The sequence below is a fragment of the Drosophila montana genome, unplaced genomic scaffold, assembly GCF_035044405.1.
Source record: "Drosophila montana isolate Dmon_TW-CO22-7 unplaced genomic scaffold, ASM3504440v1 contig_3848_1, whole genome shotgun sequence".
NCBI lineage: Eukaryota > Metazoa > Arthropoda > Insecta > Diptera > Drosophilidae > Drosophila > Drosophila montana.
The window spans coordinates 2,912,443-3,192,241 of NW_026998720.1; the positions used below are offsets into that span (position 1 = coordinate 2,912,443).

The window sequence follows — 279,799 nt, forward strand, 5'->3', positions numbered from 1 at the left end:
CAACGTTGGCGTTGGCTGTAAGAAGCGCACTTGAGTGGAGCTTATTTTCTTAGGCTTGCATTATTCACAAGCATTTACATTGATGATGTCGAGCAGCAGCAGCAGCAGCAGCAGCAGGAGCAACAGCAGCTCACAGGTCGCACAGGACGTTAGGGACAGGTAGGGATCTATGGAGTCACCCAAGAGACACGCACTCCAAACACACACGCACACGCTCACACACACACTGAGAGATAGACAGATATACAGTCACTTAAATTAGCCTTAAGTTGACTGCAACGAGTGTTTTGCTTAGTTACTTTTTGCCTGGCACTTGGTTAAGTGCAAGCGGCGACTGCTGCAAATGCAAAAAGCAACAACAGGTCCTGGCAGCAGATCTCCTGCAGTCCTCCTCATGCATATCCAAGTCGCACATATTTTACTTTCGGCCAACATGCTCAAGTTTGCGACTTTGTTAAGCAAAAGTTTTGGCCAAGCTCCGCAGCACCCCGTAACTCCCCATTTGATTGCATGCTTTTTATTAGCTGCCCGAAAAGCAATTTGAATATATGTATATGTTCATGTTTCAGTCAATCCCCATCTTTTTTGCAGCGCCTTCCAGCCGCTTTATCTTCTTCGGTCTGCAAAGGGGATTCACAAAAAAAAGTCTTGCCTGCAACTTGTTAGTCTGAGCTGAAACATAAGCTGATGTTATTATCTGGCAGCTAACAGCAATAATATTGTTAACATCATTTTGTTTTGACCACAACTCGTTATAGTCTTAACCTTTTAAGATATAAATATTTTCAAAATTTAGCAACTGCTAGACAACTGCAGGGCCAAGGGTATTTTTAAATTATTCTCAAGTCAAAACTTATTGTCAACTTTAAATTAGTGACATATGCAAAAGAAATACCTAGACAAGATTTGAGAGTACTAAAAATGGAGAAGTTAATGATTTTACTCGGCAACCTTGAAATAGTTAAAAATTTATAGTAGTAAATAAATAAAAATATAAATAAGTAAAACTAAAAATTAATAAAAATGTAAGTAAAATAAATATATATATATATAAATAATCAAATAAAGTGCATTTAATTTTGCTAAAATAGTTTTGATATCCGGCTGATATTTTTCTATTAGGATTTTGAAAGATAAAAAATATCGAAAGGGAAATATGTAGAGTACATATGGTTAAAATTTGGTTCAATCGATTTTTTCAAATTTTTTAATGTAGAATTTTATAAAATATTGTTCTACATTCAATCGATTTTTAACTTATTTATAAATATATTTTGTATGTTATATAAAACGCGTTTCCTCTTTTCGAAAAATCTCCTGCTCTGGCTGGAAATGTGGCTTCAAGCTTCATGTACACTTAAATTCTAATTTTCCTTAGGACGGAAAAGTGATAAATAAAATTTGTATATAACAGCCGTTCCGGATAAATCCGGATAATGCTCTATAGTCTATTTATATAACTTAATATATTCGTATAAAATTTCTTCTTTGTTTTCTTTTTTGTTTTAACTACACTTATAAATATTTTAAATAAAATTCTATGCTAACATTGAATCATGATTCGTTTACATACACACACACACACACACACACACACACACACACACACCATATATATATATAGCATAGACGATACAGCCTCGATTACACTCCCAGCGGGCTGCAGCCATTCGAGAGGAAAGTTTTATTATCGGCTGCGTTTGAGAGGCAACAGAAGCAACTACAGCAACAACAGCAGCTCATAAAATATGTTTGCCATCACACGTACACACATACAGGCACACACAGGCACACACAGACACACACACACACACATTGCTTGTTGTATTGGGTTGTTGTTGCTTTATTCTTCGTTTAACAGCTTGCCCCGCGGGAGGTGCGGCCGCCCAACGTGGCGCATTGTTTTTTTTGATTTTCATGCTCGTTCACAAAGTAAGAAAGAGTATATTGGCTTTGTGCAATGCACGTCTTACACTCCATGTCGCTGACTGTCCATTGATACTTGCCATATCAACAATCGTGTATGCCCGCGTTAGATCAGGCATATTTAACTGCAATCTGAAAAGTTAATATATCTTTGCCTGGATTAAGCTGTGATTGGACTCTGAGCGCGTATTACTCAGTCTGTTACACCCGATTGTTAAATTTTTGCTGGCTTTTTGTTTTTTACTTTTGGTCGGGCCTCCCTTTGCGCTGCCTTTTTTTATTATTCGCTGCTTTTGGGCTTATTATATTTTGCTTTTACACTCATTTAAACCATTTTACAGTAATTTTGACTACACCTAATTTTAAGCCGTTTTGTGACAGGGCGTGGCCCCAAGGCCATGCCACCAATTTATAAATGCCGCCTCTTTGCAGCCTTCTTCAGGTGGGGGTCGCTTTCAAAGAAAACTGAGACAGAGTCAAAGCTCAAAGCTCTTCCAATTGTTACAGGGTATTTGCAATTCCAGTTAGATTATATAAAGTTCTGCAGCTTGTTTTGTTGTCAGCTATTGCTCCACGGAGAGCTGTGTGCGACTCAAGTTATGCCACGGCCCGCCACAAAGTAGGCTACATAATTTAGCTAATTTTTTATTTATTAAAACTTTTGGCATCCATTAGAAGAAGGCCCACAACAAGAACTTGCACTTTATAAATAGACAATTTGTTTAGTTGACTCCGCCAAAAATTATTATCTATTTTTCATATAGCCAACTGGGGAATTGAAATCAAGAGTCCCGAACTTTCGGCCATGTTGTACATTATTCAAGACACTTCCATATACAAATGCTGCCACGGGCAAAGCATGGCCAGCAGCAGGATCTCCTCAGTCACTTAAGGTGCGAAAAAGAATAATTTATTTGTGCGGAATTTGTTGTTGGGGGCAGCCAAACTAGTGCAGCTTAAACGCCGTGCTGGGGTTAAGCTTGCACAACAACAATGCCCGGCAGCTGGCAAGGTTAGACGGCAGAACAATAGACATGACCACAGACGGCGGCGGCAACTGCAGCTGAAGCTGGGGCAACAAATTCTAATATTGTCATTGTTATTGTTTTTGTCTTTAGCCGGACTTAGCAACCGAGGGCACACGCACTCCAGTTGACTCCAAATTGAGTTGTGAGCGAGCGAACGTAAAAACTGAATAAAAATGGGCTCAAATTGAGAGTGCGCGACGAGAAAATACCCTCAGCCCAGAAGAAGAAGTCTATACACACTTGAATACCAAAACTCAAGGCGTTATCTTTAAAAATTGAATTTTTGTTTTGGATCAGTGGTGCATGGTGAAAAGTAAAATATTCTATTCAAGAACTTAGATAGAAAGAATCTTCGGGCATTTGTAGCTTTTATAGAATCAGCCATCAATATCGGCAATAACAGGACACGTAGGGTAATTTTAAAAACCAAGCCTTGTCAAATGGAGAAAGTTTAAATAATAGTTAGTTTAAATAATAGTTACTTTTGCTACGACAGCAGTGTAAGATGTTGTCGTCTTTTCAGCCGGATGATGACACCAGCTCCACAGAGAGGTCTGTCCAGATATGTTTAAGAAACCGAGAATAGAAATCAATATAAATCGAACACATTTGAAGTTTTTAACTGTTCAAATCCCGGAGATTTAAGCCGTCAGACAGGCAGTCTAACACCGACTCGCTTTATCAGTCGACGATGCTTTTTGTCTGCCCTCGACTTTTAATGGGTGCAGAGTATAAAAACTGCAGTCAGTGCCATTGGAGCGCCGAGCGCCGAGCGCCAATGCGACAAAAGTCAAGTGCTGCACGGGGAGCCCAGCAATAGACGATGGACGATGGTCCTTTAGCCTTTTGGGAGATATGCGCTGCGCAGTGCAAGAATATTTATGGCCGCTGACCAGGCAGCTAACGGGCGGGCGTCTTTTGCCGTAAGCCGTTTAAGGTTCAACATGCCTCAATGCAAGCGCATGTGCCGGGTCAATTGTTGCAGCCAACGTGGCGCATGAGTGTTATGCATAGTTGCAACACAGTTGCAGGAAAGTTGATGAACGAAACAACATGAAAGAACAGGTGCCTGCGGCACGCCGAAAATTAAATATCCTTTTATACATTGGGCTTACGATGTGGCCAAGAATTGTGGAGCTCATATTTTAAAATATATCATGAAAAACAAAAAGTTTTTCATACTAAAACTCAGCTGTCGATAGATTAGCGCCATAATATATAGTAGTACAATATTAATAAGATATATCATATGTGAGGCTCTTGATCGAAATTTTGAAAAAAAAAAACAAAATTAATTATGCTGTAACTTAACTTTGGACCGATCTACCCTATCGCAGCTATATAGTCATAGATGATTCGATCCGGGCAATTCCCACATATATACTGTCCTAAATAGACAGACATATGCAAACTTTCTTTATCGACTCGGCTGTTGATACTGATCAAGAATATATATACCGTAGGTGGGCGTAGAAATGTTACACATTCCGTGATAAAATCATAATACCCTCTAAAAGGGTATAAAAAAACACTCAATTGAAATATGCCACAACAAGAAGCACAACAACTGCAACAAAACGCAGCAGCCAAAACCAAACTAAACAAATAAACAGCTCTAACTATGCTTTTTGGTTGGTTTGACATTGTGTATACAATTTGCAGTGTTGAACAACACACGAGAGTAAAACATGAATCTTGTATGTGTATTGTGTTGTGTTAAATAATAAATTATGCCAGCTACATGACGCACAAATTATATTACACAACATTAAATTGCGAAATTTAGTTCGGCTTGTGATATTGAACGACATGAAAATAATTGATTCCTGGAGCTGAGACCAGCCAAATGAAGCTCTAAGCGATTTATTAAGCTTTAATATATGATATTCCCAGGCTCAAGACAAGCTAAGGTTGCAAATACAAATATTTTGTTAATCCTTAAGAGTGTGATACTCCTAGTCTAAAATCTCAAAATTATTTAGCAGATATCTCTGTTGTGAAATTAATCATGCTCTAGTAAAGCTGACCTCACCATCTAATGGTTACTTTCGCTCATCAAAAACCATTTTGAAGAATATTTTAAAATCATTTTCTGAGAAAATGGACTACCGATTGCGCATAATCCACATTAACCCTATACTCATTAAATAACATATAGATAAAGGCATGTTGTTACGATTTGCTGATATATACTTAAAATAGTTTAGATGTACAGAAGAGTAGTTTATTTTCCAGATCAACATTTACTTGAACATTTTTGATGAGCTCACCTTGAAAACTATAAACACTAGAGACATCAAATTAATATGAATAATCTTTTACGCCATTGGTAAGGGACTGTCAACGAATAATAATTAGCCGAACAAGTCGACACAAGATAAGATAGAGAAGAGGCAATCAATTAAATGGAAAGCTAAGCAGCAAGGAAACAATCCAGGAAAATAAATAAATAAATAAATATATGAGAACACATTTGTATCATTAACGGAATTTAATTAGCCTATTGTATAAGCTAATATCACTAACTGGTTATTACACATTTGCATCCCGTTTATATTTGAATACATCCCCAGCCCCATGTGTATATTCGATAGTGTTATAGATAAGAACACTTAGTTTTGCACGTAGTTTTTCTACTAAAATCCATTAAAATAAGTTTGAATCTAACAATCCATTTTTGCTTTGAAGCATGTGGCATATGTGAATTATCATAATCATATTTATTTCAAATAGCTTCTAGCGATTCTCTAAGTATCACTTCACTGCACTTCAATCACTTTTTTGAGCTCAATCTATTTTTTACATCTTGAACGCAATTAAAAAGGCGTATATTGCAAATGTTTGTAAGTAAAGTATCTCCGACCCCATAAAGTACATATTTTATTGACGAGTATAACGGGCTGATTCGATTTACACAATTTCATCTATTCGTACGGCCGAACGTCTCGGAAAAAATGAAATTAAATCATTATTATTTTAAATATATATATTAAAATTTTAAATCAATATTTGTTTTTCAACATGTTTTTTTTTAACGTAACTCGAAGATTATGAAAGATCGAGACGCCAAACTTTCTATGTAGTTTTTCTTATTCTTGTCAAAGATTTGGGTGACACAATTGAACACTGAAATTTTCAAAAAGACAATAAACACCGGACAATAAACACCGAAGCTACAATTCAAGTATACATTTCGCACAGTGTGGGGCGAAGGAAAGAAGCGCAGCTGTTTCCTACGCAGCTTCAATATGTGTGTGTTTGTGAGAGTATATGTATAGAAGGAATCTTAAATGTCTGTAGCGGCAGCTTGGCGCTCAGTTAAGGGTATCTCCTAGTCGGACATGTTTGATATTGTAAATTTTGAATATCTATATTGCCAGTTAGATCTAGTGCTAGAGTATCTACCACTAAATACTTCTTGTTTACGTTGAGAATTTGATGCTGCAGCACATCTACAAATTACTCATTCCCTGACTAAATGCACTTTGGAATAGGACTCGTTGCTGCGTTCACTAATCGTATATTTGTCAGTGGCACACACGCAACACACCTCACACTCTGGGCAACTATTCCATTTCCATTTAGAATCGATGGCTTGGCACAATGGCGCATTACTTGCGCTGCATTTCAAGGTTTTACAAATTGGCAGCACTTACGTGTGCACTCGGTTCGCGCGTTGTTTACAGCAATTACTAATGAAAATAAACGTATATCAAGCTAATTAAACAATAAAAGCGCAAGAGCGCTGCCCCAAAAGCAAACGTAATAAAAAGAGTGCCGTAGTTGTATAAGTCTAAGATGTCCGACTAGGAAATACCCTGTGAATTATGCAATCGAATTTGTTGTCGTACAAAATATAACAGTACAACACTATGCGCTTACTATGCGCTTCTTCTTCCTTATACCTATGCATTTCTAAATAACTACTTGATCTTAATATTCTTGATATGCGTACGCTCGTATTAAGCCAAGCCAAATTTGGTAGCTCTGTCTTCTTAAAAAACAAGGCAAGAAATCGATGTTTATGGAATTTAAAATAAACTTTAAATGCGTATGCTACACAAAAACCTTAATTCTAAATCTGCTGTTTTTTTACTCTGACAGGAAATCGATAGTTATCGAAACAAGATAAGCTATCGATAATTTAAAATAAACCTTAACATACATTCCAGGTCTGTGCCTAGAGAGCTAGAGACTGCTCTTGATCGACTTAGTTCATTGTCTCAATCAGCTCATTAAACCCCATGTTAGTCACTTTCAATGGGTATAGGTATTAAAAACGCGAAAAACGGAAGGTAAATGGAAGGCGAGCACGCGGGCGCGCGCGTCCATAGGAAATTTAGCAAATAAGAATGAAACACTGAGGGGCGTCTGCGTGGGCGTTGGCGTTTGTGTGGGCGTGTCTGTGAATCTGTCTTTCACGCTGACGCTGACGCTGACAGCTGACAAACCCGCGAGACTCGCGCGCGCGCTCTCGGAAGTAGGCAACAAAGACGACGCGACGCCGTGGCACAGTGATGTTGCAATTTAATTTGTATTGTTGTGCTGTTGTTGACGCTGCTGCTGCTGTTGACGTCTCTTGTTATTGTAGTTGTTGTTGTTGTTGTAATCTTTGTTGTTGTCGACACAATTGCATCCGCATCAGGTTGATGATGATGATGATGATGAATCCACTTAAGCGCCCAGGCACAGGTTGCAAATGCGCACAGCAGTCGTCTAATTGAACAGCAAAGGGACGTGTACAAGTACAGCAGGTTGTGTGCACGTGTGTGTGTGTGTGGGTGTGTGTATGCATATTCGTGTGCTTTTAAGCAAAGGCAACACAACACAGACACACACACACACACACAGGGAATGCAAGTGACAAATGCTAATTCTCCTTTCGTTTAATTTCATTTTATTGCCTGGCAGCTAATTCAATTGGCTTTTCAACTTATTTCGACATGTGTGTGTATATCCGTGTATGTGTGTGTGTATTAAACTTGATTGAAATGCAAAAACGATCCACTTCACAGCAATGCAATTGTTGCACGCTAATCGCGGCACATACGCTTCGATGGAGGCTCCTCATCGCCGGGCGCAATCGACTGCAACAGCGCGCAGCTCGTGTGGCTGCCAAATAGCGTAAGGAGCAAGGCGACGCCGTAGCCCGTGGCGCGTTCACCCTGCCAGAGAGAAATGCAACGAAACAATTGTATGAGTACGGGATTTCCATTTAGGACTAGCACAATTACTTACACAATTCACGGGCGTGGCCATATCAACATGCATCCAAACGCCGGGATAGTCGAAGCCCAAATGAGCAGCCACAAAGAGGCCGGCGCAGGAGGATTGCGCATTCTGGCGATCCTGCAAGTCAAAATATACAGAAATTAAGTTAGATAGGGGCGTAAAAAGTGTATAATATAACACAAGTAAAAATTTTGTGCTCGAATACCTATAGAAAATATTCACACAAACACACACGTTTCTGCTGGGTACTAAAAAAAATAGCCCAGTGGATGTATCCATGTCTGTCAGTCTCTCTGTTTCTTTTTCTTTCTTTTAACCACAGGCAGCCTAAATGTCTAGGCGGATCGAACCCTTATAGCATATAGCTGCCATAGAAATCACCGGTACAAAATTAATTCCTTGTGTTAAAATTTTTTTTTGTTAGGATATCTTTACTAAATTCGACTTTTATTTATTTCACTACCTTCATTAGCGCTTTCAAATCACATCGGAGCATCTATATAAATAGGTTAACGCAGGTTATTGTTATTGTAAAATGCATGTTTTTCTTGATATTTTGACCAAAGTCAATATTTACTAGCTTCACTATTCTTCTTACATATCTGCAAGGCCGCATCAAATCGAAGTTCTTTATTATGTGGTTCCTATAGAAATAATTGGACGAACACATTTTCTAAATGCTTGCTTTTACACATTGCCACAACTGTTGCAACATCCGTTCTACGCACTTCATGTTTACAGGGTATACGCAAAATAAAAATGCAACAAGTAAAAGTTAGCAGCAACTTCGATATTAAAAAGTATCCTGCAGTGCAGCGCAGCAAGAAAATATATAAATATATGCTGAGACATACACAAGCACATATACACATGGCATATACATATATAAATATATCTCTATATAGATGTTAAGATGTGCTAATGCCTAAATTATATGCCAGCTACCAAGTAACGGAAACTGTCGCTCTACTAACTTGAGCGGAAATTACAACGCTTAAATGGAAAACATAAAGTACCATAGTTGACAATGGGCCAAATTGAGTTATTTGCAGATATATTTTTAATTTTCCAAGTTGCGAAACAAAATTGATAGTTAATATTAAACAAATAGAATTTTCTTTAAAGCATGTGTTGTAAAACTAAATGATACGCTTTGCTGTATGAAAAAATGTTTAATCAAAAAGTTGACATCATTTAAATACGATTTACATGTTGAGCCAACTCCGTCTTTGGGTTCTGTACATAATCCTACCCATATACCCTAATTTTTTTATATTTTTAAAATTTTAGGTAAAACAATTTCTACTTTTATTATGCAGTCTGACAACCTTAGGTTTGATTGATAAATCCAACCCATTCTATGCTCAAACAAACTTATATCTTTCTTTTGACTGAGCTGTTTTTTCGGCAGCTGGTATTGTAAAAAAGTATGATTTTAAACAATAAAAAATTTGAATTTTGGTCAAGAAACGATTCAATTCACGCCCGGTTTGCAGCTTTATTTGTAATGTGTCCGCGGAAGTACATAGTACCCAGAAAAATATAATATGATTGAGAAATATATAGAAAACAAAAAGAGACACGTCTTGAATTGAACCAAAATGAATACACGTAAAATAAATGGATACGTCTTTTAAAGTTATGTATCCTAGTTTGTAATTACAAACTACGCCAATAAAAATTATATATATAAATATATGAAAATATTAAAATATAACGATTTTGAATTTTCTGTTCTTATTATTAATTCCGCAAAGACCTAGATTTTTGTGTATTTTTTTCGAGAATGTGCATTGATGGCCCACTGTGCAGCACATAAATATATAAAAAAGAAACCAAGACACACGCACATATACTCTTTACACACTCGGCCAAAAAGAAAACGTCCGACTGTATTCAGCAGCAGACAGGACAACCAGCGGAACAACAACAACAAGATTAACAGGAGATGCCTTGCACTGAATATTGCATGACAACGCTTGGTAGTCAAACACACACGCTCACACAACACACACACTCACACTTGCATAGATAGAGGCAGCACGAAAAGTCTTTCGTCATGCAGCGGAAGTTAAAAGTCTATTCAAGCCAACGATTGCTGCCGCATATTGTCGTTGTTGTTGTTGTTGTTGGTGTGTTAGTTGTCGTTGTTATCATTGTTGATATTGTTGTTGTTATTCTTATTGTTATCGATGTTTCAACTGCTTTTGGCGGTTTTAGCTAACAAACTTGAGCCTGCCTTTGTTATCAAACTTGCCGCAAAACTTGAAAATGTATTGGGCCAACTAACTCCCAGACCACTCGCAACTTGTTTAGATTTTGTTGTTGAATGTACGAATTAAATGTAATCGTTTCTGTTAGTTTTATAAAGTTTTATGCGCCTTCCCAAAATAGTCCAATTAAAATTTTGCGATGCATTGTGAATGACTTTCTAATTGAATTGCTGATAATTAACAAACACGTTTCATAAGCTGTCAAATATGAGCAAACACGATTTAAGGATACCTTCGACCTAGATTGTGATATAACACTGCCAAATTTCGAAGAGTATAATGTAATGTCCATGGATTTGTTGTCATGTTTATGTTGATCTAATGTTATATTTAAGTCCTAAATAACTATACTAAAGTATGGAAACAATTTTTAAAGAATAAATAATCTATAGATTAAGTGCTATATAGAAAATTTGTCAAAAATTTTTCTGAAAAATAAATATTGGAAAAGTTATATTAAAAATTATTTTATATTATTATTATTAAATATGCTGTGTCAATATTAAAAGGATTTGAAACTCCAATAAAACAGTAAAAATCAACTATATTTATATATCAGCTTCAAGCCTTTATTCTTGTAAAAACAAATCTGTGATTATTATAAATATCTCATTTAGACTGATGCACAGATTATATTAGGTATCAATTCTCCTCAAATAATATTTTATTTATGTGAATTTAAAGATCAGTGTTGCAAAACTATCAATAGTATCACTGGCGCGCTGACACAATCGATTGTTCGGTGACTATCGCTAGAGATTAAATTTACAGTGGGGGAAGCTACAATGACCCACATAATAAATCTCTTTCAACTGAATTATGAATCGTTTATTACACGCATTTTACCTTTATTTGAAGGATATTAAAAAGGACATCTGCTTTTTTCAAACATTTTTATATGAACTAATCAGAAAACTACTTTTGATTATTGACACGCCCACTATCGATAGTTCTTTAGCATTAAATTCAAGATGTTTTAAGCCTTGTTCATTGTTATCGACTATAAAACGGGTCACCTTGGCGCGTATGCCTCCCGTGTAGTTAATTTTAATTAAAGGCTTTCAACAATTTGCTCAATACGATTGGTCTGGGCTTAGACACATTCGGCCAGTGCTGAAATCAGCTCAGTCAACCGACTGCCAATGCGGCCTATGCGCTTTCATCAATAATGGCAAACATTTGTCAACGTAATGTCATTAGCATTGATTGCATTACGCAACGCATTGATTGTGTGAACCTTTTGTAAATAGCCGAATAGCTAGGCAAAAGCGCACACCCCATCCACACCCAGCCACATATGAAGTCTGGCAATGGGTCGGCGACTAATTGCGGTTAGCTACGTGACCAAACCCAATGCCTCATGCCCCGTGCCCCGTGCCCCATGCCCCACACTTCTGTCACACGCGCCACGTGTGTCACATACCAGAATCAATGGAAATTTTTGAGTTGATGCCATCCGTTGTGGAAAGCGCTCGCTCCATTTACGATTAACGTAGATTTTAATTAGCAGGCAAAATAAACGTGCCTCATTCCTATATCTAGGTAAGCTATCACCAAATAGTATAGAATATTCCACGCCTTTATTTAGAAATCCTTCGCTAATTAACAATAATTCAATTAAATAACATAATTAAAATTTAAGCCGGAAATATACATCAACTCTCAGACATAGTAGAAGCGAGAAGCAAAGTGAGTAAAACAAAATAAAACGCAAACCGAACAGCAAATCATTTAGTGTAAAGAAGTAAACAAGAAGCAAAGAAACAAGAGAAGTTAGAAGCACAATAAGCTGCAAAGAAAGTAGCAAGGCGTAAAGCAATGTAAGAAATAAACAAAAAGCTACGTAAAAAGATAAGTGAGCAACAAAATGAACAAGCAGAGCGCTATTAAAAAATGCAAAGGTTAAGCGAAGGAATAAATGCCAAAAAGTAAAGGGAGATGCGAAGCAAAATAAGCTAAGAGCAGAAATGGGAGAAGCGAGGCAAAAACTAGTCTATGAGCAGAAAAGGGAGAAGCAAAGCAAAAAATAAAGCCAAGACCAGAAAAGGAAGAAACAAAGTGAAAAATTAAGCCCAAAAAAATTGAACTGAAAACGGAGAAGCAAAACAAGAAATTAAGCTAAAAGCAAAGCAAATGAGGAAACGAAGCAAAAAATTGAGCCTACAGCAAAGCTAAGGAAGTAGCAAAGAAAAAAGAAGCTGAAAGCAAATCGAAGGGAGAAAAGAAGCAACAAATTTAATTGAAAACTAGCGAAGGAAGAAGAGACGCAAACAAATGAAAATTTAAACAAAACGAAGACAGAAGTAAAGCAAGAATAGAATATAAAAGGAATAGAAGTAAAAACGAATCGAGAACCAAAAAAAGATTAGGTAAAAATAAAAAAGGAAATCTAAGCGATATTTAAAATAAGAAGCAACACAAAAAAGAAACTAACTAGGAAAATTAAACGGAAGCGAGGAGTATGAATAAAAACTAAAAATTTGGGTGAAATGCTCATTATTTTCCACTCTATTACTCCTTTTTTTTCAGATAGAAATCAACACTGAAGATGTTTTTCTTACAAAAATAACCGGAATTTAGTCGATGTTTGCTCAAATTAGAGGGATCGTTAAATCTTTAAAGCAGCAACACTTAAACTTAACATGATGCTTGAAGAAGATGATATCAAGACTTGCCACACTTTTCGCGTGCCTTGCACTGAAACGGGCGCAAATGTGCGGGCGCCTCAATGCCTCGGGGCATCAATGTATTGGATTCCTTTGACTGGTTTCAGTATCAATTATACATTCATCGAATGGGCGTCAGAAGGATTTGCACAGGCTGAGTGGGACGGCTGGGACGATGCCTGGTCGCAGCACGCTGAAAGCGACAAACGTTTTTATTCAATTTTCCCCCAATGTCGCGGCGCTTTAAAAACTTTTCGCCACGCAAAAGGCAAAAGAGCAAAGCGAAAATATTAGAAACAGTCAATGCGAACGACGGCATGGTTTATTTTCCTTTCTTTTTCCCTTTTCCCTGTTTTTTTTTTCTTTTCATTTTTTGCCTGCCTGAGAGACGTGCTAAAGTTCAACGGAAACCAACACATAACAAGCGGAAAGATTTGTGTTAACAAAGTCGCCGGAGTCAGAGGAGAGAGGCCCCCCGAAGTAGGCTACGGAAATCGCGGGACATGGCGCAAATTACGTGACTTACGGTTGTGCAGAAGCTGGTCGGAACTTAAAATCTGCATTTAAACCACTGAATCACTAAGCTTGAGCATTATTTATAAACTGTTGGCATTATTTAATCAACAGTAACTGAGAAAACAAACACCAAACCCAAACAAAATATCATATTTGGCGCCTTGAGGTCGCAGCGTAAAAATAAAAATTTATTAAAAAAAAAATGAAAGACCTGAACATAAAAAAAAACAGAACTTTGGCGCATAAAAAGTTCAATTTAATTCATTAAAAAGCGTAAAAAGTCGTCGTACAATTGAATTTAAAATGTTACCGCTTAATAAAAATTTACCAACTGCGTTTCAGGCAAGAAGTTTATTTTTTTGCCGGGTGCCGAATATTAAATACTCTTGTAATACTTGAATTGGTCGTTAAGCGAAACAGCTAAGCACAGTTTTATTAAATGTTTAAAGTGCAGCTAAAACAGAAAAAAAACATATTCTGTCTCAATTTTGAATTCCAATTCCAGCTAAATATGGATATACTTCATATTTTCCAATTGATTCAGATTTTCAACCGGAAGAGTAATATGTATATTAGGAGTCGAAAGTTTATGGCTTTGCATATTTATTCACTTATATATAATATCCTGCAGGCAAGTGTATCCAAAAAATAAAAACAAAGAAAGCAATTACGCATACGCCCCGTTGCCGCACACAAACAGACGCGAACCGCAACACGTTGCTTTGCTTGTTCGATGGGTTTATCTAAAATTCATGCTCCCTGGTTTGTGCGCTGGCTGCTTTTTACGATTTAACATAAAAATCAATTACCAACAATGGTAAAATTTCACAGTCATAAAATTTGAGTAACTTTGCGTTGTACTCGGAAGAGCTCGACGCTTTCTGCCGTCGCTGGGTGTTGTCTCAAAATTGAGAAACAATTTGACACGTTTAAATCATTTTATTGTTTTATTTACTTCTTTGATTGTTGCTTTTCTAGTTCTTGACTGCTTTATGCTTAACTTATCGGGGATACAAATATCTTGTTTGATATAAAATAAATCTGATATATTTTCTTCTATGTATTAAGTACTTCATTTAAGCATAGATACGATTAAAGTTATTGACCATAATGCTCAGCAAAGTGAGAATAAATTTAAATTTTATTTAATTTTAATAAAAATGTTTTTTTACTTGCTACTTAGAAAATTTAAATTGCCTTGATATTTGCATATGAATAACCGGATTTTGTATATGACATTTTAGATGACTAATTTGTAATTTTACAAAATTAATAATAAACGTTTTACTTTAAAAACTGTATTTATCAAAAATAGGTATTTAATACATTACCACTAATTGGTTGTATCTATAAAATAGTTCCCTTTTCACATAAATGCGCTTCTTTCTCTTTCCCTTTCCTCCATCTATATCTATCTTTAAAACAAAAGCCAAAAATAGGCAGCAAAAAAAACCGTACGCAACGTGTTAACCACAGCCACAACAAGGCTAATGATGGCCTGACCTCCAAATCAAACCCACAGCCAACGCCCAGAGACCAAAGCACAGCACAAATCAGAAGCGGCGAAAAACAAATTGCAGTCAGTTATTTAAAAGCCAGACTAACGGACAAGTATCCGTCCGCGTCCTGCTGCCCGGCAGACTGGCCAAAACAGCCTAGCGACGGCAACTCCAAATGCTCGTCAAAATGAGCCAACAGCAGATGGTGCAAAAAACAAAAACAAAACAGAAAAAAAACGCGGTAGCTGCCTCCAAACGAACCACCAACCACTAACAACACTCATAATCCGTCCATTTAGTGGGAAACTAGCGACGAGTTGCCAAAGCACAAAAAACCCATGTAATTTAAACGCAACTCGTGCGAATTTGGCGGATACCACCAGCAAAAGAACGGGTGCCAGCTGTAATTTGTATACCCTAGCTATGTAGGATACACTAATTTAGCGACATAACTTATATGTATATGGAACGGAAAAGGATTTTAAAATATGCGAAATGGGTTGAATCTTTGCACGAGCTCGAAATTCCAGCCGGTTCCGATATTACATTTTGGATCCCGAAATTACTTGACCTTTAAAATAACTAACGTATCGAAGGAATACAATCCCGGGGGATCGGGACGGGCGGGATTATTTTGAGACAAAATGGGGACGGTACGCAATAATTAATTTGTTTCTAGCTGGGCGGGACCTAAACGAATTTGATGCAATAAATAATATATATTAATATATATTAATCATTTCGTACTGACTGACTGATTGAAAGCCCGATTGACTGACTGATTAATTAATGAATAACGCACCGCAAAAACGGTAACAACTGAGAAGCTGAATTTTCTACAGTAGTGATCTTTTGCGATATTGTTAAATATTTCGTACTGACTGACTTATTAACTGACTGATTAACTGACTGACTGACTGATTGACTGATTAATGATTAACACACTGCAAAAAAAGGTCGGCGCTGTAAAGCTGAATTTTCTACAGCAGAGATCTTTTGTGATGTGGGTAAATATTACGTACTGACTGACTTATTAACTGACTGATTGACTGATTGAAGAATAACGCACTGCAAATCCGGTAAAATCTGAAATGCTGAATTTTGATTGATAACTGACTGATTGACTAACTGATTGATTATTTGTTTGTCATTCGTTAGGGTTAAAGCTCACATTGGCAGATTCATCACCCCTTATCCAAAGATTATTGATAAGGATAACAAATATTATTTTAGCTACTTGCCCGTTTAAGTAATATGTCGGAAAGAGCATTAAGTATTCGGGATTCCTGTGTGCCTTTTTTCGCTATCTTTTTTGTTACTCGTAATTTCGATTCAGCTTTTTTGCATTTAACGTTGAATGCATTTTAAGTTTAAAGCACTTTATCACAGGCACGTTGACAAAGTGCGCGGCGCAAGAAGCGCTGATGTCACATCAAATGCAGAAGGCGGTTCCGAAACTGGACAAGCGGATGGGCAGCTTGGGGGTACTTGCATTTTTTTTTTCTGCACGTAAAGACAAAAACAACGAGCGTCAAAATGGTCAAAAAATCAAACAGCCAACAGCCCGGCGAGCAGGTGGGTCAGTTGGGGCATTTTGGTTGGCTAGAGCCAGGCAGCTTCCACTGGTGTAGGTAATGGGCAGGCAGCCAAAGCTGCCACGCCACTTGACCTAACTGGCAGTCGGGGGCCAACCTGGCAGCAACCTACGCACCCAGCCAGGCACAAGCAAGGCAACAGAGTTGCCCGACAGTCGCCCATGGCGTGACAATGATGAATGACCATTGATCCGAAGCGTTTTAGACGTACAATAAGGTAACTCGATTTGGTTGCTGTTGTGGTGTAGCTTGAGGCCCCATACGCACCACAGCAGCAGCAGAAGCAGCAGCAGCAGCCACCAAACCCCCCGACTCATCCGCCCTATTACTTTTGCAAAGCGTAGATTGAACGCCAAAGTTTTTGATACATGTGAGCACAGGGGAGCATGTGTGAGTGTGCAGCATGTGTGTGTGTGTGGCATAAATCACAGTAATACTAATCAATCTTTAAACCGAACATGACGTCCATCATTTTTCGCAACATTGCAGCGATAAAAAAATAAGAAATAAACCTCGACCGACAAAGTTAATTAAAATTGTGTATTATACATGCTGGTGTATTTACGAGTGTTTGTTTTGTGTTTATCACACAAAATGTGCATTGCAAATAAACCATATTTCTTTTGGCATATTTTCTAAGAAGTTATATGTCCCGTTTGGCCAAGCAAAGCATTTCCAAATGAAACAAATGTTATTTATGTACACCAAATACAGTGGTCGCCCCTAAAACGGGACTTCAATGATTTATATTTTTTTATGCTTAGTAACATTTAAAAAATCATTCAAGGATTTACTTTTTATTTATTCCTAAGATTTTGACTTCGCAGGAACTGTGAAATTAATTTTAAATAAATTTAACCAATCCACAGTCATATAAAATGAAAAGTAAATTTGAATTGAGTTCAAATTGGGTAATAAGAAATATTCTAGATTTGTATGCTATTAAAATTTCTACCCGAAATGTGTGCATACAAAACCTGATCGAACTTCACATTTATTCATTTCACTGTGTCCTTACATCTATACACTCATGTCATTATTATTATCAACAATGAACCACTATATAATATTGCTCATACAGGGACAATCGATGGAAATAAAATTAACTTTTGAAAAAGATGATTGAATGGGTATTTTAATCGTCGACGTAAGGCAGATTGCAATCATATTATGTGTCGTAGATAAATAATATTTTTATATACCACCTAGATTTGTTTTCTTCTTCATGAGATGGCCATAAGGCCTAAAATGCTGAATGCTGAATGCTGAACTGTTCTAATTTGATCGATTAAATGAGATGTATAAAAAATGATAATTTGAGTCGATATTTTCAGACTTTGCAATCAAGTGGCAGAGTTTTTGTGCCAAATACTAAATTGCTAACAGAAAATGGAGGACATAAAAAACGGTCTATACTTTTTTATCACACATACGCCTTAAAGGTATGCATTTGCGTGTGTTCTCGTGCGTGCGAATGTGTGCGTATGCGCGTGTGTGTGTGTGTGTAGTGTTTGATGTGTGGCGTTTGATTGTCAAGTACTTGAAATTCGTCTCTTCTTTTATTGTGGGCTGTACTTACCGCTACAGAGTTTTTCATATCAGCAATGGCCGATGCAAATTCGGAGAAATGCAATTCGGGACAATAAATAATGGGCGCCAATAAATCGCCGGATTTGCGTCCGGCCTGCAATGCCTTTGATTCCCATGGCTCCGAGTTTGTCAATATGGCGCCATGATATTTGCCTGTTGCAACGCCCTGTAAGTGAGAAGAAAACAAATTTAATATGTGGCAGTGGAAATAAGAAAAACATAGTGCCTTAATGGCTTGCCCATCCAAGCTGATAGAAAACATGCAATATTCAAGCCGATTGCTAACAATGAAACTGCAGAGCAACTAACACAGTAAAGGTGGCAACATTCCTGCCACACTGGGGCAGGGGCTGCTTTGGATGCAGCACAATGGGGGCAGCCAAGCGGCGATGCATGGTTGCGATGCCAAAATTGCGAGCTTCCGACGCGACCAGCAATAAAAAGGTGCAAGGTTATTTAGCACAAGCAACACCCAAACAAGAGCAAGCCAGGACCAGGACCAGGACCACGACCAGAACCAGTATCAAGACCAGCCAAGGACTCTACAGCGCGTGTTAAACTACAGCTGGACAAATGAAAGCAGCACACACACACACACACCAATATACACATCAGCACACAAACACAACAACAACAAAAGGTGTAACAAGCAGCAGCAACATAAAATGTAAAAAGACCAAAAGTGTTGGCTGCCGTTTGTTGCTTGTTTCAATATACCCTATATAATTGTAGAAAAGGGATTCTTCGCGTAAGTTAAAAGTTATGTGCTGTTTTATTATTACTTCTATATTTAATTGTTTAAATAGCCAAAAGTATCCCCACTTTAGACAAGCACATTTCAAAGGCAGCTTCATCTTATTATTTTGAATAAAAAAAATTTACAAACTTTAGATTCTCAAAAAAAAGGAATTTTAGCTTTAAGCTTTATATCCTGTGTCTTCAGATTAAATCGAATACTTTAGTTCCAGGCTTATAAAAAAGCATTAAGAACAAGAAAAGTTGACACATTTTTTAGCTATGACTGTAAAGCTGCTTCCCATTTCTATCGCCAGGAAGATAAAATGAAAAATTATGTTAAATAAAATTAAACCTCAAATTTGTCTGCTCTTCTATCGCTACCGAAAAAGAAAAGCGAAGAAATTGAAGCTCTGTTTTAGGTTGTGCCTGTTACAAATATAATTTGGGCAGTCATAAATATGACTGCAAGCTATCTTCTGCTTCGCAGAAAAAAAAGTGTTGGTGTAGAAAAATAAAAAAAAAAGGGTATATTTTAGGCGAGTTTAGTTTAATTTCGTACGTTATTGCTTTTGTTGCTCATTGTTGTTGTTGCTGTTGTTGCTGCAGTCGCAGTTGCACCAATGTTGGCAATTAATATTATTGCATGTTGCAAAAGTGTTTGGCCCGTTGAATATCTGTGTGTGTGTGTGTATGTCGGAGTGTGTGTGCGTACGTGTGTGTGACCGTGTGTAATGAAATTAAACACAACAAGCGTCAAAACAAATTCTAAACAATTTTACAGAAATTGCATGAAAAGCAGAAAAAAAACAAGTGTTGACTAGTTTTGCTTAACAATTTTACTTGCACTCGCAACGAGTTGGAGTCGTAGCTTTTTTTATTGCAGGACACGACAGGAGGAATCCTCAGCCATTTCGTGCCTTGTCCTGTTCGCTATCCCTGACCAGTTTCGATTTATTTCCCATCGAACCACAAATAACGCAAATTGGCATCATATTTTAAGCAAATTGCATGCAAGATTTATGGTAATTGTGCGCCATCCCAGCCAGCCAATGGCCCCTTCTCCTGCTGCTGCATTCGCAGCAATCGCACCACCCGCCACCCGCCCCGCGACCTACCAACAACCCCACCAAAAACCAGCAATAACCGCAAAACGGGTTTGCCTCGTTGCCTTCATTGTTGCTGTTGTGCATACGCGGCGGCAACTGCTGCTGATGCTTCTTCCGCTTCTGCTGCTACTTCAAGTTGCCGCCGAAAAAAACCAAATTTGCAATTTATTTTTGCCAATTAACCTCGTGACTTTTATAAAACGTGGCATAAATTTTGCATTTAGGAACGCAAGAAAAATGCACAGCACGGCCAAGAGGTTATATACAGTTCGTCACGCTAAGAAACGCGAAGCAAAACTACATTGGACAGCTGACTAGGGAATTTGATAAGATATTATGGGATGAAAAATGTCTAGAATAAAGCAAACAAGTTAGCTACTACTAGAGAGAGACTGCAACAGATAGATATGCAGACTAGCTTATAAACTTGTTAAGTTTCCAAAATCTATAAAATATCTTTAATATGCTCGTGACAGCTTTAAATAGCTTGTTACAAAGAAGATATCATAACTCAATACTCCAATGAAAATAGTTAAGACCTTACATGTAGGCAAGTAAGATTGGAAGAGATTCTTATAAATGCAGGCTGGCTTCTATGAAATATCCCTAATGTGCTCAATGTTAATACAGTAAGAAGACATGAGAATTAATTGGGGTCATAGTTAAAATTCCATTGCAACTACCAAAGATTAATATAGTAAGATTAGAAGAGATGTAAATGAAAAGTGGCTTAAAAATTTGTTTATTATACAGAATTTATGAAATATCCTAGCAACTCAATGTTAAAGCTGCAAGACGTTTACCATAAGAATAAACTATTGTGCATGTAGAGTATGCATGTAGAGTAAAATTGTAGGAAATTTAAACGTAGACTGGCTTATCAATTTACTAATGCCGGCACATATTTAACATATATGGTGTGTGTTCATTGCAATTTAATGGCAGCTATAGGATTACTAGACTAATTCGTGTTATTACAACTAGAAAGAAAAGCATCTAACCCCAAAGTGAGATGCATTTATAGCTGCAGTTACTATTATAAAATATGAGTTTACTTACTTGAGCGCCCGTCAGCGTGGCCATATCAAGAATAATATTTGCCTTAAGATCCTTGTTGGCAAAGCAAACGCCATCGGCGAGCACCAAACGACCCTCAGCATCCGTATTGTTGATTTCCACAGTACGGCCTGAGTACAAGGTGTGTATATCGTCGGGACTGCGTGAATATTATAATAAGAGGATTAGTTTGGGCAATAATAGATGACACGACCGCTTACCGCGTGGCATTTGGGCCTACAGAGTTCTCGGCCAAACAAAAGACGGCATGCAAGTTATCTCTGAAACCGCACTTGACGGCCGCATAGAAGGCCCCCAGAATAGCTGCAGCACCACCGCAATCCCGTTTCATGCCCGGCATAGCCGTTTTGCCCTTAATGCTCAGACCGCCAGTATCGTAGACAATGCCCTTGCCGACCAGTGCAATAGTTTCTTGTGCACCCTTGGGCTCATGCGAAAGCACGACAAGAGCTGGGGGCACAGCCGCCGCCTTGCCCACGCCATAGATTCCGCCAAAGCCGCGCTCTTGCAGCTCTTCGCCGCGTATGATTTGCGGCTGCAGACAAAGCTCTTTGGCAAACTCGTTGACATTTTGAATAAAGTGATCCACATTCATCTCGTTGCAGGGCGTATCCACAATGCGTGCTGCGAGACGTATACCACGCGCCGTCTCGTGCAGGCACTGGAGCTCATCCTGGCTGAGAGGCTCCTTCTGTACGCAGCCATCTTTATCAATGACAACAAACTCTACATTGACCACAGACCGCGCGGATTGCCCGTCGCCGCCGTCTATTGAAGGCGACTTGGCACCGTTGCCGTTGCCCGTTTTGCGGGAGTAGAGTGGAAAGGCACGAACCACAGCACAGGCGCTGGCAAAGATGTTCTCACGCTCGCAAACTAACACAACGCTCTCCTCATTCACATTGAGCACATGGTTCTTCACCAGGCGCGTAATCGAGTGCGCCCGAGAGGCGGTGTTATGTCTCGACGCCTTCAAAGGCAGCGCAGCGACTGTGGCCACGTCCAGGTAAAGCGAACACTTGTCTGTTGGCGCCGGATGCAGGCAGGCGATGGCATTCTTGAATGTCTCCTCACTGACACGCGGCTCCAATTTGATAGCAAGCTGCCCAAACTTGAGCAGGTTCAGATGACGCAGCTGGCCAATAATTAGCACCGGCTGCTGCTGCGGATCCGTGCGTGTAAGAGACGCATTAAACTTGATGTCCGTGGCCATCTGCAATGAGTGTAGAAACGGATTAACGCTTAGTTCACAAGCATTTTAGCGCGCCACCACCTTAACACTGTTAATCGTTGATTTGGTACGATTTATGATACTCCAGATTGGCACAAATAAACGACTTTGTACTGTAAACTTGTGCACATGACACAATTTGATTGAAATAGCTGATTTGACTCCGGTTCTAATCATTACCATGTGCGTAGTGAAAAAATTAGATTGTGGGGCTTACACGCCACAATAATAAATTGACAAAAGTTCATGTTTATAGAAGTTTCACAGGTTTTTATAGATCTTCCATAAAATAAAGCATACTGCATACCGAAAAAAACTACTGTACAGCAATCTATTGCTAATTGAACAGACCTAATTTCCAATTCTAGCAATTTTTATTCACTGCAAGTCCTTCTAATTCATAAATATTAAACAATACTATGATAAACACTTAATAATTTCCCATGCAAATTACATGGGAAACTTTTAATGCTGCATTTTGTATAAAAAATTATAATTTAAATTTTTGTTTATATTTCAAATATAAAGATAAGGGTTATAATTTTATTTCTTCCAAATTGTATCAAAAGTAAGTAATCGCTTTATCACTCTCGTGTTTTATTTAAGCATAGATATGTATTTTTAAGGGTATGCGGTCGTCGTCATTTGATGGTCTAGCCAAAAACGCTTGCTTTATAACAAAAAATCTGAATAAAAAAATCATTCATGTATAATACCTTGCAACGCATTCTATTAGTCATAACAATAAACATATTCTTATCTATAAATAAAAAATAATAATGCATAAATACAGCGTCTGCAATTGCGAGCGGGGCAATAAAACGAAATATAATAACAATTTCGAATTGCCAGCTGCTGAATATGACACAGTCTGATAAGCGCTCAGTTCACACCATTTGCGACGTCATCAATGCTATAGCGCAATGACATCGCAAACGTCGTGACCTTGTGTGAAAAGTACGGAGACCAACAAGTGGATCTGCGGCTATCTAAACGGGTGCTCTATAAACTTTTCAGATTTCTTCCAATTAAACAAAGGCGAACAGCAATGTATGTGTGCATACATTTGTGCAATCAAAGAGTTTAGACAGCAACACAGACGTTTTATGCAAATGTCTTATCTATTTTTAGAATCCAAAAAACAAGCGCTTCTCTTTGTTCGCAAAAAATAAAATTTACGTTCCGCCCCCGTCACCGGTATATGAACATGACCACACATACATCTGTAGGTACTTACCGTTCTAATTGTCGTGCTATTACTATAGCTGCGATGGAATATAGTGCGTAACGCCTTTACGGTGTGCAGTATACGCATTAATATTTCAATTGCAGCACCGAACAAATCTCACTTGTCCTCAAATTTTGGCAAATTTTGATGATGCTTTGCTTGCAATTTTTGCCGGCTATCAGCATGCTAGTTAGGGCAGACAAAATTATCGATATCTCTTGTATACGATAGTTGCGATACGTTGCCACATGCGGCGCATGCAAGCACTAAAATCTTAAACAGTCTGGCAGCGTAAATTCTGTTAAAAAAAATGTATAATCATTGATTTATAGAGTTGATTACCACTGAAAACTTAAATTTAATTAAAAGGTGCAAAGCATACTAGACTTAAGCATAATTATTGACAATTTCCAAATTAAAGCAGGTAGCAAAAACGACATTAACGCTCATCTCTAATTCAAAACAAACAACAATCTGGCAACTCTAGTTCTGATGGAAGCGTCATTTATAGTAGGGCACTGGAAATTTAGCCAAGCGCTTTAATTTAAATTTTAATTTAAACAGCTAATTAAGACTACATGTCCAACCAATTTAACACTCGCAAGCGCCTTATGGCAATGTTAGCAAATGAGATGCGGTTGGAGCAAGAGGAGAATGCCATAGCCAAGCAGAGCGCCAAATTTCACAGCAATTTCGGTATGGATGCCTGCATTTAAATTTAAAGAATTCAAAATTTTCTGATTTTTCGCACACAGCAACAACTATGGAAAATATTAAACGACAACAACGTGAATCGGAAAAATTAAATGCACTATTAAACCAACGACGCGATGAAGTCGCAAAACGCAACGGTCTAAAAAATGCTGTGCGCGACAAGCTGTCAGAAGAGGAGCAGCATTGTGCTGATATGCAGGCACAGCTGGCCAAAAAGAAACAAGAGCGGGACAAGCTAATAGCCTGGTGAGTTCAAGGAAATATTCATCTATTTGTAAATATATATATATATTAATAATAGCACTCGATCTTCTGCAGCGTGCACACTCTGAGTGAAGCCACCAACACGTACATTAATCGAAAGGCTTTGCCCGAACGTGTAAAAGGAGTCGCAGTTTCACCAGATGACGGCCAGTGGATACCTTTTGATTTTGATGCACACGATCGCCAGGGCTTGGCAGCTCTGTGGACGCAAGTGAATCGACCAAGTTGCAATGCCAACAAGTGGCGCCAACTACTGTCAATGGGTAATTCTTCAATGCCAGCTCCAAACGAAAAGGAAAACGTCAACGTCTCAATGACATCTGTAATTGAGATTGACCTAACATCGCCGACATCCCAAAAATGATTAATTTGTGGCGCAAATGCAAGCAATGCAAGATTAATCGACAAAACGTGCATTTTTAACGTCGTTTCAATTTATTATCTGTTTATTTGTATTATCTTTAAGAGCGTGTGTTTCATATAATATATGTTTTAATGTTACTGCGAAATATATAAGGCTATCGGAACGTCATTCATCATGCCTGGTTCCCTTTCGATACTCTTTGACGTTGATAGACACGATCGCGATGACTTGACAGCGTTGTGGACGCATGTGCATAAACCAGGCCGGTGCATAAACCAATAGCGCCAGCTGCTGTCAGTGGCTAATTCCTCGATGCCAGCTTCTAGCGGAAAGGAAAAGCCAACATCTCAATGACTATAATTGAGATTGATCTAACATCGCCGCAGTCTGAAAAATGATTGATTTATGGCAGAAATGCAACCAATACAAATGCACAATATTATTATTGTTTCCATTTATAATCTTTTCCTATATATTATCTTGAAAAGCGTGAGTTTCATATAGTATATGTATAAATGTTACTGCTAAATAGACTAAATAGGCTTACAGAACGCCATTCTCCATTCCTGGTTCTATTACAAAACCTCTATATAATCTTATTATTGAACGTGTTAATATTTTCCAGCCGAGTGGGCGAGTTTTAAACCCGCCTCGGATTATTATCTGTCAATCACAATGGACAAATTTGTTTCGTGCACTTTGTAGTAAACAAAAACAACGTATTATTTTGATTAGTTCAAGTTTTTAAATTGCCTCAATCTGATTAAAAATAGATTTTTACTTTCTATTAATTGTTTGTTACAAACAAATGGAATTTTAATTGCTTATCTAGAAACTTTATTTTTTTTCCAAGCAAAAAATAAACTTTTTAAACAATTGCCTATTTCCGTTTGGTTTTTGAGTTTCTCTAATCACATAATATCGGACCACAATTCTGAAGTTCGACATATATACAGATTGCGAAATCGCAATCGCAATCAAAATTGCAAAAATGTCTGCGATTTCTAAGTTTAAAACAAATCCAATATATGACATTATCAGGCAATTGTTATTATATAGCTGTGTCGCTGATTCGAATAGATCAGTATTGGCCCGAACTTAAATCGGAACGCATGCAAAATGTTAACTGCTCTCTTGCTGGCATTGTGCTCGATCATATTTCTATATCTGTCTTATAAATATGCAGTCGGTCGTCCTGCAGGCTTTCCACCCGGTTCGATCAAGCAGTCCAACCGACATTCGCGTGTGATTAACTGTCATTTATTCTTGCAGGTCCTCCGCGACTGCCTATTTTTGGAAGCTATCTTTTTATGCTGCTGATCGATTACAAATATCTACACAAGGCTGCCTTAATACTTAGCAAGTGGTACAAATCGGATATTATTGGTCTATATGTGGGCAATTTTCCCGTGGCCGTAGTGCACAGCGGAGAGGGTGTGCGCGAAGTATTAAACAATCAGGCCTACGATGGACGACCTGCCCTCTATCTGAGCGAAATGCGTGATCCCGGCGATTGTGTGCGAGGTGTGTTTTAAAACTAGAAAAATATTATTAACAGAAGACATTCCGTTTGATAAACATGATATCTAATGATATCTATATATAATCTTGATTGGTATCTCCTTATATATGAACCGATTAAGTAAACTCAATTTCAGTTTATCTAAATATTACCCGTTGAGAATATCTCGAAGACCCAGAATATTTTGCATTTTAACCTTTTTGCTTCAACTTTCATAGCGATGGGACGATATATACTCAATAAGGAAATTTATATAGTGTAAATAAAATGAAATGTATCGGAGCTGGCTACAGGATATCTTGTAGTCGAGCTTCCTCCACCAAAGAACTTTCACTTATTCGAACAGAAAAGTTGATCTTTAACTGGACTTTAATAGGTCCCTCACGACTTGTTGCGGTAGTACTGTTATAGCCAGCCAACTAGGTGCCGATAAGCAATGGGGTCTAATATACTAAGTCAGTGAACCTTTGTAGCCCGACAATACAGAGAACAAGTTAAAGTGCTGTCAGGAATGCTTGACTAGAAGATACCCTGGAAGAGCTTAGGTGTTACGGTCCGATCCAAAAATTTGTGTTAATACGATAGCTCACCATAATTAGGTATTTTTGAACTTTTGAAACGGACACATCTCTTGATGCGGTCCAATTATATATACATTTGCACACAATATTGAAAGGGTTCAGGGTCTAAAAAAACAGAAGGTTGCACGAGTTTGATTATAACCGCATATAAGTATATTAAATGAACGTTCATATGTCATTCCTAGGCATATTCTTTCAGGAAGGAGTACTCTGGAAAGAACAGCGACGCTTCATCCTACGTTATCTGCGGGACTTTGGTTTCGGTCGTCGTTTCGATCAGTTGGAGCTAATCATAAAGGAGGAGATAACCGACATGCTGGACATGATACGCAATGGTCCGCGCTATGAGCACGAGCATCATTTGGTCCAGCCGGGCGGTTATCGGGTGCAGTTGCCATTGCTCTTTAATCCCTTCTCGGTCAATAGTCACTTTCACATTGTTTACAACGAACGCCTGGCCCGGTCTGAAATGGCCAAGTTAGTAAAGCTTGTTCAGTTGGGCTTACAGTTCCAGCGCAATGCGGACGACTACGGCAGACTGTTGAGCATAATACCCTGGATACGATACATCTGGCCGGAGGCGAGCGGCTATAACAAACTGAATGAAGCCAATTTATATATACGTGCCTACTTTTCGGAATTCGTGGATCGTCACATCGATAGCTACGATGACTGCAGCGAGCGCAACTTTCTGGATCTCTATATAGCCGAGATGAAAAAGGGCTTGCCCGAAGAGTATGGTTTTAATCGGGAGCAGTTCATTATGGGTCTCGTCGACTTCTCATTTCCCGCCTTCACGGCAGTTGGTTCCCAATTGTCACTGATTGTCCAGTACATGATGCTCTATCCCGAGGTCGCGAAACGAGTGCAACGCGAGATCGACGAGGTGGTGGGCAGCGGACGTTTGCCCACGCTGGAGGATCGCAAGAATATGCCATACACGGAGGCGACAATACGTGAAAATCTGCGCATTGAGACATTGGTGCCATCGAATGTGCCACACAAAACACTGAACGACACCGAACTGATGGGTTATCGCATACCCAAGGTGGGTTAACATGAATCTCTCACGGAATCGCTTCACTTATCTAACTTATCTTTAATCTTTTCACAGGGCACTGTTATCATACCCAGCCTATATGCCTATCACATGGACAAACGCATTTGGTCGGATCCCGAAAAGTTTCGGCCCGAACGCTTTCTGGACAATCAGGGTCAATTGTGCCTCAAGCTGGACATATCCCTGCCCTTTGGCGCCGGCAAGCGTCTGTGTGCCGGCGAGACCTTTGCACGGAACATGCTCTTCCTGATGACCACAGCCATGCTGCAGAACTTCGACTATACCCTGGCGCCGGGCGACACACTACCAGATCTTACCAAGAATAACAATGGCTTAATTATAACGCCCCCAGATTTTTGGGTGCAGCTAAAAGAGCGTTAGGTTCTTCCAATTAAAATATATTTGATTTTGAAATATGTTACAAGTTGGGTCTACCTCCCGCACAGTTGCTGTGCTTCTTGCTTTTTCTTTCAATTATCTGATTCGTCTTGATTCGCACCTGGGCTCCACAGGTTGCCATCAGCTTCATCGTCGCCAGCCATAAGGCGATTTATCTCGATCTGTGGATCATTAATAGTTCCATCAGCAACTGCCTCTTGTAGATATTGGTCGATGAGTGAATTTTTCAAAATATCTTTCTGGTTCTTACATCTAGTTTCCAACTTCTCGGCGAGCTTGTTGAGAGCGTTATTAAAATCGATCAGATCTTTCCGATTCTCTCCGGTTCGATTCATTAACTCAGCTAACTGAATATTTACATTACTTTCCACAGAAATTTTTATATCGTTACTCAAGTTTGCGTTGTTGCTGTATGTTCGGGAATATATAACAGCTGCGGCTATATTTAAATATTCACATACACATCAAAACAAACTTACATATTTTTGGGATCCATTTCTCTTAAATATATGTATTTTGAACTGTTCTAGTTTTTGGTAATTTATAGAATGAATATTATCATCATTCCCATATTCAAGGAAAATTTCTGTTTTTACCCTGTCTACTAGATTCATAATAATAGATAACCAACTCAAATGCAAATGGGAGCGCAGCGTAAATTTAAATAAGTTTTAGTTTTAATTATAATAATTTTGTTTTAAATTCCACGTACGGGAATTATAAAGCTTAAAGATTTAAGCTTGAGCCGGACAACGCTGAGTAGAAAAGATTAAAGAGATCAATTATGGCCGCACAGCTCCAGGTAATACCTGCAAAAAGGCAGATAAAGCTTACTATGTATGTGTGAATGTATGTATGCATGCGTGTATTTATATGTGCATGTATTTATTTATGAATTTATATATGCAGGTTTCATGCATTATTCATGTATGTATGTAAGTATGCATGTATGTATGTATGCGTGGATGTATGTATAAATGTTTTCATGAGTGTATGTATGCATGCATGTATGTATGCATGTTTCTAAGCATACATGTGTGTATATTTCTATGTATGCATGGATGAATGTATGTATGTATATTTGAGTGTATGTTTGTATGCAGGTATATATGTGCTTACTTATGTACACATATGTATGTATGCATATATTTTTGTACGTATATATGCATGTATATAGCATGTCTTTAAGAATGTGTGTGAGTGTTTTTACGTTTGTATGTACACTGTAATAAAAAAAAAGTATTTTCAAGGATACCCCTACTATGCGATTCTCATAAATTCAAGTAACAGTTATAGGGTCTATATGATAAATTTATAAGTATTATATTAAAAAGTTGTGAAGTGTTGACAATCTCTGACTTGTCTGACTCTCTCTCCTCTTTCTTTCCTCCTACTAATATATTTCAATAAAATAATCGCGGGTGTGTATGTGGAATATCCGGTAAGTGCATAAGTAAGTTACATTTATATATACATACGTATATTTTATGCAGTTCAGACCTGAGCACGGGCTTTCTCCTAATCGAAAAATATTCGTAGAAATTCAATTTTTATGAAGACATTTTTTTAACAACTGTAATAATAGCTTGATAAAATTGAGTTTTATAATGGTTTTAAGAGTTTTTAATTACACCACTAAAGCTGATAGGAACTATCGCTCAAATAAATTTTTATTATGGTTAATACGCTTTTGGCGAGTTTGATTATAATCTGAATAATTAAGCGTATAGCCACCATAGGATCAAACGGTAATATATTGAAATGTTGTATGCATAATTATTTCTATATACATTTAAATTGCCATTGATATTTTAAACAAGTTTTCATTACCACGTACCCGAATGGGAAGATACCTTAGAGTTGCTAAGCTTATTGCTTTAAATTTATACTGATATATTTTATAATTTATAGATAATTCCATTTCTCATATACTTGTATTGAAGTCTTAATTTATTAGCGCATATTTTACAATTTTGTCCTCAGCTTCGCAACAGTTGATTAATCTTAGTTTTAAGTTTTGCTTAAGGTATAGTTAATTGATAGAAGCGAGCAAATATCTCACCGATTATGCATTATCATTTATTGCTTGAAATTCTAAATGCTAGCTTAATATACAGTAAATTAATATATGCATGCCACGCCTCATTGATTAATACTGCATGCGCCTTAAAAAACTGCAACCGGGTCAGTTGGATCCTGGCTACATGGCATCAATATATGCACAGGGAATTGTTCACAACGCTTAACATTTACAATTTATATAAAATCTTTGTTAAATAATACAAAAAAAGTTGCTTTTGGGTGCGGGAGAGAAGTGTTCCATTTAGTAATACGCCTGCTTAATGGCCGCGCTAGTTATCAAAAAAGCGGAGCCTATCAATACGAACGTGATGATTTTAAGAGCGCTGGGCCTACCGGAAGAATCTGTGGAAATAGAACGTTATTTATACTTTATTAGATATTTTATTTATTAAATAGCTTTAAAGGTCTCTGTTGCCTTAGATGCCATTTGTGTCTTTTGTTTGATTCGAAGTGTATATCTCCGAATATAAAGCTGTTTATCCTGGCTGACAGATGATTTGTAAGTGTACGGTAAGATGGGAATCCATCCGCTAGTGTGAACAATTTGTACGATTGGCTAAGCCTTAAACTAATTTTCAAAGATCTTTATTATATATATTTGAGATGCGTTTCACCCTTTTTGGAGAATTCACCCCTCTTGGATGGAAAATGAGATTAAGAATTTGTACAAGCGAAATCTCTAAGATTGAAGATCATTGTTAAAGAATGCAGTTAACCAACGACAGTAAAATATGCCGAAAGTGTTGATTGTACTTCTTTGTTTGATTATCCGATCAATTCGATATTTTTAAATATCTATGTGAATTATATTAAAATTCTCAGGGTTAGGAAAAGGGTGAAAAATTTTGGAAAAAAAAAATAGAAAAAGTAGCCTGACCTGGGCAATATTATAATATCTGATAGTGTGGGTAATATACTATATATAGTAAATTTTATAAAGTTGACAGTTGGAATCTTACTCTTTTTGTTGGGCATTACACGTATGCATTGCCTCTGCTCAGTGTTGGCCTGATAGCCAAATTTACACTGACAGACGGAGTTGCGGCATTCCACATTCTCAGGATCCTTTTCAACAAAACACTCTGTGGCTTTTGTGCAGGACTCGTCTAGCACTAAAAAAAAAACAACAACAACATTTGTATGAAAAGTTCAATTAAAATGTTATTACACATTGAAGCTTACGGCGTTTCGTTTCACAAATTCCGTTCTTCTCGTGCTGCTCGTCGGTGCAGGCACATTTGCCTTCCGCATTGCAGCTGGCCAGAAGCGGTTTACACTGCTCATCCTCGACGCATTCATCGTCCAGTTCCACGGCTATAGGCATAAAGTTTACAATAGCCATCTGAAGGAACTCTCATGGGACACTTACCTTCCTTGAGGCACTCATCCTTGAAGTGCACATACCCCTTGCGGCATTGACAGGAGCGCGTCGGCTCCGAATCTTTGGCTGAGTTGCTAGTGCTGCGCTCCAGGCATGCCGTATTCTCAACCATGCACTCATCATCCTCTGAGCATTCGGCTCCAATGCCTAATACATAAAATATATATATATGTATATAATTTATAGATGATGTACCAGCTGCCTGAATCTTAACTGACCTGGCACGCAAGCCTCGTTCTTCTCGAAATAGTTGTCGCGACAAACACAGAAGCGATTTGAGCAAATGGAATGATCCACAACACAGCCATCGTTTGACTCACATTCGGCACCCAAGCCATCCTTGTACTCACAGAGCTGCGAGATTTCATTGTACTGCGCGTACTCCTCGCACGTGCAGCGTCTGGGTATCTGCGGATGGCAATAGGAGGCACCATAGGGACTACATTGGCTGTTCGATGTGCAGGATAGGTGATACTGAATGGCTGCCAGAAGTATATTAAATATAACTTTGAATCAACGTACTTTCAATTCCTACTCACGTTTTCTGCAGTTGCGCAGGTCGCGTTCGTAGAAATAGTTCTTTTGGCATATACAAGTCTTGGACAAATGATCAAACTCATATTCACATTCGTCGCTGCTCTCCGCTATCTCACCGAGCTCTGCCAAAGAAAACAAATTGCTATACAAATGCGTAAATTTAAATATTTTAATATTTACCTGCAAAACATTTACCATTCCGCGGATAATAGCCCTGTCTACACAAGCAGATCTTGTTTGTGCAGATCGAGTGGGCCAGGCCGGTGCATGATTTGCCATTATCCGTGCAGCTACTGCCATCTATTAAATAAATAAAATCATTACATTTTTTATTAAAGCATCAATAAGCCGAGTTACGTTATCGACAATTTTAAGTGCCAGCACTGATTTATTTGAAATGCAAAAACGGTTAAAAATTTAAAAAAAAATGTGTAAATGAGCTGTCAGCGGTTTGTAAATGATGAACAAATACAGGCATAAACTCTTTAAATGAATAGCTTCAAATAAATTCGAATTATTTGCTAAAATTTGGAGTAATAGAAAAGAGTCGTCGGAGCTCGAACATTTGTTCAAAATGCCAAAGTTTTTAATGCCAATAACCATTTTGATGGTATATTATTTATAATTATGTAATAGAAGTTTTTGCCAACTTTTAGTTTTTCAAAAATGTACACGTCTCGCCTAATTTTAAAATAATTGCTATAAATGCTACTCACATTTTTTCTCATCGACATCGTCGTCATCGCGACTCGATCCCAGCGTAGAATATGTTTTAATATCCTCATTATCATAGCGAAAGATGGCGGGTAGTCGGCGACGATAGTTCTGGGTATTGGTGGAGGTGTGCCGGCTGCTGGCGCTGGTTGAGGTGGTTGTCGTAGCTGTGGCCACATTTCGAAAACTGCGTCCCAGCTCTTTCAGCTCGTATTTCTCGATGCTCGTCTGAACGGCTATTTCACGGGAATGGCGTGGCGTCAACTGGAGTTCACCGTCGCCATTGGTCAGTGAGAGTGTGGCCTGGGCGGCGGCATCCTTATGTGTGGGCGTGGCATGAACAAAAGCTGTGGCAAATTGCTTTTTTTCGCGCACCAAGCTATCGGGTGTGATTGTTGTGGCACTGGACTCCGGTTCTGTTGTGTCTGGGTTCGGTTCGGTCTCGGTCTCGGTTGTTTCGTTATCCTCAGCTGTGGTCCCAGTACCGTTATCCTCGGGCGTGGTGCTCCCCTCATCTACAATGTCACATATTAGACCCACGCAGGCGGCACCGGCGCCCAGTGCATCACAGTCCGCATCAACGACGCAAGCATCGTTTTTTTCTAAATCCAAACAAGTACTTAATTTAATCAAACTAACCAGCTATATTTAGTTGAGCTACCCATTGATTTGCGACGGCATATGTTTCCATATCTGTGATAATAGCCATTTGCACAGGCGCAGACGCTATCCTGACAGCTAACGGATGCTCGATCGTAGCCAAAATAGCAGTCCAAGTCCTGCAAATATGGATGACGATTACTTGTCAAAGAGTTTCATTTGAATATGATGTGATTTGTCGCACCGTTTCGCAGGGCTCGCTGAGCCCGTTCACTGGCCTACACTTGCCACGCAGATAGATTTGGCCATCGGCGCAATCGCAGACCCCGGTTTTACAACTGGCTCCCGTTGGCATAAGATTGCATTGAACTGAGTCTTGGCATGCGTCACCAATCAGCGAGGTCGTTAGGCATTGCGTATAGTTCTCGGAGAAGACCTCATCGAAACTGGAACATTCACATAGACTCGTGTCTGGGTCACAGCTAGAGCCCTCAGCTGTGCAGTCCGCGTCGCTTTCACATGGCCAAAATACAGCCAATGCACCGCCGTCGCCTGCAATCAATTAAATATGCATATGTATATCAATGGCCATTTAACCGATTTACATTTTCCCGTCTTTCTATTTGTAGGCCTTTGACGCCATTGCTCAACGATTCTTATGACAATACTTGGCCCAAACTAACTTGATGGCTTTAATAATTGAATATGGTCGGAAATTGAATATAATTGCAGTTGCTTTTGTGACGGACAGCCGAATACTCTTTGATTTATAAACGCTTTCATATTGATTTTGTTCGCTTTTGGGTAAGATTATCTTGGTTTAACTCAAACGTTTATTCGTACTTATTTCTAGAATTAATTACGAAATAAATTACAAAAAATGTAAACAAGAAGGAATGACTATTTTCGGCATGCCGTAGTAAACATTTTCTTATAGAGACATGTCATGCGGATTTGCAGATATGTAACAAGAATATTGAGGGTCGTCAAACTACGTATAAAGCTTGAAAATGTTTTCTTACAAGAACTTTTTTTTTGGCCGATTCTTCCTATAGCAGCTGTATGAAATACGGTAGGCCGTTGTTAATTAAATTTTTTGCTTCTTTTTAATGATTATAGGGATCTATTGAAGAAACAATAACGGTTTTAGGCAAGAACCATTCCTTCCTATGTCAGCTATATGATATAGTGGCACAATTCGGACGATTCCGACAAATGTACTGCCTGAAAGTTTTAAAAACTGAGGGAATAGTTCGCATAGACACTGACAGAGTGACATGGCTATAATGGTCCTTCGCTTGATATAAATGCGGCAAGTTGAAAAAAAAAAGCTAAGAGTGGTTTAATCGGGGGATAACTGGAACCTTCTTCTATTAAAAACACAATTACATACTCCGAAAGCTTTTAAATATATAAAACAAATCTGATCTCCTTGTGCCATCTTCTAAGGTTCTTCGACCAATGTATTACATCGTTTTTACACAGTTTCAGTCGGCTTAGGAAATAATTAAATATGAGCATCGATTTTAACCTCGATATTAACCTTTAGCCTAAAAAAAGTTAATTTATGTTACTCAATGGGTAAAGGGACACAATTCAAACCAAAATATTACATTAAATATTATATTAAATCGAGGTTTGAACTCGAACCATTAATAGGAAAAGCTACTTGCCATCGTCTCATTTCCTTCCGTTAACATTGTGGTTTTGAGGGACAGAAATTTAAATAAAATAACAGCACACATATGCAATACAATCGCGATTGAAAAAATAGAACATGCATTCAGAAAATTCCAGAGCTTGACGCTAACTGCGACGTGGCTGGCCAATATTTCCTTCCGTTTTTTATTCTTCAGTGTTTTTCAACCGATCTTGATTAGATTTTCTGCAGTAAATAATTTTGTGCCATAGAATATGCAATATTTGCTAAAATGAAACATGCTTAAAATTATGGCTATAAATTTTCTGGGATTTGGAGGTGCTTCCCAAAAAATTAAATATTTTTAATCTGTATATACAAGAACCTTTTGTGATTCTAGCTCTTGAGATAAATATAAAATATATAAATGTACAAATTTACAAAACAACAAATTGTTTTCATATATTAAAAATCGTATCTGTTTGGTTCAAATCGGGTTTGCAGCCCTGGTTGATAATGCACCCTACCATGCTTTATACATTTCATGTCAACATTTTAATACCCTCTAAAATTGAATAGAACTTATAAGGATTAAGGGGATAGGTCTAGAAGGTTTAACAACCATATCTTGGGTTAAGCCAAATACAATGTAAATAAATTTTATAGTTTTACCTATCTGTTCTTTTCCAAAATGAAACACTTAAATTTATTTAAAGGATTTTAACAAAATTAAAATTAAAAGATTTATGTGAATTAAATCGAAATAAATGAAGATTTTTTAAGTGCCATACATATTTTTTTACCTATACGACTTTTACCCTACTGCTGCAAAGTAAGCACGCGCAATATTTAAGTAATTAAAAGCATGTGAGCAAATTCAGGGCCCAACTGTTAATTAACTTATTTAAAATCCAACTTTCAGCTTTAATGTTTGCGATACTTTGCGACTGTTACGGTTTCCAGCACGCAAGCGGGCCAGCAACAATTTATTACGTATACGCCAACAACTTCCGGTTGTTGATGAACAAAACTAAAAAACGAAAACAAATTTCTTTAAACTTAAGGAGCTTTAAATACCCTAACAGATATGATTACATAAAAGAACAAAATAACGAAGTAATTTTAATATATATAAGGAATTTAATTTTCTAACAAAACAAATTTGTAATCCAAAGCACAAAGAACATGGGCCCGAATATTCAGGTACACTATTTGTTAAAATTAAAAATGGAATTATTTCATAAAAATCTTAGAAGCTTATGAGAAACAAAACCTGGATACAAGGGTGTAGTGGTAATTATTTGAAAAGTGTTTCGTCGATGCGTTACACATTTCATTGAGAAATTGATGCATCATTTATAAGGGCATTAAAATGCGCATACAGAACAGTTTCAGTTCAAACAACAGCGCTGAAATTTGCTCGTCACTTTGGCACTTTAATTTCCATTTTCCGTGGCCTGCGAAACAATTTCTCATGCTGTAAGGCTTTCGGACAGGAATTTCGTTGTTGTTCCTTTCCTTTTATATTCGTTTATACCCTATGATATATTCAGAAAGAGTTTATTGTTTTTTACCGATATCTGCACCCATGCTCCGAGTATCAAAAAAAATATCGAGTTTGAGTTACGGTTTTTGAGGCACAAATTTGAAATGTGGGATATCTTAGAGTATACAAAAATTCAGAATATTTCACTTTTTGGATGGCCTGCCCCAAAATTGAGTAAAACGAATTCAAGTTTATTCCCTGCAATTTTCACAAATATCGGACCAGCTGAGTTAATCGGGAATATTGTAAGGCTAGGGGAAAAATGTGTGTGTGTATGTGTGTATATAGACGGGAGTTAGAGTGTTTCTAACATGTGCTTTGCGCTGGCTTAAGGGTATCTACTAGTCAGGCACTGCCGACTCACTTTTTTCCATTTTTTTTTATTTTGGTAAGATGGGCGCTTGGGTCAATAGGGCAAAGCACTTGACCTTGATTGCGTTTGTATTAATTACTTTTGTTGTTTAATATTATGACTGACTTGTTCGCTGTTATTGTTTTACTTATTTGTTTTTTATTATTTGTATACCAATTTGGGCTCACACTTTGTTTAGTTTTGCACTGAACGACGGACTTTAATTCAATTAACGGCCATTGCTCACAAAATGTTTCGAACGCCTGCTACTCGAGCTCGGGTTCGAGTTGGAGTTAGGAATTGTTTGGGTTTTCTAAATTGCGATTTATGCTTGCATACTCGTATACCTTGTGGACTGAGCAGGGCGCACAGGATGCCGACTAATATAATAAGCATCGGATTTTCCATCGAGTGTGTGTGCGACCACAAGTCAATTTAAACGCAACCACAGGCAAATCGTTACTGAAACTTGGCCAATAATTGGCTGACGGTAGTCGGTAGCTCCATTAGTTGCTTGATAACGCTAATCTTATCGGAAGTATTAGAATTGTACATCGATTTGCTTTTCAATGGGTTTTCACCTATCCAATATGGGCAATCGACCCATAATCTTCTGACTAGGCAGTGTTTCATATGCCTTGGCTCCATCAAGTTGGGCTTAAAGTCAGTGTTTATTGTTGCCAAGGCTACTAATTACTCATGCTAAATTGCTAATCTGACAGACCGTTCAGTTTCTGTTAATCAGCCACAGAACGACAAAACCCTCACTTATCGCATCGTATCTTAACACCTGGCTGTGAACACCTGTTCAATTGTTTATTGAGTACTAAACATTTTTATAATTTAACCTATAGTCATAACTACAATAAGAATTTTATAATGAACTTTTTCTTTTTCATTTTAAAGTATATAAATGACCCTTCTATATTAAATATATTCACTAATATACTTTTCTATACTATACTACACTATACTATACTATACTATACTTTACTATAATATACTATACTATAATAGATATACTAAGATGTTTGTATTTGCACTTAAGATCTTTCTCACTTGAAAAAAAGATTGTGCCTGTTTTGGATTTTGATTTGGGTTGAAAAGTGAATTCGGTTTCATTTCCATTCGTTTTCGTGTTCTTGATTTAAATATATTTCGAATCATTTTCATTCTTACTCGATATCAATTGGTAGCTGCTAGCACAGCTTTATGCCATAGACATACAAATTATTGTTCAAAATTACAGCTCGAATAATATTTGGTTGTCCTCAGGCTAAACATTGACTTATTGTTGTCCCAATTGAGAACAGGTCGGGTTCGATTTGGATATGTCTCGTTTTGAATGTTCATTTTGTAAAAACGATATTAATAATTTTAAAAAAAGAAATAAAATAAATAATTAGTAAAATTTAAATCAGTAAAACTGCATTAGCTTTTCACGCTTCAGGCGGCAGCTTTAATGTAGGAGGTGGCGGCTTCAACCCTAGAGGAGACGGCGGCTTCAACTATAGGGGATGCTATAGAGGAAGCTGAAACAATGGAGGAGGCGGCGGCTTTAATATTAGAGGAGGCGGCAGCTTGAGCATTACAGGAGACGGCGCCTTTTATATTAGGGAAGACAGCTTCAACTATGGAGGGCCGTGTCCTTTAACATTGAAGGAGACGGCAACTTAAGCAAAGGAGGAATCGGCGGCAACTTGAGCAAAGTTGATGGCGGCGGCAACAACTATGGAGAAGGCGGCAGCCTGAATAAAGGAGAAGACGGATTCAATTATTGAGCAGGCAGTGGCTATGGCTATGGCGGATGCCATTGAAAAAACTGGTACGTATGCTAAGCAAACCAGTTTTATTATATTAAAAATTAAAGTATCAACTATTACAATCTTATGTTTGTTGTATGTATTTGAATACATACATGTATTTGAATACATACATTAAATATGTGTATATGTTGGGTTGAAAATGAACAAAATATTGTCTTACTATGCGAATCTCACTGAATCAAGAAGGTTTAGCAAGCAAGGTACGTTTTTAAAGCTAATAATCATCATTTCTGCTGTTCTGTTCTTTCAGCGATGTGCATATAAAAAAGTACATCTTCTGCCTACTGGTAGATGACTATAAAGGAAGCGGGAATTCACAGGTGAGTACGTAATTAAACATATATAATTAACTCTATATAAAACAGTTTTTCCTAACTGACTGACTGACCGATTGGTGATAAACGCACAGCCCAAACAGTAAAAGCCAGGATGTTGAAGTTTTCCCTCTAGTTACCTTACGCTATAAAGGTGCAGCCTTTAAATTCCATCGCTCCTTGGTGGAAATGGAGATAAGAGATTTGGTGGGGGAAGTACCTAATTAAAAAAAATTCATTTTTATAAAAAATCACTCGAGACGTGTTTCATAGTTTTTGCAGAACCCATGCTTCCTCGGTGGAAAATGGCTATCAAAGCCGATCGACTTCAAAGACGTTTTCAAAGCCGTGTGAGCTCAAACGGGTTTCACACTTTTCGTAAAATCCACGGAAACTAACATTGGCGGGAACGTGGTTATTTTTTTTATGAACTCTAAACTTTAATTTGCTAACTATCTATGTAAAATATAAGTTTAGAGGTGGAGTTCAAGATTGTACGAGTAAATTTCAATTGTCAACAGGCGGGAAATGGTTGAAAAAGTTATATCTAAAATTTGAAGCTCAAAACTTGCCACGCGCAAGGCCTGGCAATATCCGCACCATAATATAGAAAATGTACATTTATCTGATTATGTGTAAATGTCATGTTATTTGTTAGCCATATGCTAACAAATTGAGGAAACCCAAAATCGATTCCTATAAAAATAGTACGACAGACCTTTTCAATAGCAATTGCAATGAATAGAAATATAGCAATGTGATGCGATATTAATAACATAAGCGCCCTTGATAATACATTTACCGTAGAAGTACCATTGTTAACTATTATTTATTATGTACTATTTATAATGCCATGTGTTATACTTAACAAAAAAGAAAATTAAAAAAAAAAACAAAAAAAACGTATTGGCTGTGGCTGGGTGTAGGGCCTGCCATCAACTGAACTTATAATTGCTCTGCTAATTGATTAAATGATCCTTGATAACAATTAAAATACGCTTGCACAGAGTGCCATCAATTTCTCTTTTACTTTGTAACACATTCGATTTGAAAGGATTTTGTATGCATGTATTTTAATTCAAGAGCTAAATTTTATCAACATGTTCCTGCACCAATTCCACCGAATCGTATGTACTTAATATTTTCCAAGTAATATAATATAATATACACACATACAAAAAATTAAATAAATAAAACAAAGTTAACTAAAACTGAGTCAAGTGTGGAATAACTGGCAAGCTTTATTGGACCGCGCCCATTTGTTTGTGCTTATTTGTTCGTTTGTTTTCTGCCTTTCTTGTTTCAAGCCTCAAAAGTCTGTTGTCCCATTTCTAATTTTCAGTTTCGTACAACGTAAAATGACATTTTGTGGATGGAAAAATGTTTTGCCACGCACGCGATGAAAATAAAATGTGCTAGCGACAGTGCAAGCAAGGAGAGTCCCTGTCAGCTATATACATCCCAATACAAGCACGCAAGCACACACACACACTCACACACACGAAACACAAAGACATTCATACATACTTATGTATGTATGATTATGAATTAAAGTGCAAGGCCATATCTACAGAAAGCAGGTCATCAGCTGTTGCTGGGAATACCATTTGCTTCCGTTGCGTATAAATCTGTTGAAACTTATATGTAATTAAATGCTCAGATGCACATACATTATACACTAGACTTTAAATATGTGTATCAAGCGCTGTAACGCACATAAAATGTATGTGGTTCGGCTTGCGATGCGAACCAACTCCAGCCTTTAGTTTTGGTTCGTATAGTTGATTATATGGAACACAAGTGTTGGCTTTAGTTTATGGTCTGTAGTTTATTCTCGAAATTTTTTTTTGCAAATAGTTAGTTTCTTAATTGATAATTCCCTGTTGCACTGAAACTATTTCAATTATCTTGAACAAGTTGGCTTGGGGGTTTAAAAAAAATAAATAAATAAATAAATAAGATTGCTTCGGGTTAAGATGCGGGTAAAAAATTAATTGAAATTATGGCTTCGAACTGGTTCTGTTTAAAACCGTTTTGAAGGATTGATATAAATCAATGAACATGCCTTTATACATAGTTTAAATTGAAGACAGTTTCAAATTGAAAATGTGTACTACTTTATTATGAGCATGTTTAAATTTTTGAAAAAATATTTTATTTTTTTTTTATTAAAGAAATAAAAGTAGTGCATATAAAATATATGGCATGAATTATCGAAAAATTTTCTATCAATTTTTAACCATTTTTAATGGGAACAAGCTCTAGAAACCTATATGTATTCAATTAATTCCCTCTCATAATCTATATATTATTATTATAAATATGATTAAGTTAATTGTGTACTAAATAAGCTTTTATTGATGTGTGTCTAGGTGTTAGTTGAAGTGTGTGTGTGTGTGTGCTTGTGTTGTGTTTGTTTGTCGCATGTGTGCGTGTCATGCATACAAAACACACACACACACATAGAGCACATATGTAGGACAGTTAAAGTATTTTTTGGCTTTGTTGTTCTTGTTTTTGTTTGCGGTTATAATGAATTGGAATGCGCTGGGCTACGGCGGGCCGCGTATAATGACCTCCACGACCCTTATATTTTTTTATTGTAACACACATTTTTATTCCACTTACGACATATTTTTATTTAATCAATATTCATTAAATTTTCCAAAAACTTGTAATTATCAACACAGAACGACGCGTGCAATGACAGCACCAAAATTGTATGCTATATATAAATATATTTATATATATGTTGATGTATTTTAGACTTATGTTCTATAACAGTTATATTGGCTAATTCAATTGCTTTTGTTAGTTAGCATTTGCATGCTTATTAACTTTGGGCACACTACACACACATAAATTTTTAACTAAATTCGAAAAACATTTTCTGTTGCATACTTCTGCGCGCAGTCCGTTAAATTTTTTAATAGCTGGCAACACGCGCGACAATTGCTTTCGATCCTTGCGTTTGAAGCTCGTACGCGCGACTGTTTGCGTCTTCGCGTGTTTTGTGCTTCAACTGCATGCGACACACCTGACTCTAAGAGAAAGAGAGAGGGAGAGAGAGAGAGAGCGAGCGCGCATTTGGGAAATAGAGCGAATATGTGTGGGAGAGAGAGCATAAGAAAAGTGGCACACGAATGGCGCTCTTAGTTTTTTCGCCTGCGATTGAAGGGTTCTTGTTTTTGTAGTAAAAAGCAACAATTTTGTGTTGGAGTGTCTGTGTGCGTGTCTGTTTGCGAACTATAGGTGTGAATGTGTGCGCGTGAACTACTATTACATGGCTCATAAAATTATCCTTGCAGTTAGCAGTTTACGAATCACAAATACGTAATTGATACCAACCAGCTGCAAGTGGCCACAGATATAGCAAAATAGTAATTACAATAATTACAACAATTGTTCTGGCAGCCCTAACTTTATGCCAAGCTATGCTTTTGCTTGGAACAACTGAACCAAATTAAGTACAAAACATAATACTCTTCCTGAGCCAATCGAACGACAATTAAAATATCAAAAACTAAATTTGGGTCAAGTGACCCTCTGAAGCGACAAACCTGCATATGTAAACGACATTATTTGATGAAGTCTGTCTCAACGCCCCCGCATCACCGCCCCCAAAAATGTAACAAAACTATACATAGACTTGGAAATGGTCTACGAAAAATGCCGCAAGAGGCAATACAGGAAACTCGCGCTAGTAAGAGAGAGTCAGCACGAAATAAACTTGTCTGCGTTGGCCACATTATCACACACTAATACTAAGTAATATAAGCCACTGGCATGACTAGCTAATTTTACTGGCCAACAGAATCGGAGTCTTTATTTGCTATGTGAGGGTATGTGTGTGTGTGTATAAAGTTTTACTTGTGTGCTCTTTTTATGCAGCGAAACAGAATTGGATAAGCAGTTGAATAATGAAATTACACAGGCTTTGCATAACTCACTAAATTAGCTTACTCCTATGCTGTATAAGAAGAAGATAAACTAATATTATTATTCTTTAGAAAAAGATTTCTAAACATTGTGAAAGAGAAAATATCAAATGTATTTAAAACGACATAAGCTATATATTCTTCTTTTATAAGCATAATTTGTAACCAGAACGTTTATTTTGATTTTTTCAGCTTCTATTGAATTTAATCCGTATAAAATACAGTTCGAGCGTGAGTATGCGTACCTCTATTACACCTTATGCTGAATGGTTGATGTTATACTTCTAAAATCCGTGAATTACTTCTAATATATGTGATTGATTTGAAAAACTTTTAATGTCAAGGTATTTAAAATCCAGACAAACTACAAATGTATCGCACAAACTTTTACTCGTATAACAGAAGTTTAAGAGAAGAAACAGACTACCCTTAACGAACTTTTTAAATAAATATATTTATTGAAATAAATTAAGATAATGTATGTTTGTAAGTGTAGAAAAACTCTCCTTGATAAAAATAAATAAATAGGACAATATTTGCTATGTTTATATGTGACTTCTTATAGACTACCCGTCATAGGCTCGTTTCGAGCATCAGAGTCAGTTATTTAGAAACAACAAATTTTTTTTTTATATGAAAAATGTTTTTATAACTTGAATTTGGTGTGTGGTTTTTCACTTTTAGCTAAATTCATTCCCAAGAAAAATATATTACAACACGTGGCGAAGTGTACCAGATGCAGTCAAAAGATCAAGCCAAGGCCAACAACAGAGTCGAAATATAAATAATTTTCTGTACTGAGGACGACCATCACATTTCACATTTTTTTGCCTGCAACGATATGTGGTATGTGTGTTAATGTTTCATACTATTTTCGGCTCAAATATTTTTATAAGGCACACATTCGTTTGGCATTTCCCACCAGCCCCAAATGCCAGGCCCAACTTAAGTCCGCTGCCAAATGCCTGCTGCCATGCGAGCCCAGAGCTATTTTTAGGCAAAAAAAGACATAGGGTTTTTTGGCAGGCCAAAAGACACGCGAGCTGTTAGCTCCATTGCCTAAGCAAATGCAAACAGTGCAACACCCAGGAGAGGCAAATGGAAGCATATGCGCTTCTCAGTGGCAGCAACAAGGACAACAAAGACAACAGTGGGCCTTAACAGAGCGACATATGCGTTCTATCAACAAAAAATCAATCATAAAGTCAGTAAATAAATAAACACATGCATGCATGCATGTATATATGTATATGCATGTATGTATGTGCGCATGTGTGTCGGAATGCATGTTTATATGTTTGCATATACATATGTAGGTATGCATGCATGTATGTATGTTTGTATGCATGTGTGACATAGTACATACTTATGCATGCTTGTATGAATGTATGTATGTTTGCATGTACGTATATAAGCATAGATATTTGTAAGCATGTTTGTATGCATGCATGTTTGTATGTAAGCATGCATTTATGCATGCATGTGTCTAGGCACATTTACAGTAAACTCTTGGACAGTAAACGTTGGGAAAATTATTTTCCGTTACAGAGGCGTATCCGCTAAAAGAGAGGAAATTGGTGCTGCCTGATTTATAACATATTTTAAACTTAAATTCATCAATCCAACTTGTAGATGCATATTACGTTTACTTTTGAGGTTAAGGTCTGTTTATCAAACGAAAATATTATCTTATAATATGCACATACATTTTTTTTGTTTCTCATCCAAAAGACCATATGTACACAGGTAAATGTGTGTGTGTGTGTGTGTGTGTGTGTATAGCGCCCGTTAGTCGGGCTAAGCACATGTGCATTCTAAATGAGTGCACAGTTATAGCCCACATTATAAAAAATGCAAAATTTTAATCGAAATATAGTGTAACGACTACAACGAGCGAATTGCAACAACAACGTGCACCAACAGCAAAAATAGAATCCAATGCACCGCGCACAATATACCACATTCAAAGTCCTATTAGCGATGCAGCAAAACAGATAACCATATACGCTGAAATATAAATGCGGTCACAGCACACGCACACACACGAGTGCAGAACGGGGTAGAGGCCAGAAGCCACAAAGCTAAAAGCCAATTGCACTGCTGCAGGACTTCGGGCCAAGTGACTGCCCCCCCCCCCCCATTTCCTTTTCCCATCCCCTCCCACGCATACTCAAACGCGCCCGAGGCGACCAACGGCCAGCACAAATCGTAACGTGAAAAGCCACGCTGCAGTGTTTTCCCATTTGACCATTTTTCATTTAACTTAATTGGCAAAACATTGAGGTGTGCAATCTAAACTAAAAGTAAAACAACATCAAGAACATTGTAGTTGAGTGTGCTCGACTACAAAATCCCCTGCACACTTGAATTTATATAATATATTGGACCATGTTTAAAATTCTTCAAATCATAAAATAGAATTCCAAAATGCTTATTCAGCTGCTTACAGATGAAGTTATGCATTTCATGTTGAATAACTTAGGTGTTCATTCAATATTCATCAAAACATATATATATACAAAATTTTTGGAGGTCATTTGGGGAGATCTCCCAAAAGTGAAATCTTCTTAATCTGTGTATACTAAACGAGGCCTCCATGCCAAAATTGATGTATATAGTTCTTTAAGTTTTTCAGTTATGCTTAAAAAAACAAATTTTTAAATTAATTTTTATCGATATGTTGCAAATTTCACAAGATATCTATAAAAAGTAAATAAACTTATTTTGCGTATATTATAGGAGAATATATATTTCAAATACAAATCGACTCAGATAGTCGTCCAGATCAAGAATAGAGGGTCGGATATGCCATCTTCTGCCTATTACACAAACCCACTTTATCACTAATTCTTAATGGCTTCAGAATACTACAAGTAAGAGTGATCTAGTCGGGCATATTCGATTAGAAGAAAATTTGCACCCAGCGCAAGGCCGTCCTTACAAACATTCTAGCTTTGCCTCTTCTTTCCATGGCACCACATAATTTATGTGATCAAATGCTCTCTTGATAAAGTTCGGTGTTTATGATTCGAAGCCCAAAATAATTGGCATTTTTTCCTATGATATATATATAGATATATTGCAATCCACAAGCATTTTTCATGGCAGCTGTATGATATAGCAATAGCATTCGGCCGATTTTGACATATGAACTGCCTACAAAAGAAAAACAAAGACTAGTTTTTTTAATAAATATGTATACGTACTAATGGATCTAATGGGTCTAGATCGACTCGACTGTTTGACTCAAAACGAACATAAGTTGGGCTCCAACTATTGTATTTATCTTATAGCCCAAAGTTTTCAGTAGAACAGTCCAATATAAATTAAATTTTAAAAATAAATAACAAACCAGGTTATTTATCTTTTTTTTTTTTTGTATAAAGCCCTGTTAACAAGAAGTAAAAATAGTCAAAAATAGAGCTCTTGAATATTAAGTTAGTTGACTCTAAGACTGTAGCAGGGACTTTAAAACTGTGATTTTCAATATATATCGATTTATGCAGTTGTAAATGAGAAAGAAGGTTATTTTTATAGAACGGATATTCTATATTACTGTCTCGATCTTTAGACAAGTTCTTCAGTAGGCAACCTTTCAAATATTACTCAACTTCTTCAGTTTTACTTATAGATTTTCGTGCTCAACCGCGTCTAGTCTTCAGCTTTAGACTGACAGTCAACAAGACGGACATGGTACAAGCCAATATACTCTATTTTACACAGGGTATTAAAGCAACTTTAATAATTGGCCAAATGGAAATTTTTCTTGCCGAGTTTGGTTTAAATACTAATTGCCGCCTTGCTGGATTTGTAAATGTCAAGATGTTTAACGCTTAGCGTGTGGCTTGTCGTACATTGCCCCGTCCAGCTGCCACGTAATTAGACCCGGTCATGACTAATTATGATTGGCAAAAAAGCCACCAAAAATTGTGCATGATATATCCACCCAGCCTCATTCTCATATAAACACCTGATAGTATATAAGAGCAAAGCCTAGCGTGAAAGAGCCATGATATTATGATTAGACATGGAGCATACTATATATTATCAAAAAATAATTTTTAAACAAAGAGAGCAGAGAGAAAGGAGAGTGCTCTAGTCGGCACCGACCGCCCAACTAACAGATACCCTAAACGCAGCTCCAAGCTGCCATTCAATGTATTCTCACTTAATATACATATACAAAAAACACACACACGCAGGCTTGGTGCGACTCTGCTTCGTCTTTCCTGAGACCCACACTATGGTAACTATGGTGTTTATTGTCTGAACCTTTGAAAATTTTCAGGTAATAAATTTGGCATCAAAATATGTCTAAATACCAAATCCCAAAACTTATCTACCAAAATTGTGGATTTTGTAAGCTTAAGTGGGAACGTGGCGAGGTATCCAAAAAGTGCATTGTTCTGGATCCGTGTACACTGTAAGATATCAGACATCCAAATTTCGCTATCTGTAGCTTTTATAACCACGCAGATATGGTCAAATATCAGGATGTGCTAGCAATAATAATTAATATAATCGATATTTTCGAGGGCTAAAATTTAATAAATTTTAAACTTCCAGCTTTGATTGACGCGTTCAGACTGACAGGCAAAGGGAGAAGACTGGATCGACTTAGATCAAGAATATACACATATACTTTACTAGATCGAAAAAGATTTCTCCTGTTTCTTACATACATTGTCACAAAACAGAATACCCTTTTGTTAGGGTATCAAATATATACTGTTAAGAAGAGTTGAAAATATTTTTATGACAATAATATAAATACTGAGCTTGAATGCTTAAATATTTTATAGAACCGCACGATATTACCATACGTAAATACTGCACTCCAAGCTCTTAAATTAAGCATAACTTTTAGCCCAACCTTAATAAGTATTTATTACTATTTTTAACTACAATAAGGAGAGCGAGCGAGAGCGAGAGAGTGAGAGCGCGATGAGAGCGGGACGCAGTTGGAAAGCCTCTCGGCATCAGCTGAGATTGATAGATTCTGATCATGTTTTTCTAATTTCTTTGGTCATGTAATTCGCTTATCAGAGTGTCTTTTGTTGTTTTCATCGTTTTGGCAAAACCGTTGCATATTTTGTAAAGATAAGCAGAGAGTCGAGCGCTTGAGCTCTGATAAACGAGCAGAGAAATCGTGACAAATTGCAAATTTTTATGCATTTCTCACATCTGGGCCGCCCAACCCTTCAGTTGGTTGTTGCAGTTTGTAGCGCAACGTTCGTGTCTCGGTCCCGTTTCAGTATTAAACGCCTAACAAATTTCACGCTTAAATGGTGCAAAAATCATGGAATCTGCCCAATGTAGGGAGCTTGGAGCCGGGCCCGGCTGGTGCACAGTGTCGCCTATTGGGCTCGGTGCGTCTCACCTACACGCTGTGCGCCTTTCTCACCAATGTCCTGCACATGGGCATGCGCAATATGCTTGGCCTGATCATATTACGCATGGTGAAGGCGCATCCGGAGGATGCATTGCTTCAAGCAGCTTCCCATAGGTTGGACAATATTACTGCCACGCCCAGCTGTGGCAGCGGCGTGTTGCAGCAGCACAGTTACGATGTCGTGCAGGCAAGTTTGTCTGGCATTTGATTGTCCTAACTCTGACACTTGTTCGATTTGCAGTCGGGCGATCTGCCCTGGAGCCGCAGCCAGGCGCTTACATTTCCCGGCGTATTTTACTATGGCTACGTTATTGCCCTGCCACTGGCTGGACACTTGACCGATCGTTTTGGTGGCAAAATGCTGTTTATTAACTCGCTGACGCTGCAAGCCTTAGCATACATTGTTCTTCCCTCGATGGCCCATTATAGCTATGCCGCTGCTGTCACTACTTTGGTACTTTCTGGCATTTTTGCGGTGAGCCTATGTAAACTATATAAAACTGTGCAATCTGATTGATCGACTGACTGTTAGAGCTAGGAAACATTTGAGAATTTCACGTGCATCTGTAGAAAATTGGTGAAAGACCATATAACAAACAACACGTTTTCGTTTACCATCCGATCTCATTTTCAAAGATTTTTCTGAAAATAGATTTGGGACGTGTTTTGTACTTTTCGCAAAATTCACCCTTTCCTAGAGGACAAATGTGGGCTCTTTGTGAAAATGCAATTTATATGTTTCACAATTTTCACAAAATCCACCCCTCTATTGTGGAAACGGTATCCAAAGATTTGGTGGATAACGTTTCGGGTTTAAACTCCTCTCAAATGGGCCAAGTTTCATCCATTATTTTCCAAGATCTACATACAATAAATACGTGTTTCGACCTTTTTGAAAATATCACCCACCACAGTGGAAAATTGGCGGAAAACGCTTATTAAAACTTTTGTATCATCATCATCCTATCAACGTTGAACTCATAATAATGCGATTATCAAAGATTTATAAGATATGTTTTAAACTGTTCGGAAAATGGGCCAAGGTGAAGTGTAGCGTCTTAAATTTGTAGTTTCTTTCTTCTAGTTGTTAAGCTTTTGTCATGTACAGGGCACACCCATATAAAAGCATCGAAATCTTTAAGCTCTTGAGCGCAACATACGCATACTTGCCTAAACGCCCACTAATATATATGCATTGCTTTACATCCAACATCGTAGGGCTGTGGCACGCCGCCTTTGTATCAGCTGTTTGTTACCTGGGCACATCCCACGGAGCGCACATCGATGCTCTCCTTTGCCTATAGCGGCCTGATTGTGGGCTCAATTGGCATATATCCGCTTGCAAGTTACCTCAGCGATTTTGGCTGGACAGTACCATTCTATGTGCTTGGCAGCGTCTCAATGCTATATGGCCTAAGTTGTAATTGGCTTATTTATAATAGCTTGGAACAGCATCCACGGCTGACAGCTAAAGAGCGTGAGTATTTGCAGCAGTTTGCGCAAAAGCCACAGGTGAGTAGTTGCTGATTGACTAATTGAACGATTGACCTACATTTTGTGATTTCTTGCAGCATTTGTGCATACCCTGGCGTTCCATGTTGACCTCTTTGCCTGTCTATGCGTTTGTCCTTACCCATGTCTTCCACAATTACACCTTTCTGGTGTTATCGCTAGTAATGCCACGTTTCATGCGTGAGGCCATGCAGTTTAATCTGAAAGAGGTGAGTAGTAAGAATCTAAAGCTTAAAAGCTTCACAATTCTCCTCACATATCTGTAAATTGTCAACAAGGGTATTTAATCTTCGGCGTGCAAAAGATGTTAGGTTTTTGTTGTTATAACTTAAATTGTGCTCTAAGATTTTAAAATCTTTATCAAATTATTAAAGACCTAAAACGTCTCTTATATTTAGTTTATTATTATTTAACTTATTTTCACACAAAATAATCGTTAGGTTCTATATAAGCATTTGTAACTTAAACCTTTTGAAACTTATCTTTCTTACAGATTGGGCTACTGTCTTCGGCACCTTTTATCGGCTCCCTGCTTTCGAAAGTAATATGCGTGTTCAGTTGTTCTTATTTAGAGAGACGATTGTTTGCCAATCTTAGCTGCCTGCGTCGAGTTTTATACACCGTCTGTAAGCATATAACAAGAAGAAATCAATTGAACCTTCGGTCAAATTATTAAATATACCCTGAACCCCTTTCAAAATATGTAAAAGGGTATAATGTACTTGTGCAGATGTATGTAACAGGCAGAAGGAAGCATCTCCGACCCCATAAAGTATATATATTCTTTATCAGCTTCAATAGCCAAGTCGATCTAGCCATGTCCGTCTGTCTGTCCGACTGTCCGACCGTCTATCCTTCTGTCCATATTTATGAACGCAAGGATCTCAGAACTTATAAGAGCTAAGAGCTGCAATTTGAATGAAGATCCTCCTAGTGCATGCGATAACTTGTCCCGTTTCCAAGTAATCGATAAGTATCGATATAGAAATCCTGTTTTTTTAACAGAGCTAGAGACACCAAATGTTACAAGTAGCTTCTTGAATAGTAAATATTATTTAAATATATTTCAGTTTATAACTATAGCCACCCTCCCGCCTACACAACATAGCTATAAATTTAAAAAACAAACCAATTGGAACTTCTCACCCCTTTAAGCCACAATTGTAATGCAATTGTCTTGTTGAGAATAAACGAATATTCTATAGCATAACAAGATCTACTTTTGAAGACGGCATCAATATCGATTAAGAAACACAAAAGCTATTAAAGAAAACGTGTTTTAGCTGGCCTTGTGTTTGCTGCAGCTAGCGCAAATTGCAAGAATATCTGTATACAAACACATTCATCCGAGTCTTTATGAAATTCTAGCAACAGCATTGCAATTGTGATTGTATCGTATTCTGAGCTGTGTGAATGTGTTGCTATTTTAATTCGTCTTTTCTCGCCAAGAGTCAATTGGTGGTATGGCTATTGAGTAGAGGCGGTGGTAGGTGGTGTGGCTTGTTACGGGTTCGAGTCTTATTGAAGGAACTTTGTTTTTTAATTTATTTTTATTACTAGTAAAGCAAACGGGCTCGTAGCGCGAGCTACATTTGGCGTTGATAGGAGAGGGTTCAGGGTATACCCTAGTCGAGAACTCCCGACTAGAGCCTCTTACTTGTTTTATTTTCTTTTCTCACAATAGGCTCCAGTGTAACCATAATTTTAATTGGTATCATCATAATCGCGAGCTGTGAGCAAAAGACACTCGTTTTTCTTATCTTTGTGCTGTTGGGATCTACCACGGATATGGGCTTTAGTGGCGGCTACTGGCCTACTTTATTGTATTTTGCGCCTTCTTTTGCTGGTCTGATTTCAGGTCTGGCCAACTGTCTTGGCCATATGTCCGGATTTCTGGCTCCCCATGTCATAGCCAAATTTGTGCATACCGTAAGTCCCTACCACATACACTTCTAATCCCAAAGTGATATTTTATAATTATTTTTTAGGGCATCAAGTCCGAGTGGAATTGTGTCTTACTAACGCTGATCCTTTTTAATGCACTGGCTATAATTGTGTTTGGGCTTTGCAGTAGCACAGCATTACAGCCATGGGATCCTCGTAGCCAGACGTCGACATCTCCAACAAATGCTAACAATTCTACTCGAGAAACGCCAAATTTGGAAAGTCCCCAGACATAATCAATAATTTTTTGTACATATTTATTTAATCCGTCCAATGTTTTGTGTTTATGTATTATGTTAGCGTATATTTGCGTATATATCAATTTATTTATTGTTTTTAACTTTCTCTTTGTCAAATTTTATTTTTGTCAGTAAAAACTATACAATAAAATAGAATAAAAAGCGATGTGCGCGTCACTATAAAAAACAACAATAGCCATGGTTCAACTATTGTAAACTACTTTGTTATTTTGTTTAAAAAATTAAAAAAGATCTGATAAAAATTGTGAAAGTCGGTAAAGTTTTCTGATTGTATCAGCAATATATCATGTGGAATAACCTCCGTTACTGCATTTGATATAAATATTTGCTCGCTAGACGTCAACAGTATGTAAATATATATCTACCAACACATTATATTAGAGGTATTAAGAGTCTTATATTGATTTCAGTTAATATATTTTATATTTACCCCTTCTAAGTGTTTAGCCTTGCTAAACGAATAATCCAGGGAAGTGTTTACAACATAATGAATAAAGATACTACATTTTCACCTGTTTTTCGGTCTCCCAACTATTATACTATTTCATTTTTATAAGCGAAATTGTTTAAATTGCGCGCTTTGTATTTTGTGTCAAAAATTAATCGATTAACCATGCAACTTTTGACAGATACCCATAAGCTCACGACATATCGATTCTATAAAGAATTGCTAAAATAACTATCGATGTACTCGTCTAAATCCAAACAGCTGTACAAAATTAATCGTCTGTCAGTTTTTGTTTTATAAATCATTTTCGATTCGTTTGCTTGACGTTCATGGACGTGTTTCCGCACACAGCATTTGAATTGGTTTCGCAATAGAAAAATTTGCGTGTTTTCTATCTGGATGCAACAATAAATTGTCAGTGTCTCCCTTTATACTTTTGCAATACAAAATTCTCAGTGGAAGATCAACAAGCAGAACATAGACTTCAATTTGGCAGCTCTTCAAGTAAAATTGCAAAGTGAGTACAAAATGAATCAACTCTTGCGCCCGAAAAAAAAAACAACCATCAGTTGCTTTAACTATTTAGTTAATTTTTATAAATTCACTGTTTTGCGTGCATCGAAAGGCGGAAGCATAAGGCAGGTGGTGCAGCTAAACGTTTCCTGATTTGTAATTGCGGGCTTTTTAGCATTTCCTCAAACGAATGCTTCTTGACAAATCAATAAACGCTAAAATGTCGACGGCGTAGAGCGGTGACGTCTGCCCGGTTAGGCTGCCATTTAGATTTAGTCCCTGGGTAAAGAATTTTATGCTACGTGTTATTGTTTATAACCAGATTTTTGTTGGCGACGTAATTACAAACAAAAAGGAAAATAAGCACGAATATTAATTCTTTTGTCGAATGTTTTAAGCTTTTCGAAACACTTGTTACCTTGAGTGCACCGTGTTGTTTTAACTGCTTGCGCCGAGTTGAGGGAGGTTCATTCATTCGTGTGTATGAGTGTGCGTGTGTGTGTATGCATATGTATTTTGTATAAAAAAAGTGATCGTTTAAAATTATATGCCCACAAACCATATGTATGTGTCTGTTGAGTTCATGAAGCAAATACATTTTAATTTTTTCGCAATATGGCAACTGTAGCAAGAGCAACACTTGTATATGTGTGAGTGTGCATGTTGTTTTGTGTTTGTGCTTATGTGCGGGGCCGCACGTTCACACATACATTGTCTCTCGCACTCTCACACACAGCGAGCTATTTGTTTGGCGCTATAACAAAAAAAAAGCTAACTACACCCATGAACCGAGCAACGCGATGTCCGAGCCGATCCGTATAAATGTATATACATACATACATATGTATTTGTTGTCTTATTGCGTTTTGCATAAATTCAAGACGACGTCATAGTCAAATTTATTTTTAGTTTTATTTTGTTTGTTAGTTGTTTGTGTTCACGTCCCAAACAGGTGATAACGGCGTACCAATAAACCATTAAATATATTATGCTGATATGCACACACATACAACTCAATAATTCTTTGATACCGCTTATCAAAACTATATGTGTATATGTATGTGTTATACATATGTATGTACATATATACCACTTGTTTATAAACAATTGCCTTTGGTGTCTTGTTCTCCTCTGCTCTATGTCTCTGCGTACGTGTGTGTGCTTCTCTTCTCTTTTGCTTAGTAATTCTGTTTTTATTTTAAAAAGATTTTATGCGTCGCGTTGGCCCCACAGCGCAAAAAATTGACTTCACTCACATAAACGAAAAAATTGCGCAAAAAGAAAAGAGAAAATGTTCGTTTACTTGTTGCGCTTTTATATAAACAAACGTACATATGTGCAGTTAGGTATATGCATTTGTATTGAAATTCGCTTAAGTGGTGCGGTTTTTTCTTTTGTTTATCTAAATTGAACGATTGTTAAATGTGTCAAACCGGTTTCAAGAAGAACGACGCAACTAACAGCTTCTTACCGGTACAAAACAAGCAAACATACATACGTTCATCACACAGTACATTATCTTATATATATGTATATAGCCAGTTGCAGCTTAACAAAAAATAATACTTCTTAATTTCTTTGATTTATTGATAAATTTTTTTTTTTGCAAAATACTCAAAACATTTTTAAAATTTACTAAATCTTACAAATGAAATAGACGCTTTTGAAAAAATTCCTTGTGAAGGTTAAGCTATTATTTTTCCCGCAGCTGTAAATATGTATATATGTATATAAGTGCGTAAAAAGACTAAAGAAGTTGAGAAAATGTAAATAACAGGCAGTAGTATGTGTATTGCATGTATGTACATATATTCCTGACCGAGTTGGCTACATTGCAATGTTGATGCGCTTATAAATATATACTTGTGATTATATACAAAAATAAACGCTGATAATGAAAATTCAAATTTTTTCCCGTCACTTAAAATGAACGATTAACGGTTCTTTGCAAGTGCCTTTCTATGCGATTTTCATTAACTTTGATGTCTATTTAGCAATGAAAAACCGTAGCCTCCTCAGTATAATATAGTTGCTTTCTTTCTGAATACCTCTCTCTATCTCGGTGCAATTCCCTACCTCGATGTAGAGATCTCAGTGTCCATCTGTAACTCCCGCTCTCTCTTTCCACCAATCTCTCCAAATCTCTAGCAATCTCTCAATCTTTACTACTACCTCACATTTTTCATGAATAAAAAAGTAATACTTTTACTGTACGTACATTTATAATAAGATTAGGGTACCTCGTAGTCGAGCACTTGGTTCGCATTTTTACTGGCTTTTAAGTGTAATAATTAATGATTCTCCTTGCAGCACTACCATGTTGTTAAAAGTACCATCTGTTGATTGGACGGATCAAATAGTTTACGTGGTGGACGACGACGAATCACTGTCTGACTTTGACGATGAGCCAGATTTCTCAGAATATATGTGGATGGAGAACGAGGAGGAATTCGACAAGAACGTAAGTCTTAGAAAAGTTAACCAATACACTAAAGTTTGAGTTTTGTTTGATTCATATGGCATCTGCAGGAATTGCAACGTCTGGAGGAGGAAGAAATTATGCAAGAGTGCTTTGAGGCCATGATCGAGGATGAGCTTGAAGAGCAAATCAATGAATGGGAAAAGGCAAAGTAAGAAAAAATAAGAAAAAATAAATACAATATATAATTGAAAATAACGCTACTTTCTCCTTTTGCAGAACGGAAGAACAAAATACAGCCTTATCTGCGCTACCAAAGAGTCAATGTAATGTTGAGAAGTCCGTACTAAATCCTATGGCTGACGAATTTGTACCACTCTGCCATCAAATGGATTTTATAGCCTCGTAAGCCCGGCCCCAATAGTCTGAACTATATAGCCTCACACAGCAGCGCTTTCAGATAAGTGTCTGATAAGTGACATACCGAGGATATTCCAACATCCCATGCAATAGCTCGATAAACGTTTATATATGATATTCACCTCCCATGTCTTACCAAAAAAAAAAAACAAAAAAAAAACAAGCCATTTTTCAAACAGGCAACATGTCGAAAAGTAAAAAAAATATATAATACAAAATTGAAGAAATCTACGCGCACATACACACACACGTTATGATATGTACATTAACCAACTCAACCGAAATGCAAACGAATACCATAAACAAAAAAAAATCTTAAATTGATACAACCCAAAAAAAAAAAAAAAGAAAAAAAAATACAATATATATACATAAAAAAGTAAAAATGGAGTAATGCCCGTTAACTTAGAATACTACGAGCATCAAATTTCGCGTTTAACAAGAAAATGGTTGCTATCTCGAGCCAATTATAGACGTGTCGTGCTTAAGCTAGTGAAACTTTCGTATAAACATACAAACAAATGACTTTTTACACAAAACTAACTGTGAATTGCAACTTCTATTTAGAAACCTAAAATTATTATATATATAAATTTCCAGCAAAAGCAAATGTAACAACTACAAGACTCAATTGTGTTTGAATACCAACCGAATATTTAGCCGTCACTTTGATTAATTAAAATTCTTTTTAAAGACTTTAATTGTAATTAATTTTATGCAAAAGCCCACGACCTAAACTCGATTTAAGTTTATTGTTTATTGGCCTTTATTTTTTTCATTAAATAATTGTTAACTCGTTATACGTTCTGTCTATGTTACAAAAATAGCGACTTTACCTCCCTTTAACTCGCATAGTTTGCAGTTGTAAATAAGTAACAAAACTTAAAAAAAAAATACTAAGATAATTGATGTACGTACTAATGTTTAATGACATATATATATATATATATATATATACGTATATGCATGTGTTTATGTATATCTAGTATTAATCTTATGCGCTGCAATACATATTTTTTTTGTAAAAGTTTAAGCCTAAATTAATTTTTGTCAATTTGCACTAAACGCAAATGCATAAAAGTACACAAATTTAATTAAAATTCTACTTTTACTTCTGTTTTCGGATGTAGAAATAAATAGTTTCGGTTAGTTATAGATAGTAAGGACAGCATTAAAAAGATCTTATTTACGTTATGTGTGATATAAAGATAAAAAACCAATCAAAAAAAAATATAAAAAACTATTTTTAAAATCCCAATAAAAAGAAGTATTATACCATAAGCATGTTTAATTTTATTTAGAAAAGTCTATAATTTGAAAATGAGCTTTCTAAACGCTTTAACAAAGGGTTTTCTTAGTTCTGTGAATTTAAAGACGCATTTGTGTGAAAAATGAACATACATATGTAAACTTATGTATTCATTTTCTTTAAAAATGTATATGGAACTTATTGACTTCTAAGGAATAGGATAATAACATAATGATATACTTTCTTTCCCTTTATACCAACAGGGTTTTGACTGTATATCTTTGGCACGTCGAATATTGAATACCCTTGTAGACATTAACCTAACGGTTTTTCAGATATGTTGGAATAGTGGGGCTCTTAAACGGGAGAGTATGATACAAAATATTTTTCCTATATAATATAGAAGTACGATCTTGATAATTAATAGTTATTGCCTGAGTTTTTCATACAAGAACCTAATTTTCTGGACCGTTCCAATTTCCAACATATGAACTGCCGGAAACAGAATGACGGATCTATAAAATTTTATAACGATAGCTCTGAAACTGATGGGCTAGTTTGCATGGAAACAGATAGACGTACAAACACTATATCATACTATATTACCGTTGATGCTGATCTATAGTATATATACTGTATGGGGTCGGAGATGTCTCCTGTGTGTTACACATTTCATGAAAAAGTTATAATAACATACAACAGTATAAAAAATCCATACGAAAAAAACCGCTATTTTCAACACTCAACTCAATTGTACAAAATATGGCAACGCCCAAACAAGCCGCGCACAATATTAGTGCAATTTAAAACGATAATTATCGAAAAGCAGTCGATAAGAAATTGCTGATAGCAAACATGGCGTCGTCGCCAATTTCTGGATGATTTTGTTGTTAAAGCGAACGGAGAAAATTTTGCAATAAATTGTGTGAAATGTGAAATATTTTGAGTGCAATCAATCAGCGCGCATTGTAGCAACAAGCAGCAGAGCAAGGCAGGCTAAAGAGATGGCTGCGGCTGCTGCAGCAGTGCCAGCTGCAAACACAACTGCGACAACAACACCTGCAAATGCACCTGCAATCGCGTCAAGCGCTAGCGCGGCGCAATTTCGTGAAATACATAAGAATACGTGGTTGAAACGACTGACGGCCGATGGCAAAAAGTTAACCGTAGGTCCCAAGGTAAATAGTTTAACAATTTATCTTGCAGGTAGATAACTAACTAGACTTGCAGAAATCAGAGTGCAGCTGGGTGGTATTTTGCGTACACGATGACACCGAAGCACTGCTAGAGGGCTATGCAGAGCCACGGCAGGCGGCAGCCCATATGCCTGAATGGGCCGTATCGCTGCGGGACACGCTGCACATATCACACGCCCTCATACCCAATTCCCATGAGTTTGAATTTGTTGTAACGCTCAGCAATGAGGTGTTGCGCTTTCATGCCGTTTCATGGTAAGTTGCGCTCAACGCTCAACTGCAATTGCGTTAACAATATTTTATTGGCCTACCGCAGGGAGATTATGCAAGAATGGGTGGAAACGTTGCGAGCCAAGCTGCGCGAAATGAAAATTCTATCGCCGCGTGAAAACCTATACACAAAGTTACCTGAAGTGCGCGCTCCATTGCTGCCCACACGCGATCCAACATCACCGTTGCCTGCACCACCACCAGTACCGGCGGCCATAGTGCCAGGCGTGGAGCGCATTCCGGCTCATCAGCATCAATCGGCAGCCGCCAATGAGCAGATATCCCGAGCCGCACCCACAGTGGCGCCGCCACCAGTCATAGAAGCTGTCGCAACAACAACAACAGCAGCAGTGCCGCCGCCACCGCCGCCCCCAACAACGGCCATGTCTAATACCTTAACACAACATTTGCTCAATATGCTCTCGGATCCGATAAGCACGTACAGCGAACAAATTAACGAAACAGCGACGACAGCTGTCGCCGAGGAACAGGAGGACGCTCAACAGCCCCATGCAATTGCAACTGAACTGCCAAGCGAAACTGCAACTGATTTAAATCTGTCCGATGATGAGTTTCTAACGCCCATACTACGCAATGGCGTACGCGTGGATGTTGCTGCTGCATCTGCGCAACGCATATCAGCGGGTAAGTGCTCGTGCTCAATCATAGCTCAGCATCAACGATAACAATATTTCCAAAACACTCTTTGTTACAGATCAAATCTTAAATTTTGACCAAATGCTTCAATGCGAACGTTTAATACCCAGGTAAATGTGGAAAACTCATTACAACCCCTCAGCTAGCTCATCGTGGCGTTCTTGCAAGAACATGAGCACCGCCCGCACTGAATGCTCGTCGCCTTTGTAGCTGTCCAGAAAGAGTTTTCGCAGCATCATCAGATAGCGCATGCCCGCTAAAGACAGCTCTTCCACCCGCGTTGCCTCCAGCATTTTGAGCACCTTTTTGTAGCGTTTGCTCACCTTGGCACGCATTTCCTCGTATGCCCTGCCGACCTGATATTGTATTGATAAGCGCGTATAATAGTCCATGTGGGCGTGCAGTAATCGTTCCAACTGCTTATCCAGCTGCTCGAAATGCTCCCGATCATGTTCATCTTCACACAGAACAGAGAAAAGCGTCACAAAATAATGTATCGGCTCCGCGAAAGTTGGTTCGACAAACAGTTTCAGGGCCGTTACAGCTGAACAGGCAAAAATATGCTTCATATAACCAATCTCCTTACAATACATATTATTATGATTGCGCAGCGCCTCGGCTTTGGCATAAAAGTTCTGGCGACATTCCAGCAAACTCTCTTTCTCCAACTGCAACACCTGCAGCTCATCAGAAATTGCTGCATTTTGCTCCGCCAACAGCAAATTGGCATTCTCCAGACGTTGCAGCACGTTCTCTCTGCAGCTAATGCCTGAGGAATGTATACTGATAGGCGAACTATACTCTATGCTGCAGAAACTATCGCAGTCATCATCATCATCAACACTACCCCTTGTATGCTGCAATGCAATGCTCATCTGATGCAGCGTCCTCAGATCCCGGTGGCAGCTGCGCGCATCGGTGAATGGATAGCTCAGTGTGTTCTGATCGTTGAGCTGCTTGTGCAACAACAGCAGCATACAGTTGCGAGCAAACTTCTCCTCGGGCGTGGCATGCTGAAAGATCTTGAACCAACGTGCGCATGTGGACATAATAACATTATTGCGGGGCAACTTTTCCACTATTTGCGTCACGCTGCCCACCTGCTTGACGAATAGCTCGTCCAGCTTTTCATCTGTTAAAGCAAATTGCTCAGTCATTTTAAAAAATATATTATAGGTATAGTTTCGGACTGACTTTCGGCAACTGTAACGTAAGCCTGACTAAGTCTTTTTAGTAGATATTTGTTGAACCCAGCATTCTGTAAGCTTAATGTTTGAAAGATGTATTCTTTTATTTGCTGCTAACTCGCAGCAATTTGAGGGTGTATGGATTAAGGTTTCATTATTCATATTAATATATCCTTTTATATGAGCGAAATTCTATAAATATCGCACTATTATACCATATAAGTTTATGAGATAAGTCGAACAAGAAATGAGTTTTTATATAGAAAAATGTACGATTTCTCAAATATACATATGCTAAAATCAGCAATTACGAGCTTTACAATTCGCCTATGAGATCTTCAAAACCGTAAGCTTCAAGAGTAATACATCTTCTTGCTGAAGATAGACGTTTTCTTAAATTAATATCTATAAGTATCCAATATCCAACCCCACGCTGGGGACTTGAATCCGACGCCTTCTTAATGATTGAACTAGTCAAATAACTTTTCTACCAAGAACAATTTAGAAAGCTTCTTTTTTCTTTTAATTTAAGGCTTACTAATTATATATTTATCTTAAAAATGATTTATTTCTTTTCCTCTTTAGACCCCAAACATCACGTTCCATGTCAGCAGGCGCCGCTGACAAGTCCAAGAAGCCGCAACGCAAATCCCCGCAGCCCAAACTACAAGCGGCAGCGACTAACTCATCCGCAGTCGAGGAGAATGGGGATAACAATATAACGATTATACAAGTGTCCAACACAACAAATACTACTACTACGACCGAGGCGCAACCGCCCGTATTGCCGCCCAAAAACAAGATAATTGCGGATATATTTCGTTTTCCTGAGATCAATGTAAAAGCCAAAACGAAAACGCAGCAGCAGCTACAGCAACAACAAAAACCACAAAACGATTATAAAAGCAACGTACAAATTATTCCGTCCAATTCAAATACGATACAGGTGCTGAGCCAGCCGAGCAGCAGCAGCTGCAGCAATCCCTATACCATACCATTAAACCAGAATGCTTCCAATACGCCAACTCCAAATGCTTCCACGGCAGCAAATGCTAATGCCAATACCACAATGGTTCAAGTGATGGCCGATGGCGAGACAATTGCACCGGCACCAAAGCCCACGGCTACCACTGTGGCGGTCTACGGCACCTGCTATCCGACAGCCAGCGATCCGCTAACGCCTAAGATGTCCAAGAAGATCATACTCAGCGCCAACAGCTCGGGTGTTACGCACATACGCATTAACAATGAGCAGGCGGTGGACTCAAATGTGATTAGCGGCAATGTGCACTACGAGAAGGTTTTCCTATCGTCGAGTATTCCCATCAGCAGCTGCAGCAGTAGCCCCAGCATAGCCGTGCGGGAGCAACGCCCCACGAGTAGCCAAGTAGCCCAGGCCACAGTCCAAACCCCAAGCAATGCTGTTGTCAGCGCGGAAAACAGTCCCGCATTGCCACGTCGTGGACTTGCAATTGCCTCGCCCACGCCGAACGGTGAGCGTGCTAGGCCACAACTAACGCGCGGCCTGACTGAGCTGGTCATTAGCTCACGACCCAGTCGACGTGATTTCCACTACCTAAAGCTACTCAATACGCCGCTCAAAACGAAAACAACTGCAACAGCCTCCAGGACCAATGCAAACAATAATATTGAGCAGGTTGCTGCTCACTGTACGTCCAGCGCCAGCAATGCGACAAGGGATCAAACTAGCCATGTTGCCGCCAGCACCAACACGGACAGCATCGAGCAGCGCAGGCGCAGCTCCTCCACATCTGATGCGCAGGCGCCGCTACAACGTGGCGCCTCAGTCGCCGCACCCACGCAGTCAAGCAGTCAGCGTGGCGCCAACAACAATGAGTTTGTGCCTGGACGCAGTGCAGCAGCAACGGCTGCTTTTCGCATGCAATCTCCGCCACAGGCAACGGCACAGTCGAACAGCAGCAATAAGCGATTGACGCTGCGCGAACAGCAAGTCATGCAGCTGCGCCGTGAGATCATGCATCCGGGTGGTGTGCGTCTGAATCTGCGACGCAAGGACTGCGTTGGCTCCATTGCCTGGGTGGATGCCTTCGGGGGCGTCTGGTAAGTAGATTACATGGCGTCAAAAGGAAAGTAAACTATAAATTTGTTTTCGAATCATTTTCAGGATTGCCGGCTGGAAGCAAAAGGAACATCCGGTGCTCTACAATGCCCTGCACATTGGCGATCAGCTGCTCTCCATTGCGGGCGTTAGCATTAGCAGCGCCGCCGAGGCCAACAAAATAATACGCAATACCAACACGTTATTTGTGAGTATTTATAGTGCGAATATGCACCAGCTAGCAGTTGATTAACTGCAAACACGCCCAACCTTAAAATACTTATATTTACTGTAGCAATTACTTATAGCCTGTTACGTAATTCTTAACATTTTTACTTATATTCTAGTAGTGGACGTGCATTTTTGTAAATTTATGAAATCTGTGTCGTTTTTTGGACGTGCGTACTTACCCACATATTAGATTTTCAGCCAATTGTGGGGCATTTCCTAAATCTAAAAGCTTAAACGGCGCTTTAAGTCGGTTAACCATATCCATAAATCTTATTTTAAAAATTTTTTACAAGATTATATTAGGCACTGTCCTTATATCTCAAAAGATAGTATTTTTCACTAAAAAGGCGAGAGTAATTATTCGGTTCAAACTTTTTATTGTAGGTCGAAGTGCTGCTGCGTCGCATACCCTTTGGTCGTGCCTATGCCATACGCCGAGATCGCGACGGTCAGTGCTTGGGACTTATACGTGATGGCAATACCTCAACCATAGTGGATGTGGTACCCAACAGCTTGGCGGCAAGGCATGGATTACCGCCCAAGGTGACTTGCATACAAGTGTTCAATAATTTCTTAATGATAATTTTATTAATTAACTTTTTGCAGGCTCAGTCATGCGATGGCAGCACGCTGACTTTTTGGATACTCACGGAAATTAACGGTCGACCGTTAAATCTGTTCTTCAAGGATTTAGAAATACGCGATCGCCTAAATTCGGTGGGCAGGGATATATCGATATTGGTGCAACCGTCGGATTTGATAACCAAATTGAAGAAGCAACTGAAATCGTTGCGCGGCTACAAGGATTATCTAGTACAGTAAAATGTCGGCTACAGCCTCACTTCAAAAGTGGTCGGTTTAAAATAAGTACATATATATATATATATAGGGAGATATATAGCTGTGTAGAAACTCGAAACTGTTATACTATGTTATATGTGTATATTTTTGTATAACACTGGGCCAGATAACCATTCCATTTTCCACATTAAAATGCATGTTTACTTAAGCTAACGAAATGCTATATAGTCATCTTTTATATGTAGAGTTACTTTGTACTAAAATATATATACAAGCGAGCATGGACGGAAATGCATATACATATATTTTTGCAAATTTTGTATAAGTAGTTTATATAGAAAACTATATAAAGCGGTCACTTTGAGAATATACACGTCAAATTTGTTTGAATATTATAGAAACGAAATTATGAAAATTTACAAAACAAAAAATGTAAACAATCACAAGTATTTATGCTAATTCGAATATTTTTCAAACATTTTATATTCGTAAATTGAATTGAATATACACATACCATATACACACGCGTATTATACAAAACTGTGCAACTTAGTATCCTTATGCAATATTAGAGTGCCTCTGATTTTGTTTGATATTTTTTAATATGTGTTTTTTAATCGATTTGTTTTTGATGGCAAAAATAAAAACATCTATGTAACTTTAAGATGTGATAAACTGAGTACTCAAATTTAGGCAATTTTTAAAAAGATATATTTGTAAATGCTTTTTAATTTGTTTTATACATATATACCCATGTAATTTTTGTGTTAATATTTTGTCAGTATACAATTATTACATTATTAAAACAAACAAGTATAATATATTATTATGTAACATCATTGCAAAGAGTTCATTAAAGCAATTCCATATACATAAAACTACTCGCAGACTGTATTGCGTTTGGCCTCATTTACATTCTGCTTCCAGATGCGAAAATTATATACGTTGCTATCCAAAGTGGAGTAAATGAAGATGGGCATCGAATTGGTCATGACCCAAATATTGCCATCCTCATCGATCTACAAGAAAAAAAATTTATAATTCATAATAGATATGTAAATTAAGATATGTATTCTGACCGTTAAATCGCTGGGATAGATCATAGTTTGTTCATTTGATGCCACGGTACCATGGTTTGCCGCCGAGAACGGCTGATTTGTGTTCCAACAGCCCACTCCATTCGTTTGTATTTCAGCATAGAAAATAACACCGGTCTTCCGATCGTAATCATGCATTGTGGATTGCTTATTTTGACCACGGCTGCCCAGCAAACGGAAATCGTTGCCATGCTCGGAACGCGCCGCATTTGACTCCAGCTGTAGCACACGATTCGAGACGACAAACTCATTGTTGCTGGCCATCGCATGGAAGTAGACATCGCGACTGCCATCCGGTTGCTGTGCACCCATTGTAGTGGAAAAGATACCATCATCCCAGCGGAAAGACTGACCGCCTATATTCAAATCACCGGCCACAGGATCAAAGTTGAAGTAGTTGTGCGCAAAGGACCATATGCGATCTGTCGCCAGGCTATAAACGTACAGACGGCTATTGACCAGATCTGGGATATAGGCATAAGCCTGATCACACTCCTCAGCCGTTTCGATATCAATGGTCAGGCTGGCCAGACCACGACCCGTCTCAACAATGCTTTCCGGTATGTCAAAGCGTTTGATTAGGCGATCAGTTTTAAGGTCTACTATCCAAATACTAGGCCGCCTAATTTGCTGCCGATTATCTGGTTAATGCGAAGAGCACAATTAAATATACGTTGGTTAAATTTAAATTCGATCTAGTCTCACTTGGATACTCCAGCATGCCAGTGTCAATGAACCATAATCTCTGGCAAGCATCCACCGTGGTGCGATAAACGGAGACCAAATTCTGCGCACTCTTATTAAACTGATTCAGTTCAAAGTTGGGATACGCGTAGAGCTTGGGACTGCTCTGTGTGCTATCACGTCGCATGTCTATAAAATTCAAGGTCGAAGGTATGCCCACACGTCGTCTGGGCATGGTGACAAATAGGCGTCCTCGAAAATGTGTCGCGCCCATTGGCACATTATTGTAGGGTATGTATGGAGCGGTATCGCCATTATTGAAATCGCTGCGCGCGTTAAGCCCCTCGGGTATATCACGCGAGGTAAACACCTCACGTTTTGCTCGCACAGGTCTCTCCCGACCATAACGACCTGGGAACACGACTGGCCCTGGTGGGAAAAACACCTCAAAATGAACATCAATACTACAAAATGTTGAAAAAACTTGCATTGAATGTGCTCATTAAGTTTTTTAGATAGTTTGTTTAATAAAATAGAATAGCCGTTTCTATAGAAACTCTGGCTGTGTATATTTGAACTGTTGAACTCCCAGCTTATGCTGATAAAGACACATGAATTGTATGTTGATTTACCTGACGGAACCGGGCGTCGACCGGGTTGACCATCGCCGCGATTGTAGTAATCCATTTGTTTCCATTTGAAGACCTCTATCATGCCATCTCCCTGCACAAAGGTTGGCACGAGCCACAATTGTACGCAAAGCAGAAGCAACGCTCTTGACATCGTTTTTTTTATTCTGATCTCGCGTAATTTCAATCTAAGTATAAGCCGGAATTCGAGCTTTCCGTGCCAACGTCTAAGCGACAACTGAGTAAAGCGCTGGAAGCAGCAGTGTTTGGTGCTTTGAAATCAAACTGGGAGCATCGCAAACAATTGATAAGGCATCATTGGTTGAGAATTGTGCACACAAGCCGGAAACCTGTTTTCTCATTTGCTGCATAAAAATAAAAATATAGGCAACTTGATTCGACATTTAATCGTGCCAAAATACAGTTAGGTGGCTGAAGTGCAGCGGGGTACTTAACTTATTTCAATATTTATTTTAGTCATATTTCCGGTTTTATTCGACAAACTTTGAACGTTGAGTTAGAGAGTTAAAAAAAAACATTTAGTTTAGCTATTCTTAGGGTATAGCAAATAAACTTATTTTGTTTCTTAAGGACTCATTAAGAAGAGAAAGTCAGGTTAGGTTGAATATAACACATACATTTGTAATAAGATTTTAATTTATATATTTAATAGTTCAAAAGGGCATATATTTCTTTAATTTGGTGGTTAAGAAATACATTTCATTGAAATGGCAGCCACCGGGGATTAACATAAGCGCTCCCAGGCCCATAACAACTTTTATTGCATATCTTTAGGCAGCAAATAATTGTGAATTTTATAAATATATGTATGTATGTATGTCCCGTAAATCGTGCAGAAGACCAATTATCCTCTATGTGTAAGTGATAACACAACATAATAATTAATAAGTGTAGACGCTTAAAGCCCCGATAAAAACATCTTTATCAACATAGAGATTGACAAAAATGGTCTATAACACACACTACACATTATGTATTCCATTATATTACGTATTTCAACCTAACAGGATTTAAAATATAATATTACATACATTACATTACATGGAATGATATATTTATATGTATATTTATATGCAATTTTATTTTGTAACGTATATTTCGCATTCAATGTCTCCACCTGCTTATACCAATACTAGTCTATCGATAATACACCAATTGTGTATGTATATCGTCGACCACTATTTGTCTGATCGACCACAGTGCAACGCTGAGCCAATACAAACACGCTCACGTATATACACACACACACACACACACACTGTCAAGGCAGAAAATTGCAATTGCACCGAACGGACGACGAGCGAAACAAAAACGAAAAATCCCAAACATTTCACTTGTTAAATAAATCTATATACTTAACTGCACAGCAGTCGAATTAGGCTAAAAGCGCTTCAAGGTAATCGTATCAAATTGTCGAACGCCAAGAAACGCGCACAGCTCGTTGAAGGCGCGCGCGTTTGGGAAAAAACGCGTTGCGTTCTTTTCATTTTGCTGTATGTGAGAGACTTCTTCGACACAACACACACATAAATACACACAAACACACACTCGCCAGCAACAGCAACGAAAACGACGGTCGGTTGGTCGGTCGGTCGAGACGAGGCGAGTGAAAGTGTCTCCACCACGGAAGTGCATCTGTGATTTGTATAATAATGCGTCGCACATACTCAAATTTTTGTTACGCGAAAAGCCATGGCTACGTTTTGGCCTAATTGACGTAGTGGCTCAATGTTAAAGAGTGTGACCAAAAATAAATACAAATAAAATATATAAAATATACAAATTTCTAAAATCAAATAAACATGGCTGAACAAGTGGAAAAGGCATTGACGTACATCAAGACAATGCCTGTCACCACAACGTTACAGGTGCCAGACGCAGCAGATGCAGCAGCAGCAACAACTTGCATAAATTGTTGCAGCAACGAGGACGACGGCAGTCCCAGTTGCAGTGGCAGCAGCAGCGGCAGCTCCAAGCCGAAGGGTGCCAAGGCCAAAATCCGTACCAGCAGCATCGATGCGAATGTAGTGGCTGCCGCCGAGGCTGTTGTCAACGGTGAACTGGACGCCGCCTCTTGCTATCATGTGAGCATGAAAATGTCCATTGATGCGGCCACCCCGCGCATTTGTGGCGACACCATGCCGCTGAAATGTGATGCATTGGCGGCAATGCGAGAGGCGCTCAGCGCCAACAAGCCATTGCCCCTCCAATCGAAGCAGGCAGGTAACAAAGCCAGCCAGCCCCCACCACCTTGTCAGCTGCTGGAGCGTCTCAATTTTCCCGAGGGCAACATTATAAATACGCTGCACACGATACTGGCGCTGCCGCCGTTCGATCCGTACGCGCCAGCGCCAAAATCGGATGTAGTATACAAGGAAGTTGTTACGCTAATGCAATGGAGCCTGCGCGAGGACAATGTCATTGAGATGGAGCTAAGCGATAAGTTGCTCCACGAATGCAAGCCCAAAAGCAATGATCCAAACGAGGAAAGGCGCTCATATTTGGTATGTGCAGCAGAGTCCCATTAAATTGTGTACACAAGTTAATTAATTTTTCGCACATGCAGATGGCTATTGAGAATATGCGTTTATTCTCAGAGGATCCAAAGATCAATCCATTGCGCAGTGCCGACGGACATCATCGTGCAATTACGGTGTGCTTCTATTGCCTTGAAACTGTCATGCTGAAGCCTAATCCATTGCAGCTTTATTTTCAGAATCTTGCCTTGATATTTGTTAAACATTGTAAGGAAGAGTTCTTTACATTTTGTTCCTGCAAGGAATGTCTCGAATATCGCGAAACAATTATGGCCATTATGATGGATCAATTTAAGGCTGCCCACATGGTCGTCATGCTGCTCGATGTGCTTATTAAGGCATACAGCCCCATGTTGAAGTTAGTTGGCAACATTCCTTTCAATAAATAAATAACATACTCTCATTGTATATTTCTATTTTAGAAATGATGCTGCCTATAACAAATTTGAGAAGCTATTGGAGTCCAATAAGCAAATCTATTGGATTACAAGCGGTTTTCTCTACGATAAAAATGCCGAATATCTTGATTTTATTGATGATACTGCGATCTCTGATAATATGATATTAGTGCTATTCAGCGCCATGTAAGTTGATCTAATTGTTTGTACTACCTTCTATATATATCAAATTATCAAATATACATTCCTACTTTACTTGCAGACTGATGGCCAATAATCCGATGCTGCTGCTACAAATACTCGCCTATAATGTTGAGTGCATTGTTAAGGCATTTTCCGAGGGCATGATCGAAATTGCTCAAAATGTGCAGGAGAACGAGAAGATATCTGCCGAAAAGATGCTCACATGTAGGTTGCACACAGTTTAATGGAAATGAGTGATCAAAATATTGTAGCGGGCTTTTGACTATTATACTAATTTTAAATTTGAGACCCTTAGGGTCATAAAATGTATGCCAAGGACAACTTCCTTTCTAATACTCTTGTAAAGAGTATAACTATTTTTTACAAAATGTGCAACGCTTTGAATGATTTATCTCCAACACCATAGGGTATTCTAATTTTTAACCAGCCTAGGCGATGGTTTCATGTCCATTTAATTCTAGGCTATCGGGTAGTGGTAAATGTATTCCAATTTAGTTTTATCATAGGTTCAAATTTTTATGGTGAGAAGTTAACATGTTGGGATCTGCCAGTTCAAACCACTATATTACATAGCTGTCATAAAAATTGTCAATTGAAACCTTAGTTTTTTTTGTATAAAATATTAATTTGTTGTTGGTTTGTTTGTTAGTTTTTTTTTTTAGATATCCTAAGCACACTTAACAAATACAAATTAAATGACGCTCCTTGCATTTTGACTAAAACTTATAAACATTAGATTACTGTATCAAATATCTTAAGTTATATAAACAATGACGTTTTAAGATCAGATTACCCAATCATGCATTGCTATTTAATCTGAACAACCCGTACATAACTATTATTTGTTGGCATTTCTCAAACATTTGGATTTCGATTAATTCTGTATTATAACCAACTTAATTTATTTCCATTTAGATTTATTGGACGGCTACTCCGATTTGAACTGCATCTCACAGAAGATTTCACTTAGCCTGTTCGCTTTTGAGAACGATTTTCTGCGCAAGTTCAAGCTCTCCTGGGTGCTATTGTGTCAGCGACTCTTTCAGCAACATGTGTTCAATCCGCTGGGCGACACCATGCTCGCATGCATATTATCGCTGAAGGAGGGCGAGGGCTCATCTCAGACAACGGCGCTGATCAAACGATATATGCTGTTCGATGAGCATATGCACTCCATTGAGCGCCGCTGGACGGACATTTGGATGGAGCTAAACAAGTTCAACTTGTCGCCGACGGAGCACGATCGTCGCATGGGCCTGCTCGATGTGTATAACATATTCGATAAGGTCGTTATGGATGCCACATCCTTCTCGCTGCCGGATATCAGTGATGATGAGTTCATAGATTTTCAGCGTATTGTTGATCGTCAGCTGGCTTGGAAGAATATAATGGCATTCACCAAGCTCAAATGGCCCGACGGTTTTTACGATCCGCCAAATAAGCTGGTGCACGAGGACCTATGCAAGAAGTGTAATGCAATGCTGGAACACCATAACGAGTGAGTGATTCATCGATAGAACTGCAGCTCTTTCAACTATTAACAAACATTCTATTTTGTTTCAAGGAACTGCAAATGCATCACTTGCTCCATTGCTGGTACACCTCTAATGCCGCGACAAGCCGGCCATTGTGCCAAGTGCACAACACTCGGCATTGTTGAGAAAGACGCCAAGCTGATGAAATCGAAAATCTTGAGCACCTGTACGAGCGATGAGGCCAAACATAATGTGGCTGCTAGCACAAGCGCCGCAGCTGCGGCAGCAGCCGCACAACAGCGTCGCAGCAGCGATCAGCCGCCCGAAGCAGCTGCAGCTATCTGTAGACCTGGGGATGAGCCGAGTGGTGTGACGTTGCGGCGTCAGGAGATGGATACCGCATTGCGCACCACATATCACGTGGCATGGGCTGTGTTTCAGCATCTGGCCACGCGTAAACGCTATCGCTATGATAGCATCGAGCCGCAGTTCTTTTGCGGCGAAAACTGCCGAGTCTCCGCTTGCCAGCTGGCACGCAAGATCCTTGCCAATGAACTGTCGCCGCCACTGACCAAGCATCTATTGCGATGCTTCCAGCCGTTATCGTTTTCGCGTGAGGAGCTGCGCACCACGTTGCCATCGTTGATGTTCTTCAATCGCAAGCTGGCACCTAGTCCCGCGGAACTGCAGGAGCTCAAGAATCAGCACTATGTCTACAAGACCTACTGGACCTTTGTGCTGTCGATCTATGCCAATTTCTTTGTCAAGTTCAATTCCTCGGCTACCGACTTTAAGCATCTGGAGCTGCTAAAGGGTGATTTGCGCTTGCGCCCGAACAGCGTCGTCGGTGACAAGGACGATGGACGCTTCGAGCAGTTTTTGGCGCAGGTCATTGGGTATGTTACAATTCTTAAAATCGGTCTGCTACATATGACAAATTATTAATTTTATTATTTAACATTTCAGCTACTCACCTTTCAAGATTACGGACGAGTAAGTTTGATTTTCCCTAATTTTTTCTACAGGATATACTAATTTTGTGTCCATATGCCTAACGCATTAAAGATTACATCTGCAACAATGTAGGGCTTAAAAATTCCTGATGTGCATCAACAGCTCTATGCATATTAGTTTCTTAGGGACTGTCGAATCAGTCAGAAGCTAAGATAGAGCCAGCTATCTTTAAATAGGATGTTGTCATATATTGTTTTGTTTTTTTTTAAAATTTAGTTTCTGTATTTTTAAAGGTATATAAAACATTAAAACATGGACACATCAGACTATATCATGCATCACCCATATAAACAACTGGTCAAGCATTAGAGTGTTTGTAAGAAACTTTTTTTTTTTATAATAATAACTTATTACTTGATGACATAGCCCGGTGTCGCCCGAAATGTTTGTGTAGTTCGCGCCAACAGACAGTACAAAGTCGCTCAAATTACCGCCAGGGCTTTTCTTTATTTCTATGTGAATAACAACAACAAACAAATTTAAACATTACAAATTGCTGATTTGAACCGGAGGATAAATTTTCTTAATCGCCGCCTTAGTGCTCACTTTTGAACCAAAAGGATGCTTCGCTAATCAATTAGTCTTCCAGCAACAACAATCTATGTTATATACGAAGATTACCTCCCTAAATTTTAGAAAACATGTAAACAGTCCATTTTTTTAGAACATCTATACCAAACATACCAATCTTAAAAAATTTTTGGCAGCTCTTCCCAGTTCATTTTGTTTTTTTTTTATATATATCAAATTTCTATTAGGTGTAACGTGTATATGTGTGATAACATTCGTGAGAGCTGCGCTTCAGTGATGCTCTATAATGACAACTAAATACCATTTTAAGTTTAAAACAAATCTTGCAATCAAAGGAGCTTCTGTTAAAAGTGCCAATCTACAAAAATTAGTCAATTGTCAGTCTGTTTCAGGCAATTATACACTTGTGATTAATCTATTGCCTTGAATGCAATACACCTCGATATCGCATGATAGTTTTTATTAATATTAAGTGGTTTTTCCTTTGCCCAGCTTCACACTCGGCGACGCCAACATCGAGAAAATGCAATTTGGCGTGGATCATCTGATGAAGCTGCATGACTCGCAAATGATGTAGGTAGCTCATGAATCAAAACTTAAGCACTTTAAATTATTTTTCGCCTTTCTTGTGCAGCAAACGTGGTAAGCCGGATAGCACCACAAGTCTGGCAAACAAGTCAAAGATAAACGAAACGACGCAGACGGGCGCCGGCAACGACCCGAACAACTCCAAGAAATGCAAGGAAAAGATGCGTAAATGTGAGCAGCTCTAATATAATATCTAGAAACAACTTTAGCTATCATTATTTTGTTTTGCGCAGGCTGTGCTGACTACGCGGACATTGGGGAGCCCTGCAAGGAGAACCACTCGAAAAAGCGTGTCAAGAAGGAGTGCAATCATGCGCGATTCAACGAGACGCGCGATCGCTTACGTAAGAAACTCACACAGATTGTCAATGATCGGAAGAGCAAGTGTGGCCAGGAAGCGTCGGCGGTGGCCAAACCACAGGTGCCAAAGGTGCAAGCCGTCGAGCCAGCTGCAACTAAAAGGCCGGATCCAGTGACCACACAGCAGCCGCCCACACTCAAGGTGGTTGCCTCGGCGCAGGTGCAAGCCGCCACACGTAAGATGCCCGCCGCAGCAGCGGCAGCGGCTGCTGCTGCCGCCGCGGCGGCTCTCAACGAAATTGGCGAGAATATTGAGGATGGCGATAATAGTCTGCTCTGTTTGGACAGTCTCTGTAAGAGCATACAGATGCACACGGATGCCACGGCTAGCGGCAGTGGCAGCAGCAGCGCTGGCAGCTTACCCGCCGACCTGAGCAATTACAGCAAAGAGGAAATGATGCAGGATTTTGCCGAATTTCTGGGCAGCTATACACGCGAACAGGACCAAAAGCGCTGGATCAATGAGACGCTAAATTTCATTGAGGGCAAGCCGCAACAGCCGCAAACGACAAATCCCAAGAAGGCAGCCAAAAAAGCTAAGCAAAAGCAGCGCAAGGAGGAGGAAAAACGCATCAAGGAGCTGGAGGATTTGCGCGGTCAGTTCCTCGATATCTATTTCAAGGAATTCATTGACAAATATGAAATGAAAACCTTAACGGCTGCTGGCGGCCGCAAACGCGAAAAGAAACGCATTGCCGAACTGGAGGCCAACATTAAGAATCTGCAGCGTGCCAAGGCCAAAGTGGAAACAATTATCTTGGAGCTAATTGCAACTGTTAAGCAGGCGAACAGCGAATTTAAATTCTCCTATCTGCCCACCAAGGAGCAGCAATTAGCCAAGCTGGCTCAGCTAGACGAGATTTTAAAGGGTGGTCTTGTGAGCACAACAATGAATCCATTGCCACCACCAGCAGCCGCTGCTGCCTCAGCGGCGCATTACCCCAATTTTATCAGCTCAGCCGCCTACTTTCCACCTCACATTGGGGCATCGCACACACCCGTGTGCTATGCCCCACCTCATTCGCAACAGCAGCAGCAGCAACACTTGCCGCGTGATGTGATCGCCGCCATGGCGGCCAATGCCATAACCGCTGATCCATCCAAGCGCATCGTCACCATACGTCGCGTGCAGCTGCCGCACGCTGGCGGCGAGCAGCAGGTGACCGTTGTGGCGAAGGGCAGCTCACCGGATGAGGACAAGCTGCTCTATACCTTTGTCAATGGTCATATGGTGGCCTCTGCTCTCCAGCCAATGACAAGGAACCCAGCGCCGGTTGCGCCAGCTGCGGCGTCAATGCCAGAGAAGAGCGCTAAGGCCAAGAAAAAGGAGGCTAAACGGGCAGCGGCAGCGGCAGCAGCAGCAGCCAATGCGGCCGCCGCTGCTGCTGCTGAACTGGAGGCAAAATCAAAGAATAAAAAACCAAACAAAAAGGCAGCGCCAACAGCAATCGCATCCAGTTCTAGCTCCGGCAGCAGCAGCTCCAAGTCGCAGACGCCGCAAAGCAGCGCCGTTAACACGCGCGAGAACTCTGTGTGCAGCATTAAGCCCAAGACAACGGTCAATAAGAAGACGGCGACCAAGAATGCCAACAAAAATGTGGTCGAAGTGCCGCCGCCCAAACAAATGCCAGTGCAGGCACAGCCCGAGACGGCGCCGGCGCCGGAGTCTGTTAAAAGACACAAGCGCCTAAAGCCACGTCTGGATCAGGGTCAGTTGGATAACAATCCGTTCAAATCTTTGCATGTGCAGGACTCTTCGGATGGTGAGTGGGAAACAGGCAGCGAAACGGAACAGTATGTGGAGCCGCCAGTGGTTGCGCCGCCACAGCCAGTGAAAACACAAGTCAAGGTAGCCATTGCGCCCAAGCCAGCGGCAGCTATGCCAAATTCCAAGCAAAAGCAGGCGGCGCCTATCAAGAAGCCTAAAGCTGAGGCACCGCCGCCGCGAGCGCAGGCACCTCAGCAGCAGCTGCAGCAGCCAAACAAATCGACGACAGCGCCAGCCGCTAATCAGCGCAAGCCAACGTCCCAGCAGCAGCAGCAGCAACCGCCGCCGGCGCAAGCTAAGCATCAAAGCCAGCGTGCGTCCGAGTCGCATCTAAATGGCAGCACGCGCAAGTCTAAGTCCAGTCATGGACAAGGACTGACGCAGGCAGCGGACAGAAGCGGCCAAGCGGTCAATGGGCATCGTGTGTCGCAATCCCGTGGCGGTCGAGGCAGTGGACGCTCCAAGCCAACAAATGGCAGCCAGCAGTCACAGCAGCATGTGAACAGCAATAGCACCTGCTCCTCGAACGCCGCGGAGGGCGGCGGGCAGAGTTCGAAGCGTTCGCAGCGCGGCAAGCGCGGACATCGTGGTCAGAAACAGGGTAAAATCTATTACAACTCGCTGAAGATGGCCAGCACTAATTCAAATCTCAATCCGAATCTGATTGCTTTTCCAGAGGATCTCTCGGGCATACCCCATAACATGGGCTATTTTAATCCCAACGAAGTTGCCATACCACCGCCGCTGCCACCGCATGCCGGCAGCTATGCCAGCACGCTGGCCCAACAAATGCAGCATCTGCGCATCGGCAGCGGTTCTTCCAGCAAGCAGCAGCAACAACAGCAGGCCAATTGCAGCATCATGGATCAGTTAAACCGCGGTGTACAGGTGGAGCATCTTTCACTGCCGCCGGGCATAACGCTAACCAAGGTGGATCCGGCCAAAAGCGAACAATTGCGCCAAAAGAGCGAGTCCATACGGAAGCTATCCAAGCCGCTGTCTGAGCAACAGCAGCAGCACCACTCGCTGCAGCAACAGCAGCATCAGCATCAGCATCAGGCACATCTCATGGGCGGCTACTATGCCGGCAATGCGGCGGGCATGGATACCGCCGGTGGCGTCATAATGGTGGAGGCCAATCCGCGCTTGAATCGCTCCAACTGCCAGCCGCTAAATGTGGCGCCCAATGGCAATAACAATGTGGCAGCTGCAGCTGCTGCCGCCACTGCCAGCGGTAAATCTTCGCGCCGACGTCGTCGCAACCGTGGCAAGTCGGGCGGCAATGGTGCGGGCGGTGGCACCGCCAATCTTGGCAACAAGCAGCAGCGTGCTGGGAACTTAGACAACCAGCAGACACAGCAGCACACGCTCAGCACAGCGCCCATTATGGAGGCGAGCGCCGGTGGTAGCATCATAACGCTTCGCAACCCCATGTTCCATCAGGGCGTCAACAATGGGCCCGTGCCGGGTGCCATGTTGCCCAATCTGAATCCCATTCCGCCAGGTACAGGAACACAATGCCCATGCTCATGGTTGAATATATAATGTTTTTGTATTTTCAGTTCGGGCTTATGGCGCGGGTCTGCCAATTGCCGCACCGATACCCATGGATCAACCGGCCGCGATTATTAAAAATGAGAACGGCATGTTCACCATACGCAACCCGGCGCTGCATCAGGCTGTCACCAATGGCCTGGCCATGGGTGGTTATCGTCAGTTCGGCAGCAATGTCAACTACTATACGCCACAGGAGGCGGTGGCCGAGGCGGCGCGTGCTACACAGCAGAAGCTATCGTCGCCGCCATTGGTTGTCACACCCAGCAGCAGCGGCGGCGGCAACGCTCAAGCTCAAAATCCAGCAACAGCTCCAGCTGCGCCCACCAATTTCTCATACTTTTCCAGTGGCTCAGCCAGTGGCGGCAGCAGCAGCAACAGCAGCAGTGGCGGCGGTGGCGGCATTGTCGACACGCACAACAATATCAGTATTAGCTGCACAAACGTTTCCCTGGGCAGTCCTGGTCGTCTGGTGGGTGATGCGGCCGTCATTGCCCGTCCAAAGCAGACGCAGAAATGTTTGTCCGCCATAGGCAGCGAGCTGAAGCAGAAGACCAAAGACAACAACTCGTCCGCGTCGAGCCACTGGTCCAGCTTTGGGCAGCCAACAGCATCGGAGTTTGGTGCCGGTCCAGCGGGCTCCACGCTCCAGGAGAAATACCAACAATCGAGCTATTACAATGGCTTTGAGGTGTTCCCCTCGTCTGTGGCAGCTGGAGGCGCCGGGCCTGGTGCTCCTGGTGATTGTCACATGCATCATAATTGTGGCGATGATTCGCCGCCGCCAACCATCACCGGTTTCAATTCCTATCTTGAGGGCATACCAAACACTGGCGTCATACGCTATGACGATGCGGCGTTCCTCAAGAATTTGATACCGGGTCAGCATCTCAACAACGAGGTGCGTTCCTGCGAGCCACTCTGGCCAAGTCAAACGAATATGTTCCGAAAGGATCATTTGCCATTTGAAAAACTATCGCCAACATATTTCTCTTTCTATTCGTCTTAAATGAAGTTCTTCAGATCAAACACGATATATGTATATATATATATGTATTTGATGGGTTTCTTGCTGTGCTATATAAGGTTCAGAGTCTATTGAGTTTCATCACAGATTTATATGCATCAAAAATATTTTGGTGTAATACAATATTTGAGAGCATTTTAAGAACTCTGATTGTTTATATTTTATTTAGTTCATCTACTTTTTTATAACAATCAAATTGTGAAAATTAAGACAAAAATATTTAAAATATTCAGTTCAATTATATTAATTAGTGAAGTTTAAAAATCATATAGAAAACTTTTGAAAATTCGGATTTTGTTTTTACCAGTTTTTGATATTTTTAATTCTAATTGGAATGTAGAGACAGAACCTAGCTAATGAGAATGTGAGATTTGAGAAATACTACAATATTTTATACATATCAACAACATGTTTCAGGTTATAAAATTGCTCGGTAACTTGCGTTCCTTTCTATTAGTCTGAATACTGATCATAATCCCCGAGCGACTTCACATTTCTCCCGATTTCGATTGTTTGCAGTTCTGATAAGAGTTTTCATGCAACTGATCAAAAATAAGCCGAGGCATAAAAATGTATTACAAAATTGTGGAACATAAAATGTTTGCCAGTTTTTCTCCATTCTGACTGGAATCTAAAATAATCTAGACATATTGCGATTAATTTGTTTCGATGCGACTTCGATAAATCTTTCGTTAATTTGTATACTCTTTCTCACAGGTCTCCATACACAACATATCGGAGTCCAACTTCACGCGCAACAACACATCCCCATCGCCGCATCACGTGGAGATAACAACCGTGTTTGGCAATCGCACGTGCTCCACAAATGCCTACGAGCAGCAGCAGTCATCGCAGGCTAGCGCGTGCAACAGCTACTGCGACAATGTGGCCGCCGATTTTGGTAGTGGTAAGTCCCATATTGAATCCTGTCTCAGTTACACACATTATTCATGTGCACCTTATGCTCTGCAGACTCCAGCCACCTGTTTGTGCAAGGTAATATGCTGACACGTTTACCACAACCGTCCGCGGCGGCGGCGGCACAGGATCCCTTTGGCTATGACTTTGAGCCGGCGCCCGGCTCAAAGCCCGCCAGCGTAGGCAGCGATCTGAATGAATTCTTGCGTCGCAGTCCGCACAGCCAGCGCACGTCACCCTACAGTCACGACGAGAATGTGGCACTCGAGGCATTTGTGCAGAACATGAGCGCCCTTCAAATAGCCAGCGCCGCGGCTAGCGATGCGGAACAGTGCGCCCGTCTAAATGGAGCAGCAGCCGCTGCCGGAGATGCGGCCGTAGCAGATGCAACAGCGGGTGGCGGTGGAGTTAGTGGTACTTGGTGGTAAAGTGGCAATGACCATGACAACTGTTGCTTCAATGTCAACAATACAAACACACACACACACATCCTTCACATACATCCGCGCGCCCGTGTTGGCCAACATAACGCAAACATTTCATTGATAAGGCGAAAACAAAAAATACCCTATGAAATCATTTAAAATGGCTTAGATGTCAATTTCGATGTTTCAGAAAGCAAAAAATACAAATAAAAGCAAATTAAATTAAATGGAACTCGATTTTCGGCTTTATTCTTCATACAATTTGCTGCTAAAAATTAGAATTATAAAACTTGAATTTCAGCTACAAAATCCAACGCAACTTAATAAGCCTAGAGAAAATACTTTTTGTTTTCATTGTGTTTAATTCTCAAAGATGAGCGAACCGGAGGCGTAGCTAACGCTGGAATCCTCCATTTCCAGGCACTGGCTGCTCTGCGCGTACTTGAGAAATTTAAAGCTCATATTTTTAAAGCCCTGATCCTGCAGGGCTTTAATAGCGCCTAGCATAACGCCAATGGGATGACGTCCGCATATCGTATTATTATATTTTCGCAAATACTCTGTAAAGGCCGTCGGACTAAGCTTCTCGATGATGTCCATACCCTGCTTGTCCAGCTTCTCGATGCACTTGTGTATGGGACCGCAGGAGCGATCATAGTATGTGTAACTGAAACGTTGGCCCCAATGGCAAAAATCGGAAGATATCACAAATAGATTCGTTGGATCCATAAAATAGTTGGCCAACAGGCTGCCATACTGTGCCTCCTGCTCGGGATTCAGTGAACCGACAAGTATAGGCACAATGGTGAACTGGTCCTTAAAGCTGTTAGTGTTTGAAAGAAAACATATAAAATTAATTTAAAATTGCATTTTATATTTTAATGAGCAGTTGCTACTTACTCCTCCATTACTTTGGCTATGTAAGGCAAATGCATTTCTATGGAGTGCTCATCCTCGTCCGTTTTCATGTCCATCCAGGAGAACTGACCCGTCTTTTCCAGCTCGGCATTGACTGCAATTGTTGTTAATACAATGTATTAAATAATAATAACATAAATAAAAGTACTTTCAGATCTCGCACCTTGCGTATCAATTTTGAGATCATATAATGGTGTCCTATACTTTTTCGCCACCGATAGGGCACAGCCGCGTAGTCGCACATGATGCGATGGACCCAATATGAATATGCGTTTACTGCAGAAATCAAGAAAGGCATCAGCTCAGTGGCATATGCATTCTGTCTGGCTGAGATTCCACTTACACAACAACGGGGCTCACTTGGCGATAGGCAAATGCACCGCAGGCACCACAATAAGCATAGCCGGCATGTCTAAAAAATTAAGTAATGTATACATAAAACTAAGATGCCAATTCAGTTAGTAGATCTGACTTACGGTGCAATAATGGCACGCGCCGGTCCATGCGACAAGTCCGCAGCACCCAGCCAGCGATCCAATTGCCTGGAGAGATCCGAGGCTGCAAAATATAATAAATAAAGGTAGACTCATTACGTATATTACGTATATTAAATCTTTTTAATGGCTCAGCAGTATCGTTAGGCAAGAGTAATTTTTCGATTGGCCTAGGGAAATTCATTAGGGATGTATCGAAAATTAAACGATCTATTTTAATCTAAAGTAATCTTTTATTTATTCAACCGTTTCTCACCATGAAGACTAAAGCTAGGAAATTTTGAAAAAATCGAGGATTCTTTTTTCTCTGCTTACGATGACATTTAAAACTAGGAGAATTTTTCGGGAAGTTGTGGAATTTTGGAAAATTCGACCACAGTTTTGTTTAGCTAGGGATATATGGAAAATTCATCAATCAATTTATATATGTGAGCATTACAGTTTAAGCTAGGGTACTTCATTTTAGAAGATTTGGGGAAATTTAAGATCTGTTTTTAGTGAGGTTCAAAAATCATTCGATTTATCATCATTCAACATAAGGATTAAAGCTACGGATTTTGGTTAGGCCAGTATAAGTATATAAGTCTCTTTTCTTCTTTTTAGTTTTTTTTCGGCGGTGATTTTAATTTAAATGTGTATCAAAGCGGAAATTGGTTTCAATTAAGATATTATGTTAATATATTAAAAAGAAATTTGCTCGAGTACTTTGAATTAACACTCAGGGGATATTAAATGGGTATGCATATTGTAACTCAGTAACCCCGGGGTTGCCTAGAAACAAAACAAACAAGTTTCCTTGTATACATATTTCAAATTTCAGTTTTGATTAAACTGCGATAACAATATACACGAAAATCATTATATTAAATTATATTCATATTATATTGTACTCAAATTTAAGTTGCTCGCAAATATGGATAAAGGTAAACAAAGCGATGAGTTATTACTTCGTATACGAAATGAGCTGACAGCCATTCTGGAGGAAAAGTGAGTACCATATATAAGATATATATGTATTACAAATAGATCAATCTTTATGTTGATTCCAGTAATAGCAACGATCCGAAGCGCAGGATTTCATACGAGGATCTCATGAAACCTACGCCGATTCCCTGTTTGGAGCCTAGCAAAAACAAAAAGAAAAAGACTTCGAGTAAATCGCAAATATATCACAATCCCCAATCACATCGCCAGTCAATTGGTGGCAAATCGATTACCATGAACCCATCGAATGCACGCCTGAGCGCTGGCCAGAAACCCTCTAGCGAAGAGTTGTCCTCATCATCATCGATTGGTACATCGAGTGCTACATCGTTTCGAGACATGCTGCCCAGCTTGGACCACAGTTTGACTGCGGAGTTTCTGGAGTCTCAGAGTGCTAAGTCCATAGATGAGGATATGCAGAAAATGCAGCTGGAATTGGGCAAAAGCTATGAATTGTTTCAGGGCATTGGTGAGAAATTTGAAGCAATCAATTTTGGTGGTCTCAAGTCACGCATACGCAACTTAAATTTAAATAATATGCCAAGTGATCTCGGCAAAATCACAACTAACGAGCTACAGAAAATGTTCGAGTCCAGGTTTGTCCAGAACCGTTTGGACAAGTTAACCGCAAATGTAGCAGACGATTTTCGCCGTCATCCCGGCGAATTTGGCGATATACCCGAATTGAGCAAATTCTTCCAGGCCTGCGCACAACTGGAGCACGGTCTGGACACCCTTAAGCAACAGCGTAAGCGCACCAACGAGCTGGAGAAGCGTATGTGTTGGGCCACTGAGATCGCGTACGATCGCATGGAGGAAATTCGCAATTCAGTGGGCGACAAGCCGGAAACTAATTTCTAAGCGGATTTCACATTTTAACAAGAAGATTGCTCATAGTAAAAATATATATCTATACAGAACGTAAAGCTTGTAATTACTGGGATAAATATATCTTGGGAAGAAAATATATTCTACCGATAGTTTGTATGGCAGCTAAATAATATATTAATTCGATCCACCCGACTTCGATTAATGGACTGCCTGCAAAAAGCATGCGAAGCTATGCCAAATTTCTATCAAATATAAAATGATAATTGAAAGATTACAAAAAGAAAATCTTTCCATTTGTTGCATCTAATATACTAGGCCACAAAATGTAGTCTAAAGCCTACAAAAGTGGGCTTGGAAGATAATACCAAAACTTATTTGATTTTTGTATCATTTTGTAAATCCATTCAATCCAGTCTCTTATAACCTATGCGACTCATCCAATTTTTTCTATTATATTGCTTGAAGAACAAAAGGGTCAAAGACATCGATATAAAATAATTTGTTTTGTTACCGGAATCTGTGTACCAGCTTCCTGCGTGCGTTGCTCTCCTGGCGGACATGTTGATTTTGTTGCTGTGCGTAAAATAAGCCTTCGAAAATAATTTTAGATAAGCCAAATTAATTAAATTTCCACGCCCGCACTTGTCTTTGTGCCTCTTCGTTTTATGCAAAAGTGACGGAACACAAATACAAATGCAATGTGCATTCTTTGGCATCGAAACCAAGTAATTATGTACTTATCGTTATCGATACCCGCGACAGTATCGTCCAAACCCAGCGCAAATCGCACCGGACGTTGCGCATTTGTTATTCGGCCTTACTTTAATATTTAATGTTTAAATAACGCCGGAAACATTTTCGTGACCAATTAGCGTGAGTGTAAAAGGAATATATGATTATTTTGGATTAATTTATGTGTCAGAGCAATTTTTATGTGGTCTTTTGGCATTGCGTTCGCATCTGAGTGTGCATGGGAGCGTAAACATGAGAATGGTTGTTCCGCACTAAGAAGAAGCATAAAAGAGAATATTTTTTGTGCAAGTGGATGGAAAAGAAAAATTTTGTAGTTAACAGTGCAATTCGAAATAAATCGTGCAAAACAAAGTACGCAACATATTGTCAGGTGTGTTAAATAAGATCCAATATCAGTGTTCATATACATTTACATATATTATTAGTAATACGCGGCAAATGAGTAGCATCGCGGTTGTGAGTAGCATCGCGTCATTGCTGTACTAAAACTAAAAATTGCCGTATTCGTATTCCGCCATTTTGAAAGCTGCGAGTCGAAAGTGGAATTTGGACGCGTTGCTGGTAAAAAAAATTGTTGAAAAATATATAAAAAGTACACCGAATTTATGAAAAATGCATGGAAATTGTTAACTAATCTAGCCGGCAAGTGTTTGTCTATGAATTGTGCGTGTGGCAATCTGTTTAGCACGTGAATTTTGTGCAATTACAAAATCGCAAAAACGCGAGAGCCGCGGCCGCCACCGTCGCTGCCGCCGCCACCACAATGAAGAAAAACGAAATGAAAAATATATAAAAAATGAAAAACTAGTGCGCTGTTGCTGCAGCAAATTTAATAACAAAAATATTTTGTATCTATACGCATTTTGTGCGGGTTGTACATCGTCTCTTAATCTTTAATATGGATAAATGTATGCTTCTTCTTTTTGTTTTCGGCCAGCGTGTGTATGCTCATGAGTCTATAAGTGTGTGCGCGATAAACGTGTACAAGAAAAAAATTTAAACGTGCGGAATTTCGTATGAAATTTTAAAGCCGATGTACATGCGCTTATATATATATATATATATATATCCATATATTTTTAGTAGCGCTGCTAAGTAAGCCAGTGTGTAAAAGTGTGTGTTTATGCGAAAAAGCGAGTGATAGCAATAAATAAATTTATTGTTGCCAGTACGCAAAACATAAATAAATTGTGCAATAATGTTTGCCATACAACGCGCGCGCACAAACACACGCAATATTTACACCAATTTTTGCATGTGGCAGTGTGAGTGTACTTGTTTGTGTGTGTGTTGATTTTTGCCCGATGCCGAATGACAATATACATGCAAGGTTCACTGCGCAACGCCCCTGTACCTTTCAAATACACCCCTCCCCCGCCCCACACTTCTGCAACATGCTGCCTAACGCCGATGCTGCTGCTATGTCTCATCGTTGTTATTTTGCCGCCGCCACAGTTTTGTTCGAGTGAACAAACAAACCAGCGGTGCAAGAGAGAAAGAGCTAGCGGACCTAAAGTCAGCCAAGCCGAGAGGTCTCCGCCAGCTCTTCCAGTCAGCGAATGACATATTTCAACAGCATTTCTGTTGCTGTTTGCTGCGCCGCGTCGGGTCGCGCCGAGCTGCGTTTGTTTGTTAAGCCCAAAGAGTTTCGAATCCTTTAAAGGGTGAAAGTGTATAAATTTGCGCTGTACTTGAAAGTTCGTGCAAATCGTGTGAGCGAGAGGAAAGCTTTGAACACTTTAAAAACCCGTTAAAGCTTCTTTCTCTCTGAGAACGGGTGCGCATTAAAGTTTCTGTTTCTGTTCCCCTTTTTAAATGGTCCGGTCAGCCCGTTTTGTTCTATAAATAAATACCGCCTGCCCGTTTCATTGTGACTTCGTTCCCAGTGGCCTGCAACACCGCCACCGCCTGCATATTGATTGAAAAAAAGAAAAACTTATGCACAGTCCGAGCTTCGTTTCTCCCTCCCCAACACTCCTCTGATAGTCATATGGGTAGTGGAAGTGATGGTATCGATGCCAGTCCCGTTGGTATGTGTATATGCACATTGTTTTTGTTTTGCAATTTATGCATACATAAATAAATAAATAGCTACAATGCGCGCACGTAAAAAAGAGTTTATAAAATTTTGCTGCTGTCGATGTCCATAAATAATTTACTCACACACACTCAGTTGGAGACCCATTGCTATGTTGCCCTTCCCCCCCCCCTCAACCTTACCCTTGTAGGCCAATGAAATTGGCGCTTGTTTCTAGTTTTATTACATTTTTTCGCTTGTCATGTTTTCCATCGTTGTTTCGTTCTGGCGCCCCTGCTGTACCCGTCCGTGCACACATACATACATACAGATATATTTTTGCTCGCCCGTCTGCGCTGTGTAATCATATTTTTTTTGTTGGCACCGCCTGCCCCTATCCAGTTTGTGTCTATTTCGCATTTTGCATTGTTATGAATTTTCTCTTTCTCTAACGATCATGACTTTTTTTTTTTGGTTAGGCAATTGGCAGACAAGACAAACTCGAGAAATAGCTTGGTTTTTCTTCTACATATATATAAAAATATATTGTCCATTAATTTTGAACCTGAAAAATCCCACTCGAAAATTTTCCTTTGGCCCACTCAAGTGAAGAACAATAAAGGTTTATTGTGTGCGGTTGTGTGTGTAGATATCTGCTATCAATGTGCATGCAGTTCGCTCTCCCTTCTACCCATCCCCATCCCTCTTTTGCATGCATTACAGCTATCATGCGCTTATCATTTTGTGTTTGTCGTTCATTACCGTTTGTTCGTTGCTGGCTGCCAATGCCTAAAAAAAGAAAAGAAAAGCAGACCACACACCTGCGACAGGAATTTCACACATTGAAAATTGCAAAACAAAGAGCACTAAAATAGACCGCAATCGCTTAAACTGTAATTCCTATGAAACAAATTTAAATATAAATACAGTGAAAGCCATCTTAAGCGGACACACGCAGTTCAAAGAAATAAAGGCTTTCAAGATACGCCAAAGAAATAACAGTAAAACAGAATATACTACTTTAAAAATATTTTTCCAAAATTCTACATTGCTATTAGTACTGTCGCATCAAAATATGTACTAAATACAGTGTTAAAAATAGTTGGATTAGAATGCTGAGCACAGATTGGCAATAAATAAGGTTATTAATTGCAGACGTCCTTTTAAAAAGCCGGAATTTAGCGGGAAAATAGCTTTATTGGCAACACTATTTGGGGGTACTGTCCATTAGTAAAGCTTTAACTGTACATCTGTATGTATGTACGAAACATTTAAATAAATGTACAAACATTTTTGCTCTTGCAATGTGTGTGAGGGTGGAGGGAGAGGGGGCTTGCCTGTGCTGCCTTGCTGGCTGCTTTGTATCATCGATCGATCTGTGGCCAAATTCACTGACGCGCTTTTAGTCTAAATAAAAACATATAAATCAACGCAATACACAATTTGATTGTTGTGCCAAATGGTTTTTAGCAGCAGCAGCTGGCCAATAGCTAAAAGCGTGCGAGCGAATATAAATTGTTTTGGTTTTTTCTTTTCGTTTTGTTGCTGACCAGAGTGACTTGCAATGCTTGCAGTTTTATTTTTAAACTCTTTTTTTCGATTTACGTCATTCAATCTAAACACAAAGAACTGCTTATTACACACAGCAACACACATACAGACAGTAAAAACAAAAGAAGCTAGCATTTATGCACAATAAAGAAAGCACAACAGAAAGCTTTGCTTAAAACGGATCGACAGCAGCTCTGCCGGCTTTAATGCTAATTCATTAGCAGGCCGAAGTAAAAAGCGCGCCAAATGCGACGTCACGGAACGAAACCGTTAATTCAAAGAAAAAACAAGTTACGAGCAAGCGAGAGCAAAAATTAAAAAAAATAAATAAAACTTTTGCAGTCGCACTGCCAAATGCAATCAAGTCACTGGGTACAGTACAACTTCACTGAAATAAAATATTAACATAATATTGGCTACAATTTTAATCAAAAATAGTTTTTTTGTATAGTTGAATTTTACTTTATTGATTTAAAGCCAACACTGACAGACTGTAATGGTAAAGTGCATGATGTTGTAATTTGTTTGTCTGTTTTGCAGGTCCTTATCCCCCGAGACCTGACCCCAACTTGAGCGAAAAGCACACACAACTCGTACTTTCCTATCTCTCACACACTCACACTCATTCTCTTTTTCTGTCTCTTTCCCGCTCTCTCTTCCACTGCTTGTTCTACGTATGACTGTTGACTGTTGCAATGGCGTCATCAGCTTCAGCGCTTTAAAAAGTTTTTGCCTGCCCCAAGACTCACACTAACACGAATTGAATTATACGTAATTGTATGTGTATGGATGTGTCTGTAGAGTGTACAAATGCGCATGACTTGTAAATATGTATATTGAAACGTGTTCCATACACACATACACACACAGTCGACTCGCATTGACTTGTCGGCTCGAGCCAATGCTTCGTTTTCGTTATTATGGCATTAAGCCAACAAACAATTTAAGCCAACATGAGTTTTTCCTGCCTGAAAAATTATGGCAAAAAGAAAGACAAAAGCAAGCGTGCTCTATTCTAGGGTGCCTGACTAAGAAATACCCTGTACGCACGGAATATCTTAGCAGTTTATTACCCGCCTGTTATGCAATTTGTAGAGCTTGAAGATGTACATATGTATATCAAATATCAAAGCATTAGCCTTAAACATGACTTAATATTTTCTTTATTAAAGTATGTTGTTCTTGATCTGTTTATAATAACGAGAAAATACATTTCAATTTACGTGTCTTTGGCCCATCGTCGAGAAAACTTAGAAAAAACTTGGGAATCGATATTGATTGATTTCGACATAATAGGCGACTTTTATCGATAATAAACAGATTACTGGAACTGCGTGAACTGTAAAGAGTCCAAATTTACCGAATAGACAGGTAGACAGATATTTTTAGCAAATATGTCAATTAACAATATATTTAGTTAAGCAATGTCTTCCCGCTTGTTAAATAATAAAATAATGCCTTGTTGCCCATTATCAATGGGTACAGGGAATAAAACACACATACATTGAAAGTGTACTTTTGCTGCTTGTTGTTGGGGCTGTTATCGTGTGTCGTTGGGTTGATAAACCGGTTTACTGTCTTGGCTTGGTTTGGTTAAAAAATAAAATAAAGAGATACAATACACCAATCGCCATCGCAGTTTGTGTGTTCTTAGTTCAACTTTTTGCTTGCTGCTGTTAGACAGCCGGCGGCTGTTGCGGCTGCTCAGCTCAGGTAGTAACAACAACAACAACAACAATAGTTCAGCAGTGAAATGTATCTGTTAGATACGCGGCCAACATTTACTGTACACTCATCTGCGGCGCTTGAGTTTGTGATTTATGTATAATTGTTTGTGATTTACTGTTTGTGTGTATTCATTTTGATATACCTATGCGGCTGTGTGCGTTTATGTATATTTGTGTGCGTGTGTATACACACACATCAACAGGTTTTTTTTTTCGACTTTCTCAACTGCGTGGGCGCATGAACACGTTGCTGCATCCTGTGGCAGCCGCACAGAAGTTGCTGCCACTAGTTTTTTTGGTTCACTTGCAAAACTGGTTTTTGGCGCGCTTTCAAATATGTTGTGACTCGGTCTGTGGCTTCCTTTCACTGTTAAATTGTGTTGCCACACAAATTTCGTTTGAAAAATATATAATTCAACTTAATCACTCGCAAAAAAAAAAAAAAAAGAAGAAAAATCCACGCGCAATCTCAAAATATAATCGCAAATGTCTCGAAAATTGTTTTAAAAATAAACAAAGCAAAAGCCACAGCTCTGCTTGGGTGAATGTTCGATAGTAGGGAGGAGGTGTGTGTATGGCATATACTACACACATATATCATATACTATATGTATATGTCATAATTGCGTCGCGTATTTTATTTTTTGTGTTAGCCACATTTGTTATTATCTGAGCATCTGTGCAATTCTATTTTCTCTTTTTCTGCTTGACATTGCTATTAATATGATTATGGTTATTATTGTGTTAGAATGTGGCTGTACAGTGGTCCATCGCAAAGTGGAATACTTTGCAAAAATCTAATTTCTACAAGCTCTTATTTCCATACAAAACTAATGAAGAAGAATTGAAAACTCTACTGCTTATTTGAACACGACTCTAAGATACCTCAACCACGCATTCTTTTGACGTCACCTCCATATGTCTGCAATCTTGTTGATGTTTTTCATATAACATTTCCCCCACTTAAGAGTAGAATATTCAGTCAGTGAGGATAAACTCTTATTTGTATATATGTAAATTAATAATTCATATTCGTAAGTGCTATAAATCGTTTTGAATGAAAGTTCCGATTCACGAGAGACAACTGTATTCAGTTCTGTTCAGTTGTGTTGAGTCGAGTCAATTCGCCTTATACGTGATGTGGCTATGACAGCCGCCCCATTTGTCTGCTCTGTGCATTTTATGTGTTGCGACACACAAAAGTATCTACACTTGATGGCTTATCAATTATTTTTAAATGTGTTTACCACTCACAGATGTGAATAGTCGTGTTTTATTTGTCTCATAATCATGTATCAGCAAACTCTTAATTGCACTAATTTGTAGCATTTATTGCCGTTGGTTATGAAATCAAAATTCTTTAGAATTACCAAAGAATAATGAAAGATTAAAAATATTGATTTATTTTAGTACAATAGTCGCTCCGAAATTCTGATTTGAACTTCTAGAAATATTCCTTCATTTTTATTTCGTACTTTAAAATCGCATGCAAATGAAGCGACCTTGCCAATTAAAAATATTAGAGATATTCGCACCTGGTTTAACACAAAAAACTGGATCGCATTGTCGTTTCGCTTATCACGCTCCGGATTGGGTTAGATACAACGACATTTTTCTGTCCTGTTCTATTGCGCTTGATAAGATACGGAAAAAAGAACACGTCAACTAATCCAAAAATCAAATACAATAGAGCAATACCTGAATTGCTTTTGCGGTTGCTTGTTGTTACTGTGCCTTGTTGTCCGTCTAATCAAAGCAAACGATGTTGATAAGCGTACACTGGGAACCTCAAGGAACCCATGAAACAAGGGGGCAATGCCATACACACTATATCATGATGTTGTTAATGTGACGATAGCAGCAGCTGCTCGTCCAACAACAACATTCTTTCATACACGAACGATAACATGAGACATAATGCTGACCCGGGCCGTCGCGTTAAATTTCTATGTTCTTGCAACCCCCTCCCTTCGAGCAGCTGGCGGCAGTCAGTGGACTGTGATTGGAATTGGTTAGAAGAGGGGGGGCTTGTTGAGGCAGAGGAGCGTAGGTTGCAATCAAATAGTATCTTTATCGCTGACGATTGCGAAATCCAAGCGAAACTTGTCATCGGTGAATATTGTGCTGACACTGGCGCGATTTGTTAGCGATTCGTAAGCGATTTGTTGTTTGTACTTTGACATCAGATTTCATGTTTTTCCATTTAATTTGCAAATTGTATTAATGTGTTTCTATGTCTGTGTTTGTTTTATTTTTCTGGTATATGTAATAAATTCTCTTTCTTTAATTTTGTAATTGCAGGATTCTCGATTTCAATATGAAGCGCCAAAAATGATTGCAATGTGTGAATCGTCGTCTTGAAAAGGTTTTGTTTCCGTTGATTGAAATTAAAGCAATTGCAACACGCAACGAAGAAGCAATTGCCGCACAAAAACAAAATAAACAGACACAACACACAACAATAAGAATTAAAGTTTTAAGCAAACAGATTTATTTCTTATATATATATATATATAAATAGCATACAAACAAAAAGTACTATCCACAATAAAAACAACAAATTTAATATGGATAAAAATCTTATGATGCCGAAGCGTTCGCGCATAGATGTTAAAGGCAGCTTTGCCAATGGTCCGCTGCAGGCGCGACCTTTGGTGGCGCTGCTGGATGGACGCGATTGTTCAATTGAGATGCCCATACTAAAGGATGTGGCTACAGTGGCCTTCTGCGATGCACAGAGCACATCCGAAATACACGAGAAGGTAAGCAGTGTACTCTTTTAACACACCATTAACAACAGCTAAATTATTATTATTGTATTGTTTCCAGGTGCTAAACGAAGCAGTTGGCGCCTTAATGTGGCACACCATCATCTTGACCAAGGAGGATCTTGAGAAATTCAAAGCTTTACGCATCATTGTGCGCATTGGCAGCGGCACAGATAACATTGATGTTAAAGCCGCTGGCGAATTAGGCATTGCAGTATGCAATGTGCCCGGCTACGGTGTCGAGGAGGTGGCAGACACAACAATGTGCTTGATATTGAACCTATATAGGCGCACCTATTGGCTGGCGAATATGGTGCGAGAGGGCAAAAAGTTTACGGGTCCCGAACAAGTGCGAGAGGCGGCACATGTAAGTGCAAGGCAAAACGAAACCATCTATTTATATATATATTAATATTTATATGAGTTTAATGTTTCTTAATCTTTCAAATAGGGCTGCGCACGCATACGTGGCGATACTTTAGGCTTAGTTGGTTTGGGTCGCATTGGGAGCGCTGTGGCGTTGAGAGCAAAAGCATTTGGCTTCAATGTTATATTCTACGATCCCTACCTACCCGATGGCATTGACAAATCTCTCGGCCTCACACGCGTCTACACGCTCCAGGATCTGCTATTCCAGTCCGACTGCGTCTCACTGCATTGCACGCTCAACGAGCACAATCATCATTTAATCAATGAATTCACAATTAAACAGGTATTTAATCGGTGCATTTAATTTCTGGCAATCAATTAATAAACCTCATTTTAGATGCGACCTGGTGCATTTCTGGTGAACACCGCCCGCGGCGGTCTGGTCGATGATGAGACCTTGGCGTTGGCACTGAAACAGGGTCGGATAAGAGCAGCCGCATTGGACGTGCACGAGAACGAACCATACAATGTATTTCAAGTAAGAGATTGTTGTAAAACGAAACATTTTACGCAATCTGAGACGACGCCCGCGCCACGCTAGATATGTTTAATCCTAACGAAAATTATTTTCCGGTTCGGCTTGCAGGGCGCACTGAAAGATGCTCCAAATCTGATTTGTACACCACACGCCGCCTTCTTCAGCGATGCATCCGCAACGGAGCTGCGAGAAATGGCAGCCACCGAAATACGACGAGCGATTGTCGGCAATATTCCAGAAGTGCTGAGGAATTGCGTTAACAAGGAGTACTTCATGCGCACGCCGCCAACCACTGCGGCCGGAGGCGTTGCGGCGGCTGTTTATCCCGAAGGTAAACTACAAATGATATCAAATCAAGAAAAGTAGTAGGAGGCTGAAACAGATGCCAGGGAGGAAGCGTTACAAACAACATAACAAAAAGAAAACAAAAAATTAAAAACAAAAAACCAGAAACAGTAACAGAAATCAGAAATCGTTTAAACAATCACAAACACGCACAACCACACACATTAACACACACACACACAAACGCACATTTATGCAGCGAGCGTCTACATATATACATACTTCTATTCTTCTGATTCATTTCAAAGCACACATACATATAAATACATATATAGAAAGTGAGACAGGCGCGTTGAACCAAGATTTCAAGAACGCCCGCTAAAGTTGATATATAAGATAAACAGTTTAAGCTATATAAATATATATATATATATATATATATATATATATATATATATATATATATATATATATATATATATATATATATATATATAGATATATATATATATAGATATTTAGCAGTGGCTTAGGGCCGGAACACGAACATGAATAGTGGATGTTTATGAGTAGAAGGTTTAAAGCGCGACCGATGTTGGGTAAAGAGTTATGAATGATTATACATATACATATATATACCCAGATATGTACATTATAAGCAAAACAAACTGCCTAGCAATGTATCGACTTTTTCGTACTAACTCAAAGATACACTTGAAAAATATACCATACAAATGAATTGCGCTTAGGGACAGATACAGTTGGGTCTCATGCAGAACAGCGACCAGATTTTGGGAATTTATTTTATTTTCGTTTCTTTTTTTAAGTCCCTTTATTTTTTACAAAGTCCAAACTATCTTAAATTATTTTGTTAAAGCACAGTGTATTCAACATGGTTTTTTTTAGGATTTAAGTGCTATATATTTATTGAAAAAGTCTTTGTCCTCTCAAAAATAAACTTGGTCCAGACTTCCAAAGTTGTCAGCGTTTCTAGCTAGCCTAAACCCGTAAATTCTTTGTAGAATGTACAAAAGCAATCTATGCGTATGTAGATATGTATGTATGTATGTATATATGTTTACATATGTATACATAACTCATAATTACTTACAGCAAAAGGTGAAAGTAAACAATTTGATGGATTGTTGTTGTTAATTGTTTTGAGACCCTGCCTCACACATTTAAACTAACTAACGATCTATAAAAAAATATTAATAAAATTAAATAAAACTCAACAGATAAATTATTAGAAAACCAATGTAAGAGATTTTGTTCAAGCACACATATTTATATATACATATATCGTATTATACGTTGTAATATTTACTAACTAACCAAGCGAGAGAAAATTTAATATTATATATCTGTAGCTTCCAAATGCCTCCAAGTTTTGTAGTCACCAAGCGAAAGCGTATTATTTATAAGAATCCACTGATTTTGCGCCATAAATTACTGACTTTCTTTTAAGATATATAGATATATATATATATGCGAAACAAATTGAACATTTGTAAAAATTATGCGTTTCACAATTATTTGTTGCTCAATACACTGCTCTATAAAATGCAAAATGATCTCATCATCCGTGTTTATTTTCGCCTTGCGTAAAGATCTTTGATATGCTGACACCAGAACGGAAGTAATTGTTTAAATACCTTCACAAACATATGCAGACAAGAATTATAAAAACTACAACACGGCGCGTTAACATAAACAACATCTATAAATAAATATAAAAAAGAGAGAAAATTAAAAGTAATATTAATTCATAGTCTATGTACATTTAAACATAACAGAAATTATATTAAAACAAAGCAAATAACAAAAAAAATACTATTAAAAAAATTAGATTTACATAATTGAGGAGAAAATAAGAAAAGAAAAAAAAAAAACAGCACATTATGATCAACCGAGTAGTCGGTATATCTAAGAATTGTTAGCGTGTAAAATGTAATATTTACAAAAAAAAAAGAAAAAAAAAAAAAGAACGGCGCAAAGTATCATTTTGTAAAATTTTTGCAGCTTAAGTTAATAATTAAACAATTAATGCAATTGACGCCAACTTTTTCAAAATTATTAATTTTCGCTCAAGACCAATATCAGCATAACTTACAAAATATTCCTTAAATAAAAAAAAGAAAGAAAACCAAAATATTCACTTTCATCAGAAACGCATCAAATTTTTTGTTTTTTTTCATTATGTATGTATTCTGTTTTGTCTTAAAGCAATAAAAATTTGTTAAATTTCAAGCACAAAACATATACGCATAGAAACACACAAATATTAATATATATATAAATATTTATATATACATATATATATATATATATATATATATATATATATATATATATATATATATACATATATATAAAAATATATAAATATATATAATATATATATATATAGCTACACATACGCACAAACTGAAGCCTAGACACACACCCCAACACACACATCTATAACACACACGATCCTACGAGTATATATAACAAGCTGCTACAAAATGAAAATGAGCAAAAGAAAGAAATTAATAATAATAAGCGTAAAAGTAAAAGTAAAGAGACAAAAAGAATAAAATACTGTTATTTTGTAATGTATAAAAATATTTTTAATAACTGTGAAAGCTAAATAAAATTAAACAAGAAACAAAAAAAAAACAATTGATAAAAACAGAGCAAGTTAATTTCAAAAAAACCTTTCCAGAAAACAAATTCGAAAAAAAATTTAAAAACAAACAATGAAAAAAATAACAAATAAAAGAAAAACTTTAAAGAACCAACTATTGTTGCTTTTGTGTGGCGCATTATTGCAAAATTGTTTAAAAAGTATAATTATATGATTTTAATTAATTTTTTAAATAATTTATGTTTAATTATTTTCTATTCAATGGGATGATGGCATCATTGAGTGCAGAGCAGAGCAAGCTTTATATTTAATCGAAAAACTATTTATAGTATATAGACTTAAAAATGTAGTAAGTGATCTGTTGCGTAAATCGAATGTCAGTAATTTATGAGCGTTGTCGGCCCACGGAATTGATAGCCTATTTGTATTTGTAGATTTTAAGGCAAGGCAAATATCGCATCCATAATTGATCAGGGAGTTAAGTTGTTTAGGCGCCTGTTCTGAACTCATTCGCATCATATCAGGTCCTTTCAGATTGACTGCTTATAAAGAAGTCAATTCTCCTTCCCATTCGCTACTTTAGCCACTTCTTAGACCACACGCAGCCACCACCAAATCGAGAACCACTCTATAATTTGAAACTTCCCTACATTAAACACCCACTTTCCCAAAAAAAAAAAAAAAAAAATACCATAAAAAAAAACAAACAAGATAAACAGCAACATATTATTAACTTTACCTAAATACCAAAAAATACAAACAAAATCGAAATACAAAACAGGATTAAATGGCGGCTATTATACAGGCGCACTGCATCATCGGGCACACAGCACCACACCGCACGATGGTCCCCACAGTACAACAAATCTGGGCAGCAGCAGCGGCGGCGGCACAACCAGCGCTGCTTTGATACCGCCACCGGCCGCTGGTAGCAACACTGTGGCAGCAGCTGCTGCCGCTGTGGCCGCTGCAGCGGCAGCGGCTGCTGCGCTCCTGCCCTCGCCGGTACCGCCACCGAATGCAGCAGCTGTGCCAACGGTGCCACATTTGTCGCCCCAAGTTGGTGGATTGCCGCTCGGAATTGTGAGTAGCCAATCGGTAGGTACCCCCCTCGCCCACCAGCAACAGTGAGTGTTGTGTGTGTGTGTGTGTGTGTTGTGTGTGCGCGCGAAATGTGTGTTTACCCGTGTACTGTGTGTGGTAATCCAATGTATGTGCCTGTGCGCGTTTGTGTGTGTGTGTGTGTATGTGTGTGGTCTAGCTTGTGTTATTGTTGTTTCATGTTGTTGTTGTTGTTGTTGATGTTGTTATTGTTATTGGTCATTAGTTGTTGTTTGCCTAGGCTAGGGTTTTACTAACACCTTTTTTTTTGTTTTTTTTTTTTTCTAATAAATATATACATACACATTATATATGCTACTATATACATACAGACATACATACATAGTACATGAGTGTGTACGTAACTATTATGAATTTGATTTTCTTATTCGTTTTACATCTTGCTTTTAGCACCTGAGTGCGCCCGACCCTAATAACCATCTGTCATCGAGCATTAAATCTGAAGTGAAGGTCGAGTCAACGGAAACACCGTAGGCTGCTGCATCCTTGCTGGAAGGAGGCAAACAAAAATAAAAATATAAATAAATAAAATAAAAAAAAAAACCACAACAACAACAGCCACAAAAACTGGTGTGACAACGGGCCGCCGTGTGACATGATGGAACTCACACAGGGAGTGGGCACAACAGGGCAGGGCGAGTGGCAGTCAACTACTATAATTGGATAAAACATATGTTTATAATTTGTTATAATGCCAGTTTACAATTAACAATTGCCAATTGCCACATCCAACTGCAGAAGCGTCTGTCCTGCGGCTGCTCCTGTGTGCGTGTGCAACTGCGCCCAGCCTTTGATTTGAATTTTTTCCAAGTTTCTAAGTTTTAATTTAAAATACGATACATATTTGCATTACCAACCCAAAAAACAAAAAAAAAAAACTAAGAAGAAAACAAAAGAAAAAAGAACCTAAGGAGAATCCCTTCCCCCACACACTCACACACATCTACACTTACACACACACACACACACACACAACACGCCTCAAAATTAACTACGTATGTATTTAGTATATAATTTGTAACTATTTAGAATTTTACAGTTACAATTTAAGACTTTTATTTGTATTGCAGCAAATTGTAAGAGAAAAATATGTTACCTACATATAAGCGCAAAAACAAAAACAAAACAAAAAAACACACACAAACATGTTGGAAAATTTTAACTTAAAAAAAAAAACAAATAGAAAAGTGAGAAAAACAAAAACCCAAGATTCATGGCATACAAAAGCAACACACAAGAGAGACGTTTAGTGCTTAAGATACGTTTAAAGTACATAATAAAAAAAAACAAACGCAGTGTATAAGTATATATGTGTCATATGTGTACGTATGTATGCATCTCTCAATGGCAGTATTGCGAAACCCTTCTAAAATGGTTAGTAGTTCGATTCGCGGTTCGAGCTAGCCTCCTGCCTGTACCTTTGGTTCGTTAACTGTTTTTCCTCATTCCTGTGCCCAATAAATATGGTTTGGTTTGGGTTTCGGTTGCACTCTAGCTTAAGCGACTGATTTAGTTTAAGGTTCGATTCATATTAAGAAATAAATTGGAACGGATCGCTTTGCAGTTCTGCTCAATGGTTTGAACTATGAAGCCACGCCAGGACTGGACCAGCTATAATTAGTTTACCAGAGAGAGGCATTGGAATAATGTGGAATTAAATGGAATATGAGTCAAGTTAAGTTAGAGCCAAGCGTGAGTTCCTGTACAGACCTAGATGTCAGCTTTGTTGCCTAATTTTCTTATGAACTTGTATAAGATCGAAAGATGTACAAATATATATACATATATACATGTTCAGGGAAAGGTCAAACAGTACCATTTATATTTTCTATTTTATTTTATCGTCAAAAAATACTTATCTAAATTCGTAAGATTCAAGAAAAAAGTTAAATGAATAGACCGGCTAACAGTTAGTTTGATGCTTACGAAAATACAGAAAAAACTCAAAAACATTTTTAGGAAAAAAACTCCATGTATCAGTCAATATCTTATATGATATTACCCTACAATCGTATAGAAGAATTAGAAGATATTATTGCGAAATAATTATTAGTTAGGAGCAGGATTATTTAACATTACATAAATATACTTTTGATTTATGAGAGCAGGATTATTTAACATAACATATATATATATACTTTTGATTTATGAAATTCAGGTGCTTTCCGAAGATTTTATAATTATTCGAATTTCCGTCATGCAACTATTTTACTGCCTTCATCTTGGAGCTACGCTTACCCATTTTTTACAAAAAAAAACCAAAGGATATTAATTCTTTTAAAATATTTGGCCATTCCGAAATAAATACGAGCTCATATATTAAAACTTTTGATCTGGTGCATAGAGTTCAAGTGCTTAGAAATTCAAAGATGACGATAAATGAAAAACACTTCTTTGGGGTATGTAAACTTTTATTTGAGTCAATTTTACACAAAGGTTTAAACTTTTTCGGGTGGTATACTATTTAAAATGCTACTTAACACCAGTTCTAAATGAGCACAAACTACGCAGAGTCAAAAACAATTTGGCTTGTATTTGTAATACCATTTTTACGATACAGTTCAAATGTTTGGGTTATTGTTAATAAAGTATTTCTAGGTAGGTTTTTGTTTTTTCTTTTTTATTGTAAAAGTCGTCAATATAATATGCAACATTTAACACACGGTCATACTTTCAATATCGAAGGTCCATCACGTTTACACTTAATTTTAAGCGTTACCATCTAAATTTTCAGAGTTTTTACTACGGAATGAACAACATTTACATACGTAGATTAAGTCGAAGATAAAGTATTGTAACTGCTTCAGGCAGACGGGCACGGGCACGTTCACATTTAGAGCTTTGTTTAAAAATAACTTCTTTTTTTTATACAATTAACATTTAAATTGTTTTTTTTTTAGTTAGGTTTTTTCTAAGCCTGCCAGGAAACCATGTACATATGCAATTACGAAGCTTAATTAACCGGACATTTAAAAAAAATAAGACTCATGACTAATTCTGAGTGTGTGATGTTTTGACAATTTAAAATTAAATCTTTTTGTAAAACAATTGAATCTGAATTGATATAATCGTATTCACAGTCGCAGTGTCTTTATCCAAGCCAAGTACATTATATAGTGGTATGTACATGTGCGTATGAATTCTCTTTTCAATAGTTTTGTATTTTGTTTGTTGGGTTTTTAAAACCAGGAATATGTTTGAATGTCTTTTTTTTTTGATTTGCACACATATATATATATATTTATGTGTTGTAAACACTTTCTATCAAAAGCATCAAGTACTCACAATACTTATCATATCGTCAACGCCCATAATTGATGCGGGCGTGTCACTTAAAATCGAGAAACAAAGTCAACAAAATCGAGAAACATGGTCCACAATCAACTTAAAAGAAACGCGTCAGACGCGGCCTCACAAAACGAAAGGCGCCATAGCAGCCCAGTCCGATGAGGCCATACTTGAGGGTATTCTTGCAGAGCCGCTGACTGAGGCTGGCCGGTGGTATTTCAAGTATGGCCGGTATCTTCTCGGGATCCACTTGGCCCCACATTTTTGCAATACCATTGGCATGTCCAATGCCTACAACGCCAACGACACGCACGGGACGCACCTGATGGGCACCTGGCGCCGCCTGCGGCAGTGCAGCCAATTGCAGTGAGTGACACAAATAGAGATCTCGTTCGCGTACGAACACATCCGAAAAGGCTGGAAATTCGCCAGCCATTTCCTGCATTAGTTTCTCCAGCAGATCACGCTGCTTGCACTCCTCCACCTCCTCAATGCTGATACTATCCGTAAAGGTCAGACGCCAAACCAGTTTCATGGTTTGCCACAACGAAAGGGCGCGCAAAGCACGATAAAGTGTGATGCGTATGGGTCGATCTCCCAGATGCAAAATGCAGCCGGGAAGCTTATGTATCTCCTCGAAGGCGCGTCGAAACTCACCGCCTGGGGCCATACCCAGATCCTTGGCAATTTGTGCGCTCATCTGCAGCAGCAGAATAAAGAAGATGCCATTGATATAGCCATGGGTCTGGAGTATGCCGCGTATCTGCAGAATGATTACATAATTAAAAACCTGTTATATAAAAGTGCTGCATGTTAAATACCTTGGGTATATTTATGTTTTTGGCCTCCTCTAACAGAGTCTTCTCATCGAGCTTGAGTATGTGTACACGGGATGGACATAGCTCAACCATGACCACATCTGGACGGACATTGCGAATGACCTGCGAGGAGAAAGATATTTAGCAGGTATTTAATTGGTTAAACAGCTGGACTCACATAAGAGACGTCATCCTGGGACTCCTCGCTAAAGTGTGCCGTTCCCACAAGGTAGACCTTGCTGCCAAATGGTGTATTCAACAGGGTAACCGTCGAGGGTAAATTTTGATCGAATTCCTCCAAAGTATCGTAGATGACGATTTCGCGCTTGGTTTGCGGCTGATCACTGTTCGATGTAGCCGCTGGCTCCGCTAACTGCAGTTGCGTGTCGCTGACTCCGTCCGCTGCTGCGGATGCTTCAGCTATAGATATGTCCAATTTTTGTTTGCTTGACTGCAGCAGGGTGTCGGCTTTGCGGCGTCGCTTTTCTGTTGCAATGTCCGGCACTTTGTTGGGCGACTTTCTCAGTATGTTCTTAAACTTTTCGACGGCCTCGTCGTTATGATCGGTCGAGAGGCGCTCGATTAGCACCACCTCTTTCTCTAGATCCTCCTCCTTAATGGAGTTCTCATTAATTTCTATAATTGACAAATTGGGATTATCGGTCTTAAATATTGTCTTATTGGCCAGCTGAGACTTTGGATCGACCTCTTCCTGCGATGTATTCGTATCTGTGCTCTCGGATTGTATTAACAGCATGCTGGCATTTATGGCCGCAGCATTAGGTGTGTGCGAGATAGGAGCAGCTGAAAGCGGGGCATAGGTATTATAATTAGCTGCCTCGTTCCCATTGCCCATGGCATTGCCGTTGTGGGCATCAAAATTCTCGACGTTTAACATTTTGTGTGCATAATTGGTGTGTCCTGCGCTTTGATTTAAGTCTCCATTAAGGCTTTCTGTGGGTTTGAATAAATGTGCCGATTAATAAAAAAATATAAATATATATGCAAATTGTATAGGGATTAAGTTAGGGTTTATGTGTCTCCTGCTCATAAAGGGTTTTCAGTTCAGTCAAATACGACTTTATATACTCTGCATCTTTACAGTTCTCGCTTAGGCACTGCTGCAGCAGCTCGAAACATTTGTGTTTCAGTTGGGAAGCCTTTGCTTGATGGGCTCTCTCCTGTTTGACCAGCTTCGCTTCATATTTATGCACAAGCTGTGTTTGCAAGTTGGTTTTCTTTTTGCTAATAACACTCCTAAATTTAGTTTCTTGTGCCTGGTATGCCTGGAGACGCAGCTTGTGCATTAATTTGGCTATCTCGCCATCTATTTGCGCACAGTGCTCCATAAAATTCTGATCTTCTGCAAAGGGTTCGAAGATTTGGACTAGAAACTGTTGAGGAAACGCGATGCGCGTTTGGTTGCCAACCGCCCGCTTTGCAGCGCTCAAGATCTGTGCCTTGATGTTCTGGTTAAAGCACTCCTTTTGTAGATTCTGCTGCTCCAGCTTTTTTATATGCTCCTCCAAATGATCATTTTCAATCCCGAGCGCAGCGAAATGTAGTTTCAGGGTGTTCAGCTGCTTCTTGAGACCTGATTGCTGTTCCTTCAGCTCACTATGATTCTGCAGAGCAACAGCATGTGCGTTGGGCTGTTGCAGCGGGTTAGCTGGAAGCGACTTCTCAGGCTTGGCCTGATCCTGTTGAGTGGCTGCCTCCAGGTTGCAATCGCTCATGTTTCCACGTGTAATAATTTACTAAAGCTGTTGAATGAAGCGGCAGAGCCAACTGACAACAGTTAAAATACTCCCAACTTACCATTGCAGGATCTGTAGTTGGTTGTGGATAGCTGATGATCCAGAGCACTGTCATAGAACGTGCTATCGCCAATATACGATTTGCTCTTCTGCTCCGGAGTACCCATTGTCGAGTCACTTGAAGTTGATGCTGATAAATCCATGTGTGCACAATCGGTGGTCGTGAGTGAATACAATAATATATATATATATATATATGGATATATATATATATATATATTTATACAAATATATGTGTGTTTGTGTAGGTGACGTAGAGCTGTGTGCACAGCTGCTGGCTTGGAAGAATCGGTTACGGTTTAAAATTCGGTTTCAGTTTGTTTGCTGTTGCTTCACCCACGTATCTACGTATCTTTTGTATGTATATTATTTGTGTGTGAACGTTGGTCGGACATCAGTTGTTGTTGTGAGTACCGTTTTCGGTAAATAACTGTAAGTTAGAAATTAATGAGAGAGAGAGAGAGATTAGCTGAGAGGTACCAATAGATAATTCCAGGCGACCTCCTATCACGAACTTAAAATTTCAAAGATTCTGCGTACGTGTACATGTTTCTTGATGCTAAATACACAGCCTAGTGTCCTTACAAGTCAGTATATGACATATTGGTAGAGTAAAAACACCAAAACTATATTCAGTTACTCAAGTTTACTAAGGTATTCAGCACATCATTTTGATTGTTTTGCTTTCGTCAGCTACTTATACAAGTATTCTATACTTGAATATATGTATGTATGCACTTAATGCACTTACCTGAACGTCGTTTATTGATGCGCACAGACCTTTAATTGACGTAAAACTTTTGCAGCTGCGTGTATTTTGGCCTACTTTGTTTAGCATTTGATAGTTTTTATTCTTTCTTGTGTTGTTTGTAACGGAAAACCCAAAAAACTAAAGAATGAAATTGTGATTGTGGCAAACTGAGCTAGAGCGTTCGCTTCTTCTTGCTAGCGTGCACCAGTGCTGCCTATAAACTCAGAATGAGTTGCGCACATAGTATAAAGGTGCATGATATGTTTGCTGGCACATAATGCTTTTTAAAGGTATTAATTACATTAATATCAACCAAATTTAATTACGCGAAATCTTTTTCAACTCAAGCATTTATACCAAATAAACATTTGTTGCATGATGTCAGCGGCTTGACATACCATTTTTTTATTTTACTTTGTCGCATTATGGCAACACTGTTCATAAACAGCTGTTCGCCGCGTTTTGTAGTCATTTTGCTGTTGAAAAAATTTTAAATTGAGTTTTAGTTTATAAACAATGTCAGACGACGTAGAGGAGCCAAGCAAGGTGATATTAAAAATAAAATTATAAATTTTAAATTAATGTGAAATGAAAATGAATTTATGTATTTTGCGGGGCAGAGCTTCTTTATATTTGGACGCGATGTAGCGCAGATACCGTGCTTTCGTAACAGTTTTTTATATGGCATCAGCGGCGGCATAGGAGTCGGTGTTTTAGCATTTTTAGGCACCTCCCGCCCCCATTTGGCCACACATATTGGTTTTGGCTCCTTCTTTTGTGGCACAATGGTCTATTGGATGGCATGCAGGTGAGTTGTCATTGTTACTGGGATTGATTTTGAGCGCGCTACAGTCTTATCAAACGCTTTTCGACAGGTATCAGTGGTCGGTGCGGCGCTTTGAGCAGCAGCAACTGCGGGAGGCAATGCGCCGGCAGGCCTTATACGAGGGCACAACAGTAGAGCGTGACTTGGATATTAAATCTGCGTAACACTGATTCAACTTATGGATACATATATAAATATTTCGACGAAACAGTGTAAACCTCTAGATACACTAAGAAAAATTGTAGCTGAATCATTTTTTATATGTACATATTTGCATATGTTAACATATGTAAATTTCTGCTAGATTTCTAACATTGAAATACTTTTATTTTACCATTAAAGCACCTTAGCGCAATAAGCTAAACTTGTGACATATTTAAGTGCAAAATACAAATGTGTATTGGCTGTCTCATATTCAAACAACTCCTGAGGCATATATACGTGTATGTTAGTTTAAGAGTAATAAATTATGTAAATTTGTTTAACGAATTGACCAACTGATATATTTAAAACACCTGCAACTTGCTGTTATAGGGAATATTGTTAGTAATTGTTATTGCCTCTGTTAATTACATTATATTTTCCGCCTTTTTAGGGGAACATTTATGCGCCTAATTACTTTTAAACGAGCTACCTATCAGGTAGATGATAACCACTCGGTTGTGCAATATAATTTGATGAAACCTCTCCATTCATATGAGACACAATCTCGACCCTGTTAAGTGGTGTCGTTCGGCTCTAATCTCGGAATTGCCGCGCCTCAGCGTCAGAACGAATTCGTTACTTGCTCGAGCAGGTCGTGTCTGTGAGTGTGTGGGAACTGTCAGGCAACAGGCAATTAGTTATCGTTTTAGTTTTGCGCCCAGAACGATTATATATCTACAAAAGTAACTAATAACTTTTAAAGTATACACATATATTTCCTGCACAATGTCAAAGACTGCAACAACATCAACATCAGTTTTAGTGTTTTTTGTAAACGGAAAAAAGGTAAAAACAAAAACTGGTTTAAGCAACAATATACATTTTTTTTTCTTAAACTGTGACAGTGTTTTGATATTATTTCTCGTCGACATACAAACAAATTTGTAAAAAAAAAAACGAATTTCATCCATTTCGATTTAAATTTCAACGACACTTTTTTTAATTGCATTCCAATGCCAGTTATTCAAAGCATGTTTCTCATTCAATTGAGCAGATCGAGCGATTTTTTTTATTAAATTGATTGCGATTGTGTTGCTGATAACAATTGACCCACAATGTGGGGTCATTGTTTTTTCCAAGTGGGGGGCATCGTCACAGCTTATCAACTTGTTTTAAAATTCCTTTTAAAAGCATATGCAATTGCGCGTGTTTCAGCAATAATAAAGATATGAACTTTTTATGGCATAGCCAAGTATTTTAGTTTTTCAAGTTGTTACTGTATCCTAAATTAAACTATATTTCATTTAAAAACGTATCACACGATTAGATTATTTTATGCATTTTTATTTTAAAACAAAACATTCGATTAGATAATAGTCTTCATCAACATTAAACGGGTAAATTGCTGCACATAATAATAAATGCAAATCCCTGAATGCAACTAAGAACTCTATCTCTATTTGGCTAGGTGTCGTAAATAGTGTTTAGCAAGTAAAAACAATGTATATACTATATGCAATATATTTGTATGCATCCAGAATAATAATAGTACTAAGCACAAATGCAATCAATTCGCGCGTGTTGTTTTTCTAGTGGCTCGCCTGATAACAGCAGATAGTGGAACTTTTGAAAAGTTGAAGGCTCGAAAACGATGCAACGTACTAAACCAAATTTATTTTCAAAAGTTTATTATTCTTACACGAATTGTAATTTTCATATTTCAATTGTGAATTGCTTAAGGTATTTGTCAGTTTTAAATAAATTTTATAGGGGTTAATGAAACTTTGCCTACGCCGCGGGTGCCGACTATAAATATTTTGTTTATTTTTAATTTATTTTTTTTAATATACATATATAATTCTTTGGTTAAAATTACCTCTGACTCTTTTGACTATAAAGTTGCTAATATTTGCATACGAGCCTATAAAGTCAATGTATATCTATATACATATATTTATTATTAACGGAACGACCAACTGAGTTCCATGTTTGCCTGTTCCTCTATCTTTGAAAGCTACATATTTATGTTGATAAAACTTGGCATAGTACATAAGTCGAAACCGGTTGTATTAGTTTAGTAGAGAACTCTTGTGTTGTCAGTCAAAAATTATATAAGCACTTGTTTTTATACCCTGCACCCATTGAATTGGTATAAAAAGGGTATAATGTGGTTGTGCAAATACACGTAACTAGCAGCAGGAGGCATCTCTCTCCATAAATAATAACAATACATGCAATCATGATACAATTAATTTAATTAAATTAAGCATAAAAAGCCGAGATAAAAAGCTTTATTTTTGGTAACAATCATTTACGACAGCTCGTAGCTAGGAATAGGGTATCTCCTAGTCGGATACCCACGACCAGTGCACCCGTTAACTTTTTTATTGATTAGTAACAGTTAAAAGGGTAATTTACAAAGTTGTTACATTGAAAAAATACAATTTACCCTTTTTTAGCACTTTTTAATGGGCTTAGGGCATACAAAGCTCGCTGGTTCGATTCACGGTTCGAACTACGAACCTCGCCTTTAGGTTCGCCACGTGCACCTGATTTTTTTACAATTATGAACCCAGGTTCTGGTTAGAACCCTGCTTGTAAAATGTTCTACAATTTATAAAACAGAATTAATTTAATAAAAACAAAACATCAGGTTCATCTGTTCTTTGTCCAGCTAAACCCTTTTAAGGTTCGGCTTATAAAAAAATAGTTTCAATTTCTGTTTAAAAACTGGCATAAATCCTTGATAAAAACTGTATCAACTAATTTAATGTTCGACATGTGAAAATATTTATTTTGCATAAAATATTTATTCATTGATTTCAAGAGGTTCGCATTAATTACAAATACTCGAAGCACCAAACTTGGAAATTGACATATGCGATTTTTGTTGTTCATAAGTAGAAAAAACGAAATATTTACGTCCTTCTATATATTTGAAATTGACAGGTAATTGATCCCAATCCAGATCCGGAATGCACGCTGCTTACCTACCTGCGCGAGAAGCTGCGCCTGTGCGGCACCAAGCTGGGCTGTGGCGAGGGCGGATGTGGTGCGTGCACCGTGATGATCTCCCGGCTGGAGCGCAGCAGCAAAAAGATTCACCATTTGGCAGTTAATGCCTGCCTGACGCCAGTGTGCGCCATGCATGGCTGCGCTGTGACCACTGTGGAGGGCATTGGTAGCACGCGGACACGTCTGCATCCGGCACAGGAGCGTCTGGCCAAGGCACACGGCTCGCAGTGCGGCTTCTGCACGCCGGGCATTGTGATGTCCATGTATGCCTTGCTGCGCAATGCGGCACAGCCCTCGATGCGCGACCTAGAGGTGGCTTTTCAGGGTAACTTGTGCCGCTGCACCGGCTATCGCCCCATATTGGAGGGCTACAAGACATTCACCAAGGAGTTTGCCTGCGGCATGGGTGACAAGTGTTGTCGTGTAAATGGCAATGGTTGCGGAGGAGATGGCGGAGATGCGGCTAAAACTGATGACACGCTCTTCGAGCGCAGCGAATTTCAGCCCTTTGATCCCAGTCAGGAGCCTATCTTTCCGCCGGAGCTGCAGCTTACAGCGGCGTACGATGAAGAGAGCCTCATCTTTCGTTCGGATCGTGTTGCCTGGCATCGACCTACGCAACTGCAGGAGCTGCTCCAACTGAAAGCTGACCATCCGGCTGCCAAGCTAATTGTGGGCAACACAGAGGTCGGCGTGGAGGTTAAATTCAAGCACTTCCTCTATCCCGTGCTCATCAATCCCATCAAAGTGCCCGAGCTTTTGGAGCTGCGTGAATCGGACGAGGGCATTTACTTTGGCGCCGCCGTCAGCCTCATGGAAATCGATGCATATCTGCGCAAGCGCATCGAGGAGCTGCCGGAGTCACAGACACGCTTCTTCCAATGCGCCGTGGACATGCTGCACTATTTTGCCGGCAAACAGATACGCAATGTGGCCTGTTTGGGCGGCAACATCATGACCGGAAGTCCCATCTCCGATATGAATCCCGTGCTAACTGCGGCTGGTGCGCGCCTGGAGGTGGCCAGTCTGGCTGAGGGCAGGCGTTCGGTCCACATGGGCAGCGGCTTCTTTACTGGCTATCGACGGAATGTCATTCAACCGCACGAGATTCTGTTGGGCATACACTTCCAGAAGACCAAGCCGGATCAGCATGTCGTGGCATTCAAGCAGGCGCGCCGGCGTGACGATGACATAGCCATCGTGAATGCGGCCGTGAATGTCAGCTTTGAGCCCGGCTCCAATGTGGTGCAGCGCATACAAATGGCATTCGGTGGCATGGCACCCACCACGGTGCTGGCGCCGCGCACTTCTGACCTCGTGGTGGGTAAGTCGTGGAATCAAGCGCTGGTCGAGCGGGTGGCGGAAAGCCTGTGCGCCGAACTGCCCTTGGACGCCTCGGCGCCGGGCGGCATGATAGCCTATCGACGCGCCCTGGTTGTCAGCTTGTTCTTCAAATCGTATTTGGCCATCAGCCGGAAGCTGTGCGATGCCGGCATTATGCCGCCGGATGCTGTGCCCAAGGCGGAGCTGAGCGGCGCCGATAGCTTTCACACTCCCGTCTTGCGCAGCGCCCAGCTGTTTGAGCGTGTCGCCAGCGAACAGCCCATTCAGGATCCGATTGGCAAGCCAAAGGTGCATGCAGCTGCCCTGAAGCAGGCCACTGGCGAGGCCATCTACACGGATGACATACCACGCATGGATGGCGAGCTATATTTGGGTTTTGTTCTGAGCACCAAGGCACACGCCCGTATAATCAAGCTGGATGCCAGCGAGGCGTTGGCCTTGAACGGAGTTCATGCCTTTTTCAGCGCCAAGGATTTGACAGAGCACGAGAACGAGGTGGGCCCGGTGTTCCATGATGAGCACGTCTTTGCCGCTGGCCAGGTGCATTGCTATGGCCAAATTGTCGGCGCCATAGCTGCCGAGAATCAAACGTTGGCCCAACGCGCCGCTCGGCTGGTGCGCGTGGAGTATGATGAGCTGCAGCCAGTGATTGTCACCATCGAGCAGGCCATCGAGCACCAGTCGTATTATCCCGACTATCCACGCTATGTGACCAAAGGCGATGTGGCGTCGGCCTTTGCCGAGGCGGATCATGTGCACGAGGGCAGCTGCCGCATGGGCGGCCAGGAGCATTTTTATCTGGAGACTCATGCAGCGGTGGCTGTGATGCGTGACAGCGACGAACTGGAACTGTATTGCTCCACACAGCATCCATCGGAGGTGCAAAAGCTGGTGTCGCATGTCGTCCATCTGCCTGCCCATCGGGTTGTGTGCCGCGCCAAGCGTCTGGGCGGTGGTTTCGGTGGCAAGGAATCCCGTGGCCTTTCGGTGGCATTGCCCGTGGCCTTGGCTGCCTACCGCCTGCGTCGGCCCGTTCGTTGCATGCTGGATCGTGATGAGGATATGCTCATCACCGGGACACGGCATCCGTTCCTCTTCAAATATAAAGTGGGCTTCAGCCGTGAGGGCCTCATCACGGCCTGTGACATTGAGTGCTACAATAATGCCGGCTGGTCCATGGATTTGTCCTTTTCGGTGAGTAGTACATGGCATGCTTTCGCTTGATATATGCTCACTGGCCTCATTTCTAAACAGGTCCTGGAGCGCGCCATGTATCACTTTGAGAACTGCTACCGCATCCCGAATGTACGTGTGGGCGGTTGGGTGTGCAAAACCAATCTGCCCTCGAATACGGCTTTTCGTGGCTTTGGGGGACCCCAGGGCATGTTCGCCGGCGAGCACATTATCAGGGATGTGGCCCGGATCGTAGGCCGTGATGTGCTGGACGTGATGCAGCTGAATTTCTACAAAACCGGCGACTATACACACTACAATCAGCAGCTGGAGCGTTTTCCCATCGAGCGCTGCTTTGCGGATTGCCTCCAGCAGTCGCGCTACCACCAGAAGCATGCGGAGATAGCGCGCTTTAATCGGGAGCATCGCTGGCGCAAGCGTGGCATAGCACTGGTGCCCACCAAATATGGCATTTCCTTTGGCGTCATGCATTTGAATCAGGGTGGCGCTCTTATCAACATCTATGGAGATGGCTCCGTACTGTTGTCGCATGGCGGCGTGGAGATTGGACAGGGCTTGCATACCAAGATGATTCAGTGTGCTGCCCGAGCGCTGGGCATACCCATTGAGCTAATACACATCTCGGAGACGTCCACGGATAAGGTGCCCAATACCTCGCCCACGGCGGCCAGTGTTGGGTCCGATCTGAACGGCATGGCCGTGCTCGATGCTTGCGAGAAGATTAACAAGCGTCTGGCGCCAATTAAGCAGGCTTTGCCCACGGGCACCTGGCAGGAGTGGATCAACAAGGCATATTTCGATCGTGTCAGCCTATCGGCAACAGGTTTCTATGCTATACCCGACATAGGCTATCATCCGGTAACAAATCCAAATGCGCGCACCTACAGCTACTATACAAATGGTGTGGGCGTGTCTGTCGTGGAGATTGACTGCCTGACGGGCGATCACCAGGTGCTCAGCACGGACATTGTCATGGACATTGGCTCAAGCATTAACCCAGCCATTGATATTGGTCAGATTGAAGGCGCCTTCATGCAGGGCTACGGGTTGTTCACACTCGAGGAGCTAATGTACTCGCCGCAGGGCATGCTCTACTCACGCGGACCGGGCATGTACAAGCTGCCTGGCTTTGCGGATATACCCGGCGAGTTTAATGTTAGCCTGCTGACCGGCGCACCCAATCCACGCGCTGTTTATTCATCAAAGGTGAGTCATTTGGTAACCCATCCGTATATATATACATATATTTACATCGCATTTATATAACTTTCAGGCCGTAGGCGAACCTCCGCTTTTCATAGGTAGTTCAGCCTTTTTTGCCATCAAAGAAGCCATTGCCGCGGCCCGCTCAGGGCAGGGCTTGAATCCCGAATTCAATCTGGAGGCGCCTGCCACCTCGGCACGCATACGCATGGCCTGCCAGGATCAATTTACTCAACTGGTTAGTCCGTTCCACTCAGTTGAATTTAACTAATTCTTTATGCATTTCAGCTTGAAATGCCAGAGGCGGGCAGCTTTACGCCCTGGAATATAGTGGCATAAGAGCGGATAGTGCCCATTTGCTTACATTTTTCATCTAGAAATATTAAAATGTGTACAGTACAATAATGATTATAATTAAAAATTACTTCGATTTTAGTTTTAATTGAATAGTTGTTATATTATCTAATGCTTCTTAAAGACAATTCTCTCCACCCAGTCCAGGTAGGAAAACAACTTTGTGTAGACGCCTGGTGCATTAGGCGAGGCACAGAATTTGCCAAATGATGTTATGCCCACGACAAAGGCCACACAATTGTTTTCGGGCAATATGGCATGCAGCGGTCCGCCCGAGTCGCCCTGACATGTGTCTTTGCCGCCCGGCAAATAGCCAGCGCAAAACTGGGAATCAATGATCCCATTTGGCAGGCGTCGTTCCTTGCGATAGATTTGCTTACAACGCTGTTGCTTTATCATGTCCAGATCTACCTGTCGCAACGTATTCGACTTGGCGCCTAGAAACTCAGTACGTCCCCAGCCAGTAGCTACCACAGACTGGATGTGCAGTTCAGGCATTTGCCACAAGCAGGCTGGACGCACATGCTCCGACAGTTTGGCGCGTTTGGTCAACTTGAGTAGCGCTATGTCATGGTAGTATGAAGACGATCGATACTTTGGATGCAGTATAATTATAAGTATTTTAATGTCTTGCTGCCAGGGACTGGTCACATTTAGTTGCTGTGCGCCCAGACGCACCATGTCTGGTGGTTTACTAAAATGAAAAAAATAATGTAAGTCGGGTCTTCTGGGGCGTTGCCACTCACCTACCCGACGTGGCGCAGTGTGCCGCCGTGAGCACATAAAGCTCACTGACCAGCGTTCCGCCGCAGCCCCATTTGATTGCACCGTCGCTTTGCGTCCAACCCAGTGCAGTCATATGTGGGAAAAGGGCATGCAGTGTGGGCGTGCCACCCACTATTAACGGCACACTGGACACACACTGTTTGCCTGAGAAGCCGCGTCCAGTGTCGCTCAGACGCAGATCCCTGGTGGCGCTGTTATACTCCTGGCATTCTAAAAATTGACAGGCAATTAAAATTAAATACTTTTTTTGACCAGTGCTGCCAACTTTGCCGCTGCAAAAAAGTAGCTAAATCACATTTTATAATTAGCTAGAATTGGCTAAATTAGATCTCTGAGCATAAATTAACAAGTAACAGGGATGCTACTACTTATAATTAAGATTCTTAAAAAATAGCTAAATAATCTTAAAGGGGCTAAATACCTCTTAAAGCTACCAAATTCAGCTAGGAAATATCTAAATTGGCAACACTGACTGGACCAACTTACTTGTGGCGCTTATGCGCTGTGCCTCAACATGCTTGTCGGCCAATGGGCAACAAATGACCGGCACGTTGTTACGATGCGTGCAAACGTCAACACGTGTGCCGTGCAAGCGATATTCGCGTATAACATGAAGGCACTGGTAAGCCAGGATGCAGTAGCCGCTGCGTCCATCAAAGCTGCGCCGGCAAAAGGCGCCCTCTTGTAGGGACTTTGTCTCTCCAGACTGCAGCTCATCGTCGTTGTCAAATTTAAAGGAGCTATCCGACGGTTCAGTTTGCTTTTCTCTCTTAGATGCGGCAGCGTCAGATGCAGCCGCCTCCTGCGGCCAATGCTCTGGATACGTATATTTTGTCGTTTGGTAATTGACTATCTCAAAGGCTGCTGAAAACTGAACATATTAATAGGCATTAAGTATTCCATATATCCACTTCCATTACCACTGAACGCATGTGTTAACAGAAGAAATAACATGAATTCTAGGCTTATAATTGTTGACAAAATTGGCATTTCTGCATTTGTCGTTTCATTTGTTTTGATTCTTGTACATTTGTAAACATATAAATAAAGTAATCCAGCTGGTCAGCAAAAGCGCCATATGGACAGTGCTGTAAAGCGCGACAACCTCCCAAACGGCACTCCAATCAGGAGCCAGTGTAAAGGGTTGCCAGGCAGCTTTTTTTATTAAATCGATGGGGCAGCCTCGGTATTTTTCGAAAATTTCAAATGGCCGGCAAAAGTAAAAAGAAACGAAATAGCAAAGATTCTACATCGAGCAACGCGGGAAGTGGCGAAGGCGATGATAAGAAAAAGAAGGAAGGCGTTGGTGGCAGTAAGAAAAAAGGTGGAGTGGGCAAGTCCATTGGCTGTGATATATTCAATGATGCCGCAATGGAGAATGCCTACTATGTGTGCCACAATGTGCAGGTGGGATAACAAAAGAAATAATTAATCTACATTTAAATAATTGATGTATTTGCAGGACGTGCTAAAAACTCGTGGTTTTCCTTGGCCGGATGGACAAAAGAAAAAGAAAAAGGGCAAGCGTTGAGAAACACTATCAAATATAAATATGAATCTAGTATGACTGTATTGATTTATTTACAAAACTAACAACAATATGTAAAATTCATTCGATTGAGATTTCATACACACCTTTCATTCACAAATACGGCTCAACTGCACGATTGTAAAAGGGCAAAAATATTTGTACCTGTGTTTCTATTTATACCAGTCCAAACCAAGTCGTCATCATCAATTTAGAACCAAAAACAATTTCTCAAAGCGCAGTCAACGCAACGCCAAACGTCAGCATCAACACTTTCTAGAACAAACGTCAAAATCTCCAAAATACGAAACCATATCAAAATTGTCGGCGTGTGAAAATTACATATAACAAAAAGAAAAAAACAAAACACATTTAGACTCGTTTTGTAGAATTGCCAAAAAATCTGTGAAGGCGACTAGCGCAAAGATTGCACCATAAAAATCCGAGAGTTGTGCGGGCACACGATTCAGTTGGGCGGCATCTGTGGCAGCAAGCGGATCATTGTGACGTCATCTTTAACGAAGCGCTTGGATTAGTGTTGGACAAAACATGGCTAAAGCACCGGCAATTGGCATCGATCTGGGCACCACCTATTCCTGCGTGGGTGTCTGGCAGAACAATAAAGTGGAAATTATTGCCAATGATCAGGGCAATCGCACAACGCCATCGTATGTGGCCTTTAATGATACGGAACGCCTTATTGGCGATGCCGCTAAGAATCAGGTGAGTGGCCGTTGTTCATGTTGCACTTGACACCAAATGTGGCTGGCCATAATTGGCCAAATATGAGCATAGAGCATGTATATGGACGTATGTGTGTGTACAGTGAAAGCTTTAATAATGAATAGCAGGTCCACAGTCCCAATGTTTTTCATTACTTTTTCGAAAAAATCGACCTTCATTCGACGGACGTTTATTTGAGCAGATGCAGACACGAATTTTCGAATGGAAAAAAATTGATCTTTGAAATAGAAAAACCCTATTTTTAAATCTAAATTTATAAAGTTATCAATCCTACAAATTTTTTACCATTAACATGAAAAGCCATACTTAGTTTCTACTGTTCCTTTGGCATATCGGTTAAGCAATCCTCATCCTTCCTGTACCGTGAGTGTTTTGCTCAAGAGCTTTTACTGTATTTATGTATTGCCAAACATATGACTGCGTCTATAAGCAATTTAATTGAAACACGTATATACACATCTACATATAGGAAAGTTTTTATAAATATGTTTGCATATGTTTATAAATATATTAAATTCAACAGAATATATGGGGAACATCCCAACAGTTGGCCTCTTAAAAATAGATATATTGCTGACTAATTGCTTAACCACGCCCATATTCCCCATACGATTTCAGGTGGCAATGAATGCAAAGAATACGGTATTCGATGCGAAGCGTTTAATTGGCCGCAAGTTCGATGACCGTAAGATACAGGAGGATATGAAGCATTGGCCCTTCCAGGTGATCAACGATGGGGGCAAGCCAAAAATTGAGGTCGAATTCAAAGGTGAACGTAAGCGTTTTGCACCCGAGGAGGTCAGCTCTATGGTATTGACCAAGATGCGTGAAATCGCCGAGGTTTATCTGGGCGCCAAGGTGAAGGATGCGGTTATCACCGTGCCGGCATATTTCAATGATTCACAGCGTCAGGCCACTAAAGATGCCGGCTCCATAGCCGGTTTGAATGTGCTCCGCATCATCAATGAGCCGACGGCTGCCGCCTTAGCCTATGGCCTGGACAAGAACCTGAAGGGGGAGCGCAATGTGTTGATATTTGATTTGGGCGGCGGCACCTTTGATGTCTCCATACTGACCATCGATGAGGGTTCGCTGTTCGAGGTCAAGGCCACTGCGGGCGATACCCATCTGGGTGGCGAGGACTTTGACAACCGGCTTGTCAATCACTTTGTGGAGGAGTTCAAGCGGAAGCACAAAAGCAACATTACCAGCAATGTGCGTGCTCTGCGCCGGCTGCGCACTGCCTGCGAGCGGGCTAAGCGGACGCTCTCCTCCAGCACGGAAGCCTCATTGGAGATTGATGCACTGCACGAGGGCATCGATTTCTATTCGAAGATTTCGCGTGCACGCTTCGAGGAGCTGAACATGGATCTTTTCCGCTCGACCATAGAGCCAGTAGAGCGTGCCTTGAACGATGCCAAAATGGACAAGAAGGCCATACACGATGTGGTCCTGGTGGGTGGCTCCACGCGCATACCGAAGATCCAGCGTCTGCTGCAGGACTTCTTTGGCGGCAAGCAGCTCAATTTGTCCATTAATCCCGATGAGGCGGTGGCCTATGGCGCCGCCGTCCAAGCGGCCATACTCACAGGCGTGGGCAGCTCACAGATCCAGGATCTGCTGCTGGTCGACGTGGCGCCGCTATCGCTGGGCATTGAGACGGCCGGCGGTGTGATGACCAAACTGGTGGAGCGCAATGCTCGCATTCCCTGCAAGCAGCAGCAGACTTTCACCACGTACAGCGACAACCAGAACGCGGTCACCATTCAGGTGTATGAGGGTGAGCGCGCCATGACCAAGGATAACAATCTGCTGGGCACATTCAATTTGACTGGCATACCGCCAGCGCCACGGGGCGTGCCCAAAATCGATGTGACCTTTGACCTGAATGCCGATGGCATTCTGAATGTCAGCGCTAAGGATAACAGCACGGGCAAGTCCGAGAAGATAACCATTACAAACGACAAGGGACGTCTGTCCAAGGCTGAGATTGATCGCATGCTCTCCGAGGCTGAGAAATACAAGGATGAAGACGATCGCCAGCGGGAGCGTGTCGTTGCACGCAACACACTCGAGGGCTACATCTATGGCTGCAAGCAGGCTGTGGATGAGGCACCCGCCGGCACTCTGGACGAGGCCGACAAATCGAAGGTGCGGGACAAGTGCAGCAAAGAGACCGCCTGGCTGGACAGCAACACTTTGGCCGAAAAAGAGGAATACGAGCATCATCTGAAGGAATGCCAGCGCGTCTGCAGTCCCATCATGTCCAAGCTACATGGCGGCGGTCAGCCGCCCAAAGGAAAACCAGGAGCGGGCAGCAGCAGCGGACCCACCGTCGAAGAGGTGGACTGAGGAACTAAGGAATTAGCCGTGTGCGCGTTAGCAGCAGTCACGAACAATTGTATTGAATATGTATTTGGAATTTATGCAAATGTTACATTAAATAACAGTTCATTATGTACGCAGCCAGGTGGTGGTGTCGGTGGTGTCACCTATTTTCAGTCGTGTTTTAATGGTCGCCCCGAGCAAGCGGGCTTTTGTGGAGCAGCTCAGCTCTCGCAGCTGCAATGAGCTGCTGCATCCGCACAGCTGTGCGCGTGCCGCCTGGCACAATCTGTGGCGCTTTACATGGTCAAATGCCAAGTATTATTTGCCAGTGGCCATGCTGCAGCTGCTGAAGCAGGCGCTTCGTGGCGTCCAAGCGGAGCAGCTGCTCCGTGCTGCAGTGTGGTACCATGCACAGCTGGTCTTTGGCGGATTGGTCAATGGCTGCCTCATAGCCACATTCATGTGTATGCTGCGGTAGGATAATCATAGGTTTTCCACTTGAACAGCCCCATCTTATTCCTCTCCTGCGTGCAGCCAGCTGCTGGGCGAGTTCCGGCCGCACACACTGCTCTTTGTGCCGGCCATGTTGGGTGGCGCTTTTATTGCCCTGATGCCCCGACGCGTGAAGCAGCTCCAGCACACGGCCATCTTTCAAGCTGTGAGTGCGTCATAAGTTAACACCGAGTGCTTTATCCAATCCTTTTAGTTGATCGAAAGCCTGCTGGTGCAGCGCGCCAATCCTCTGACCAAACTGCTGGCCACATCTCGTTGGCTGCAAACGCTGCTCTTCATGGGCTGCAGCTCCATCATTATGCTGGGCAAGCAGCGCTGCTGGCACAATGGCTTCTGGTTTCTGACGCCCGATTGCCTGCATCCGGAGACCCACTTGGACCGCACTCGATACGTTGTCCAGGGCATGCGTAAGTATTTGCTCATTGGCCTCGCCCTGGACATCTTTAAGGCGGTGATGGGCTGCGTGAAAACGGGTCACTGGCACTTGAAGCAGTTGCGACTGGAATCTATGGCTTGGCTGGGCTGCTACGTGGGCATCTATCGGGTAATACACAGCTATATTTATACCCTATACCTACTGAAATTTGACAAAAGGGTATATAAGATTTGTCAGAAATGCGGTATGCAAGAGGTAGAAGAATACGGCCACCCACCCAATATACATCCAGAATATTTCACTTCTCCCGTCCCGATAAAATTAAGAAACAATATAAGAGACTAAAAGTAAAGATTACTGGGTATCGCTTAGTCGTTCACTCTACCACTTTAGAGCACTTATAATTAAAAGCATTTTCTTTTTTTTTTTAGATTACCCTATGCTCTATGCAAAGTCAAGCAGATGTCGGCCAAACACGACAGCAAATCTTGTCCAGCTTTCTTGCCGGCGTCAGCTTTGTGTGCTGTCCAAAACTGACCATTCTGAGCTATGCGCTGCTGGAGGCGGGTCGCACGCTTTGGGGCGGGGTCAGCAGGCAACGGCGGAAAGCACGTTTCGGCTATAGCGATCTACTGTATCCCCTGGCCCTGGCCTATCTAATACACACATATGCATTCCAGCCGAAAAGGGTTAGCGCCTTGACGGGCATCATTATTGACAGCACCACGGCTAATTAGTAAGTTCTCTCGTAGACTTCATCATTTGCTGCCCTTAAAGATTCCTTTTCTTTCAAATGGACACAGTGCCGGCAACATTGGCAAGCGACTGGAACAGCTGCAGCTGGCTGGAAGTTGGGCCTGATTTTAATTATTACTGTAATTAGCTCGCTTTACATAAATCGAAATATATGCATTTATATATTGCAATGCATTTTAACTATGGCATTTGCATATTAACCTTCAATTTGAACCGCAGCGGCGGCTCGTGTAGCGCCGCATTCTAGGCAACTGCGGGTCTGGCTGGGAGTCAGTCGTAAAGGTAACGTCGCCGCAAAATGGTTGCGCCCAGCAAGTTATTCGGGCCTCCACTCAATCGCTTGCATTGTGGACACATTTTGCATAGCCTGCCGGATCAGAGCTGCACGAAGGCCCTGCTCTGGAATCTGTATCGCAATCATGTGTCCAGTGCCAAATATTACTTGCCAGAATTGTTGGTGTGTCCACTCCCTCAATCTCCCCCAATCGAGAATACCCCATTCAATGCTGTCTTTTCTTTTGCTGCAGTTTCCGATAATTTTAAATTGGCGCCGGCAAACTAAAAGTCGTCTGTGGGCTACAGTGAAAAACTATTTGGAAACGACGCATTTCGTCTCGACAATAAACGCCCTCACAATCTACTTGCTATGCATCTTTCGGCGACTAAACGGACGTTACATTTACCTTTACACTCCGTTTATACCCTGTTATCTGGCATCGCAGATCACCTGGTGGGCGCCACCCAAAGTGCTGCAGTTCTATGTGACGGGCGTCACGCATGCGGTAAGTGTGGGCTCAACTGTTTCGCATACTCTGTTCACAAAGTGGTTAAGGGTATATTCGGCTTGTGCAATGTCCGACTAGCCCACTAGTGGTCGGGCAAATATGTAAATATCCCCCAGAGGGAGAGCATCTCATCAAATATGCCAAGTAGATTATTCATGGTCTTCCTTGAGATCTTTCCTACGGTCACAATTTGAGATCAACTCATAGGAAGATTATTCTCCTACTGTTTTTGGGTCTTTATAAACATTCACAAAATTAGCTAAAGTGAAGTAAAGTGACCGCATTTTAAATAATAATTACTAATTATGAGCTCGGTAAAGATTGATTTAGCCTAATTGGGCAAGCACATTGGAGTAACCGATAATATGTTTGGAGGATACCCTGGTTCGATGGACATTTTTGTTACTTGTAAGACCTGCTTTGATTATTTCTGTATTCCAGGCTATGGAGGGCATACTGCGTCAGCTGAATGTGAGCCTGGTGCACTCCCGACCTGCTCAGACGCTGATATTCATGCTGTGCTCGCTGGTGGTACTGCGGCAGCAACAGGCACATGGCTATTCTGGTTTCTGGTTCATCAAGCCGGCCCGGGTGCCGCTGGACTATAACGAGTGGTCCTTGGAGCGGCGTCTTAAGCAGGCCCTACTGGAGTTACGCACCTATCTTGGCATTGGTTTGGGCTTAGATGTGTTCAATGCCATACTGCGTATGGAACTTAAGAATCTCAACTTCAAGTCTACAGGCTTTATGCTAGCTTATATGGCGTCATACAAAGTAGGATTGGCTGTAAGTCAAATTTCGAGTACAATAATACCCACTTCTTTTGATTCAAGCTCGTACAATGTTTGCTGGCGAGCAGATTGGAGTTAAGGTACACCAATTTACTGGCGGCGTTCCTAAGTGGCAGTTCCCTCGGGCTGTTCAATCGCAATCCCCTAAGCTTCATGTGCTTGGCCGTAGTCACTGCAATTCAAGTATTGTGGCAACAGCTGTGTACTGTGGATGCCAGCCACAACAGGCTGATGGCTGCTGCGCAGCGCATACCCTGGGGTAAGCTGCTTATGCCACCCAACCTGGCATATTTGTTGCACAGCATGATCTTCCAGCGTCATGTAGTGAATGGCTTGGCCAAGTCATTTATAAACAATACGTGCGATAAAAAGTGAGTTTTATTTTTACACATTTGTGTTCATATTTACAAATTAAACTCAATTAATTCAATTTCAGCGTTCAACGTGTTTACTCTTTTTTGAACCTACCCATTGAAACAATAATGACCACAGTTTATGAATTACCAATAACCCCTTTCTTATTTTAGCTGAAATAAGAAGCTTACATGCTGACAAAAAGACGTTATAAAATGAAATTTTAAAATATCCGGCCTGCCAACTCGTTGCTAGAAATGGATTTCGTGGCGTTGCCACATTGCTTGCAAACAAATAAAACTAATTCCAACAATTTTCAATTTGAAATAGCTTAAGCTTTTTCGGGGAAACATACGATCGGTTATCTTGAGTATATTTTACATTAATATTCACTGGAATTTAGACAAATGCATCAGGTGCTGACGCTTCGTAGCAAATGTAGACAACTGTACGTGATGAGAATAAAAAATATTTAATTTTTTGCGCAACTTGGTAAATAAAAGTTAATAGCTTGGATTCATTGATTACATTTTACGAATCATTGACTAGCCAAATGTCTGAGGTGCAATCTCCACCCGGGTAGCGCATCTCATGTGGAAGGCTTGGTCCATATGGTTCCTTTCCAAAGTCAACAAAGAAATCCTCATTTAGGGTCATGCCACCGTTGACCACATCGATATCAATGAGGCACACATGTCCGCCCTTAGACACCATGCTTGGATAGAACTATGACAAAGAAAATAAATTAAAATCTTACTGAACTGTAATATTAAATCCTTGGGTCTGTGTGCACCTGTTTATCCCAAGGTGAATATAGAGAAGAGGATACATATAAGCGTTTGCCATCCAGAGAGAGCTGCATCATCTGTGGTCCTCCTTCCAAGCGACGACCCTTAATGTAGCGTGGAGGTGGCCTCTCCTAAATCAAAAATAACAATATAAGTCATAGCCGTTCATAAATTTTTCAGCCAACCTACAGTCAATTCTTTATCCTCCTTTACGATCACGTTCGGAAGATCGTTGCATATGGCGCCTCCTAGCCAGATTCTAGAGATGAGTTTAGGTTCGTCTGGTTTGGTGATATCATATTGCCTAACGTCACCATGTCGCCAGCAGTTGACATAGAGGAACCGATCATCCAACGATATTATTATATCTGAAATCATGCCACCCATTTCGGAGGCAGTGCCACTGCCAGTATCCACTAGCTTATTGGGAATATCAATTACTTTTTTCACATCGAACTCATCAGAGTCGCTTCTCTTCTTGAAATAGAACACCTTGGCATTTAAACCACATCCAACATATCCATCCGGGCGTTTCGGATCGTGCAGGAAACGAATCTCTAATGGTGCAGCGCCCTCGAGTCCCAGATCAACAGTTTGATATAGAGTTTGCGTCGACCATTTGTAAAAGTTTAGTCTGAAGCCGTACTGCGTCTTGTCATCCAAATCCTCATCTTTCCAACCACTAAAATATTGCACAATTTAAAATACATGGCGCTGGGCACACAACACACAAATGACAAACCGTCGAAACTTATTGGGTGCTCCCCATTCGGATGATACCATCACGTCATAATAGGGCTGATACCAGAAATCATAGCCGCACAGCGCTTTACGATCTCCTTTCGTCCAGGTGCCAACACAATTGAAATCGGAATCAAATAGAATAAAATCGCCCTTTGCATTACCCTGAGCATCGCCCATTACCGATATCATTATGTTGCCATTGGCCAAGCAGTGGGTCGTGTGGGGTGCGGTTACATTGTGGCTCTTCAGTACGTCTCCGTCGATAATCTTGATAATTTCGGGCTTGCGTGGATCCGTCGCCACGTCGAGTATGTAAATGAAATCGGAATTTAATGATGGCAATATCAACCTATTTCTCTTCGGCACACTTTTTGCATTCTTGTCCACATAGTAGCAGCTGGAGCAGGCATTCCAGCCCGAATGGTGCAGCTCGTTGCCCTTTTGGTTCGAAAAGGTGCGGTGAACGATCTATAAATAAACAAATTGTATTAAAAACTGACTGTTTAATTTCTATCGATTCATATTATTTGAATACCTGACTATATGTGGGACTATCAGGGTCCACATCGATTGTAGACAGATAATCGCCATGCGGCTCATCCAAGTTGGGTTGAATTGTCACCGTATAAAGTAGTTTCTCCCGAGGTCCACTTCTCATGGCGTCCAGCGGTGTCGCGTAACCGGGTCCATGGCAACAAGCTTAGAAATTATCCATATCAGTAGCGTTCATTATAATGTGGATTAATAGTTATCAGTAGAATACCAAATATTCCTGATTGAGCCTTACCTTTTTCTGACATTATAAGTAGATTATTTTTCGTACGTTGTTGTTGATCAAAGAACAGCAGAGCACTGGAACACACGCGAATGAGTATTTGCTTAAATATATGCATTTGCTATCGGCCGGTTCTGAGCGAGCGCTTTGTACATGTATGTGAATTCGTTCTCATCATGCTCTCTTGAAGATTCTCCTAGATTAACTTACGTGTATAAACCAAGTGTAAGATTATGTGTAAGTATGTGGTATTTTCATCAAACTTATCAGACACACGCCTTACCCAAGAGAAATTTTGTTGTTTACCTTTTATTAAAACAGAATTTATATATGTACATGCACACAAACAATTGTGTATATAATAAACTTGCAAACATCATGATAATATAACTGATGTTCGGCTCGTGTGATAACAAATTAATAAACAAATTTGTACTTTTATTTTGTTGTTGTTATCAGTATATAAGTGATATAAATATTGTGAATTATGGTTTTAATGAATTTTAACAACAAATTTTTGAAAATTTTTTCTTTAACTCGGATTTATTAGTAAACAAATTGCGTATCTTTTAAAAATGAAAAATATTTCTTATTTAATGTTTTTATTTAAAAATAAATGACTTTAAACTTAAATATTTTAAGTGCAATTAAGGTTTTCAATACTTTTATTATTAGTTATTTAATATTTTATTTTATAGTTATATTCTCATTTATTTAATTCGTGTAATCAGGGCAAGCTCTTCGTGCATTTAATCATGTCCATAATAGCACGAAGGGCAGTATAAGCACGATTCTTGCTCATCCTTAACATACGGCAACTGATGACAGTGTGGCAACTCCTCATTGGACATCAGCTGTTCGATGTTATTGTTCGCGCACGCTTTGTGTTTAGTTTGCCGCTACAACATGCGTTTGTTATTACAATTACGCAACGCATCTACGCAGGCCGCACGCCGACGCGTAGTTATTACAGGTAGCGGCGCCGTCACGCCACTGGGGAATAATGTGACCGAATCGTGGCAGCGTTTGCTGGCGGGAGATTCGGCTATTGCCAGACTGGGTGCGGAATTCAAAGGACTGCCTTGTCAAGTGGCGGCACAAATACCGAGGGAACGCCTCCAGATAGACAAGCATCTGAGCAAAAGTGATATAAAGCTCATGAGTCCTGCAACACAATTAGCAGTTATTGCAGCGGATGAGGCGCTGGCCGCAGCAAAGCTGAAGCCCAGCGGGTTGAACGGCGAGCAGCGGGAACGTTTTGGCGTGTGCGTGGGCATGGGCATGTTCGATCTGGCGGAGGTCTATGGCGCTTTTCAGCAGCTTCAGCGCGGTTACAATCGTGTCAGTCCCTACTTTATTCCGCGCCTGCTGCCCAACATGGCGTGTGGACACATTAGCATGCGTCATGGCTTGCAAGGACCCAACCATTCCGTCTCAACAGCGTGCGCAACCGGCGCCCATGCCATCGGGGATGCTCTGCGTTTTATACGCCACGGCGATGCTGACATAATGCTAGCCGGCAGTGGGGAGGCGTGCATAGACCCCCTATCGATTGCCGGGTTTTGTAGGTTACGCGCCCTCAGCACTGCGTTCAATGATAACCCGGCTGTGGCCTCGCGACCTTTTGATAAAGCGCGTGACGGATTTGTGATGGGTGAGGGCGCCGCAATGCTGCTTCTTGAAGAGCTGGAGCATGCGCGTGCCCGTGGAGCGCCCATATTGGCAGAGCTACTGGGCTATGGTCTGTCCGGGGATGCGCATCACATTACCTCACCGAGCGAGGATGGTACTGGTGCAACGCTGGCCATGAAACGCGCCATTGCCGATGCCGGCATCACGCCCCAGGATATTAGCTATGTCAATGCGCATGCCACATCAACGCCCACTGGCGATCGCATTGAGGCGCATGCCATTGGGCGCGTATTTGGCGACCATGTTGCGAAGGTGTCTGTGTCCTCCACCAAAGGCGCACATGGTCATCTGCTTGGTTCGTCGGGCAATCTGGAAGCGCTCTTTGTAGTGCACGCCTGCGCAGAAAACCGATTGCCGCCCTCAATAAACATTGATCAATTGGATGTGGATGTGAATGTCGTGACAACAGCGTGCGAATGGTCACAGGATCAGTCACAGCGCATTGCGCTGAAGAATTCCTTTGGATTTGGTGGCACCAACGCCTCGCTCTGCATTGCCAGTTATATTGGGGAGTAATATTTCAATTTTACAAACATTGTTTAGCACTAACTGTTGCATGTGAATAAATAGTTTTTCTTTTGAATAGTTTTTTTAAGGAAAATTTTGTAAGTTTTAAAACTTTATTTGGAAAACTTTTCGGTTTCGTGTCTCCGCCCCAATCCGCTAAAAACGGTGCTGGTTTCTAGAGTTCAGCTCTGTAAAAATGTATATGCGTATTGTATTGTGCAATGCGCAGAGTTCGTACTATTCTATATATCTGCGTACATAATATGTATTATACATATATGTATTTATATATATATAGGTAATTGTATATGATGTATTTAGCTCTGTTTGATTTGCTTCTGTTGCTTGACCTTCGGTTTTTAAACTTTATACTGCATACTTTTTAGATCTAATCAAATATTTGTTGTCTTGGTCGGTTTTGCTGACACTTGCTGCTATTGTTCCTTTTTTCTTTTACTTAAACTGTTTAATTTAAAGAATTTTTATTTTACAAAATTACTTAAACTGTAAAGTTAAAAATACATAGATTGGCTTACAATTAGAATTTCTTTATAATCAATATATTTATAAATGTGGTTGCTCATTTTTTCATTTTTTTTCGTTTTGTTTTTTGTAATGCTGATCTACTTATAGATTTTACTTGTCATTTGCCAAATTGTTTGTTATGGTATCATTTATACTCAATACATTTATAAATGTATATAATGTGGTTTTGATTTTTTATTTATGTATTTATAGGCGTAAATAATATGCTATATTTGTGTTCGTGTTGTGTGTTGTCTATGATTTATCGCTTTGAAAGTGTTAATTTTCAATTTGTATATAAATTATGAAAATAAATTGTATTCAAAGTTATAAACTTTATCCCAATTACTGTACAATTTGTTTGTAGTTTTTCGCTTTAAGTTACAGCATATAATTAATTTTTTAAATAATCTTGCACGTCACATTTATTAACAAGGTTAGTTCCCAATTTTTGTTTTCATACTTAAAGCATTAAATAAATTTTCAGATATCTTTCGTCTATTATTTGCATATTCAAATTTTAAATGAAAAATATTTAAAAATTACAGAGGCCTTTGAATTTCAAATTTACGTATCTGGTTTTTAGCTAGTATGCAACAAACATTTGCTCAACAAAATTTAAAAAAAGTAAAGGAAAGATTTTTTGGAACCAGAAGGCGCATGGTAGCAATTACAATAGTTTAGACAAATTAAAATAAATGATATACATTGTGTACATACCATGCAAATGTACAAATGTATGCTTATGAAAATTAGACAAAGCAAAAAAAATAATAATATTTAAGAATTATTAAAAAATGCCTTACAAAACATAAACTAATATAGAAACAATGAACTTATTATTCCTTGAGTTTCTCATACATGTCCAAAATTGCAGTGAAGTTAATTTTTGTGTACGGTATACTGAGATTTAAATAAAAATTGTAAAAATTATGTAAATTATGAATAAATATTTGATTTGTTTCGCGTTGTGTTTCCTATTGCTTTAGATCTTAACACTTATTATCTTACTATTTCTTTTGTTTTGTTTTTAAAAAGACATCTATTTAAGCGCTAGTAAAGTGTTTTTCTTGTTGCTGTCAGTTGTTGGTTTTCTGTTAGTGAAATGGTTTCCAACTTCATATGTATAGTGGATGCTGCAACAGTTGCCTACACTAGATGTATGTATATGTATGCGGGTCTGTATGTATGTATTTTGTTTGTATGCATGCAGGGGATGTATGTATGTATGTATGTACATGGCAAGCCACTAAAAGACAGAATCTGGGTCACACTAGTTTAGCAATGCATCCATTGTATATGGAAATGGCGGATGCTGCTGTTGCTGTTCGAATCTGTTGGCTGAATATGACAGCAACTTTGTCGCTGTTGTTGCTGCTGATGCTGTTGTATCTGCCGTAGACGGTCAGTCCAGTATAACGATTTGTGATTCAATAGGTTTGCTGCTCGGCTCGGGGGCCATTGACTTGATAGGCAGTGAGCGCCATGGTTTGCGCGCCGCACGACGCAGATCCACAGCTGAGAGTATTTTTCGTGTTTTTCTATTGACAACAAGAAAGAAGAGATTAGATATCGCTATTGTGCAACAATTATCGAATTGCGCTCACTTGTGTACATCTGTCGCTCTAAAGTAAACATCGTCCGGTGCATCCATCCAACTTATGACCTGCTTGCGTCCATTGCCGCCGCGTGCCATTTGCGCAATCTTTTGCTTGCCATTGAGCTGCAAACAAATCAAATAATAATAATAATTACATTTCTACAATCGCATTTAAGTTACACCTACTTGATGTCTGGAGAGTGGCTGACCCGCTGCCGCCATCATGGCGGCAAACTGCTCCGGACTGGGGCAATGCGAAGGCATGGGATCCTTATTAGGGCGTTTGGCAGGCGGTCCACTGGGCACAATGGTCACTGCAGTTGCGTAAGCATAAAATTATTAATGAATCTATATGTCGGAAGTAGATAACTTTTGATTTACCTTCGGTGCCATTGAGTTGCTGTTCCTCGTGCGCACGCTTGCGTATCGTAGACGTTGCTTGCGCTGGAATTATGGTTAGTTCTTTGTCAGCCGCGACTGGGACGGCCACCACATCGGGCGTTTTATTGGGCACACGCTCGTAGAGTAAACTGCCGTCTGGTGCTTTGGGCGGCTTGGGGAATGAGACAACAATGGGCTGTGGCATTTTATCTTTGGGCGTCAGCACCAGCCATTCATGTGGACCGCTGCCAGGGGCGCCCAAACGATTTGCAATTTTTGTGACACTGCCACGTTCCTTGGGCTTGAGCAAAAGCATCTTTTTTATATCCGCCTGTGATTTGCCGCTAATACGATTCGTAACTACAATTACAAAGGTATCACAATAAAAGATTGCAATATACATAGAAGAGTATAATTCAATTTACATTCTTGCTTGACCAACAGCGCATTGATTGCGTATGCACTCTGTCGCGCCGCTTTCTTGGGTTTCACAATGTTTCGACAAACAACGCGTGCCACACGCGTCATGGGATTCGTGTGCAAATAGAAGGCAGTGCGCGTCTTCATGATGGGCCGCGGCGAACCCGAACTGATGGCAATGCCATGCGCTTGCGCGTAATGCCGGGCCAGGTGGGTCTTCAGCTTGAACTCCTTCCCGCAGTTGACAATGGAACACCTAAAATTTATTTTATTAATGGTTTAATCTTTGATATTTATTAGATACTCGTACCTGTGCAATTGACGATTGCTAAGATCACTAACTTTCTCATCTTCGTTAAGATCGACCACTGTTGTGGCGCCTGTGGCAGCTAACGCTGCAGCTGGAGTCGCTGCAATGGCAGCCTTTTTCTTAGCCTCACCATCGTTAGCATCGCCCTTATGTGCCGATTTCATACTGCCGTACTTTCGCCAATAGTCCCAACAACTCTGACACAGGCGACATGGTAGATGACCATTACTAAAGGAATTCCACTATAATAAAAAGGTTTGGGATTAGAAATTACTGTTTGCACTTTGTCACTTTGTTCTGGCTTACGTGTGATGATTTAGTTGTCCCGCACGATTCGCAAGGTTTGCCATTGTTGGATAAGTCGGCTCCGCCATTGGTGGTGCCATTATAGATGCCACCAGGACCGCCGCTGCCCGCCTTCACGCTGGCACCGTTGCCTTTGCCATTGTTATTATATTGCGGAATATAGACTTGTTTGAGCTTGAGTTCCGCCTCGACGGCCTTTACGCGCTTCTGCTGCACATACCGATCGGTGGTCTTCCACATGTAGTAGTATTCAATGATCTGCTTAAGCGTTTTCCAAGGAAGCTGTTAAAAGAAAAAGATTGTTAGATAGTTTTGAAAAGATCATTGGTTCAGTTTGCTTACAAAATCTTGTCGTATGTCATTGAAGTCTTTGCCATATTTATCTAGCGCTTCCTCAAAGAGATTAGCTTCCGATGCGCTCCAATCTTCGATTTCGTCGCGACAGAGTACTGGCCCAGTGGAAGGAACTAGCGAGGACATGGCCTCATCAATTGAATAATCGTGTTTGTGCAAAATGTTCATGGCGTGAAACTGAAAGCAGATGAAATACATATGTAATTAGGAGGATTGGCAAATCGACTAGGATATTTTCATTCTGTTGCTCACCAGCGTTATGTCTCGGCTGGCGGCCGCTGCGGACATATGCAATGAGGGCTGTTTTACAGAACTGCTGCAGTCGAGGGCGCGGGCAAAGGTGCCAATGGAACGCGACACGACAAGAAACTGATCGATTTTACGATCGGTCAAACTATGCTCCGGCGTCCATACCAACGACTCCAGCTCCTCCAGTTTACGTTCATCTGTGGCGGTATCTTTTAGCTTGGCGGGTATATCACACTGATAGCGACTGCCGACACGTATTTCGCCCTTGTCGGCAAGCAACGTTTTTTGATTCGGATCGAAGACCAGACAGTAAAAGAATGTGTCCTGTATCAGGCAAAAACAGCAATTATTTTAATAATTAAAAGCATAATTTAAATTATTAATCATTTTAATTCCTAAGACACTACAACTCACATCTTTATTGAGATAGCTTTGCAGTGACTCCGTTTCGTTGAGGAGCGTCACGGAGCACTTCCCTCGGATTTGTGTGGCGGGTATCGACTCAACTTGTCGCGATAGAAACAGTTCCCGATGCTTGATCTGGTATCGCTGTTTGCTGTTTAGCGCTTCGCTCTTCTCTGCATCGCCACCAGCAGCAGTAGCAGAAGCGCCGCTCGCAGCGCTGTTGTTGTTGTTGTTATTATTATTATTATTGTTGGTATTGTTATTGGTGCTGGAATTGCCGGTGGTGGCGCCGGCGGACGCTTGCGTCGGACTGGTGCGTTCCTCTTCGAGTGCAGCTGCAAGCAAACGTAATTAAATCTTATAAGCACAAGCACTCAAAATATCTATGAAAAGACGTTAAAAAAAAATGTTTTTAAACCAATTACAACCATTGCATTATCAATTTGGTGTTTGTATCTATACTACGTAACATAATGGTACTGACATTAAAAAAAAAACTTTTTATACGATATACAGTGAATGCTCTGCTGACGAACAAGTCCTTTAATTGGACGTAATATGTTTCTTTACATGTTTCTTTTTGAAAAAAAATTTTATCAAAATTGTTATTTCTCCAAAATATTTTAAACGGATATCTCTGTGTCCAGTTAGGGGAGTTTTCACTGTATATAATGATCACAAATTTATCGATTGTGTTTACAACATTTAAAGATAAGAATCTACATGACTTACAAAAATTACAACGTTGTCTAGGTCAGTACCAAGTTTACTCTACCATAATAGCAATCAAGATGTGAAAAATATTACAATACATGAACATTAGGTAAACAAAAGATTGATTAATGAAAAATATTGTAAAAGAAAAATTTGCATTCCCAAAAGAAGATAAACTACGTTGTATTTTTTTATAGAAGTAACTGCTTTGCCATTTTGTACCTATTGAGGGATCGAGCACAGCTTGCGCCGCCTGCTCCTCGCCCACAGGAGTTCTAAGCCAGGTTTTCTTCAGTTTTGTTGCCAGCGGTGAGTCCTCGGCGGTTGCCACTGCACCATCAAGTTGTGTGGGAGGAATTTTTGGGAAATGTTGATTTTACAAACATATATATGCATAAAATATATACAATGCTTATAACGTGAATGGTAACAAGCGGAACTTAATTTAAATTTACTTTACTAATAACTGCAAATAAGTTGTCAGCGCGTTAAAAGTGAGGTTAAGTACGAAAAGTAATTTTACTAAGAGATGTCGCGTTTGCCCAAACAGAAAGCCCAACAAAATAAACACAAAACTTTTTGAATTTATTTTTAATACCCCGCGACACAAGCCATGAAGGGATGGTAACGTGTGGGCGAGGCGACCTCGCCAGTTGGGTGGTAATGTGGTGGTGGTGGCTGCTGCTTCTGCTTCTTGAAGAGTGCGAGCTGCGCCCAATCCAAGCAACCAACCACCCCGCTTCCCCCCAAAGGACTGTGGGTGCATTCGTGAATTTACAAAAGCGTAGGTGAATAACGAAAGAAGAAGCAATAGCAAGACAAGCGGGAGGGGGGAGTGCGCAACTGTTCGGTAGCCATAGATAGGACACAGTCGCACAGTCTGGCAAGTGCGCACGGGCGGGGGTTGCCAGATGGAGGCGTGTGCGTTTTGTTTGCTGACGATGTCTGCCTCTGCTATTCTCGCTGTTTCGGGTATATTGAGTTTTTTTCGTTTCAATACTCTTCCAAAAGGTATTCTAATTTTCTTGCGTAATATGTAACACATTAAAGAATCAGCTGCAATTTCATATGATGCATTATTCTTAATCAGTACCAAATTCCGCTGATATGGCCATATCAGTCTGCCTGTACAAATGGTTTGGTCCTGATATCAGTGAAAAATTAAATTTTTGTATGAAGAACGTTTTTGAAGATATCTTGACTTAACTAAATCATTGTGTGTTTTATTTATCTTATCAACATCGGATTAAAATATTATATGAAATAATCGGACGGAAATAGAGTTTCTGCACCAAATCTCTGTCAAGTAATGTGCATTTATTATATGTCCGCAAGGGTATTTCAATTTCAACATAACCAAAGCCAACTGTTTTTTTTTTTGTTTTGCTTGAAAGGATGTCGTGGCCAGTTTTGAGCTTTTTGATTGTTTCTTTTTTTTTTCTTGACACGGCCGAAAGACTATTTGTGTTGTTTAGTTGGTTGTTTTAGTAACTGTGCTAATTTTTAATGAGTGATTAGCAGCTAGGCTGCAAAATTCGCAGCGCACGCAGCGCTAGCAGCTTCGAAAAAGGAGCCGCAGCAAACAGTCATTGAAGGGAACGGCCACGAAGGGGGTATACTGTTAATGGGCATTGTCGACGCAATGTTGAGAGGGTGTGGGGGAGGTGGGGAGGGGTCGGAAAAACGCATTTTCGTTGGGTCACGTATCGAATTTGTGTGTGCCACAACCAACCCCACCGATTGGGGGTTTTGTGTGAGTGTGTGTGCGTGTGAGGGGGTATGTGTATGTGTATGTATACTTTTTGGTAGGAAGATACAGCGAATGGTTTTGTCCATGTAGATGGCTGCTAGTTGTTGGGGTACCCTGGGTGTGTGTATGTATACATAAATGCAAAGCGCGGCTCCTTCCGAAGCTCCTGCAGTGCCAGGACTCATGAAAATTTTCGTGCACACACACACACACCTATAGAGAGGCACAGAGGTAGACAGCAAGTCTACCTACCGCTGCTGCTACTGCCTAGTATTGCCACATTGAGGCAACCAAAAACGGCAACAACATCGAAGTACAGTGCAGCTCTACACACATTATGTTTATGTGCTCATGTTGTTCTTGTTGTTGCTACGGATGCTCGGATTCCGTTTACTCTTTGCTTTAGCTGTATGCTGTACAGTTGTTGTCATTGCGGTTCTTGTTGCTCTTGATGTTGGCTTTTATTGTTGTTGTTGCCGCTGCTGATGCTGCTGCTAAGTGGGTGTGTATTAGTGTGAGTGTGTCAGTGTTGGGTGGGCTCCGCTTTGACACATTGCACACACTGGGCATATGCTGGTGTTAGTGAAAAGGGGGTTGCGCTGAGGTGTGGGTGGAGTAGCTTCGGTTTTGGTTGCGGCGCATGGTGTATTTCGCTCATCCTAAGGCGCCTCCGTCTGAGCTTTGGTTCTTGTGGTGAAAAATATGCTTAGGATCTGTAGGGGCTTTTTGACTTATTAGAAGACCGCGACGGCAACTCACCGCAACATAACCTCACTTCGCGGACCAAAAACTTATATATACATACAAACGAACATATACATTTATATGTTTTAATGTATGTTCCTGAATTGGCGTACTTACGTTGATGTTTATCGGCCAGCTGTACAAGCGGGTTGGGCAGATCACGACGTCGGTAGAAACACATGACCTTCGCTTCCACATTGCCGGTTTGGTTTTTATTCAGCTCCTCGATGCGGCGTATCAGGAAGGGACTATTCGGCGTTGTCTCAACGTAGACGTAGTCTGCGAAATTGAACGTTGGATTATTGAATTTCAGTTACAGTTCAAAAATGAAATATACAGATGTGGAAGAATAATTACAGCCCAAACTGACCGCAAACCATTCGTTATGATACCTAAATTGTAGCACAAGCATCCAATCGAGCCAGGTAAAACGCATTAAAAAAACACACAAATATCACACACAAGCATGGAGTCACACTCACACAAACAAATCCGTGTATGTAAATGTATGCAGACTGCAGAAACTAGAGATGAGTAAAATTTGGGTTACCTTTGACTATACGATCAAATCAACATTAAACAAAATAGAAATGTTATTCGCATAAATCCTAAAATTAATAGCGATATCATATATTCGTATATTTTAGTGTGTTAAAAAAGAAATTAACAGAATGTTCAAAGCAATTTCCTGTAATCGTACAAACATATAAGCAAATCAAAAAGAAAAAATATAAAATGGCTTTAATCATTCTATTAATAGTTTCTTTTTATATACATATATCTTGCTTTGAATAGATCTAAATAAATATAAATATGCGTAAAAGTACGTATACTTTAAATATATCGATTTTTTGTCAACCTATAAATTAAATATAAGTATTAACTGTCGTTAACGTGTCGATAATCTCAATAGCTCACGTGTGTGCAAGTCGCAGTTTACAATCTTTTACTTAAAATTTACAGTATTGCTAGCTGCTAGTGGACACGCCGTTTAATTATGGCCACAGTACAGTGAAAAAGTATGCGCATTGCTCAATTAAATACAAATGTGGGCATCCATCCATCCATTCAACGAACGCAACAGAAACAACAACTATGTCCATGGGCAGAGGCAAGGGGCTGAACACACACACAAGCACACATGTACAAAGCGCGCCAGCAGCGACGGTGCGGAACCTGTCGCAGAAACCGTTGCTTGGGTTTTGACCACGGCAACAGCAGCAGAAGCAACGAAAGCCGATAGAAGAGAGAAAATGACACAAAAGAAAAGGAAAAAAAAAGAGCAGCGATCAAGCGGTAACATCAGGCATAATATAAAAGGAAAATGTATCTTTTGCATTTGGCTGATGTAAAAAAGAGATGAAAAAGAAAGTGTCGCCATAGCCTGCGACGACATTGCGGCTGCTGTGTGTGTATGTGAGCGTGGCTATTAAAAGTGACTAACAAAAAGCGCTGATGGAGAAAAATTCTGAGGCAACGCGTGCATTGAGAGACCAACACACAAACATCAAGAAAATGCCGAAAAATTGTATATTTATGCATGCGTCAAGTTGTTCTTTTCCTTTTTGTATCTTTATTATTTATTTTGATTGATTTAATTAGCCGTTCGCATTTTCGCATTTACGGTTCATTTGCATTTGAATCGGACAAACAGAAGAACAACGCTGTACAATGGGGCAGGTGAAGACAACAATAACGTCATCGGTTAAACAGAGTCAGCGAGCGAGCTAGCAAAATGAGTGCGTAAAATTTGTTGAAAAAAGGGAAAACTCACTCGAAGCGTTAGATGCTGCGCCAAAAATATTGCAAACTCATTAGCATAAGAAAACACAGAGAACCAATAGCAACAACAAAAGACACGAAAAAATCACGAAATATACTTTCAATTGCACAAACACACGCAAGCACAATCACACATACACATGCAAACACATACAATGATCGGCAGGCGGATTTGTCAATGCAATTTCATTTCATCAGTATCCCCAACCCTACAGCACAAGTTAGCATACATACATACTGACACACACACACACACACAAATCAGTGCTAATGCTTATCGGGGCAACAGAAACATGTACTAAAAACACTTGCTGCAGCTGCGACAATTCGGCTGTCATACACATAACCCCTCTACGCGGCCGGTTACTCGATGTTCCATTGCCGCTTCGCTGGTGTTGAAAAATCGTCTACGTTGTTAAAACTCGCGTCGGCAAATCGACACAATTTCAAGGCGCATATGAGCGCATTTCACATCATCATTGATAACAGCATTGAGCGTAGGGGGGGTAAATATTTGGTAAGATTTGATAATTAAATGCACTTTCATTATTTCCTCAACTTGGAGTCCCATACACACACAAACACACATGCAGATACGCATATAAAACGACCAGGCGAAACAGTGAGACGGCGCCGATAACGAAAGATGATAGAAAAGCGAGTATGGAAAAAAAATTTTCTCACCTCCGACTCGATACATATTTGTGGCCATTTTCACAAAACTTGCGCACCAAATTTCACATGTAAAATATTCTGCACTTATTCAGCACTGTTTTTCAATAGTTTTGTTTCAAATTAGCGCACATTTATTAGCATAAAATTTAAGTTGTTATGATTGCATTTGCATTCACATAAGACGCGTTTTTTTCGTCGCCATCTTAGAAACAACTCTAAAAAAATACACACACACACACACACTATGACAGCGACGAGTAAACAGCTGCATCAGGGCTGCATTTGAGAGTAGAGCTGCCAACTAGTTTTTACATTGCGTGTATTTATTTGTTTGACAAATATTAATATATAGAAAGCTATTCTTGGTATAATAAAATAAGCATGCTTTATTGCTGCATTATATTTACAGAGTTATATATTAACAGAAACAAAATTTGTATTGTTTGCATTCCATTTTGAGTATACGTTGACAAGCTGCCTGCTACGCAACCAACTGTCAAATCCGTGACGTGGCCTGGCCAAACGATTTTTCCAATAAGACTTGCTTGTGTTATAATTAATTTTAAGTTCATAAACGCAGCGTAAGCGTCGATAAAGCCTTTTAAACGATGACTACCTACGAGGAGTTCATCCAGCAAAATGAGGATCGTGACGGAGTGCGCTTAACCTGGAATGTATGGCCTTCAAGTCGCATCGATGCCAGCCGCTTAGTGGTGCCGCTTGCGTGTCTATATCAGCCCCTCAAGGAGCGTCCCGACTTGCCACCGATACAATACGAGCCCGTGCTGTGCACGCGCAGCAATTGCCGTGCCATCCTGAATCCACTGTGCCAGGTGGACTATCGTGCCAAGCTCTGGGTGTGCAACTTTTGCTTTCAACGCAATCCCGTGAGTACATGAATCACAAGTGAACTTTTAACTCGAAGATTAACACTTGTAATTCCAGTTCCCTCCACAATATGCAGCCATATCGGAGCAGCATCAGCCAGCGGAACTGATACCTGGTTTCAGTACCATTGAGTACACCATTACCAGGGCGCCGACAATGCCGCCCGTGTTTATATTTCTGGTCGATACCTGCATGGATGAAGAAGAGCTGGACGCGCTGAAGGACTCGCTTCAGATGTCGCTGAGTCTGCTGCCGCCGAATGCCTTAGTGGGCCTTATCACCTTCGGCAAGATGATCCAGGTGCATGAGCTTGGCACTGATGGCTGCTCCAAGAGCTATGTATTTCGCGGCACCAAAGATCTGACCGCCAAGCAGGTGCAGGACATGCTGGGCATTGGACGTGGTGTGGCCCCAACGCCACATCAGCAGCCAGGTCAGCCGGGTCAGATGCCCAATGCACCGGGGGTTGGGGGGGCCGGACAACATTTGCCACCCGCTCATCGCTTCCTACAGCCGATCAGCCAGTGCGACGCCGCACTGGGTGATCTGCTAAGCGAGCTGCAACGTGACCCTTGGCCGGTGCCGCAGGGCAAGCGCTATCTGCGCTCCACGGGCGCTGCTCTCTCAATTGCAGTTGGCCTGCTGGAGTGCACGTACCCAAATACTGGCGGTCGCATTATGACGTTTGTCGGTGGCCCTTGCTCCCAGGGCCCCGGCCAAGTGGTCGACGATGAGCTAAAGCATCCCATACGCTCCCATCATGACATACACAAGGACAATGCCAAATACATGAAGAAGGGCATCAAGCATTATGATGCGTTAGCGCTGCGCGCTGCCACTAATGGTCATGGCATCGACATATACTCATGTGCCCTCGATCAGACCGGTCTGATGGAGATGAAACAGCTATGCAACTCCACCGGCGGTCACATGGTTATGGGCGATTCGTTTAATTCGTCGCTGTTTAAGCAAACATTCCAGCGCGTGTTTGCGCGCGACAGCCGCAACGATTTAAAGATGGCATTCAATGCCACCCTCGAGGTGAAGTGCTCGCGCGAGCTGAAAATCTCTGGCGGCATCGGCTCGTGTGTGTCGCTGAATGTGAAGAGCCCGTCGGTGTCGGATGTGGAGATCGGCATGGGCAATACGGTGCAATGGAAGCTGTGCACACTAAATCCCAGCTCCACATATGCCTACTTTTTCGAGGTAGTCAATCAGCATTCGGCGCCCATACCGCAAGGCGGACGCGGCTGCATACAGTTCATCACACAATACCAGCATCCAAGCGGACAGCGGCGCATACGCGTCACCACGTTGGCCAGAAAGTGAGTTTCGCACCCAATCCAGCTAGTTGGTATTCACCATTAATTGATCTATTTTGTGAGCAGCTGGGCGGATGCCAACACGAATGTGCAGCACATTAGCGCTGGCTTTGATCAGGAGGCAGCCGCAGTGCTTATGGCGCGTATGGTTGTCTATCGCGCCGAGACGGATGAGGGGCCGGACATATTGCGCTGGGTGGATCGCCAGCTGATTCGCTTGGTAAGTACTCAATACAGCTTTCTATATATATATTATTCCATTTTCCGTTTTCTTTATTGCAGTGCCAAAAGTTTGGCGAGTATTCCAAGGATGATCCGAACAGTTTCCGGCTATCACAAAACTTTAGCCTGTTTCCGCAATTCATGTATCATTTGCGCCGTTCGCAGTTCCTGCAGGTCTTCAACAATTCGCCCGACGAGACCACATTCTATCGACACATGCTGATGCGCGAGGACCTCACACAGTCCCTGATCATGATTCAGCCCATTCTTTATAGCTATTCATTCAATGGGCCACCGGAGCCGGTGCTGCTTGATACCGCTTCAATTCAAGCGGATCGCATACTGCTGATGGACACCTTCTTCCAGATACTCATCTATCACGGCGAGACGATTGCCCAGTGGCGAGCGCTTAAATATCAGGACATGCCCGAATATGAGAACTTCAAGCAGCTGCTGCAGGCGCCAGTCGATGATGCACAGGAGATATTGCAGACACGCTTCCCCATGCCGCGATACATTGACACCGAGCATGGCGGCTCGCAGGCGCGTTTCCTGCTCTCCAAGGTTAATCCATCGCAGACGCACAACAACATGTATGCCTACGGCCAGGTAGGTCTCAATTAGTTGACACATTTAAACAGCAATTTTGTTAATTTTTTAATCTATTTTGAAACATTACGTTTTGTTTTCATTTTACTTTTCTCATTGTGTACCCCCACAAACGCCTTAAACTTCTTCTTGTTGTCGTTGTCGTGTTGTTGTTGTCACGCGCAGGCGCCAATTGGTCAGACGACGGTAGTAAAAAACAACTTTTTGTTCAATTTATTTCACTTTGGGTTTAGTTCTAAGTTACTTATTTTTCTTCTACTCCTTTAAATGCTTCTGGTGCTGGCGCCGCTTAACCAAACCCTACCAAACCCCACTCCCAATCACAATTTACTAACTCGTAATAATTATCTTCATAGGATGGCGGCGCTCCGGTGCTCACAGATGATGTCTCCCTGCAGCTGTTCATGGAGCATCTGAAGAAGTTGGCCGTCTCCTCGACCACATAGACGCTGTTATACGAAATGAAATGCCTGTTAGCCATGAGCGGAAAGTTTTGGCACAGTTTTTTTTTTGGCAGAGGCAATTACATACTTTAATCCCATATATATAAACGTATGTGTAGATTCCAAATAAACGCCTGATAAATACAATAATAAATCACATTCATACATATTTACACGTATTTATTTTGCAAGCAACTAAATAAGTGATCAAATCATTTAAGTAAATAAATATAGTAGACTGGCCATTAACAAAATGCAAATATTTCAAGAGAGCGCGGAATGAAAGCGGCAATAAACCAGAATTTCCATACAATAAATTAGCGTAAAAGCAATCAACAATAATATCTTCATATTAAATATAGTTTATAAATTACTAATACAAGTGAATATGCCTCGGACTTGATATTAATTTGACTAAACTATTTGGTTCACACTGACTAAGACATTTGTTTTCTGTTATCATTGAGGCCTAATTAAGAAACCGTATGGACATCTTCTGATCGACATCGGTGCGTTCCAGCGCCTTGCAAAAGTCCTCGAACGAGATCTTGCCCTGACAGCACAGATCCGCCTCCAGTATTGTCCGCTCAGCAATGCTCACCAGCTGATCCTGACTTATGTTCGCGCCAACCATCATGTGCAATATCGACAGCAGCTCATCCCGGCTAATGACACCATCATCGTCCAGATCGTACATTTTGAATGCAAACTTTAGCTTCTCCTCGCGGCTGTTCAGTTTGCTCTGCTTGTTGTCACGCAGCGGCCGGAAGTGGGCCAACACATTCATGAACTGGCGAAAGTTGACCCGATCATCGGTGCTCTCCGCAAAGAAGGAGTGGACAATGCGCTCGCAGAGCGGATTGATGGCTAGTTCGGGTATGCGCATCAGATCCTCTCGCGATAGTGTGCCGCAGCCGTTGCGATCCAGCGAGGTGAAACGTGAATACAGGCGCTCAATTTGATTGGGTGTAACTGGGGCGAGATACAAAAAATTAAAAAAAATAACGAGGGGTAGGGTAGAGCGTGGAACCTTATCAATTGATAACAAATACACAGACAATAGCGAAAACACAGCTATTATCATATATAAAAACTCAGCAGTGGCTGGATACAAATGGGCGCCTTATCACGCATAAATTACACCTACTCGGACAACTGATAAACACAGGTCTGTGTGCATTGATTGGGGCACATCAAACGGCAGCGCGCAGCACTTTGCCCCGGCGGGTCGTTGGGACAGCATGACGTCGTAAATTCATTTGGAAAATTATTACACCTTACATAAATGGTTTCAATTGAGTTCATTTCAAAACACTCAATTCGAAAACAACAGTTACGTTCTTTAACACTCAACGCGGCTGTCTGCTTGCTAACTTGTAGCTGGTGCTGCCGTACGCTAAATGACTTTAGACTATGAAACATAATTGAAACGATTTGGCAAAGCTATAATTAGTTGCCACAGTTGCCACTTAAGTGCAAAATTTCTGATCACAATGAGAATGCTTTTAACAACTGCGTATTTGTTTTGAAATGTTTTTGACAATTTATACATGGGTAACCAGCTCCAAGGTTACGTTAAATACTATCATAACTTGAATACCTGGAGCTGGTGTTTTATACTTACAGCCTGTTTCATTTTGTATTTGGGCAATTTCCTCGTGCCGCAGGAAGAGCGATGACTTATTGCCCATTATTTACGGCTTATTTAAACCAATGAGAGCTACACAAACACAAAATTTCCACTGAATTGAACGGAGCGTAGTGTGACCGAGTTTGGCCAATCTTAAAATACTGATATTCAAAGTGATAATGATGTAGCACTGCCAGCTGCAATACATTGACAAAGCGATAATTTGTGGCGGTATGCTGATAATTTTGCTAGTCGGAAAATAAACTATTTTTGCACAAAATATAAACAATTGCTTTATTTGCCCGAATGCAAATGGATAAGTTAAACCAGACTTTAACAGCCGTTAAGAATCTACGCTCAAATGTGCGGCAGTGCTTTGAACACTTGGCCGATGGCACCGACGGCGAGGGCATCGACGAAAGTCGAAATAAATTTGTGCATGATTTTCAGGACAGATTCGGTGCCATCAACTCACAGTTGCGGTGAGTGTGTTGAAATAAATTGGTTTACGCATTACTAAATGGTATTTATCTGTTTGCAGTGAAGTGGAGCAGCTGATTAATGGGCTACAGGTGCCGCCGACAGCCTACCATTTGGGCAACACCACATTTCTGGCACAGGAAACGTCACAGGACCGACAGGCGCTGTATCCGCAGCTGGTGAACAGCTACAAATGGATTGACAAGGTGCACGATCATAGTATTCTTGCGTTCAACAATCTCAATCAAAATACGCTGCGTCGCTCCTACAACTATTGCTCTCAGAAGCGCCAGCGATTACCCTTCTCCTCCTTCAACAACGATCCGGAGTGAGTGCACGATTTAGTTTCTGATAACTTTTATATTAACACTTTTGTTGCAGCCACATAGATAAGCTATTGAGTGAAATTAATCATCCACCGCACACATCGTATAAAGTCTTTCGTCCTTTTGGATCCAATGCCGTGGCCATTGTCACCATCAGTAATGTGCTCAAGGCGGCCATTGTTTTTAAGGGTGTGCTCATTGAGTGGGTGACAATCAAGGGCTATGATGAGACGCTCGAGCACGACGATCTGTGGGCGGAGTCGCGCTATGAAGTCTTTCGCAAGGTGCAGGAGCACGCCCACTCGGCCATGCTGCACTTTTTCTCACCCACACTGCCCGATCTGGCGGTAAAAAGCTATGTGACTTGGCTGAACAGTCACATTAAGCTATTCCTTGAGCCGTGCAAGCGATGCAGCAAATACATTGCCAACGGTTTGCCGCCAACGTGGCGTGATTTGCGCACCCTCGAGCCGTTCCACGAAGATTGCCGCAATAGCTAAAAAAACACAAATATATATATATATATATATAACATATTGATAAGCATAACTTTTATACTTCATTTATTTCAAAAAACAAAAAAAATTATATGTATGTATTTTGAATGCATGCGCCGCGTGGATTTTTAGAAATCGCAACGCGCGACTGAATAACTACAACGGTTTAATGCATTAATGGCCAGTTGAGGTGGCATGGACTCCAGCGGCAGCATTGGCTGTGCCCATGTGGACACCACGCTGTAGGCACAAGCGTTCAAAATTCTCGCGCAATGTGGCACGCAGCTGTTCGCGTTGACGCTGCACTTGCTCACGCTGGTATTGATAAGCCAGTACCACCTCTTGGGGAATGTAACAACAGTTCTCATCGTCCTTATCGTAGTCGTCAAAGTAGTCCTGTAATTGATATTTACTATAAGATTTGCAATGAAAATCACTGTGGTCTTTGGTACGTACCCACATCTGCAGCAATGAGAATTTTTGATCCAATTGCGTCTGTTGTCCATAGAGCAACCCGGAAACGTAACTGTTGCGGACTGCAACATCATCGACGCTTTGCTCCTCGTCCAGCATCCCGTCATGATGATTGCACAGTCCGTCCGAGCACGAAACTTCTGAGCCTTCCGGCGACGAGATTGCGCTGGAAATGCGCGAATTGGCATGCGATGTGGGTGGATCGCTGCCATAGCCCGAATCGCGCACATCCTGCTCGCAGGGACAATTGGGGATGGATGCTAAACAGTCGTTGCATTTCGTTGCCTTAGACACGTCTAGGTGGTCATCGACACACAATAACTTTTTAGCCTTCTTGCTAGCAGATTTTTGCTTCTTTTTCTTCGGTTGCTTCTTCGATTTCGATTTCGTTGATTTGTCACTTGGCGTTGGCGGCTTTGGCTCCGGATCTGCGTCTGCACAGAGTATAACGATGCCATCATCGACGGCGTCGTCTACAACAGCAGGCTCAGATTCAGCTTCAGCCTCAGGAATAACGTCATCTTCTTCCTCCTCGTAGTCCGTTTCGGCAGCGTCGTTCGCATTATTAATATCGTTTTCACACAGACGATGCATATTCTTTTTCTCATCCTTCTTCTTCTTCTTCTTGAGCTTCTTTTGCTCACGCTTCAGCTCCTTGGCTTTCTCCGCGCGACTGATCTCCTGATAGAGCAGCTCCAAGTTGCTAATCCCCTGTTTCTCCTCCACACGCTCATGAAAGCTGCGACAGAGCGCATGCACGCCCACAGCAGCCAGCACTTGGCAGGCACGCTCCTCCTCACGCAGACTAACATAAATGCGACGCAAGCGCTCGTACATGATCATGCCGACGCACGTGAGCACCTCCTCCTGGGCGATCTCCAGCGTTTTGGCATGGCGTTCGCGCAGTTTCGAGTAGCTACCATTTACCTCCGGCTCGGCACGCTTGATAAGCGCATCAAGGAACTCGATTTTATTCGTGCTCACATGTATGTGCTCATCGGGCACACACTTGCGTATGTGGGCATACAGCTGTGCCGCATAGCCCTTCTCCTTGGTGGATACCTCGCCAATGAGTATTTTATAGGCACGCTCGATCTGCAAGGCAACAATAGCATTAGCTTGGAAATTGGACGCAATTAACGCAAGATGCTTACCTTTGTGCGACAGCCGGCGCAAAACTTGTGCTTCTTCAGATACTTGTCGAGCACTTCGTGCAGTTCCTTTGTCTCAATGATGGTCACCTCGGTGCGACAATTGCTCTTCATAGCGGACCACACTTCGCGCCACGTTTCCGAAAATGGTTTGGCACGGAACGTGTCCAATGAATGGAGCACACAGCGCGTCTTATTGCGCAGCTTATTATCCAACAGATTGTTGAGCACCTCGTGGTGCCTATATAGTAGAGTGCCCAGTGCCTGAGGTGTTTTCAGTTTTTCCTCCGTTATGCCCAGCGTGCAGTTGTCGCGCAGCTCCAGTGGGTCGACAGTACGATGGCCGGATTCTGCTAGCTGGTAAAACAAACGCTCCACCCTACGCCTGCAGCCCACGCACTGGACGCACTGATTGAGAACCGAAATAAAGCCGCTGCTATCAATCACAAGCGATTGATTGCGTTCCGATTCTGTGAGCAGATTAAATTTACGTGAGAATTCCTCCAGTTCGCGACCCCGTATCTGTGGGCTGTCAATGACAAGTCCTTTGCTGTTCAGGTCCATGAGCATCTGTCAAGAGTGGGGAGAAAGGGTCAAAGACAGATCAGAGATAGTAAGAGAACAGTGTTGGCAAAAAGAACACACACACGCACACAGAGAGTAACAAAGAGAAAGAAATGCATTTGAAACCTGTTTTTGTTTTTTGTTGGTCGGTGTTGCCACTTCAGCAACATGGCGACCCTAAGTAAGGTGCAGAGGGGGCGTCGGGCAGATGCAGATCTGCCGAGTCTCTAAGCGGCTGTTTATTATTGCAGACTTCAAATAACACACACAGAAAAACTGAAGTTTAATTAAACAACGTTTTAAATTTATGGGTGCAGTCGTCAACAAGCATATATATGTTTATGCACATATGTATGTGTTTACTACGTACATAGCACACAGATGCACGCGTACGTGTTATGAAAGTTTGACAATGTGCACACAGGCATGTACACACAACATTCACGACACAGAAATGCATAAGTATGTGGGTTTGGAGGGGGTCATCAAATTATTAAAATTTTTGTGACAGTTTAACAGCAGTAGTTTTACATTATTACATATTAGATCCTTTGCGATTTTGTGACTTACCATTAGCTTATCACCTGCCACCAAAGGTAAATGCCTGCGGCCCACATAACCAGAATCATCATCATCAGTATTATAGACTTTAGTTAGTCTCGCCATGTTCTTTTGAAGTCCAACGATGGCAGTTTTAGGCACTTTAACGACACACTTTGTGGCAACAAAACACAGCACAATGTTTGAAGCGTATTTTAAATAATATATTATACAATAATATGGTGTTCTTTACACTATAAATCAACTATAAAAATGATTTTTCTAAGATTTCAAACACGTATGTAGGGTTCAGCAAGTCGTCCGGTCGCCATTAATAAATAGTGTTGCGTAACGGGAGACATTTGTTATTTTTGCAGCACAGACATCAGTGCAACTGTGCGCCTCAGCGTTGCCAGACCACAGCAAAAGTCATCTAGACCTCAACAAAATGAGTTTTTTTTAGCGCGTTTTGTTGCTCGTTTTGCTGGTGAAAAGTTGCATTTTAATAGTTTCCAAGTTACTACGCGTGCTTTTTGATTTGTTTTGGAAGCTAATTGTGTGTTTGCGAATTGGGAGAAAATGTCGCATCACTATGTGGTGACCGCCCAAAAGCCCACAGCGGTTGTCGCCTGTCTCACCGGTAAGTAAACGACGGGCATGATGTCGTCGGGAACGTGCAGATTGTAGTTTACTTTTAACCGGCAATACTTTAAAATAAATTAGTTAAATACAAGACGCATCTTTTTTAATAACTCCTCAGGCAATTTCACATCGCCGACAGACTTGAATTTGATTATTGCCCGCAATAATCAGGTGGAAATTGATTTGGTAACGCCAGAGGGCTTGCGCCCGCTAAAGGAGATCAACATCAATGGCAAAATCACGGTTATGCGTCATTTTCGTCCGCCAGACAGCAACAAAGATTTGCTTTTCATATTGACGCGACGCTTTAATGTCATGATACTTGAGGCCCGCATGGTGGGCGATGCTGTAACCGTCGTCACAAAAGCCAACGGCAATGTCTCCGACTCGGTAGGCATACTTTCTGAGGGTGGCTTCATAGCAGCAATTGATCCAAAGGCGCGCGTCATTGGCATGTGCCTCTATCAGGGTCTATTCACCATTATACCCTTGGACAAGGATGCCAGCGAGCTGAAGGCGACAAATTTGCGGTAAGCCAAAGTAAATACTTTGGTCTATTTTAGCTTAACCGCTCTGCCTTTTTTCTTTACAGCATGGATGAGCTTACCGTCTATGATGTGGAGTTTCTGCACGGCTGCCAAAACCCCACAGTCATTGTCATACACAAGGATAATGATGGGCGCCACGTGAAATCACACGAGATTAATTTGCGTGATAAGGAATTCATTAAGCTCGCCTGGAAACAGGATAATGTAGAAACAGAGGCTACTATGTTGATACCAGTGCCCTCATCCATTGGTGGCGTTATTGTAATTGGACGCGAGTCAATTGTCTATCACGATGGCAGTAATTATCATGCTGTGGCGCCACTCACCTTCCGCCAAAGTACCATCAATTGCTATGCACGTGTGGACAGCAAGGGATTACGTTATCTGCTGGGCAACATGGATGGACAGCTTTATATGCTCTTCCTGGGCACCACCGAGACCAGCAAGGGTACCACCGTCAAGGACATCAAAGTGGAGCAACTGGGCGAGATTTCGATACCGGAATGCATTACCTATTTGGACAATGGATTTTTGTACATTGGCAGTCGCCATGGCGATTCGCAACTGGTGCGACTTAGTTCGGAGCCTATTGATGGCTCTTATGTCATACCAGTGGAGAACTTTACCAATCTGGCGCCAATTTTGGACATTGCCGTTGTGGACTTGGATCGTCAAGGACAGGGTCAGATTATTACCTGCTCTGGCAGCTTCAAGGACGGCTCGCTACGCATTATTCGCATTGGCATTGGCATACAGGAGCATGCTTGCATCGATTTGCCTGGCATTAAGGGCATGTGGTCCCTCAAGGTGGGCATCGATGACAGCGCCTATGAGAACACGCTCGTCTTGGCCTTCGTTGGGCATACACGCATTCTGACCTTATCTGGCGAGGAGGTGGAGGAAACAGAAATACCTGGCTTCGCGAGCGATCTGCAATCATTTCTCTGCGCCAACGTGGATTACGATCAGGTGGGCATTTAAATTAGGCGCATGTGTGCCATAAATTAAATGAATCCATATTTATTGCAGCTGATTCAAGTGACTGCGGAGAGCGTACGTTTGGTCAAGAGCGCCACCAAGGCGCTGGTTGGTGAATGGAAGCCAGAGGGCGATCGTTCCATTGGTGTCGTCTCCTGCAACAGTACACAGATTGTTGCAGCCTCGGCGCGTGAAATATTCTACATTTCTATTGAGGATGGCAGCCTAGTGGAGAAATGCCGCAAAACCTTGCCATATGAGGTGGCCTGCCTGGATGTTACACCGCTTGACGAGAAGCAGACCAAGTCAGAATTGGTAGCCGTGGGCTTGTGGACAGATATATCGGCGGTTATACTGTCGCTGCCCGATTTGGAGACAATTTACACCGAAAAGCTTAGCGGTGGTAAGTATTTAGTTGAAGATAAATTCTTTCATTCTTTGTCCGTCTGTCTGGTTGTCTATGTTTCTATGTAAACTAGTCCTTCACTTTTAAAGCTATCGCCATGAACATCCGACTGTTGCAGGCAATATATTTGTCAGAATCATTATAACAAAGGTGGAACTGGAACGATCGGTCAAAAGTTGTTACATAATGAGTATTCTTGTTCTTCGAGATATCTTAATATTTTCATTCTCGAGTTCTATCAAAATGATAAATTATGTGCTTCACATATCTACAAGGGTATTTAATATTCGCCGTGGTATAGATAGCAAGGGTATTTATTTGTTGGAACCCCGAATGACTTGTCCTTTATTGTAAATAAACAGAGATAATACCACGTTCTATACTGATGACCACCTTTGAGGATATCCACTATCTGCTGTGCGCTCTCGGCGACGGGTCCATGTACTATTTCATTCTGGACCGGACCACTGGTCACCTGACGGATAAGAAGAAAGTGACCCTTGGCACACAGCCAACCACATTGCGCACATTCCGCTCGTTTTCCACTACGAATGTGTTTGCATGCTCGGATCGTCCAACGGTCATATATTCATCCAATCATAAGCTCGTATTCTCAAATGTTAATCTGAAGGAGGTGAATCATATGTGCTCCCTGAATGCTCAAGCATATCCGGATAGCTTGGCGCTGGCCACCAAAAACTCGGTTATATTGGGCACCATTGATGAGATCCAGAAGCTGCACATTCGCACTGTGCCACTGGGCGAGGGACCGCGTCGTATTGCCTATCAGGAGGCATCACAGACCTTTGCCGTGTCCACTCTGCGCATCGATGTGCACGGACGTGGCGGTGCGAAGCCGTTGCGCAACAGCGCCTCCACACAGGCTCAAAATAGTAGCTGCAGCTCCAATATATTGCCCAAGCCGGGTGGCGGTAATTCAACGGCGGCCAATGCAGAAGTTGGCCAAGAGATTGATGTACACAATTTGCTGGTTATTGATCAGAACACATTTGAGGTATTGCATTCACATCAATTTGTGCCACCGGAGACGATTTCCTCATTGATGTCCGCCAAACTAGGCGATGATCCCAATACCTATTATGTGGTGGCCACGTCGCTAGTCTTTCCCGACGAGCCGGAGCCCAAAGTGGGACGTATCATTATTTTCCATTATAACGAAAATAAGCTAACCCAAGTGGCCGAAACAAAAGTCGATGGCACATGCTATGCTTTGGTGGAGTTCAATGGAAAGGTTCTGGCCGGCATTGGCAGCTTTGTGCGCCTGTACGAGTGGACTAACGAGAAGGAGCTGCGCATGGAGTGCAACATACAGAACATGATTGCGGCATTGTTTTTGAAGGCCAAGGGTGACTTTATTTTAGTTGGCGATCTTATGCGCTCCATAACGCTGCTGCAGCACAAGCAAATGGAGGGCATCTTTGTGGAGATAGCACGTGACTGCGAGCCAAAGTGGATGCGGGCCGTGGAGATTCTGGACGATGACACCTTCCTTGGCTGCGAAACACACGACAATTTGTTTGTGTGCCAGAAGGACAGGTAAAGTAGCATGAAATTAAACGCATTTTGGACTTTAATTCTAAACATTTAATTGCCTTCTCTAGTGCTGCCACAACGGATGAGGAGCGTCAGTTGCTGCCGGAGTTGGCGCGTTTTCATCTGGGCGATACAATTAATGTATTTCGGCATGGCTCTCTGGTTATGCAGAATGTGGGCGAGCGCACCACGCCCATTAACGGCTGTGTACTCTACGGCACCTGCAATGGTGCCATTGGTATTGTCACCCAAATACCACAGGACTTTTACGATTTTCTGCATGGCCTCGAGGAGCGCCTGAAAAAGATCATTAAGTCGGTGGGCAAAATTGATCACACCTATTATCGTAATTACCAAATCAATACCAAGGTGGAGCCCAGCGAGGGCTTCATTGATGGCGATTTAATTGAAAGTTTCTTGGACTTGAACCGAGACAAGATGCGCGAGGCCGTTAACGGTCTGGAGGTGTGTATAGGCCGTATTCTCAATCAATATTATATAAAATTAAATTTATTTTACTTCTTGCAGCTAACGCTCAACGGTGAACGCAAGAGTGCGGATGTGGAGGACGTCATCAAGATTGTGGAGGATTTGACACGCATGCATTGAATCATTGATTGAGCTGTATATAGTTCATAATTATTGATTGATAAATCTACAATTTGTTTGTGTATGCTTTTAAGCGTGATTTCGATACCATGTATCCTATCCAATACAACTCATTATTCTCTAAATATTCTCCAAAACCTGTATACTAACAGTTGACACTGTTTATTCAGCGTTGCGTTTGATTCTGTTCCTCGCCCAAATTTGACTTTAAAATATGTAGCAAAAAAAAAAAAAATCAACTATCGTTTGACGCACTTTCAAAGTTGCGTCACGCAATATTTGAATAAAGTGCTTAACTTTAAAATTAATACAAGTGTTTGTAAAGAATTTCTGTGAAGGTCTTGGCTAAATACCCTTAAAACGAGAAAGAACAGCTATTTTGTGGGTAAATAGACTTACGTACCCTTTATTTCTATACACACAAGTAATATCATACGACCTAATTTCTAGTCGATTGTTTCCATATAAGCTATATGATATTATAAATTTCGGTTTTCTATATTACGTAGCTTTTTTTGGAAAAATCGGTCAAAAGTTGTGGTAAAAACTTTGTTGCTTTTCCTAACTAAACAGGAATTGCAATCTTAACTATGCTTCTACCGGTAATATGGTAATATATAATAATAATGGAATATATCGCACATTTGCTATATGTCTGCAGAGTATTTAAAATTTGGGCATTCGAAAATTCGTTTTCCTGTTCTCGTTGTATATTAATTTTTTTGTTTTTTCTTGCAACAATTAAATATGGAAATTTAAATATATATTAAAATATTGTGTATTATAATCAGTAATTTTTTCATTATTTTTGATGTAAAAATGGGGTTTTCCTGAAATTCGGTATATTGCAAATTAGATAACCCATTTATTTAAGGTTATAATCTGTTTGGAATGGAAGTCTCCAGCGACTTATTAAAGGATTGGTATTTGTATAGACTATAACTTTTAGATGTATCTTAAACATAACCCTGAGCAGGATTAATTTACTTTAAGGTGGTTTAAGTGCAGGCAGAGAGGAGTTGCCAGCTTGAAAAAATAATGATGGGTCTTGCCGCTGATCATAGAAGCGGATTGGTTGGCTGATAGATTTTTTTTTTTTTTCCTATTTATGAATAGATAATGAATTATGGCTGCAACCCAAACAAAAATGTGGTGCGTTTCACGGTTCGAACCAGTGAACCAGTTTTAAGGCTGCCCTATTGCAAAAGTATGGTTCGGTTTAGGCTTGGGTTCAGCTGTTTGCAGGCAACTAATTCGGTTAAAGGTTCGGCTCATGATAAACAATTTAAAATTCAAGGCTTGAACCGGTTCGATTCAAATCCGTTTGCAGTTTTTGAATTTATATAATATTTAAATCTTAATCTACGCCTGCGCAGCGTGTTCTCTCAGCTTACGCACTTCCAATCAAAACACGGCGCGAGCAGAGCCAGCACGTCCCACACACACATTTGCACACACACGCACATGCTATGAGAGGCTGGCTTGCATGTATGTGTGTTTAGTTCCGGAGCAGGCGAACGCTGCTCACGTGCGGCATGCAAACGTGAGCAATAAGTGTTTGGGCAAAGGGTAGCAGCGGGCGGATCGCGGCATTGGCGTTTCATTCATTAATACACGCACACACACACACATGCACATTTACGTGTACATATAGACAGCCACTGGAATACTGCATGTGCGCTCAGCCACCACCAATTTCCAACACCCGCAGGCAAACAGTTGTTTTTACATATGTATGGGAGTTTGTGTATGTGTGTGTGTGTGTGTGTGTGTTTCTTTGTTGTTGTTGCTGAGTGCTGTCTGTGCTTGTATGCGTGTGCGCACTCGTTGCGCCTCCACACGCTTTGGCAGCGCCTGCTGCCTGCGCTGCTGCTGCGGCGACTGCTTCTGCTGCTGCGGCTGCTGCTGCTGTCTCCCCCAGGTTACTGCAGCTGAGCTCTCGGTCCATTTGAGTAGTCACTCATTCGTTCGCCGCCTGTTCGCTGGTTCAGCTGCGCTCAAGCGCCCGTCGTTGTCGTTGTCACAAGCGTCCTGGCCGCTCGTTCGTGATTTATACACACCCACACATACGCACACACATACACACACCAATTACAATTCGCTTTTAAAATATTTAAACTATTTTTGCATGTAACAACCAATGTCGCCAATTGTTCAAGTGCCGTAAAAAAAAATTTTTAACGAAAAAAAAAAAAAAATAATAATAATATTAAGTGGGGCGCTCATTAAAAAGTTGTTGGTTTCTCCATAATTTGTGTTAACATAAAACTCGCCCGGCCGCAACGCATTTCAGTTAAATTTTGCAATAACTAAGCTAAAATGTGCTAAACAACAATTAACATTCCTTTTGGCCGTCAATTTGCAATATTAATTTGTTACTCGGCGATTCGTTCGGAGCGCACTTTGGGATTAACAACGGCGGCCATTTTGAAAACAAAAACACCCAGCGGCAAAACGGATAGCTGCCCCAAGGTGAGCCAATTTCATGCATGCAGCACGCCTGAATATGCTGCAATTGTAAATATGATAATATATATATTTGCATACGTTGATAACAAAAGGTTACGCTGTCATATCATTTTGCCGTCGGCATTGGCCGCCATACAAACCCTAGAAGATGACTCAAAATCTATTCAAAAACAACCTTTCTTCAAACAAGTGTATGTAATTCAATGCGAAAATTGTAAGCGAACGTAGGGAAAGCGGTGGGGTTAGTGGGAATTTGAAAAACATTTGTACTTGCTGTTCAAAAAAAAAAAAAACACAAAGAACCTCAAGGCATTGACATCATCGTCATCATCAGCAAATCCAACAAGCATCGGGCCTGTCACAGAGAGTCCCAGCACCGATCACACACCCCTCACTCTGCCCCTCTGCTCAATGTAATCGGACTCCCTGGCTGCGTTGGCGTTTGGTGACGACGCCGTTAAAAGACCAAGAATCAGAAATTATTGTTTAGCAACAATAAAATGCCTCGTCCTACCCCCGAAAAAAAAAAACAACAAAAACTGAACACCATAAAGCGCAACGCCCGACTGCCAAATGCAAATATTAAAAAAACCAACAACAAAACGTTTTATAATAACGAAAAGGGAAAAACAGCAAATCGAATTGCAGTCAAGACTCCGAGTGCGACTGCGACTGCGATTTCGACTCCGACTCCGACTACGACTACATATCCAGCATCAACTTCGACTTCGACTTCGACTTTGACTTCCACTCCAAGTGCGACTCAAAACTCAGACGCAGCCTGCATGGACCATGTCGGTCATCAGGCTAATTTTCTACGGAAACCGTTGGCAGCCCCATAAAATCATGCACACATCCATATATATATGACATATATAGAAGTATGTGTACATACATACATACATAAGTCAACGACACTTTTGTAAAGTTGTGGCCATTCGATCTTTGCTAATATCGTCGGCAATGAATAATATTTTATAGACCTCCCATTGCTGGCATATGCATGCTCTTGAAAATAGTAACAGAGACTTTGCAATGACGAAAGAACCCAATTGAATTCAATTTTGTGAGCCTTAAGTCTGTTAAAGAATAAATATACATTATAGCGGATAATAGCTTTGCCTCGGACGAGTTGTTCTCTTAATCATAATTTTTTTTATCCATTTCCCACCGCTGAGAAATTTCATATATTTTACACGGATACTTAAAAATGATTTTAAATTCGTGTAGAACAAATCTCATGTGAATTTTTACAGAGTTCTTTGAGAATGAGTTTAAGAACGATCGGTTGTTAAGCAAAAAAGATGTATTCCACTTATTTCCCCGAATTTTCCACACTTGCGGGTGAAACTTCGATAATCACAATGTAGGTATCTGAAATTAGGGCTTAGTAGGGCTTTTTCAATTGTATGGTAAAAAATGATTTTATTTAACTGTTTTCCGCGATTTCTTCACACTTGCCGAAAAACCCAACATAGCGGTCACTAACAGCATATAAGGGAACTACAGTAAAAAACTTCAGATCTTATGACATGGGCTGTACATTGATCCCCAATCAGTCAGTCACAAATTTTATAAGCGAATTCAAAAGCCTGAAATTTAGTTTTGGCTTTTCAAATGATTCAAGCAAAGACAATATACATACTGCTTAAATACTGTTTATATTGACAATATATAATTATTTTTATTGGCAATTAATTAACAATTATGATTATAACACAATATAAATATTGTTTAAAGTGTTTATATTGTCTTAGGTTCAAGCCTTGTATCTCAGTTTTCTTTTAATTTAAAACATAATTTATGTTATAATTCACTTCTTTATATTTAATTTTTATTTGTGTATTAAGAAGAGGAATATATTTTTGTAAACTCTAATTAAAGTTGCCTCTAATGTCATTAAAATTGTAGGATCAAAACTATATGTTCTATGGCCATATACACATATTGCCTTGAGAATATTTATAATTGCTTAAACAAATAATGTATTTAGATTTATTTAATTTTGGGTTTTTTCTGTTTCTTTTTTAAGGCTTTGTTTCAATACATAGATGGTTAAAGCCTGATATGCAGCTTGATTTATTTATATACAAGGTTCTAATCCCAGGCTAGAATATGGAATTAGTATTGTGTTAGTCGCTGGCTAAACTATTCCAAGAGTTGGGCTTATCATAGTATAGACACTGAATACCTTCAAGTCTAAGAACATTTTATAGATATCCATGGATATTGGAGGCTTTAATTGGCTCAAAGATTTGCACATTGGAAAATAGTACTCGATTCGAATAAGTTTGCCCAGCCTGCGGTACCTTACTCTGAAAGAAAAGTTATACCAAGGTTTACATATGGATGTAAATATGTGACATCCATACTCATACGACGTCTTTGTCTGTATATAAATCTTTTGAAATATTTTTGAGCCGTGTGTATTTAATGTTGAATATGCAAATTGCGCATAACTAATTTGCATTTACGACAACAACAATAAAATAAAAAAAAGCGAAAAAAAATAATAACTAATAATCTGGCGAGAGAAGACGAAAACCCGATTCCGAGACCAAGTTAAAGACACAGAGCTCGGCGACAACGACGCTTGAAGATATGCGAGAAATTTACAATAATACTTCCAGGAAGGCAAAAGGAAGAGCCGAAGCGTCGCAAATATGCAACGATCGTTGCGCTGGCAACTAGGCAACTGGGCGACTGGGCGACTCTCGCTGGAACCTGATGAGATGCGTTGTCCAGCGCTATGAAGTGACCATGACGGACCACTCGAAGGCGACAAGCCGGCCGAAGGTGTCGCGCGCCAAGCAAATTAGCGGCTGTGTCCAATTGGAAAACGAGCCACAGACGCGTCACACGTTTAGCGAGTGTGTGTTTGTGTAGGTGTGTGTGTGTGTGTGGGTGTGTGGGTGTGTGTGTGTGGGTGTGTGTGTGTGGGTGAGTCTCTGTGTGTGTGTGTGTGTCGCCTTGTCACGTGAAATCAAATCAGGCATTACAATTTTACGCTCAATCGCGAGTGTAATTGAGCCGCACAGCCGTCGCGTTGTCTGCCACAAAATCCAAATCGGTTGTCGCTGCCGCGCCGCGGGTTTTCCGGCTGCGGAAAAACAAGCAGCTTCCGCTTAAGCCGGAGTCAAGCGGCGGCCAATGAGGCGTGCAGCGCAGCCGGCGCAACAATCTAACAAAATGTTCTGCTCCAAAACTAAAAATATACAACTATTACATATATGTATACATATTATTTATCCTGGAACCATTGGGGGTGGAGTGAGATAAGGGTATTATGGTTTTGGGCATATGTTTGAAACAGTCTGTCGTAACCCATTAAGTATATATTTTCTTGATCAGCATCAGTCATGTCCGACTGTCCGTCAGTTTTTATGAATTCCTCGATATTCTTATACATATATTTATTCTCGATCTCAGCATCGATCTCAGAGACTATTAGATTTAGAGACTTGAAATGTGGAAGGTAGATCTGGGGGAATTAACCTGGTTTCATGTCATCAATAACTTACCCCGTTTTCAAGAAAATAAGCACACCTCGAACTCAACATAGCTAGCATTTTAGTATGTAGATCTCTCATTTGATAGCCGAATCCCGGATATTATATATACATTAATATCTCTTCGTAATTAAATAAAAAATGTGTGATATAGCGCATCGCTTAAGTCCTTAAAATTCCATAGCGATCGGACTATAAACACCGAAGTGCCTGGCTAAGGGATGAAGAAGAACAAAAGCTTCAATTGTTGAGCAGTAAGCGGTGTTTGGGCTTCTAAAGGAAAACTTTAAAAGGAGGTTTGAATATTTGTTACAGCAGCTTGGTATAGTGTATCTTACAGTCAAGCACTCCCGACGAATGCACTTCAGTATTTTACTTTTTTCTATAATATTAACAGCTATTTGTTTATGGCTTAATTTATGCGCTAACACGCCTCTGCTCTGTGCTGGCACACATTTTTTCCCAGTTGTACCAGCTTTGCCATGTAGTTTGTCCTTAGCCCGTTGTCCTGTTGTGTCCATTGTTTGGATCACGTTCCAATGCGCCGATATCGAAACTGTTCGATCTGTGCAAGTAGCAAAAAAAAAAAAGAAGAAGCAGAAGCAGTAGCAGAGAGCAGAGAACCGCAACTTTGTTTCCAAGTGAGCAGCAGACCCAAGGAGCTGCTCCTGCTCCTGCCAAGTCCTTTGTGTGCATCCTTCTATTCCGCTATCGGATAACAGCGCCCGCATTCACGTTTCATATTTTGCCATCGCCCGAATCTTGGGCTTAGAACTTGTAAGTTTCTGTTTTTTATTCTTTCTCTTTTTTTAATGTATGTTTACAAACAAGGGTTAAAGCATTTTGTATGAAATATATGGGATTCTTGTGCATTTTGTTGTGTGTGATCGTATGTTTCTCGATATCGATCTCTGCCCTGGCCATATAGGCATGGGAAAACTATGCTCATATGCTGATGACCCCTTTTCATATTTTGTTTCATCATGAAATGCATAAATGTTTTCATTTATTTTGATTGCTTCTCTTAAATCTGTTTTAGTAATTGTTTTTATTAAACAAAGCATTGAGGGAATAATTAAAGAATTCATATAATACCTCTAAAATCGGCCCTTGTATGTTTTTTAAAGAGATATTTGCTTAGCTATTCACCCAAATTCTTATTATAATAATAAAAGAGTTGAGTTCTCTTTATACAATGCTTATAAACAATAAATATATGCAGATAATAATACCTTTGTTCATGATAAAGCTTTTATTTTTGATAAAACTAATTCTACTTTTAGTTTTCACCTCGAATTTTATTTACATCGCAGTTTTAAATGTTTATGAGAGCAAAACTAGATAGAGAAAATTAGCGTGGAAAATTGAGGTCTCTTTCGGGGCTGCAAGACAACAAAAAAATGGTCGATGGCCCGTTTCACAGTTCGATCCAGAATCCTGCCTAATGTATGATTCGGCTTGCAATTGTTATTTTAAATTGTTCGTTTTACGGAAAATATTACGAATATAACGTGTACATATTTTATATTTTCATATACTAGCTAAGAGGTAAATTTGAACTCCACACAAAACTGGCATCGACCAAATATGGTTAGATATATGTTATGATTAGGGCCTAAATTATATGTACTGGGTCCCTTTCAAAAATTGTATATTTTGAACCAGTAAAAAGATGTAAAGTTTTTTCGACAACACGTTTGCCGGGCCTCTAACCGATTCGTTTTCGATATACAGTTATCTCATTTAGAATAACAAACTTCTCGGCTTTAGAAAACCTCCTTTAATCTGTTCGTTCTATGCTTTATCGAGTGATGCACTCAATAGAGCGGCGCCATGATGATTCAGTCCGGCTATCTATGCTAAAGCATATAAGTTTATATATTTTACATTTTTGCACGTTATGTGTTGATAAGTTGCACCACCAACAACAACAGCAACAACAACAACAACATGGCAAATTTTGCAGCGCGTGCAAGAAAATATGAACGTCACAAACGATTAGCTCATCGACGTCCGTTAACAACAACAACAACGGAGTCAAAATATTTTAAGAGCCAAAAAGAAACAAAAATTGGAAAAAAAAAACCAAAATCGGCAACAGCAATAACAATCATAACAACAACAACAGCAGCAAAAGCAGCAGCAACAACAAAGCTTTCAACATATCGAAAACACGTGCCACAGCGCGGCACACGGTGCCCAGGTGCCGAAACATATGTACGCGTGATCGGCCATAAGTCAGATCAATGAATGAAAACGATAGCGCACAGTCCGAGTACAAAGTGTTTAACAACAACAAAAACAGCAGCAGCAACAACAACAGCAAGTGCTTTGAGCATAATAGTAAACAAGTAAAAGTCTGTCAATGCGCGACAAGAAGATGCCCTGTAGCCATCTCTGATATATAATACATATTTTTGGTTTCGTTTCATTATTAAATGAATAATGTTTACATTTATTTTGCCTGCTTTGCTTAAAGCGGTTTTTAGTAATTGTTTTTATGAAACAAAGCATTGGTTGAATATTCAAGGAATACATAAACTATTTATTTCTAGTTCTATATAAATTTAAATATTAATTTGTATATATCATATACTTATATATGTTATATTTTATATAACATGTACTAAACATAAACCTACAACAATTTGCAATCAAACATACAGAAACCCGCAAAAACACACAACATACACGACCCAGACGGTGCTTCTTCTTTTAGCTTCTTCTTCTTACTGCCGCATACTTTATTGTCTGATCTTTATGAAATTTTAAGAGCTTAAATATAACATTTAAATAGGTGCACTTACCAAAAAAACTAGAATTAACAATGTCATCTAAGTTTGTCTTTCCAATTTTGGTTTTTAGGCTCGCGAATATTTTAAAAAATTTAAATGAATTAGTTATTATTTATTTTATATATAATATTTATTAATTTTATTTTATTCAAAACATGATTAGATTGTTATAAAACTTACGACAACTTTTTCTTTATTTAATATAATTTTTTAATATATAAATAATATAATTAAATTTTTTGTATGACATTTAAAGGTTTCTATATATGATCAGGTGCTCTTTAAAATGTATTTATTACTTTTAGGGGCAGCGGGGGTACTTATCGATCATTATCGAGTTATCAGACTCTGTTACTGTTTTAACTTTGAAAATAAAAGTGCATGCTTTCATTATTCTATTTGAGAAACTACAAATTACATTTTTAGGCCTTGGCTCTAAAGTTTGTAAGATCAAGGGACATGTAGACAGACTAATGGACAGACAGCGGAATGTGTCTAAGTCGACTAGGTTTTTAGCTGCTGATCAGGAGTATAGTTTTAAAAGATTCCCTTAATACCAGCAGGAATCTACCCGCTTTGCAAGACATTTTCAATGGGTAGAGCGCATAAAGCGCTTAAAAAGCTGATTCCAAGTATTATGCGAATATGTTTTTGTTTTTCTCTTTTGGTTGTTTTTGTTGTGTCTGATTCAGGGGTCAAGTCTTAAATAACTTTGAGTTTCGCCTTCTGTTCTGCCTAGATCAGCATTGTGGCAAAAGAAAGTCGGAGTCGATGCAGAAGAAAGCGCAGCAGTTTCCAGTGAAATGCCAACAGATTTTCTTTTCTTTCTGCTGCTTCTTCTTTTTGTGTTTTTTTTTTGCAAGCTGAGCACAAGTCACGGTCGCGCCGAAAGTATTGTTTATTTACTTTGCAGCCCCGTTGCGCCCCCCGTCGCACGGCACATGTGACATTGTTGGCGACATTGAAAATGTTGGTAAGCCAATCAAAAGCGGAGCAGCAGCGCCAGCTCTCGGCCAAAGCTCAGCTCAGAATGCAGCGCCAAGAGCAGCGCGGCGCAGCGCAGCGACGCGTCGCTTAGTTTCAGTTTAGAGCGGCGGCAATCGCAGCGCGGGTGCGAGTTCTCGGGTTCGTGTTCGTCGCACTGCACCACCCAGTGACCAGTGCCAGTGGCCAGCTGTGAGCGTCGTCAACGTTGCGCGCGCGCGTTAAACACAATACCAAAAAAAAATAAAATAACTCTTAACTGACGCGCCACGCAGCGCGAAATGCAGCCTGCAGCTTAAGCATTTTGCATATGAAATGGATCCAAAAAGTAATTAAACAGTGTGAATACTCTAACCGCCAGCAGCTGCAGCTGTTTGTTTTTACAGTGTGTCGCAGCAGACAGTGTTTTTTTTTGTTGGTTTTTAATGCTTTATTTTTTTTTCGGCACTCGAAAAATGATTTGTTTTGTCTGGCCACACGACAGCGCTGGGGCACGAGGCTGTGGCTGCTACTGGCTGCTGCACAGTCGCTCGGTCTGGACATGCGCCTGTCGTTGGGGCCAGTTAACGTTGCCGTTGACAGCAGCCCTTGTTGTTGTTGTTGTTGTTGTTTTTGCTGTTGCTGCAAAGTGTGTTTTTAATTGCAACTGAAAAATATTGAATTACAATTTGCGTTGGTGTTGCACGTAAAGTTAGTGGTAAAAATGACCAACATTGCAGCACAATTAAAAATAAAATCTTAAACGAAATTGGCGTGATTTAAATGAAGGCATGTACATTATACTTGCCAGAAACTATAGAACTAACTGCAAGGCCATTTAAATTTAATGCGTGACCTTGAATCTATTTTCTTGAAATTTCTGAATTATCCTGTTTTTTTTTTATTTTATTCTGTGAACTACTTCGCTTAATTTTAATTTTAAGTTTAAACTTCGTTCTCAAAAAACAACAATTAAAAATTTTATAAGCAAGCAAGCTTAGTCGAAAAACGATTAAAAGACAAAGCTAAATTTTAAAAATATGATAAAGTTAATTTAATTAAATTTCTTACTTATCAATATAAATGTATTTGCGTTTCTGAGTCACATTTCTTATTTACAACGTTACGAATTTAACAAGAAATTCATTTTCATTTTTTATGTGTCACATAAAAAACAGCAACAAACGAAAAACAGTTAAAAATGTCAAAGTGTAATAATAATAAACTTTATGAGAGCATGCTTAAGATTTGTGTGTCTTATACAAAATTTGCAAATAAAAAAAATGGCGGCCCAGTGTATAGTAAAATACATTAGAGCATATACGTATGCTAATACATACAGACTTACATATTTATGTATGTATGCATGTACACGTGGATGTGCCATAACTGACATTGAATTTTGACAAGCGCACGCGGCCGGAAGAGTTGCCACACATTCACACGCCCCCAAACATACATACACATACAAATCAACAACTTTGTCAGCGAACTGAGAATCTTTTTGCCCAAAAGGGCTGAAAGAGAAAGCTAAACCACTCCAATGCACGAAATGCTCGCTAATGGAGTGTAAAATACACACACACACATATACACGCACGCACGCACGCACGCACACTAAGGTAGCGGTGGCGGCGGCAACAAAATGAAACTCAAATAACAATTATTAAGGCGTTGCCAGACGTGCACACAACAATTATGCGCCTGTATGTGTGGGCGGAGCGGCGGCGACGGCGACGGCGACAGACGCGATACAAATACACAAGCAGGCCCGCGAGATACAAACACATGCACACACACGCAGCAGTTCCAGTTCCAGTTTGTCGTTCCAGGTTCGCGCTGTGTTTGTGTGCGTTGTTTGCGTGCTCGTGGGGTATTAAGCACGCCGAGACAGCCAATGAGATGTTGTTGCCAGTGTGCTCGTATTTGTGTAATGCTTTGCACTCGTCCGCTCTCGCTCGCACTCACTGTGCGTTGCTGCTGTTGTTGTTGTTCTGCCTGTTTGACAGAGGGTGGCATGTATGAGTGTGTGTGCGTTTGTATTTGGAAACCAGTTTTTTTTTCCTGTTACAGCAGCAGCAGCAACAGCGGCAGCGGCGCAGCCGTATTGCAATGGTCGGTGAATGAACCGTGCGGCGGCCCTAATATCTTTCTAATGTTACCTGACTGAGACACCATTTTCTTTTTTGTTACCTTTTATATTTTTGTTGCTTGTCGTTTTTGTATAGTTTATGGCACTGATTGTTGTTGCTGCTGTTGCCTTTGCCGTTCTGCTGCTTCCTGTGCTCGTTGTTGTATTTCTGGTCTGCTAGAATTTATGCTTTTCTTTTGTCTCCTACATTTTTGATGTACAAACTGAGATTCGTCTGGGGCTTGAGCTTGTCTGTATGTGTGTGTGTGTGTGTGCACGTTAGTGTGCGTGTTTGACTTCTTGTGACGAAATCCGCTTAATGCTGTAATTTTGATGTTCGGTACAAAACGAAATTGTTGTCGTAGTGGAAATCTGAGGGGCTTGCTTTACAAATTTAAAATAACCTAACTTTTAAAGTTTGTTTTCCTAGTAAATATTCAATCAATTTAAGTTAGGTGAATTAATCGTTAATAAATTTAAATATTGGACTATTCTAAAATTAAACATTTGTATCATAAGGACAACTTAACAGTTCTTTTTATATTGACGTAACATAATTATATCATCCTATTCTTTTTATTTCCATTTTATATTAAGAAACATCTTTAACGTTTCTTTAAAGTATTTTACTGTTCCTTTCTTTTAACTGATATACTGACGATTTCTGAATTATAGATAAATAAATTGTGCTAGATTTGGGCTACTAATTACACCTTCTTTTCTTCTTTTAACATTGATGTAACATACCTGCAATATCAACCTATTCATTTTATATTCATTTTACATTTAGTAACAGCTTTTTTGAAGTCTGTTACAGCTACTTTATTTTTATTTATCTGATGTACAGCATTTTTAAGATTTATATTTTTGATACTCTCATTTGTTCCAAATTAAATTTTTAAGGTTTAAGGCTTGCACAATTTCTTAGCCCTTCTAAGAAACTCACTGAACTATGATTCGTACCACTTGTATTTCGTATTTGTCAGTTACAATGCACTTACAAACAGTTTGCTCTATCCTAACGTTGTTCCTCAAATATTAAGTCTACTTTTTATTTATAGGTATATTCCTGTAGCATAATAAGAAGGATTCATTTGTAGAGATGTTTAGGCTCCCATATAAAATCGAGCAATAACGCAGCAGTGCACATAAATCATATGCGCACCATTAGGATTATGTTAACGACTCTCTGTGCAGTCAGACAACCCCATTAAAATCGTTGTTAATCTGCTGCTTAAGCCAAAAATATCCTCAAGTTGTCAACACCATTTTGGGGAACCAACTAATGGCCCAGCCATTGAAAGGGCTTAAGTTGGGGAGCAACAAGCCTTAATTATGCCCAGGAAACGCCCAGAACTGTAACACCGCAATGCGGTGTCTTCTATATTTAGAGCCCCGCCCACAAGAATGTCAACCTTGATATTAAAACGAACAAAAAATGTCGTAAATTTCAAGGTAAGCACGCGACGATATAGATAAAGGTACTCTATAAATGGGGATTGTAGAACCAAAATAGCGCTATTCAAAATGGCCGCTTTTGTTGCTTTTATTTTTACAAAGCAATTCAGTGACGAGTTTTTAGTTTTTGAAATAGTTTTCGCTTACATAAAATCAATTTGTAGCAAGAAATGGAATTTAAATGCCTTTTACGATCATGTGTGTGTCTGTGTATGTATATATGTACATTTGTATGTGTGTGTGTGTGTGTGTGTGAGGGCATGTGCAAGGTATATATTATATGGTGTAGGTATCTAATGAAACGTGATTTTCTCTTAAACGTGACTTTGTATTGATTTTTTCCCAACCATATTTTTGTTTCATTCTACGACTGAGTTCAAGTTGCTTTTGTTGTTGTTCTTGTTCTTGTTGTTGTTGTAGTTCTTGTTGTTGTTTTTGTTGTTGATAGCTGTTGCCTTTGCACATTCACTGTTGCAACGGCTGTTGCAGTTGCCCATATCATAAAATGCAAGACGTAATTAATGCCATGCTTTTTGAAATCTAATTGAACTGATATTTGATTTGTACATGAAATTAAAATAAGTTGATTATGCTTTATATTTAAGGCGGTCAGTTTCAATTCTTTGATCTTAAGAAGAAAATAACGAGAATTCAGTTTCGAATTTCGCAGATCTAGTTTTTTTAACTATTAATGTAAATAATAATATAATTTTAAATAATTATAGAAACAATTGAAGCTCTATATTTGAAAATAGAATTTAAACAATTTTTTAAGATTTTTCGTAAAATCAAATAATAAGTTAAATAAATTGTTCTATACGCGAAACTCAAATTGAGCCCCATGGATGTTTGAAAATTGTTATCTAAACAATTTTTTTAATATTCCATTTGAGTAAAATATCTTAACAGCGTATCATTAATGAAAAACAAACTTATGTGTTGAAAATTAATCAAAGCTCTTGGAAATTAAAAAAATGTTCAAAACATCCCTAATTAAATACCACAGATCGTGAGTTGATCAAGAAACATGGTCATGACGAAGCATTATATATACCAAGATATCCCGTGTTTTCTTCTATATTATGGACCTGTTTTAAGGGATTCGTAATGGCCACGTTCCCGAGATCAGCTCAGCGGCCTATGGTATGCCCTTGCGAGTGTTTCCGTTCACATCTTTAGGATTTGCATGTAATTACGAGCATTTCAAACAAATACACATATGGTATATACACGTTTATAAATACATATTCCGGAACCCGGAGATCCCTCTATGTTGTTCTGTTTTCTCAGTGTAGTCCCTTAGATATCTCAACCAACAAGGACTGCATGATTGCTGGGAATTCCTACAACGTCACAATAGTTTTTGCAATAAATGCATGTAGCATACTTTTAGGTTTGTGTGTGTCCAACAGGAGCAGATGCCATGTTTTAAACTATATTTATTATGTTAAAAATGTGTATACAGCTATATACAGTACAGGGTATACAAAAGTAGATCTTTTTGTGTGCCGAATTTTCTACGAACTTCGATTGCAATCCGAAATCGCAATCGTCCTTAAAACCAAGTACTAAAGTTGTTTCTTTTCAAAGTTAATTTTTCTTATAGTTCTTTTAAGATAGTGTTTTAAACTTTCATGGCATATTTGGATAATGACAATAATGAAAGTGACCACATATCGGATATACCGTATTTAGTTATCAGTGTATCTTAAAAAGGAATAATCTTTTTCAAATAAACGTTATAAAGAAGTATAGTAATAGTATTATATAGTATATATATACAGTATAGCATAGTACCGTATCGTATCGTATAGTATAGTATAGTATAGTATAGTATAGTAACTCATTTAGTAGCATAGTATAATGCAGTACAGTTAACAAGTAAACAACTTAAATATATTATTTGGCTGAACTCGAATAATTTAAACTGATTGTTCGGGTACTGAAACTCCATTCGAATATTCAGAGCTTTGATGTGAATAATATCTGACGATATTTACCTCTCAATATGTAGCATGTTTACATTTGATGTTGTTGTTTGCTCGTATTTACCTGTTTTCCACTCTTGAATTTTCCGTATTTGTACAGTGTCCGCCATCAGTGTCCAGTCGGTAGTCGAGTCACACCAAACACGCTGGTTTGTATTGTTATTGTTGTTCCTGCTGTTGCTGCTGTTGTTGTTTCGGTTGCTGCTGCTGCTGTTTTAGAGCAAATTCAAAATCAAATTCAAATTTATAGGGAACATCACGTACTGACAACAGCAGCAACAACAATCGGACAATGCGTCTGCCGCGCTGTAAGTGATAATGGAGGTGTTTGGTTATTTACGCGTAGGTGAGGTCGAGCCTTGAAGGAAAAAAACAAGAGCGCTCTATGCTGATGTGACCGACTAAGAGATACCCTAAGCATTTTAACATTCTCCGGCTGTGCTTTCTCTTTTCTTAGACAAATATTAAAGCAAATCTATCTAAAATTTGCAGACCATAAATTGGGCATCCAAATATGTGTGTATATACAAAAGCCGGCCACGGCTTTGCTGTGATTTTCGTAGTTTTTTACAATTTCGTAGAGAGCTGGGCCAGGTATCAAAAAAGTGAAATATTCCTAAAATGTGTGTACTATACAAGAGCCTACATTCCCTATTTTTTGTATATAGGTCTTATAGTTTTCGAGATATTCCGATATCAAACCATATCCCAAAATCTATCTTCATCGATATTGCGAAAATAGAATGAGTTATCGAAACAAAATGTAATAAACTCGTTCTGCGTATCGTATAGGATAATATAAATTTCAAGTCTCTAGCTTTAATAGCAATGTCATCATTATTAAATGTACTTGACCATGTTATCGAAGAAAGTATGATAAACTTGTTCTGCATATGGCTTATTATGATATATAGCTCAATTCGTAAGTCTTTAACTTTCATAGTTCACAAGATCTGATGGACTGATTGACATATCCCAATGTGCACTCAGGATCAGGAATATACTATATACTTTATGGAAGATGCATTCTTCTATCTGTTACATGCATTTGCTCAAAATTATTGTACCCCTTTTACGCACTCTCAGTGAGTACAGGGTATACAAAAAAAATCAGACAAAAGCGGCAGAAAAGCGGAGGGGGGGGGGGTGAGGGGTTTAGGAGAGCGCACTGCACAGCAGCTTGTATGCACAGAGGGCAATGCTATAAAATTATGGTTATCGATTTGACCCTTGGTTGTTGCCGCCCGATTGCCCTGCGTTCGAGTTGTTTGATTTGCCGAGCCAGCATGGTGAATGGGACTGGGGCTGGGGGGCTCTGTGGGGCTACCCAATGGCCATTCGGCTTGCAAGTTTGTATTGTTGATCGATTTTACGTGATATTTTCGAGATTTTCCGTATTTATAGCTGGGCTGCTGCTGGTTGCCACTGCCAACTGCTGGCTGCTCCCTGGTACACATTTTGCTGCCGTATTTGTTGTTGCCCATTGCCATTGTTATTTGTTGTTGTTTTTTATTTCATTTGAAAGTTTACTTTCGCATTTGGAACGCCTCGGCGCGCTTTGTGTATTTGTACGCTTCATGTTTGTTGAACAAATACAAATAAAATGCATGCATAATTATTTTCAATTTTTTCATTTGTTTCTCCAAAAATTATTGTAATGCATAAAATGTTGATGATGTTGCCTTGATTATCATTAAGTTTATTGCTCGCACATTGGTCTAGCTTTTTGCATTGTTTATTTTCACTTTATTGGCACTGTCTCTCTCTTCCCCTCGCTTCCCCTCCCTTTCAGCGTCTCTTGCTGTTTGTATTGGAATATGCATTCACAATAATTCAAACGAGTTTAGTTTAACATTAAAATCTGTTATTTACGTGATATTTGCTGTGTTAATGTTTAATATATTTAAGCTCTTTCGTTTAGCTATTCCATAGCAGGAGGCATTTTTGTATGATAATAATACATTTGGGAGTTTTATTTACTCGCTTCAATGCTGGATTTTCATAGCTAAATAATTCTTCGCTTTTAATTTTACAAATGCGGCCATAAAATCTATTCGTTTTTATTTTGTTTATAATTACTTAAGTTGCAAATACAATTTTAATATGGACCTTAGCTATGGGAGTTACATTATGAAAGTTATCCAAAGTTGATGGGCCTATCTTCAAGCTTGTAATTACTGAGATATCTTGCAAAACAAAAAAGTTATAAAATGTCAATCCTTGCCCCTACTTTTCCTATGAAAGAACGATCTGACTGTTGGAAGCACAGCATATTATAAAGTCAACCAATGTCAGAGCGACCTGTGGGCTATTGAAAGGTTAATTTCGGTTCGCCTCATTCACAACTCAGAGGTCGTATGGGTATTATCTAATAAGCTAATCAACGACTTAATGTCCTTTAATCTGCTTCCGGTATATATAATATAAAATATACTAAATTTTTGAATAATTTTAAGCAACATCAAATCAATGGAAAAGATTAAACTCAAATGATGCAAAACGTTCGCAAGGATATACCACAGTTCGTGAGTTGATACAGGGTCGAGATTATTACGAGCTCCATAAGCAATGTGGTTCTACCGTAATTTGGGGACTCTAGGAACTCGTTATGACCACAGCCTTGGATCAAGTCGCGCGTATATCCTAATGAGCGTTTTGATCTTATTAGAAGAAAATTGGCTCTAAATTGATAAGTTACATACATAACTCATATCCTTTTACACATTTGCATTATGGCTTGGAAGATATTTGAAAAAACTGAAGCTCGTAAATGCTGAGTTTGATGAAATATATCTTGCAAAATAGAATATTTTGTCATATATAATCTTATTATGCGACTAATCCTTCCTATTGTGCTATATAATATACTTAGTAGTGCGATCTTGTTATCACTTATAAACAGCATAGTTTAAATTGTAAATTCTGGGGTTAGTGAAGATATCTTAATAAGCAAAATGATTTTTCACTACTTTTCGACCGATCGTTCCTATGGCAGCTTCCCGCCGGTTGCGAAATATGTACTGCCTGCAATAGAAAGACGGATGCAAAGTTTCAAGACGATAGTTTTAAAACTGGGAGACTAGTTCGCATAGAAACAGACAGACGGACGGACGGACGGACAGATATATACACTTTATGGGGTCGGTTGGCATGTATGGTATAATTTTGCTCACCTTAAAATTTATAAAAATAAAAATATAATATTTAAATATATAAAAATATGTTTAGAAAAATAAATAAATTAAAAAATAAGTTATTAATAAAATAAATATATACATAAATATATACAAAGAGCAAATATATAAAGCATATATGGCACAATTAGGCGAATCAATATGCAGTTCCTTGGACCTAAAAATGGCCCGAAGCCGAAACTCCAACAAGAAGTCGACGCAATTAGCGGGTTTGGAGATGGGATTTGGGCAAACTTTAAGCAAATTTTGTTGTCCCCCTTGTTGTTGTGCCCCTCTTTGTTGTTGCTGTTGTGTTGGCCGCCGTTTCTTGTTATTGCTGGCAATTAAAACGCACACACCCCTGAACGCCCACTGGCGGCCACGCCCACCAAGCGCATAAACCGTTGTTTGATAATGTTAAAGTGGCGCGCAAACAAATCAAAAAGCATATTGAAATTGGGTTAATGTGTGCAGTCGTCCTGGGCTAAGGACACTGCGTCTACTGTTTACTTTACGGGTTATAATCCCAAAATTAAGCGCGGCCGAAGCATTAAAATTTGCGCAACAGCCCACACCACCCACACCATCCACACCCTCTCCCCGCTTCAACGCGCCCAACGTCGTTGGCTGTTGTTTCAAGATAAAACTTCATGTGCGTTGGAAAAACAACCGAAAAGAGTGCGCGCATTGAGGGGGTGGCGGTGGGGTGGGGTGGGGAGGGGAGGGATTGGCTAAAGTAAAGCGAGGGTTGGCTCACATTTTGACAGTGGCAAACACTGGCAGCAGGCACTGTATATATATATATGTCTTATCGTTATCCTTTATGGCAATGTCATATGTTACGCACATTTAAAACGTATGTTGAATTTTCCATCACCTGATAGCGCAGGACGAGCGGGACGAGCGGAACGCACAGGACCTGCCGCTGCCGCCACTGCTGTGTGGGAATCTGCCGTATATATGTATATATAGCCTACCTGAACAGATTCCCAGTTTCTCACACTTAATGGCCAATTCGTTTACATGTGCTGCGCGTTTTTTCCCCGCTTTATCAATTGGTCCATTGGAAATACCCGCTAGTCGTGAGCGTGGGAACTGCTTAAAACTGGCCAAAGGCTCGGCTGTACGGCGTGTCCAGAATTTCTTGGCATATATGCTGTACGGCCGAGCCGAGGCGTATATATTACCTGTCGCGCGACGCCGTTGCTGCATGCCGCATGCCGCATGCAGCGCGCAGCCGCAACACCCACATTAGCAGCGGCCCAGCGTAGGAGCGAGACGAGCGTCCAATGTGCCGTTAATTGCTTTATGGCTGCTGCTTTTACTATACATATACATATATGTCTATATAGTGTATTTAGCTATTTACATATATATTTGTTTTTTTTTGGCAGCGTGGGAATCTTTTTTGCATGTTTACCTGTCGCCGAACGGGCAACTCCTACGCCGCTTTTCTCTTTCCCTAAACCTCTTTCTCTCTCGCCACAGCGGCTAGTTCAAGTTCAGTGCTCAGATTTATTTTTAAACTTTTCTATTTGTTTTGGGCATTTGCCTTTAACAAGATTAAGGTCAAGCTTCGGCTAAGCAGCGCCAGAAGCGTGAAGCGACTCCGTGTGTCTGTTTGTTGGTTTTATGCTCTTTCCCGGAAGAGCGACATTACTTTGCGGTGCTGCCAGTGAAGCATGCTCTATAGACCACGGCACATAAGACTAAGAAAGAGTACACTCAACAAATTAGGAGTTCTATTTTGTCCGGAAAATCAGAAGTTTGCCTTTGTTAGTTCGCCTTATAAGAAAATAGGTTCCTGAATGGTTTTATTTGCTGAAATGAAATAAATATTTTTCAGCTACAAATTTGTTTTTTAAAAGCAGAAGGAAATATTGATCAAATAGGGAAATATTATTTCTAAATTTCACACCAATAAATTCTAATAAACTCTAAAAATGAAACGGGAAAAAACTACTTTTTTTTTAAATAATAATAAAAGTGGACGCTAGTGAAATTAGCCTAAATCACAGTTGTGAAAATATATTGACAGGGATGATCAAAAATTATCGGAAATCTAGAAATTTTATCATCCAACTTATGGAAATTATTTGTGTCTTGGCTTTTGATTGCAGCGCCAATCAAATATATATTTGAGAAACATGTTGTAGATATTAAATGTAAATTTAAGTCAAATTTAATATTTATCGAAATAAATTTTTGCCACATTAAAATACAATTATAATATTGCGCCTGAAAAAGGAATAAAGAAATACAAGAGTGTAACTTGACATAACATATTTATGTTTGCCTGACTTCTGAGTAGCATGAAGGACATTCGATTTTTGTGGATATGTTCATAATTAAGAAAGTAGTACTTTTTTCGCAGACTGAGTTTTTATTAATTAATTTATCTATTAATTAAGTTTTTTTTTTAAATATGTTATAAATTCAAAATAATATGTTAGCTTTATCTAAATTCAAAGTTTTAATTTATTATTAATTAAAATGTACAGACTGCGCTTTTATTAATTAATTGATTTATTATTTCAAATTTAAAAAAAAAAGGATTTATGAATTGAAAATTGCATGACATTTAGCTTTAATATAAATTTACTTAATGCCTTATGCATTTTTATCGAAAATTCCACATTTGAAACAGTAAATTATAGTTTTCAGTTTTAGTTTTATGTAAATTTTGAAAGTAAAAGTTGTATAAAAATGTTCAGTTCTTGCTAAAGGTTAGACTAGACTAGCTAGTCTAGCTAGATAGATTTAAATCTTATTTCTGTATTTATTTCTCCTAAAAATTACTCGATTTTTAAATAACTTTTTACTTGTAAAATTTAAATGATGTCTACCAAAATGGTGTTAGAAAAATTATCGCGCGACACATTGTAGGTAAGGGTATTAACTGATTTGGGTGTTCAATTACATTTTTTCCTAATCAATTCCATTTATTGTACACATAAAATGCTCTGACTTGCATTATTTTTTTTCTGCTTCTTATGTTTTATGGGAATTTGTCTTATTTCCGCTCGTTTTCATTAGGCATATTAGAAATATGCTACGATTGAATTATGTGATACCAATTTATGCCTGCACTATATGAATATATATAATATGTACATATTCTGAACCATTTTGACCCACTTAGAGGCCATAAACTATCATTAGCTAACTTCTATGCGTATTACAATAGCTGTTCACAAAAACTTCCCTACCACGGGTTGGTATTTAGTAACTGCCGCGGTCAACTATGAATACCCTGCCGCATGAAAACTTCCGCGCAACAACAACAACAACAACAACAACAACAGCAACAACAACAAGAAGCATAACCACGCCGGATATGAACGACCTCGGCGGCACTTCAGACGCGCATGTTGTCACATTTGAGTTGCGGATTAGCGGCTCGCTGCTCTTTAGGATTATGATCATTTAGCAAATCTGTTGCTCCTGTCGATATACATACCTCTCTCGTGTGCGCGGCGTTTGCTTGCGATTTGGCACAGGACCCGGTCCCCGTCATGGCAGCTGAGCGACTTTTGACAAATGTCCCATTTAAATGCCCTTTTAGAGGGTGCTGTCATATTGGCATGCAATGTGACGCCTATAAAGTACATGTATATACATTCTTGATTAGTAACAATAGCCGAGTTGTGCCCCTTTCGCTGCTTGCAGGCAGTACATATGTCGAAATCGGGCAGATTTAACGCTTATTCACATATAGCTAAATAGGAAGAATTGGTCGAAACTGACATTTTGTATGAATAATGTTGTCATGGGATGGTACAGATTTGATGTCGCTTTTCTAAAATGTAGGGTAAACATTTGTTTGGGTGAACATAAGGCGGAGTCGTTCGAATCGAGCCACTATATTATATAGCTATAATGGGAATAGCCCGTCAAAAAAGTTGTTGTAGTAAAACCAATGTTTTTTGTTTAAAAAACTCCTTTTCAAACTCTGCAGTAAAGAGTTTCATTAAAACGCATGACCGAATTCTTATAAATAACGAATTAGTATATCATCAAATTTCAATGGGAAGAATCGCATAAATGAAGTTCTCACATAAAATGCTCACTATTCTCACATAATTAAAAACCCATTTAAAAATAAATTGTATGACAGCAATTGATCGGAAATAAAATTCCATATAAAAGTAATGTACAGCCACATGTCTGCAAGGGTATTTATGCTTCGGCGTGCAAAAGATGCACATTTTTCTCAACATTTTTGTTTCTTACTCTGCCCTTACAGTAACTTTTGGCATAGCATAAAATTGATTGCCATAAACCAAAATTGTATATCATCTGCGACTTATAGCTGGCATACATATATACAGATTAACATACATATATCTATCTAGATATTTCATTCATGTCTGGTCAACTACGTGACCTATGTCAATAAGCTTGTAATTACGTGCGAATTCTTGCATTGCTTGCTGCTAAATAGCCAACTCATAGATACAAATGTAGGTGTGAGGGTGAGCGATGGTTGGCCAAAAAATCAGCAGGAGCCATGCCATGAATTCTTGCCAAAAACTGCGCCAACGTCACGTTCGAAACTATTTTATCAATGGCAAAGAAGGCAACGTTCAAAATTCGGCCAAAAAAAGCAAAACTGCCCCTGACCGTAACGAACTGCACAAACACACACACATATATATCTAAGGGCTGTGTGGGGTTTGCAAAAATAGGTGTTTTACATTATGTACAAAAGTCAAAACTGCTGCGGCTGTCGCTGTCAACCTGTTGCTAACATACATACACACACAGAGGCACCCGCCCAGCAGTTCCGGTTGCCATTGAGCATCAATGGAAATTGGTAACATGGCCAAAAAGTCAATTGGTCTGAATCCCAGGCACACAGTCTATTACCTGTGCCCACTAAGCTGGCCAATGGCTGCTACAGTTTTTGGTACCACATAGGCAGGTAGTCGGATCCTGAGAGAATCTCTCTTAAAACTGACTGCACAGGACGAAGTGCGCTCAGTCGCAAACAGGTGATCGTCGTGCTATGAGCAAGTGCTGCGGAGTGTTTCGGCAAGGATCTATAAAATATAAAAAGAATTTACACGTATTTTGTGTGCTTGAACAAATTTAACAAAATGACGAACCATCGTCGTGTGCGCAAGGATTGCTATGAGAGCCGATTGCATGGTTTGTGTTCCTTGGAAAATAAGAACAAAAATAAACAAACATTCGGTTTGCCGAATTTCAAATACTCTAGCATATGTAAAGCAGCTTTGTGAGATTATTATTATATGTTATTCATAGCCGATTTCTCGTTAGCTTTGCGATATATGTTATCTCTGTAAACCACGTTTTTTTTTATAAAAAGCTCAATTTCCGAGCGATTGTTCCCAAATAAGTTATATGATATAGTTGCCCGATATTGAAGATATATTGTTCACATGCTAGATGTATAACGAGGATCTTATTTGTTGCGTTTGGCTATGATTTTTTTTTTAAACAATCACGTTGCATACATAAAAAACCATTTTTGAATCCCATGGATTCTATAAGATATAGTTTTTCGATATGGATATGTTTTTGTCATATTGTAATAATCACAATAGAGCTTCTAATTGGAATGTCTGTTGAAGTTATCTAGAAAAAGCTAATATAGTTGTTCATAAAAGAGGTCAATTTTTAAGCGTTGCTTCCTGTGGGATTAGCATATATTATATCATCATAGTCCAATGTTGGTTAGATTTAACCTATTTAGTAACAAGAATTAATACTCAATGGATTTTGTCCAAGCTTTGGAAATTTTAAGAAGTTCAATATCGCACAGTTTGGCTAGGATTCTACAAGAGAAGTTTTAATATAACTATTTGTTTGACAGATTATTCCTATGCGAGCTACATAATATAGTGGTTCGATTAAAACGAATTTGGCATATGTACACTCAAAAATTATACAACATTTTGGAAAACATATTCCATTTTATGCTAATATTAGAAATTTTTCCTATATTTTTTATTTAATTATATTCTATTTAAGAGTTTTGTATCCTTAATTTTGGAAAAAGTATTATATTTTTACTAATTTCAGAATTTTGTGCATATTCTTTACTTTTATTTATATTTTTCTGAATATTTTTCTTTATAAATTTTCTGAACATTTTTTTGATACTCAAGATAGTTATTATTATAATATTTGAAATGGCGACTTGGCGTTGATACTGATAATAAATAGGATATATATATATATATATATATATATATATATATATATTTATATATATATTTTTTTTTGTATGGGTGGGAGACGTCTCTTGCCTGTTACAAACATCCGCACAGCCGAATTTCTTATAATATCTTCTTTGGTTATTGGTTATACTAAAATGGTGCATATTTTTCTCGATATTCCTTGCAGATATAGCCAAAACGTGTGCCATGAAGGAGAAAAGCAAAAATGCGGCACGCACGCGTCGTGAAAAGGAAAACACGGAATTCTGTGAATTGGCCAAATTATTGCCATTGCCAGCGGCGATTACATCACAGCTGGACAAGGCATCCGTCATACGTTTGACCACATCCTATTTGAAAATGCGCCAAGTTTTTCCGGATGGTAAGTGGGCCAAGTCCGCCAAAGTTTGGCACTCAATACTTTTAGCGCACACAGATCTACACAAATGCCAATTAGTTCAATTAAATGTGCCGCTCGATTTGCTGTTGTTGGCTTTTCATCTGTGTGCGGCGTGTGAATTACGTGTCAAATGATCCGGAATCCGGTGACAGCCACGCGGCCGGCACGCTCATTACGCTTTGACACACACACATACACACATATATACACATGTCCTGGCAGGTCACAGCAGGATATTGCCGCACGGCCTTTGTTAATTTAACGCGGCGCAAAAATAACAAGACGACCAAAATTTTCAAGTTTAAAAGGCGAAATGTTTGTTTAAAGCATATGCTTAAAGGAAAAACCACTCAACAATGCGCAGACAATAAACAACCAGGTGGGGGGCTGGGTGTGGACCTCAGCTAGGGGGGCATGGGGGTGTGTGGGTGGGAAGCTGGTTGCAGTCAGGAAAACACAATGGCGGCCTGTTGTTTCCACTCAAAAAGCAGCGAGCAGCGAGAGAGCGACGAGACGTTCACTGGAAGTGGATGCCCAGTGGGTGGCGCTGGGTGGCATGTATCACTGTGTGTGTGTGTGTATGTGTGGGTGGGTGGGTGGTTGTGTGTGTGCGACACTGAGATTTTGTGCTGACTACGAGGGTTGCACACAAGGCCCTAGGTAAGGGTTGGGGCGATTGTTGTTGTTGTTGTTTCTGTTGTTCCATTGTGCGCAGCGTTTTGTGCTTTTCTCTTTTCTGTTTTTTTGCTGGGCTTTATTGAAATAATTATTTTAATAATAGGCAACAAACAACGAGCAAGGAAGTGTGCGCACAATGTGCCCAGGAACAAGCCAACAACAACAACAGAATCAAGGAGCCAGGAGATGACATGAGAATGCAATGAATATCGCCTGGTTGTGCCTGGCCGGGGCTGTGAATGGGCCACCTACGGCGCTGATGACTTTAATTGGGAATAATATTTAGACGTCAACTGTGTGGGCAATGTGGGGGGCGTCTGGGCGTGTGCCGCACAGACTTAGTTGACAGTCTGTTAAAAGAGGCCATGGGAAAGTTTGTTGAGCGGCAATTCTAGAGCAGTGAATGGTCCTAACAGTAGCTGGAAATAAGTGTTAACCGATCAACGATCAAATTGCAAATTGCAAGTTGCAAATTTCACACCAAGTTGTAAATTTTAAAATTTAAAAATTTTATAAAAATCAATTTGTTATGTTTATTATATTTCCTATATTTTAGTTTAACCTTACAAACAACATGTCAAAGATACAAACTAGTTGCAAATTTTAAATCCAAGTTGTACATTTTAAAGTGTTTATATTATTACATTATAGTACTAACCATATGTATATACAATATATATATATATATATATATATATGTATGTAGTTAGTGATTATAGATTAACCTTGCATACAGGAAATTTACTAGCTAGTTCTAAATGTTACAGCTAAGTTGAAATTTTAAAGTGTTCTAAAGTGTAATATATTTTTATTATTTATATTATTACACTATAGATATATAACCTAACAAACTACAGGGCAAATTCTTATTGCTACATTTAAAATGTTGATTATATTATAACATTACAGATTAAACATTTTTGTTTTTATATACTGTCTACAAAGCGAATCAGAGTACATTGCCTGGTTCGTCTTGCTGTTCGTGCGTCTGCTCGTATAAACTCAAATTTGTTTTCGATGTTAGTTTTCGTTCAATGTTCGATGTTCAAATGTTTGCTGAGTTTTCGCAAACATTAATATCTTTATCATTAGAGTATACAAATTTGACATATATATTTCTGATGACTTCCCTGAATGCTTAAGCTTAAATATGTATAGAAGCCTCGCCAGGAACATATATATATATATCCTCAAGTTTCCTCCGCACAGTTTGAAAATCAATGCCTTGTTGTTACAGTTTTTCGCTAAAGTTAATAATAAATTAATAATAATAATTATTAATTATTTTTTATTATTCATTAAACCATGATATTTAAATTTGATTGTAATCAAAAAGTTCGTTTTCGATCCGTTTGTAGCTGCAATTAACACATTGAGCAGAGTATTTCGCAGTCGGTTCCACCCGAAGTACGTTCTTAATTTTAATTTAATTAATAAATATAATATATCCAAAAATAAATAAATACCTCGAAAATAAAAATATAAAAATAATATAGTGAAATAAATAAAGTGTGTGTAAAATATACATACAAAAGAAAATAGTAAAATAAATAAAGTGTAAAATATACATATAGAAAAATTAAAAATTTGTTTTTTAAAGATTTTATTAAATTTATTCAATAAATTTTAATATTATTTTGAAAATAATATAAATATATTAAAATAATTTAAATACATTTATATTGCTTAAGAAATTGATTACCAAATTATTTTTAAATATTGTAATATATCTTATTAATTAACAACAACCAACCAATATCCTCTTTGCAGGACTCGGTGAAGCTTGGGGCTCCACGCCAGCGATGCAGCGCGGCGCGACCATCAAGGAGTTGGGCTCACATCTGCTGCAGACACTGGACGGCTTCATCTTTGTGGTGGCACCGGATGGCAAAATCATGTACATCTCGGAGACAGCCTCGGTGCATTTGGGTCTCAGTCAGGTGGGTGTGTTTGCTTGGCAGGAATCGCTTGATTTATGCGCATAAATTCCGTTGTGAATGTCCTTTCTGTGCCCGGGCCACTTGCATTTGCAAGTCAAGGAGCAGCCGCGTGGGCGTCAAATGGCGCACGGACACGGGCCCGGAATTTGCATTTGCAGTGCGCACTAATTGGCACTTGGGAGGCAGGAGCTGGCATTAATTTGTTTGATTTCTCTACTCACGCAGGTCGAGCTGACGGGCAACTCCATATTCGAGTATATACACAGCTACGATCAGGATGAGATGAATGCCATATTGTCCTTGCACCCGCACATGCATCAGCATCCAGTAAGTAGCCTCTCCCTCGTTCTGTCTCTCTCTTGAGGTCAATCTGTTTCTCTTTCATTGTCAGTTTTACTTATGCCTTTCTCAATTCCCTACAGCTCGCCCAGACGCACACGCCCATTGGCAGTCCGAATGGGGTGCAGCATCCGGCGGCATATGGCCACGATCGCGGCTCCCATACGATCGAGATCGAGAAGACCTTCTTCCTGCGCATGAAATGTGTTTTGGCCAAGCGCAATGCGGGTCTCACAACCTCCGGCTTTAAGGTGAGTTCCGGCTTCCAATTTCCTTTTCCTTCGGTTGTACGTAATATTGATTTATTTTTTGCTCAGGTGATACACTGTTCCGGCTATTTGAAGGCGCGTATTTATCCGGACTGTGGTGATGGACAGGGCAGCCTTATACAGAATCTCGGCCTGGTTGCCGTCGGTCACTCGCTGCCTTCATCTGCCATTACGGAAATCAAACTGCATCAGAATATGTTTATGTTTCGCGCCAAACTTGACATGAAGCTCATCTTTTTCGATGCACGGTAAGTTAGAGTCCAGAGACTTCTTCCTCTAAATATATGAAAGAAAGCTCTAAGAATAACGTTCAGTGACCATATTAAATACATGTGTGTAGGTTCTCGCCAGGATCGTGTAACTAATTAATTTTATAGACTGACAAACAATTCTTTTTTTTTTTTTAAATAGTCGATCATAAACAGCGAAAATGGGGACCTTAGTTAAAGAAAAGCTTGCCTTCTCTGTAACCAGGCCATAAAAAAGGCTCAATTTCCCTCAGAGCGAAAGCAACACTAGACAAATATTTAAACGGGTCGCAACAGAAGCAAAAAAGAATCTGTTAAAAAACAACAAATACATCCCCTGGAACATCCCCCAAAAGAGATAACGTACAAAAAAACAAAAAACATCTATAACAAAAAGAAATGAATCTAAGCAAGACGAGGGGCCGCTCTGGCAAAAAGGAAAACAAATCATTTCCCTCTTGAGCTTGATTTTGCTTTGTGTGTCTTGCCCCAAACTGGGTGGGGGGCGGGGCGGGCCAGCCTAAGCAGAAGGCGGTTGCCTTTAAGTGCCTTTGCCTATACGGCGCAACCAGCTGCCCTGCCCTCCAGCCCGACCACTTTGTCTGACATTATTGTCACTCAATTACCCTCATGATGTTCAGCCATGAGCCGCGGCAGCAATCTTCCGTCTCTTTTCCGCTCGAGTTGAATGATATCGTATAGACCAACCCCCACAGTGTAAGGCAGCCCTTTTGTGTGTGTGTGTGTGTCTGTCGGTGTGTGTGTGTGTGCGATAGCTGTTGTTGTTGCTGCATAATTGAATTGAAGTTGACAAAAGTAAACCGACCAACACACAAAGGCAACAACACCATTTGTTTAAATAAAATATGAAACAAAAAGTGTTTATCTTCGGGTTGTCGAAGTTTAAATACCCTGGAAAAACCAAAATCTTTTTTAAACGGAATATGCATATAATAGTTTTATGATATAGAAATTCGATCCTGTTGATACCGAAATCAGTATACAGCAAAAAAGGGTTTTATGCAAAGATTTTTAAATATGTTTACAAACCTCTAAAACTGAAAGAACTCAAGAGTAGACGTACCATATGGGATAGCAGATGTACCCTTCAACGCCTGCACATTTCCTGTCAAAATTCTAACACCCTCGGCAAGTGTATAGAAAACAACAAAAAGTAAAAAATATGTACATAACGCGTAACTTGAGTACATAACCTCAATCTCTGTGTACATAACCTCAACTTGTTTCATGATTTTTGTTTTGATTGCTTTAACTATTTATTTGCTTGCAGCGTATCGCAGCTAACCGGCTACGAGCCGCAGGACCTTATCGAGAAGACGCTTTATCAGTACATCCATGCCGCGGACATAATGGCCATGCGCTGCTCCCATCAAATCCGTAAGAAAACAATAACAATAAAGTCTTGTGCACTAAGCTAACGGTATAACACCTCCCCTTCCTTCATTTCCCACTGCAGTGCTGTACAAAGGACAAGTTACCACCAAATATTATCGCTTCCTGACCAAAGGCGGCGGCTGGGTCTGGGTGCAATCCTATGCCACACTGGTACACAATTCGCGATCCTCGCGCGAGGTCTTCATCGTGAGCGTCAACTATGTGCTCAGCGAGAGAGAGGTCAAAGACTTGGTGCTAAACGAGATACAAACGGGCGTGGTTAAACGTGAGCCCATCTCACCGGCGGCCCAGGCGGCGGCAGTGGCCGCTGCGGCCGCCACCGCTTCGGCAGCGGCAGCAGCAGCGGCGGCGGCAGCAGCGGCCTCTGTCAGCATAGGCGCCACCTGCGTTGCGGCGCAGCAGCCGGTTACGAGCACGCCCGCGCTGAGCGTCAGTCCCAAGCTGGATCCCTACTTTGAGCCGGAGCTGCCGCTGGCGGTGCAGCCGCCGCCGCCCAATGCGGTCACGCCGGTGCCAACAAACAACAATAATAACAACAACAATAACAACAACAGCAGCTCCGGCGGATGGCATCAGCAGCATGCCCCGCTGCATCAGCAGCAGGCGGGCAGCATGGATCACGACAGCCTCAGCTATACTCAGCTCTATCCGCCGCTCCATGATCTGGTGGTTAGCTCGAGCAGCAGTGCAGGCGGCGGCACCGCTTCCAGCGCCGGCGGCGGCTCCAGTGCATCGGCCTCATCCTCGGGCGTTTACTCGACGGAAATGCAGTATCCGGATACGACAACGGGCAGCCTCTACTACAACAACAACAATCATTATTATTATGACTATGATGCCACCGTGGATGTGGCCACGTCCATGATGCGACCCTTTTCGGCCAACTCGAATAGCTGTTCGAGCAGCTCGGAGAGCGATCGCCAGCTGTCTACTGGCAATGCGTCCATTGTGAATGGCACCTCGCCCTCGCAGACCACCTACAGCGATCTGAGTCACAATTTCGAGCTCAGCTACTTCTCCGACAACAGCTCCCAGCAGCAGCAGCAACAGCAGCAGCAGCAACATTTGCTGGACCATCAGCATTTGCAGCAGCAGCAGCAGCAACTGCACGCACAGCAGCAACATCCACTGCAGCAACATGCACAGCAGCAATATCAGCAGCAGCAACAATATGGCATGCATCAGCAGCAGCAGCAACAGCAACAGCAACAGCAGCAGCAGCAGCAGCAGCAGCGCGTTGTCAGCGACTTTGCGGAGAGCTTTAAGAGCGTAAATGCCGTTGCGGCAGCAGCTGTTGCTGCCACGCCCCATTATACGAGTGTGATTGTTGAGCCGCAGCATTATATACCCAACGATTTTGTGCATTAGCAGCGCTGCGCTGTTGTTGTTGTTTTTAAAACGAGTCACAGACCACACCCTGCCCCCAAATGTTGTTGCAATGTTATTGATCTAGCGACCAATCGACTTATCGATTTATCGTTTCTTCAAATGCACCTCTGCGTTTAGTTCAGCTCTCCATTTTGTAATATGTGGCTGAGCCACGGTGCAAGCCTTTTTGCGTTCTCAATCTTCAGCATAAATCAACTGCACATCTATTTATTAACTATTATTATTATTAACTATTCGACACATTTGTTTGAAAATAAAACCATTGTTAACAAATGCAAATGCAAATGCAAATGCAAATACAAATTATATATATATATATATATATATACATAAAATTGTAATTATAAGCTCTAGCTGTAAATTGTTCATATAAATTAAATTATGCACATAACATATGTATACCATATAGATGGCTCCATCATAAAATCGCATATTTGCAAAAATGTAGCAAAAATAAACAACAAAAAATCCATAAAAATAACAAAATATATGTATGTAAATATGCGTTAATGTGTAAATAAAGCAGGAAGCGTTCTCCATTTACGTAGATATCTGATATGATGATGCTGATGATCTTCATAAGTCGCGTAAATAATTGTACATGTAAATTTAATTGTAAACGTAAATTTTTCTAATTTGAATAAACAAATTATTATGTGGGTGAACAATAAAAACAAAAAAAAAACAGTCAGAAAATTGTAGAAATTTTTTTTGCACTGCCAATAACTGAAATTAAATGCAATTTATTTATTCATGCATTTGCTACTTTCAATTCGAACAATTTAAAATTGTGGAGTTTTTCTTAAAATTACAAGCTTTTATTTATTTGCGCAACAACCAAGCTTTGCCGCTTTTAACGAAAGTTTTACTTATTTCAACTGTCTGGCAACATTTTCCAAACGACGCACAGGTGGCGCCACTGCAGTTAACAGCTGACAGCGCTGTTAAACATAGCGTTAACATTTGATAATAATGAAATTTGCCGTTTAACATCTTTAGTAGAAATATTAACTTAAATTTCAGTTAAAACAATAATATTTATGCCGCTTATGCATCATTTGTTATTTTTTTACATAGCTTTAGGCAATTGCCCATTTTAATTTAGTGTATCAGCTGAGTGCACAAATTGCATTGTTGTTGTCAACTCAAACTGGATGTTTAGTTAATTTTGTTTATTTTTGACCATTTTGGGCATTTTGGTCAACTGCAAAACAAACACTTGACGCTGTGGGACAAAAGCCCATGTCCGTGTCGGTGTACATGTCCTGTGCGTATTGCCGCTGTCCCTGTGTGAGTGTCATTGATTTATTGCCTGGCATTTTGTGTAGGCCTTTTTAGAGATATGCTATCTGCAGATAAAGGGCTGACCTCTTTGGGCCAGGCTAATTGTCGTTTTTCAATTGCCACAGAACAAAAGGCAAGCCGGAGCACTCTCAGCTGCTGCTGCTGCTGCAATTTGTGCCTCACTTTGACTTATTGCTAACTTATTTCTGTTCAAGCATCCAAAAAGTTTCTAGACCGCAAATTATTTAATTGCAACGCACCCCCCAAAAACTTAGCTGCTGATGCCAATGCTCAAGGACTTTGCCTTAATGCAATAATTTAAGTGCAACCAAACCGCAACTTGCAACTGCAGAGCTCAGGGCAAAGAAGTCATATTAAAAAGGGAAAAAAGTAAATCTCCTGCAAAACTCAAAAAACAAGGGAAGGCAAACAGTATTAAAATAGATGTGGGAGTTGTTACAGCTCTGGCAACACTGTGGCACACAGTTCCTCTGTATGTGGTTCTCTTTTTGCTTTTGGTTTTTACCCTTCTGGCATCGCCGGACAGCAGTGGAAACCGAAATGCACTTTAATAACGAAAGTTGCGCCATTTTGAAGGGGCAGTCGAGTGAACATTTCTGAAATGCAAAACCTAATTTCGGCTTAAATGCAAGTGCAAGTGCAAAGTATTTTAATTTAAAATTCGTGTCGGACTCTACGTGCCAGCTGTTCTTCGGCCTGGTCATTTCGGGCCGAAGAAACGAGCGACGCATTTTAAATAAACGTAGTAGCAGCTGCCCCAAAAAGTGCGCTACTTAAATGAAATACGACAAACTGGCTTTAGATATGGCACATGCCACACAAAAAATTTGTACTTTGAAACTTTAGCTTCTTTTACAAAGTCTCCTACTTTTATCAAAATCAAAAAAGCTCTATTAATTAAAATAACATTTTGAAACGCTTTATAGTTTTATTTTGTCGTACAAATGACAGTTAGAATTGGCAGCAGCCTGTGTTGCAAAAAGTTCAAAATGCATACTTGTTCTAAAAAACCTCTGATAACGAGTGGCCAACTATGTTTTTGTTTTTCTTTATTTTAGCACGGTTTCGTGTGTTTTCTGTCCAAAAAAAACACGCTGCCAACAAATAAATATGAGCTAACGTTTGGAGTGGTTTTTGGCTCTTGTTTGGTTCAATCTAAATGCGTTTTACAACACTTTGTTGATTTTTAAAACGCAGCACAGCTGTTAACTAGCCAACACAAATAACTTTTAGTACAATCAAAACAAAAATGGCTAAAAAAGCTCTAAAAATATTCGGTCATTGACTTAAAAAGACGACCTTTTTGTTTTGAATCTTTTTTCAGAAATGTGCTAATGACCGATGTGCTGTTCTTTGTTTTTCAAAGACATGCATATTTGGGGCTAAAAATTACCGAAAAAGAAAATCGACCTAAAGAGCCACTAAGAGAATTAACTTAATTATCCTAAGCTTTTTTCCAACATTTACTTAGGGCTAAAAATGAAGGGCTTTAAGGGCCTTAAATATATATAACTTATTTTTTGAAAACCTTTAATAAAACAAGGAATTATTTACAAAACTAGAAAAATTAAAATCAGAAATAGTGACATTAAATATCAGCCTTCTTTTCATTAAAAAATTAACATATATTTTTTTTAGGTATATGCACAAGTATTGATATTATTTTATTTTAACTGTTAATTTTTTATATTTTTTATTTTTATTTTTTTGTAGAGCTTTACAGAAGTAGTCTGACAACTTTAAGTAGCTTAATAATTTAAATTAATAAACATAATTGCCCTAGTATACCCTTTTTTATCATTCTGAAATTAAGAACAACTTTAAAGGTATATGCATATACATTGTAAATATTTTATTTAAGTGTTTTGATTTTTATTGTTAGTGTAGAGCTTTACAAAAGTAGCATGACTTGAGTAAACAACTTTGAGTAGCTTATTTGCATATTAAATTTAATAATTTATATTAAAACGAAAATTTCACTATTATACCTTTGCATATATAAGTATGTGTATTTATTTTGTATATCATTTGCATATATAAAACTAAGCTCTGCTACATTAAAACAGCTGCGTCATGTGCAGGCTGCCATCTCTAAGCGGACCGCAATGACCGACACGAGTCCTGGCCGAGAGCTGCTCAAGCATCATTGCGGTTGGGCACGGAAATGGTAAGCGATTTAAATTTTTAATGCCCGCCGGTTGCAGCAGGTGCTGCTGCAGGCAGCCAGGAGAGTTGGCTGGATGGCACACATTTGGTCAGCTTTTGTGGCTGGCAAATGGAAAATTTCAAGCCTATTACATAAATGTTTAAGTGGGCAAATAGTTGGCAGCAAACTGTATTGCTTGCAACTAAGTCACACACACACGCAAGGGAAGGGTCTGTCCAATTCCCCAGTTCATTGCACGCAGCTGTACACACATTTACCACCAGGGAAAACCAGCGGGCGAATGGCAAAACTAACGTTCATATTAAAGTGCCCGGTCAGGGATCTAAGCAGCCAGTTGCTGGTCAGGATCTCAGGCGAAATGGGGCCAGTTGAAAAGTGCAATTGGCAAATGCTAGCTATAGTTCCAGGACAAAACTGGTAAAAGGGGTAAGCAAAAAAAAAAACAAAATACAAAAAATGGGAGCCGCAAACTTGCAGAAAAGACAACTCTGGTAATTTGTTCTGAGCGGCTTTTGTTTTGTGCGTCCTTTTTGCCAGCCAAACGGACGGCCATTGACAAAGGATGACGACGGACATTTGCTAGCCTGACAACGGACACTGATTGAGTGTGAGTGTGCGTGTGTGTGTGTGTGTGTGTGTGTGTGTGTGGGGGGGGTGTGCACGTGTGTGTGGGTGCCAAAAGGCGCTTAGCATCCTTTTCTTGAGCTTTCACTTTTCAATTGACCTTTTGCTGACATTTTGCGCATTGCCCGAAATTTATCACTTAATAAATTTTCCTTACCCGATTCTAGATTCTATTTTATTCTTATAGTAATTGGAATGGTTATGCTAGCGAACAAATACATATATGTATGTAAGTATATATAGACCATGTGATTTGCGGCTTGGCTAAATTAAAGCTGTCTAAATAAAAGTTTGTAAAGTTGTTTATGTGCCAAAAATAGAGCTCAAATATAGATTGCGAAAATAAGGATAAGCTGACACTACGAAGTTCCTGTAATTGAATTGAAAATCAGGCTTTGTGGGGGAAATAAAATTCGTAACTGTTTATTTTGGTTAATATATGGTATGTTAAAACTATGCCAATGCAAGTATACGAGTTAAGGACTTAGAGATGAGCTAATTAATTAAAAATAAAAATTTTAAGATCAGTTATTTATTTTCTAAATTATTATACTCAACTTCAACTTTTAGTAGAACTTAAAACCATTTGAATCTTAAAATTGTTCACAAATATTTCTTTTGAATTTAATATCAAATTTAATCGATCAAATTTATTTATATCTATATATAAAACTAGCGGGTATAACCCGGCCTTGCCCGTGGAACGTATGTTTAAAATCAACGTTCTCAAAAAGCTTTGAAAATGATTTTGAAACTTATCGGACGGTAAACAAACAATTTTCATAGAAACGTTTTCCGCCAATTTACCAATGTTGCGAGTGGAATTTCCCAAATCGCTGAAACACGTATACTTTGAAAATAAGTTTGAAGCAAATCGGACACAACTTAAAACTTCGCACAAAAAATCTTTGAGTCACATTCCGCCCGAAAAAGTTTGGATTCTGCGAAAAGTGAGAAACACGTCTCAAATGATTTTTCTTATAGATCTTTGGAAACGAATTTGAACACAAAACGTCATCCACCAAATCTTTGACCTCCATTTCCACCAAGGAGGAATGGATTTTCCTAAAAGAGTGAAACACCCCTCAAATGAATTTGAACAAAGATCTTTGAAAATAAGTTTGAGGCCGATCCGATGGTGAACAAAAAAGTTACATACAAACGTTTTTCGCGATTTTTCCACACTTGCGGGTGGAATTTCCCGAAACCCCGTCTTAACTTGCACATAAGCACGGGAGGAATTTCCCGAAATCCCGTCTTAACGTGCCGCTTCAACACATAAGGTAGCTACAGTGAAAATTTCAGCTTCCTAGCTCTTACGGTTTGGGCTGTGCGTTGATCACCAATCAGTCAGTCAGTCAGTCAGGACAAACAGTTTTATATATAGAGATTGTTTATGCAGACTGACTGACTGATTGACTGCTGGTCAACGCACAGCCCAATCCGTAAGAGCTAGGAGGCTGAAATTTTAACTGTAGTTACCTTATGTGTTGAAGCGGCACGTTAAGACGGGATTTCGGGAAATTCCTCCCGTATGAGTGGAAAAGTCGCGAAAAATGTTTGTATGAAACTTTTTTGTTTACCAATTGAGAAGCTTTAAGCTTTAAATTTTGTCCGATTTGCATCAAACTTATTTTCAAAGCTCTACAAAAGAACTTAATGAATACGTGTTTCAGCGATTTAGGAAGCTCCTCCCACAACAGTGGTTAATTAGCGAAAAACGGTTGTATGAAAGTTTTTTGCTTACGATCCGATCGGCTTCAAAATCATTTTCAAATATCTTTGTGGGAATTTATTTGATACGTTCTTGGGTCGCAAATGCCGGTCAGAGGTTAACTAAACGAAAGTTTATTCTCCAGCTTCAAGATTCTCTCCGCAAGACTAACATGGGCGGAAACCGTTGATTCCAACACTTGGTTCTTTATTCGATGCACTTAAAACATATTTTTTAATAGATGTGGAGATCCAGATGGGCAGACTTAAATTTTCCACGGGCGTGAAAGTTAATATTTAATATATATATATATTTAGTATATTTATATTTATACATGCTAAAACCGCAAATTTTTGTTTAAACGGTCCTGAAATAGGCTTAAATCTTTATATTTACCAAAAGTATTTAATACTTACAGTATTGGTTCTAAAATGGAATTTACAGACTCATCAATTTTAATAAAATTTAAGAAACTGTCATAGGCTCTTTTAAATTCTTTTAAGCCCTGTTAAAACTCCAAAATTCTTAAAAAAATAATAAAAAGAACAATAATGTTTGGGTTCTGAACAAGATTTAAAAATCGCTCGGTTATAAATCCGAGCTAATTTTATTATTATTGATTTTAGCTCATGTGAAACCTCTTTAAATCCCAACATTTTCCAAAATAAAATAGTATTGTTTTGGTTAGAAATTCAAGTTATTATTAATTTTATTTTTTTTTAATAGTTTTTTAACTCCCCTAATACCTCGTTATATCCCAAAACTTTATACAATTTTTTTTAAATATTTAAGCGAATAATTCAAACACTTTTAGTTATAAATAAGAGTTATTACTAATTTTATTTGTCTTAATAATTTTTATATATTTTTTATAACTCGCTTGAAACGCCTTGTTTATAAACTCTTCAAATCCCACATTTAAAATAATGGTTGGTTTCTGGGAAAATTATTAAAAACTTTTAGTTGTAAATGAGAGTTATTAGTCAAGACAATTCTAAAAAATGATTAAGCATTATTATTTTCTTTTATATTTTCTTGAAAAATCTTTTAAATACCAAAGTTTACCAAAACAATTTTTATTCTTTCAAAAGTGCTGAGCAAATACTTGATTGTTATAAAATCGTAACTCATTTTCAAACACACTTAAACTCTGAACCTCTTTGATCTCAAAATGTGCCATCATAATTTTATATATGCAGTATTATTGCACACTTCGGAGCGCATGCACTAAAAAAACTTTTGGTTATAAAATCGAATTGATTTTGATTTTTATCCATGCAAATGTTGTAACGCAGCAGATTTATGATGCATTAAGAAGAGATTGAAGAATTTTTTCCCTCTTTCTTTTTTTATTGAATTCGCATTGATCTGCATAGGAAAGCGAAGTGTGTTTTGTGCGTTTTGGCTGTTTGCTAAATTGTAGCAGTAAATGTCATAAAAAAGGATGCCAAAGCCGATATTAACGTTTTTTACGCACTTCACTTTGCCGTTCATTTGGCGGGGATTCAAAGTGTCTTAAAAGCCAAGCAGCCAAGGAGCCAAGCAGCCAAACAGCCAAGAAGCAGCTACACTTCGTGGCTGCCAAATCCTTTCGTGAAGACGTAAACGTTTTGCAAAATTTATGTAAAAGATTTACGCATAAAATTGCGCGTCATTGAAGTTCAAATGCGGCGATTCAGATTTGTGAGCGCTTGCCAAGGGGGTGGGTGGGGGAGGAACAGCGTCGACATCATCAATATACTTCAGCCATTAAGTGTGGCAGTCAACGCGAAGGAGGCTCGCACTACGAGCGCAAGGCAACAGCCTGGTGCTAAATGTTGCGCATACGCCATGTGCTCCAGTAGAAAACTTAAGCGTCGCTATTACAGCAAATTGAATAATATTTGGGGCGTATGTGTGGGCGTGAGCGTGACAGCGCACAAACGCACACACTCACACACAATAGTCTGTATGTGTGCGATATCTTATGCATTTGTTTGGCTGGCTTTGAAGTGCGCGCAAATACGCCAAACGCTGCCAACACTTTTTCCTTTCATTTAATACTCTGGGAGAGGGTATTGCTGTTTTGTTATGAAGTGTGTCCGATAATAATAATAATAATAAATATATTTTATATATATATATATATATTATACAAATATATATTTTTATATATATATATATATATTTTTGCTGGTTCGGTTCATAGTTCGCACCAACTACTTTCCTTAAGTTTCGAATTCATGCTTCAAAACAAGTTCTGGTTCAAAGCTTGGCTTATCATATATTTTACAAACATTTTCGCAACAATTTAATTACAAAATTTCATCTTCGCTCAATAGTTGGCGTCTCAAAAGGAGTTAGATATTTGCAATGGTTTGGGCTTAAGTTATTTATGCAATGGAGCTCCTTTAAAACTTTTTATATACCTGGGGTTACGGGTGAAGTGTTTTTGAGTAATTGGTTCGGTTTATAGTAAAAGATCAATAAGATAATTATTTTTAATAATAATAATTATTAACAAGATATTTATGTAATTAATAAATTTAAAATGCAATATTTCTGATCGTCAGTGATTTGCGTTTTCATTACCTTTTTAATGACAATGAATGTGTGTGTACAATAAATTTTTTAATGACAATTAAATACGATTTTCATCATCATTACTTTTCGCAAATATAATGAAATGTAATGTTAATTTTGAAGCACTTGTTTGATTTTCACTTGAATGCTATTTTCATTTTCATTAATTACTCTCTTCAACAATAGCTATATGCGATTTTCATTATTATTACTTTTGCACTATTTTTTTTATTTTCATTTTTGATAAGCACATGTAATTTTTAATTACTATAACTTTTTTTTAATGATAAATACTTGTTTGAATGATTATTAAATACAATTTTTAATGGAAATTAAACGTAATTTAAATGTAATTTTAATATCATTTTCAATATCATTACTTTTTTTCAATGACAAATGTGCTTTTCACTATCATATTTTTTTTTTTATCGATAATCAAAATTGATTTTCATTATCATTACGTTTTGCATTGATAATGAAATGTAACTTTTATTTTCAACACTTTTCCCAATGTCTGAATGATAATTTAATGTTATTTTCATTATCATTACTTTTTGCAATAATGATTAAATATAATTTTCAATGTTTGAATGATAATGAAAATTATATTTCATTGCATTTAAGAAATAATGTGATTTCCATTTTCATTACTTTTTTCATCAGTTATCAAAATTCATTTTCATTATCATTACGTTTTGCCTTGATAATGCAATTTTTTATTTTCATCACTTTTTTCAACTATAATTAAATGATTTTGTATTATCATTACTTGTTTGATTTGTAATTAAATGTGATTTTAATTATCATTATGTTTTCTAATGCTAATGAAAGGATAAATGAATTTCAAAATTAAACCTCTGAACTACTTTTTTGATTGTTCAGATAACTTTATTCAACTCTGCAATTATGAGAGTTATATGTCTACCAAAATAAAAGTAAAACACTTTTAACATCGAAATTCTATATCATATTGCTCTTTTAGGGAAAACAGATAGTCTAGCCAAACTCGGCAATAGGGGCATAACTTTAAAAATCAGCAAACTTTTATAGACATTGGACCGCTGAATAGCTCTGTATAGTTGTTCCTATAGGAACAACCAACTCAAAGTAAAGTTTATGAAATAATTCAACTCAATTTTTGCCATATGTCTGCAAGGGTATTTAATTTTCACCTACCGACCGTTAACTGTTCTTTTTTCTTGTTTTTTTTTTTACTTTTCTTATTATTTGCATGTTGCTCAGCTGCTTTTTATCAGCACACGCACAGACCTTGTGTTTTTTTTTATTTTTGGTTGGGGTTTATTTTTTTTTTTTTGTGGCTTGAGACGCAAGTCGCCTAAATCTCAGCGATATATTTTACATCATTATAGCTGCCGGCAGGGTTGTGGTTCTTATTGTCGTTGTTCCCATTGTTGTTGTTGTTGTCGTTGTTGTTGTTATTGTGCTTTATGTTGTGCTGCTTTCTCGCGATTTTATGACTTTGACAGCGCTGCCTCGTGCCCACTCCAGCGCATCTCCCGCAGCCCGCATCGAGTCAAAGCTATTGAACCAGATTTCGCTGACGCTTATTTTCCCTCTCACGCACACCTACCCCTCAACTACCTTCTCTCTGTTTGCGCTTCCAATGAAAATCATTTTTCGATATGTTATTTGACTGCTCGCGCGTGTTTGTGCGTGTGTGTGTGAGGCATTGGTTTACCTTGATTTACCCAGCCCAACAAAGCGACACTTTTGGCATCATTATCTGCACGGCATCGAATGCTCAAGCACTTTGAGTAATGCGTCAGGCAGACGCTCAAAAAACATAAAAAACAAATAAATGACAGAGAAAAGCGAAACACACACAAAGATACGCAAAGATATCACAAAGTTATCACAAAGATACATAGATGGTACTCGGGCGTTATATACACACACTCTCCAATCCACACACACACAGATAAACTTCACGCTATGCAACAAGAATGTAAATTATTTCCGTAAGATTATTAAAAGTACTCAAGTTCGAAAAATTCGTAGGCTAAAGTCACTTAAATTAAAGTTATGGATCTAATTTTCGGTTAAATGAAATATTTTATGACTTATTTGCGGAATTCTTGTTCTTGGGATATATTCTTTAAATTAAGCATTTTGCTGAATCTGAACCATATGGATCTCAGTTTGCATCTTATTCGCTTTATGATTCACATATTGAATATATTCTTCATACTTTTCGGCTAGAACGTTAAAATTTATAATTCCTGAATGTCTTCCAATTCTCGCATTGCAACAAGGAGCATCATAGAGGAGGAATCTAGTGAATCCAAATGCTTTATAAAGAAAAGTTATATCAATGATATGTTTTTTTTTTTTAAATAGACAAGTCTGTTAAATAAATTCAAGATAAAATATTTTAATTTTCTATAATTTCTAATTGCTACTTGACAGAATAAAGAACAGTCAAAAAAGTGTTCATGGATACCCTTCATTTTGTAGTTTTTTAACAGCCAATTTTTGACAATGTTATGAGCCTTTAAAGTCAACAAGCCGCTTATGTTTCTGGATATAGGGACGTTTACATGCCAAACATTTTTTAAATTTTTGGCTGATGTTTTAAATGCTCTTAGACTTCCTAAGATAGTGTTTTTATGACACAATTTATTAATATATAAACAAAATTAGTTTTTGACATCCTGTAATTGGGGAAACTTTAAGAGGGAGCTTTAAATATTGAAAAATCAATTGTAGGAATACAAAGGGTTATAGTATTAAACATGTGCAATATTATAAGTAAGATTAGCATTATAATAGTATATTAAACATACTAATTAAAATGTATGTTTATATGTATTATATAATAACGGTACGTTACACTGTTACCGTTGACTTATCTATATGAAGCAATTAACAGAATGTTAAAATGTTAATATAAGAGGTAGACATTAAAATGTTAATCGTTGTTTTTTTTTAAAAATTCATAAATTTTAGATACAGAATCCAAGAGAACCAAGACGAAGGTTTGGAAAATTAATGAGAAGTTTGAATTTTAGAAGAGCCATTTACTAGGGGCTCAGTAAATTGTTGACATAATTTTATGGTCTGTCTTAATTTTAAACAGGATTTTGAAGGTGGAATCATGAAAAGAGCTGCCCTGGTAATTTCTTAGTGTACAATTGGTTCATGTCAAAAGGTGTGGTTTGGCATAATGTGGGACTGTCAAGCGTTTGTGTTAAGCAAGTTGATATTTGATGCGAATTCTGTTTGGATTTGTGGATTTGTGGTTTGTCGTTTTTAAAAAGCAAAGGCTACTTTTCCTTTTTTTTTTTGCTTAGAGCGCAAGTCAAATGTTTGATGTTTTGCTCCGGTTTTGTGTCCCAACAATCTTCAACACAATCTTAATTTGGATAAGTGCAGTCTTTCACGGCTGCACTGCCTGGGCCAGAAGAAAGTTCACACATATTTCAGATACTAAACCGATGTTATTGGATAATGTTGTTGCCACATAAACTGGCCGAGTCGTCAGTGTGTGTGTGTGTGTGTGTGTTTGTGTGTGTGTGGGGTGTGCTTAACACGCCATTGAACTGTTACGCAACAACAACATATGTAGCATGTCCGGCGCTGGCCCCAACCCCCCAAGGACAAATCCCATTTGATGTGCACTCAGCAGAAAGGCAACGCCAATGAAGCATGCAAAAGGTATTTCTGTTTTCGTAGGGCGTTTCTCTAGCCCCCTCCCCCATCTGCCCCTTCTGTCAGTCTCCCTTTGTCTCTTTCTCTGGCTGAGATTTTGGCTTTGTTGCTCAAAATCGACAAGCAGCTTTCGGCAGCAGCAACAAGGAGCAAATGTGCAAACATCATGAAAAAAGCGCTGGCAAACACACAAAAAAAAGAGATGAGAAGAGAAACCCCAAAAATATGCCAAAAATAAAACAAGAAAGTACACAAGGAACAAGGCACAAAGACAAAGGCCATAGCGCTGAACAGTGGTTTAAAAGGGCTAGAAAATAAACTTAAATAGCCTATTTATCAGAGAGTTGGAAAAAATCTCTGTGCTTACTGGCGTGTTATCGGTGTTATCGATTACACATATCGGTACATAATATTTGACATAAGAAGTTTTTCAAAATTGTATGTTGTCGAGGTGCATTCAATATCTGGTATATATTTCAAAGCAAATCTACACATTTATCATATTTGTTTTTGATAAAAAGCATTGTATTTAAGTACTAGCATTACCCGGCTATGCCCGGTCTAAGATTTTATGCTACAAATTTAAGTCTTCAGTTTTCTAACCTTGGGATATAAAAATCTACTCTTACCCCCATGTACCGCACATATCAAATCAAATCCTCTCGGTATTTTAAGGTAAGTTTGACATCGTTCGCATGAAAAACAATAAGTTTTAATCCAAGTTTTTCGCATAGAATTCTCTCGTTTGGCCAACTTTAAATATGATCGAAGCACATATGCATTTAGCTTTGTAAATATGCCTGAAGACGAAAGAAAAGCTCGCTTATACAATCTTCGACCCCCACTTTCATCAGATGTGTAATGCATTTGCAACTATGAAATAAGTTGTACAATATTCGCCCACTTATACATATATTATATAATTTACAATGGACCTGCTCTCAGAAGACGTTTTTAAAAGAAATTATTATTTTTTGTAATTTTTGAAAGATTGAAAATGTAACTGCAAATTTGTTTAAAATAGTAGTCTATTTAAAACCAAGTATGCTGTGGCACATTCAAAAATTGTTCTTTAAATAAAAAATATAGTTATTTTGAGCTAATTCTCAATGTTCTTTGCCAATCCATGCATAGTCCACGTCTCTACAAGTTGTTTGGCAAGATCAAGCCAAAACCTTTAGAGTGGTGATTTTTGTACCAACTTTCTATGCTGTCGAACCACTGTGCGACGTCAAGCTATGAACAACTTTTCGCCACACATTTCGTATTCGTGGGCAATTTTATTGAACTTTAATTCATTGTGCAGCAGCAGCAGCAGCTTCAGGAGCCAAAATGCGAAATCTGGCGCATAAATTCTTTTTATTTAAGTTCGTACTTTGTGCGATTGCGTTCTTAAATGCGGCTGCGGATGCAGCAATGTCCGCATTTCCGCCTTTTTATTGTAAATACGCGTAAGCAGCTGGCAAGTGGGCGCCCGAGCAGGAACTGATGCAGGAGCTGAAGCAGAAGCTGTTGCCATTGTACATTCTACATTGTCCATTGGGTCATAAAATGGCTTCCGGTTATGCTTGAAGTAAGATTAACTTGTCGTTTGCAATTTCTCTTTGATTTGTTTCGAAAAAGGGGACCCAGCTAGGCCAGCGGAGGTTGGGGACGAGCTTGAGGTCGAGGTTGAATTGTTGTTTTCTTGTTCGGGGCTGTGCCTGTTGCTCGCCTTCGGTTTCGCTTTCATCTTGCCCAAACACACCCTAGACTAAGCTGTACCAATTTTTTTTATATGCCCCAAAATATATTTATAGATTTTATACTTGTTACTTGATTACTCGTTATTCGATCAAATGAAGCGTGTGAACTTTGTCCAAAAATTAAAAAGAAAGGTTAAAGTTTATTTTAGCTTGTTACAGTTTTGTTAGCATTCAACTTTAAAACAACAACAAACTTTACTCGCTGCAAGCACTTGCTTAACTTTTAAATTTTGTAAAACTTGAATGCATAGCACCTGCCCCAATTGATAGGGCCAACAAATATATACTGTGACTCGTTTACTCGTTAAGAAAATACCCCTTACATGGTTAGACGTAACTTAAAAGCTGTGTACTTCATTTCTTGGTTACTCTTCACTGTATGGATTGTTAATTGGTAACTAATCAAATGGTTGCTGTTTACGCTATTACTCGCTTCTCTGTAACTTGTTATTCTTTAAATCGTTAGTCTTTAAATCGTTACGCTTATTCGTTACTCTAATTACTATTTACTTTATTATTGATACGTAAGTCGTTGGTCTGTTATTCATCACGGTATTACTCGTTACTTGGATAACGATTACTTTATTGCTCGTTACTTCATTGCTCAGTACATGATGATTCGTTACTAAAATACTAAATACATATTAGATAACTCAGTACTTGATAGCTGGTTATTTGATTAATCATTACCAATATGGGTTATTAAGCTCTCTTTATATCTTGATTGCTCGTTACTTCTATACTCGTTATTTTATGACCCATTATGCAATACTCAACAAAGATAAGAGTTCCTTACTTGCGGACTCGCTTCTTAAACACTTTCTGTTTAAGCACTCGTTACTTGATAACTCGTTGTTCGAGTACTCGCTAACTCGTTACCCGTAATTTTAAGTCTTGGCAAATGCATAAAAGTAACTGAATAAAGCTTACGGCAGCTTTTATTGCAGCTTTTTTATTTAATTTGCATTTAACAACACAAGAAAAAACTTTAATCGCTGCAAGAACCGGTAAATTGATTATTGTGTTTAGAGTAGAACATAGGGTATCTGAGACGTCGTCCAATTGCCTGGATTTAGGCCTCACTCCACATAGAGCCGTGTAATTGTTGTATTCTCGTTATTCGGCAATTCGTACAAATTGATTTATAACGATTCATTTTGGGAGCAGCTGCTGGGCGAAAGCACACGCCAGGAAGGAGCTGCCCGCTTCGTAGCGAGACGCAGGTGTGAGTTTTACTTGTTCAGAAATTGTTTTATGTGCTCTCGCTTTTTCGGCAGCAGCCAGCAACCAAGTCGAGCCGCGTGCATTGTGTGCGGCCAGGCCCATTTGCTCAGTGGGCTGGTCTCTAATTCGGCCACCGCTTTCACAGAAGTGTGCTCGGCTTTCACTTTCCAAAAAACAAAACAAAAAAAAAAAAGAAAGGAGAAACAAAAATCTGGCACAAATGCCACCACAGCTACCCACTGTGCAATTAAGCCACGCAATCAGAATGCAAGATGAAGGCTTCGCTCTTCAAACAATGGAGGCCAGAGCCGTCATGTTGACAAAATGGCGGCCGCAAGCTGCAAAGCTAACAAATGCCGTTGCATGACAGACCTCACTGGTTGTTGTTCTGCTTCTTGTTCTTGTTGCTGTTGTTGTTGTTGTTGGATTACACTTTTAGGGACTGTTGGTTTTGTGTACCCTGTTTTGTTTACTAAAAGCGCATTGCCCTGGCAACTGGCAGTCCTTCCCAGAAGTATCTCTCGTCATTTCACCTGTCAAATTAATTGACTAGACCCTTATAACCTTTGTGCCAGGTGGAAATTTAGGAAAATGCTTGGATTGTTGTAATTTGTATGCTTTTATTTATCAACGGCTCTTTGATCCGTTTATATTGTTGTATTTATTTATATTGTTTCAGAATCAATACGCTTAAAATTCCATAAACTATTCGATTGCAATATCAGAATATTTAATAAATTAAAATAAATTTTATTTAAGTTACTGAAACACAAAGTGTATTATCTAGTCGATCTCTAGATATTTAAACATTTTATTTAGATATCTAAAGCAAGAATAGTGTGTTTTAGAGGGCGCTGATAAACTGTTAATTATCAAATTACATAGGGCTTATATTTAAAACAGATTCAATTTATTGCTCAGCTTATGCATAGCATTTATTTTCATAATAAACGACTTTTTATAGGTAATACCAAAGTTGTTGTAAAGAGTTTTGGCCGGAGCACTTAATAGTAAAAGAATATAAGGCCAAAAAGAAAAATCGGACTCCGATTTTATTACCACCTATTTCTAATGGCGCATCAACTTTAGTTGCTGCGTCAAAAAACTAATTTCATCTTTCGAGCTTGCCTACCAGAATGTTAGAGGTCTTAACTCTAAACTCGCTAAACTGTATTTAGACTCTCTTGCTTTTAATTTTAAAATTATCGCTTTTACTGAGACCTGGCTGAACCCGGACATCTCAGACTCTCCAACTTTTACCTCCAAATACACCACTTACAGATGCGATCGAGCTTCCCATATCGGAGGAGGAGTACTTATAGCTGTCGAGTCTGCTCTTTCGTCGGAACGCATTGATCTTCCCATCTCAGAGATTGAGTTGGTGGCTGTAAGAGTTGTATTTGGTACTTTTTCTATCTTTATTACATGTTCATATTTACCTCCTCTATCTAATTTGTCTACCTATCAAACCCATCTTAATGCTATTAAATCTATCTCCTCCCTACTTTCTGATAGAGACCTTTTAGTAGTTCTTGGGGACTTTAATCTTCCTGTTGTCGAGTGGTCATCGCCATCAGACTCAAACTTTCTGTTGCCGTCATCGTCAAACGAATTTATTGATGGTCTACATGAAATGTCCTTACGGCAGGTTAATCGTGTGCGCAATTCAAGAAACAGATCTCTTGATCTAATTTTCGTGTTGGATTCGTTCAACAGTGTTGTGCACAGGATCAATCCGCTTACACTTCCTGAAGACCCTTTTCATCAAACTCTGGAAATGGTCATTGATTTACCAGCCCGAGTCCCTATCAAGGAATCGGAATTAGCTGAACGTATGCGTTGTTTCCGAAAGGCTGATTTTCATAAGCTAAATGATCTTATTCTGCAAGTCGACTGGTCCCAACTGTACAATTGTGCAGACATTGATGTTGCCTTGAAACTTTTTTATGACACCTTGTACTCGATTTTTGATGTCTGCGTTCCTCTTGATCACCCAGCGAGGCCTGATGACCTCCCTTGTTCTCAAATGAACTTATGGGGTTAAAAAACGTGAAGTCGAGGTGTTATAAAAAGTTTAAGAAATTGGGAAATCACTCTGATTTCTCCCGCTATGCAGTTGCCCGATCAAATTTTTCCACCCAAAATTCCATCTGCTATAAGAATTACCTTCGGCGTTGTCGCCTTAAATTTTCACATAATCCTAAGCAATTTTTTAACTTTGTCAATGTCCGCTAAACGAAAGACATCTACTTTGCCTTCTTCGGTTAAGTTTGCAGATGAGAGCGCGAACACTGATCCAGGCATAGCCGATCTGTTCGCAAACTTTTTTTCAAACTACCTACTCCTCCTCTAGGTATAATAAAAATCAGCCTTATCCTTATCAGTTACAGAGGTCAAACTGCATCTTTAATCCCATTATTACCGAAAGATCGCTTCTTAGCGAGCTTAACACTATCAAGCCGGTTTACTCACCGGGCCCTGATGGTGTTCCTGCTTGCGTGCTTAGATACTGCGCTGCAGCATTATGTAAACCTGTTTTAAAATTTTTTGAATTGTCCGTAAACACTTCATCTTTTCCGACCATTTGGAAGGAATCATACATTATCCCTCTCCGATGTCGAAAACTATAGAGGTATTTCCAAATTATTCGCTATACCTAAAGCTTTTGAGAGAATTATAACATCTCAACTGCAGCATTTATGTAGTTCTATTATTTCACCTTCCCAGCATGGGTTCGTGAAGCGCAGATCTACAACCACTTACCTTCTTGAGTTTACTTCGTTTGTAATTGATGGGTTTAAGAAAAGAAAGCAGACTGACGTCATCTATACTGATTTCAGTAAGGCTTTCGACTCTGTCAACCATTCCTTGCTGCTTCATAAATTAAGTCTTCTCGGCTTCCCAGTCAATCTTTTGAACTGGATTTCAGAGTATTTGCGTGACAGAACTCAAAAGGTTCTTTTCAGAAATTCGTTTTCTAAACGTATTCTGGTGACTTGTGTGGTGTTCCTCAAGGTAGTCATCTTGGCCCGCTACTCTTTACTCTTTTCACCAATGACCTTCCCTCGATACTGTCTCACTCTCGAGTATTAATGTATGCTGATGACGTAAAATTATGCCTTGCATATAAGGATATGGCATCATGTTATCTCTTACAAGCGGACATTGATGCGTTTCAGGCTTGGTGCCTAGCCAACCTGTTAAACTTAAACTGCTCTAAATGTAAGGTAATGACCTTCTAAAGAAGCCCTCCTCAATTGGTTTCTTACATCCTTGATAGCATACCGCTCGAGCGTGTTAATAGTACTTCTAATGAAGTTAATGATCTAGGTGTCATCCTTGATCATAAACTTAAATTCGACTCTCATGTTAACACCGTGGTCAATAAGGCCAGAATAGTTATGGGTTTCATCAAGCGATGGCCGAAGGAGTTTGACGATCCGTACACGACAAAAGCACTTTATATATATTTGGTACGACCTATTCTTGAGTATGCCTCATGTATCTGGTCACCACAATATGCTACCCATCAGGACAGAATTGAATCCGTTCAGATACAATTCTTGTTGTTTGCCCTTAGTGGTTTAAATTGGGATCCTCGTGTGCGGTTACCGTCATACTCCAGTAGACTTCTGATGATTAACCTTCCTTCTTTAATTAATCGTAGAACCATGCTGGGTGAAATATTTATTCATAAATTAATTACTGGTGAAATCGACTCTTCTGTGTTGACTAGCCAATTAAATTTCTCTATCCCTACTAGACTAACACGTAATTTTGTACCTTTATCGCTTCAATTTTGCTCAACTAATTATGCCTTGCATGAACCGTTCAGGGTTCTCTGTGATGACTATAACAAGCATTACAGAGTATTCTGCTCGGAGTCTTCTCTTCCTCGTATAAAGTCTTCTATTTAGCAAGTAGATAGTCCTATTTTTATTTGTAATTGTATTTGTTCACACACTCGTAGTTTGTATCGATTTTTTTTTAAAATATTTTTTTTCATATTTACTTTGAATTTCGTATCGTACGTTACACGACTGCGCCCCTCGGTCGGTTGGGCGGGAGGTGGTATGCAGTACGTTGCATCGGGATTCGCGTTAAAAAAAAAAAAAAAAAAATAAAAATGAATATCATTTATATTGTCTTCTAAAGTATTCAAATAGTATAGCTCGTATTTTAACCGAACCGGAAATAACTGGGACAATAAACAATTTTTATTCACTGTAAATCAAACCTTGAACTGACTAAAGAAAGGGCGAACCATAATCTTGTGCCTGAAAATTAAATATACTTCTTCTACCCATTTTTAGTGTGTTCAGCGTATAAATAAAATGCCAAGGCTGATTATAGGTGTGTCAAAATAACTTATGACAATTCTTAAGGTTAGTTAGTACTTTACTTTAGTTAAAGCCGTCGCTATGAAGTGCTCTATAATATTAATTGGTAATCGAGTTTACTAGAAAGATTTTATTTATTAACCAAAGCTCAATTTTTGCTTTGCAGTTTTCCTGCTCTGTGAAGTCCAGCACATTACAGGGAGCCAGCAATCCTTAGAAATTGAAGAAAAATACGCGCATTCAAAACCTTCCTATCCGCATGACCCTCTAAGTTCGGGACACACGTTGGGACGGACACGGCAAACTGTGATGCGCACGGGATCGGACGGCGGCAGAACGGAACTGGCTAATGTGACGGAGAACTATTGCTGCTTTTGGGTGTATCAGGGTCACCCGGCGTTGCCGGACATCTGGGAGCATCGCAAGGAATATGCATTCGACTTCCTATTCAATGGCAAATTCGAGAAAAATCAGCGCAACTATCAGGAACGTCCAATAAATTGAACCATTGAACCATGTTTAAATTAAACCTACGGCACATAGTTTTGCTGACACATCAAATTATAATTAACTTTGTCCAACCTGGCCCGAAAGCTGTCTTCAAGCTGAAAGTCCTGACAGCACATAATAGATTTGACACATTATAATCAGGTTTGCATAGCATCAACCGCCCGACAGGCAGTCGGAGTCGTTGGCCACAGCAGGGCGCCGGCTCACCCATTGACAGGGCAAGCTGAAGAGCTGGCTGAGATGATGAGCAGCTGATGATAGCTGAGTGCCCGAAGGCGCAAAGATGCAGACATGAAACTTGGACTTATTCGGTCACTAAATTGCTCAACGTTGTTGATGTTGCTCCTCATGCTGTCTCTATTTAAAATAGGCAAAAAGGGTATAATACTTTTGTGGAAAGGTAAGCGACAAGCAGAAGCAAGCCTCTCCAAGCCCATAAAGTGTATAAATTGTCAAGTGAGCCGTGTTCATCTGCAGAAACACGTGGATCCCAGATACTAAAGGGACTAAAAACTTTAAAACACTGATAGCTCACTCCCTTTTCATGAAATCGATAATTATCGATTTTTAGATTCGTTTTTTGGGCACACTGATAAGAGCTACGGAACCCAAAATTTTAGTATGGTTGCTTGCTTCCATTTTTTTGACCGTTGGGTGCCAAATTTAAAGCTTGAATTTCAAGATGCTCGGACTATAGATACCGAAGTTATTGAAGAGCTCATTTCTTATAGTTTGGGGCTTGGGAAAGAAGAAACACAGCCGCAGCATAAAGTGCGCAGCAAGCGGCATGCGTATTTGAATGTGTGTGTCTATCTGTGTGCTGATGTATTAAAGAAACTTCGAATGTTTGCAACGGCAGCTCAGCGCTGGGTTGATGGTATCTCCAAGTCGGTCACTCCCTACTAGAGCACGTTCGCTTGTTGTTGTAGTTGTTGGACAGGAGTTCATCAACTGATAAGCAGGCAGGCTGTGTGACTAGAGCCTCATGTCTGGGCATTTACTTAGTTAATTAAATTCAACTTCTTTGAGTACTGAACAGGAGCTAGCGCAACTTGAATGCGGCAGGAGGCGCGCCGGACACATTCTCCTCCTCCTCCTCCTCTTCCACTTCCACCTCCACCTCCGTGGAGTTGCTTGGACTTGACAGAAGTTTGCACAACGTATTTGTTCATATCGTAGTTAAATTATCCAATACCCCAAAGTCTGTTTGCATTTAATCTCGAATTTTTCTCTCCGCTTTGAGTGGTAGTTGATAATTGCGACCGGTGCTCGAGTGCAACAGCTCCCAAGTCCAATTGCATAATTCAGCAGGCAAACTTGAGTAATTTGCTGCTTCAATGCTTAATGAAAATGCTGGGAAAAATATTGAAATTTTCTTCGGTTGTTGGCACCTATTTGCAAATAAACTGCTACTTCATATGTTGGATCTGTAAATTGCATTTGACTCTCAACTGAAACTTCTCTCGAGCAACACTTCAGCTCTGTGTGTGCGTGTGTTTGTGTGTGTGTGAGTGCAAACAATTCTCAACTGAATCGAATTGAAAATAATTCAAAGCTTCTAAGGCTCTTACAGACTAAAGTGTTCGTCGGCCAGGCTTGAATTTAACTAAGAAAGCATTGTAAAAAGGATATATTATATATACAGTTTGATTAGTGTAGTCTTTTATTATTATGCTTATACATTTGGGTGTGAATTCTGATCGATGATGCGTAAATCAATATATTACCCGGTGAATCCATATTATCGATATGCATATTTGATGATAGCAGCCATGTCTGAAACGAGTTTTTTAATATATAACTTATATATATTGCTAGATTGATTTCAGAAGCAGTTAAATTTGTAAAATGCAGTAATTCTTTTAAATATTCGTTCTTAAATATACATATAAAGTTATTTATTCTAGACATCTAAAAATTATTCATGACACAAACCACTTAACGCACTCAACGCAAATAGGCGAACTTATCGATATCAGTGCGCACATATCGCGAGCATCTGCCTATCGATCGAACAGCTGATTTGCGTTTAGTTTTGCGCGCGAATTCTACAAGTTGGGGTTTGGTGTTGCGCGTGCAGAAATAAATAATTGTTTATCAATTTTAATAAGTGTAATTAACTAAAATTGAGTGTTTAAGTGTGTGTTTGTGTTTATAAATCATGTCTGTGTTGTTGGCAGACATAGACGCCACTTGCGCAGCGCTGGGCGTAAGCGATGGCAAGCGCTATCAGGCGGAGCCCGATGCGGCGGAGGGTTTAAAGGTGGGCACAGGCGAGTTTTGGGGCAATCAGAAGCCACTTGAACTAATATTTCATTTATAATTATGCAGCATTTAATTTGGATATTGCGTCGTGATCTGGATAATCACGAGTATCGACGCCATTTGGGACGCGCCAAGGTGCTGCAAACGGATCTAGTTTACATGCTGCCCGACTATGTGCAGCATGAGGAGTTGGCGGATCTGCTGATACGACTGCTGGTCATATTGACCAATCCGACGCTGCTGCTCTATCGCGAGGGACCGCCCAAAGATAATCACGGGCGCAAAGTGTTCCTTGAGTTAATTGACATACTGCAAGGCTATAAAGTAGCCTTTGCCAAGGATAAAATCTGGACAGCATTGTTTGATAAGCTCAAACAAGCATTGGAAATTGTAAGTCATAGAACTTGTAAGTTTTTCAACAATTTAGCAATATACGTGTATATATATATTCCAAACAATTAATATCAAATAATCAAATGAAGAAACAGCAACAATCATGAGCACGAGCAACTCAGGTGAAGGCACCGGCAGTAGCAGCAGCGACACGGATGAGGAGGAGGAGTCCTTTGACAACAGGTACTACACCTGTCTAGTGTGTATGCGCACCGCTCGATTGCCGCGCGTCACCTTTTGCGGTCATGTCTTCTGCACCGATTGCATTGGCAAATGGATCACGTGGCAGGGCAGCTTCGCCAAGTGCCCGTATTGCCAGTCCCGCGTGGGTAGCAATACGCTGATCACTGTGAATCATGCGAGGAATGGCATGCATACACTTGGACGCTATACACGCTGCAAATCGATTGCACAGCATCGCCATTTTGCTGAATCAATTGCCATGTATGCAACGGTGCCGGAGACATCCATGTTTCTGGGCGCCTACATTGAGCGACCGCCGGAGCTGATGCCGCGCATCAAGCCTCTGCCGGAGCAGTTGTTGCGGGATGTGTCCAAGCGTCAAATACGACGCACCTTCCTGAATGCGCCTGTCTATCAGCGAGCCCTAATTGTGGTCATACTGTTTTATATGTTTGTCGTATATCTTAATGCAGACGGCCCAATATAAGAAATTTCAGATCTGTTCCATTTGTAGTTGAAATGTTTGAAATAGATGCCCAATATAACCTGTAGCATTTTCCTATTTGCCGTTAATTAATGCTGGTTAAATGGGACTATACAAGCGTTGTGGCTATAGGGGAAGCCTAGGCAATTAACGTCCTGGCATTTGCACAACTATTTCTCTGTAATCTTTTATGGACCTTACGACCATTAATGTGGCAACGGTCCGCGTAAAACTTTTAATGGCTCTCCTGCAGCTGCCAGGCGGACAAGTTGGAAAATTATCTTAATGTTCGCGCGAAGAGTATAACCATTTTGTCAAGAAATATGTAACGCATTGAAGAAGATATTTTGGACTCAAAGAATATATAAATTACAAGCATAACTATGTTAAGCAAATTAACAAAATGTCTACATCGAATTTCTATATCACATAGCTGCTATATGAACAATCAGTTGCATATTGAAATTATTTATGAAATCTCTTATCCCCCTTGTTTTTAGTGATATTGAAACTAACCTCCCAAATTTAAAGCTTACAACAATTTCCTAAAAGCTGCCATAAATCGCTTTAAACCCAGGTTTTCAATATATCTTGGCAAAGGCGATCTTAACTATGTTTTTATACCCTTGCAGAGGGTATTATAATTTTGTCGTGAAATGTGTAACGCATAGAAGGAGACATCTCCGACCCCATAAAGTATATATATTCTTGATCAGTATCAACAGCCGAGTTGATATAGCCATGTCCGTCTGTCCGTCTGTCCGTCTGTCCGTCTGTCTGTTTCTATGCGAACTAGTCTCTCAGTTTTAAAGCTATCTTTATGAAACTTTGCAGAAGTCCCTCTTTCTGTTGCACGCAGCTCATATGTCAAAACCAGCTGGATCGGACCACTATATCATATAGCTGCCATAGGAACGATCGGTCGAAAAGTAGGTTCTTGTATGAAAAACATTTTTGTTTATAAAGTTATCTTTACTAAACTTGGTATTTATTAGTTTTACTACGTTCCCCATATATATGCAAAATCCTATTAAGATCGGACAACTATATCATATAGCTGCCATAGGAACGATCGGTCGAAAATTAAGTTTTTGTATGGAAAATTTTTATGTTTTTCAAGATATCTTGACCAAACTCGGTACTTATTAGTTTTACTAAGCTCCCCATATATATGCAAAATTCTATTCAGATCGGGCAACTATATCATATAGCTGCCATAGGAACAATCGGTCGAAAATTAAGTTTTTGTATGGAAAATTTTTATGTTTTTCAAGATATCTTGACCAAACTCGGTACTTATTAGTTTAACTACGCTCCCCATATATATGCAAAATTCTATTAAGTTCGGACAACTATATCATATAGCTGCCATAGGAAAGATCGGTCGAAAATTAAGTTTTTTGTATGGAAAATTTGTATGTTTTCAAGATATCTTGACCAAACTCGGTATTTATTAGTTTTACTACGCTCCCCATATATATGCAAAATCCTATTAAGATCGGACAACTATATCATATAGCTGCCATAGGAACGATCGGTCGAAAATTATGCTGTTGTATGGAATTTTTTTTTGTTTTTCAAGATATCTTGACCAAACTCGGCATTTATTAGTTTTACTATGCTCCCTCCACTTATGCAAAATCTTATTCACATCGGGCTACTATATCATATAGCTGCCATAGGAACGATCGGTCGAAAATTAAGTTGTTGTACGGAAACCTGTTTTGTTTTTCATGGTATCTTAACCATACTCGGCATTAACTATTTTCCCTGTGCTTCTTAGAATCGGGCAAAGCACTATAAGCATTTTGAAAAGGTTGGGTCTGCAAGGGTATTAAATCTTCGGTGTGCCGAAGATAGCACTTCTTTCTCGTTAAAAGTTAAGTTTAAGCTAAATCTCATGTAATATATAACTCTCTCTATATTTAGCTCCCATAAGAACTATCGGTAGAAAATCAAAACTTTGTTGTTAAAGATATTTTAAGCAAGACCGATCTATAGTTTGCTCCGCTCTCAACATAAAATCATTATCTTATTAATTCTCTATTCATATTGTATATAGTACAAAGTGAAAAAGATAGAAAGGGTATTTCATATTCTGGTTCCTTTTTCAGATTTCTCCCCAGCGCCATTTGCTTTTCGTTTTGGCTTATGTTTCTGGCACTGAATCTGGCTTTTTGTCCTTGTGCTTCTTTTGTGCGCTTCATAACTAATTTGAACTTCATTTACTATCTGTGTTTCATCTATGGCTAAAAGCTATTCAGCAGTATATATCTATATATACTTTTCGTAACCCTTGATAAGCCGCAGCAGCAGCAGAGCGACCGAGCGAAAACCCTTGTCGATATGCCCTTTGAAGTTGCCCCCGAAAAACGTGTCAAAAATAATAAAATGTTAGGAAAAAATTTAATTTTGTAAAAATCACACGAAATCAAATCGACGCCAGAAACTTTTTAGCTTTGCGCCAAGAAAAAACCGCAACAAGTCGAATTTAATAAACACTCCCGCAAAAAAAAGAGAAAAATGAAAATGCGAAAAAGTGAAAAGCAAAATGCGTGAGGGAAAGTGCCAGCAGGCACCTTCAAATCAAACGCGTCGGTTCCCGACAAGCAACTCTGTGGTTTTTCTAGGCGTCATCCACATGCCCAGTGTCACAGTGGGTGCTAAAAAGTAGGCAACATAGCCGGCAACCACAAGAGCAACAAGAACAGGAATTTGCGGATACAATTTGTAGCATTTTGTGTTGAATGAATGTCTGAGCATGAAATGTTTTCAATTGCTAAATTGTTACTGAAAAGAAATGAATACACAATGAAAACGAAAAAATAATGGAAGAAAACATGAGGAAAATACAAAGAACCCACACACTTTGCCCAGCGGCTGAGTATTATGTCGAATAGGAATGATGAAAAAGAATGCGTTTCTGATTTGTGTAAGGGAAACGGAAATAAAAAATCATTTGACTTGCATGTTTAATGTGAACAAACAGAAAAAGTTTTCAGTTGCTTTCGATAGAACTTTTTAATTGACACTAGACTAAAAAAAACGAGAAAGAAGTGCTATCTTCGGCACGCCGAAGATTCAATACCCTTGCAGACCCAACCTTTTCAAAATGCTCATAGTGCCCGTACCTTAGAAGCACAGGGAAAATAGTTAATGCCGAGTATGGTTAAGATATCTTGAAAAACAATACAGGTTTCCATACAACAACTTAGTTTTCGACCGATCGTTCCTATGGCAGCTATATGATATAGTAGCCCGATGTGAATAAGATTTTGCATAAGTGGAGGGAGCATAGTAAAACTAATAAATGCCGAGTTTGGTCAAGATATCTTGAAAACCAAAAAAATTTCATACAACAGCATAATTTTCGACCGATCGTTCCTATGGCAGCTATATGATATAGTTGTCCGATCTTAATAGGATTTTGCATATATGTATATGGGGAGCGTAGTAAAACTAATAAATACCGAGTTTGGTCAAGATATCTTGAAACACATAAAAATTTTCCATACAAAAACTTAATTTTCGACCGATCGTTCCTATGGCAGCTATATGATATAGTTGTCCGATCTTAAAAGGATTTTGCATATATATGGGGAGCGTAGTAAAACTAATAAATACCGAGTTTAGTCAAGATAACTTTATAAACAAAAATGTTTTTCATACAAGAACCTACTTTTCGACCGATCGTTCCTATGGCAGCTATATGATATAGTGGTCCGATCCAGCTGGTTTTGACATATGAACTGCGTGCAACAGAAAGAGGGAATTCTGCAAAGTTTCATAAAGATAGCTTTAAAACTGAGAGACTAGTTCGCATAGAAACAGACAGACGGACAGACGGACATGGCTATATCAACTCGGCTGTTGATACTGATCAAGAATATATTTACTTTATGGGGTCGGAGATGTCTCCTTCTATGCGTTACACATTTCACGACAAAATTATAATACCCTCTGCAAGGGTATAAAAATTAATAGATTTTAACTTGGTATTCCTCCTTAATAGTTGAATTCTCAGATTCAATCTGCCTGTCAGAGCAGCCGAATGGGACCTTGGGTATGAGTCTTACTTATAGAAGTAGTATTTATAGAAGAATATCCTGGAAAACAGAATATTTTTTCATATATTAACTCAATTTTCGACTAATTATTCCTTTATAATATAGTAGTGCGAATTTGATAAGACATCATATACAAGCAGCACAGTTAAAATAGTTAAGGCTGGGGTTAGTCAATATATCTTGATAAAAAAAAGGTTTTACATACAAGAACTTAATTTTCGACCGATCGTTTCTCTGGCAGCTATATGATAAAGTGGTCCGATTCGGCAGGATTTAACAAATGTACTGCTTGCTACAAAAAGACAGACCTATGCAAAGTTTCAAGACGGTAGTTTTAAAACTGAGAGACTAGTTCGCATAGAAATAGACAGATGGATAGACGGACATGGCTGTTCATGCTGATCTAGAATATATATACTTTATGGGGTCGGAGATGTATCCTTCAATGTGCTACACATTTCATGACAAAATTATAATACCCTCTATAAGGTCGTAAAAAGCAACATTTTATAGCGAAGAATTCTGATTATTATTATATTTACAAATTTTACCACCATAAGAGATTTTATTCCCACCATTTTCTCGTTAACTCTAAAACTGGTTTCTATTAGCTGCGGTTCGGACTATATCCATACATAAGTTTGAGATTCGAACCATTGTTTATTTGCCTGAATGACTGGGTTAATTAAATCTTATTTTATTATTAATCAGGGTAGCATTGGTTTCCCAATTAGATGGTATTTAGCTGATCCCATTAAATATGGGAAATACTATCGTTTCTGAATAGATCTAGACATATGCTTCTGTCTGTACGTTTGCATGAACGCGTCGATTTTGGTCAAGTCTATAGGCCAAAAATTTAAATATATTTACTCGTTTACCATTCGCAGAGCGAGTTTTTTATTTTTTTTATATCCTTCCATTTTCTTAATATTCAAATATCGATTTTGAAACATGATTTTTTATGCACATCTGGAAGATTGTAAGAGTTACGTACACCAAATTTGCAAATAGGTTTTTGTATAGTATACACAGGCTAAGAATCTTTTAGTTTTTGGATTTGCCTAAAATTGAAAAAACATTCATTCTTAAAGGTAGAATTTTGTGCTTTCGCATGTACCCATTTTTGGGTGCCTTAATTAAACCCCGAAAATTGTATATTGATCGGACTATAAATACCGAAGGTATTTGGGTATGTTTTTCTTATAGTGTGGAGCTAAGGGTAGAAGAATCACAACCTTATCTTCATGCTGATTTGCGTATCGATTGTTTCTAACGGCAGCTTGGCGCTTGGTTAAAGGTCACTCGTAGTGGAAACTTCCGACTAGGATAAAATAAATTTATTTATTTTCCGAAAAGGGTGTAAGGTAGATATTTTTGCACAGGACCTAAAACCAGTTACATTGGCAATTATCGGCATTGAACGGGTAAAAATTTAGTAACTGCAAAAATGATGTTGATACTGTGTAATCGCAGTTGCAACATGGCAACACACACGAACACACACACACAGACTCATAGGTTCTCATCGTTGTCTGCCGCACACACTTGCCACACCCCGCCCCTTAAAAGCGGCTCCTTCTGGCAGAGCGAAATAAATTCATTTAAAGCCGATTGAATCGACATTCATAACACTCCGGGGAGCAATTCCAAAGGATTTTCATGGTGCTGCGCAGCCAGCGAAAGAGTCGCCAGAGGATTTCTTTAGATTTTTTTTACTTTTTTTTGAACGAACGTTTTTTAGGTTAAATGCTAGCGAATTTCTATACGAATGCTGTCTCTTTCACACCCTCTTTTCTTATTGCTGTTGTTGATAATGAATGTGTGGGCGGATTGGTCTGCCCTTGGCTCTTGGTTTCCCGGCTGACTTTTTATGCTTTACTTCCTTATTTGCGTGGCTTCGGCCTCGGCTTGTACGCTTTGATGTATGCGGCACGGCGTGGCAGGAAAGTGGACAACCAGAGGGATGGGCGGATGGGGTCGACAGCTTTTTTGGGCCTGTTCCTGTTGTTGTTGCGTAGGGTAACCAAAAGCGGAAGTCATTATTAACTTTGGCCTTTGAGCAAGGCGCTGGGGCTCAGCTTTTTGGATGGCTGTGTTCATGTCCAATGCGGGAGGATACGCAGTCACAGCTGGCTTGTAGGCACAAAAGCCGCATTAGTTGTATTTATTTGTAAGCCAACAGCAGTAACTGCTGCTCTCCAGTTCGCCCAGGCAGCTCCTCGTCCGAACCGACGCAAATTGATTTCAACTTGACTTTGTTGTGGTGCCAACTCTCCGACTCCCACTGCTGCTGCCTTTGCTGCTGCTGCTCCAGCTGTGGCCCCTATTTGGGCTTCCGTTTTACAGTCGAGCTACATAAATTTGCAATTTAATTTAATTTAATTTCATTTGATTATTTTAACTTGTCTCGCGGGATTTGCTGCTTAGATTTTTACACTGGGATTTGCCGCAAGACATTTTTATTATTTTGACTTTTAATGCGAACCTCCCTCCCCCATTTTCTCATCCTATTTTTAGGCCTTTGCCATACGCAGCGAGGAGCAGAATCTTTTGATTGAACGCATCCTGGTGCTGGTGCGCAATGTACTCCAAGTGCCAGCAAATCCGGAAGCCGAGTGTCGTGCGGACAACGATGCCAGTCAGCACGATCAGGTTATTTGGGCGCTGCATCAGACAGGAATGCTGGATCTGGTGCTCTTTATAGTCTCCTCGCCGGATGAGGAGCAATTTCATTTGCATGGACTCGAAATCATTTGTCTATTATATCGCGAACAGGTAAGCCCCATCTGCAAACTCTTCTTGCAGGGCCTGTCTAATTGTTAAACTCTTCGTACTTACAGAGCGCCGAGTCCTTGGCGGATGCTTCGCTGCAGCGCAGCCTCAGTGAGAAGCAGCGCGATCAGCAGGAGCTGCTTGCTGCACGTCGGCGTGAGATGGCCCGCCGTCAGGCTCGCCCGCCGCCCGGTCGACATTCACGCTTTGGGGGCACCTATGTTATACGCAACATGAAATCCGTCTCGGATCGGGATATTATTTGCCATCAGCCGTTGCAGCGTGTGACCGCCATGGATTTTGATCGCGAGAAGCAGGCGCAGAAGCGCTCCCATCGCCACATCAAGGAGGAGGCGCAGGTGACGCGACGCAGCGCTTTTACTGTCAGGTAAATTTACCATATACATACGTTCTTATAAATCAATATTTTTTAAATATTTAAAATAAGGTTAAGTATAAGATATATTTATAAGCTTTCAACCTAATTTTTCAAATTGCCATGGCTAAGACAATATTAGCCTGGGCCTTAAAAAAGTTTCTAACTAAATAGTAAAAATAAAACCTTTGCCTCAACTTTCGCCTGTTCCGTGAACCTGGCTCCAAGAGTTTTTTAACATTTTTTGTTCAAATTTGAATGAAATATAGTTCGTTGTAAATTGAAAGGAAAGTATAATTCTAAATTCTCGCTGCCAATTCCGTTTGTTTGTTAAACCCAAACTCTAGATAAAATGAGGTTTTATAATTATTAAAAGCACTTTTTTAAATCAAATTAATATAAAATTTGACAAATCGAGTAATACTTCGACCTAGCTTAGTAATTCTTTTAGATGAAATAGCAAAAACCCCAAATTTATACAATTTTACAATTTTACAATCAAGACCAAAATTTCTGCAAAACGAAAATAATTTTTTAAGCTCTAATAAGTAACATCTATTGAAAAAACTTTTTCATTCATGTCGAAACAAAAAAAAAAAAAAAAATTGCAAGCACACAAAATAAACTAGAAAGTAAAGATATCTTCGGCACGTCGAAGACTTAATACCCTTTTAGACATGTGCCTAATGGCTTTGAAGATATTTGAGAAAAGTGAAGCTCGTAAATGCTGAGTTTGATGATAATATCATGGAAGAAAAAAATATTATCATTCCAAACATAAGCTCTTATAATATAACTTTGCAATTTTAAAAAAGACTTGTAAGCAGCATAGTTTAAATTGTAAATGCTGGAATTAGTTAAGATATCTTGATAAACCAAAGAGTTTTCCATGGTAGACTCTCCTTTTGACCGATCGTTCCTCAAGGAGATATATGATACAGTGGGCCGATCCAGCTGGTTCCGACATACATATGTACTGCGTGCAATAGAAAGAGGGACTTCTGCAAAGATACATGACGATAGCTTTAGAAATGAGAGATTAGTTCGCATAGAAACAGACAGGCGGACAGACTGATATGGTAATATCAACTAGGCTGTCAATGCTGATAAAGAATATATACTTTATGGGGCCTGGGACGTTATCTTTTATTCGTTACACATTTCGTGACAAATTTGTAATGCACTTACAAGTATGGCAGGCTCTTAACATTTTTTTTCTAAGCATCTTAAAAACCTGAAACTGATTACAGATATAGAGCGAATACCATATAGAAGTTGTAATCGAGTTCGATATAATGGAACTGCCACTTGAACTGAAATTTATTTACATATATTATTTCTGAAAATGGTTGTTTGTAAACCAATCCAATCTTCGTTTCGGTTTGGGTTTAGTTTCAGATTGCTTTCTTTCTTTTTTTTAATATAAAGTTCGCTTTTTGATTCGTTTAAGCAAAAAATATAATATTTTATATTTCGAGTTGGAACTGGTTCGTTTGAAAACAGGTCCGCAGTCCAGATGTATATATATTTACGTATGAAGATATGGCTCTATCTCGCGCATACTAGCCTCCATTTGTTTGCGGCAGCTTCCTGCACTTTGACTGGAGTCTATTGTAAGGGGCCATGGATGTGGCCATTAGCATCGGAATTGTTATGGTTCGACTGGCAGGCCACATTCCGGTCATTGATTTTCGATTTTACGCTGCAGCCGAAGCCGAGCGAGCGCATAAAATAATATTCAATAATAAATGAAGGCATTTCCTTTTAGCCAACCCGCGCCCAACTGCTGCTTGCCTTATTTTATAGAATCACCCAAACGATATTGGCTGTTGTTCTGCCTGGCTGTTTGGCTTGCCACGGCTCTGGCTCTGCCTTTGGCTCTGGTTCTGGCCGAACGAGCTAAGCGAAACAAAGACGTGGCCATCTTCAAGGCGCCGGTTGGCCAACGTCTTTGCTGTCGCCGCACTCCCTAATGGCCACCAGGTGCAGCTATTTTATGATTTTCTCCGTACCAACAAACTACTTAAAGGATATGCGCCAACGTTGCACAGGATACCCAGCGTTGCTTGGGCTTCGGCTTGGGCGAAATGCATTTGGTTTTATACTCTTTCCCGTACTAAGGTTGCAAGACTTTCACAAAAGTTTAGCCATGAAAATTAAGATGAATAACAAAGTTATAAGTTTTTAAATCGGATATTTAAGATATATGAGCGAAAATATTTTTTCTTTATGATTCAATAACTACTTATGTAATTGTGCTTGAACAATTCTTAATTACAATAAATTTTGTAATTATAGCTGAAATTTCTAATCATAATTACATATTTTTAGTTGCTTTTAGTTTTTTCGTTTTAATATTAACGAATTTATTATCTGATGGTCAACTTGCATCTTAATTTAATTTCTCAAAAATTTTAAAATAAATAATTTCCCATTAGGTTTTTTATTGAATGTACACTATTTCTTCTAGTAATTAAAGTGCGATGCTAGTAATTAACAAATATTTACTGATTAATTATAGTATCCTTGGCCAAAATACGGCCTGTAAAAATGTTGTATATTTTTAACTTTCAAATATGCGATAAATAACACAATTACCAGAGTAATTACAACTGTTTGCTGGTAATTGTAAAATAATGAACCAGTAATAAATATTAGTCTGGCCTAAGTATCTAATATTCCGCCGTAAGAGCAACTAATTCTCAATTTCATAAGTAATTAAAACTTTGAGTTGGTAATAAGTTAGTAATTACTCAATAGTTATGGCATTAAATTGCCAAAATTGAACTAGTATCTATTTTAGCGCGTTTACAGAGGTAAATAACATTATTCGCCGGTAATAACTCAGTAATTAAGTCTTTAATTTTCCCAAAATTAAAGTTATTTTTTTTTAGAATGTCCAAGCTTTTACAAAGCAATACGTTCAGCCCGAGTAGAAAAGTAATTAACAGGTTGTGTAGGTAATTGCTTAGGAATTACATAGTAATTAAAGCTTTAATCTGCCCAAATTAAACATTCATTTTTCTTAGAATATCTTAATACTTTCTTCGCTATTACAGCGGTAATTAACAGCATTTGCTGGTAATTTCTTAGTAATAAGTCTGTAATTACTTAATTACTTAATGATTCTTCAGTAATTGAATTGTTGAAAATTGAACTTTTGTTATTGCTAGAGCATCTAAAGTTCGACTGGTGTCGCGCTGCAGCTCGCAGTGGTTGTTGTTGCGATTTGTCGTCCGGCAGCCATAAAATGCCGAGCTAAGATAAAAATACAGCACTGGCAGCGTAATCTTGGTGGCGCCACGGCAACGACACCATCGGCGTAAACCTCTGAGCTCTGTTGGCCGTTGTAAATGTGCGAGCATTTTAGCAATGTGGGCCAACACTTTTGCTTGTTAGCCTGCTGGCAGCTGACTTTTGCTAGCTGTTTGCTGGCCTGTTTTATGGGCCTGATCGTTGGCACATCCAAATCTGCTTGCCAGCCATAAATTGCTCGGGCCGGAGACTGTGATTAGACAAGTCGCTCGCCAAAAGGCCCATCAATAAGTTGGCCACCGCAAAAGATTGCCCATCTATTTGGCAAGAAGCATTTCATGCACTCTGTGGGGCATGCTCCCAAACAGCAGGCAAAGTTCATCAATGTCACGAGTCGACCCTCGACCCTCCTTTAGCAGCAGCAGCATCAGCAGCAGTTGTAGCAGCAACAATTTGTTGCCACTCAACGCGTATTGCAATGTTGCAAAAGCCGCCGGTTGGTAACAATATTTTGCTGTTTTGTCTTCTTACCCATTAATCTGTGACGCCTGTGTTGCATTTGGCCTGCGGCTGGCAACTGAGGCTAAGATGCAGAGATTCGGAGATGAATGCTTCTGGTGGGAGCTGCCTCTTTCGGTCCGCTTTACTCAAATAAATTGGCCAAAGCAAATTTATTGCATAAACGCTGCCGATTGCCGTTTGTAAAATACAAACACTTGTCAATGCGTACACTGCCAAAAATGATTTTTGAAACATAAAATACATTTCTATAAATCAAATTAAAGCAAAATTTAACATAACAAGTTGAATTTCTACCTAAGTTAATAATTTTTTTTAGATGAAATAGCCAAAAGGCGAAATAACAGTTTCTGCAAATGAGGAAACTAGTTTCTAAATAGATTGCCAAAAATGGTCCAGGATTTATTTCTTAAGTTTATTTCTTAAGTTTTAACACAGCTTCAAAGATAAAGACACAGATAAAACAAATAAAATTATATATTAACATGATGTCCTATCTCACTGACAGACTGACTAATAGCGTTTATTATTATAATAAAGTAATTCAATTACACTTGTTTTTGTGATTTAAATCAAAAATCTAAGCAAAAAGCTAAGCAAAAACAGAAAGTTGAGGTTTTAGGAAGTGGAAATTTCGTAGACATTTTTTGTCCATGCAAATGGCCCTAAGCTCAATTTAAAATATTTTTTAAGAACTCACAAGAAACGTGCTTCAAACTTTTATTTAATCCCCTACCTTGGGTTAAGGATGAGCTATAAGTTTGTATGGGCAAAAGTTAAATTTATCTGCGATCAGCCTCAGACATGTTTTTTTTTAAGCTCTACACATTAATTTAATGAGTACGTGTTTCACTGATTGCGGATAATCCAGCCAACAGGCGATATTTGAGAGTTAAATTGATTTTAAATTTAACGAAAACAATATTGCCCGTGCAAGGCCGGCTAAGACTTGCTGGTAGTGCATACAGTACATGTAGGTATATGTATGGCACTGGCACTGGCACTGGCACTGGCTTTCAATCAATATGGCTTTCAATCAATATTATTGTGGTATAATCATTTTTCATTTGGTATTCTGCTACGTTTTCCCATCCATTGCAGATTGTGCCTGCGCGAATATTGCATTGAGGTGCTGCGCTCCGCTTACAACACGCTGGTGCGGCAGGTGCGGCGTGTCCTGGAACGCAATGCCGGCTCGTCGAGTCACGATGACTCTTATCTATTGTGGGCCATACGATTTTTCATGGAGTTCAATCGTTTGAGTGGTCTACAATTGCAGCTAGTCAGGTGAGTGTGTGTGCTAGTGTGTGTGACTTGCATTTGCCAATGTCAAATGCCTGCGAATATCTTGCCGCAGCTCAGATGATATGCCGTGTGCCTGACTAAAGCGTTCAAATTAATTGCCAATGATTTTGATAATGCCCATAAAACAAAGACAGGGACGGTGTATGATAGTCAGAGAGAGAGAGAGAGAGCGAGAAAAAGTAAGAGCGAGATAAAGTAAGAGAGAGAGAGAGTAGGAGTGGAAGGGAGGGGCTTGGAATCTGATGCAGGCTACAAAAATGACGTTGATGAACGAGCACTCCGGCCACATTCTGCCCCATGGCTAATGAAAAGCTAACCAAGTGGGGTCAGCTTCAATCGGTCGCGTCAGCAAATATGCAAATCTTTTGCACCAACTTTCTATGGGTTGGCTTTTAATCAAATTACTTTACACACAGTTTTCACTATATAGCTAAAAGTATACACCATTTTTATTTGTTTGGGACTAACTCAATTTGTTATTTTCTAACAGAGTGGCCAAACAACAGAAACTGCTCAACTATTAACTGAACCAGCTTGCATTCTTTTAACTTGAGGTCAAATGAAACGACTGATTCCAAACGGCGTGAACCAGTGCCAATTGGCAACAAATTGACAGTGGTTTCGATAACAGAGTTGCCTGACCTTTGTCAACATGCTAAATGCAGAGTGGGGGAAAATGAGAGAGTGAGAGAGAGATGAGTTTAAAACGGGGTAGATGAAAAAAAATACCCTATTATACAAATCAAATACAGTGGTCGCTCCAAAGAAGATTTCATTTTGGCAGAATTTTTGTTTGTCAATAAAAAATCATTTTAAGCAACTCTTTGATTTCTATGGATACTTGAATTTCGATTAATTTTTTTCGGTAATTCAATTTTTGTATAACAAAGATTTGCATGTTATGGATATGAGCAACTTTATTTTAGACCTAGTTAGTGGAATTTCTTAAAGTGTTTAAAATACAATTAAATAATAATTTTTTTCCTAAAAGAGGAATTCTAGTTCAAGGCATCTAATGCATTGACAATTTTCTTGTGTATCTGAAAAATTGTAAACTATGGAGGCTCTTAATTCCGAGCAACCTTTCCTTAGAAATCCATAATAACTAGTGTAAAAGCTTTCGCTTTCGATCGAATCTGCAATTTTTTCTATAATTGTAAATCAATTAATTACTCGACTGATCGATTTTTATATATAATATCATATCAGTTTTATATACAATATCATAAGTATATAGGTGAATATAAATATTATATCATTATATAGTGAGTTGGTCCAGTTCCGAAAAAAACTTCTCCTAAGTTCCAACACACTAAGCTTCCTAGCTGAACTTCAAGATTACATATATTTTCTCTTAAATCTTTTCTATAATTGTAAAACTAATAAATGCTCTACCGATTAATCTATATTCAATATCATAAGTATGATATAACAATATTATATCATCATATAGTGAGCCGGTCAAGTTTCGCATGTGAAACTCTTAAGTTTCAGTAGCTTACATATATCTACTCATATGTCTTTTCTATAATTGTTAAACCATAAAATGCTAAACCGATCGATTTATGTACAATATCATAAATATATACCTGAATAGCAACATATAGTGCGCTGATCCAGCTTCGCATGTGCTCCCTGCCGAAAAAAAAAACTATTCTAAGTTTCAACATACTCAGCTCTCTAGCCGACCTTCAAGCTTATATATATATCAGCTCAGCTCTCAATTTAGTACTTTGATTAAAGGAATACCTTCATCATTATGCTACAGATTTCGTGCCACAAATTTGAATACCCCGACTGTTTGAAAATCAAAGCGTTTACATGCTGCAAATAAAGTTTGTGCCCCGACAATTCCCATTTGCCATTCGCACTTCACACTGAACATTCGGTTCGAGAAATTCAGTCCAGTTGCAAATGTGACATTGTTTTGGCCACAGGACAATTTGTTTGTCATTTTGTTGGATTACTTTGGAGACTTTTGCCCAGTTTGATTGCATTAACTTTTCTATTTGGGGTTGGTGAAGACAACGAACACATGCAGAAATCAAAATCAACACGCAAAACGTTGACCTATGACACTTTACAGCTGCGTGGCTCTGGTCCCCAAAAACTTAAACACGCCCCTTTTCGTACCATCGCATATTTTGGCTATACTATATATTTAGTCCAATTGTCGCCTGGCAATTTAAAGCATTTCGCTAGCTTTGGCTCCTTGTTGTTGGCCACTTTATTGTTATACAGCTGGCTGTTAATAAAATTTTGCTGTCATTTGCTCTGTCTCTCCCTCTCTCTCTCTCTCGTCCCCTCGCTCTCTTTGTCACTCTCCCACTCTGTTTCTCTGTGTTGGTCATTGCTCGTTGTGCTGTGTGGTGGGAAATTTCTTTAAAATTGTTTTGGTTACTTTCAAATTAGTTTCTGAATGACAACAATGAAGCTTTGCAAAAATGTTGTCATTCCGTTGCTGCAAAGTTTTCACAACCGGACACCCTACCCCAACCGTATCCACTTTCTGCCCCCTTTTCAAAAAGCAAGTACCGCCGCACTATTCAAAGTTTCTGGCTAGGAGCAGTAGCTGCTGCTGCTGATGCTGTTTTTCATTTTTACCATTCCTTTCGGGTGTCTTTTATCATGCCTTTTTGGCGCACACTCCCTATATACGTACATATATACATACATATATATATATGTTTATATACTTATGTACTATGCTCTTGTCGGCGCATAAAACTTTCTGTTTATTTCCACAAATGCAATTTGCCGCTGCCCGCCCGCTTTTCAACTCAACTTTCCTTATCGTCTGCCATTTTCTACTGATTTTGCACTATATAAAGCATGGCATTGCGATAATGTATGACCGTCAAAGTGGGCAAACTTGTGTGCGTACTCACAAAAAAAAAAATGAACGAAGAAAGAAGGGCATATAATAAAAAAGTGAAATTGAGTTTGCAGTTTTGTTTAGGCTTTGTAGTTGCCACCCCCCCTCTTTTTTTTCTGGCAGTTTGTTGCAAGGAATTTTTTAGACCATAAAATAGTCGTAGAGAACTTGGATTCATAGTTTTTGCCGGGCTTAGCCTCAAGTGCTGCCTGCTATGAAAGAAGTACAAAAGTTTGATAGATGAATAATGTATAGCCTATACATTATATTAGTTATATGTACTTATGTAACTTTTATTTTCTTCCAGGAATTTTATAGATTTGTCGTAGATTTTAATATGTTAGACCATTTTCTCAAGTTGCTTACGGATAAAAAAATATATTTTTTCGATAGTCAGTTTGTTTTTTAAGTAAATTTAAATTTATATGACTTGAAACTATTTTCTTATATTCTTTACGGATACAAAATAGATTTTATCCACAGGTGCTTTTTGTTTAAAGAATATTTCAGCTTTCTAAATTTCTGATTTTTTTCTCGTGTTCCTTGTAGATAAACATAATTATAATTATTATACATTCTTGATAGCTCTGGCATCTAGAACCTGTTCTTAAATATTCAGTCGATATCGAGTTTGGAGTTCGAACCCGGATCATCGTTCAATGTGTCTATTTGACCCTTGGGAGAAGTTTTTCAAAAGAATGATTATATGCACAATGAAATATATTTTTTTCATGACAAGTTTGTGTAAAAGACAGATCAGCTAGAAACTCAGAAACCGAAGAAACTTGCAAAGAGTTTAATTGCGATTAAAGTACTTGTTAAATTTGACAGGCAAATAAATCGCCTTGTAATGTAGAGTGAATATATATTTAAAACACATAATTAACTGGGGTCATTAATTTGGATTTGAAAGTTTGAATAAAAAGAAATGCGCACCTGTTTCCGCTAAGCGATTGCCGCATTTTTGCCCTTTTGAAATTTTATTGATTTTATAATTTATTTATTTCTGTTAAGTTGAGTTGCTGCTGCCGCTGCGACTGTCGTGCACACTGTAATTAATTTGATTTTAATGCCTTTGCAAGTGCTGCCGTCTTCTGCAATTGTGCACAAACTTTAATGACCGTCGCAGCAGACGTCGCGTTGCTAATTTTGCCAATTTGCAGGCAAATGTAGCCGCAACATTTGCTGCAACAGCAGCAACAACTTCAACATAAACCAAGCAAACGTGCGGCTTGTGGCAACGCCCACACGGCCGGCAACTTAGGCTGCCACTCATTTGTAGCGCTACTTAAAAATTAATTTTGTTAATGAGTTTTTCACGGTGCTTCAGCTGCCAACCTGCAACTTGCAACAAATAGCAGCTAGCAGCGAGCTACGTGCAACGTGCAACATGGCAAACTATTTACCTGCCTTGCCCTGCTGCGCTGTCAACTTGAATTCGTAATTCGAATGCTTTGCTCGAAAGTCTTTAAGACATGCGTTTTACCCTTTGTTTGCCATTTTCATGTATTTGATTTTCCTTTTTTCTTTTACTTGATTTTCTTTGCAGCGAGTCGCTGAGCGTGCAATGTTTCCACTGGGTTCTGACGCGCATGCAACATGACATGGACATGATTCAGTGCGACAAGAAGCAGGCGCGTCTCTGGGCCAAGCGCCTGCATGTGGCCCTTCTGGTAAGTAAATGCAATGCAGCTAGCTAAGCTTAAATCACAATTCCGTGTGTGTGTGTGCGTATCTGTGTGTGTGCGTGTGTGCTCGTGTGTGTGCATTGTTGTTGTTTGCTTATGCCACTGTAAGTGCACTTCTGGGTGCACTTTACAAAATCTCAACGCCTCGCTTGCATCAAGGCTTAAAGTTAAGCCAACTTCAACTGCCAACTGCTGCGGCCCAGCCTCGTTGTAAACCACATGTTCCGATTGAAGCTAAAACCCATTCCTCTGTACAATATTTTGTATGAACTGAAGATTATAAAGTAAGCTTAAATATTTTAAAATGTTGGCAAAGAAAAATTTAAGTTACGCGTTCGTATATGGTGCTATGTGAAACTACCAGGCGTTATTACGTAATGCTAATAATTAATATTACAAACATATTCTGTCCGCACAAACTCTTTTATTTATGTAAAGATTTATATTTAATATTACTTGCAAGCAGGCTAATTTAAAGTTTAATTAAATAGCCACTCAAGCTTATGTAAAATTTAAGTATGAAGCCAATTAGTCAAGGAAATTAATAATAACTAAGATTATAAATTAATTGACAGCATTTAGTGTCCTGAACTATGACACATCTAATAAAATAATCTCCTACGCCTTCGAGCAGTCCGGCAGTTGGGCTGGGTCCGCTGGCTGTCCTTATAGCGACTGGGGAGAATAATCTGTTATTGAATTGAATTAATTTGGTGCAACTAATTGCAATGCATTTCACACTTGCACGCATGCTTCAAATAACTAAAACGTTTGGCAGCTAGGTTAAGGCTTCATCAATATATATATATCGTTTTAATTTGATTTTATTTCTTTTTTATTTTTGTTTTAATTAAAGACATTCCGGGAATTGCTGCATAGCCTGTTGGCACTGCAAAAACTGAAGGATGATGGCAACGCGCGTGGCCTCTTTGATATGTTATTGAACAATGTGTGCTATGTGCTGGAGTATCGGGAGACAATACTGCATTTGTTAATGAACTACAATGAGGCGCACAGCACAAAGTGAGTAACCAAGACGCAGCCGCATAACCGCATAACTATCTTCGAACCCTTCAAAACATATTGCAAATAACTTAGACGGAGACTGCCAGGCATGCCAGTAGGCAGCAGGCAGCAGGCATCAGGAATCAGGCAGCAGGCAGGCGTTAGCTAACCATTGCTGGCTGCTTCTTGAGGGAGGATTGCGTTTTCATAAGATGGTCACAAATAACTAAGGCAAACACACACACAGTCTAACGCTTAATAGGATTACCAATTGAAGCTGCTGCTAAGCCCGAAAATATGTATGCAGCTACTAACTGGAATTCTAAGCTCAGCGCCTGGCTAAAACCTTCCGACCCAATCGACAATCAGGCATTGTTTGTCTTGACGGCATGCCTTTGTCTTAAGTCTTGGCATGTTTGTTTGGCTATTTGCGCAGCTGTATGTCTGTGTGTGTGTGTGTGCAGCTGCAACAACAAATGAACTAGTTGCGCTTTGAATTTCGGCAGCCGGCGAAAACTTTAATTGATTTTACAAGCATGTGCTGCACGCGTGCTCTGGCATTAAAATTATAGCATTTGCCAATTAACTGGCTGGCGGGACGGGGAGGCTACAGAGACGTAGGGACTGTGGCACGCAGCTCATGTTTGTATACCCTCTACCCATTGAAAAGAGCATATTGCAGTTGTGCCAAAGTGTGTAACAGACAGCATTTCCAGTTTCCCGAGTTTAATAATAAAAGGATTAGATTGTCAGAACATGTGATACCTATAATGTTGGTTTGTACTGTACTGCACCACGGTTTGCTACCAGCATCAATTCTTATCCTTCTAACATATAAAGTATGAATTCGATAACAAATGACGAGTTGTTAAGGCCATGGGCGTCTGCCTGTCCGTTAGTATGGACGCGTCCTTCTTGGAATATAAGAGCTAAGGAGCTTGCAAGCTCACAATAAACTACTTTTTCGATACTTTTCCTATTTCTCTAATATCGATAAATATCGATTTTGAGGGGTTTTAAGCATATCAGAGCTAGGGAGACCAAATTCGGCATATAAGTTCTTTAGAATGTCTTGAATACCCTTCCCGTGCATCGTTCTCCTAATAAATTCGCACCAACACCAATAATATGAAAGATAGTTCGGTTTAATCTTACGACAACTCATCGGCACATGGTATCTTCTAGTCGACCATTCTCGAGCAGACCACTCTAACTTATTTTTCGTATGGGATTCGCACCAGGGCTGCATTCTAATTGCCAAGTTAGTAACTGGCAGCCGTTAGGGTCGACATTGTTGCTACCCCTTAACTGATTTACATAGCTACTTACGCGCACTGCAGTTTTTACACTCATTAACAGCACAGCCCCTGCCAGGTGGTTGGATACTTCACTAAATAACTCAACTGTGCAACTCTCTGGATCGTGGATAGGTGGCAGCTACTGTAGCTGTGGACCGAACGCGTGCTTGCACTTTCAATTGCCATTAGGTTGTGACGCTTTAAATTTTAGTTTTCACTCCCCAACCTTTTTTTTTTTTCTTTTTGCCAACATATCCGAGCGAATCCCATTTAGATAATTGCAATTTTTCGTTGCTGCATATGTGAATTTTTAGCAAAGCGAAATTCCACTTGCATATTTCTAAACGGATGCGCAAATTTGTCTGTCAAACAAACTGGCGCAATGTGCCGTAGTCTTATCTACCTGCAATAAATGACTGGAAAGTGTGTTTTTGTGTCACAGACACAGTCAACGGATGCAAATAAAACTAAACAAACGCAAACTTCTACCATGGGAAATCAGCAATGTTATTTACCAAAATGTACTCACACATCGGCGCCCACTCAGCTTTCAATAGTCAATATTAAATCCAAAGACTACGTTTCCCTATTAACTCTTCTAGTCTCATGTGAGTGTGATTTTTAATTTGTTCAAACATGGTTGCAGCTTAGTTTCAGGTTTGTAAAAAAAACTACTTTTTATAAGCACGCTCTCAGTTTGACGTTCATTCTCTCTAGAGTTTTAAATATTTTTATTCTTTTTTTACTCTCTTTCGTAAGCTTTCCACTGGCGTTATCTTGCTTTATACTTGATATTCCGCACTAAATCTAGATTTAATATTCAATGTTCCTTTATGTGCTTCATTTAATTTGTCGATTCCCTCTCATGCCTCATTCGTAAACGTTTTATGTTTGAAACAAATATTTTTGGAAAAGCTAAAGATCTTATTTGCTGCCATGAAAAAATATAGCTTTGACATAACTCTTCAAAGTTTGGAGAATTAAACACAGATAATATAAGTTATATCTAAACTATCGAATCATTTTGCGTTAATGTAGCTTTCATTCGATGGATTGGCTCCACTGTGCGCTCTGTACACAAATCGCCGGCAATCTGTTGCCAATGATAGCTCGGGTTCAACGAGTCAGTCTCGATGAAGAGATGGACAGATAAAGACAGATATTAGATGGATTGCCGTGCAGTCGGCGTACTCAAAAGCTCTGACTAAATTAATTTAGCGCACAAATAGGAAATTGACAGAGTGCGGCAATCGAGAAAATGCAGATACAAATACAGATTCGACGCGGATGAATGCACTGTTTGAGGCTTTCCAACTGAGAAATGCGATATGTGACGTGCAATATTATTGACAAAATATCACTATTTATTTTTTCGAAAACAAGTTGAATATTTCGTGGATGGAATATACAAATTGTACCTCTGCCGGCTGCATACACTCTTAACGCTCTCCATATTTATATTTAATGCGCTTCTAGCTTTCTTGCGTGTTAAAGATTTAAGTTGCTTTTATAAGCTTCGGCAGCGATGCTGATTGGGAATATATATAAATATAAAAAAGTTTTATGGATATATATAAAAGCTATGTATATAGACAAACACTTGATGCTGAATGGGAATATATATTAATATATTAAAAGTTATATATATATATATATATATATATACCCAGACTCTCGATGCTAATAAGAAATATATATAAATATATACAAGATTATATATATATATATATACATATATATAGACAGACACTCCATGTTGATTATGAATATTTATAAAAGTATATATATATATTTTATAGGCTTGCTTCTTCATTTTCTGCTTTTAAAGTTTAGTAATTGTTTTTACCTTTATTTAACAGATATAATTTGGTTTACTATACCTAATTATTTGCATTAATAGAACAGTCTGATTCAAATGACAAGCATTTGATCACACGTGATGTAAAGTGTTGACCTCTACTCAACACTTTATATCATAAATAGCTCATGTTTCTCGCATTAATCCTTTTGCCCGAGTTTTGTCAAATATTTGTTATCACTTAAACTTAAATCCACACTTCAACTTAAATCCAACTACAAAATTTAACAATTGTCCCAAACGGGGGCAGATTTCAAATAAAGATTACACTTGGAGAAAACGAGTGAAAGAGTATCTGTCAGTCGATACTCAAAATTAACTGATGTATGGCTGCTGCTGCGGGGCAATTGGCTTGTTACTGAAGCGTTAATGTTGACACTCAAAAGTGCAGTGCAGCTGTCAAAAATGAGATGGATCGATTAAATATTAACTGGCGAATTATGCAAACCTATTTAGACATCGCTTTCAATTAATCTTTGCAATTAGCGATAAAAGTAAGTGCCGGCTGCCTTTTGAGCTGCAATCAGAATTTGAGTGCTTGTGAAATTGAAGCCTTTCGGCATTCGCATGAATTATTTATGAGCCTGGGCCACATTTCTAATGTGGGACGAAGTGGCTGGGTGCTGTTTTGGTTTGGACTTGACGCTGGGTGGCTGCAATCAGCGCCCATCACTCATTGTGTGGTGGTTGTTGTTGTTGTTATTGTTGTTGCCGTTGTTGCTGCCGCTTCTGCTGCTGCTGCTGCTGTTGTGTTGCTGTCATAATTAATAATATTTTCATTATAAACGTCTTATGGCAACGAGCAGCGAGCTCGCTAACCATTTGCCCTGCGACTGAGCGCAATTACATTTTATCATTTATTCAACATGCGCTCAAACTTGCCCCTTCGACCCACCCATCTAACCACACTTTACGCCCAAGTCTTCTAATTAATTCTATGCGCTGCCCAACATTGTTGTCGGTATTGTTGTTGCTGTTGCTGTTATTGTTGCTGTTGTCCATTTAATCAGCGTAAACGCGAATATCAAATCAAGCATGGCAGCAGCAGCAGCAGTCGCTGTGGCAGCAACAACAATGCGTGGCAGGCAGCAAACCGCGTGCATAACAAATTAATTATAAATAATTTATTAACGATTTATCTTTGTCTCATTTGGCAACACATGAGTTTGAGTTTCAGTGCACCGTGCGTGTGCAAGTGTGTGTGGCACTTTGAGTGTGGGAGCGCTTCGAGTGCCATGATTGTCGCATCGTTGCAAGTTAGCTGAAATCGATTTGCTGCCTCCTGTAAAATGGTTTGTGGCATGCAATTTGTTATGCCCCACACACACACACACAGCATACAGTGCCTCTCAGTCAAATGCTGCACCCGCATTCTACACACTGCGGTTACTTGGCGTTGCGGTCAGCAAACAGCATCAGTTGCACCTGCCGTCTCCACCTTCCCGCCAAACCAACCAGCTTGGGGCACAGTCATTCAGGTTTCTGAGTATGAGCCGAAGCAAAACCTGAATCGGAACACAATTTTCTACAAATTCCAAGAGGCCTTGGAATTAAAAATCGAAAGTTTTATTAAAACTTTTAAAAAGTATTTTGTTTCATCAATGTGAAAAACCAGGTTCACGAACTGAACCGAAAGGCAGCGAGTGGTTCGAACCGTGAACCGAGCCACAGCTACAATTTAGTTCGGGTAGCCAGAGCTTAGCTTATTACGAATTTTACTATCTTAATTTTATCTAGGTTGCAAACTGGGCTTGAATCTTGCCGGTTCGAACCTTGAAATCAACTTTGCAGCTGAATAAATATATTGAAAATAACAAATTTTCGGATAAATGGTTAACAAGTTTTTTTTTAACTTATGTATGTTAATAAATAAAAATATAAAAAGGTTGAAAAGGTTTGAATTAAACGAATGTGCAAAATCAAAACCAAAAGTATTCAAACTTTAAATCGTCAACTAACCAATTTATTCTTTTGTTATTTCTTGAGGATATTTTATTGTATATGATTATGTGTCCTCAACTGTGTTTCATTAAGAAATTTTCTAGTTGTTATTGAATAGAACTTGCGTCTCTCTGTAATTAGACTTCTATACTTAACTCAATTTAAATCTGTGCCCTGTATTTCACAACATTAAATCACTGTGCATCAATTTTTACGCTCCACTTGCCACTTGCCGCTTGCCGCAGCCACTGACAGCGTTGTGGTAGGTGCAGCAATTGCTGCGGATGGATTGCGTTGTATGTGAGTTATAATCAACAGGACAGTCGATGCAAATGGGTGGTTTTGATGAACCACATACACTTTCTGGCATACGCTCAGGGACAAAGGCTGCCTATTATCAGCAAATTGCAGGCGCTACATATAATACCTAGTGTTAGAAAATGCCTGAGCCAGAGAGCGTGTGTGTTTAAAGATTGATAATAGTAAAACTATGCTAAACTATGCTAAAGGCACAATTATTTTAACAGAATAAATCCTTCTAAGAAGAAGGGTACACTAGTCGAAGTGATAAGCAAGAAGAAGATAAGCAGATTCTTCTAAGTAAAAGTACACTATTCGAGTGGGCATGATACTATGATAACTAGTGTTGGAAAATGCCTGAGGTAGAATATTAGTGTGCTTCAAGATTGAAAGAAGATTATATATTATAACTTTATATATTTTTTGATAATAGCTAAATTATGTTAACAGAATGAAACCTTCTTAGAAGTTAAAGTGTATTAGTCGAGATGGCACGATTAGTGGATACTTTATTAGCAAACAGCAGGCGCTACCTATGACACTAGTGTTGGAAAATACATGAAATATAATGCTTGTGTGCGTTGATAATATTTACTATGTTAAAAGCAAAATTATGTTAACAAAATCAAACCGAATAACAATTAAAAGTGCACTAATCGAGAGTACACGTTTAAAAGATACCCTTAACGCAACCCTTTCAGGACCTTTTTAAATAATCTGGCTTCTAGCTCTAGTCTCAGATATCCTTATGGGATCGAAGATGCTTTCTGTTGTCTGTAACATACATTTGCACAGCTTTATATTATTTAATTATTGGTATTATTATTATAATTATTATTAGTATTATTTTTATTATTAATTTTATTATTATTATAATAATAATAATTATTATTACTATAATAATTATTACTATTATTATTATTATTATTATTATTTTTCTTATTATTATTATTATTATTATTATTATTATTATTATTATTATTATTATTATTATTATTATTATTATAACTATTATTATTATTATTGCTATATTATTATACTCCTTTCTGTCTATTTTAAATGTAGACTGGGTATTTAAAATGGATTGAATTTTAATTCAGTTATATTTAATATACCCTTTCAATGTTCTATTGCAAAATCTTTGATTTATTTGGCTTTATAAGTTGGCTAAATGTTTATTCCTAATGCTTTGGTGTATGCGTGGGGCGCTGTGTGTGTATGCTGAAAGGCAATTTCATTATAAATGCGTTTCCCTTGGCACAGCCTCGGAGGCTCGTCCTGTGGCATATTGACCGCATTTCGGATTATTCTGCGAGTTTCTAGCGGCGTCTATTTAAATTCGCAATGAGTTTGCATAAATTTTTAACTCTGTAGCGTCGAGCGGCGACCTTTTTTGGGAATTGTATTTTCGCTGACAACACGTCGCAAAGTTTTTGCAAAGCTTTTCATACCCTCTACAATTTGATAAACAGGGACAAACAGGCGGCGGCATCAGATGAAAAATGCTGTGCTGCGACATTCGAAGCACTTAAACGGGAGTACAGGGTATTTACTGACAGAGCTCACACTACTGAACTATTTTCACTTGTCATATATTTGCCAGCTGGGCCGACAATCGATCAGCGCTGGCAATTAGAGTGCACGCCGAAGGACTTCGTACACAAGGATATTTCCGCACATATGCAAATATTGCAAAATCATGTTTGAAAGAATTTTAACAATAGCCGTGTATTCAACGCATTAAGGCAACCTTTTTTTTATGTTTGGCAATTTGGCCATTCGAATACCCTGCAGGTCTTTGGGCTAAATTGAGTTGGCAGAATTCCTGAATTGGATTTATGTAAGTAGCATATTTTTGAATGTTAGAAGCGAGCGAATGCTATTGGTGATTCTTAAATATTATGTGTACTCATAATGATAGAGCATGAATCGAATAGTCTATCGATTGCTGTGGAAAATATTTTACTACTATCGACAAAACTTTAACGATAAAAAAGTATTCGATTCTGAAAATCGAAGAGGCTATTGATTGCAGTCGGTAATTCTTTATCAATGGTTGCAAATAAAAATCAACTGTGACAATCATAGAGAATATCGATCACTATCGATTTCAAACAAGAAATTATTGGCAAATAAACGTCGTGGATGAGAACCTTCTTTTGATTATTTTATCGATAATACCAATCGGAATTTTCGACGATCATTTGCTATCAAGTGCTATTAATAATACCTTTTTAATATTGACAGCAAAAATTTATTGTGGCAATCGATTAAACTATCGCTTACTATCGCAAACACTTGTAGCTAGATATAATAAACAGCTAGATATAATAAACAGGGTAAGCGCATAAGAGTCGATTGTTTTATGACCAAATTTTAAACAATGGGCATTTTCTGGCCTATCATTTAAACGTCGCCTGTGCTTAGCCTTGTTGGCATTGTCCTTTTCTATGACGCGCGCGATTTTCATTATTCAAACGGCAATCAATCATTTTAACAAATTGACGTACACAAATGACGTTGGCTTTTTATTCGGTAATTTTTCGTTGCTTGTTTTTTTTTATTCTCGGTTTGGTTAAAAACAATGCTAAAGTTTTGCCAGTTGTCGGCTGCGCTGCAGCTGATTTTGACATCCTGTTGCCTTCCCCTTTTTATACCCTTGCAGAGGGTATTATAATTTTGTCGTGAAATGTGTAACGCATAGAAGGAGACATCTCCGACCCCATAAAGTATATATATTCTTGATCAGTATCAACAGCCGAGTTGATATAGCCATGTCCGTCTGTCCGTCTGTCCGTCTGTCTGTTTCTATGCGAACTAGTCTCTCAGTTTTAAAGCTATCTTTATGAAACTTTGCAGAAGTCCCTCTTTCTGTTGCACGCAGCTCATATGTCAAAACCTGGATCGGACCACTATATCATATAGCTGCCATAGGAACGATCGGTCGAAAAGTAGGTTCTTGTATGAAAAACATTTTTGTTTATAAAGTTATCTTTACTAAACTTGGTATTTATTAGTTTTACTACGTTCCCCATATATATGCAAAATCCTATTAAGATCGGACAACTATATCATATAGCTGCCATAGGAACGATCGGTCGAAAATTAAGTTTTTGTATGGAAAATTTTTATGTTTTTCAAGATATCTTGACCAAACTCGGTACTTATTAGTTTTACTAAGCTCCCCATATATATGCAAAATTCTATTCAGATCGGGCAACTATATCATATAGCTGCCATAGGAACAATCGGTCGAAAATTAAGTTTTTGTATGGAAAATTTTTATGTTTTTCTAGATATCTTGACCAAACTCGGTACTTATTAGTTTAACTACGCTCCCCATATATATGCAAAATCCTATTAAGTTCGGACAACTATATCATATAGCTGCCATAGGAAAGATCGGTCGAAAATTAAGTTTTTTGTATGGAAAATTTGTATGTTTTCAAGATATCTTGACCAAACTCGGTATTTATTAGTTTTACTACGCTCCCCATATATATGCAAAATCCTATTAAGATCGGACAACTATATCATATAGCTGCCATAGGAACGATCGGTCGAAAATTATGCTGTTGTATGGAATTTTTTTTTGTTTTTCAAGATATCTTGACCAAACTCGGCATTTATTAGTTTTACTATGCTCCCTCCACTTATGCAAAATCTTATTCACATCGGGCTACTATATCATATAGCTGCCATAGGAACGATCGGTCGAAAATTAAGTTGTTGTACGGAAACCTGTTTTGTTTTTCATGGTATCTTAACCATACTCGGCATTAACTATTTTCCCTGTGCTTCTTAGAATCGGGCAAAGCACTATAAGCATTTTGAAAAGGTTGGGTCTGCAAGGGTATTAAATCTTCGGTGTGCCGAAGATAGCACTTCTTTCTCGTTTTTCTTCTTCCCAATTTCCCTTTTAAGGTTAATTTGCTAATTGGAGGCGTCATCGGCATTGACAGGGCCAACGGCAACGGCAATGTCTATGACTATGGCCACATCATCAGTCAACGACGTCCTTTGAATTGAGTTGGGCTAGTTAAGTTAGGCTAAAAGTTGCCAAAGGACCAGGGCGGGGTCTAAAATGTGGTTGCTTTCGCTTAGCTGTTTTAATGTGCTCGATGATTTTCAATAAATATTCAGAGCAGCCGTTTAGCTAGAGCCTGCTGGGAAGTTGAAGTATAGTATACTCTTTAAATATATATATTTTGTATAGCTACGATAAAGGTCGGGTTGAATTTCCAGTCCCATTGGGGTGTCAGATGTTCTTAATAAAGTACTGATAAATACTTTGTATTGTTTTCTAGCTGAGAATAAAAAGAAACAGTTTGAATTGAGTACAGTGAACGCTAGGTAAACAACAAAAATGAATATTATTATTTTAATTAAAGTTTCTAAACTTTTTTATTTTTCTATATATTACAATACAATTAAAGCCATCAAATTCACGTAAAATGTTTCTAATCTGTGGATTTTTGGCTGCCTTTCTGGAATCTATGAATTCTGAGCGACTTCCATAAAAAAGTATGAAATTTTCTGGTCAGATCCTATTATATGATTAAAAATTCTAAATTCTAACAATATAACCAGGAATTTAAATTTAGAAGCAGCAAAAGGTTTTAAATGGGCTACAATTGATTTATATGTCGCATTACACACGCCCCTCATCAGCAGCAGACTGTTATTTGTTTTGAGCTTAGGCCATAGAAAAAATATAAGCAAGTGAAATTGTTTATTATTTGTTCTTTGTTCATCAGATGTTAACCTTTTGTATCTATAGGTCCATGGTAAAAGATTGTTGTGCATATAAAATGCAATTGCCGCATTTAATTGAATTTGCAACATGTGTGGTCATAAACATATATATACTTTTTTTTGTAGTTTTATAATTCAATTTTACAACATAAAATAAATAATTTAATTACCGCATGCATATGCAATAATTTTATTTACTAACCAACCATTCTCTTCCCCTGACAGGGTATTTCTACGTGACGTTGTGGAAACGGCAAATGTATTTATTAAAATGATGGAGCGCTTCTGTCAGGATGCAGTTGTTGTGCAGGACAAGCGGCGAGCCGGCGGTGGCAAGCGCAACGGTGGCAACAACAAGAAGAAGCAGCAGCAGGCCAGCAAGTCGAAGCAGTCACAGCCAACGGAGGTGAGTCCAAACACTGAAGTTCCGAGGAGAATGGAAATTTTTAATGCATATAAATAAATTTCTGCATTAAATGACATTATTTGGCTTGCGGGCGTTGCCCGCCCGCTGTGTGCGCCATAAAATATTCTCTAAATTGCCAATAAAATTTAAAATAAATAGCCAAAAGCGTCCAGAGACCGGTTGGGTCAAAAAACAATTGTCGTCTAGTATAGAGCAGCTAGCGCGAGCAAGATTTATAGGTTTGATCATGAAATTTAATTGACTGAAAATATGGTTAAAATAAAATAAAGTTCGCCACCGACGCAGCGACAACGCGGCTGGTGGTTGCATTTAATTGCCGGCTTCTTTATTTATTTATGTTCTAGTCAGTTTTGCCATTTATTACGGCGAGTGCTTTGTACACATTCCAATTGACATTAATCTTCTATGCAATTTATTTTAAAATGTCGAAGTATATTAAAGTCCACTCGTATACTAAAAACAGATTAAAATACAATTTTTACTTGACTCTCAACTGCATGCTATAAAATTGTCTACGACACAAGCGATAGATTTGTCGACTACCACATTATCGATAGGTTCTTCTTACGATAATTTCATAGCAGCATCTTACAGTAGATTTGTTAGAAAGTGATTAGCTCACCGTTTTACTATCGAATATATTGATTTTAAAAATTATCGATAGTTTTGCATTCGGCTTATAGATAGTTAAATTCTCAAACATGACAACGAAAACGAAGTTGTGTTCTATAGTTTTGTAACATTAAAAAGTCTTTAAATGTGTGGGACGCCAATCGAAATATGTGCGAAATATTCAGCTTAATCTATATCGATTGTGCCAATAGAATATCGAGTCTATCGATTAGAACTACAGTCGATTGTTTTTCATACCTGTGAAGCATGCATGCGTTTGAAAATATTCAGCGATTAGCAAACGAATGCATGTTTTAAAGTCTATCCCAACAACACTTTTATATACTGTATAGGGTATTTGCATTTCGTTTTTCTTGCTTGCATAATAAACTCTTCAGACCAAGCTCTGCCATTGTTTCAGCAGCTCTTTTTTCGCTTTTAAACATTTTGGCGCGTTGGTAGCGCCGTCAAGCGTGATTTCCGGCCAATGCCAACACTTGGCAGTTTTTCTACACCCCCTTAGACCACCCGACCCCCAGCTACCCCGCAGTTTGCATTGTGCGGCTCTGTGGCCGCCATTTTGTGGGTTTTCCAAATTCCGGACGGACATGTGCTCGTGTTTTTTTTATGAAAACCTTTAACTGTGCTAATTTTTGACATATTTATTTGCACAGCCGTTGCAAGGGTTTTCCTGTGCTTTGTTACCCACACACACACACACACACACACATGGACACACACACACCTGTACACACACAATTTGTGCGTCAATTAATTTGTAAAATTCAAACAAGCGGCATTTGTTAAAGTGCCAACAAACACGTTTCACGCACGAATTCACAAATATTTAACAGCTTTTGTCTGCACAGTTTTCTATAAATGTTGTTAAAATAACAGGAAAAAAATGGAAAAAAAGCGTAAAATAAAATAAATAAAAATCATATTTATAAAGCAATGGCATTTATGTTCGAACAAAAAGTGTATTTAAAATAATATAAATTTTGTATTTATGGTATGGTATATATGTAGTTATATGGAATTACAATTGGAATGTATGCCAATGTATGCTTGCCATCGATAGAAATCACATTGTTAACATGCTTTATAAGGACAGGAGGACAGACCAGAGGCCTCTATATATAAAGCAGCTTTGACAGAAAACAGAATTTCGACGAGTAAATGAACAATTATTCTTTTGTATTTGTGCAAATAATAAAACCAAACTGCATTTGTACATTTTGTTTGTTTAACATTTTTATGTGTGCACTGTCGCCATAGAAAAAAAGAGTATAAGTCTTAGCAAATTATCTAAATAAGTTTTTTTTGTCACAATCTCAAAACTAGAGTTGTGTTAATTAAATTTAAAGACTTTTGAAAAAGTTTTCTTTTATTTGCATTTAACAGGGTATCTCCAGTTGTTATATTTTTGTATATTTAAGCTTTGCATTTATGACAATATTATTGATATTAATTTTATATATTTTTTTTTGACAATAATTAATGGTTTTGTGTTTGCCAAAAGCTGCTGTTAGAGAAGTTTCCAGACTTTGCATTTGGGTTTATCTTTACTTAAATATTAAAACGGGGACATTTCACATGTCTTAGATATATTACAGAGTCGGTTGGGTGGAAACTCTTTATCATATAGCAAAAATAGTAAATATGGGTAAAAAATTTAATTCTTATATTAAAAACTTTTCATTATTTGAGCAAAGAGGACATTTGTTAGTTACAGTATGATCCTTTTATTATGTATTTAAACATTGGACTACATTGCAGCTTTCTTGTTATACTCTTGTAGAGGGTATTATAATTTTGTCATAAAATGTGTAACGCATAGAAGAAGACATCTCTCACTCACCCCATAAAGTATATATGTATATATTCTGTATCAGCATCAACAGCCGAGTTGATAGCCTTGTTTGTCTGTTTCTTTGCGAACTAGTGTCTCAGTTTTAAAGCTAACGTCTTGAAACTTTGCATGTGTCTGTCTTTCTGTTGCAGGCAAGTTATATGTCGGAACAGGCCGGATCGGACCACTTATCATATATATTATATCATAGGAACGATTGGCCTAAAAGTAGGTTTTTTTATGAACAACTTTTTTGTGTATCAAGATATCTTACACACATATATGAATTTCTTATCAACATCGGACCAATATATTATATAGTTGCTGATCGATCGAATAGTAGGATATTATAACACAAAATATTATGTTTTCAAAGATATTTTCTCGAACTCCGCACTTTCGAGCTTCACTATTCTCACCTATCTCCAAAACAGTAGGGCAAATATCTACAAGGGTATAAAATCTTCGGCGTGCCGAAGATATCCTCACTTTCTCGTTTTAATTATATATTCTGTGCAATTACAGGAGGAACTCTCTAGCAAATGGGCCGAAATGGCATCGGAGGTTAGTCTGTTGCTTGCCACAGACCTGCAATTGCCAAAGGAGCAGCAGCCCTTGCCATTTGATGCCACCTTGGAGAAGTCTATTGAAGATCAACGGTTGGCATTGCAGAATAATTCAGGAATTTAATTTTTTTTAATCTATACATCCACTTTGTGCTTGCAGCGAGGATTGCATGATGCGCATAAATAAGTTGCTGCGTAACGGTAAATTGGAGCCGGCGATTGCATTGCTGCGTGCTGCCAGGTGAGTGGTCCGTGCGTCAGTTCGTCCTGGCGACTGGCACGTGGGAGAATTGAGGCACTGTCCTTGTCGCTACCTTCAAATTGAGCAACAACTTGCAGCCCGTAATCCTTTTGAAAATTCCGTCCTTTAATAACTTGACATTGACTGTGAGCCATTGTGCGCCAGCGCTTTCAACGTACAAAAGAAAATGCGCATAATAAATTAACTCAGGTAAAAGAAAATGGGTTGGGTTGCATTTTCCCTGTGCTGTTGTTATTTTGGTAGAGCTTTTACTTTCCCCCCCCCCCCCCCCCCCTTTTTTTTTATCGTTTTTTACGTTTTCCGTTTTATACGCGAATTTCATATTTTGCACAGCAATTTTCTGGCACAAACTGTCCTTGGTCGAGGAGCTTCCTCTCGCTCAGTCTCGCTGCTGTCCTTAAATTAAATAGTTTTTATTTATTGTTAAGGCAGCGCACGCCCGCAGCCCGGCAGGGCTTCAACTGGCCAGGTGGCTGTGGCAAAGACAGATAATGCCACGGCACAGAATTTGGTATCCTTCTGTTGCTCCTCCCGCTCATTATGTGCCATCAACTGTGTCACTGGCTTTGGCTCCCGCTTGGCTGCTGCGTCAGAGTTGGGTTCAAGGCGCCGGCCTTTCGATTTAATTGCCAGCTCAATTATGTAAAGCCCCCAATGTTTATTGTTTGTGCTGAGGAAAATTACGTGAAAATAAATAATTTACCTTCTTGCGCGTCAACATTTTAACTGTACAGACAACAAGACAACAACAGTCTCCCCCCACTCACAAGATGTGAGATGTCGCCGATGTCACAGGCTGTTGTCGCTGGCTGGCAACAGCAATCAAAATTTAACTTAAATATTTCCAACTCATTTATTTATCAACATCATTAAAATGTTCAACCTGATGCACGTCGGGCCACTATGCTGAGGATTTCATTGCGAAAATCATGCTGTGTCAAAGAACGCAATTGCTGTCTGAGTTTCTGAGAACCCAATTACAAAGCTTAAATGCGGTGTACCAGGTTTGAATACTCTAGCCTGAAATGTGTGTTTAAAAGAGCATAGTAAACTGTGAGAACGTACGATACTGAAGGGAAAGCATTATTAAAGAACTTTGGAATTTTTATTTGATAATCCTGCTTTTATACACCATACAATTAGTCCTAAAATATCGAGTTTTAAATTAACTTTTTCGATATTAATCGATTACCAAAATCTAGTATTGTAGTATTGGAACTGGAAACCAAACATTTAATATTTTTTCACCGAATAAACGGGTTTTATACCTTTTTGTAAATAATCAATCGGGCAAACAATAAACCATTCTTGAATCGATAAATATCGATAAAGCTCCCATCCGACTTCAACAATAAATATCGATTTTTAATTTTTTCTTTTAAGATATTGAGTGTGTTTTTTTTCACATAAGAGCTCTACAATTTATTCAATTAGTTACATTATTGTCAATCATCCAGTATTATTTATTTTAGAATCACTCAATCATTATCATTTTAAAATCTATAAAGCAATCTTGCAAATCGATAAATATCACAACATATATATATAACACAATTTGTGTATCATACACAGATCAATAGATCAATAGACCGACTAAAATCGAGAGATATCGATGTCCAATATCGATTATTTTTAAGATAATACGTTGATTTTTGTCGCATTCATAATGTTATTTGCCATCTTCAATTAATGCAACTGGCTACAGGGTATATGTAGGTAAAGCAACCGTATTGGTTTCTGTACATACGCATAAAAGCTTTGTCAATCGTCAAGTATTGGAACGAAAAAATAGAATTTAAGATGCTCTTGATTGTATAGCCAATGCCATTGTCGCGTGCTTTACATGGCATATACGCAATTTTCTCATTGTAATACTTCATTTAAATTTATGTGCATTTTAATTGTTGCCAAAGAAATTGTTGCATTAAAATGTATGAAGCGGCAGTTGTTCTTGTTGCCATTGCTGCTGCTACTGCTGCTACTGCTGCTGCCACTGCAGGCAGCTTAAAAAGGTCTAGACGGTTTTTGTGCTAATAAATTAAAATGCGATATGCATAGACCCTGAAAGCGCACCCACTTGCAGCCACTCGCACCCACTCGGCTGCCTTTTGTCTGCAACTTTTTGCACTCCAGGTCCCGGCGGTTGGTCGTGGGGAGTTATACTGTAAATGTTTTTTGCTGTCTTTGAGAGGAATTTTTGGGTAAACAAAATATTGAAAATAAACTAGAGTATGGAACTCTACACTCACACACTCACACACACACACACAGAAATGAACAAACGAATGCTCTGCATACATATGTGTTTCGGCTGGCATGTAAGTGCCAGCTACCAGCTAGCTCTTGCCCCTCAAGACCTCAAGTCTGTGTGCGCGCGGCTGTGTCTGCCCAGCATTTTTAGATACTTGCCAAGTCATAATATTCCATACATATAGAAATATTTTTTTTGTTTGGTTTCATTTTTGTTTTATTTTGGTTTCCATTTTAATAACGAAATAAAAAGGAGAGCAAAAAAAAACACGAAACTGAAAACGTTTTGGTTTTTTTCTTCTTTGCCCGGCGGCTGGCGCACAGAAATGTCAGCTTGAAAAACTTTTAAGTGAAGTAAATGCGCAAAATGTTTATTCAAACTTCATTTAAGCTGCAACTTTCAGCCGGCTATTCCGTGCCCAAACCCACTTCCACCCCCCTCTCACACCCTTCTGCAGTGGCATTTGCCCTGTTGCCTCTTAACTAAGCTTATGTTCAGCAGCGTCTGTGGTTGTTGTTGCTGTTGCTGCAGCTGCTTCTTTGCTTATTTAACAATGTTGCAATGTTGACAGTCACTATTTTACATTTAAAGCTCTTAAGCTGAATTTTAGAGCACGTTTAACCAATTTATCGGGTTCTGCAAGAAGTTTTCCAAGAAATCGCAATATAAAACTGAATATTGATTGTTGTGTAAGTATTATGATTTGTGCATTTTTAACAGAAAATTAAAGTTTTCTTTTTTTTTTTGTTTTTCTCAAATCAAAAAATTTTTAAAGTATTTTCATATTGCTTTAAATACTCAATTTTGTATTTTGACAAATAAGATAAATAATAATTCAAATAGTCTGTGTAATGTAATTCAAATAGTCGGCAGTGCGTAAGGCCGGACTAGATAAGATATTATATCTTTATCTAAGTTTACTCTGTAACCATGTGTAAAAAGTCTAAAAGAGTGTTTTTAAAATATATTTGATAGGAAACTATATACATATATGATATTTTCAATAAACAAGCCATGCCATTTAGTCCATCTGTTTAAAAGTGTCAATCTCAGAGACATCTAGAGGTACATGAATGCCCGAAGTAGATAATGTGATAATGTGTTGCCCTATTTGAAATAGAGTTAGAAAGCATATAGGGCCTTAATAATTTCATGGATAACACCAAAGGGTGTAGGGCTACAGGGTAGATTCTATTCGATCACTCTACATTATTCAGTCCTGTTAGTTGTTACTAATCAATTCATGCGGATTCCATTGTCACACTTGTGACAGTTATGTAGGTGGTTGATTCTCTGAAGTCCTTTAATTATAAATAGATACATATACACACATTTGTAGCATTTGGCACAGTTTTGGGCTGCACTCGATGCGTGTAAACTGTACTGGGAGCCCCTACTTTATCGATTTTACAAATAAGCCACATTTGATTTACCTGGCTGTATAATTAACCATATTTTGGGGCACGAATCTGTCACAGAAAGCCACTAATTGGCCAGGCTGCCAGGTTTGTTGTTACCAAACAGTTAAAGCGCAAAAGTTGTGCATAAATTATGTGGCATAAGTTTCGAATGAATCCGTAATGCAGGCCAGCATCCTTGCAGCAGCAATTAGCAGTTGGCCATTATTCTTGCCAACATGGGAGGCCCCCACACCTCCCAGCAAAATGGGTAAACTATTTGTTATGCAAAAATTTGTAAAATAGTTTTTATGTGTTGCTGCGGGAGCGAGAGGTGTGCGTGAGTTTGTGGGTGTATGTATGTGTGTGTGGCGTGTGGCATGTGGCATGTCTGTCAATTTATTGGCTCTCGACGGTGGCAAACATAAGTTGCGCTATCGCCAGCAAACACAACGCGGCAACATGCCAACCATTTGAAATGGCCCCAAAGCTGCAACGCTGCCTGCTTGCCACCGATATGGCCAGAGACGCAGCAACCGATGCCAAGCATGTTGCCACCACAGTCGATAAACATGTATGTCTCTCACTCTCTCTCTCTTGCTCTCTATTTTAGTCTCTTTCTATCTGTGGGCGAGTTGTATATTAAGCTGCTTCCAAATATTAAATTAACAGCAACAGCAACGACGCAGAGTGTGCAACTGGTGCATGCAGCACACACGCAAGGATTATTTGTGTGCTGCACCAAAAATTTTGCCCCAAGTGAAACACGGTGCGCACAAAACACGTGACGCAAGAAGTTGCCATCGCCACTAGCTGAGCTCTCCATTTTGTCTGTGTGTGCGCGTCTCTGTGCGTGGGTGTGCATGTGTGCAACACAAATTTTAACGCAATTTTAAGCGCATCAATTTCATTTTGTGAAAGCTAAAAGCTTCGCTTGTTGCGTGTCCTGCATCCGCATCGAGCAACATGACGTGGACGCTTGTTATTGTCGTTGTTTAAGTGCTCTTCTTGTTGATGTTATTAATGTTGTTGTTGTTGCTTTGGTATCTGAAATCGCGTCAGTTGTTATGGAATATAGGCCACGGCTGAAGGTGGACTTTTATCGTTGTGCATTGGATCGATTAATGCCCTTTATAGGCTGTGCCTGGTAATCGAAACTGTACTCAAGCCTAGTTACTGATTTTGAGAAGACATAACTTTATCTATAACTATAGCTATATCTATAACGTATTTTCTTTGTATTTGGCAATAAAACTCGTTTTTCTTATCTAACAGGGAAGTATGGCCGGAGGAGGACGTATTTGGGTCATACACTGCGGCACCGGAGGATGAATTGTTGTTGTTGCGTGAGATTTTTATGCACAACATTACAACAGGTGAGTGCTTGAGTGGAAACAGGTCTAACAGCTGATTTCAGCTTGTTAATTGTGGTTTATTGTTATGCATTATGAAGCGACATGCTGGTCGCGCTTTTAATTTAAAATTAAAATATGCCACTTGGCATTTGCGTGTCATTTATCTTGCAGTGTTTTCGCTCTCTCTCCCTCTCTCTTTCTCTAACTACCACATTTCTCTAGCTAATTTTAGCGCTCTATTTTGCATTTCTACCCTATAAATTTGTTGGCTAAAATAAGCCAAATTATAGCGCAAACTTTTAGCAATGGCGTTTTACTCTCTCTCCCTGTCTCTCTCTCCCTGTCTCTCTCTCTCTCTTTCCCTAAATCTCTGCCCCTCAACCTTCTCTGCCCCAGTTTGTATCCTTGTTGCAGTGTGCCGGCTGCTCCGTCCTAAGTTTTTTCTGAGCTGGCTCCTTTTGGCTTTTTGCCTTTTGGCTGTCCCGCGCTTAACAAATTATCCAGCAGAAATTCTTGCGCTTCATTAAAAGTAAAAAATGGCAGCACAGGACGACTGCCCAATGCACAGCAGCTGCCCCCAGCTCCTGCCCCTGCCCCTGCCCATGCCCATGCCCCAACCATTTGCCATTTGCCGAGCTCTGTAATTCAGTAGTCAAAAGCGAGACTCTGCTCTGCCAAATGAAAATATATTAAACGCGTAATTGTTTTTTCAGTTTGTTGTTGTTTTTTTTTTCTTCATCGCATTGGATGCTCTGCCAAGTGCATTGGGTTGTAAAATTTGTTGTTTGCCTTGTCGCTTCGTTCAATTCGAAATGTCTAGGCAACATTCGCAATTTACTGTCCATTTCCTTGGCCCATGGCAATATTTTGCTTGGCTTACGCAACACAACACGCTGACATGACTTTTCAATTTTCAGGCGATTTTCAGGTTTTTCTTTTTTATCTGCATCTCAAAGTTGCCACACGCCACTCATACTCACATATATATTTATATGCCACATATATGGTTATATTCTATATGACTTATCGCTGTCGATGCAGTTGCTATGCTGCTGCACACCTGGCAGCAAAGTTTTTGACAAGCATTTTAAAACACATCCAGGGCTGACAGTTTTTTTTTTCTTTTCATAAAATACGAGCATATATGCTGCATACAGATAATACTTTAGGGGGAGGGTTGCGCAATGAAAAGACCTTAGCAACGGCAAAGTTTTCAGCTTTGCTGCACCTTGCAGATTATCTTTGTTCTTTGTACTTTTTTTTTATTTTTTTGTTCGGATAATTTATGATTTCGTTGTTGAAGAAAAGTTATATGATTGTGTTTTAAAAGTAGCTTTTATAATAATAAATTTTTATTAGTCTTTACATTATATACTTTCATAAATTGTACTAAAATTTCTTCTTAAATAGACCCCTTAACATTTTTAATTAGTTTATTACCATTTCCATGTTTTGAATAAGTTCTTTGTGGTTTCACCTTTGTCACTTTGTGCATTGGAACTTTTTTTTACTGAATACTATGTCTAATTGTATCAAAATGTTTGTCCTGACTAGTAGGACTGACTTACGTTATTGCATGTATGTTTGCATATATAGGCCAGCAAATATCGCCCTATTCTGCGATTCTCATGCTTTAAATATTTCCTTACTTTGCGATTCTCATGCATTAATTACAAGTATGTACGCATGTACGTTTGAATATTTTTGCATGTACATAAATACATATTTATATGCATGCATGCATGATTAAAATTTGGAATATTGCCCTACTATGCAATTCTCATCAAATCAAGTAGAACTTTTCAGCTTTGATTACGCGTGTGATTTGAACAACATGTTTTGTCAATCTATCTGCTGTATTATAATTTGAAGAGCTGCTGCCAGTATTTAATTCTCTATATATACAGAAAAACAAATTGAAATATACAAATTAATTTCTTGTATACCACTTTTAACACATAATCCTGTTAGAGTAATTAATTTTATTATAATTTTTCCAATATAGAGGTCCGACAAAAAAAGAGTTTTTGCAACCTGAAATTGTTTAGACTGCTGCTGTCTGTGCCTTGAAGCGCCGGGCTAAACTGTCCTGTGCGTCCCATTGTCCAGATGAAAGAGAAAACGTTTAGCTCAAAGCGTTGCGAACCCTTTTGTGTCTGCATCATTGTTTTAAGCGTTGAGCTCGTTAAGCCCCAGACGAAAACCGCGCCTAACTATTGCGATGGGGGGATTTGCTGGCCAGCTTAACGCCCTCAGGCAGCCAATAGATTGATGGTCGGTTGACAGTAACCCGAATATAAAAATGTGCAATCTACATACATGTGTGTGTTCCAGACATAGAAAACAGAGCAGTATTTATTGGACAAGTGTGCGTGACTACGAAATGCCCTGTATATTGATATGTTTTACTAAAGGCCGATTTTCTTATGTCCCAATATACCCTTTGACCCAGATAATCAGGTAAGGGAAATTTCGTTACCATTATAAACCAATAATGACAAATCGTTCATAGTAGTTTTAAAAAACACGTACATAGGTCAAAGTAAAAAAGTAAAAAACAAATAATAAATAGAGCACAATAAAACTGGATACACAATACGATACAAAAGTGTGAAAATATACCAATATATATCCACTGAAATGTTAAAAAACAATTGTCGACATTATGTATAGAGATGGGCACGTGATATATTTATTAAAAACGTGTTTAAAGCGTGCTGGTGCTGGAGTAAAACAATACGATTTTATGCGATACATTATTATTAAATTTGTACTTCGTGCTTATGACGGTTGTATGCTTAATGCAACGAGACGTTTTCTCTCAACTCCAAGCATATACTAAATATTATAAAATGTACATTTAAAACGATATTATAAGCTATTCCATGCTTAAACATGCTCTACAGCCTTTTGTTTTTAATAATACAAATTTTAAATATGGTTGCAAATTTGGGCTCATAAATCTTATGCGTATTCTGTCTCCAGCTTAGCACATTGTATTGTATTTAATTCCGATTGGAGAAACACGACTCACTCGTATCTATGTATATTCAGCGAAGATATAAATATATTTAAATACACCTACACAATACTATTATATCATCTATATTCCTTTCAGTTTTTATATATGGTCTTTAGGGGATTTTTTATGTTGCTAATATAAAATCATAAATTTCGTGCTTATTCTGGCTCTTGCTAACCACATTGTGTTGTATTCAATGCTCATTGGAAAACACGACTCACGCGTATCTATACTCAGCAAAGACATGAATATATTTCAAAATAAATTTCAACTTTAATAAATAATCCATTCAATGTTTATATGTATCCGCTGTAGAAAGCGTTTTTAATGCAGCTAATGTAAAATCATAAATTTAGTGCGTATTCTGGCTCGTGCTTAACACATTGTATTGTATTCAAATCCGAATGGAAAAACACGACACACGCGTATCTATACTCAGCGAAGACATGAATATAATTATATATATAATATTTCAATACTGTCATAATAATCCAATGAATATTTATATATGCTCTATAGGGGATTCTTTAATGCTGCAAATGTGAGATCATAAACTTCGTGAGTGTTCGGCTTCGTGTTTAGCACATTGTGTTGTATTCAATGTTCAAACACGACTCACGTCCAGCTTTACATGAAGTATACTCATGAATTCATTTAAATGTATTTAATACCATTAACTATAAGCCATTTTATGTTTATTTATGCTCTAGGGTATTTGAATAATAGAAATATTAAATGTTGCTGCTAATGTGGAGCCATGGGAGAGACGCGTCGCTAGGTCCCCAAAGTGTCCTTTGATCAGTCTGTGTTCGCTTTTTGTGCCGACGTGGATTTTATTAATTACCAGCGACCACAAACTGCATGTTGCATGTGGCCTGTGGTTTTCGTTTAATTAACATTGTTTTTTCGCGATTCTTGTTTGGCCAGTGCTTTTTTTTGTTTTTGTTTTTATTCACTCAGGCAAATAAAAGCTGAACTGGCATTTAAAATTATTTATGGCGTCTGCCTGCTGTGCGTGTGTGCACGTGTTAGTTGTGTGCATTGTTTCACTTTTAATTTCCATTTCAATTGAATTGAATTGAATGTGGCCCAAGACAGGCAGCGGGCCATACGCTTAGTTAAATCTTAATCAAGTCGCTTTGCTGATTTCGATTTGTGGCGCGCATAATAAATGATGATAATCCGATGTACCCACCCGCCGCGTCCTGCGAAGCGCACAAGTTAAGTCAGCACGAAAAAATAACACAAAAATCCACTCAAGTGGTAGAGCAAAAAGTGCAGAGTGTTAACGGTAGACAGCAGCGTGTGGAGTATATATATATATATATATATATGTATATATGTATATATGTACATTTCAAGCCAAGTTCTTAACTGATTTCCCAACGCAAACAAGTTGGTCGCCTCGTTGTCCTGCCAGAGTCCTTTTGCTCTGTCGTCGTTTGTCTCGCATAAAAATACAAAGTTTATGTTATGAACACAAATAAAAACAAAAGCACAGAACAAAACTCACCAAGAACAACACAAAAGTGCGCGTGTTGTTGTTGAAAAAAAAGCGAATAAAATACAATAAAAACAAATAAAATATACACAGAACACGCTTGCACGACACACACACACACACACGCACACGCCCAGTACATTTGCAACTTGACACAGCTTCAACTGCTGCCACAGTTGGAAAGGAAGCGCAGCAGCCACAGCTAAAGCTAAAGCCACTTACTCGCACGAATGTGTGTGTTTGTGTTTGTATTTCGAGCAGTAGCAGACAAGGATCCCCGTTTGCCGGGTCCGGCAAGGATACTTACTCAATTAGGTGACACGAACTGGTGCTGGCTTGTCACAGATTTCAGTTGAGGCTTTGCCATGGCCAAGTTTCTACCGCCCTTTTAGGTCTTAATAGCTTCAATTTGTTTATGATCATTGGGTTAGGGCTTTGTTCTCATCTCTTGTCGGGGATTTAAATTGTGTTGTTATAATCAATGCATTAATTATTTTACTAGCTGCGGTAACAGCGATGTATTCTTTTAACAAGTGAAGAGAATTTAAATAACTACTTCTTATTTTGTGAAAGTCATGCGTTGATAACTAGCCACAAATCTAATAAAAGGTTCCGTGCTTTTAATCAATAATTAAATTAATTATATTTAATTGTATGCATTTTCTTTCGGGTTAAAAAAATGATTCCGTTTAGGTTTAGTTGCGACTTTTCTTTATCCAAAATGACTTATATTTTGTATCATCTTTAAAGTTTTTTTTCCCAATATTTCTAAGTATGTTTATTTTGATTCGTTGGCTATTGTTTATTTTCGCTATTCCTTTGTAGTTGCATTAATTCTTTTTTATTTTATAGCAATCTTTTTATACCCTGAACCCATTAAAAATGGGTAAACAGGATATATTGTATCTGTGCAAATGTATGTAACAGGCAGAAGGAAGTATCTCCGACCCCATAAAGTATATATATTCTTGATCAGCATCAATAGCCGAGTCGATCTAGCCATATCCGTCTATCTGTCTGTCCGTATGTATGAACGCAAGGATCTCCTATAAGAGCTAGAGACTTGAAATTTTAGCTGTAGGTCCTCCTAGTCCCCGCGCAGATCGAGTATGTTTCCGATATTCGATAAGTTGCCCCGTTAATCGATTAAAATCGATATCGAAATCCGGTTTTTTGAGCAATTTCGGCAAATAAAATGAGCTAGAGTTACCAAACTTGACATGTAGCTTCTAGAATAGTATATATATATATCGAATTTTTCATTTAATATCTATCGACTATCGGAAGAAGAAGGTTCAGGGTATCCCCTAGTCGGGAACTCCCGACTAGAACCTCTGACTTGTTAATTATTTAACTTATGAATTCAATGAAAATTTTTACTACTCTATATATATGATTGGATTATAGTATTGATTTCAATTTGGTTTATTTGGTTTATTTCGATTTTGAATTATATTATATTCTATGTATTCTTTTCCATTTTTCGTTATTTATTATTATTCTGTCTTATTCCATTCTACGTAATTTGTCCATCAGGTCAGAATATTATTTTAAATTAACTCCTGTTTAATACTACATATGTTTATACCCTTGTAAAAGTCATTATAATTTTGTGATGAAATGAGTAACGCATAGGAGACATCTCCGACCCCATAAAGTTGATATAGCCATGTCCATCAGTCCGTCTGTCTGTCTGTCCTCTCAGTTATAAAGGTATTGTGCTGAAACTTTGGCTATAGGAAAGATCGGTCGAAAAGTCGGTTCTTATATGGTAAAATATTCCTTTTTCAAAGATATTTTCTTTAAACTCAGCTTTTCCAAGCTTCGAGCTATTCTCACATATCTGTAAAAGCAAATGTCTACAAAGGTATTAAATCGTGCGGCGCGCCAAAGATATCTTATTTTCCCCCCCTTTTTTTTAATTTTTAAAGATAGTAATGTATAAATTCCTTAAATTTAATTATATCTCATTGCTCTTTTTCCCTTAATTTCTATCTCATACTTTGTTAATAATTCAAAAATGTATTAATTTTTAATGTTGCCAAAAATGTTTTCTTAAACTTTGTGGCGCACAAAAACTTGTAAACTGGCTGGAGCCTCACCTGCTCGGGTGGCAAAAAAAAAAAAAACACCTTGCTGCATTTCTCCAGAGAGTTGGCCACGTCTGGCGGCGATGACATTTCGAATAATGTTGGAGAAAACAAAAAAATATAAAAAGAAAAAGCATGTGAAATTTAAAGTTTAAATTGAAAAACAAAACTTGCTGTCCCAATGTCGTGTTTCGAGTGGGCGGTGTTTAAATAAAATTTGTCGAAGTAGTTGTGCTGGGGTCGGCGGGGACTGAGTGCGGGCGGGAGCTGAATTTCACCTCTAGTAAACATAAAACGATGCACACTTTGGGGACGCAGCGACGCAACTGGGCGACAATAAAAAACAAGCAAAGCGTGCGGTGGGGCGGGCACGGGAGATCATGGGGCAAAAGTCATAACGAGTGCAAAACCATGAAATGAAATCGTTACCGCCCCAAACGCAAGCGTGTGTGTGTGAGTTTGTGGGTTGTATTTTTTTGTAGTCAAAGGAAGCTGCCGTATACGAAATGCGAATTTTCTGTACGCTTTTTTCTTTTTTTGCTTGTGGTATCACATTTGACATTTGCTTTTATGTATATATGCATGTCTCTCTCTCGAAGTGTGTGTGTGTCACACACGGCTGCCCGCCTTCATGCATTCGGGCTGCACAGAAATTAAGCAATGTGTCCCAATGGAGCACTACGTTGCGTATACGTAATGCGTCGTAGCTTTTGGCCGCGCTACCAGCGCTGCATTAAATATGAATGCAATTTACAGTTGAGCGTGTGTGAGGGTGTGTGCAGGAGAGCATATTTCTCCCCTCATCGGTATCTGGCCCAAACAGCCACAAAAATTGTTTGCATATTTATATAAAAAGAAAAATGACGAAAATTACGTAAGCTTGACTTTTGCTCTCTCAATTTTTTTCCACCCGCTTGGCTGACGCTAATGGAGCGCCATTTGCCTGCACTGCAGCACAGTTTCGTAATCAATTAGACAAACTTTTTGCACAACTGTGCACAGACACACGCATGATATATATGTATATGTGCATTTACATACGTGCCACTCGCACCCATTTGAACAGTTTTCCTTTAAATGCTGTGGCAGTAAATTGAATAAAAATTAACAGTTCAATGGCTGCTCTGGCAATTATCCCTTTGCAGAAACCTTCACAGAGCCAGTTTTAAATTCATTCTTTCAATTCTTTGCCAATTTTGCTGTTACACCATGTGGGCGTGGCTAGGTCTTTTGGTTTCTCAATTTAAAATTTCATTGCAATTTTCAATTTTATATTTGTTTTACATTTTTAAATATATTTGCCATTTAACCTTTTCTTCGTAACAAGAAAGGCTTACAGTTGGTTTATTTATTGGAATATACAAATATCATCTTTAATATCTCAGATATTTAAATAAATCTTTTGGTTTGATATAGTGCTTCCATTTCAAGCATTCACTACATTGACATTAGGGTGGTTCATGATTAAAAACAACCTTTATGCCTTAAAGTTCGATTCGTAAACTTTTAAATTGGGGTTTCAATATTAACAATTGTTTAAAAATTTAGCAACATAAATTAAACATAACGAGAAAGAAGTGCTATCTTCGGCACACCGAAGATTTAATACCCTTGCAGACCCAACCTTTTCAAAATGCTCATAGTGCTTTGCCCGTATCTAAGAAGCACAGGGAAAATAGTTAATGCCGAGTATGGTTAAGATATCTTGAAAAGCAAAACAGGTTTCCATACAACAACTTAATTTTCGACCGATCGTTCCTATGGCAGCTATATGATATAGTTGTCCGATCTTAATAGGATTTTGCATATATATGGGGAGCGTAGTAAAACTAATAAATACCGAATTTGGTCAAGATATCTTGAAACACATAAAAATTTTCCATACAAAAACTTAATTTTCGACCGATCGTTCCTATGGCAGCTATATGATATAGTTGCCCGATCTTAATAGGATTTTGCATATATATGGGAAGCGTAGTAAAACTAATAAATACCGAGTTTAATCAAGATATCTTGAAAAACATAAAAATTTTCCATACAAAAACTTAATTTTCGACCGATCGTTCCTATGGCAGCTATATGATATAGTTGCCCGATCTTAATAGGATTGTGCATATATATGAGGAGCGTAGTAAAACTAATAAATACCGAGTTTGGTCAAAATATCTTGAAAAACATAAACAATTTCCATACAAAAACTTAATTTTCGACCGATAGTTCCTATGGCAGCTATATGATATAGTTGCCCGATCTTAAAAGAATTTTGCATATATATGGGGAGCTTAGTAAAACTAATAAGTACCGAGTTTGGTCAAGATATCTTGAAAAACATAAAAATTTTCCATACACAAACTTAATTTTCGACCGATCGTTCCTATGGCAGCTATATGATATAGTTGTCCGATCTTAATAGTATTTTGCATATATATGGGGAGCGTAGTAAATCTAATAAATACCAAGTTTAGTCAAGATAACTTTATAAACAAACATGTTTTTCATACAAGAACCTACTTTTCGACCGATCGTTCCTATGGCAGCTATATGATATAGTGGTCCGATCCAGCTGGTTTTGACATATGAGCCGCGTGCAACAAAAAAAAAGGAATTCTGCAAAGTTTCATAAAGATAGCTTTAAAACTGAGAGACTAGTTCGCATAGAAACAGACAGACGGACAGACGGACATGGCTATATCAACTCGGCTGTTGATACTGATCAAGAATATATATACTTTATGGGGTCGGAGATGTCTCCTTCTATGCGTTACACATTTCACGACAAAATTATAATACCCTCTGCAAGGGTATAAAAATGTGCGCCAAGTTTGATTTCTACTCAAATTTGGCATATACTTAAAAAGTCCAACTATCTTCTTAGATAAAACCCAACGTTTTTGGGGATGAGCCTCACTTGAAAATTTTTTAATATTCAGCAAACCCTTTCTTTTGTCAGTCAGACCTAAACTCTTTCATATATATAGACGTCTTGTCACAAATACCTAAAATATCAATTATATTTAATCAATTAATCTCAGCAAATGTAAAAGCGTACGAATTATGGAATTTTTATAGTTCTTATTACTAGTTGAGATTTTTTTAAGAAAAATGTATATGTTTTCTTAGTAACCTTTAATTTCCATTTTTAACCTCGAGAAAATAAGCTTTGGTGGCCGGGCGATTGGTTTTGCCATTGTTAGTCCGCTTCAGACCGACCACAATAATGGCACCTGCATGCAAATGCTTATACTCAGCAGTGGAATGCTGCTGCAAAAAGTCATCCACATCCTGTGCCTGTACTTCGGTTCCGAACTTCTTCACCACTGCAGCAGCGGCCCCGTCGCCGTTAAATGGATTCCAGATGCCAAAGACACAGACCTCTGCCACTGCTGGCATCTGAGCAATCACATCTTCGATTCCATGTGGATAGTACATTGTTTTCTGGTACCTGAGCATTTCCTTTTTCCGATCCGTAATGTAGAGGAAACCATCGTCATCCATGTAGCCCAGGTCCCCCGTATGGAACCATAAGGCCGAGTCACGCAACTTGTCTGTCTCCTCGGGATTGCCATAGTATCCAGCCCAATATTGGTCAGAATATTTCGCTCACTTCGTTTGGGCCTAGACTATGTTCCTGAGCATCGAGTATCTTCAGATTGAAGCCCTCCATCAGGCGGCCAACAGAATTGGGTTTCTCATCAAAATTCCAGTTCACGGTTACCGGACTTCCCAACTCTGTCATGCATGTTCGTGATGGTCACTGCTTTGGGTATGCCAGTAGTACCCGAAGAGCAGAGAATGGCCAGAGTTTGATCATTTCCCTGTTCCAGGCGAGCAGGTTCAAAGTTCGCTTCTATAGGCGTAGCCAGCACTTCCTCAATGCTAATGGATCCGATCTGATGGTTACGCATTGTAATGATCTTCACGTTTAAATTTGCCGTAGCCAATTTAACTTTCTCGTAGTCTTCACCATCGCAAAATATGAGACGTGGACTCGTTATATTAAAGAGCTTTCCAATGGCCGACTGTTCGTAGTTGACGTTCAGTGAGTGGAAGGCAATACCATTGAAGAAACATGCATAGGTCACGGCAAAGATGTGCGTTGTATTTCTCGTTATGATTCCCACAATATCCGATTGCAACAATCCCAAGGATCTCATATAGCTGGCCACACGCATTGAGTTCAAATGGAGCTGCTCCCGGGTCAACATAGTGTTCTCAGTGTCCGAGATCTAATCAGGAATTATAATGCTGTTAAATATGTCATCTATGGATTATGTAATTTCGTACTTGAGCTATGAGCTTCGGATGTCGTCGCATCTCATGAAAAATTATCTCGTCAATCGATAGATCCGATGTATAATAGTCAGATTCATCTTTTCCACTCCAGATTTTGCGTTCGGCATCATAGTTGCTCTTACTCATGCAAGCCATTGTGTATGCAATGTGTCCACTTGTCGGTCTATTGTCTCTTCGAGAAATGGTTTAAACCAATAAAAAAAGTCTACTTGGATTTTTGGCTGCGTCGCTTGTCGTTAATTTTTGATACAAAGCCAACAATGGGCAGCAAAAGTCGCGCAGCAATATGGTTGGAGTTGCCTCCTGACAGTAAAACATTTTAATAATATTTAATAAAAAAAAATTATAATATTATTATTTAATTTAAATTTATCTCATATGGAGTACTTATATTAATGAATAGGGGGGCATTAGGAGCGTCCAATTTTTGGAATCTTGCTTAAAGAATTTTTGAATAACTAATTTTAATTAATTTGTAATTTTCGCTTAGTGCTGACAACTCTGTTCGCCTTCGTTGATTACATCACACGCCGTTCTTAATTTAGCTTAATAATATTTTTTACTAAATCACATACCAATGAAGTAATATAGATACCTATATATATATTTTGGTAGAGCCAATAAAATGTTAATCGTGCATCTTTGCAATAGCGTGCTCCCCTGCTCCAGTCCTCTCGCACAAACGTATAATTAAACACAATATAGATAATAGATTATAGATTATATACAATAGATAAATAATGCTAAAAATGCAAGTGGTTCGGAAATTGTTAGTTTTGTTCGCGCCAACTTCAGGCATTGCAGATCCACTCTAATGGCCACCACGCGTCTACGCATTCGACGTACTCCCGTACTTAAAACTTTGTCTTAATTTCATTCAAGATACACTTATGTTCCAATTTGAATTAAAAAGTATTTTATCTTTATCGCATATCACATATTATATTTCCCAACTTAAATTTATAAACGTATTGTAGTAGGACAGATAGACACATTCTCAAGGACATTTAGGCAACAATCTCCCGGTTGTTTTAAGCGCTTACATTCCTCATGCACTCTAATTCTTGTAAGAAGAGCTCGACAAGTCGAATCACGCCTCGTCTCGCTTGCACACACATAAACTTATTGTCAATTCGCTTTTAGTCTGTAAGCATGAAACAAACGCGAAGTCAGTCGCGATCGAACAGTCGAATAAAGAAGACGTATCAAGATAAATCGTGTGTTTTACTTTGAAAGCGGCATTTGTCTTCTACAAATTCAGAAGTGGTCCAACCTAGCAAAAAATAGATTTGAACATTTTCACGGTCATCCAATTGAAAAATTGGCTATCTGGCTTAGGAGCACCGACGACAGGAAGCAAGGCGGAATTGATTGCTCGTCTAAACACATTCGCACCGAGTGTACGCGGCAGTGCCCCGGGTTTAGACGCTGACGATGTGGACATGCTGGAATCAGCTAGCTTGGGGAACAGACAGGCACGACCAAGGAGCAACAGCATAGATGTCGTGCAGCAGCAGAATATGGAAAGCGGCCAGATCGGAGCATTGACAACGCAGCAACAAGCAGAAGCCCAAAATAATTTACACATAGGCGAACTAATGGAATTAATTAGGCAATTACAAAGTGAAGCAAATGCGAGCAAAATTGCGCTACAGCAAATTCAGCAGCAAAATGTAACGGCAAACGGCAGCGGTGGCGACAGCGGCGGCGCCAGCAGCGAAAGCCAAAGCAGAGACAACGATAACGGCGTTGCCAACAACAAATGTCGGGACAGAGACGGAAGCGCTGGCATTGAAACAGCTGCAGAAACTCTACAAACTCGTGAAAGAGATAAAACTACATCAAATCGCGGATCAGCTGCAACAATCACAATCGCGAAAGAGGCGACGTTAGAATTCGATGGAAGCGGTAGCGCACGCATGTGGGTCAATCATATTAAAAACATTGCACAAATCTATGATTTAGACGACAATTACTTGCGCATGCTGTTTACGACAAAGCTGAAAGGAAAAGCGCAACACTGGTTGCATTCCAATTCAACGCGCATTCTGGAGCCAATAGGAACATTGAGCAACCAGCTGATCGCGGCTTTCGAAGAAAAAATTTCAAAATCAGACATGCGACGCAAGTTCGAACAACGCAAGTGGCAAATACACGAAAAATTTGCGATGTATTTTGAAGACAAGATGATGCTAGCCGATACCATCAATATGGACGAAGACGAACTCTTAGAACAAATCATCGAGGGAGTTCCCTCCGAGACGTTGCGCGACCAAGCCCGGATTCAATGTTTCGCTAATCCTGAGCAGATGCATCATGCGTTTGCCAACATAGTTCTTCGAAGGCAAGAGCGGGTAACCCAGGGATTTCATGAATGCATGTGGTCTGAGCATAATTCTAGACACCCTAAGCTTGATTGAGGCTAAGGAAACCGAAGACATAAATGATGAAATACAGGAAGGGGGCAATAAACAGCAACTGTTAAGAGACCAGACTGTTAGTGAGCAACTGTTAAGAGACCAGACTGTTAGTGAGCAACTGTTAAGAGACCAGACTGTTAGTGAGCAACTGTTAAGAGACCAGACTGTTAGTGAGCAACTGTTAAGTGATCGAACTGCAGCTGTTAGTGAGCGACTGTTAGACGATCAGAAAATTATGAAGAAAACAATGCACAACGAAACGGTTCCTTCAAATAAGTCATCAAATAATGCGACCGACGAACGAGAATATGTTAATGACAACTTTAGAAGAAAAGCTAAGAACGACCATATTTTAGATGATGTTATGAAAGAGAATTTTGACAAAGGTATGTTTTGCATAAATGTAGTAGATGATCAATTTCCGGATTACAACTGTGGGCAAAATTTAAGCTATGGAATAAAATGTCGGTTCATAAAAATGTTTGAGGAAACGTATATGCACGCAAAAAAGCCAAATGATCCAATCGTTAAATGTGAAATGAAAATATCCTTAGAAAACTATATATAGGAAAACGAACGACTGCAGGTTACTGTTTTGCGTGCCAGCGGCCAAGGAAAACCAATTACAAGCACAATCTTATAAAAAATCATATTCAAACAAAAAGTAACTGAGATCAGGGGATCTTGATCGCAGGATGGCCGAGTTGTAGTAGGACAAATACATGCATGTACATACACAAACAGATAGACACATTCTCAAGGACATTTAGGCAACAATCTCCCGTTTGTTTTAAGCGCTTACATTCCTCATGCACTCTAATTCTTGTAAGAAGAGCTCGACAAGTCGAATCACGCCTCGTCTCGCTTGCACACACATAAACTTATTGTCAATTCGCTTTTAGTCTGTAAGCATGAAACAAACGCGAAGTCAGTCGCGATCGAACAGTCGAATAAAGAAGACGTATCAAGATAAATCGTGTGTTTTACTTTGAAAGCGGCATTTGTCTTCTACAGTATTATGTCGTCATACCCCTTCTCAGGGCCTCGAACCTTAAACTGTGTGCTTAGCACGGTAAAGTTTAGCCAACTACTTTATTCAATCGACCGACCAAAAATACAAAAGTTAAAAAAATCAATTCATTTAATATTACTTTTTTGTTTTTTTACTTCATTATAATGTTTATTTTTTGTTTTCTGAATAATAACAAATTACATTACCCCTGCAGCAATTGCTTATTTGTATATATGTTTATATATAAGCGATAAATTAGAACTAAGTCGTGAACAGGTACATGGAACAAGATCAGCTTGTTAGTCCGGCGCCTAGATACCTAAGCCGCACAGGCTCTTAACGAAAGTTTACTTTTATATGGCTGTGTTGTTCAGTATAAATGTCTGATACGTTGGTTCAGAGGTCCAGTCAGTTAGTCAATCTTAACAAACTCTCTTAAATATATAGAAATTTTTCAACGTTGACGTAAATAAAGTAAATTCAATTCAATAATAAAGTTAATTCAATAACTCCCGATGCTTGTTTCCTCATTTTACGCAGTTTTTCCTCTCAAACTCGTGCCGATACCCAGCAAAGATAACATCATAATAAGCTGTACCCTAACCCCTAAGCTGTCATATCCTGAACTGGCAACAAATTTTCTTATGCTTATTTGTATTATGGGTTTTTTTATATTATTTTTCCATTAACCTTTTTATTGGCAACAGTTGCGCATATTTCGTTTGACATTTGTTGTCCTCCATCGGGCCGTAAATGGATGTGAATTTTAATATTGTTGAATGTCGCGTTCATTTTGCTGCAATATTGAATGCCTCAGCTCGGACCACACACACACACACACACACACACCCGCACACCCATACAAATTTCTTGATGTGCTGCGGGCCCGAAGCACAAAAAAAAGCGAGCAAAAAAACCAATTGACTTTCATTTTGTCGGCAATTTCCACAGCGTCGTTTGTCGAGCGCAGCAATTTACACATACACACACACATACACATACACAACATAAACACACACATGCACACCCACGCGCATACATACTCTCTGGTACGCGTTTCCTGTTGCTGGACGCAATCATCTGATTGCAGTTCGATGTGAAATAATTGGATTTGAAATAAAAATGTTCCATGTGTTGTTTTGTTTTGGCCTGGCTAGTTGACTTAACCAATGAGTGTTCTATTTGGATGTGTGTGTATTGTGTGTGCTCTTATTGGTATAATTTAGTTTAGCTATTATGCACAATTCCTTGTTTAACTGTCGCATGCCTCACTAATTTTAACGTTTATTTTTAGTGTCCATGTGCATTCGGCTCAATCTTCATTATTGTTGATTCTTTTTTCTTCTGTTAAATCCTTGAGTTATATTAGTCAATCTGTTAACTAGTGCTTTAGATTGAACATGCCAATACTTTTACCTAAATAAGTTTATGAGTAGATCTCTTAATACACATTTATTTATTTACTATAATTTATAGATATATATATATATATATATATATATATATGTTAAATATATACTTACTAGCGGGTATACCCCGGCCTTGACCATGGCACGTATTAAATAAATTTTTTCATAGATCTTTGAAATGAGTTTGAAACCTATCGAAAGGTAAAAAAAAAACGTTCATACAACCATTTTCCGCCAATTTACCACTATTGCGGGTGAAATTTCTCAGGTCGCTGAAACACGTATTCATTAAGTTCCGACGTAGAATTTTGAAAATAAGCTTAAAGCAAATCTGACAAAACTCAAAACTTTACCAAAAAAAATCTTTGAATAGCATTTTCCACAAAGGAAGCTTTGATTCTGCGGAAAGTGTGAAACTCGTCTCAAATGATTTTCCGTATAGATCTTTGAAAATAAATTTGAGCACGAAACGTCACCCACCAAATCTTTGTCCCCCCTTTTCAACAAGGAGGAATGCAATTTTCGAAAAGTATGAAACACCTCTTAAATGAATTAGAACAAAGATATTTGAAAATGACTCTGAGGGCGATCGGATGGTAAACAAAAAAGTTTCATACACACCCTTTTCGCGATTTTTCCACACTTGCGGGTGGAAATTCCCGACACCCCGCCTTAACGTGCACCTTCATTACATAAGGTAACTACAGTGAAAGTTTCAGCTTCCTAGCTCTTACGGTTTGTTCTGTGCGTAGATCACCAATCAGTCAGTTAGTCAGGATACAGGGTATTCATGGAGACTGTAAGTTATAGAACTTTACATACACTTAAATGTTCTATAATTATAGTGTTCTACCGCAAACCTGTTGTTAACTGAACCGCGTTGAGTCCGAAATTTCAAATTATCTTTTATTAAGAACCGAATCTATAACCATATCCATCCCAAAAAAAACCATTAGATAACAACCAAGGTTTGTACCAAAAATTGGGTTCGAAAATGAAAAAAAGACAGGTGCAAGAGTAGAACATAAAGACGGAGTTGGTTTTCGAATGGCTCTCGTGAACCGAACCACTAATATTTCTTTTTGGCTTTGGAACTTGTTAATTGCTTTTATGAATTAAAGTAAATGAATTTTAAGTTGATTAAAGTCAAAGATCATTTACATACCAAATTGTCAGACTCTAAGTTAACAGATCTCTGAGTTGGTCAAGTGTATTAAGTAGCATGAGCTGAGATTGTCATAAAGTAAATGCATTTTAGGTTGATAAAAGTCAAAGATATTTTACGTACCAAATTTTCAGACTCTAAGTTAACAGATCTCTGAGTTGGCCTAGTGTATTAAGTAGCCGTAGCCGAGGCTACGCTTTTTTGTTAGTTTTCATTTATTTTTTAAAAGTTGCCAAATAACTTCCCATAAATAAAATCATTATTTTTTGTTTTTGTAATTAAATACTTTTCAATTTTTATTTTGCTTTTGTCGGTTGCCTGCCATTTTAAAATGTTGAATTTTGAGAAGAACTCATCAAATATTTTGCTGAACTTCTCTACATTTCGCTCATCTGTTGCTTTGCTATTTTTATATACTTATCCGCTAGTCTTCATAATACATTAAATATTGATTTTTATAATTCTTTAAATAAGTTTTAATCTTTTTTTTATTAACTTTTATTGATTTGATTTGATCTAACAACGTCTGGTGCCACGAGTTTGGCTGCACTAGTGTTGGCAAACGTTTCAATTTCGAAGAGCTAGTGCTACACAATGTTTACAATTCTTTACGATAAGCAACTGTTATTTACAAATACACACAGAAATAAATATTAGTATGTTTTATTATTATTATTTATTTATTTTTGGCAACTGTTTTGGTAACTACTCGCATTAGAACTATGTCAATTTTGTGTGTGTTTAAACGTCCAGTTTGTGGGCGTGGCGTTTGTCTAAACTGAATAAATATTGATACTGTGTAAATAGAAATATTTGTTTAATATATTTTATTTGCACTGTTCTATATACTAGAACTCGTTCATATTTTCTTTTATCTGTATTTATATTTATATATATATATTTGTATTTCTTATTGATATAAACTATGCATCGAATATTTGGCAATTAGTTTTTTTGTGGTTTGTAAAATGCGCAAAATTAAATGCAAATATCTGCGCTGTGTTTTATTTATTGTTATTTCATATCTTAGTATTTATTAAACACAGAATATTTGTATATGTATATTTAAAATTGCAATTTTAAATGTTGTTCTTCTTGTATGTACAGCGCAATTAAGTTTAATTATTGTAGTTCTTTTTTTCTGTTAGCTCGAAAGAGAGATTGTTTTATATTTCTGGCCATGTTCAATTATGTGCCTTTATTTAAGAGCCAGCCAACTGCCGTAAAAGCAACTTGTTTTCACATAACTTGCCCAAATCAACCGCCCCATCCGGTTTAATATGCTGTAAAAGCCATTTAGCAGGCAAATAATTAAACGTCGTACTCAAACAAACAGTTTATTAACTGTGCAGTGAGTGACTAAAATTTGCCCAAAAAGTGAGCCCAAGTTTGGGCCTGGAATGTGACCTAAAAGTGTCAAATAACGAATTAACTCATTGGAGTTTTCTTCTAACGCAATTTTACTCGTACGCAGCTAAAAAGTTTGGTAAGTAAATCTTGGCCAGCTGGGCATGTCATAAGCAAGAGAAAACCTTCATTAAATTTGACAATGCCCTCAGCCCTCTACCCAGCCGCATTGTGTTTATATGGCACCATTGTAGTCCAGTTTTTCTGCTATGCTGGCAGAAATGTGCACAAAAAAATCTGCCGCCCTTTCTACTTCCACCCAACTGTCTCATCCGGCAGTCCAACAAAAAATGGCAGCCTGACACTTGCCCACTTGGAACTTCCTTAATTAAGATTTTGAGCGTTCTCCCTTATTTTTGCCCCTTACAGCATCCTAATCCCGCCCGAATTAGGGCGTCGGGCATCGAGCGTCGGGCATCGTAGATTGTTGGTCAGCATTACTTTAATTGTTGTTAGCCCGCTTTAGGTTCGCATTTCGCTTTTGTGGCCAAAAATAAATCCTTCTTCTTCTGAATTGCTTGAGAAGAAACGCTTGAACGCCTGTTGTTAGTGGCTGAAACTCTTGCCTACGCTCCCATTACAGATACATTTGTATCCGCATCTTTATCTATCTTCCTGTTGCTGTTGCTCTTGTTCTTCTTGTATTCCAATTACAAAGCCACAAAAAGTTGAAAAACTGTGCAATGACTGTGGCTTTGGGTTCGCCGCTTTGCCGCCCTGCTGCCCGGCAGCCCGGGCTCTGACTCGCAAGATTGTTGCACAACTTTTTATCGTGTCTTAATGTAATTGTTGTGTTGTACCTCCCCCCCTTCGCATCCTTGCAACCCCACACAACCATACATTTCTCTGCCCTCATGAAGTCGTCGTCTTGTAATTTGATTTGCTGGCACATTATTTTGATGTTGGCCTCTGCCAGTCCAGGCCGGAGCCGGTCTCCAGACATTGCCATTTTTCACATATCTTTCAAATAGTTTTACAACATTCCACATTTGCCGTGGCGGATTAGTTGTCTGCCCATTTGGCTGGATTTACACCATATGCTCACTGTTGGTCAATTTATAAAATGAGGTTAAGTGCGGGGGATTCGACAAGTGCCAAATAACAGCAAATGGGGTGCAGAACGAGGGCATATACTTCTATAGTAGAGCAATTGCTGGGGCTGCTGGCTATTGGGGGCTGTCAATACGAACCGTAAAAATAGAAATAAAATAAAACCTGAAGGGTTTTCTGGGAGAACGGTGTGCCTCTTGTTGTGACTTTGTTCGAGCCAAACTCGAAATTTTAATTAGATTGCGCAAAGTGGGTTAAGGAGCCACTGAAGCAGTTGGCTTTTAAAGTCCATTAGGAACAAGCTTTGGCTTGAAAAGGAAAATCTATCAAGAGTTTTATTTCAAGTGAAAGCTAAATGCGTTTTGCTGTTTCTGCTTTGCACTTTAATTGCGTAAATTGTCTAATTACTTAGCCCTGCCGCTCAGCTAGTAAAGGTTTTAGTTCGAATTTTCTTCTACTGAATGAAGTACTAAAAGCAATATGCAATAAGAAATATATATTTTTGTTATGAAAAAGTATCTTGGAGCTACCATTCAACACATTATATCTCGAGTGAAGCAAAAAGTATCTATGAGATATTTAAATATCTCTTAGCTTAAAGGCTTGTCGGATTTGAATAGAAATGATTTCCTTTAAGTGAAATTAGGAGATTAATAGATGGTAAAAATATATTTTAGAGCATAAGTTTGTCATGAATTATGCAAAAGTATCTTAAAGTAAAAGCAAAGGTCTCTCAGACACTTTAATTCTTTGATTTTTAGAGGAAATCTAATCGTCTTCTCCGAGCATAAACTTATCTGAAGTTTATCATTATCATTGAGACATTTAAATATCTCTCAGCTAACCGTTTCTTGTAAGCAAAGTCTATGAAGAGGTTACCAAATGTCAATATTTATGATTGAAGTATAAAAGTATATTGAGTATAAATACCTTTTTAAAAACCATAAAAATGTCTCATGTTAAATTATACAAATTTGCGCTCGATCTAGACATAAGTTCACAATTAACAGCAATAGTAAATTGAGCCTTTTTGTTCTCTTGCGGTCCTTGTAATGCGCATTGATGGCTCGAGCCTTTGCTGACTTTGGGTCATAAACTAAATTGTTATTTAATACTTTATCGATGTATTTCATTTTTATATGCATGACTATCAAAGCACTTAATCTTGGCCAACGGACAGGCACTCATACGCATACATAAAGTTAACTGGCCAACATACACGCACACACGAACACACGAACACACGCACGGCTCTGGCCCTGGTGTAAACTGACCCAAATACGACCACTAGATGGACATCAAATTGAAGGCGAGAGGTGTGGGTTGGGAGGGGCGGGCTTGGAGCGCGTTTGCCTGATGGCCCATAAAATGTTGCTGGCGGTGGTTATTTGGCTGCTCTTGGCTGCTTTTTGGCTATTTGGCTGCTTGCCGCCATACGCGGCGTATACGTAACGAAACTTTATGACAAATTGTTGCTGCTAACCTAGACACTAAGAGGCCTGCCACGTGTGTGGCCAACATGAGCCATAAATCAAACATGACTAAGCGAACACACACACATACATATATATATATATATAAATAAATCTCTGTGCATGCATATCTATATCTCTCTGCGATGCTGCTGCCAGTTGCTTTCTGACTCATTTTGGCCGCTGACTATTGGGCTTAAAACTATGCAGAAGGTTTTCTATATTTGTATATATATTTCTATATATTTGCCCTTGATTCACTGTAGTGTTGCGTATTGTCGCTGCCCGAACACGGTTTGTCACCAGATGCCCAGGCGACGCGTGCCGGGCGCCATCAGTTTGCTGCTCATCGAACGCAGCGTCGCTGCCGACGGCGCCAAAGCACCGCCCAGCTGTGTGGCAGCCACGCCCGTGCCGGCGGTGCGTCTTGTGCTGCTGCTGTTGCAGTTGCTGCTGCCGCTCAGCAGCTCCATGGGCAGGCTGGGCATGCCGCTGGAGGCTGTCATGGGGCTGCTGGGCGCCATCTCTATATAGTAGCTATCCTCGTTGCTCGGCGAGTGCAGACTGCTGCGACTGCTGCCCGAGGAGCAGCCGCTGCCACTGCCGCTGCCGCTGCCAATGGAGCTGTCCGCCAACGAAGCGCTGTAGAACTGTAGCTTCTGCTGCTCGCGCTGCAGTTCACGTGCCTGCAAATTGTGCAGCGGCGAGCTGTATGGCGCCTCGCGTCTGGTGCTGTGATGCCAGGCCCCCAAACGGGGCGGATTTGCATGCCGGGAGCCCTGATAATGCAAAAAGCTGTCCACATCGTCGCTCTCATTCAGCTGGCGCTGATGCTGCTGATGCGGTCGCTGCTGGGCACGTGGACTGCGCTGCCAGGGTAGCTCACAGCGATAAACATGCGCCAGGCCGGCGAGCAGCACAATCACCAGGACGCAGGCCAGCAGCAGCATCAGCCCCGGATGGCTGCCATTTAATGTCTGTTGCGTTTCCAGGCGTGTCGCCAGCAGCTGTGCGGACTTGGAAGCTTCCGTCTTCAGCTCCACAAAGGCCTTCAGCTGGGCGAATGTGCTCAGCTGCTGTTTGACCGCATTGGGTGTGTTAACGCTGCTGTGTTGGTGTTGTGGGCGTGTGCCAGGTGTTGTTGCTGTTGTGCCTGCTATTGCTGTTGTTGTTGTTGGTGCTAGTGTTGCTGTTGATTTCTTGATTGCTGCATGCTTCGTGCTGTAGGTCATCTTCTTAATGCTCAGCGAGGGCTTCTTCTTGTGCTGTTCCAGCTCCAGCTCTAGCTCCGTCTGTGCTGTCGCCTTTGTGTCGCCCTTTATTGCTTCCGCTTGTCGCTTATCAGTCGTTTCCTGTCGCTGCTGCTGCTGCTTCAGCTGGCTGTCAGCCAGCAATGTTTCCGCATCCGCCACTGTTGCCGTTCCGGGCAGCAGCAATTGCTCCGCATCTATCAGCAGGTTGTCGCCCTTGTGCATCAGCAGCGGCGTTCCAATAAGATGCCGATCTTTAATATGCAGCTGCAGCGTGGCATGTTTATGTGTCGGCTTTGCGTCCTGACCGGAAGTGTCACTGGGCTGTACAGCGGCAGCTGTTGTTGCTGCTGTTGCTGTTGTTGTTGTCTCTGTTGTTGTTGTTGTTGCTGCTGTCTCTTTTAATACACTCTTGGCATGCTTGTGTTTGCTATCAGAACTTAAAAGCGCCAAAATTGTTCGTGGCACAGCGACTGTTGCTGTTGTTGCTTTGGCGACCGCAGCAACATTGCTAATGTTTGTTGGCCTGGCTAGTCTAGGCGGCGCTGTGGTTGTTGCTAATGTTGCTGTTGTTGCTGCTGGCGGCGTTGAGCTGCTTGCCAAAATGTTTGTGCGTTTGGCAGCGCGTTGCAAACTTGGCACGCCAGCGGCTGTGGCAGTTGCAATTGTTGTTGTTGTCGCTGCTGCTTCTGCTGTTGCTCCTGGTGGGGTTGTTACTGCTGTTATTGCAGTTGGCATGCCAGGCATTTGTTGGCGCTGCAGTTGCACTAACGAAGTTGTTTCAGCTGGCCCTAAAGTTTTTGCGGTTAGCAGCGCAATGTTGTTGCCGCTTGATTGCATTGGACTTGTGTGTGTTGCTGCTGTTGTTGCTGCTGCTGCTTCTGCCACTGTTGCTGTAGATGGTGCCTTTGACTTTTGCACTTTTGGCATAGTTGCTTGTGTTGTTGCTGCCGTTGCCTGGCTGCAAGTGGGCGGCATTGATTTGGACAGCTCGGCTGCATCATTTACTTCATTTGCCACGCCCCCACAAGTGCTGCTAAAGTTATCGTTAAAGTTCTGCAACTGCACGTAGCGTCGCTTCAAATCGATGCCGCCCATTGTACGACCCAAGTCGACACTGCGACAGGGACTTGCCCATTCGGCAATGCCCAGCAGATCGCTGCACCTGATGGGATTCTCCTCCAGCAGCAGATCACGCAGCTGCGGCAGCGTATGCACAATCGACTGACTGACCGACTCGATACCCGCCGACTGTAGATTCAATGTGAGCAAGTTGGCCAATGGAAGCGCCGGCAAATACAACAAACGGTTGCCGGATAGATCCAAGGTTTTCAGATTTTTCAGCCCGACGAACGCCTGTGGCTGCAGCTCCATAATGCGATTGTGCTGCAGGAAGAGATGCTCCAGCGAGGTGGGCAAGCTGTTCGGCACACGCATCAGGCTGTTGTGGTCAAGAAATAGCAGCTCGAGCAGTTCCAGACGACCCAGTGCATCATCCTCCAGCTGCGCAATGTGCGAGTAGGACAGATCCAAGTACTGCAACAGTGGATAACTGTCCAAATCGCCGCAATTTATTGCCTGCAAATGCAAGATAATAACAAATGAAAAATTTATTTTATTTTTATACCCGTGTTGAGATTATGATAATTGTAACGAATAGAAGAAACGATCCAATTAAGTATATATATTCTTGATCAGTAACTGTGCATCAATCCGTCTTTCTGTTACAGGCAGTATATATACCTGAAATGCCGGAAGGTATATTGTTTTACATTGTACTATTGAAGTGATCGTACAGACAAAGCGGACACTCAAACCTTCGTAGTATTTTTTAAAAGAAGGAAATCCTAATATTATTTTTTTGTGCTTGATTTTGCAGTCTAACCCTTTTGTTTGTCTTTAAAGTGAAGGAATGTCCTTGGGTATAAATCTGTCTGGGGTTAAGCTTTAACGAACTTTTAGTTGAGTGTTGGAAATTTGATTAGTGCGAGAAGCGAGTGACTTGCTGACATTGTTTAAAAATTAACTTGAATCAGCCGTTATAATTACTTCAAAGGCTGGTCGGATGCCATTGCCCCTTTTGGTAGTTCCCGTTGCCGTTGCCGGTACCATTGCCCCAAGCGCTGCTCGTCTGGGGCCAGAAAGTAAACATAGACGCGACTCATTAAATGAAACAAGCGCCAAACACGGAGCCAGCCATCCAGCCATCGAGCCAGTCAGTCAGAGAGGCAGACAGGCGGCCAACCGAACAGCCGCTGCTGCCGTCGATGCCCTCGGGCGCAGTTGCCACAGACGGGCGGAAGCGTTGGCTGTGGCAGAGACGTCGACTCTAAACGCCATAATTTGCCATGAAAAGGCTGCGTGTTGACTGGCGATAAAAGGCAGCTGTGGGGAGCAGCTCCAGGAGCAGAGTACGAAGCAGCAGCAATGGCAGACAAATTAAAATGCCTGCTGCCTGGCAACACAAAAGGATCCTGTAAAGCTCACAAGGAGCGCAACGCAATTGCAACTAGTTGGGCTCTCGCTGTCTTAGCCTGTCTCAGCTGCTCGTTGGCTGTTGGCTTAAACGTGATTATGCTTATGCCAATTATCCTTATTTTATTAATGCCCAGTGTCGAGCGAGCGCCTTTGTCTCTGTCTTTTTTTCTTTTCCCAGCAAAGCTTACGAATGGCATTTTTGCACCTTTTATGGCATTTGCCATAATCGGCAACAGCAGCAGCAGCAACAGCCATTTATAAGCCGCATTTGTTTTTCTATATGTACTTGAGGCTGTTAAGGCTTAGTTAATACCCAAGCGAAGCCCCTAAACGGCTGGGTACGTGCTTTATGCTTATACTGCAATCGGAACACTGTAGTTGTAGACTATAAATCAGTTTATCGTTATTTCTTGTTACCCTTACATCGGGTAATCTGTGTTTGCGAAATTGTTTGCCCCAACTAACTGATGATAAACGCGGATAATATTTTACACTAGTCTCTTTTTCTTCTGAAATTTAATAATTAGTCGGGGTTTCAAATGATTCCTGCCGAAAGCTGACAGACTGAATGATTGAATAACTGACCGACTGACTTATGATAAAAGTACAACTCAAGGCGTAATATCTAGATAGCTGAGTTGAAATCAATATTAGGTTTTTTGGTTGACTGACTGACTGACTGACTGATGATAAACGCACAGCACAAAGCGTAAAAGCTAGACTCCTGAATGTTTTACAGTAGCTGCATTTTGCAATAAAATTCAATAATTTGACAGGTTTTCCAATGATTCTTCCGTCGGATTGACAGACTGAATGAAAGACTGACTGATGATAGACGTACACCTCAAAGCTTAATATCTAGACACGTAAATTTTTCACAATAGTTGCCTTGGGGAATCAAATTAAATAATTTAATAATTCATTTCGAGAGGTTGACACTCTGACAGATTGACTGACCGATTGACTGACTGATGATAAACACGCAGCCCATTTCAGAGATTCAAAATAAAATAATTGGATGAGATTTGTGAGAAAATACTCTCGTCTATAAAATCGATAGAAACTAGTTTAATGAAACGTCTTTTTCGATCATTCAATTTTAAACTTATTTTTTTTTAATTTATAATTTATGAGATGTGCTTTTACTTCTTGTAGAATCCACATTCTCATTGAAAAGAAGTAGCTTGATATCAGATGACTACATGGTACTTTTATCACATGTCTGTTAGATTATTTTAACTTCGTTAGCCACTCTTTAACGCCGGCCCCAATTAAATATGCAAACCCAACTAAAGTCAGCTGACAGCAATCCTTTTACAGTCGTTGTAAACGCTAATCGCCAGCTTAACTGGTCTGTCCTTCCGTTTGTCTGTCACTCATAACCGCTGTGGAGCTTTTAAACTTATTTTATTGTGCATTGTTTTTCCTTGGCATTTGTGAAAAGTGTGAAGTGCTTTTAACATTTCCATTGTGTGGTCGCATTGTGATTTTAATTACGCTCTAGCACTGACTAAGTGGCCGACTAAGCACCGTATAAACGTTCGCGACACACAGAATAATGCAGAGAATAACTGCTTCTGAAGAGCTAACAAAAATTATCGGCTTATTTATGACCTAAATAACGGTCGCCTTGAAATTCTTTTTAAATATTGGCTCATAGTTATGTTCAAGCCTTAATCAGATTGATTTTTGGGTATTTCAGTTAAGAAGACGATACAAAGTCTTCAGTTATGAAGAAAAAATTAATAGGAAACTTGTAGTCAAAGAGAAGAAGTTCGATAGCATTTGTGAGTTGTACTCATATACGTAATGGTGGGCTAAAAACATATAAACTTTTATTAAACAATATGATTATAATCCTATAATAAATGTATATAATAATATGTGGCTATTGAATATGAAATATTGACTATGGATAGAAATTGCGTGAAAGTTGGAGAAAATAAGTAAATATAAATAGTTTTCTGCTAGAAATATTTAAAATATCGTAGGCACAAACTATAAGATGTGTCAACCATTTTTTCAAATAGAAACAAAATATATAATTCGCCTCATAGCGGGGCTTGGAAAGCTGAGTCAGTTCAATGGCACTTCTGTAGAATAATGAGGCAAAAATTCAGGTATGTTCAATAAACAATAAATACAAATTGAAATACGTCTAAAATTTGTTATATCTTCCTGACATATCAATTTCTTCATATTTGCATATTTGCAATTATTTTCGCTGCATCAGAGTGTTCTAATCAATAATATTTATGTGGAGAATTTTCTTTTTAAGCTCGAGAATGTGGCGGCACATAAAGTAATTTAAAGCTCGGCGACAATGTGCGCCCTGCGCCCCACGGGGAAGCGACCCCATGCCGTGTTCGGGGCCGGAGCCGGAAGTGCGAGTCGAGTGGCAACAAAATGGCGGCGTAAATTTAAAAATAACAAAGTGTAAATCATACGCCCGGGTGAGATTTTTGTGTGCGTGGGTAATCGGAGCCGGGAACAGGCACAGGCAGAGGCACAGGCGCACTCAAGCACACAGCCAGAGCCGACCCGGACCGCAAAACAGATGCTAATTAATGGCAGCAACGGGAACTGGTTCGCCCCCCAGTGCTACCACCACCGCCATGCACACCAGCGGAGGGCTAAAGAAAAAGTGCGTGGTTGGTCTTGCGAATGTGCCGTTAATTGCCGACAAAAGCGTCAAAATTGCGGTTCATTGGCTGCACACAGACGGAAAAACGAGGATATTCGCGCGAGAGGGAGCAGCCAGACATACTTGTGCTTGATGGTTACGCTAATTTATTGATTACAGCGTGCGGGTACTAGTCGGGAGTGCCTGACTAGCAGATACCCAGCGATATGGTGCTTTTGCAAGCAATCTAATATCCTTCTATACACACACTTCCGATTCTTCCCTTTACCCTACTCTATGTATGGGATATGTATCCTTCATTAATTTCGGTTTTTACGGTCCGATCGTTATGAAATCTTCAGAAAATAAATAAGACATCAAAACGTGCGTGAATACCAAGACTATGCCTCCAAAAATTAAATTGCAACAATATTCGAGGAAACGATATAAACTGAAGTGAATACCACATTTGGTGCCTCTATAGCTGCTATAAGCTCCAATATATGCTCAAAACACAGCATATCAATATCGATTTTTATCGATTTTATGCAAACCAAAGGGTTATCAGATATTAGAAACTTAATCTACAGCTACCATTGGAAGATCTGCGTTTCAAATCTTAAGACTCCTGCACTAATAGTCTCTGAGATCAACGCGCTTGGAATTGTTTGCTAAATATACATACTTTATGGTAACCGAGATGCCTTCTTATGCCTGTTGAAAATATGTGCACATAGCTAGAATACCTTATTTTTAATACACTTTCAATGGGTACAGGGTACTAAAATGCGCTAGCTGCTTACCTGAAGCCAGTTGTGCGAGAGTTTGAGCGTGCGCACAGATTGCGCCAATGCAGCGGGCACCTGGCACAAGCCGGTGCCACTGGCATCCAGATCCTTGAGACTCCAGGAGGCGACAAACTCTTGCATGGCTGCGCCCACCAGCGGATTATATGCAATGGACAGGCTCACCAGATCGGGTATGCCCTGCAGGGCGCGTATAGCCGAGCCGCTCAGCTGATTGTGCGACAAATCCAGATGCTGCAAATTGGGCAGCGCCAGAAAGGATTCATAGTCGATATCCGTTATGTTGTTCCAGCCGAGCAGCAGTGTTTCCAGACCAAACAGATTATAGAAGGCCTGCCTGGCTATGGCACCGCCCAGCTCATTGTGTTCCAGATTCAAATGCTTGAGCTGGGGCATGCGCTGCGCAAAGAAGCTGCTGCTGCTCCTGTTGCCGCTGCTGGTGAGCTGGCTAAGCTTGTTCCAAGATAGATCCAGTGCGCTCAGCGTGGCGCTCAGAGCGGGCAGCAGGGTCAGCGTGTTGTTGCATGCGCTCAGCTGCTGCAGCTGCGTAAAGTTCTGCAGCTGCAGGCTGTTCAGACAATTGTGGCTCAGATCCAAGCGAGTCACCAGCTCAAATTGGCCCTGATAGTTCTGTTGGCTATCATAGGCGCTCAGGCCTTGCCGCGTCAGATTCAGCAGCGTGGCGGCCTCTGTGTGTGCCTCGCGCTTCTCGCGCAGCGGCGACTCGCGCTTGTGCTGGTAGCGCAGCTCGGCTTTGTAGTGGGCCGCCGTTGCGTGCTCATCGCGCAGCATGCGGCGCACGCTCTGATAGCTGAGATGTTGCAGCGACAGTTGCCGCTCCTGCTGCTCGGCGGCGGCATCTGTCAGGGTTAATGCCTGCACGCTGCACAGCAGCAGGGCTAGGGCCAGGCCCAGGCCAACCAGGGCATAGTGTTGGGCCAACATATTTGTGTGGGCGGCTGCCTCGTTTATTTTGCAGTTTTTTTATCCTTATTTTTTTCCGTTTAAGGGTTTGGACTTTAATTTCACTTGAAATTTATGCGCTGTACGTGCAGACGTTTAGCGCTGTTTGAGAAATTTGTGGAATATGGCCAACGTTTTGGACGTTTCATTCATTTGCCTGCCATTTATTCATACATTCATGCACTCACGTACTCCAGAAGGCCTGCCTGTTGGCTGGCCTGCTCTCAAATTTTTTTTATTTTCTTTTTTGAGGGGGCGTCACGTGCGCGCCTCTGTGCTCGACCGTGTGACAACTGTCAACAGTTTGACAGCTTTGCCGTACGCGTGAACTTCCGGTGCGGCGCGGCGGCCATTGTTTATGGAAAAAAGCGTTGCCTACTTTTCAGCGTCGCACGCTAAATATGCTGAATTTTTAATTAAATATCAACTTGGCCATCAGCTTTTCAATTGTTGTTTTTTCTCACTGTTTACAATTGTTTTACTTATTTTTTGTCCTTTTCTGTGCGTCGTTTTTTTTGCTAATTGCTGCACAAAGCGCCGTTCAGCTTCAGCAAATGTCAATTAAAAAGTGCGCATCGCTTCACCTGCTTTTCTGGTGCTCGTCGCTTGTTGTTGCTGTTGTTGTTAGAACTGACTGTTGTCGCATAACAACGTCAATTGTTCCCCTGGCGTCGTCGCGTGCTTAAAATCTGTAATGAAACGTACAACAAAAAATGTAATTACGCTTGTTATTGCCATTGTTATTGTTGTTGTTGCTCTTCGCATGCAAAGTGCAAAAAAGCAATGGTAAAAAAGGTAAACTTCTTTATAATTTGCTGAGCATTCGCTTTGTGTCTGCACTTGACTTTGTTTTTTTGTGCATACCCTTGCAGAGAAAGTATTGTATTTATGTCTTGAATCTTGTAACGCCTGAAAGAGACGTCTGTGACTACATATGGTTTATATATGTAAGTAGGGTGAGAAGCTGATTTCGTATACAGCTGATGATCTGTCTGTCAGGTAACCTAAGATAAATTCAGATTATCTCTTAAAGATGTGAATTTTTGTTGCAGGTCAATATATAAAAGCTTTCTCAATACAAGCATAAACATTGGTCCAAAATTGTCTATTTGTAAAGTTTTTGAAGATATTTAAATAACAAACCAGCAATATTGAATACCTCCTCTCATAATAGATCGCAAATTACTTGTCTTCAGATCACAAATATATTCGCTGCTGTGTAACAACAAGGGTATTTAAACTTCGGTGCCCCAATGAAATTAATGTTGTTTCTCTTTTTTTCATACACTTTTTTTTTTGCCCGTGCTTCTTTTTAATTTGAGCTCAAGCTTTACGACTTGAAAGCGCTTTGGCACTTTGCCTTAAGTGTTATTTTTATGTTGATTGCAGCTAATGAAATTATAATTTCAACACGCTTAACAGCCAGCCATAATTTGGCTACAACGTTACAGGAACAGGCAGGGGGAACGAGCTCTGTAGCCGGGTCAGAAGCGAGTGGCACACATGAGGCACCTTTTCTGACCGCGTGTCAGCCGCATGCCACTAAGCCCTGGTTATAAAACCAGCATATGTGCGCTAGCATTTGTATTTGTGTGAGTGTAAGTGTGTGTGTGTGTGCGATATATAAATCATTTAACTGGGTCATTTCATTTCCGTTGCAGACAAGCGACAGGAAACCCACTGCATAACCCACAACTGTCAACAGACAACCCTCGGGGGCGGCCGAAAACGACGCAAATTTGATTTACTTCTTGTCGCCGTAATGATGCCCAAATGTATGCCTAGGACCTTATTTTTGTGAAGTACCAATCTGCCGAAAATTAATTTGTCAATGTCTACTTAAAGTCAAAATTGCCAATTCGCTTGCTACGAGCGGCTATATGGGTTCTAGTATACGGCTTGTCACTCAAGGTTTTGAATGGGCTGTGCCTTATAAAATATGTTTTATATCAGGTTATGGGAGAAACATGGTAAAGATAGAGGACATCACTAGTAAGGATAGCTATATTTATTTCTGACTAGTTGGGCTAAGACATCAACTTTTCCTGCACGTAGTATATTGAAAATTTTAAGTCGCTATTCTTCCCAGCTAAACCGATTTTCCGTATTCGATCGATCACATTTCAGAAAACCTTTTACATAGCTATTTGAAAATTAGATTGAAGTCGATTAAAGAAGAAAGTGAAATGCAGTAACCAGGCTTTCGCCCATTTGGGGAGAATTTTGAAAGTTAGTTTAAAAAGCCTTGAACTTTCGCTCAAGACCTCAATTTTCCACCCAGAAGCAATAGGTGGATTTTTCAGAATGTGTGAGACACAGCTCACAGATCTTAAAAAATGAATTTGAAGCCTAAAACATAAAACCGTCTTTCATCCATATTCCACAGCTACAAGAGAACGTTTTCAAAACCGCGTCTCAGCGTGCAGTTACATTCCCAAAAGTACCTACAAACTAGACAAATGTTAACTTCCAATCAATCAGTCAATCAGGGCAAATAGATTGATCAGTCGATTAGCCTGTTACTCAATTCATCTCTTGATTTTTAACTCTATAAAAACTTCAAAGACGTACAAATTATTACGTTCTTTCATAAATACCAATCGGTCTTATCCTGTTCACATTTTCTTCCTTTCAAATCAATGAAATTAAATAACATTTGCATGCTTTCATTTACACTCTCCATTGTTGTCCTAAATTTATTTTTACTTGAAAGCTGTCTACAGGGTTTTATCTAGTCGAACTAGTCTTTGAATTCTTTTTTCGAGCATTTCTATTTGGATGTTGTGTGTAATGTACATATGTTGTTTATGGGAATTGTTAAACCCATAAATGTTGTTGTTTCTTCAAATTACACACAAGCACACAAATACACACCCATACATATTCATATATATATATATACATATACATTAGTGTAAACAAATTTAAAGGCATCGCTGGTTCACATGAAGTTTATTGACAAATGCTATCAAGGAGCTGGCATTTCATTTCACATCTCGTTTGCTTACGAAACAGTCAAATGTAGGCCATAAGTTTAGCGACAGACTTGGCCAAAGACCTCCCCAGCGCCCCCCTCACAGCCGCAATACATCCCCTCTTTATGCCAGCCAGACAGATAGATGATGTACACAAGTCAGTTGACATGAAAGTCGATTTAAAAAAAAAAAAATACCATCAACAAATATATAACAGCAATATCAGAAGCAGCTAAAACAACATGGCCAAGGACAGCTGTCTCTGTGTCTGTCTGTCGGACTGTCTGTCTGTCACCCCCCCACTCAACCCCTGCCATTACCGAGTACCCCCGTCCGGAGTCAACAGTCAGGGGGCGCGTTTGTTTTTTGGCTTTATTTTTATTTTTTTTTCGGAGTCTGCCTGCGTTTGTCAGTTTATTTAATGGCAGCTTGAAAATAATTTGCGAATTGCTCTGCCAAATATATTTTGCTTTTGCCTAGTCTGTATTTTATGATTGAGCATTACCGAGGGTGGCCAAACCCCCACCCAATACCGGCCAAAAGTCGAATATTTATGTGAAAGGCTTGTCGCATTTGTTTATTTTTTTTTATCTCTTACTCAGTTAATCAAATGCAGAGGACAAAGGGCAAACAGTTCGCTGATGCAGCACATTTAAAGTGCATCCTATTATGCCATGTAAATAGAGCGAACGGGAATACCGAAGCCGCTTTGGATAAGCTAATATGTAGATGCAGCAAATGCTATAAATAGAGAGAGAGAATGAGGGGCAACTTCGTTACGCCGAAGATTAAATACCCTTGTAGACCAAGCACTAGAATTCTACAACTGACCGATTCCTATTACATTGCTATATGATATAGTAGTCTGATGTTGATCAAGATTTGCTCATATGTAAGTGGTAAACCTCGTGAATTATTCTGAAAAAGAAAGTCGGAATGTTTAATCAAGACTTTATATACTTAATACGTAGTCAGAACTGTCACCTTCTATGCGCTACAAATTCCAGGATAGAATTTTATTAGCCCCTGCAAGTGCAAAAAACTCGTTGCTTTAATAATATTCAGGACATTGTGCGCTGCACTGAAATTGGATGTTGCTGGCAGCAGCATGCAGCTGCCATACGTCAACGATTTATTTTATAGAAATTTAGCCGGCATAACGTCTTGCACCCCATGGTCGGGCCCGAGTCCCAGACCAATCCCACTTCGAGTCGACTGCAACATGGCTTTATCAGTGCGCAGCTTGTGCTACAAAATGCAAATGGCATTTGACGGCAAGGACAACGCTGTCGCCGAATGCATTCCTCATTGAGTGCCTCCTGGCTGTCTCCTTGAGATACGTTTTTTTCGCCACACAGTTTCTTGCTTCAGTTGCGCGCTCAATTGCGCAACAAAATACAAAATTGTATCTTTGCCCCCGTCTGGCCCATGCATAATGCAGTGTTCAGATCTGCTTTGTGTGTGTGTGAGCGTGTGTGTGTGCGTCTGGGTGTGCAGTGTGTATTTGCATCTCACGTAAAACTGCAGCGACTGCTGGCTCAGTTAGTTTGGACTGTGTGGCTGTTGGATTTTGTGTGAAGTGCGCACTTTATATACCCTTGCCTTATCCTTTAAAATGCTTAAAGTAGTCAAATAAAATGATTTAGTAGACACGTTTATGGTCGATCTTGTCATGTTCTATATGGCAGTCTATCTTCATTCTTTCCTATAATACCCCATGGATTCCAGAATCTATAGCACCTAGATACATTTAAAGATACATACTTAAAACTTTGCATATTAGACTTTGAAATATTCAAAATTAAAAATTAAATTGTAAATCTTAAGAGTGTTGCAGACATATGTGGAGCTAGTTTCTTCTTAGCGTTAATCATTATTGTCATATCATTGATAATATCGTAACAGTTAATGGGTATATATCGGTCGATCATGCCGGACAACAGCTTGCCTGCTTGTCATGCATGTGCTTGTGCGCTCGCTTCTTCTACACTATTTTTCCCTGAGCTGCTGTTTTAATAAACTTCCGCTTTGTGGAAGTTTTACACAGTCGGCCGCCCGCTGCGTCTGACATGTATTCAATGCCGGCAACTGCATTGGGTATCCTTCATCCTTCATCTTTTATCCTGCAGCCTGCAGCCAGTAGCCTGCAGCCTGTAGCCAGCTGCATCTGTGTCAATGTCAACATTGGCAGGACGTGCGAGTTTGTCACTTTCAGTTGAGCTCGTGGCTCTTAAACTCGGACTGAAATCTTTAAGCAAAATGTCCAACGCTTTGCAAACAATTTGCCAGCGCATGCCTTTGTGATTTGTTACCAGCCATCAATGGGCGGTATTTTTTATTCTTTTTGGTATTTTTTTTCCACTGCGCATAAAAGTTTTCAAATTAAACTTTTTTTGTTCAGTCGACTGTCAAGTCAATGGGCGGGCAATTGGGCGGCGATTTGGCGTATCGATATCGAAAAGGCCTTTACACACATGCTGGAGCGTGTGCGTGTGTATGTGTCTATATGACAGCAGTCTTAAAAGATACATATATCGCATTTAAAGATATTTTATGTTCTCAAATTCACGGACTTAACGTGGCTTAAAACTAAAAAAAAATCCTGTAGGTTATAGCTTATACATAACCAGATCCTTGCTTCTTACGATTTTTAAAATTTTGAGTTAAATGATTTAATGTGTGATTAGCATACCCTGTACATGCCCTGTACAAGCTTCTTCTAACCCAATAAGTATACGATAATTATTTTCACAGAAGTAAAAAAAATAGCTAATCAACTTTTAACTCTTAATATGTTTCGATAAAGCCCTACAACTTGTTATCTGTCATTAAAACTACTTGATAATAATGTGATATATATCTGCCTTTACCGTGAAAAGTTACTTTGCTTAATGCACATAATTCTCAAGCTGCGGCAATTTGCCAAAAACTAAGGAGAAAACGTTTTTGGGAACTTTTGCTTATGACTTATGGTCACCAACTTGAGGTCGACATTGCCACCGCCATGTTGTTGTCTTTATTAATGCCCTGTGGCGAATGGCGCTGCCAGAATCCCATCTACGAAACGCCCAAAACACCCAGCTACCACACCGCGCCCTGCAGTCTGCCAGGGCAACCGAAGAAACACATAAGTAAAATTCGTAATAAACTTGTGCTCATCCACATCCTCAGTTTGTTGTGCGCCTCTGGCTGTGTGTGTGTGTGGGTTTTATTGTTTTATTTGTGTGTAGATTCATGTTTGATTTTTTTATTTTTCTGTTTTGCTGCCATTTCTTGTTGTTGTGTTTCTTTTATTTGTTAAATTGTGTAGTGAAAAATCGCTCAAGGCCCTGGAATAGAGACGCAGAGTCGAGGCCCTCCTAAGGGATTTTATTTGTATATTTTGGGCTTTTTCTAGTTGGTTTCTCCTTTGGCTTCATATTGTTAGCTTGATTTCGGTTGCTCGCAGCGCTCTGCGCTCTTGACATACAAAAAGATATTTTAATAAAAAATGTTGACTGTCTGTCTCTCAGTGTGTCCGTCCGTCTCTCGCTGCCAAATGGAGGGTGGCATTAATTTTGATTGTCTTACTCGCAGTTTTAACCCCTTGTTTAGTTGGCAAAGCTTTTTATGAAATTGAAAAAGTTTTTCAATAAAGTTGGCCGACAAAAAACATTTAGCCAGCTTATGCATTAGGCTATATTAATATCTAGTTCACAGTTTTTTTTTTATTTTTATATATGTCAGGTTGGACCTCTTTGCCAGCTCAGCTCGTCGCATAATTTGGGGTCAGGCGACGGCACAAATTGCATTTCACTAAATGATTTTGGACAGCTTGACCACTACAGCACATCATTTGCCGCGGGCGGGTGCTCAACTGGTGCCACTCTGTCATATTTTCTTGCCTGCCACATAAAGTGGCACAATGATTTTCTAATAATTTGCCAAATTGCCTTTGCCTGGCCATTAAATCTGTGATACGTGTCTGCTTCAGATATTGTGGCTGATGGTCTCTGCCATTTTGGTCAAGCTGATTGCTAGATTATGTACACACACACACCCACACACACACTCGCGCGCGGGCACACAAACATTTGACAAACGGCTGTACAACTAGCATTATGTGCTTCAAATTGTCAGCCTCAGAGATATGAATGTAAGTTGAAGCCCCACAGCCAAGCTGTGTCCTGCATCCTGAGTCCTCTTACTGAGCTCATCTGTATGTGTGTGTGGGCGTGTGTGTGTATGTGTGATGGTTACTAGGCAGTTAAAGCTGTCAGCAGCTCGCTTTAAGTTAACGCTTCACTGCCCGCTTGCTAAAGTTTTGTACAAAAAATCTGCGACAAGCGCCAAAATCAATAATTCCGATTGTTCTTCAAGTGGTTTCGCATTGCTAGCAGTTGGCAAAAAGTGCAAAAATATTTTTGCAAAAATAAAACACACTAAAAGTGCTCTTCATGTGCATGTGTGTGTGAGTGTGAGTGTTCTGTGTTTTGTGTGTCGTCGACTTGCCTGCTCTGCTGCTTTGCGCCATTGTTCATTGTTCCCATTGCTTGCCCCAGAAAACAACCAAAAACGTTTAAACAAAATAGAAGCAGACAACTTTGATCTAGAATACCCTATAAATATATTGGCAATGAGTTTGCTTTGGGGAAATTTCAAAAATTATGCTGTAATATTTTCCGCTCTGAAGAAAAGCAGAAACAGCTAAGCATTAATTTCTGTTCTTTATATTAATCGCTGAATCTGTGAGTTACTTTGCCCTGAAAGGTTTATACCCTGTGCTCACTTGCAATAGGGTATCATTGGCTTTTTTGGTTGCCATTACCTGCAGCACCATCCCGTCAAATCCACCGAACCACTATACCCTGCGCACTGCACATTTGCTTTGTTATTTTGATGCTGGTTGTCAACGTTGGCTGCGCTTTGTTTTCGTGCTTTCAGCGCCCTTTGTTCTTTTTTTGGGCCTGTTCCATTATTGTCCCTGAGCTGGCTGCTCCTTCGCCCAGTTTTTGGCATTTGGCGTCTTTTAATTTAAGCTGGCGGTTGCTTGTCCCCAGTTGTCAGGCGGTTGTTTTGCTAACAAGTTTTGTTATCGATATGACTAGGCAAGTTTCAAGTACGTCCCATACCCCCCACCGACAATTAGCGCATCTGTTTCAGCTTTCAATTGCTCTGCAAACATTTATCAGGCAGGCACTTGTCAGTAATACGCGCCATTAACGTTAACGCACATTATGCTCCATTTTTCAAGCATCAAATTATTACAAAAGCAGCGTGGGTAGAATGTTGGAAAGGTACCGGCGAGGGGGCGTGGGTTGAAAAGACTGGCAGCTCTGCCTTCCGGCAGACAACAAACTTTAAATATTTACGACATCATTTCATGGCCCACAAGCGATGCCGCTGAACCCTTAAAATTGCCTGCTCTGGAACTCTGCCAGCCCCAGCCCAGCCCTGCCCATTGCCAGCCCCAGTCTCAATGATAATATCCAACCCCCAACCTCCCCTCACAGAAAAAAAAATATTACACGCATAACTGTCGTATTTTTTTCTTTCCGTGCGGCCCTTCTTGGCTGCTGGCGCTGTCTTCGAGCCTCAAAACAAAAATTAGGCCATTAAGGCATTTACCAAATGCGCCGTGTCCTTAACTGGCCCTCATTCGAACCTGGGCTTGGTGGTTCGCTTTTTGGGCGTCTTTTTGTTGAAATTGAAATTAATGTGGCGGAAATCACAAGTTCAACACGCAAAGTAAGCGGCAAGGGTTTGCTTCAAGCATTAGCCCCATGATATATGTCGGTAATTTCTGTCATTGTGCGCTGCCTACTGATGATTGCCCCGGCAATTAGCCCAAAAGCACACACACACAGACACACACAACTGTAGCCGAGACACATTTTGAAGAGCCTGATTGAAGATCTAGTTCAGGCTGCCACAGAATTTGTCTAAGTTCAATTTATGGCTACTTTAAATATGTAAAGGGCGTTGGATAACTTTAAAAGTGCAACTAAATTGAACGCGTTTTTTGAAAAATTTGGGGGAAAAAATAACAATTAATGAGAGAGAAGTTCGGCACGCCGAAGATTAAATAGCCTTGTAGACATTTCGCCCTTTCGTCCTTCAATTTGTGAGAATAGTGAAGCTCGTAAATGCTGACATTGATGATAATATCATTGAAATCAGAATATTTTGCCATTTAAGATTCTCCTATTCGGCCGATATTTCCTTTATTATTATTGAAACAGACGGTCGGGGTCGGCTATGTCTCTTATGCGTTACACATTCCATGACAAAATTATAATACCCTTTACAAGGGTAGTTAAATAATCAGTGGGAGTCGTTATATATGAGCCCAAAAATCATCTACAAAATAACTCGAATCTATGTGACCAATAAAAAACTGAATATCATGAAAACTGGCTTACTTTTAGTAGGTGAGGAAACCGGGTTTAGTTTTAGTAGCATTTTAAGAAGCATAAAGTTTTATTTAAAAAATTGATAAGTCATACTTTTAGTTACTTAAACGAAAACTTTAGAGAAATAAAAAAAACACAATTGATTTTATGCAGCTTTTAATGCATTGAACAATTTTAATTTTATAGCTTTTTATATTAAAATAAATTCACTTTAAGGCATTTAAATATAAAATAAAGATTAAATAAAAGGCATTCGTAGATATGTATATGCTTATATATTAATGTGTTCTTTAAATATATTTTTATAAATTCTTGAAAAGCATATAATATAATTTTGCCTTTGCCAAGAATAGTTCGTTGGCTGCTTTGCATATTTTTTCAAATGCTTTGGGCCACGCAAACTTATTGCGCAATTTTTCATATTTTTAATGGGAAAACATTTTGCCTTGCGTCCAAGTTTTTAATTTGTTGTGCCGCTCGCCCACACAGCTGCCAGTACCATAGAGAGCCCGCCCACTCATCCACAGCCATCCCCAGCCCCAAACCCATTGCATATTTTCTTTATTTTCAGCGCTTATATATGTATGTGTTCCGTTCTTTAGCTCGGCTTTCATTATAAGCCATAACCATTTGGCCGTAAGGCGCAAAAGTGTCGAAAGTGCAGGCAGGCGTGCGCCATTTTTATAGGCGTGGCACATAACTTTTCCGCACCCCCCCACACACACGCCGACTCATTCACACACCCACATAGAAAGCGAGGATCGTGGCAAAGAAATATATATTTTTCAAGCAGCGAATTTTTGATGTATTAAATTCGGTTTGGCTTTGCAGACTTTTTGGCATTTAATTTTGGTGTATAAATAACAAGTGCTTGGCTAAGCAGCTGCTGGTTATGAGGTGGCAAAGTGCAAAACGCTGCCCCGGCAACCCGCTCGCCGGCAGCGTCCCTTGACCTGCATAAATAAACAGCAAAAGGATGTGAGAGCGAAAACTGCTGACAAAACTTATAAATCCCAGATATCCTGACCTTAATGCTACGTTGAATACCAAATGATGATGCCGCTAGCTCGCTTAGTGCATGTGTGTGCGTGTGTGTGTGTGTGAGGGTGTAAAGTACTGAAAGCCAACGCCAACGCTTAAACATAAACACAAACAGCGTCAAGGCAGCTGCAAGTTGACTGGCAGCAAAAAAAAAATCGATGTCAAAGTGCTGGCTGCAAACTTACACCCAGACCATACACACACACAGGCACACATACACTGACGCATAGTAGGTGTCGCTTTCCTGTAGGTGTCGCTTTCATGATGGCAGGTTAACTATGCATATACGCAACGCAACGCTGGAGTGCCTGCTAAATATTTTCAAGGATAGCCTGACAAACAAACAAATAGTCGTATTTCTCAATGTTTACGTGTGTGCGTGCGTGTGTGTGTGTGTGTGTGTAGGAAACCAAAAAGTTTGTTAGTGCTGTGCGTCGCTTGAGCGCTTATTGTTTGCCACTTTCAAGGATATTGGCATTTGGTTAGCTTTTTTATATATATTTG

General features: G+C 39.4%; 35 protein-coding genes, 2 long non-coding RNA genes and 1 pseudogene across 59 annotated transcripts in view; 23 read left to right on the plus strand and 15 right to left on the minus strand.

Moving 5' to 3' along the window:
- Positions 1–7,834: 7,834 nt before the first annotated feature.
- Positions 7,835–23,908, minus strand: grsm (granny smith). 2 transcript variants are annotated; one of them, XM_064696619.1, is made up of 6 exons: positions 23,715–23,908; positions 21,447–22,459; positions 21,229–21,385; positions 18,315–18,491; positions 8,193–8,303; positions 7,835–8,119 (listed from the first exon to the last, which is right to left on the minus strand). In XM_064696619.1, the coding sequence occupies exons 1-6, from the start codon at positions 23,790–23,792 to the stop codon at positions 7,988–7,990; spliced, it is 1,668 nt and encodes a 555-aa protein (XP_064552689.1). In that variant the 5' UTR covers positions 23,793–23,908; the 3' UTR covers positions 7,835–7,987. The 2 variants fall into 2 exon arrangements, with proteins under 2 accessions (XP_064552689.1, XP_064552688.1); XM_064696618.1 differs by lacking the exon at positions 23,715–23,908 and adding an exon at positions 22,520–22,699.
- Positions 23,909–24,182: 274 nt separating this feature from the next.
- Positions 24,183–25,215, plus strand: Spc25. Of its 2 annotated transcripts, none has more exons than XM_064696622.1 (3): positions 24,183–24,401; positions 24,461–24,665; positions 24,721–24,849. In XM_064696622.1, the coding sequence occupies exons 1-3, from the start codon at positions 24,284–24,286 to the stop codon at positions 24,749–24,751; spliced, it is 354 nt and encodes a 117-aa protein (XP_064552692.1). In that variant the 5' UTR covers positions 24,183–24,283; the 3' UTR covers positions 24,752–24,849. The 2 variants fall into 2 exon arrangements, with proteins under 2 accessions (XP_064552692.1, XP_064552690.1); XM_064696620.1 differs by having other exon boundaries at positions 24,186–24,401; positions 24,738–25,215.
- A 906-nt stretch (positions 25,216–26,121) lies between these two features.
- On the plus strand, positions 26,122–28,624 carry LOC135438518 (probable cytochrome P450 304a1). The gene is made up of 4 exons (XM_064696856.1): positions 26,122–26,260; positions 26,320–26,571; positions 27,336–28,198; positions 28,265–28,624. Exons 1-4 carry the CDS (start codon positions 26,167–26,169, stop codon positions 28,589–28,591), a joined length of 1,536 nt encoding a protein of 511 aa, XP_064552926.1. The 5' UTR covers positions 26,122–26,166; the 3' UTR covers positions 28,592–28,624.
- A 1,900-nt stretch (positions 28,625–30,524) lies between these two features.
- LOC135438536 (uncharacterized) lies at positions 30,525–37,929 on the minus strand. The gene is made up of 11 exons (XM_064696879.1): positions 37,808–37,929; positions 34,168–34,475; positions 33,985–34,102; positions 33,326–33,925; positions 32,790–32,909; positions 32,612–32,731; positions 32,291–32,554; positions 32,061–32,219; positions 31,874–32,005; positions 31,651–31,803; positions 30,525–31,033 (listed from the first exon to the last, which is right to left on the minus strand). Exons 1-11 carry the CDS (start codon positions 37,866–37,868, stop codon positions 30,933–30,935), a joined length of 2,136 nt encoding a protein of 711 aa, XP_064552949.1. The 5' UTR covers positions 37,869–37,929; the 3' UTR covers positions 30,525–30,932.
- Positions 37,930–48,737: 10,808 nt separating this feature from the next.
- LOC135438592 (sialin) lies at positions 48,738–52,818 on the plus strand. The gene is made up of 7 exons (XM_064696960.1): positions 48,738–49,117; positions 49,172–49,405; positions 50,149–50,442; positions 50,502–50,651; positions 50,936–51,068; positions 52,127–52,371; positions 52,431–52,818. The coding sequence occupies exons 1-7, from the start codon at positions 48,824–48,826 to the stop codon at positions 52,620–52,622; spliced, it is 1,542 nt and encodes a 513-aa protein (XP_064553030.1). The 5' UTR covers positions 48,738–48,823; the 3' UTR covers positions 52,623–52,818.
- A 576-nt stretch (positions 52,819–53,394) lies between these two features.
- Positions 53,395–56,622, plus strand: Paip2 (polyA-binding protein interacting protein 2). The gene is made up of 4 exons (XM_064696855.1): positions 53,395–53,611; positions 55,918–56,068; positions 56,137–56,237; positions 56,306–56,622. Exons 2-4 carry the CDS (start codon positions 55,925–55,927, stop codon positions 56,433–56,435), a joined length of 375 nt encoding a protein of 124 aa, XP_064552925.1. The 5' UTR covers positions 53,395–53,611; positions 55,918–55,924; the 3' UTR covers positions 56,436–56,622.
- A 1,900-nt stretch (positions 56,623–58,522) lies between these two features.
- On the plus strand, positions 58,523–64,340 carry LOC135438398 (uncharacterized). Its single transcript, XM_064696706.1, has 8 exons — positions 58,523–58,873; positions 58,926–59,146; positions 59,208–59,806; positions 59,877–59,928; positions 61,591–63,087; positions 63,152–63,293; positions 63,701–63,859; positions 63,923–64,340. The coding sequence occupies exons 1-8, from the start codon at positions 58,700–58,702 to the stop codon at positions 64,136–64,138; spliced, it is 3,060 nt and encodes a 1,019-aa protein (XP_064552776.1). The 5' UTR covers positions 58,523–58,699; the 3' UTR covers positions 64,139–64,340.
- On the minus strand, positions 59,867–61,040 carry LOC135438408 (uncharacterized). The gene has a single exon (XM_064696731.1). It carries the CDS (start codon positions 60,973–60,975, stop codon positions 59,947–59,949), a length of 1,029 nt encoding a protein of 342 aa, XP_064552801.1. The 5' UTR covers positions 60,976–61,040; the 3' UTR covers positions 59,867–59,946.
- Positions 64,341–64,805: 465 nt separating the features above from the next.
- On the minus strand, positions 64,806–66,771 carry LOC135438403 (L-dopachrome tautomerase yellow-f2-like). Its single transcript, XM_064696724.1, has 4 exons — positions 66,531–66,771; positions 65,920–66,327; positions 65,197–65,855; positions 64,806–65,136 (listed from the first exon to the last, which is right to left on the minus strand). The coding sequence occupies exons 1-4, from the start codon at positions 66,679–66,681 to the stop codon at positions 64,996–64,998; spliced, it is 1,359 nt and encodes a 452-aa protein (XP_064552794.1). The 5' UTR covers positions 66,682–66,771; the 3' UTR covers positions 64,806–64,995.
- A 1,022-nt stretch (positions 66,772–67,793) lies between these two features.
- LOC135438396 (uncharacterized) lies at positions 67,794–79,579 on the plus strand. 2 transcript variants are annotated; one of them, XM_064696702.1, is made up of 15 exons: positions 67,794–69,052; positions 69,115–69,201; positions 69,253–69,443; positions 69,508–69,669; positions 69,746–69,891; positions 70,603–71,185; positions 71,252–72,058; positions 72,129–72,155; positions 73,200–73,280; positions 73,342–73,466; positions 73,529–76,024; positions 76,100–76,927; positions 76,986–77,878; positions 78,722–78,911; positions 78,977–79,579. In XM_064696702.1, the coding sequence occupies exons 1-15, from the start codon at positions 68,351–68,353 to the stop codon at positions 79,348–79,350; spliced, it is 7,692 nt and encodes a 2,563-aa protein (XP_064552772.1). In that variant the 5' UTR covers positions 67,794–68,350; the 3' UTR covers positions 79,351–79,579. The 2 variants fall into 2 exon arrangements, with proteins under 2 accessions (XP_064552772.1, XP_064552773.1); XM_064696703.1 differs by having other exon boundaries at positions 69,265–69,443.
- Positions 72,604–72,984, minus strand: LOC135438414 (uncharacterized). The gene is made up of 2 exons (XR_010437878.1): positions 72,861–72,984; positions 72,604–72,801 (listed from the first exon to the last, which is right to left on the minus strand). It is a non-coding gene; the product is annotated as an uncharacterized LOC135438414 (long non-coding RNA).
- Positions 79,570–83,266, minus strand: LOC135438407 (protein MEMO1). The gene is made up of 6 exons (XM_064696730.1): positions 83,086–83,266; positions 80,742–80,823; positions 80,609–80,677; positions 80,429–80,541; positions 80,248–80,359; positions 79,570–80,170 (listed from the first exon to the last, which is right to left on the minus strand). Exons 1-6 carry the CDS (start codon positions 83,132–83,134, stop codon positions 79,708–79,710), a joined length of 888 nt encoding a protein of 295 aa, XP_064552800.1. The 5' UTR covers positions 83,135–83,266; the 3' UTR covers positions 79,570–79,707.
- LOC135438410 (uncharacterized) lies at positions 81,565–82,712 on the plus strand. The gene is made up of 2 exons (XM_064696732.1): positions 81,565–81,746; positions 81,809–82,712. The coding sequence occupies exons 1-2, from the start codon at positions 81,673–81,675 to the stop codon at positions 82,602–82,604; spliced, it is 870 nt and encodes a 289-aa protein (XP_064552802.1). The 5' UTR covers positions 81,565–81,672; the 3' UTR covers positions 82,605–82,712.
- Positions 83,267–83,340: 74 nt separating the features above from the next.
- CtBP (C-terminal binding protein) lies at positions 83,341–97,269 on the plus strand. 10 transcript variants are annotated; one of them, XM_064696714.1, is made up of 8 exons: positions 83,341–83,447; positions 90,924–91,384; positions 91,452–91,757; positions 91,842–92,102; positions 92,157–92,297; positions 92,406–92,628; positions 95,993–96,309; positions 96,724–97,269. In XM_064696714.1, exons 2-8 carry the CDS (start codon positions 91,190–91,192, stop codon positions 96,805–96,807), a joined length of 1,527 nt encoding a protein of 508 aa, XP_064552784.1. In that variant the 5' UTR covers positions 83,341–83,447; positions 90,924–91,189; the 3' UTR covers positions 96,808–97,269. The 10 variants fall into 10 exon arrangements, with proteins under 10 accessions (XP_064552784.1, XP_064552782.1, XP_064552781.1 ...); XM_064696712.1 differs by lacking the exon at positions 83,341–83,447 and adding an exon at positions 83,525–83,697; XM_064696711.1 differs by lacking the exon at positions 83,341–83,447 and adding an exon at positions 83,730–83,888.
- Positions 97,270–98,846: 1,577 nt separating this feature from the next.
- LOC135438400 (traB domain-containing protein) lies at positions 98,847–103,203 on the minus strand. Of its 3 annotated transcripts, none has more exons than XM_064696708.1 (5): positions 103,008–103,203; positions 102,258–102,686; positions 100,618–101,393; positions 100,443–100,562; positions 98,847–100,384 (listed from the first exon to the last, which is right to left on the minus strand). In XM_064696708.1, exons 2-5 carry the CDS (start codon positions 102,397–102,399, stop codon positions 99,719–99,721), a joined length of 1,704 nt encoding a protein of 567 aa, XP_064552778.1. In that variant the 5' UTR covers positions 102,400–102,686; positions 103,008–103,203; the 3' UTR covers positions 98,847–99,718. The 3 variants fall into 3 exon arrangements, with proteins under 3 accessions (XP_064552778.1, XP_064552779.1, XP_064552780.1); XM_064696709.1 differs by lacking the exon at positions 103,008–103,203 and adding an exon at positions 102,737–102,890; XM_064696710.1 differs by lacking the exon at positions 103,008–103,203 and adding an exon at positions 102,797–102,815.
- LOC135438411 (uncharacterized) lies at positions 101,402–102,243 on the minus strand. The gene has a single exon (XM_064696733.1). The coding sequence runs from the start codon at positions 102,173–102,175 to the stop codon at positions 101,465–101,467; it is 711 nt and encodes a 236-aa protein (XP_064552803.1). The 5' UTR covers positions 102,176–102,243; the 3' UTR covers positions 101,402–101,464.
- Positions 103,204–103,411: 208 nt separating the features above from the next.
- On the plus strand, positions 103,412–104,322 carry l(3)87Df (lethal (3) 87Df). The gene is made up of 3 exons (XM_064696734.1): positions 103,412–103,553; positions 103,628–103,815; positions 103,883–104,322. Exons 1-3 carry the CDS (start codon positions 103,524–103,526, stop codon positions 103,995–103,997), a joined length of 333 nt encoding a protein of 110 aa, XP_064552804.1. The 5' UTR covers positions 103,412–103,523; the 3' UTR covers positions 103,998–104,322.
- A 288-nt stretch (positions 104,323–104,610) lies between these two features.
- On the plus strand, positions 104,611–111,175 carry ry (rosy). The gene is made up of 5 exons (XM_064696705.1): positions 104,611–104,823; positions 106,927–109,530; positions 109,591–110,736; positions 110,804–110,971; positions 111,022–111,175. Exons 1-5 carry the CDS (start codon positions 104,764–104,766, stop codon positions 111,070–111,072), a joined length of 4,029 nt encoding a protein of 1,342 aa, XP_064552775.1. The 5' UTR covers positions 104,611–104,763; the 3' UTR covers positions 111,073–111,175.
- snk (snake) lies at positions 111,164–112,951 on the minus strand. 3 transcript variants are annotated; one of them, XM_064696726.1, is made up of 4 exons: positions 112,794–112,951; positions 112,360–112,734; positions 111,834–112,083; positions 111,164–111,781 (listed from the first exon to the last, which is right to left on the minus strand). In XM_064696726.1, the coding sequence occupies exons 1-4, from the start codon at positions 112,861–112,863 to the stop codon at positions 111,196–111,198; spliced, it is 1,281 nt and encodes a 426-aa protein (XP_064552796.1). In that variant the 5' UTR covers positions 112,864–112,951; the 3' UTR covers positions 111,164–111,195. The 3 variants fall into 3 exon arrangements, with proteins under 3 accessions (XP_064552796.1, XP_064552795.1, XP_064552797.1); XM_064696725.1 differs by having other exon boundaries at positions 112,360–112,737; XM_064696727.1 differs by having other exon boundaries at positions 112,360–112,744; positions 112,794–112,933.
- A 121-nt stretch (positions 112,952–113,072) lies between these two features.
- Positions 113,073–113,813, plus strand: LOC135438413 (small lysine-rich protein 1). The gene is made up of 2 exons (XM_064696736.1): positions 113,073–113,280; positions 113,336–113,813. The coding sequence occupies exons 1-2, from the start codon at positions 113,080–113,082 to the stop codon at positions 113,402–113,404; spliced, it is 270 nt and encodes an 89-aa protein (XP_064552806.1). The 5' UTR covers positions 113,073–113,079; the 3' UTR covers positions 113,405–113,813.
- On the plus strand, positions 113,517–116,606 carry Hsc70-2 (Heat shock protein 70 cognate 2). The gene is made up of 2 exons (XM_064696707.1): positions 113,517–114,124; positions 114,764–116,606. Exons 1-2 carry the CDS (start codon positions 113,951–113,953, stop codon positions 116,495–116,497), a joined length of 1,908 nt encoding a protein of 635 aa, XP_064552777.1. The 5' UTR covers positions 113,517–113,950; the 3' UTR covers positions 116,498–116,606.
- Positions 116,607–116,642: 36 nt separating this feature from the next.
- Positions 116,643–118,301, plus strand: LOC135438406 (uncharacterized). The gene is made up of 5 exons (XM_064696729.1): positions 116,643–116,947; positions 117,008–117,131; positions 117,180–117,530; positions 117,794–118,098; positions 118,166–118,301. Exons 1-5 carry the CDS (start codon positions 116,658–116,660, stop codon positions 118,221–118,223), a joined length of 1,128 nt encoding a protein of 375 aa, XP_064552799.1. The 5' UTR covers positions 116,643–116,657; the 3' UTR covers positions 118,224–118,301.
- An 86-nt stretch (positions 118,302–118,387) lies between these two features.
- On the plus strand, positions 118,388–120,575 carry LOC135438405 (uncharacterized). The gene is made up of 5 exons (XM_064696728.1): positions 118,388–118,575; positions 118,646–118,900; positions 119,345–119,677; positions 119,737–120,065; positions 120,131–120,575. The coding sequence occupies exons 1-5, from the start codon at positions 118,417–118,419 to the stop codon at positions 120,219–120,221; spliced, it is 1,167 nt and encodes a 388-aa protein (XP_064552798.1). The 5' UTR covers positions 118,388–118,416; the 3' UTR covers positions 120,222–120,575.
- On the minus strand, positions 120,504–122,467 carry LOC135438402 (methanethiol oxidase). The gene is made up of 6 exons (XM_064696722.1): positions 122,368–122,467; positions 122,116–122,279; positions 121,579–122,048; positions 121,026–121,518; positions 120,842–120,967; positions 120,504–120,774 (listed from the first exon to the last, which is right to left on the minus strand). Exons 1-6 carry the CDS (start codon positions 122,378–122,380, stop codon positions 120,580–120,582), a joined length of 1,461 nt encoding a protein of 486 aa, XP_064552792.1. The 5' UTR covers positions 122,381–122,467; the 3' UTR covers positions 120,504–120,579.
- Positions 122,468–123,202: 735 nt separating this feature from the next.
- Positions 123,203–124,630, plus strand: LOC135438306 (3-oxoacyl-[acyl-carrier-protein] synthase, mitochondrial). The gene has a single exon (XM_064696584.1). It carries the CDS (start codon positions 123,217–123,219, stop codon positions 124,561–124,563), a length of 1,347 nt encoding a protein of 448 aa, XP_064552654.1. The 5' UTR covers positions 123,203–123,216; the 3' UTR covers positions 124,564–124,630.
- Positions 124,631–125,019: 389 nt separating this feature from the next.
- On the minus strand, positions 125,020–134,982 carry MTA1-like (metastasis associated 1-like). 2 transcript variants are annotated; one of them, XM_064696579.1, is made up of 13 exons: positions 134,779–134,982; positions 132,430–132,591; positions 130,041–130,148; positions 129,114–129,439; positions 128,703–129,023; positions 128,439–128,627; positions 128,097–128,378; positions 127,791–128,032; positions 127,486–127,736; positions 127,061–127,420; positions 126,866–126,993; positions 126,687–126,802; positions 125,020–126,620 (listed from the first exon to the last, which is right to left on the minus strand). In XM_064696579.1, the coding sequence occupies exons 1-13, from the start codon at positions 134,804–134,806 to the stop codon at positions 126,485–126,487; spliced, it is 2,649 nt and encodes an 882-aa protein (XP_064552649.1). In that variant the 5' UTR covers positions 134,807–134,982; the 3' UTR covers positions 125,020–126,484. The 2 variants fall into 2 exon arrangements, with proteins under 2 accessions (XP_064552649.1, XP_064552650.1); XM_064696580.1 differs by lacking the exon at positions 130,041–130,148.
- Positions 134,983–135,203: 221 nt separating this feature from the next.
- Positions 135,204–138,416, plus strand: Sec23 (transport protein Sec23). 2 transcript variants are annotated; one of them, XM_064696581.1, is made up of 6 exons: positions 135,204–135,656; positions 135,715–136,982; positions 137,046–137,199; positions 137,262–137,810; positions 137,976–137,996; positions 138,167–138,416. In XM_064696581.1, the coding sequence occupies exons 1-6, from the start codon at positions 135,378–135,380 to the stop codon at positions 138,254–138,256; spliced, it is 2,361 nt and encodes a 786-aa protein (XP_064552651.1). In that variant the 5' UTR covers positions 135,204–135,377; the 3' UTR covers positions 138,257–138,416. The 2 variants fall into 2 exon arrangements, with proteins under 2 accessions (XP_064552651.1, XP_064552652.1); XM_064696582.1 differs by lacking the exon at positions 137,976–137,996 and having other exon boundaries at positions 135,208–135,656.
- On the minus strand, positions 138,417–140,039 carry elm (calcineurin like EF-hand protein 1 elm). The gene is made up of 2 exons (XM_064696587.1): positions 139,878–140,039; positions 138,417–139,225 (listed from the first exon to the last, which is right to left on the minus strand). Exons 1-2 carry the CDS (start codon positions 139,942–139,944, stop codon positions 138,723–138,725), a joined length of 570 nt encoding a protein of 189 aa, XP_064552657.1. The 5' UTR covers positions 139,945–140,039; the 3' UTR covers positions 138,417–138,722.
- A 54-nt stretch (positions 140,040–140,093) lies between these two features.
- MED27 (mediator complex subunit 27) lies at positions 140,094–141,342 on the plus strand. The gene is made up of 3 exons (XM_064696585.1): positions 140,094–140,365; positions 140,425–140,691; positions 140,745–141,342. Exons 1-3 carry the CDS (start codon positions 140,190–140,192, stop codon positions 141,187–141,189), a joined length of 888 nt encoding a protein of 295 aa, XP_064552655.1. The 5' UTR covers positions 140,094–140,189; the 3' UTR covers positions 141,190–141,342.
- On the minus strand, positions 141,219–144,241 carry LOC135438305 (gametogenetin-binding protein 2-like). Its single transcript, XM_064696583.1, has 4 exons — positions 143,946–144,241; positions 142,815–143,381; positions 141,643–142,755; positions 141,219–141,582 (listed from the first exon to the last, which is right to left on the minus strand). Exons 1-4 carry the CDS (start codon positions 144,039–144,041, stop codon positions 141,361–141,363), a joined length of 1,998 nt encoding a protein of 665 aa, XP_064552653.1. The 5' UTR covers positions 144,042–144,241; the 3' UTR covers positions 141,219–141,360.
- A 110-nt stretch (positions 144,242–144,351) lies between these two features.
- On the plus strand, positions 144,352–148,777 carry pic (DNA damage-binding protein pic). The gene is made up of 7 exons (XM_064696577.1): positions 144,352–144,555; positions 144,676–145,087; positions 145,150–146,074; positions 146,135–146,486; positions 146,852–148,046; positions 148,112–148,508; positions 148,572–148,777. The coding sequence occupies exons 1-7, from the start codon at positions 144,495–144,497 to the stop codon at positions 148,650–148,652; spliced, it is 3,423 nt and encodes a 1,140-aa protein (XP_064552647.1). The 5' UTR covers positions 144,352–144,494; the 3' UTR covers positions 148,653–148,777.
- Positions 148,778–150,916: 2,139 nt separating this feature from the next.
- On the plus strand, positions 150,917–180,659 carry sim (single-minded). Of its 5 annotated transcripts, none has more exons than XM_064696938.1 (8): positions 150,917–151,124; positions 173,511–173,705; positions 176,172–176,341; positions 176,567–176,668; positions 176,764–176,931; positions 176,998–177,197; positions 178,489–178,595; positions 178,675–180,656. In XM_064696938.1, the coding sequence occupies exons 2-8, from the start codon at positions 173,531–173,533 to the stop codon at positions 179,979–179,981; spliced, it is 2,229 nt and encodes a 742-aa protein (XP_064553008.1). In that variant the 5' UTR covers positions 150,917–151,124; positions 173,511–173,530; the 3' UTR covers positions 179,982–180,656. The 5 variants fall into 5 exon arrangements, with proteins under 5 accessions (XP_064553008.1, XP_064553007.1, XP_064553006.1 ...); XM_064696937.1 differs by lacking the exon at positions 150,917–151,124 and adding an exon at positions 158,524–158,737; XM_064696936.1 differs by lacking the exon at positions 150,917–151,124 and adding an exon at positions 172,223–172,289 and having other exon boundaries at positions 178,675–180,657.
- Positions 180,660–199,523: 18,864 nt separating this feature from the next.
- LOC135438594 (uncharacterized) lies at positions 199,524–199,913 on the plus strand. Its single transcript, XM_064696962.1, has 2 exons — positions 199,524–199,573; positions 199,613–199,913. Exon 2 carries the CDS (start codon positions 199,662–199,664, stop codon positions 199,854–199,856), a length of 195 nt encoding a protein of 64 aa, XP_064553032.1. The 5' UTR covers positions 199,524–199,573; positions 199,613–199,661; the 3' UTR covers positions 199,857–199,913.
- Positions 199,914–201,955: 2,042 nt separating this feature from the next.
- The window catches only part of timeout, a 98,507-nt gene continuing 20,663 nt past the window's right edge, over positions 201,956–279,799 (plus strand). The window contains exons 1-12 of the mRNA XM_064697285.1: positions 201,956–201,972; positions 202,003–202,125; positions 202,194–202,517; positions 209,775–210,032; positions 210,098–210,417; positions 215,281–215,466; positions 219,909–220,032; positions 220,904–221,070; positions 231,430–231,610; positions 234,621–234,754; positions 234,822–234,902; positions 239,847–239,947. Of these exons, the coding sequence (XP_064553355.1) occupies positions 202,024–202,125; positions 202,194–202,517; positions 209,775–210,032; positions 210,098–210,417; positions 215,281–215,466; positions 219,909–220,032; positions 220,904–221,070; positions 231,430–231,610; positions 234,621–234,754; positions 234,822–234,902; positions 239,847–239,947 (1,978 nt within the window). The 5' untranslated portion in view covers positions 201,956–201,972; positions 202,003–202,023. The remainder of the gene's footprint in view (positions 201,973–202,002; positions 202,126–202,193; positions 202,518–209,774; positions 210,033–210,097; positions 210,418–215,280; positions 215,467–219,908; positions 220,033–220,903; positions 221,071–231,429; positions 231,611–234,620; positions 234,755–234,821; positions 234,903–239,846; positions 239,948–279,799) is intronic.
- LOC135438795 (uncharacterized) lies at positions 202,452–203,254 on the plus strand. The gene is made up of 2 exons (XM_064697287.1): positions 202,452–202,533; positions 202,610–203,254. Exon 2 carries the CDS (start codon positions 202,624–202,626, stop codon positions 203,188–203,190), a length of 567 nt encoding a protein of 188 aa, XP_064553357.1. The 5' UTR covers positions 202,452–202,533; positions 202,610–202,623; the 3' UTR covers positions 203,191–203,254.
- On the minus strand, positions 249,666–250,967 carry LOC135438448 (uncharacterized; annotated as a pseudogene).
- 2mit lies at positions 260,888–269,572 on the minus strand. The gene is made up of 2 exons (XM_064697286.1): positions 267,922–269,572; positions 260,888–263,595 (listed from the first exon to the last, which is right to left on the minus strand). Exons 1-2 carry the CDS (start codon positions 268,867–268,869, stop codon positions 261,067–261,069), a joined length of 3,477 nt encoding a protein of 1,158 aa, XP_064553356.1. The 5' UTR covers positions 268,870–269,572; the 3' UTR covers positions 260,888–261,066.
- Positions 270,281–270,780, plus strand: LOC135438796 (uncharacterized). Its single transcript, XR_010437933.1, has 2 exons — positions 270,281–270,485; positions 270,549–270,780. It is a non-coding gene; the product is annotated as an uncharacterized LOC135438796 (long non-coding RNA).

Excerpts from the sequence above, each read along its gene's own strand:
- grsm (XM_064696618.1), bottom strand. The coding sequence starts at position 22,660 with ATGGTAATGATTAGAACCGGAGTCAAATCAGCTATTTCAATCAAATTG. Across the intron at positions 18,492-21,228 it reads CCACGCTGACGGGCGCTCAA|GGCGTTGCAACAGGCAAATA; the intron begins GTAAGTAAACTC and ends TCTCACTTACAG. Across the intron at positions 8,120-8,192 it reads TGGCCACGCCCGTGAATTGT|GGTGAACGCGCCACGGGCTA; the intron begins GTAAGTAATTGT and ends TCTCTCTGGCAG.
- Spc25 (XM_064696620.1), top strand. The coding sequence starts at position 24,284 with ATGTCCAACCAATTTAACACTCGCAAGCGCCTTATGGCAATGTTAGCA. Across the intron at positions 24,402-24,460 it reads CAAATTTCACAGCAATTTCG|CAACAACTATGGAAAATATT; the intron begins GTATGGATGCCT and ends TTTCGCACACAG. Across the intron at positions 24,666-24,737 it reads CGGGACAAGCTAATAGCCTG|CGTGCACACTCTGAGTGAAG; the intron begins GTGAGTTCAAGG and ends GATCTTCTGCAG.
- LOC135438518 (XM_064696856.1), top strand. The coding sequence starts at position 26,167 with ATGTTAACTGCTCTCTTGCTGGCATTGTGCTCGATCATATTTCTATAT. Across the intron at positions 26,261-26,319 it reads TCCTGCAGGCTTTCCACCCG|GTCCTCCGCGACTGCCTATT; the intron begins GTTCGATCAAGC and ends TTATTCTTGCAG. Across the intron at positions 28,199-28,264 it reads TGGGTTATCGCATACCCAAG|GGCACTGTTATCATACCCAG; the intron begins GTGGGTTAACAT and ends ATCTTTTCACAG.
- LOC135438536 (XM_064696879.1), bottom strand. The coding sequence starts at position 37,868 with ATGGAAAATCCGATGCTTATTATATTAGTCGGCATCCTGTGCGCCCTG. Across the intron at positions 34,476-37,807 it reads CGCCCTGCTCAGTCCACAAG|GCGACGGCGGTGCATTGGCT; the intron begins GTATACGAGTAT and ends AATTGATTGCAG. Across the intron at positions 32,006-32,060 it reads GGATGAGTGCCTCAAGGAAG|CCGTGGAACTGGACGATGAA; the intron begins GTAAGTGTCCCA and ends TTATGCCTATAG.
- LOC135438592 (XM_064696960.1), top strand. The coding sequence starts at position 48,824 with ATGGTGCAAAAATCATGGAATCTGCCCAATGTAGGGAGCTTGGAGCCG. Across the intron at positions 49,406-50,148 it reads TACTTTCTGGCATTTTTGCG|GGCTGTGGCACGCCGCCTTT; the intron begins GTGAGCCTATGT and ends CCAACATCGTAG. Across the intron at positions 50,652-50,935 it reads TGCAGTTTAATCTGAAAGAG|ATTGGGCTACTGTCTTCGGC; the intron begins GTGAGTAGTAAG and ends TCTTTCTTACAG.
- Paip2 (XM_064696855.1), top strand. The coding sequence starts at position 55,925 with ATGTTGTTAAAAGTACCATCTGTTGATTGGACGGATCAAATAGTTTAC. Across the intron at positions 56,069-56,136 it reads AGGAGGAATTCGACAAGAAC|GAATTGCAACGTCTGGAGGA; the intron begins GTAAGTCTTAGA and ends TGGCATCTGCAG. Across the intron at positions 56,238-56,305 it reads AATGAATGGGAAAAGGCAAA|AACGGAAGAACAAAATACAG; the intron begins GTAAGAAAAAAT and ends CTCCTTTTGCAG.
- LOC135438398 (XM_064696706.1), top strand. The coding sequence starts at position 58,700 with ATGGCTGCGGCTGCTGCAGCAGTGCCAGCTGCAAACACAACTGCGACA. Across the intron at positions 59,807-59,876 it reads TGCGCAACGCATATCAGCGG|ATCAAATCTTAAATTTTGAC; the intron begins GTAAGTGCTCGT and ends TCTTTGTTACAG. Across the intron at positions 63,294-63,700 it reads GCAATACCAACACGTTATTT|GTCGAAGTGCTGCTGCGTCG; the intron begins GTGAGTATTTAT and ends TTTTTATTGTAG.
- LOC135438408 (XM_064696731.1), bottom strand. The coding sequence starts at position 60,975 with ATGACTGAGCAATTTGCTTTAACAGATGAAAAGCTGGACGAGCTATTC.
- LOC135438403 (XM_064696724.1), bottom strand. The coding sequence starts at position 66,681 with ATGTCAAGAGCGTTGCTTCTGCTTTGCGTACAATTGTGGCTCGTGCCA. Across the intron at positions 65,856-65,919 it reads TGGCATGCTGGAGTATCCAA|ATAATCGGCAGCAAATTAGG; the intron begins GTGAGACTAGAT and ends CGCATTAACCAG. Across the intron at positions 65,137-65,196 it reads TCTATCCCAGCGATTTAACG|ATCGATGAGGATGGCAATAT; the intron begins GTCAGAATACAT and ends TTTTTCTTGTAG.
- LOC135438396 (XM_064696702.1), top strand. The coding sequence starts at position 68,351 with ATGGCTGAACAAGTGGAAAAGGCATTGACGTACATCAAGACAATGCCT. Across the intron at positions 72,156-73,199 it reads CCTTTCAAGATTACGGACGA|CTTCACACTCGGCGACGCCA; the intron begins GTAAGTTTGATT and ends TCCTTTGCCCAG. Across the intron at positions 73,467-73,528 it reads CAAGGAAAAGATGCGTAAAT|GCTGTGCTGACTACGCGGAC; the intron begins GTGAGCAGCTCT and ends TGTTTTGCGCAG.
- LOC135438410 (XM_064696732.1), top strand. The coding sequence starts at position 81,673 with ATGGATAAAGGTAAACAAAGCGATGAGTTATTACTTCGTATACGAAAT. Across the intron at positions 81,747-81,808 it reads ACAGCCATTCTGGAGGAAAA|TAATAGCAACGATCCGAAGC; the intron begins GTGAGTACCATA and ends TGTTGATTCCAG.
- LOC135438407 (XM_064696730.1), bottom strand. The coding sequence starts at position 83,134 with ATGTCCGCCAGGAGAGCAACGCACGCAGGAAGCTGGTACACAGATTCC. Across the intron at positions 80,542-80,608 it reads CAAGTGAGCCCCGTTGTTGT|TAAACGCATATTCATATTGG; the intron begins GTAAGTGGAATC and ends TGATTTCTGCAG. Across the intron at positions 80,360-80,428 it reads TCTCAAAATTGATACGCAAG|TCAATGCCGAGCTGGAAAAG; the intron begins GTGCGAGATCTG and ends CAACAATTGCAG.
- CtBP (XM_064696714.1), top strand. The coding sequence starts at position 91,190 with ATGGATAAAAATCTTATGATGCCGAAGCGTTCGCGCATAGATGTTAAA. Across the intron at positions 91,758-91,841 it reads AAGTGCGAGAGGCGGCACAT|GGCTGCGCACGCATACGTGG; the intron begins GTAAGTGCAAGG and ends TCTTTCAAATAG. Across the intron at positions 96,310-96,723 it reads GAATTGTGAGTAGCCAATCG|CACCTGAGTGCGCCCGACCC; the intron begins GTAGGTACCCCC and ends TCTTGCTTTTAG.
- LOC135438411 (XM_064696733.1), bottom strand. The coding sequence starts at position 102,175 with ATGAGCGATTGCAACCTGGAGGCAGCCACTCAACAGGATCAGGCCAAG.
- LOC135438400 (XM_064696708.1), bottom strand. The coding sequence starts at position 102,399 with ATGGATTTATCAGCATCAACTTCAAGTGACTCGACAATGGGTACTCCG. Across the intron at positions 101,394-102,257 it reads CAACTACAGATCCTGCAATG|AAAGCCTTAATGGAGACTTA; the intron begins GTAAGTTGGGAG and ends TCAAACCCACAG. Across the intron at positions 100,563-100,617 it reads CCCAGGATGACGTCTCTTAT|GTCATTCGCAATGTCCGTCC; the intron begins GTGAGTCCAGCT and ends TTCTCCTCGCAG.
- ry (XM_064696705.1), top strand. The coding sequence starts at position 104,764 with ATGTCAAAGACTGCAACAACATCAACATCAGTTTTAGTGTTTTTTGTA. Across the intron at positions 104,824-106,926 it reads TTTTTGTAAACGGAAAAAAG|GTAATTGATCCCAATCCAGA; the intron begins GTAAAAACAAAA and ends TGAAATTGACAG. Across the intron at positions 110,972-111,021 it reads AGGATCAATTTACTCAACTG|CTTGAAATGCCAGAGGCGGG; the intron begins GTTAGTCCGTTC and ends TATGCATTTCAG.
- snk (XM_064696725.1), bottom strand. The coding sequence starts at position 112,863 with ATGCCAATTTTGTCAACAATTATAAGCCTAGAATTCATGTTATTTCTT. Across the intron at positions 112,738-112,793 it reads GTTAACACATGCGTTCAGTG|CAGCCTTTGAGATAGTCAAT; the intron begins GTAATGGAAGTG and ends TTCAGTTTTCAG. Across the intron at positions 111,782-111,833 it reads CACTGCGCCACGTCGGGTAG|TAAACCACCAGACATGGTGC; the intron begins GTGAGTGGCAAC and ends TTTTCATTTTAG.
- LOC135438413 (XM_064696736.1), top strand. The coding sequence starts at position 113,080 with ATGGCCGGCAAAAGTAAAAAGAAACGAAATAGCAAAGATTCTACATCG. Across the intron at positions 113,281-113,335 it reads ATGTGTGCCACAATGTGCAG|GACGTGCTAAAAACTCGTGG; the intron begins GTGGGATAACAA and ends ATGTATTTGCAG.
- Hsc70-2 (XM_064696707.1), top strand. The coding sequence starts at position 113,951 with ATGGCTAAAGCACCGGCAATTGGCATCGATCTGGGCACCACCTATTCC. Across the intron at positions 114,125-114,763 it reads GCGATGCCGCTAAGAATCAG|GTGGCAATGAATGCAAAGAA; the intron begins GTGAGTGGCCGT and ends ATACGATTTCAG.
- LOC135438406 (XM_064696729.1), top strand. The coding sequence starts at position 116,658 with ATGGTCGCCCCGAGCAAGCGGGCTTTTGTGGAGCAGCTCAGCTCTCGC. Across the intron at positions 116,948-117,007 it reads ACATTCATGTGTATGCTGCG|CCAGCTGCTGGGCGAGTTCC; the intron begins GTAGGATAATCA and ends TCCTGCGTGCAG. Across the intron at positions 117,531-117,793 it reads GCTACGTGGGCATCTATCGG|ATTACCCTATGCTCTATGCA; the intron begins GTAATACACAGC and ends TTTTTTTTTTAG.
- LOC135438405 (XM_064696728.1), top strand. The coding sequence starts at position 118,417 with ATGGTTGCGCCCAGCAAGTTATTCGGGCCTCCACTCAATCGCTTGCAT. Across the intron at positions 118,576-118,645 it reads ATTACTTGCCAGAATTGTTG|TTTCCGATAATTTTAAATTG; the intron begins GTGTGTCCACTC and ends CTTTTGCTGCAG. Across the intron at positions 118,901-119,344 it reads TGACGGGCGTCACGCATGCG|GCTATGGAGGGCATACTGCG; the intron begins GTAAGTGTGGGC and ends TCTGTATTCCAG.
- LOC135438402 (XM_064696722.1), bottom strand. Across the intron at positions 122,049-122,115 it reads ATAGTCCCACATATAGTCAG|ATCGTTCACCGCACCTTTTC; the intron begins GTATTCAAATAA and ends GTTTATTTATAG. Across the intron at positions 121,519-121,578 it reads GCACCCAATAAGTTTCGACG|TGGTTGGAAAGATGAGGATT; the intron begins GTTTGTCATTTG and ends GCAATATTTTAG.
- LOC135438306 (XM_064696584.1), top strand. The coding sequence starts at position 123,217 with ATGTTATTGTTCGCGCACGCTTTGTGTTTAGTTTGCCGCTACAACATG.
- MTA1-like (XM_064696579.1), bottom strand. The coding sequence starts at position 134,806 with ATGGCCACAAATATGTATCGAGTCGGAG. Across the intron at positions 128,033-128,096 it reads GGACAACTAAATCATCACAC|TGGAATTCCTTTAGTAATGG; the intron begins GTAAGCCAGAAC and ends TTTTTATTATAG. Across the intron at positions 126,621-126,686 it reads AGAGCGACAGATGTACACAA|AAAAACACGAAAAATACTCT; the intron begins GTGAGCGCAATT and ends TGTTGTCAATAG.
- Sec23 (XM_064696581.1), top strand. The coding sequence starts at position 135,378 with ATGACTACCTACGAGGAGTTCATCCAGCAAAATGAGGATCGTGACGGA. Across the intron at positions 136,983-137,045 it reads GTCACCACGTTGGCCAGAAA|CTGGGCGGATGCCAACACGA; the intron begins GTGAGTTTCGCA and ends TTTTGTGAGCAG. Across the intron at positions 137,811-137,975 it reads ACATGTATGCCTACGGCCAG|GCGCCAATTGGTCAGACGAC; the intron begins GTAGGTCTCAAT and ends TGTCACGCGCAG.
- elm (XM_064696587.1), bottom strand. The coding sequence starts at position 139,944 with ATGGGCAATAAGTCATCGCTCTTCCTGCGGCACGAGGAAATTGCCCAA. Across the intron at positions 139,226-139,877 it reads AATACAAAATGAAACAGGCT|TTACACCCAATCAAATTGAG; the intron begins GTAAGTATAAAA and ends ATCTCGCCCCAG.
- MED27 (XM_064696585.1), top strand. The coding sequence starts at position 140,190 with ATGCAAATGGATAAGTTAAACCAGACTTTAACAGCCGTTAAGAATCTA. Across the intron at positions 140,366-140,424 it reads GCCATCAACTCACAGTTGCG|TGAAGTGGAGCAGCTGATTA; the intron begins GTGAGTGTGTTG and ends ATCTGTTTGCAG. Across the intron at positions 140,692-140,744 it reads TCCTTCAACAACGATCCGGA|CCACATAGATAAGCTATTGA; the intron begins GTGAGTGCACGA and ends CTTTTGTTGCAG.
- LOC135438305 (XM_064696583.1), bottom strand. The coding sequence starts at position 144,041 with ATGGCGAGACTAACTAAAGTCTATAATACTGATGATGATGATTCTGGT. Across the intron at positions 142,756-142,814 it reads GCGCCGGCTGTCGCACAAAG|ATCGAGCGTGCCTATAAAAT; the intron begins GTAAGCATCTTG and ends GTTGCCTTGCAG. Across the intron at positions 141,583-141,642 it reads TCTCATTGCTGCAGATGTGG|GACTACTTTGACGACTACGA; the intron begins GTACGTACCAAA and ends TATCAATTACAG.
- pic (XM_064696577.1), top strand. The coding sequence starts at position 144,495 with ATGTCGCATCACTATGTGGTGACCGCCCAAAAGCCCACAGCGGTTGTC. Across the intron at positions 145,088-145,149 it reads CTGAAGGCGACAAATTTGCG|CATGGATGAGCTTACCGTCT; the intron begins GTAAGCCAAAGT and ends TTTTCTTTACAG. Across the intron at positions 146,487-146,851 it reads CACCGAAAAGCTTAGCGGTG|AGATAATACCACGTTCTATA; the intron begins GTAAGTATTTAG and ends GTAAATAAACAG.
- sim (XM_064696936.1), top strand. The coding sequence starts at position 172,238 with ATGACGAACCATCGTCGTGTGCGCAAGGATTGCTATGAGAGCCGATTG. Across the intron at positions 172,290-173,510 it reads CTATGAGAGCCGATTGCATG|ATATAGCCAAAACGTGTGCC; the intron begins GTTTGTGTTCCT and ends TATTCCTTGCAG. Across the intron at positions 178,596-178,674 it reads GCGCTGCTCCCATCAAATCC|TGCTGTACAAAGGACAAGTT; the intron begins GTAAGAAAACAA and ends TTCCCACTGCAG.
- LOC135438594 (XM_064696962.1), top strand. The coding sequence starts at position 199,662 with ATGCGCACGGGATCGGACGGCGGCAGAACGGAACTGGCTAATGTGACG.
- LOC135438795 (XM_064697287.1), top strand. The coding sequence starts at position 202,624 with ATGAGCACGAGCAACTCAGGTGAAGGCACCGGCAGTAGCAGCAGCGAC.
- 2mit (XM_064697286.1), bottom strand. The coding sequence starts at position 268,869 with ATGTTGGCCCAACACTATGCCCTGGTTGGCCTGGGCCTGGCCCTAGCC. Across the intron at positions 263,596-267,921 it reads TCTCGCACAACTGGCTTCAG|GCAATAAATTGCGGCGATTT; the intron begins GTAAGCAGCTAG and ends TTGCATTTGCAG.